The sequence below is a fragment of the Carettochelys insculpta genome, chromosome 8 (assembly GCF_033958435.1).
Source record: "Carettochelys insculpta isolate YL-2023 chromosome 8, ASM3395843v1, whole genome shotgun sequence".
NCBI lineage: Eukaryota > Metazoa > Chordata > Testudines > Carettochelyidae > Carettochelys > Carettochelys insculpta.
In genome coordinates this window covers 62925513-63213870 of record NC_134144.1, presented here as the reverse complement: position 1 = coordinate 63213870, position 288358 = coordinate 62925513, and the positions used below count along the sequence as shown (strand labels likewise).

The 288358-nt window shown below is 43.6% G+C and overlaps 9 protein-coding genes across 28 annotated transcripts in view; 3 read left to right on the top strand and 6 right to left on the bottom strand.

Annotated features, from left to right (window-relative positions):
- The window catches only part of LOC142016950 (glycerol-3-phosphate dehydrogenase [NAD(+)], cytoplasmic-like), a 28028-nt gene extending 919 nt beyond the window's left edge, over window positions 1-27109 (top strand). Inside the window, exons 2-8 of the mRNA XM_075001462.1 lie at window positions 11514-11691; window positions 14345-14485; window positions 15356-15494; window positions 17714-17826; window positions 19668-19901; window positions 20502-20608; window positions 25108-27109. Coding sequence (XP_074857563.1) covers window positions 11514-11691; window positions 14345-14485; window positions 15356-15494; window positions 17714-17826; window positions 19668-19901; window positions 20502-20608; window positions 25108-25204 — 1009 coding nt within the window. The 3' untranslated portion in view covers window positions 25205-27109. The remainder of the gene's footprint in view (window positions 1-11513; window positions 11692-14344; window positions 14486-15355; window positions 15495-17713; window positions 17827-19667; window positions 19902-20501; window positions 20609-25107) is intronic.
- A 3630-nt stretch (window positions 27110-30739) lies between these two features.
- LMLN (leishmanolysin like peptidase) lies at window positions 30740-51204 on the bottom strand. The gene is made up of 17 exons (XM_075001279.1): window positions 51088-51204; window positions 48477-48574; window positions 48357-48387; window positions 47928-48010; window positions 47549-47666; window positions 46467-46645; window positions 44189-44294; window positions 43884-43978; window positions 43461-43578; window positions 42087-42194; window positions 40444-40520; window positions 39675-39785; window positions 38499-38631; window positions 37465-37624; window positions 36668-36798; window positions 34398-34608; window positions 30740-32168 (listed from the first exon to the last, which is right to left on the bottom strand). The coding sequence occupies exons 1-17, from the start codon at window positions 51202-51204 to the stop codon at window positions 32068-32070; spliced, it is 1977 nt and encodes a 658-aa protein (XP_074857380.1). The 3' UTR covers window positions 30740-32067.
- A 2715-nt stretch (window positions 51205-53919) lies between these two features.
- LOC142016974 (protein mono-ADP-ribosyltransferase PARP14-like) lies at window positions 53920-81180 on the bottom strand. 2 transcript variants are annotated; one of them, XM_075001523.1, is made up of 17 exons: window positions 80992-81180; window positions 77560-77699; window positions 77427-77460; window positions 75942-76190; window positions 74766-75002; window positions 70772-73059; window positions 69359-69595; window positions 68879-69100; window positions 67649-67709; window positions 66370-66519; window positions 64964-65026; window positions 63219-63386; window positions 59835-60044; window positions 59134-59739; window positions 58246-58391; window positions 57579-57753; window positions 53920-55318 (listed from the first exon to the last, which is right to left on the bottom strand). In XM_075001523.1, the coding sequence occupies exons 1-17, from the start codon at window positions 81176-81178 to the stop codon at window positions 55029-55031; spliced, it is 5463 nt and encodes a 1820-aa protein (XP_074857624.1). In that variant the 5' UTR covers window positions 81179-81180; the 3' UTR covers window positions 53920-55028. The 2 variants fall into 2 exon arrangements, with proteins under 2 accessions (XP_074857624.1, XP_074857625.1); XM_075001524.1 differs by lacking the exon at window positions 59835-60044.
- Window positions 81181-92752: 11572 nt separating this feature from the next.
- Window positions 92753-125732, bottom strand: LOC142016889 (protein mono-ADP-ribosyltransferase PARP14-like). The gene is made up of 19 exons (XM_075001318.1): window positions 125512-125732; window positions 121766-121905; window positions 121636-121669; window positions 119736-119786; window positions 117223-117411; window positions 116303-116569; window positions 114048-114284; window positions 110432-112710; window positions 109202-109438; window positions 108653-108874; window positions 107085-107178; window positions 105808-105957; window positions 104185-104247; window positions 102900-103067; window positions 101699-101914; window positions 101001-101606; window positions 98854-98996; window positions 94549-94723; window positions 92753-93577 (listed from the first exon to the last, which is right to left on the bottom strand). The coding sequence occupies exons 1-19, from the start codon at window positions 125696-125698 to the stop codon at window positions 93288-93290; spliced, it is 5748 nt and encodes a 1915-aa protein (XP_074857419.1). The 5' UTR covers window positions 125699-125732; the 3' UTR covers window positions 92753-93287.
- A 2927-nt stretch (window positions 125733-128659) lies between these two features.
- DTX3L (deltex E3 ubiquitin ligase 3L) lies at window positions 128660-147926 on the bottom strand. Its single transcript, XM_075000849.1, has 5 exons — window positions 147464-147926; window positions 139363-139589; window positions 137087-138601; window positions 134137-134354; window positions 128660-129725 (listed from the first exon to the last, which is right to left on the bottom strand). Exons 1-5 carry the CDS (start codon window positions 147648-147650, stop codon window positions 129656-129658), a joined length of 2217 nt encoding a protein of 738 aa, XP_074856950.1. The 5' UTR covers window positions 147651-147926; the 3' UTR covers window positions 128660-129655.
- PARP9 (poly(ADP-ribose) polymerase family member 9) lies at window positions 147730-177314 on the top strand. Of its 2 annotated transcripts, none has more exons than XM_075000844.1 (10): window positions 147730-147779; window positions 156353-156392; window positions 157766-158607; window positions 159048-159272; window positions 159359-159577; window positions 163656-163731; window positions 165468-165824; window positions 168384-168535; window positions 170825-170999; window positions 176282-177314. In XM_075000844.1, the coding sequence occupies exons 3-10, from the start codon at window positions 157774-157776 to the stop codon at window positions 176695-176697; spliced, it is 2454 nt and encodes an 817-aa protein (XP_074856945.1). In that variant the 5' UTR covers window positions 147730-147779; window positions 156353-156392; window positions 157766-157773; the 3' UTR covers window positions 176698-177314. The 2 variants fall into 2 exon arrangements, with proteins under 2 accessions (XP_074856945.1, XP_074856944.1); XM_075000843.1 differs by having other exon boundaries at window positions 165456-165824.
- A 147-nt stretch (window positions 177315-177461) lies between these two features.
- Window positions 177462-188129, bottom strand: FAIM (Fas apoptotic inhibitory molecule). 2 transcript variants are annotated; one of them, XM_075000866.1, is made up of 5 exons: window positions 188019-188129; window positions 184987-185122; window positions 181938-182166; window positions 180973-181022; window positions 177462-179439 (listed from the first exon to the last, which is right to left on the bottom strand). In XM_075000866.1, exons 2-5 carry the CDS (start codon window positions 185095-185097, stop codon window positions 179290-179292), a joined length of 540 nt encoding a protein of 179 aa, XP_074856967.1. In that variant the 5' UTR covers window positions 185098-185122; window positions 188019-188129; the 3' UTR covers window positions 177462-179289. The 2 variants fall into 2 exon arrangements, with proteins under 2 accessions (XP_074856967.1, XP_074856965.1); XM_075000864.1 differs by lacking the exon at window positions 188019-188129 and adding an exon at window positions 187628-187753.
- CEP70 (centrosomal protein 70) lies at window positions 187445-220518 on the top strand. Of its 13 annotated transcripts, XM_075000853.1 has the most exons (19): window positions 187445-187589; window positions 190434-190512; window positions 196291-196398; window positions 197003-197102; window positions 197256-197379; window positions 197784-197964; window positions 198404-198573; window positions 199726-199785; window positions 200642-200741; window positions 201092-201180; window positions 202065-202139; window positions 202552-202648; window positions 205851-206021; window positions 207024-207167; window positions 207663-207831; window positions 209835-209949; window positions 210872-210951; window positions 213982-214079; window positions 220447-220518. In XM_075000853.1, the coding sequence occupies exons 2-18, from the start codon at window positions 190504-190506 to the stop codon at window positions 214041-214043; spliced, it is 1854 nt and encodes a 617-aa protein (XP_074856954.1). In that variant the 5' UTR covers window positions 187445-187589; window positions 190434-190503; the 3' UTR covers window positions 214044-214079; window positions 220447-220518. The 13 variants fall into 13 exon arrangements, with proteins under 13 accessions (XP_074856954.1, XP_074856957.1, XP_074856956.1 ...); XM_075000856.1 differs by lacking the exon at window positions 220447-220518 and having other exon boundaries at window positions 197006-197102; window positions 213982-214167; XM_075000855.1 differs by lacking the exon at window positions 220447-220518 and having other exon boundaries at window positions 200645-200741; window positions 213982-214167.
- Window positions 206112-280349, bottom strand: ESYT3 (extended synaptotagmin 3). Of its 5 annotated transcripts, XM_075000846.1 has the most exons (25): window positions 280073-280145; window positions 272749-272835; window positions 268558-268599; window positions 266426-266560; window positions 265331-265407; window positions 252535-252601; window positions 251487-251576; window positions 250438-250493; window positions 245508-245628; window positions 243902-244063; window positions 242612-242694; window positions 240382-240430; window positions 239684-239773; window positions 237839-237901; window positions 237674-237742; window positions 233587-233652; window positions 225963-226049; window positions 225387-225536; window positions 223533-223948; window positions 221537-221635; window positions 220404-220535; window positions 217887-217992; window positions 217210-217259; window positions 215450-215533; window positions 206112-206335 (listed from the first exon to the last, which is right to left on the bottom strand). In XM_075000846.1, exons 2-24 carry the CDS (start codon window positions 272752-272754, stop codon window positions 215497-215499), a joined length of 2253 nt encoding a protein of 750 aa, XP_074856947.1. In that variant the 5' UTR covers window positions 272755-272835; window positions 280073-280145; the 3' UTR covers window positions 206112-206335; window positions 215450-215496. The 5 variants fall into 5 exon arrangements, 4 of the variants coding, with proteins under 4 accessions (XP_074856947.1, XP_074856946.1, XP_074856948.1 ...); XM_075000845.1 differs by lacking the exon at window positions 206112-206335 and having other exon boundaries at window positions 214786-215533; XM_075000847.1 differs by lacking the exons at window positions 206112-206335; window positions 272749-272835 and having other exon boundaries at window positions 214786-215533; window positions 280073-280349.
- Window positions 280350-288358: the final 8009 nt, after the last annotated feature.

The following is a 288358-nucleotide window of genomic DNA, read 5'->3' as shown; positions in this document are numbered from 1 at the left end:
TTGCCTAGGGCCGTTGTAGCATCTCCATCGTTGGAGATGTTTAAGAAGAGGTTAGGTACATATCTAACAGGGTGCTTCGTGCTGCCGTGAGGGCAGAGGACCAGACTTGATCTCTTGAGGTCCCTTCTAGTTCTAGCATTCTATACTTCTTAAGTCCGTGCAGCTAGTCCTGACGCTGAAGCCTGTTGCAGAGCAGAATAAAGTGCTTTGTAGCAGGCGCTGACCTTTGCTGGATGCTTGTAGAGTGCCCAGCACAATAGGGACCAACCCAAATGGCCTCTAGACACTGCTGTACTACACGTTAAATACTACTAAAGAATGGGGCATACTCCAAACTCCTGTGGCTGGTTGAAGAGCTGTTCTTTACCCTTAGTTTCGGGATTTTAGTGCTGGGTGCTAGGAAAACCCAGAAGTAATCCAGACGAGAATTTCTGGAATTCATACAGCTGGAGATACCCATTAGAAACTGGTGGCTCACAGAAGAGGAATACATGCCACAAAGAATGTCAGAAAAGCAACAAAAATATGAAACACCAGGTATCTGCTAGTAAGAACTAACAGCATTTTCATGTATAAATCACAAAGCTTTGAAAAGGTTTTATCTCGTTTTTTACTATGGGGAAACTGGGCAGCCATGGAGCTTAAATGGCTTGCCCAAGATCACACAGAGTAGCACAATTGCGAGCAGAATCCAGGTCTGCTGATTCCTCATCCAGTGTCCTCTGCATCTGACTGCAATGAGGGGAAGCATATACACGGCAGATACCTGGCTGCTCATGTGAAATACACACTCAGACCTAAAGGTAGCAAGTGAGTCCTCTGAGCCTTTGGAGGAGCCAACCAGAGGACTGCATGGGGTTCCAGGAGCAGCTGAAGTGTTTTACTTGTGCCCTTGTCTTCAGACTGATTGTGAAATAACCTCCTGCTCACCCATCTGCAGATAGACACTTACTTCTTTTTGCAACTTTCAGGTAATGAACTGCCACTGAATGCAGATTGTTATCCCTGTTTTGATATTTAGTATGGTTACTTTTTACCTCTGCCTGGAAACAGCCAGTGTAGACAACATTCCAGGCTTTCTGCTCTCCCTGTGAATTTGGTAAACGGTGGTTCTCTGCAGTTGAAGCTATTTTATTTACTTATTTTTGTAATATCCAGTTATTCTAAGTGAATTATTGCATAGATCCTTATGTCTGCTACTGGAAGAGCACAAGGGTCCTGATTCTACAACTATATAATACAATAATTAATTCCATTACCTCAAAGATCAGGATCAGCATATAAGTAGAACTCAGCTTCTAAGGGATTATTTTCTCTTCTGTCCCCAGAGAGGGAGCCCAGTCTTCCAAACCTTGAGCTCTAAAGAATGCACTGGTTCTTTACACAGATATCAAGAAGCTATACACTAAAAAGGGACCAAAAACTTGAGAGCGTGGTTACAGTGGGGGGAAAAAAATGGGGGTAACTAACACCCCAGCTGCTCCAGAATACCATGCTGAAAGAAAAGATCACAGGGAAATAATGTCTTCTTTTTAACTTTAAATCATTGTTTCAGCATAAACACCCTGAGATGAAGGGATTTTCAGGGCAGCCCCTTACAGTTGAATGTTATCTGCAGGTGTAGTAGATGAACATTCTGGCCCTTACCTTTCCCACAACAGGGGTACGAGTCTTTAAACTGAAAGCTTAAATTATTGGAAAAGCTGATGGTGCCCCCGAGAAGAGTTGAAACATGTATGCTGGCACAGTTCAAACCCTAATGGACAGGTCTGAAATCTGATACCTTTCATTAATATTGTACGTACATACATTTTAAAACACTTCTCTAACCCTCTCCAGCAGAAAAGCAGAGCTTTTTCCCCTTAAGGTCCTGTCTATACTGGGTTATAAAATCATGTTTTCTTAAGAACAGTGCATGTATATGTAAGTGTAAATCTCTGAACTGTTATCTTACATTCTTTAACCTAATGCCCAACCTGACTAGTATCTCCAAGATACACATTATGTAACATCTGTATTTAAAAAGAACACCATCTCATGCTAGTGATGACGAGTCAGCTTTTGAAAAGCATCTAAGTAACTGGGATGCTCATATCCCATTTTCAATCAATAGGCTTTCGGCTCCTAAACACACAATTGACTTTTGAAGGGGGACAAGTTGATTCTGAAAATTTAACTCCCCTGCAGCAAAACAAATTACATTGTACATTTTAATATCGATACACTTCCCTATCTGTGTACTCCAAGGGAATAACATGGTTGCTGCTCTAATTGTGGAGGGATGCTGCTACTTCTTAACCCTTGTACTCCAAGTGGAGCATAGGTCATCTACAAGTCTCCTCCACTTCACTTTGTCTTGGGACAAAACTTCTAGCTGACTCCAGGAGCACCCCAGTTGTTAGGGCTGCCCAGTGCTAAAATTCTAGCTTCTGGCCTTGGCAACCCAGACTACTCGGTGGACACTGGGTTTGCTGCTATTGCATACAATAAGTGCATGTGTGTCAGCCTGACCCTTTATTCACCCTAGACTGTTAGTGTGATCTATTGCAGTGTTTCTTAAACTATGTTCTGCAAACAACTTGCAGCTTCTAACATTTTTCTGATATCGTACACAGATGGTACTTTTCTTTTATTAAAATCAAATACAATGTTACTACTTCATTGCTATGATACCTGATTAAATTACTTAATTTTATTTTTGTTGCTGTTTGGGCTTTGTGTGTGTGTGTAGTCTGACAATTTTTTTAAAGAAAATTTTAATAGGTGTTCCACATAAATTATTGTTTTGTGTTCCCTGGTCTAAAAAAGTTTAAGAAACACTGGTGTATTGCACCTGACCAAACTGGAAAGTTAAAAAACCTCTGTTGTACTCACACCACTGCTAGAAATGTAATAACTTCAGACAGATCACTTTGTGCCTCCAATTACCCACCTGTAAAATGGGATTATTGATATTCATTAGTGTTGGTAGCACACTAATATGTATAGACAAAAATCCTGATGCGAGAAGTGTCAGCAAAGCATTTTTAGGGCTTGGGACTCAAGCTTAGCACCTCTGGCCTTCCACGTGAGGCAACGATTCTCAGCAGCTTGCAGGATCAGGCCATCTCATTTCATTTATCATCTGGCTCAGAAGAAGAGCAAAGTATCACTACACCATGTGAAGTGAAGGGGCTGGGACTAACACTGGTGCAAGTCTTCATTTAACATTTGACCCCACAGATTTAAAACTGCATTTGCCTTCTCCTTTCTCAGGAATCCACTGTTCACTAGGAAGGTGCTGGCACTGTTTCGTCTTTCTGTAGAATTCAGCCTTAAATGGTCCTGGGTTTGTTGCAATCTTATGAACGAACATTGAGCAGCCCTACCGACAGGGTGAGGGGAAGCAGTTATCCCCTGGCCCAGGCTTTCAAAGGGGCCCGGTGCTTTTGCCATCACTGTCAAAGTAGCTGCTGTGTTGTCCAGAGCGCCAGGCCCCTTTGAAGTGCTGTGGCAGCACTATTGCATGCGCGCGGTGCTGTGAGGGCTGAATGCTCTAGGCCCCTGCCCTCAGCCCTGCTCCCTCCAGGATGCAGAGCCCGGTCCCCTCCTGAGCTTCCCCAGGCCCCCTTTCCAGCCCACTAAGAGTGAGCTACTGTAACGCCAACAGGCGGAACCAAAACTGGTGCATGAGCCTCTACTGCTTGAGCTAAAAGCAAGCTGGCTCCCAGCTAAGGCTGTAGAGGAGACTCAGTCTCTCTCTCTGTACACTCCCATTCTTGTGGATTAGAAGGATGTTGAAATAGACAGGAACATAGATCTGGAAAGTATTCCAGGTGTGAAATCACTAGGGCCGGAAGGTCTTCTTTCAAAAGAGCGCAGCCACACACAAAAAAGCGGATCAGAAGATCAATCCACTCTTTTGACAGAGAGCGGCCACACAGCTCCTGCTCTTTTGAAAGAATGGACCAGGGATCAAAAAACCTGGTGCTATGCAGAGTGTCCTTTTGGGGAAAAAAAAGGGCCTGAGGAGCATCTACACATGCTTTTCTTGGAAAGCTTTTGAAAGGAGGCGCTTTTCCTGACCTGGGAGCAGAACCACCACATTCTTTCGATTTTTGGATTGAAAGAGTGCATTTTGCATGGACTCCCCTTGTACTTCCGAAAAGGGCCTGATTCTCCAGAAGACATTGCTGGCGTAGATGCAGCCCAGAAGAGCACACCATGCACAGTGTGGCAGGTACACTCTGCATGTGAGCACCTGACCAAATGTCTCAATAGCTTTGTGGCTTGTTTAAGCCCTGCACTGGGTGGCTTAAGGTGATTGCAGCTGGTGGAATCACGTTTTTAAAGCAGAAAAAAATAATTTATTTGGGGGAAGGGATTTTTTTTGAGGTTGTCAAAGTTGGAGCCGTGTTTCTTTAAAATACAGACATAACGGTGGAGTGTTTACCTTTGGCAGGCAGCACATTCCTTCTGTTGCCCTCAACCCAGCTATTTAGGTAAGAGTTCAGAGAGAGAGAGCTGATGCTACACAAATGTTTCAACATCTTCTCCCTGCTTCCCAGTGGGTCAAATGTGTCCCTTATTATGCCAGCAGGTTTGGAAGCCTTATCGCTGATTTGATTATCACCTGTGGATTTATGAACTATAATAGACTTTTGGACTCTGCTTTCCCTTATGGGTGACTCTCCTGAAGAGATTAATGAATTAAGATTTCAGTATCTATATCCAGGATGAGGCAGGTTACTCCTCTGGCCTTTTAACCCTTGCTTGCCCCTCTCCTGTTAACCCAACCTCTCATCTGTTATCTTGTTAAACCCACCCTGTTGGTTTGTTTTAAACATTAGCTACAATAAAACCTTTTTACCAGTCATACTAGAGGAGCAGTAGATTTTGTTTATTAATTAGCAGTGGTTCTGCTGTTTGCTTTAAAATACAAATTATTCTCAAAGAAACCAAATGCTTTCCATTCCTATTCACTTCAGCAAGAGCTGAGGGTGCTCAGAACTTCACAATACTGAGCATGCTGAATAGTGACAGAGAGGTAGCCGTGTTAGTCTATGTTCTATCAAAACAAAACAGCAGCCCAGTAGCACTTTAAAGACTAACAAAATAATTGATGAGGTGATGAGCTTTCATGGGAGAGATCTGAAGAAGTGAGTCTGTCTGTTAGCCAGTGGCCGGGTAATGTGCGGTGAGGTACTCCCCTGGTCCTAAACAACCCAGTTTTTTACTGTTAGAGCAGGCAGCTCCTAGCACACTCACCCACGGCCAGGCTGTAGTAACCAAACGGTTAAAGTTCTTTTTGTTGTGCTGGCTGTGTTGTAGTGACAAAAGGATAACAGGGTCAGGCTCAGAGCTTAACTAGTTACAAGTTTATTAAGCTACAGTTATAAGTGTGTGGTTGCAAAAGGCTATTGTTTACTTCTTATATGCTAGCAAAGTACAGGTGTTAACAAGTTACGTTACAATCCAATACAAAGATATCTGTTACCATCTAACACAATGATATCTTGATACAACGACGTCTAGTTACAGAGCTCTAATTCTTTAGCTGTGCACAAAAAAAGTCGGAGACCTAGCATGGGTGTATCTTACCCTCTCTGCGTCTCTCGATACCAGCGTAGCCAAGCCGGATTGGTCACTCAAGTCTGCGGAAAGACGAATGAGGTTGGGCGTCCCCAGTAGTGGACCTTGGGAGGCAATCACCTGACCCGACCAGCAGGTAGTTGGTGGAATGCACTCAAAGTTAGAGTTCTGCTGGGCCCACCTTTTATACACCTCTGGGCTACGTATTCTCTCTCTTATCTATGGTGCCAGATCATACTGGTCTGTCTTTGTGACGCCAGTTCGTTACAAGGGCATTTCTTACTTAATTTGCACTTGTAAGACAGGAGATAAGCAATTTAGGAGTACAGGACATTCTTTTTGTGTGGGTGGGGCACTTCCCCTTCTGGGATGGTTGTGTGTGTGCATCATATCGATCAATGCCAGCTGGGGTGATTTCTTGAGGGTCCCCCCCCTCTCGTGTTGACAGTCTGGCCTGTTAGCCTTCTATCTGTACTTTCTGTCTCTTAGGGTCATGATAAGCTAGCACATCTGGGCCTCAATGAGGGCATCAAAGACTGTGCTGTCAGCAGCCGTTTCCGTGCCCTGTGTGCTCCTCAGTGGGGGTGGGCAGCGAGTAAGCTGGCTTGTAAGGGGGAGACTTTGTCTGGCTACACTGTCCCATGAAAGCTCATCACCTAATAAATAATTTTGTTAAAGTGTTACATGACTATTGTTTTTGTTACATATAACTAAAGTATATCACATCACATCTCCTAGAGCTGGAAGGGACCTCTGGAGGTCATCTAGTCCAGTCCCCTGCCCTCTTGGCAGGACCAAGCACCATCCTTGACATCTATTTGCCCCAATCCCTAAATGGCCTCCTCAAGGATTGAACTCACAAGCCCAGGTTTAGCAGGCTAATGCTCAAACCACTGCCTGTTGCACATTGGTAAAACTTACCCATGTAGCCACACCTATAGAGACTGCCTTTATACAAAGCCTCACACAATGAGACCTTCACATGACTGGATGCTTTGGATGCTAGTGCAATACAAATAAAGAAAATGTCACACTACTCAAATATTAATGAGCCATCCTGTTCCTCTGGGGCCTGACCCAGCTTCCATTGAAGTTACTGGTGGAGTGGTCACTGACTTCAGCCAGAACAGGATTGGGTCACTGCCATCCAAGAGTTCCACATCTCATTAATGCTGGGAGCTAGTACTTGAAGCACAGTTCTATTATTCTTCTCTCTTGGATGAAATTGTTTTAAGAACTAAACAGTATTTTTTAATAAAAACAAATTGGGTTTCTGATAACCCTTGGCATCCAACTAAAAGCTCAGCCTTCTATTATAGTTAATAAATTAACCTTTGGAAAATAAATGTGGTAAAATGTTGTTTATGGGGAGTGTCCCTTGCCTTTGTTTGCATAAGTGAACCTTCTCTGCCATGCACTGTGGGCTACTAGATACTGGTTTCCACAGATAAAGCAGTTCTTTCCAAAGGCTGGTTAGTATTGAACTATGCATTTCAAACAGGTCTGGTAAACCAGAGCACCAGTTTTTGAGCCCTTTGTTTATGTTCAAGTCTCACACTGATTCATCAGGAGAATATTTTCCTGCTGAACACTGCCCCAGATTTTTCTAAAGTTTCTTTATTTCATAGCCTGGGTTCCTTTGTGTTCCAGTCTTGTCAGTTTCAAAACTGTTCCAGTAGCATCTGAGTACATCGGCCATGAAGGCTCTGCTGGAAATGCAGTCTGGTTCTCAGAGTTGCCAGTCTATTGTGTGCTATTAAAATCTTTAAAGAGAGGTTACACTGTGCTGTTGCCTAGCTTTCAATTTAAAAGCTACCTTGGATTGCTTCAAGGCCAGAACAAGGGGTTTCTCTTAACATTTAGTACTATTTAGCTGGTATCCAGTGTAATCAGCATTACATTTTTATACCTGAGTAATTGTAGATTGCTGTTTACATGCTTGGCATCTGTGCAAATCAGGCTTAGTTCCCACAGAAGTCAACAGGGCTGGTGGATGCTCAGTGGCTTTGAAAATCAGGCCCATTTCTTATATTAGAGTAGCACCCAAGGGCTCCAGGTGAGATCTGGGCCTCTTTGTAGCATACTTGATATTGCATATGTATTTGGAAAAGGATGCTCCAGCCCCCAGCCTATTACAAGACCAATGAAGAATGGGATTGGTGTGTGTTTGGGCAGGGGAGACAGATACGACAATGTTACCCTCACTTTACAGATTTGGAACAGATTAAAATAATTTATCCAGTGTTATAAAGTGCATAGCAAACTAGGAACTCATGCTCTCCAAAGGGCCAGACTAGGCTTTTTAAAACCATGAGAGCAACTGTTCCTCCCTCTCAGTGCATGGTCACTGCACTCTTCCACAAACCCTCATCTTCCTTTCAGTGTTCCATTCTGGTGGTAGGGACCAAGAACTGAAATAGAAAGTAGGTGTAAACATGGTATAGAAAAACCCCTATTTACATGGTTTTGACTTGCTCAGTACTTGCATTAATGCAAGTTGAAATTGTGAGTGGCAGGGAGCCAGAAACCAGGGGACTCCTCTCCACTTGCAGGAGCCAGGAAACTGACCAGCCTTGCTGTGCTAGTCAGTTTCCGGGCTCCCAGTAGCAGCAGGCATCTCGGAACCAGGCAGCAGCCTGGCTCCCCTCTGCTCCTAGTCTGGTTCCCCTCATGCTGGTAAGTTTCCCAGCTTCCCTGACTTGCACAAAATTCAACTTACACATGGTTGCACAGGAATACACCCTACATGTAAGTCGGGTTTAGTGTATTAAATGTATGACAAGTTCCTTACCAGTCTCCTAGGGGATTCCGCACATCCCCCCAGTTTCTTGTGGGCCTCAGACTCACACTGGCCCCTTAGGTCTTTCCAAAGGGGAGGGTCTCCACTTACTGAGCCAGTCTCACCAGAGCTAAGTTAAGTGGGGGTGAAACAGCTCCTCACCTGCTTTACAAGCTTTAGGCTGCTCCTGCTTACCCAGCAGGGCAACCCTCCAGGGGAAGGATGTCTAGACCTGCCCACTGTCCTGGACTCCAACTCAGAGTCCCTAGAAGAGAGAGGCAGCTAGCAGGGCTCTTACCCATACCTAGGCTGCTTCTTCTGGTACCTCACTACGCTACAACCTCCAGCCTTTTCCTCCTTGCACACCTCTCAAATCCTTCCTCCTGCAGCCTGGGAGGGAGCCTTTTATAGGAAGTCTGGAGGGTTAGCAGATAACAGGTGCTTGATTAGCCACCTGTTGCAGGCTGACTCCTAATGAGACCACAGCTGCCTGCCCTGATTGAGCTTAATTAGGAAATAGGAAGGCATTAACCCAGCTCTTGATATACCTGCCCGGTTTCCAGTAGGACCAAGACTTTGCAGCCTGTGGTCTGCCACATACAGTAGGCCTAATCTGTCTCACAGAGAATTCTCATGCCCCTTTAATGAAGATTTTCCTTTGAAATGTTTACCTGTATACCTTATGTGCAAATGGCTTAAAAATAAAGTATTTCTTCATGATACAAGATCTCATGGTCTTTGGGTAGCCTAGAGCTACTGCATACCTTGCAACCGGCCCTGGCACTGATACTCAGGTCAAATGTCCATTGACTTCAGTGAGACTTCTGAATGAATAGACAGTAAGATAGAGCCTTTATTCTCTTATTGCTTCTTGGCCAATTGGCCTTGTGCAACTGATTTAAGTGAAGTGTCTGAGTGAAAGGAGGCAGTTACAACACAGTTTCCCTCTGTCCCAGTTGCAAAGCAGTTATGACTTTCAGCTTGGATAGACTCTAATTGGACTTAACTTTGGATAAACCCAGGGTTTTATCAGTTACAGGTAACTGGCTAACACACAGATTAAGTTCTGTTCATGCTTCTAATTGCAGCTGCGTTGTAACTGGATCCTCTGACTCAAAAGTTATATTTGTAGTGTGGACAAGTTCTTAACAATCAAAGTAGGCTCAAAAATGTTAAGTTCTTCCTTGCAACTTACAGACCACTAACCTGTGTTTTCATGGCCATCTTCTACAGTTAAATCAAGTTTTTTTTCTTCTTCCTTTAAAAGAGGAGAGAATACTACCGTGGCTTCCCCATTAGCCTGCTAAACCCACGGTTGTGAGCCCAATCCTTGAGGCAGCCAAGCAGTTTGGGGCAAATAAATGAAGAAGAAGAAAAAATTGTTAGGGATGGTGCTTGGCCCTGCTAAGAGGGCAGGGAACTGGACTCAATGACCTCCCAAGGTTGCTTCCAGTTCTATGAGATGTATATATCCTATAAATGTTTTCCTTACAGTGTATGTAACTTAAACATGGCAGTATTGGGCTGGTACATGAGAAAATGAAATAATGGAAATGACTAGTCTAATTTCATTCTCTAGGCCAGTGGTCCTGAACCTATTAACCAGGGTGAGCTACCTCAGTGTTCCCTGTAAACTGAGCACTTGAGTGGGCACCCAAGATTGATTCAAAAGCCACAAACTGATTAGCAAAGTATCCACAGCCACCCATTGCTGGCTGCATGTCTGTCTATTGGTGGTGCACATCTGTATATGCTTTGGTACGCATCACAAAATTTATTCTGCATACAGATAGAAAATATTATAGGAGTCATTGGGCCATATGTGTGTGTTGTGTGTCCCTGAATAAGTCACATGAGCTGCAACTGTGTGGTGAGTGGGCTGCAAGCAGCCAGTGGGCCACAGGGTGAGAATCACTGGTCTAAACTGACAAAAAAAGCAAGCAGATGCTCAGCAGCAATGATGCAAACTAAACCAGAGGCCTACAAGTGTTTCAGGTTTTAATCACCTGAGCGTTTATTTGTGAAACCAGTAGAATTTAAAATGGTGTTTTTTCACCCCATAGTGACCCTTTAACTAAGCTAGACCTGGGGTGCACAAAATGGGGAGGGGCACACAGCATGATTGGCACCTTCACCTCCCCTCCTCACAGCTTCCAGGGGACCTGCTTTGTCCCAGGTCGCCTCTGCTGCTGTATCGCCCAGGGGACTCTCTCAGGCTGTTGGGCCAATCAGAGTGCCATGTAACAGCCCTCAGGAGCTTAGTGCAGGAACCCCGAACAGCTTGAGCTAAAGGCCAGCTGACTCTCAGCTTAGGCTGCAGAAGATGTATTCTTTCCCTGTGATGTGGTCTAGGTACCACTACACTGGACAGTTAACCACACGTAAGTGTGTGGGTTACACACAGAGGCCCCGAGACAAGTGATGGGGATAGCTGGCAACTTCCCAGCTTGATGAGGTGCTCTGGAGTCCTGCCCCTGAGCACTCCAGCACCCTCTTCCCAAGCGGCCTATGTCCTTTCTGAGCCCCCCACGCACATCCCTGCATCCCTTCCTGTGGTCTTTCCACAGGTGCTGGGGGGGGAGGCTTGGCAATTGCAGGGCCAAAAAGTGGAGGCACAACTTAAAGTTTGTTCATCCCTGAGCTAGACCACCCTTTAGGTAGGCCCTCTGGAGTGCAGCAATTCAGCAATTGATACCAAAGTTTGCTCCTATTTTCAGCTCTAATACACAGATTTCACTGCATCCAGATTTCTCAGCATCAGTCTCCTCACTGGAGTCACCTTACCTTTTGAAAGAAGCAAAGGAAAGTATTTATTTGAGAAGCAAAAAATATATTTAAAGGTCTAAATTAAAGACAAGATCACGCAACATCATGCTGAGTTCAACCCTGGATTTCTGGCTACATTTTTATTTTTAGTATCCATCTCCTGTATGTCGCTAGTGGGTATTTCCTTGACTAAGAGATGAGCCTTGTGGGGCTCAGTGAGTGTATTAACTTGGCCATTGTTTCTGTAATGCCAACCTTTCTTTCATGAGGTAGGAGTATTTTGCTCACTGCAGTTTGGGCTTCCAATTGGAACTAAAGATACTCAACTCTCCTAAGGAGACCGTTTCAGAACAAATATATAGAATCCAGTTGCTAAGTATTGTATTTTGTTATGCAGGGGTTCTGCTATTGCAAAAATTATAGGCAAAAATATCCAGAAGTCTAACAGGTTTGACCCTGTTGTGAAGATGTGGGTGTTTGAAGAAATCATAAATGGGAGGAAACTCACAGAGATAATAAACAAAGAGCATGAAAACATGAAGTATCTTCCAGGACATAAGTTGCCTAAAAATGTGGTAAGTTGGCTAATTGATTGAAATGTGCTTTCAAAGCTTTAAGACTGATGGTGTGCAAGCAACCCCTCCCCCCCATCTGGATTTAACACTAGGGGAGAGGTAAAGACCTTAACTCATCAAATGGAGTTGCTGTTCTTTGGATCATTTACAACTAGATATTATAGCATGACTTAGAGGGACTTTAATCCCACTTAACTGCAAACCATATCTGTGGATTTCCTCTCTCATCTTATGTACACATGCCAAGTATTAAAGTTACTTATCTCTTTTCTGCTCAGCTTACGCTAACATTTGCATTACTTCTGAATTTGACCTACTGTTTGCATCATCTAAAGGACAAACAGCTTCAAGCAAACCAGCTATATTTGTGTTTTTGTACAGATCCTGCTCTGCTGTAAATCACTCTCTCCAAAGCCCTTATTGGGCTATGCTGATTTACATCAGCTGAGTATGCGGCCTATAGCATTTGCCCTAAACAAAATTAGGGTTGTTCTAACTCAAAATTCAGTAGAACATGATGGATAACATTGCAGTAATTATTGTGTGATTTCAGACTAGAAATAGTAATTCTATTTAATGCAATATTTAATTTAAAATGAAGTATTCTATTTAATACTAATTCTAATGCAATAACAGCTATCAAAAGCAAAAGCTATAACTTTTACAGCAATTCAAAATGTGTGATCATACTAGATAACTTATAGCTTCATAAACTTAAAGAAACGTGATTCTAGATTTATAGCTGCTTAATATAAGACAATAAGGGGGACATTTTGTTTGTTCAGGAGCGTGCCATATGGTAGTGTTTTGGAAAGGAAAGAAGCTAGCACAGCCTTTAAAGAATAGCTTTTAACTTGTGCAAGCAGAAATTAACATGCTGCATGAGTAGCCTGCTTACTTAGAGTGGTTAATTTTTCTAAATTTAGTATTGTAATTGTAGGTTCATACTCACATGGTTTGAAACTGACATATGTGGCTTTGTTCTCCTTGGTCCAACACCAAGCCAGGCATGAACAGCTTTGATTATTTTTACAATACAGCAAGAGACAGCCAGTTTTATTCCAATCCCTGTAGCAGACTGACCTACACTGGAAAGTTGTGCAGGTTGAGCCTCCCTTGCCTAGCAACACCCATCATCCAGCATGATTTTAGTTAGCTGGACGACCACTTATCGTGAATGTGGCTAAGTTTCCCGTGGTCCCATCAAGTTTATTTAGAGCAACCAGTCCTGGCTCTCAATGGTCTGTGCTGTTATTTGGCTGTAACTTATCCCTAAACATCTAAGAGCCCAGGAAGCAGCGTAAGTGTCAGTAGTGCTGCTAGACAATATTGACCTCCTGTGGTCTGGCAAATTCTCTCGTTCAGTGCTGGTCAGGTCCTGAGGGTACTAGACTAGAGAGGTTCAACCTGTCTCAGCCAAATCAGCCTTTTTTCATCATAGCCTGTCAGGCTTCCATGCTTAATATAGTCATTTATTGACAAAACCTTCCACTTTTCCCCAGAGGAACATAAGTCTCTGTTTGTATAGTTCTGCCATAATTGTCGCAGTGTTGCTGCACATCAGTGAGTACCAGTTATCCACCTGCAGTCCCATAGTGCAATATATATATACCTTCTCCAGCAGCACTTTTGAACTCTGCTGCCCCCGTGGTCACAGTGCCCATCAGTCACTCTTGTTTCTAAATGCCATGGGCTACCTTCACAGCCATCTCTTCCTGGTATGTGCTACCTTTTCACTGAAATCCCAGCTCCTGGCTTTTGGTCAAATGTTGCCTGCTGGTCCAGGATGGAGACTTTAGGTTTCCTTGCACGGTGGGGTGAGGAGTGTATGCAGGTTAGCGTGCTCCTGCAGGAAGGAAAATAGAGTGCTCTAGTGAAGGAGATGGTGAAGCTCAGATATGTACACCAAAGAAGATGCTCAGTGCTGCACAAGGGGTAAGGAGCTGGGGCAGTTATAGTGGATGGTGAGGGACACCACCAGGCATTCTGGAGCCAACTGCATGTATCTTGTGGCATTTATAACATGCTCAGCCCAGACTATGGCACAGATAAAGGACCCCACTCTTAAGACTACCTTCTCTTATTAGCAATAAGGCTACTGGTAGCTGTGGCAGCATGAAATTCAGCAGCTGTCTTCCTTATAGGCCCTCTTTTTGTAGTTTAATTCCAGCTGGAATGGTTTGTGCTTAGAACAAGGTAGGGCTTGCCAGCTCCCTGGCATGTCTCTGAATTTTTTGCAAACACTAGGTCTAATCACTCTCGCCTGCAGGAACTATCGCTTGGGCAGTGTAGCTATAAGAATCCCTGGCAGACTTTCTCCCTGATCATTCCGTCAAAATGAGGCATAACCCCCACATGAAGATCTATGGGGTCTGCCTACAAACCCTACTATCCCCAGGGGTCTTGAGGCAGTCACAGGTGGCCAGAGTCATCTGAGGAGAGACCCTATGCTTCCACTCCTTGGCAGCATGGCTTCAATACAACTGTTACCAGGGTCACTTGGCTGTCTTTAAGAATTACATTGAAAGGAGTGAATGGATTCTTATTTTAATGCCATTCTGTGATGCATTAGGTGTACAATTATTTTATATGTATGTTAACTAACTCATGGTATGAGGGATAGTTAATTTTTTTTCGTTCATTTTTGCCTTAGGTGGCTGTCGCAGATGTTGTCGAAGCAGCAACTGGGGCAGATATTTTCATCTTTGTTATACCCCATCAATTCATTACACGAATTTGTGACCAGATTGCTGGTCACATAAAACCAGGAGCATTTGGCATTTCACTGATCAAGGTAACTTATCGCTACAACCACTCTGTATGGAGTGAAGGAATAAGTATGCACTATGGAAAACTTGGGCCTCAGTTCAGAAACTCTGTTCTTCAGCCCAGGCTAAAAGTATTTACCTTAATGTCAAACAGCTACAGGTCTAAAGGCTTAGTGCTCTGCTCCATGAAACCCCTCCAGGTTGTTTTATAAGAGCCCAAAAACCTGGACAACAAGTGTAATTGACTTTGCAGTGATTTGCAATTGGAAATGGGGAGCCTATACTAAAAAATGAAAGAAGCCAGTAACATTACAATCTGAAAAGGAAAAAAATTTAGGTTTTTAAATGTGCAGTTTTCTTCCAGCTTTGATTCTATTACTCCTTCTTTCCAGTTGTTATAGAAAATACCAGATTTAAAACATGAATTGAGGGAACCTAAAATTGTCCAGCTGTTGCTTTCTCCACCACACCCCCTTTTCAAATTCTCCTGCAAAAACCAATATAAGGGATGGGGGTGGAAGCATACTGTACTCTGCCACATTTCCTTATTTAAAACAAACGGGCATCGTGTTGGTTCTCCTTTCTCCAAACAGCTGGTGTTTAAATATTGTATAAGAATATTTTTAAAAACACATTACATGAAAATTTGATTATTTTACAACCCTGAGAAGTTTAAAATAAAAAAAAAATAAAGCTTTTTTACCATAAAGTAAAATCTTGTGACATACTGTGGCCCTGACCTATAGCCTTTCAAATTTTAAAGGTTTCCAACTAATATCCTAGGGAGAACTGCACGCAGAGGGCCTGCTGCCTTAGATTTGTGTTTCATATGTACATGCTCTGTCACCTTCATTTCTTTTCCAATGACTTGGCTTTGAATATTGTCTTTTAACCAGGGGGTTGATGAGGGTGCTGAAGGCTTGAAGCTTATCTCAGACATCATTCGAGAGAAACTGAAGATAGAAGTCAGTGTGCTCATGGGGGCCAATATAGCTAATGAAGTTGCTGATGAGAAGTTCTGTGAAACCACCATTGGTAATTATCATTCAAGGAGACTTACAGTCAAGAGCGCTGATTGGTCCAATCACAAATGCTCATTTCTTCTTCTAGCACAGGACAGCATCTAATAATAGCAACAGAGTAAAATGTGAAATTCAAACATGAAGATCTTTGAAGGTTTCTGAGCAGTTTTTTGCACACAGCACGTATTAAACTCTGAACCCCTTCCTTAAAGGAATGGCCATATTTCAAACAAACAATCTCAATGGACATAGGATCAGACAAACTGCAGGTGCTAAAAGATGTAGCTATTAGCTAATCTCATCCATTAAAAACTAGGGCTCAGTTCTCCTCCTGTGTTGCAGGACTCCTAATCAGTGTTCTAATTTTTTCCATGTGTGTAATAAATTTTACTGTGCCCTGAGGCCTGTGCACATACGCACCACCAATAGAAACATGCTACCAGCAGCTGCTGGCTGTGGGCGCTCTGCCATTCAGCTGGGCGGCATTTGAATTTCTCCTGGGTAGCTGCCCAACTGTTCAGCGTACAGGGAACACTGCTCCTAGTGACAAAGAAATTGTGTCATGTCCTTCAGTCGCTGACATGCAGTGCATCCAGCTCCGCCAAGGAGCCTCCAGCCCTATTTTAAATTTCTCAACCCTCCCCCTGCTTTGTAACTGAAATTGTAATACTTACTCTTGCCTTTCTCTTTGTACCTGAACACAGATTGTTTCAGTGGGGGTCTCTCACCTTTACATGTTTTACAGTAACTTAATCTATTGTGAAAATTAAACATGCAGTTTGGTTGGCTGCTTCAAATCATGAGCAGATTTCACACAGCCCCTTCCTGTGCAAGGTGACTAGTAAAAACAGTCTCCTTTTGGCAACTTTTGGTCTCCTGAGAAGGCTAGTAGACATTAGTCTGAACATTAGCTAAGCAATATTGTTGCAGTAGATCTTTGAGTGTGCAGAGGTGAGTTTAGTTCCTTTGCCTGGCTAAGTTTTAATGATGGTTTTGAGGCTACTAGTTCAGAGGAGTTTGCCTCTTTGTTCTCATACCTTCCTCCAAGGTGCAGTGAACATCTGTTTGGGGGAGAACATCTGGAGGAGGTACCGTTACTACAGACCAGAGAGCTTCATTTCAGAGAACTAACATATTCCCTTCTCACATGTCAATGTACCTAAGGAATGAGGAATCGAACTTAGGCGTGTAAGCTTGAGCTAGTGCACTAATGCCAGAGTTGCAAGACTGGAGCAGCTCAGGTGTGCTCTGATATTAACACCACAGGGCCTGTCAGAGCATCCAAAACTCCCACTGGATGGGGGATGGCTGATGTTCAGCCCCCCTGAACCTCAGGGCCATGTAGTTCTTATGAAAAGAAAAGGCCAACACAACTTTCTGAATGTCAGATAAAGCATCATTCAGAGATTCCCCATAGAGCTTTCTCAATAGCACATCCACGCCATCCCTATACAAAATGGCAGTATTTTAATCATCTGACCCACAACTTCATTATGGCTTGTAGCACCACTTTTTCTAACAGTACAAATATTGCCAGTCTTTACCTATGGATCCCCCTGTAAATGAGAATGCATTTGGTGTTGAGACAGTTACCCCATGGATTGGTAGTATTAGCACTGACATTGTTTTGCGTTTTTCAAAGCAAACCGCAAACATTAATTGACCTACACACCAGCCTGAGAACAAGGGTTTAAGAAGAAACCGATGACACCACCCTGCCAATAGGTTAAGTGACTTGGCCATACCCAAACTGTAAGTCAACATCTGAGCCAGGATTAGAGCTAAGGAGTTTATCTCAACCTAGTGCTCACTCTGTAGCCCTAGGGCTGGGCAATGGAAGGCACATTTTTTTTTGTAAATCTGCTTTCACTGTAAGAAACTAAATTTAGACTAGGAAACAGTTGATAAGGTTTGGAATTATAGTCTAACCACAACCATAGGGCAGAAATGGGTGCTGAAGGCTATCTGTAATCCCTTGAGGTGTTATTGGACAAATATTTTGCTCATGCATTTTGACATATGTAGTTATACTGGCTGCCAGCTGCAAGAACAGGTATTGATTCACAAAGCTGCCTTTAATAAAGTCTAATAATACACATGACAAAACCTAACCCAAGCCCTTCCCTCACAGTCATCTGCCTACTTCTATATTTTGTAAACATACACATTTTGTCCACCCTGTGACTTGTGTAGTAAAGAAAGAATGCATCACTCCCCTCCTTTCTTCCACAGGGTGCAAAAATGAAAAGCATGGGACGATCTTTAAAGAATTAATGCAGACCCCAAATTTCAGGATTACCGTGGTGGATGACTGTGATACTGTGGAGATCTGCGGAGCCTTAAAAGTTAGTGATTCCAAATCAAACACATTTTTTTAGGTGCAAATTCTACCCTCATGTCTTGTTTAAAGATTCCATGGTCTAGAGCTGTTAGATGGACTTGGACAAGTCATATTGGAATAGTTACGTATCTCTAAGTGGGTTGAGGCATATTTGTTTATAAAGCATTCCAAAACAGATCATATAAATGTTTTCCTTATTGTAGGTATGTGTGTCCTCAATACTTTGTCTAGATAGAGCATATCCATCACCGATGGTTAGGAAGTCCTAGCATGTGCATGTCCAACATAAAGCACAATGTTACCTTGATCTTATATGGTACCTCAAGGCATTTCTGTAATAAAAAAATCACAATAGACAAGGTCATCCAGCTCATAACTGTAACATGCAACTTAAGTTGGATTTCTTTATCCAACACACAGAGAGAGAGAGAGAGAGAGAGTTTTAAAGAGGTGGCAAAAGGATTGTTAGTATTCTTTTAAGCAAATGTTCTTTCCAAAGTTCAAACCACAGCTTATGGGGACATACTGTAAGTACGGTGGGGCAGAAACCATGTCTCCTCGTGGCTTTGTAACACTCAGGAATAGTGACACTCCAATCCGGACTAGGACTTCTGCACGCAGCTGCAGTGAAAATCAGAACTAATACTGAAGTTGAAGCCTGTTCTGAGCAGCACTTAAGTGAGATAACAGTTAGCTTTGGAACACATTGAAAATGCACTCCAGTGTACAACTCAGTAATTTATAGTCTTGACAAAACACAGGGCTGGTTTGTGCTGAATTTGTGTGTGGTTTACTTACAAGTAAATTAGTTATTTACAAACATTTATCCCAGGAAGTTTTCAACCACCCAGGGGAGTGTTTTTTGTATGGTGATAACTCAGTTCTGCTCCTACTGAAATGAGACCTTCAGAGAGGATGCAGAGAGCACAACTGAGGAATGAAGAATTTCCAGGACTTCAAACTCAAACAGTAGCTACACTAATTCATCTATTTCAATAACACATGTGAACTACACTGTTTGAGTACAAAGGAGAGATATTTTTGATTAGTTTGGCGAGCAAGTCTCTTCAACTTTTAGAGACTTGGATAAACATATCTCATAGAACTGGAGGGGAGCTCAAGAGATCATCAAGGCCAGTCCCCTGCACTCACAGTGGGACCTATCACCATCCAGGACAGATTTGTTCTTTTAAAATCTAACCTATGCCAGGCCCTTGCAACCCCTCCCAGCTCAAGGATTGAACTCATAACCCTGGCTTTATAAGGCCACTATTCTAACCACTGACCTAGCCCTCTGTACTAGGGAGCAAAATGTTTGTATAGGCATAAGCCAGGTTTGAGCTAAAGAAGCATGAATTCCTGCAAACCAGTTCCTGGATGTAGAAACCCAGATTGAGCAATGATTCAGTTGAAAGCAAGAAAACCAGGGGTCACTCCAATCCCACTGCCACCCTGGAAACAAGGGGGAAATATTCCATATGCATTATATAGGCTAAATTTTTGCAACATCCCTTCATTTTGAACCCAGAAATAACAGTGGGAACAGTTTTAGGCCATAGAAGTCCAACTACTTGACATTTGGTAGCAATTAGATATTTGAGTGCTATGAAGTATTCTCGTAAGTATATGGAATCAGAATATCTGAGTGTGTTCAGGTGAAAACAGGTTTACTGTGTTCTCTTACAATTAAAGAGCAGTCATGTAGCACTTTAAAGACTAACAAAATAATTAACACAGCTATCTCTGTCACTCTTACAATTAGCATATGCTACCAAAGAACTGCATGTCCTATCTAACTTAGTTTCCTTCTCTCTTTTGCACCTTTTTCCAATAAACTGGTTTTAGAACATAGTGGCAGTAGGAGCTGGATTCTGCGATGGATTGGACTTTGGTGATAATACAAAAGCAGCAGTTATTCGTTTGGGCCTCATGGAAATGGTAGCCTTTGCAAAGCTATTCTGCAGGGGTCCAGTATCCATAGCTACTTTTCTGGAGAGTTGTGGCGTTGCTGATCTAATCACTACATGCTACGGGGGACGCAACAGGAAAGTGGCGGAAGCCTTTGTGCGGACAGGAAAAGTAAGGGACATTTTTGCGGCATCATAAGACCATATGTTAATAAATTGTGCTTTACACACAGCGTCATCTTCCTGACAGATGGATAATACCAGCAGCAACACTCCCTTTGATCTAAGAGGGGAGGGTTTTGCTCTCCTTGCCAAGTGCAGAGATGGTTTCAGGGAATGGCATAACACTTACTATTCCAAGCACTCCAAGGAGTGAAAGCAGTGGACTGCAGAAAGATGGACTAAAACAAATTGGAAGGAAACAAAATAGTATCCCACAATTCCAGAACAAACAAACAAAACAAACATCTTCCCCCTTAAAACAAGCACATCAGGTGCCGCTTCCTTGTGTTTATAAAAATCAAAGGTTATATAATATGGACTGTATGTCAGCCACTGCTTAGGAACCTGAGAAAGAATCTGTTCAACCCTCCCACTGCCTTCTGTTCACTAATCACTTGGCCTATAACAAAAGTACAAGGCAGACGTAGGCTGCAGTTTAGTCACCGGATTCTTTTGTCTGATGTTTTCAGAGCCCTTCTGTTTGAAGCACACTGTTCAGTTATGCTGCTTCCTTTTATTCTGTTTGTGTGATCGCATTAATTTCTTCTAGTCAATTGAGGAGCTGGAAAAAGAGATGTTGAATGGACAAAAGCTACAAGGTCCTCAGACTTCTGCTGAAGTCTACAAGATCCTGAAACAGAAAAACATGGTTGATAAGTAAGTAGTTTATGTTTTTGAATAGCAAGTTGGCAGACTTCTTAGGACCAAAAGCCATTACTAGTTCACAACTGTTTAAAGGTCTTTATGAAACAAGTCAATAGTCTGTCCATGTTCACAAAGGACAGGTGTCTCAACTCCAGGCATCACCACTAAGGCTGCAAGAGTCTGTCATGGATTCCATGATTTTCTGTGACTTCTGTAATGGCCAGTATAGCTGGTCTAGGTGCTGCCTGGGCAGCCCCTGGGCCAACTGGGATTGTCTCAGGCCACCACATTCCCCATCAGCAGAAGTTTGGGCGTGTAAAAGGGGCTCGTGGCTAGGACAGAGGCTAGGACATGGACTCCAGGTCCTCCCTGGAAGTAGCAGTATGTCTCTTGGGTCCTTGCCTCTGCCTGATGGCATCACCCCCTCAGCTCTCAGTGGCTGTGGTTCCCAGCCAATGGGAGCTGCAGAGCTGACGCAGGGGCAGTGCCTGGAGCCCCCCCGACGATGCCTCTGCCTAGGAGCCATGGGATTTGTTTCCAATTTCAGGGAGCCACTTGGAGCATGGTAGGCAGCCTACCAGCCCTGCCAACCACAGAGCACTCCAAATTTTCATTAAGGGCATATAGTACAAGTCAGGGATAGGTCACAGGCTGTGAATTTTTGTTTACTGCCTGTGTCCTCTTCATGACTTAACATGCCCAGGACTACATCTTAGCCTTAAGCATCACTATTCATATAAGCCTGCCCCTTTACTGGTTATCAAAGGAAAAAGCCAGAGGCTGAATGGCATGCAGAATTCACTGCTTCACCTAGCACTGCTCATTTCCAAAAAAGGAAAGTGAGAGATGCGGGGGGGCGGCAGCCCGTGTACTTGGTCTTCAGATAACTAAGATTTCTTGCCTTCTGCCGCTCTTACACCATGTACTGATTCAGGTAGACACTAACTAGTGTGTTCCCTTTCTATGCTATACAGAATAATCTTTCTAAACAAAGAATGCTTGTGCGCTGAACATTTCTATGATTAGTAGCACAGTGCCAATTAACAGTTTCCTTAAATGAAAACCAGAAAGGAATGCTACAGAAAGTGGAAACATAGATGAATTGTTAAGGAAGAGTACAAAAGAACAGTGTAAGTATGCAGGGACAATGAGAAAGAATAACAGAAAATGAGTTGCCTACCAAGGGCAAAAAAGGCAATAAGAAAGAAGTTCTGTAAATACATTAGCTCAAGAGAAGATGAAGGAATGTGTAGGTTGTTTAAATGGGATGAAAAAATTAATAACTGATGACGTCAAGAAGGCTGAGGTGTTTAATGCCTATTGGGTTACAGTCTTCACTAAAAAGGTTAATGACCAATAACAAAAATGACCAATGGTTAATGACTCTACATAGTCCAAAATAGGGAAAGTAACAGAGGGAGCCGTGCTAGTCCATACACTGTCAAAACAAAAAGCAGTCAAGTAGCACTTTAAAGACTAGCAAAATAGTTTATTAGGTGAGCTTTTGTGGGACAGACCCACTTCTTCAGACCATAGCCAGACCAGAACAGACTCAATACTTAAAGCACAGAGAACCAAATACAGTCATCAAGGAGGACAAATCAGGAAAAAAAAATGATCAAGGTGAGCAAATCAGAAAGTGGGCGCCGGGAAAGGTCAAGAATTAGATTAAGCCAAGTATGCAGACGAGCCCCTAGAGTGACTCAGAAAGTTCCCATCCCGGTTTAAACCACGTGTTAATGTGCCGAATTTGAATATATTCAAATATTATATTCACATTTGACACATTAACACGTGGTTTAAACCGGGATGGGAACTTTCTGAGTCACTCTAGGGGCTCGTCTGCATACTTGGCTTAATCTAATTCTTGACCTTCCCCCCCACCCCTGTATTCTGATTTGCTCACCTTGATCATTTTTTTCTGATTTGTCCTCCTTGATTACTGTTTTTGGTTCTCTGTGCCTTAAGTATTGAGTCTGTTCTGGTCTGGCTATGGTCTGAAGAAGTGGGTCTGTCCCACGAAAGCTCACCTAATAAACTATTTTGCTAGTCTTTAAAGTGCTACATGACTGCTTTTTGTCAGAATAGGGAAAGAACAAGATTGCAAGGCTTGATTAAATTCATCCTAGTTACATAATTAAGCAATCTGGGAACAATTAAAAACTGTCTTTAAGTACTCATCAAGTATTGGTGAGGTATCAGAGGACTTTAAAAAGAATAGAGAGGACCTGGGAAATTATAGCTCAATCAGACTAACACTGATACCTGAAGAAATACTAGATGAAATTATTAGACAAATCAGTTTGTAAGCATCCAGGGGATTATAGGTTTATAAGGAAAAGCCACCATAGATTTGCCAAGAACAAATCACAACAAACCAACCTAACCTGCTTTGATGGGTTACTAACCTAGTGGATGGGGAAGGAAGCAACAGATGTGGTATCTTCATTTTTGTAAGGCTTTTGAGATCATCTCTAACAACTTAGGGAAAACCGGTCTACATGAAATTAGTGAGAGGTGAGTACACAACAACATGTTAAAAGACAATACTCAAGTAGTTAAAGTGTTTGTTGTCAGGCTAGAAGGGCATATCAAGTAGGGTCCTGAGCCTGGATTATTCAATATTTTAATATATAACTTGGAAGACTGAAGAAAGAGTATGCTTATAAACATTTTTGTCTGTAATAAACTGCTTACAACTCCACCCACAATGCCTCAAATCAATTCCATTCTCTCTTTCTTGACTGTACAAGTATCTAACTTAAAAGGCAACCAGCAAAAGGAAAAAAAAAATTCTTTGCTGCTTTAAGGCTTTGTAAGGAAAGCCATGTGAAGTTCAGACCCGAATGCTTTTACCTTAGAAATACCAGGAAGATCACATCCTGGTGCTGAAAGATTTCTTGGGAGAAGTAGTGAGCAAAAGTGAGAGCTTTACAGGTCCTTTATTGAATGCACAGGTTGCTGAGTTTTTACCATACAGCTTTCTCCTGTGATGGTTAAGGCTAGCGTGTAGTTCTGGGCATTTTATGTGAAGCATGTGTGTTAAAATAGGCATATGCCTTCCTTACCCTAAGATAAACAATCTAATACTTTTCCTCTCAATTGGTCCAGTTTCATTCTTTTTATAACTGATGTCTTAATCCTACAACTAGCTCTCCTGTCATCTAGACAATCTCTACAAAAAAATACGAAGGTAGAAAAGGTCTAAAGTTTTCAGAGAAAAAGGGGGAAAAATAATGAAAAGAGAAAAAATAACCAGAGTGAAAACCCTTCAAACTTTTACATCCTAATACACTTGGGGCATTTTGTGCCGCAAGAATTAAATATTCTGTGCCAAAAATTTCTGCATGTTTTTTAAAAAATAACGCTACAGTTCAAAGTGCCTGTCAGAAGATATGTCTATGTCAGAGGCTGTTTCTACACCCCCCCATCCTGTCAGAGGGGACATGGTAATGAGGCAGTTCAAAGCAGCCTAATGAGGCGCTCTCATGCCTATTCAGCGCCTCGTGAGCCTAATGGCAGCCACATGAATTTTGAAGTGCAGACTTCGAAATGCAGACTGGCAGCGTAGATGCGGGCAGCTTCAAAATCAGTGCTCCACTTTGACATTCCCTTACTCCCACAAAACTAAGTGGGAATAAGGGAATGTGTAAAAGGGATGGGCAACCCTGAATAGTGGGCTGCGAGAGTGACCCTCCGTCACTTCTGTGGGCCATAGCAGCCTGTGGCCATCTGGGGCTCCACCTGTGGACCCACAGACTTCCCCTCAACCCCTGGTTGTCCCCCACCCGCCACACATCTCTTGCACACCAGCGGTGGGAGGGAGGCTTACGACGTGTGGGGCTCCAGTGCCTCGGTGTGTGAGGTGCATGGGGCAGAGCGGCAGTCAGAGGGTCCATGGACCATAGGTGGAGGAGCCCCAGGGGCTGCATGAGGCCTGTTGGTCTATAACTATACAGACAAATAAAAATTCCCCAGCGAGCAGAAAGTTAAAGAAACCCTTATGAAAACCCAGTTCTTGTTTCTCTGCCCCCTTTCACAACCCATCCATAGCCCAACTGCAGGGATCCCTTGCCCAGGTACCTGCCCCTTCTATCTCCAAACTCAAGGGATCTACGGGAAGAAACAGTCTGATGGTTTCTGTGTGTCACCCTCTCCTTTCACTCCCAGCATGCTGAGAACTCTAGCTACCAGGAAAGCTCTAGCTCCCTCTTCCCAGCTGTCTTCTCTGTGCCTACAGGGCTCTGTCTAGTTCAGCAGCCCCAAGTGATGGCGAGCTGCACTGCAGTCCATTTGTTGGAAAAAGGATATTCTGCAGGCATGTTAATTTCCACTAAATTCTGTGCTACTGCGCAGTGGCGCAGAACTCCCCCAGGCAGGAATACTACTCAGACAGAAAAAGACAGCACTTTCCCCCTCAAACTCTGTTTTCATAGGCATCAAGAATATTGGAGCTATTTACATAAAGTAAACTTTCAAAACCACTTTAATAATTTTAATTTTTCTTGTAGGTTTCCATTGTTTTCAACTGTCTACCAGATCTGCTATGAGGGTAGGTTGGTCCAGGAGTTCATCTCTTGTCTACAAAATCATCCTCAACACATGTAACAATTTCAGGTGGCTTATCTGGTTGTGCACTCAACTCTTCTGGGCTTCTCTCTACATAACAGTAAATAAAAGCAGCCAAATAAGTCATGTGGCACATAACTCTTTGTAAAGGCAACGTAGTTTTCTTTCTTGGAAAGTCAACCTGAATATTTCCACACTATCTCCAAGGAATGAGTTTGACCTTTTCAGAATCATTCCCAAGAGAATTCTTTTCTTTCCTGTCAGTTAATTATATGCAGTCCCCCATTCTCATCTGTCCCTTACTCCTATCAAAACTAGTTCTCATGCAGTCCATCACTTTGCCCACTAATATTTCTCTCACAGAAATGGTGCATGTAATTTGGTGAAAAAACACATGGAAAATAAATCAATGTTAACTTTTCTATATTAAAAACTACTCAGCATTGCCAAACAAGCTTATCCAGTTCCCGTAAATCACAACTGCATTTCAATTATTTACTAAATTCGGTTTCCTAGTAGAAAATGCTCATGAAAAAATATAATTGTTAGTCTCTTCAAATATGCATGTTCTGTAGACGCACATGCACAAAGCAGTTTAATATAATGAAAATCTTACCTCTGAAGCTCCCAAGTGGCCTGGTGAGGGATTTTCATCAACTTCTTAAAGCAGAAGAATTTTGGAGGGACTAAAAAATAGTATGAAATGCATTTGTGTTTAGCATCAGAATTTTTCAACAATTGATGCCTAGTAATTACCATTAGTCAATATAGTAAAAAGTATCTAAAACTGATAAATAGGGTCCAAACTTCAACCCAAACTATACCATGTACAATGTTGTTGATTTCAGTGGGGTTGCAAGTGTGCAAAGATGGGTACAATTTGGCCAGTGACATTAAAACCTTTTATGTTTCACTGCTATACACGCACAAAGTAACTGCTGTAAAAACGCACACAGACTTCCTACATCAGTACTGTGGTAAATCAGTATGCTGCTGCTTGACTCTAGGTAGGAGGGTCAGTGCAATGTCATGTATCATGCAGTAGACAGCAAGCACTGCAAACACAACCGTGTTCCTCCTAGAGATTAAATAAACACTGCCTTCACCCATTCTACACTCAAAATTACTACATAATTTCTGAATCTTAGTGACACCCATCCTGACTCATGAACCAAGATTTTAAATTATTTTGCAGTTGGCAGCCAAATTTCAAGGCTGTAACTTAACTTTTAAAATGCTGCTTTGTAGCTATTTGGGTACATTTGATATTTTCCAGGCTTAAAGGCCATGTATGAATGATTTGTGGTACTTTTTTGTATTCAAACCCTTTTGGAAAATATGTACATTAAGATAAACTATAACCTATTTTTTGGCACCAAACTGCCGCTATTTCACACACTTGCTAGTGGATAAGTAACCGTGTTATAAATTCTCTATACAAAGTTGAAAAGATTTTTGTATTAGGAAATTGTTTTTCTTCCACAGTTCACAAGGAACTCCATTATGTCCTTTACATTGATTTGTTCATATTAAAATACAGAACTATGAAAACCAAAAAATCTCAGCCGTAACAATGATTAGGAAACAGCCACACAACTCCCATCAATTTCAATGGGAAGTCCGAGTCTAAATTTCTACAGTTTTGAAAACGTCAACCTAAGCCTTTTTAGGATTGAATGTAAATTATGTTGGGTGATTCTAAATGGAAAACGCACTCATGGGTTAGAGTTTCTGGGCCCTTTCTTTCTTTCCTTAGTCAGCCAAACTGCATTTGAAGTCATTGTCATATTATATAGCATTTTCAGGGTCAGATGATGTATATTAAGTAGTAGTTCATGTAAGTATAAAGCAATTACCTCTGCTAAATTTATAAATATTTGCTGTAATTGCATTTTTCAAAGGCACTGTTAAAAATAATTGACAATATAAATTACTTTCTCCTTGTGTTCAGTGTTTGAATTTAGAACGTGTGTCATTCTCTGAGAAGGGCAACACAGATACAATTTTCTAGATAAGTATTTATTGATGTACAAGGATTTGTTTCATTGTTGGCAGTACCTAACAAGAACTTCCACTCATAACAACACAAACAAAAGTTAGCCCTTAATGCTCAATTCCAGTCACAAAAACAATGCAAAATTTTCCCTACATTTACATTCTATACTGAAATAGGAAACATACTCATGGTCACAGTCAGTCCGCTCATCCAAAACAGTTGTGTCTTTAGCATAAGCTTTGTATTTCAAAAAGCTGAGATTCGTTCATGTATGCCAAATGCTATACACCACACAAACCTACCACTTAATGCATAAACTTGGACCCTAACGTTGCAAAGTGATATATGCGTACAGAACCTTACATCAACGTGGTCTCATGAATATCACTTTGCAGAAGCCTTATGCACTCAGCCAATGTTTGCCAACTGGATAACAACAGGAACTTTGAGGAAGAAAGTACACCTCTCCAGCTGTACTGAGATACATTAGTGTAGAAAATATTTCAGGAAACAAAATATTTGAAAATAGGCACTGCCCCTTCTAATGAAGAGCAGCTGACACATGATTTTAGACCCTAGTATATTAGGGTACATCAGAAAGATAATTACTTTGTATCATCTGTCAGGTAAAATATAGGAGCAAAATTCTCCTTAGATCCTCCTGCAATAGACCAAAGATCAAGATCTCAGATCATTTAGGAGAACAGAATACTGGAACAAGACAACTGCCCAGTGGTTTGGAGAACTTTGCTCATTGCATACTGTCTGTCTGACCAAGGACTATCCTTCTCTCTCTCTAATTTTGAGAGCATTGTCACTACTGTATTCCTCAATTTAGATCACCTGACCTTTCAATTACCATTTTAGATTAAAACTAGGAAAAATGGAAACATCTTGGAGACATGAGACTTTTTTCTTATAAGCATATATGTCTTTCTTTACAAAATAAATATTTTATCTATTACATAAATCAAGAAAATTCAGCTATAGCAAGTCAAGTAACTTATTTGCTAGGCCAGGAAGAAAGCTGGCTGTAATACACACAAAATGCAGTAATCAGTACATCACAGAATAATCGCAAGTAGGAAACTAGAGTAGGTTCCTACAGGTTATTTTAGAAGAATAACACCAACAATTTCATTCGGCAGCCTTCAGTGTTGTCTACCTAAATGACTGCTTAAACTAGGACTTTCAGAAATATATTTTGCATTCTGAAATGGCTTATGCTGCCTAATCTAATTCTGGTCTTAAAAACCTGAGATGTTTTTACTTATTCGGCTTGAGATTTGGAAGTTAACAGTAGTGTTGAATATTTAAATCTAAGACAGTGTAGAAAGCTGAGGTAGGCTGTTTTATTCGACTGTTCCTTCTGAGATGGAAAGGGTACTTCCACTGCACTGACAACCAACATATCACTCTCACCTTAAAGGCAACCTCATCACATCTACAGCCATCACATTGCTACTACAATGGGGCTACCTGTCATTAGCTCACCAGTATAAAAATATGAAGTGTTTGATTTAACCTGTTCAAATTCTGTTTTTTTTGGGGGGATGCAAAAATTGGGAAGTCACTTCCAATTTTACTGTTTATACCTGGATTCTTGACTGCTGCATGTTCTCACAGATTTTGTGACTGAAATCTCAGATTATTAAGGCGATTATATTTTCACTTCAGTGGGTTAAAGCAACTACTCAGCAAGTAAAGTTAAATCTGCCTCAAAGCCTTCTGACAGGTAGGTGAATTCTCCCTCTACAATGCAAGATGACCACTTTCACTTCACTGTATAGTATACAACACACAAGTAGGAAAACACTGACTTTTCAAGCCACCTTTTCACTAAATTCTCAGAGGAAAGACTGAGCAACTGGGACAGATAACTGATCAGTTGAAGACAAGATTATTCATACAAAGACAGCAAGTTTCACATTTGTACAGACAGGGAGACCAGGATACCAAATGTCAAGTGCAATAAATTAACACTGGTAAGAATGCTTAACAGGTATGAAGTTATTCAGAAAGTTGCATCAGTGCAAATATTTTAAATTATTAAGAAAATATAACCAAGAAAAATGTTCAAGTATAAAAAGCATCATCGCTGAATGATGCGACTTAAATTCTATTATTGCACAACAGACAATAGATACAATATCAACCTCTGGGGCCTAAAATCTTCAGGACCACTATGAGTTCAAGAAACCATTTCACACTTTTGTTGCATTTTGTATATATTAAAATTATCAATCCATTCATTATTTTAGGATATTAATCCACATTTTTATGCATTTAAACCATTTTACCCGTTATAGTGTTTCAAAACACACATAGTTAGGACTCATGTAATTTAAAGCAGTGTACATAATTTGGATTAGTCCAATGCAAAGGATTCTCAACTGTGATTCCTTATGGCAGGTTTAACTTGTGTAGCAAAGGGGGTTTTTCAGGGACATTGGTCACAGCACAAAAGCTCTATTTTACAAGAATATAAAAAATGCAATAGGCACACAAAGATTTTTCTTTAACATGTATACATCTATAATGGAATCTGGTATGAAGACAAGTTCATCTGTGACCAAAGGACTTTTCTTCCATATCCCCACTGTTTTTTTCCTTGCAAAGAGGGAGCAAGTCCCTGACAAATCCATTGTCTTATAGCAGCCTAAAGGGACATTAGAAGATACTTGTTCTCCTTGTCTTTTTATAGGCTGGAAACACTAGGAAGTCCTGCCCCCCTCACACCTGTAATGGAAACAGTTTTCTGAGAATCATAACCATCAGTATGGACAGACTGAGCAGGGCAAGCAAGACTTAGTTGTAAGTCCAAAAGGGGTCAGATATGGGCAAATTTGCATTTGTAAAGTGCCCCAGGAGCAGCCATCCTGTACAGATGACATTCTACACATTTCTCTAAATGCAGATTTTGTCCACCACTAACTTCTTTTATAGTCCAATATGCCCTGGCTTAAAAACACCATATTAAAATGGTTTAAAATAGCTGTTTTCTTATCAATGTTTTAAAACTTCACAGTTTCATTTCAGAGTTCAGTCATCTGTCCATCAGAAGAGCCAGCCTATAGATTTCTTAGTGTTTTAAACTTGTTTTGGCCTAAAATAATTAACATTGTCTTTGTTAGATTGCCAGTTCCACTATTTTTTCCCCAAAGGAAAGTCAAGTACAGGTGTTGTGTGTTCACATTATACATCCAGAATAGAACTCTTCATTACCCACTGCTGCTTAGGTCTAAACACTTAGGGCAGGTCTAGACGGAGCTGTTTTCCCAGCAGCTCCACGCTAATGAGCAGTCTTGCAAATGGCTGCTCATTAGCATACTCATGTGGCTAATTAGCATAGCTGCACAAGATCTCTATGCCACCAGAGGCTCCTCCCAGCAGTAAACCAGCCGTGTGACTATGCCTCTGCCAGCAAAAACCCCCTCTGTTACCAGCCCCTTACACCTGAAAAAGTTCAGGCATAAGGGGCTGATGACAAAGGGGGTTTTTACCAGCAGAGGCATGTCCACACAGCTTGTTTACCGCCACCAGCAAGATCTTGCACACCTATGCTAGTTAGCCACGAGTATGCTAATGAGCAGCCATTTGCAATCGCGAGACTGCTCATTAGCATGGAGCTACTGAGAGAACAGCTCCATGTGGATGCGCCCTTATAGCATTACCCACTTCACTCCAGTCCTGCAATTTGATACTGGTATTGAAGATAAAGGACAAAAAATAGTGCAGTGAAGTGAAATATTTTGACCCTCGCATCAAACATTAGTGTTCCCTGTTCTTAAAAGTTACCCTGGCATAATTCAAATATTTAGTGCATCAGTCTTCATATAATTGGCACACGTTAAATGAAAGTGGGCTTCAAAAAGCTAAAATGGGATTCCTAAAATATTTTCTTTGTTTAGAAAAATCAGAAGTTCATTTTGTTCAGCTATAAGAGCTTAAATAAATGTAAAGAAACACATTTTATCAAAAAATAGACCATCAATTCATCATAAGTTTCAAAAGTACAGAATGGTATTTTGGAAGCAATGCAATACCATCAGTTTCGTGTGGGTATGTCTCAGTACCATTTCTATATGCTAATACACGGAGTGAAATATGCTAATGAGGTGCGGATGCAAATTTCCCACACCTCATTAGCATAATATCATGTGGTTTGGAGTCCGGAAGACCATTTTTCTGGATTCCAAAACGCCATGTAGAAGCGTGGCCCCGGAGCTGCGCTTCTACACAGTGTGATGTTATGCCTCATTAGCATCTTTCGCTCTGTGTATTAGCATGCCACTTCCAAAGGAAGTGGCCTTGTAGAAATGGCCAGTGTGTGTGGCTGAAATGGCAAGACCATGTTAAAAGCCCGTTTCAGCCCTGGTTTGTAGCAGTGATGGAAACTGATTTTTACATGGCTTTTGACTAAAGAAACATTGAGGTATATCTCCAGTTTGAGAACTCCTTAAAAACAAAACAAAACAAAACAAAACAAAAAAACCCAACAACCCTGTTACCACTTACACAGATGATTTAGCAAAATGAAAGTCAAGAAGTGTTCTTACAGTTTCACTTGTATACCACTAATGACCGAGTTGCCACATTGCCTAACGCAGCCCAGCATATTTGATCCCCAAAGTTTAGTGTTAAAATTAAAGATATGAATTCAAAAAATACTGGCACTTATTGAGAAAACATAGTAAACATTGCTTCCTCTTAAAAACTAGCTGCTGTTCTCAGCACCTTCTTGGCTACAAGCCGGAGTGCTACTTGCTGTGAGATAGACCAGAAGGCAATTGTTCCGTGTGAGACTGCTGCCTGCAGATACTGCACAATGGTGGTGTTCTTGACTCGTGGAGTGCAGCATGGAAGTGAAGTCTTGGAGTAAGTACATTTTTTACTCACATCTAATTCAGTTCCACACACAAAGAAGAAATCCTGCCAGCAAAGGAGTCAAATTAGCCATCAATAGCCAGAGAGTTACAACCAGGCTGGAGGAACAGGAGCACAAATCTAAATTAAAAAATAAAGATAATACAGTTTACAACATACACACTTAAGACATAGAATAATGAACAATTTAACAAGCATGAAGATGTACAAACTTCATTTCAAATACTGCCTATATTGATGCATATTAATCTTTCAGGGCTAGGAACTCGGCAAGAGTAACATGATTAAGCCTTACGATCAAAAGTGCTCCGTGTTGCTTCCCCAGTTGATTCAGGTTATCAGCTCTGAAAATGGTCAGAAAATAGCTGAACACAGCAAGAAAAGGAACAGGAGGGGCAAAAGTGGGGGTGGGGGGAAAAAAGACAACATTTTAATTGCCTCAGGCTTTCCCAAGAGTTTGTTTTCTGAGTAATTCTGATGTAGATTTCCATAACAGTAGAACACGGAAAACCAAACCACAGAACTGAGGCAAAGAAATGGGGGGAAGAGAACTGAAAGAGGGAGCTTACATAAAGTTCTTACTGAATGTTTTTCTACTGATTTATAATAAAGTAGGAAGAAAGGTTCTTTCAAAAACTCGCCCCCCCCCCCAAAGTAATCTTGTCTACATGGCTGTTTTTGCTTTCAGAAAAGTCTCTTCCTGAAGTGAGATTGCGTGAGATTATGTAAATGAGGCATAAAATTTGTAAATCAGCACTTCAGCTGCATTTTCTATCTCCCCTATTTGCATTCCTCCTCCAAAAGGGGAATGAAGTGTAACCGTAGCCAAAGAACACAGAGTACATTATGTTAAACCTAAAGCAGATACTAGAACTATATTAATTATTAGAAGGTAAATTGAGTTTTTAATCCTAGAAAAACTTTACAAGCTATATGCTGATTCCTTCCACTGACATTTGGCCACTTCTGGGATGGAACACAATAGCTGTTTTAACAGTTTGCAAGAGAATTAAACAGAAATTTAAGGTCAAGAGAAGCTACAGAGCATATTCAATTAACGGCAGGCAGGTTTTACTCAAGCTGGAATATGGCCAGCATATCTAAGGACTAAAGAACATTTTAGGAATTACGGGAAAGTAATGCACCATTAGTGCAAATAAGGCAAATGATGTGATTTTCATTAACAACTTTCATTTTACAAAGCAGCCAGGCAAAACAAATTAACAAAAAATGAAAGCTCCAAGTCAGTAAAGAAAGACAACCAGTTAAAAAATAAAACTCATACAGCCACCTCTCCAGGGAGTGATTATATATGTTCAGTTATATATGTTATTTTATCCCCATGAAGTAAAGTTTGTAAGTGAAATTACAAGAGAGTTAATTTAACATCTCACTGAAGGCTACAAGCAGGACTCCAGACTTGTAAAGGTGGTAACCACGAGGTGGTAACACACTGGTGCATTGTCAGCTACTGGAAGTTTCATAGGCTGCAGAGACATCTCTGGGAGGACTTCCAGAGATTATATAATGTGAAGTAGCTCTTCCCCAGATGTATTTCTTACCCTAGACCAGCAGAAATATTACTGTGCAGTATTAAGATACCACCCTTCTAGCTCTGCTCCCTTCCCGGTCAACATTTTCAGGATTTTAGAGAAGAGGAGAAGGGAGGGTTTGCCCCTCTGTTTTGATTTACTTAGTAGTCAATAGTCTTTCTTCAAAGATGTTTACAGCAGGATAAAAAACATGTAGGGCTTGTCTACACTAACCCTCATCTTTGAAGAGGGCATGGTAATCAGCTTGAACAGGGAACAGCAATGAGGTGCTGTGATGCATATGCAGCACCTCGTTAGGCTAATTTTCACCGCGCGAACTTTGAAGTTGGTAACTTCAAAGTGCTGGCAAACTGCTTAGCTGCAGGCACTTCGAAGTACCTGTGAAACTTTGAAGTGCCCTTACTTCCAAAGCTTTTTAGCAGTAAGGGCACTTCAAAGTTTCACAGGTACTTCGAAGTGCCTGCAGCTAAGCAGTTTGCCAGCACTTTGAAGTTACCAACTTCAAAGTTCGCGCGGTGAAAATTAGCCTAACGAGGTGCTGCATATGCATCACAGCACCTCATTGCTGTTCCCTGTTCAAGCTGATTACCATGCCCCTTCAAAGAAAGGGGCTAGTGTAGACAAGCCCTTACATTTCCAATCTAATCAAAATAAAAATTGTTTGAGTTATTTACAAGTAATTACATTGCTGCAATCCTGTAGCACAGTACTTTCCAACAACTGACACAAAATCCTCTAAAGTTTCAGATGTTTTACCTATCTTTATTTCACATAAACAAATCACAAACAAACCTACCAATAGAAGGTGATCTCGTTATGTTAGAATCTGGAGGATCCTCTTCAGGGGGACAGGAATCACAGAAGTCCCAACAAGCTGGACAAATTAGATTTCCAGCATGTAGCCAACCATTCATCTGAATGCTGACAGTTAATACTTGACCTGAGCGGCTGCATAAATACACTGTATCCTTGACCCAAACATTCACCCCTCTGGGAGAACAAGAAACCTGAAAATACAGAAACACAGGTTAGGCATACTACATTTAAACCTAAGTCAATCTATTTATTATCCAAACTTGTTTAAAGATTCCTCCAATAAGTAAATATTCTGTTCACAAACTGTCTTGGAGACAGCACAAATGAACTGGAAACACATATTGCTGAATTTAGAACAATTAATTGTTTTCATCTGCTATATATGTTGCAAGAATTGGTAATCTTTCTATGCAATTCCAGTGACTGACCCACTGAATTAATAATTACTATAATCATCTGTTGACTGTCCGTGATTTTATACAAGTGCATTTTCAATTGTACTAAGAATATTTTTGAATTCATTCTTTAAGGAGTACAGTCCAGATGATGATGATAATGATGAAAAATAACTTGCATAGAGGCAGTGCCTTCCACCTAAGGATTAAATCCCAGTATAAAATTACAAAATATAGAAAAGTATTCCTGTTTTACAACCGGGAAAACTGAGGCATCAACACAACCTTTTGGGGCACTTGGAGGAGGGGAAAGTGATCAAGAGTAGTCAACATGGATTCACCAAGGGCAAGTCATGCCTGACCAATCTGATTAGCTTTTACAATGAGGTAACTGGCTCTGTGGACATGGAGAAGTCAGTGGATGTGATATACCTTGACTTTAGCAAAGCTTTTGATACAGTTTCACACAATATTCTTGCCCATAAGTTAAGGAAGTATGGATTGGATACACGGACTGTAAGATGGATAGAAAACTGGCTTGACAAATGGGCCCAATGGGTAGTGGTCAATCGCTCAGTGTCTGGTTGGTGGTCAGTTTCAAGTGGAGTGCCCCAAGGATCAGTTCTAGGGCCAGTACTGTTCAACATCTTTATTAATTACCTGGATGAGGGGATGGATTGCACCCTCAGCAAGTTTGCTGATGACACTAAGGTAGGGGGTCAGGTAGATACATTGGAGAGTAGGGATAGGGTACAGAGCAACCTAGACGAATTGGAGAATTGGGCCAAAAGAAATGTGATGAGGTTCAAAAAGCTCAAGTGCAGAGTCCTGCATTTGGGATGAAAGAATCCCAAGCACTATTACAGGCTGGGGGCCTACTGGCTAAGTAGCAGTGCAGCAGAAAAGGATCTGGGGATTACAGTGGATGAGAGGTTGGATGTGAGTCAACAGGGTGCCCTTGTAGCCAAGAAGAATAATGGCATATTGGGGTGCATTAGGAGAAGCATCTCCAGCAGATCTAGAAAAGTTATTATTCCCCTATACTCAGCTCTGGTGGGCCTCATCTGGAGTACTGCGTCCAGTTCTTGGCTTTCCAGTATAGAAAAGATGTGGATGTCTTGGACAGGGCACAGCGGAGGGCAATGAAAACGATTACGGGTCTGAAGCACATGACCTATGAGGAGAGACTGAGAAATTTCACCTTATTTAGAAGCGAAGACTGAGGGGCGATTTGATAGTCTTCAACTTTCTGAAAGGGGACTCTAAAGAGGATGGAGAGAAACTGTTCTCAATGGTGACAGATGACAGAACAAGGAGCAATGGTCTAAAGTTACAGAGGGAGAGGTATAGGTTGGATATTAGGAAAAACTCTTTCACCAGGAGGGTGGTGAAGGACTGGAATGCGTTACCCAGAGAGGTGGTGGAATGTCCATTCCTAGAGGTTTTTAAAGTACCAGCTTGACACAGGGAGGCTGGGATGATTTAGATGGGGTTGATCCTGCTTTAGGCAGGGGGCTGGACTAGATGACCTCCTGAGGTCCCTTCCAGTCCTAGAATTCTACGATTGTATGATTCTCACCTTGGACAAGTCACTCATAGGACATCTGTAGCAGAGCTAAAATCTAACATCCAGATCTGTTCCACAGTCATATTCTTTACCCCAATTATCTTTTCATACTTACAGTGGATGGTGTAAGTTACATGTTCTTGTTAGGAAGGCATTTTTAAAGGATGCATAAGATTACTGCGTTATTTATCAAAAAAGGTTGTGATATTAAGTAATCTTAACCTGAATTTTTATAGAAGTTGTCATATTTTTAACCATTTCTAAATTTATTAAAAATTTCATCTGTACCTGGTAACATCCACTGCCCCAGTCAGGGTAACTAAGTTTTTTTCTGCACTGTGCCATGACAAAGGCTGCTTTCTGAATGAGACACACAGAGTTCGGCCCATATTTCTCTGCACCATAGTTTTTGAAAGGATCTGAGGGAAAGAGAAACATTTTTTCAAGAGTTAACTCAGCTTTGTTAAACAAACATCTGCAAGCCTCTAACAAACAAAAAACAAACAACACCCCCCCACATACACCCCTTAACATTTCAAACTGCTCATGGGATGTTATACTAAAGCACCCAGGCTCCATTTCCTGAATCTGTGAACATTGTACTACCTGAGAGAAAACTGACTTCCACTAGGGAAAGAAAAAAAAAATCAACTTCTGTTAACTCTAAACTGAGTAAGTGTTCCACTTGACTACAAATGCAAGTGTTTGTCTGGCCAGCCTGCAGAGTAGTAGTGCTAAGTTACACTCCACATAAGGCTACTGAATTGCTGGCAGCACACAAACTCAGGCTATGAAATAAGGCAGAAAGACAGCTGGAGAATCAGGTGGTAACTGTACAATTCAATTTACTCCACCCCATTTGTACCTGAAGAAAAATGGAAATTAAAAATGGTGGGAGTGGAGAAGGGAAGGAAACAATACTCCATTGAACAAACCAAATAATTGGAAGTAGACTGAAAACAGCAAAGAATCTTGTTATTAAAGAATGCTCTTCTTAACTGGAAATGTGTGGGTATCCAGATAAGACCATCCTTGTGAATACTGCAACAAAAATGCTTTGAAAATATACTTCATTATAAGCTGACCTGGCTGATTTTCCAATAGTCTACAATCTGAGCTGCGCTGAAATTCACCACTTAAATGCCAGCTAAATTCTTGACTGAAGGGGCAATAGTCAGCAATTTCTACTGAGCCACCATAATAAGGCAAATCTTCTGATGGTACTCCATTAAGACTGTCAAAGTACTGGAGGGGGAAAAAAAAAACAAAAAAGAAAGCAGTGAAATAGTTTGTACAACAAGGCCAAGTGTGTATATACCTTTTACTAAGCCTGCAGAAATTACAAATTCCATCATCTCTGGTGCTCTACACAGGCACTGGTAACAGGATGTTTAAATAATGCCTCTGAGCCAGACTGATCCCAAAGCACTTTAAACTCTGCATGTACATACACATACGTGCATATATTACATAAAACACTTCTCCTACCAAATCACAGTCACCTCAGAAGTGAAACAACACTATTTTAGCATTGCACAGCAATATCAGGCAGTTGTGTAGGTAAGGAACTGAAGGAATACCCTATAGAACATCTTCCAGTGAAATTAATGTAAAAATGTGCAGTAACATAAAATGGCATTTGTTCAGTGCCAGATTAATGTAATTGTTCTTTCAAAAAAGACACCAAACATGAGATTTCTCATCTGGTTGGAATGTCAGTTGCACATCATTGTAATATAACGAGAAGTCCTGTGGCACCTTGCAGACGTAACAGATTTATTGGAGCATAAGCTTTCGTGGGCAAAGACCCACTTCATCAGATGCTGCATCTGACAAAGTGGGTCTTTGCCCACGAAAGCTTATGCTCCAATAAATCTGCTAAATCTATAAAGGTGCCACAGGACCTCTCGTTGTTTTTTGCAGATACAGACTAACACAGTTACCCCTCTGATACTGAGCTTTAAACTATGGCACTTACAGTAACAATTATCCCTCTCACATTTTAGTTCACTGCCAGTTCAGACAGAAAGAATACTACACCTTAAGTCATCACTTAATCTTTTGCCACCTATGTTCCAAAAATAATTTGACCCGTTCTACTGAGTAAGACGTATTATACCTGATACTCCTGAGGTAACTGCTTTGGGAATTTCTGTAAATTGCACACTGCCACTGCCTTTTGGTCCTGTCTACAAGTTAACTGCAGTGGATTCCTCCTCAGAGTGTCACAGTACGGGCTGACCAATTGTTTCCTTCAAAAGAGTAAAAAAATTAGTTAAATTAGATCACATTTATATCAATTGCTTTTGCTAGGCAATAATTTAAGGCCAGGTCTCTCTTTTTCTCTCCCTAATAGGGTCCATCCTGTGATTAGCGGCCAAGTTCATTACTGTCATTTGGTCTTGAATGTCATTGGAAATGCAGTCATCTGTTTGACAACATAATATTCTTTAAAGACTTTCATTTAGGATGCACTTACTCATCTAGGTGGTCTAATTTTTTGCTATTGTCTTCACAAATTTTTAAGTGTGTGAAATTTGCTTTTCTCTTCACAAGTGTTTCAGGAGGTGACAGGACTAAAATTTGAGAAGACCTGTTAATACAAAATGTAACCAGATATGACCCCTATCAGTAAGGGTAACAAGTGGCAAGGATTATCTAAAATATTATCACAACTAACACAAACTAGGCCTGTTTTGAAGAGGACCTTAACACATGCTCTATTGTTGCAGGTGCAATCAGATATTTAAACTTCTAAAAGTACTATCATTTGCACTTTCATTTCAAATGAGGCAAGTAATAGCACAACCACTTTTCAAAACCAGACATAAAAATTGAAGAATGTAAAAGCAAGGAAATGTATGATGGAAACCAATGAATTATTTCTGCACAACCTAACAAAGGTGAGCTCATGCTCTACACAACAGACAAGAAAGATGTATATGAATACTGTCAAAGCCTGCTGCAATAACTGCAAATTCAGCAGGTTTCAAAGCATCCTACTGAGAAACATGCTGAAGGGAAGAAGGAACATTTACAGAAGATACTTATTGTCATGCATCAGAGAACAGATGGCCTTGTCAAATGATTCTGTAACACTCTGGTGAGACAGTGTGGAAATTTTGTTGCAACTAAAATTGAACTGTCTTCCAATTCAAAGTCTACAACGTGTCCCGATGAGCGGGACAGTTCATTGAACTTATGGCTTACACCACTGAACAGCCACACATTTTGTGAAGTTTATAATATGAGTGAAGACAAAGGAACAAACACTGAAATTTTAAAAAATTCTTACTTTTCTTTCTTTTGGTCAATCCAAAATTTACAGCTTTTCATCACAAAGTCACAGCCTTTATCACGTCCCCAGTGTAATTTCTCTGCCATGCTGTAATTGGCTTTATACCACCTGTGAAGATATTTTAAAATGGAAACACAATTGAGAAAGTTGGCTTCTGAGCAGTCATAAGACAGTTATAAAAACTTGATAACCTAATCTTCATTCACTGAAAATTTTCATGCATGTACATATATTAATATTACCTTCTGACTTTTTATTAACAAATAAGAAAAGCTTATGCTTTAGTTCACAGTCTGTAGTCATCATTCAGCAAGGGATGCACATCCAGCATTGTACAACAGATAAAATATGCCAAAGAAATATAAGTAATTGCCCAAAGGGCTTACATATATTTAGAAGAAATTCTGCTCTCCTACCCACAGGTTAGATCTTGACTGATTCTTTCCTCTTTCCATGCATGGAAATTCTATACCTATATGTGGCTTTCAATGAGAATTTTACCCTAAAGGAATAATTGGATTACATACATGGAGGAGTTGTCTTTATTGACAGAGTAATGATTGATGGCATTCAAGAGACAAATGAAGAGACTATATGAAATATTTTATATTATATAGTTATATCTTACATAAAATAAAGTTGTATTTGTTCACCTGCAATACCTCTAAGTCCATGAATCCCGCAGTACTTTCATTGTTTATAGCTTGAAAACACACAGGTCTAAAACTGAAGACTAAAAATAGTTGGTCTTTTCAATAACACTTACCCTGTATCCTCCATTAATGCTAAAGTAATCCGGGAGAAGACCCTGTTCTGTGTGTGGGATCCAGTCATTGCCTCATTCTGAAAATTACCAGTAACTGTTAGCAAGTTTCTGAAAAATGATGTACAGAGTGGTCAGGCAAAATGTGCTCTGAAAAGTATTTAAGTTAATTTCTCCACATGGATAAACTTTTAGTCGAAGTTGAGATGAAGAATTTTCAAAAAATGTTTCATATTTTCTTACCAACTTCCCTAGACAACCTTGACACTTGTTCCTTTATTGCTTACCTCCACCACACACACTAATTTGATATTGTGGCTTTACCCATGGTTACAAGGTGACTAGACTTTGTACTATAAAAGAAACAATGCTACATAGTCTAATAGGCTAAATGACTATCGTTTTAGTGAGGGAAAATTCCGTTGCCTTATCCACATGAATTTCTGGACAGTGGAGATGAGAAAAGCCAGATGGGAGAGAATGATGGAAAAGCAGAGATGAGCACTGAAACAGGTTACCTAGGGAAGATGTGGCTCCAGATCCCTATTACTGAAGGTGTTTAAGAACGGGTTAAACTAGTGGCCCCCAAACTTTTCAGGGTCAATCCTAGGCTGTGGCTTCTTTGCAGGGGAGGACACAAGCAGAGTAAGTGGGTAGAGACTGGGGCCCTAAATGACAAGAAGGTCTGGAGCAGGGCCCAGGACAGAGCTGTGGCAGGGGTGGAGCCAGAGCCCTGGCCAAGTGGTGGTAGGGGTTGGAAGCTAGGCTCATGGCTGGGTGAAGAGCTGTGAATGAGCCATGATCATGGGCTGGTGCTGGGGCAAAGCATGGGGTCATGACTGAAGCAGAGCTGTGGGTGGAGTGGGCCTATGTAGCACTCCTCCATGCCTCTGTAGGGCTAGCCTGACCCCTGCTGTGCCACCCAGAACACTCCTCTACATGCTTTGGGTGGGCAAACACCATAGTTTAGGGACTACTGCAATAGACACACACTTTTCAGGGATGTCTAGATATAGTCAATCCTGTCTTAATGCAGGGGGGAAGGCTAAATAGCTTCTCCTTTCACAGCCTAGGATTTCTATGACTTTATGACGTCCAACCAGTGATTAAGCTGCACACTCCAGGATCACAGATAAAAGGCAGAAGGAGAAAGAGAGGATGACAAAAAGAAATTGGCTCAAAGGAAATTCCACACCCCTCCCTGCCCCTACCCCATACACTCAGTAAACAAAGATTAATTTTAAAAATACATTTATAAATGTAGTTTTCTTAAGAAAACTGTGTGTGTAAAATCACTCCTGTACCAACCAAGCTAGGACTACTGCATAGCTGTATTACACTAAAATTCTAAGGGGAAAGTGTGGAAGACAGGTAAAGAACTATTGAAACATGAACTTCCAATTGTCATTTGATGCCATCTTTCTATGCACCGGTGAACCTGGCAGTCTCAGAATTAAGAGTTTGGAGAATAGTATAGGAGTTGTCTGGGAGTGACTATAGCACAACATAGAACTATTTTCAATGTATTTCAGTTAAATTTAACAGTGTTGGTTTTCCAACAGATCTACAGATATGCTTAAAAAAATCTATATGTTTATCCCCTTCAGTGATAACAGGCATATTTAGATTTATTTACCAACACTAACCTCCAACAATCGCTTTTCCCAGTGATTGAGCTCGGTACCCATGCCACCTTGGTTTTCAAGTTCCATTCCCTCTAAAATTGGGCAGTCAAAATGTTTCCGAGCCTCCTCCTACAAAACACAACCAGTGTTACAATCCCATTCTCAAAATACAGAGAAAAACTCAGATATGCACTTCCTGGGAACTATTATAGTATCTTTTTTTACCATAGTCTGCTATTTTCCTTTGAATGCTGGACTTCTTATTGAAGCTGCACCAAGCTAGTGAGTCTCCCAGTACTGAATCCAACAATCCAGCTGTCAGCCATTAATAAGTAAGATACCATACTACCTACTTATTTCATGTCAGGGTCATTTGAAAACAACATTTCACAAAAAAAGAAGCTGTCATCAAAAAGTTCCTGCCCCCTTTCACAATTAAGTATTCTCAGGAAATTCTGAACAAAATTTTTCCCATTAGAAAATGGTGTCTTGCCAAAATCAAATATTTTTATTAGAGCAGATAAATTCTGGTGGAATTTTACACCAGAAAAATCAAAACATACTGCTGTTATCCAGCAGGCATCACAATGTTGCCTAAGAATTGTGGCCTTCCCTCCCAGCTTTCACATCACAATAGGGCAGTAAACCAGGATGAGAAGCCACCCCATATTATAGTTCATAGTACAGATTTCAACACAGCATTAAAAGTTGGACACAAGTAGTTATTTCAGATTTCCTGAAAGTAAAGGTTAGACTAGGAGTTCTGGAAACAAGTCTACAATATCAAAAATAATGCTTGGGTGAAAATACCACTGTGCTATTTAATTTTTAATTGGTTTCTGTCCTCAATTCCTTTAAAAATAAACACTAAAATTTTAGAGGAAAGAGAGAGAGCATGGGGTGGAGGGAGCATGCAGGCAAGAGGCTCTCAATAGTCCTTGTATACTTTCTAAAACAACAGGAAAGGTCTACTGAAATTTTTCAACAGTGACACTTTATTATAGGCTGAATTAGGAAAACCTGTCAACAAAAAGTATTTAAATAGGAAAAGGTATACAAGTCATAAGAACAAAAAAGGATAAATACTGAGCAGGGAAAAGGATTAAAGGCCTCATCATTTAACCCCTATATTTTCTCTCGGCATTCCTATTATTTCTCCTCTTAGACCTCAAAGCCAATTAACTGTTTATCTTATTTAAAATATCCCTCAATTAACCACAAGGATGATTTTCTTTGACATTTTGCCTAAAGCAGGTTATGTGGCCAAGAATTTATTTTATTTAATTCTTTTTCATATCCAGTAAATTAACAAGATGATAATGACTGAAGTTCAAGTATCTGATGGTAAACAGGACAGACACAACATGAAAGAAGATTAAGTTCATCAGTACTTACAACTACTCGAGGTGTTATCAGAAGAAATACGTCATGGTGCAGCATTTTGTTACCTCGTATATCCCATAACCTCACTGCTTTTCCAACAACCTTATTGCTCCACTGATACAAACCTAGACTATAAGCAGAGTTTTAGTTAGAGAAATTTTACCAGTAGCTAAGCAACAAACACAGGCTATGCTGCAAAAACTACCTTCCATAAGTGAACAGCGCTCAGTATCCTTTTAATATGTACTCTAAATTCCTTGTTGAAAATGAAGTAGTTTAACTGGGCAATTGTCCTTTTTTTGTAATATTCTTCCTGGCTGTAAGCCTCATAACTCTGACTTTCAAGAAGCTGAAAGCCAGAATACATTTCTTACAGAAATGAAAAGGCACTGTCAAATTAACAAATCACAAAGATTTAGAGATTTAAAAACACACCTGTCATTAAAAGGTGGCAGCCCATCTGCATATCTTGCTGTCAAAGGATTTCCATCATCATCATGATAAAATGCAAACAACCCAGCAGAGAAACCCTTCAAGGTAAATCAAAAAACATATTAGACAATACTAAAAATCTACCTATGAGAGTAAAACCCATTAAGAGACCAATATACAACCCCAATATATACTGTATGATAAGAATATTATAGTTTAATTGAATTGCACAGATGTTTAAAGGTGCAAACTAAATAAAGTAGCTGGGAGAATATACGGAAATAACATATTAATATACCAAGTCTTACCAGTGCATGAATAATTTCATGTTTTACTGTGGACAGCATGCCAATAAATTCCTGAGCTTGAGTAGAAATCATATTTGGACACAAATTAGCATATCCAGCTACTGGCCTGCAAGACAAACATTACTTCATTTTATAAACTGGATTTTGACTAAATGCCAATCAATTTAAAAAAAAAAAAAAATCACATTAAATACCAAAAAGTAAGAAGTCTAAAAAGCATTAATCTGACTTAATGCAAACATCCCCAGAGGGCAAAAAGTTAAAAGTCTTTCCATATAATATCTTTCCTGACTGTAAATATTACTAACAGCATAAATTTAAATACAGGTTAAACACAGCATATGAAAAGTGAGTAATTATTGGAGTCCAATACGTTAACTCGGTGGTTTTCAATTTCATTTGCAAACCCTTACAAGAGTTCAACTGGAGGTGCAGACCCCTCTGGGAATCTTGATCACCCCAAATAAATTTCCCTCTTCTACACAATTTACTATAAAAGTGATCTAAAAAATTAGGCCAAGCTATTAAAAAGGAACTTGATTTACTGGACTTGCTTTAATGTAGGACTATATCCCATAAGGTGAGTATTTATTCTTAAGTACTGACTTGTGGCAGCAGAAACATAAGCCTCTTGTCTGCCCCACACAGGAGCTGCAGAGTAATCTGTCAACGAGCCCACAGAGCTCTGCAAATGTTTCAGGTACACTAATATTCAGGAATTATTGCTAGGCTAGTTTGTCCACACCACTATCTATTTAAAAAAAAAAAATCTTCACTCTGCTTAAGTTTTTAAAATACAGCCAGGATCAGAGAGGAGGGAGCTAGCTGCCTTCATGACAATTTAAGAGACAAAGTCCATCAACTGAGATCAACTTCCAAGAAACCTCACACATGTACTAATGCATGCGAATGAAAAATCACAATGTAATATTCTGCAGATGAGGGGCAATCCTACTCCCATTTAAATTAATAGAAGTTTTGCCATTTACCTCAATGGAAGCTCTTGACAGTATGCATATTAAGAAAGGAGTTTTAGCTTGATTCTGAATTTCCTAGGTTCTCTGGGTTTAGTGTTATTTGTTGTTGGGCTTTTTGGTAGGTTAATAACAAACTTCATATTAATTTAATAAAGACTGAAAATGTTTCTGTTAAATATTTGAAAATATAATTGAAAACATTTAAGAAAAATATCGTTTTGCAAAATCTCAAAGTGGACTGCATAATTACTGACCACTCAGGAGAAAGACATGAGAATGAAGGTTTTTGTAACCTGTAGCCTTCTTGAACTACCCTGTTCCACTACAGTAGAGTCATTTTAAGGCCAGAAAGAACCATCTAGTCTGAACTCCAGGCCACCAATGTCATCCAGCACCCACATGATAAACCCAACAACCAGAATTAGACTGGAGTATTACAACTCATGGGAGACTGAGTATTATGCACTACAGATAGAAAATAAGAGACTGAGGTGAACCAATACCTGAGAAAAACAATATACACCTGGAATAGTAACAGAGGTAGCTGTGTTACTCTGTACTCCAATAAAACAAAGCAGCCGAAATGTAGCACTTCAAAGACAAACAAAATGATTTATTCGGTGATGAGCTTTCGTGGGACAGACCCACTTCATCAGATCAATTTCATTTCCAATACAGACTGACATTTATAAGTATAGAGGACCAAAAAAAAAAAAAAAAAAATTGCCATAAAAACTGACAACTCAAATAGGATTGAAGGAAGCAGGTAAGAGGTAGGGGGATGTTAATTGTCCCATCTGAGATAATTATGAGCATCGAAGGAAGGGAAACGGATCATTCTGCAGGCGATATGCAACCCTGCATCAGAGGAAGTTACAAAACCTCCAAATGACACTGGGAATCTGATTTGGAGGAAAATTTCTTTTCAAACCTACTTGTCAGTCAATTACACCACAAGTTTGTGATCAGGAGTGAGCCAGCTGAACACTCAAGAGAACGCTTAGAGCTACATCGAGGCACCAGCCCACCACATTCAGAGCCCCTTCTCCAGCTCTGACCATCTCTGATGCTTCAGTGGAAGGAGACCAAAAATGCAGAATATAATGGGGACTGAGCAAGTCCCTTCCTTACCCCTGTGGGTGGACAGCTAAAGCCGTGAAACATGAAATTTTAGCAATGTAAGACAAACTAACTGTCCATTACATTAAGCAATACAGACCTAACTAGGAAGTTCAGCAGTGAGTCTAAAAACCTGAAAAAATGTACTGCTCACTAAAAGTTATCCTGGAATAAATTTTTACCTGTCCATTTCTGCTTCCAGTTGGCAGTAGGCTGCATAAGCAATAATGTTTTCCTGGCCACACCTTTCAGTAGTTAGAGCACTAACATAAAGTAGAAAATCGGCATCTCGAACTCCTTCTTGATCTGGTAAGCCAACAGGTCCACAATGCCATTCATTTTCACTACATATCCGACATTGCTATGACAATGCAATAAAAATGGGAAAGACATGAAATTAATAAAAGTAACTTGAATTCCTAAAAATGTGAGTGACTTCAAGGCACATTACTTTTTTTTAAAAGCCAAGTAACAATCAGAAACCCTCCGGTGGACTGGGTAATTACACTAGTGTCAAAGTCTTAAAAAAATAGTGATTTTGATTCCTTAGTTTAAATGCCTAATATAAAATGTACTAAAAAGGCCTTATATTCAGAGGATAGGTGTCAGCACTCACCTGTATCACTAGAGGTTCTCACTGTAGTTGACCTAAATGTGTCCTTATTCAGTATAATGAAATTTAATTATTTAAACTTAGTCAAAGTGCTAGAATGGTGTGTTTGAAAAATGGTATTAAGTGTGTAAAGCTAGAATGATCAGAGGAAGTCAGAGAACTGCTAATCCCATATTGTAGTATGAATCAAAAAGCCAGCGAGAAAATATACTGTGTCTATATCACTTAAGTGGAAGATCTGGATGAGTGACAACTTCAAAAACAGGACCTATGATGGCAAATTAATTCTAGCAAGTTGGATACGCTAAATAAGAAGCATTATGAAATGGCTTTAATATTCAACAACATCCCTTCTGAACCTATTTTCCTTAGGTATTTGTATAATTTTTATTTCTGATACACAGTCCACATCAATGTACTGTAAAGCAACTGCAGCTATTTTTGTAAGGATGAATTAACTAGTCTTTTGGCCCTGTCATATAATCAGAGAAACTCTGCCATTGTCTCTGATTGAATTGTGTATTATTGCTGAAACCTGATCATCCCCCCAAAAATAAATGCTACATATAAAGGTCAAACATGTTAACTTAATTAGCAATCTTCACAAACCATGAAATTTTGGATGTTTAGAAGTTATTTGGTTTGAACTACCTGTAAGTGTTCCTCAGGAACTATAACTGGACCACATCTCGTGTGTTCTGCACAGGCTCCTCGGCAATATCTATGGGGATCATCTTTCTTCCTTAAATACTGGTTTGTTGCACATTGCCTTCAAGTAATTTAGATTAAAGTCAGAATTATTTTAAAACTGAAAAGGCAAGCTGTAAAATAATTTATGGCAGCTAAAGATACAGAAATAAACAGCTGCTACAATATTATAGGGTAGGGCTTTATGAAAAATATTACTTGCAAAAGGTCACTGTTATTACACCACTGCGTAATAAGTCATTGTTCCACAGTTATATTAAAATCTGTTCAAACTATTTTAAATATCAATACAGAAAATAATATTAAACAAATCTTCACTTACCTGCTTAGTGAAATAGTACCTGTTGGTTTGCGAACTTGAAAAGTCTTCTCTAAATAAGAAATAGCTTGTGGGAAAAGTTTGTTCTAAATTTAATGAAAACAAAAATAAAAGCAATCATCTCCTTGCAATACAAGTACAAATGCATCCTAGAAGCACTAATGCTCACATTACAGGGCATTTGCTAAACATGAAAGCATAGCAGAGGAATGGATGGCCTGACATGAAGACTTGCTGAAGTCTTAAATGCAGCTAAGCCACTGTATGGCACTGCAGTCCTAACAGTAAAATTCACAATTATATACAGTTACTCTGAAATGCTGCTGTTGGAGCAAAGGACAACAGACAACTGAGGTACAGCATGTTGTGGAACAGCATTTGGGAGTGCAGAATGCTACACATACAAACAAAAGGGAAACAAACATAATATACCTTTATAAGGTATCGCTTCTCAGGGAGCAAACTAGGAAAAAAAAAAAAAGAGAAAACATTTTAATACAGACAACATATTTTTGCATTACAAAACTGTAGAAAAATAGCAGACCTACTTACTCCTCAACACTTCTGTCATATATAATCTTAATTCTCAGTTTTTGATCAACATGCCTCTTGAGAACATGACTTTCCTTAAGATAAACTTTGTAGACAACCTGGTAAAAAGAGGAGCAGAGAAGTTGTTTGACAGGTTATTTTTACATTTTTTTTAAAAATGGCAGGTATATACAAATTCTGAATGCTTCCACAGTGAAAGGCTCTTGATTTAAAAGAAAATAATTAAATAATAATACCCTAGACATCTCAGAAGTCAATGTATTTACTTACATACTTAGGCTATGTCTAGACTAGAGGGATTTGTCGGCAAAATGTCCATTTTGTCAACAAAACCCATGGATTGTCCAAATTTCCAAGTGCATTCTGTCAACAGTTAAGCAACAGAACACAGTGCTTTTGTCAATGGCTGTACCCCATTCATCACGAGGAAGAATGCCGCTTTCGACAGAGATCCAGCAACAAAACGCCAGTCTGGACATTCTGGGTGGCTTTTTATTGACAGAAAAGGCCTCTGGGACACTGCACAATCCTGTCTGCTGTGCTTCCAGGTGGCTGTTTTGTTGATGGAGTGGCCAGGCAGTCTAGCCACTCTCCATTGACAGAGTGGATAATTCTCTTGGTCCACTTGGCAGTCTGGCCACAATTTGTGGACAGAAATTTTGTCACAAGGTATCTTCTGACATATATTTCTGCCTACAAATCCCTGTAGACTAGGCATAGCCTTAGACACGCACCCTTTTGTCTCCTTTTACTTCTATTAGTTACATATTGACTAAAATAGTCTGAAGTTTTGTAAGACAGTTTCTTGAGCGGCTACACATATAATTTTGACTACAAACACCACTCCTGTCTATTTACTCTCTTGAATTTCTGGTGTAAGTTCCAAAAAGCTAACTGAAATGTTAGCAGCTACAGTCAGACCAAGTAGTATTAGGATTATGACAAACATTTAAACCTGGAAGGTCATATCAAATAAGCAGTTTTCTTTGCAACAAATTATTCTGGAATGGTCTCTATCTGTCATCTTTTTGTGTTATAGTTTGGGGTTACTCTGCAGAGCTTCAGCTGAGCTATTTTTTCAAAGCAGCTAATTTTGACATTTCTGAGATACTGACACCTCTCACTGGAGCACTATTACATTCCAACATCCTTCCACTATGAGATTCCTTACATGGATACCTATAAAATCCACCCGGATACCATGGTAGCCTAGTCCCCACTTCTCCCTCCCTTTAGCTAATGCTCCTTACCCCATGCCCCCTTTATTTCAACTGACACCACGCTGCTTGGATACCCCGATACAATCCTTTACCCCCTCCAAGACAATACAGTGAGAACACCCCAAACCTCTTCACCACTACTCAACCCTCTACCATCCAATTACACAGCAGGAACCCCCTCTCTACTCCCTGTCCCATCCCTATGCTGTAGACAGAGAGCGACCCATGCCCCTCTCACAATCCATACCTACCCCAACCCTTATACACAGGGCAGCCCAAGTACATCCCCACTCTTCACTCCACCATTAGCACATGTGAGAATACACCACACCCAGGGTTACCTATAAACTGGGTGTTTATGCAGCTGCTCGGGAAAGACTCAAATGCAGCCCAGCTGATTAGCAAAACACCCACAGGGTTAACATTCACACATGCCTCAGTGCACAGGAAAAAAGACTATTCTCCACATTGCTGGAAAAGATTAGGGGAACACTGCCCATACTCATTACACACAAGGCACCCCACACCCCCCCACTCCTTACCCCACTTCTACCCCCTGTACAGAGGACACCCCATGTCTCTCCCCAACCACTGCTCAGAGGGCTCCCTGGGACCCTCCTCCACTCATTACACTGGACAGCCCTGCCCCTCCCCCATCCACTGCACAGAGGGAACTCCGGGCCCCTCCCCCACTCATAGGGCAACCACATCTCCCTGTCCCAAATAAGGGTTAGGAAAATATGAGGGGGAGGGGCGGCTCCTCCCAGCTCCACCAAGCCCCAGGGAGCCAGGAAAGAGGCAGCAGCCACCAAGAGCCACAGGGAAGCAGCAGGGATGCATCTGCCACCCACACTCCCCCTGCTTCCGTGAGACTCGGGGAAGTGACTTACACGCTCTCTGGCCAGCAGCTGCACCGGCACAGCTGCTGGCAGAAAACGTCAGTGTGGATAGGGCCCAAATATGGGACAATTAGTTCCTTTTAAAAAAATACAGGACCATCCCGCCAAATACAGGACGGATAGTCACGCACTCCAGCAGAGGGCTCCCAATACCCCTCCCCCACTCGTTACACGGGACACCCTTGCCCCTCCCCCACTGCACAGCGGGCTCCCCATACCTCTCCCCCACTCGGTACACAGGATACCCCTGCCCTTCCCCCACCCACTGAACATAGGGAACCCCTGGCCCCTCCCCCACTCGTTACACAGGACACCCCTGCCCTTCCCCCACCCACTGAACATAGGGAACCCCTGGCCCCTCCCCCACTCGTTACACAGGACACCTCTGCCCTTCCCCCACCCACTGCACAGAGGGAACCCCGTGGCCGTTCCCATTACGCAGCCCCCTCAAAGCCCGCTTAGGCCCGCTCAGAGCCCCTGGCTCCCCCTCACCTCTCCGCCACTGGGAACGCGGTGGCGACAAGTAGAGGCGGCAGCGAGGGCCAGGCTACAGCCCAGCAAGAACAGTCCCCAAGCTTCCCGCACCCGGCGCCACGGCTGGGGCGCCATCTTCCGCCGCGTCTCCATGGAGCGAGTGAGTAGCAGCACGTTCCGCCCCAAGCAGCCAACCGCGACCAGGAGGAGGCGGAGCCCGGACGGGAAAAGAATCTGATTGGAGGAATTGGGCTGGGCGGTGAGGCTGAGATGGAGTGAGCCGGACTAGGTTGGTTAGTCCAGGCTGGGCTGGGCAGTCAGCGCCCTCCGGGCCGGCCTGCGCTAGGCTAGGCTGAGCTCAGTAATCAAGGCTGAGATGGCCTGGGCCAGGCTAGGCAGTTAGTCCAGGCTGGGCAGGTCAGAACGGGAAAGTTCGTGTGGGCTGGGCTGGGCAGCCCAGACTGCCAGATTGAAGTCTTTGGAGTCATGAGGAACAGCAGGAGAGGCTGCTGGGGACTGACTTGGCTAAAAAGGTGGTTGGCACAGCCCCCGGGGCGCTGGACACCTGCACAACTACTCTGTGGCCTGCAAGGTGATGGAACTTGGATGCCAGGCGCTTAACCAGTCACCTCCTCAGTTCAGAGGCCAGATTGACTTTTAAGACTTGGCTACAAATATATTGCTTAATAGTAGTAAATGGTGTTTAACAATTTTAATAGATTATGAATAATCTTATGCTTTAACTTCCATTGTCAAATTCAGATAAATAACCCAGTATTTAATTTACATTATATGTTCTTAAAAATGAGCCACATTTCTCCACCTTGTAGACATGTTAGCAGGACTGGTGTATTTCACCTGGCACAAATCACTTGCATCCATATATAAGTGTTTGATGACGTATCCTTGGTGTTAGCTTCACATGAGCCAGCAGAACTTGACTTTGGTGACATTAGCCATACCATAAAGCTAATCTGTTTCCTTGGCTTTTCCCTAAAGGAATAAATTCAATAGATGGCTTTTTTCAGGAAGCAGACTTGAGCACCTTACTCTCATTGTTTCTTGGGTGTGAATGTTGTTCTAAGTATCTTACATCTTTGAATTAAACTGAGCTTTTCAGAGTAAAAGTCTTGTGCAGAAGTTGAAGACTATTGAGTTTTATAGTTCTATGTGAGAGTAAGGGCTGCAAACTCCATTTTGAGTGTACAGCACTTTACCTTTTTGTTGTCCATTTGCTTCCATGTTGGACTGGAATTCCAAGTGGAGGTGCCAAAGGGCCAACAAAAGCAATTATTGACTCAGCTGCTCAACCACTGTAATATAATCACAGTAAACAAGAGGCTGGCATTTGCTCAGAGAAGATGGTTTGTTGAGAAGAAGTCATGAAGTAACTAAGTTCCTTGGTAGGACTCTTTGGGTATATGTGGAGATTGACCAGGGAGTCACCTAACGGATAAGTCTGGGAAGTTGTTCTCTTGTTTTGGGTATTTTCAGCAACGCTGAATACATATGGATACCCAAGGAAGGGTGACCTAGAGGAAGGGGAAATTATTTACTTGTTCCCATAATATCGGAACTAAAGACCACCAAATGAAATTAATGGACAGCAGGTTTAAAACAAATAAAAGGAAGTTCTTCACACAGTGCACAGTCAACCTGTGGAACTCCTTGCCAGAGGAGGCTGTGAAGGCAAGGACTATAACAAGGGTTTAAAAAAGAGCTAGATAAATTCATGGATGTTCGGTCCATTAATGGCAATTAGCCAGGATGGTTAAGGAATGGTGTCCCTGGCCTGTTTGTCAGAGGCTGGAGATGGATGGCAGGAGACATTTCTCAATCGTTACCTGTTTGGTCCACTCCCTCTGGGCCACCTGGCATTGGCCACGGTTGGCAGACAGGATAATGGGCTGGATGGACCTTTGGTCTGACCCAGTATGGCCATTCTGGGCTATGTCTACACTGGGACACAAGGGCCATGTCTACACTAGCCAAAAACTTTGAAATGGCCATGCAAATGGCCATTTCGAAGTTTACTAATGAAGCGCTGAAATACATATTCAGCGCCTCATTAGCATGCAGGCGGCCGCAGCACTTCAAAATTGATGCGGCTCGTCCAGACGGGGCTCCTTTTCGAAAGGACCCTGGCTACTTCGAAGTCCCCTTATTCCAATGAGCAGATGGGAATAAGGGGACTTCGAAGTAGGCGGGGTCCTTTCGAAAAGGAGCCCTGTCTGGATGAGCCGCGCGGTGGTGAGCCACGTCAATTTCGAAGTGCTGCGGCCGCCCACATGCTAATGAGGCGCTGAATATGTATTTCAGAGCTTCATTTGTAAACTTCGAAATGGCTATTTGCATGGCCATTTCAAAGTTTTTGGCTAGTGTAGACGTAGCCTATATTGAAATAGCTTATTTTGATGTAGCGAATCGCAATAAGCTATTTTGACGCGTAGAGTCCACACATCCTCCAAGGCTGGTGCCGTCGATGTTCAGTGTCCACATAGGAAAGCACTACATCGAACTGGGCCCCACAGGGGAGCGTCTACACACAAAAGCAGCCCCCAATTGGAATAAGGGGGCTAGAAAAGCATGCGGACTGAGTCACAGGGCGGACTAGCCCTTCCGGGGCAACAGCAAGCTGCTCCCTTAAAGGGCTCCTCCCAGGCACACACGGCCTGCATAGCACAGGTCTGCAGAGCCGACAACTGCTTGCAGACCCCGTGCACACAGCATGGACCCCCAGCAACAGCAGCAGCCAGAAGCCCACACGGCCGCTTCCAAGGCAGTGGCCACCCTGCTTGGCGCCATGGAGGAGGCCGCCCAGCACGTCCTGGAAGACTCTATAACACACCATTAACTATTGAGCTTTATTGAAGAAATCATAAAGATGACCTTGTAGTATGAGTGGCAGCATCAGAAGTTAGTATCACTGTGCTCATGAACATAGCTAATTTTCAGAAGTACAAATATGGCAGTATAATGGCTTTGTAAAGCTTAGCAAAGTAGTTTATCAACAGATGGTTTTTCAAGCACTCTCTAGAATTCAGTAATTTAAAACATAGCCATAGGTTACTATTTGTAGAAGGTTATAATTCTATAGAAAAATGGATTATGCCCCAAGACTGTCTAGATTTACAGGGTTGCATGAATTGCGCCTGTTCAAGTATTGATTTTGTAACCAAATTTGGATAAATGGCTCTCTCGCTATTTTGGTCGAGAAGAATGCCAGCCCTCGCTATATGATGATTATCTTGAATATTCCAGTAGGTTTGATTTTATATTTTGTGTTTTGATTCTGCTGGATGCTGAAATAAATGCAAAAGCACAAGCACTCAGCAAGGCACTTAGAAAGAAAGGCATCTGGATAAGAGAGAAACGAGCAGAAATATACCCACATAGAAATGAGTACTGGTGTGTCGGATGTGGAAAGGATAGGGCAATGTTGAGCTACTGAACACAAATAATATGCTTAGAGACTATGTTCCTGGATCCTCCTTGAACCCTAAGCCAACCACGAGCAGCAGTTTGCTGAGGGTGATTAAGAGGTACACTTGGAGAAAGCTAAGATCAAGGGTCCCCCACTTGTGAGGATTTGAGAGAAACTCTTTCTCTGTCAGCTATTCAGTGCCTTTGATGTGTGTCTGGGAACAGCATCCTTTTTGGTGCACCAGCCTGCTACACTCAGTCATAAGTACTAGAACTACGGGAGGGGGCACAGTGGAGGAAGGTACTGTGGCACCCGCTGACAAAGTGGTTTCCATCACCTGCATGATTTACAGTTTGGTTCATTGGCTCACAGAAGCCCACTGTCCAGCACCCCAGCACAGTTTATTTTAGGCTAAGGGCAACAAAAATCATAGCCAACTTCCTGCTAAAATCTCTGGTTATGAAATTATCCTTGTAGTATTCACAAAACGAAGGCACTTAAAAAAATCTCTTCCACTATTATTAAAGAAATAATCTTATCTTCTAAAAGTAATAAGGTATTCTGGATAAGCTTGAATATCATTAAATATGACAAACATTGATGGATGAATCATGTTGTCAGTCACACTGTCAAATAGGTCAGTTGGATCTGCAATATTTTTTGGTGGCGGGGTGATGAGTCCTCCTTTTCCAACGCAGTAGACTCCAGTGAGAACTCGGGCAAGGTACATGTATTTCCTGCCATTCCCATCAGGTCTGGAGTATGTATCTTGAGCTGAATAACTGGCATTAACAGCAAAATAGGTTCCATTTCCAATGACTGCAGCTGTGATTAGGAAGACAAATTTTTGAAAACTTTAAGAGAAAAACAAGACTTTCATTCTTATAGGACATCTAAAATGTGCAACCTTCTCTTCCACTACTACCTGTGAACAAGGATAATTTGAGATTAAAATGAAAAGTTTGACAGCATTGTTCCAGCCTCACTTGTATCAAAATATCAATTATGAACTTATTGAGATGACACTTCTCACTCAGCTAATAAGGCAGGCTTCCACTGCCAGGTCTTATGGGGAAGGTGGTTCTCCCTCTAGTCATTGCATAGTTTTCTATCTAACATATGACAAATATTTAGATTTTTTAAATGATATGGTTATATAATTTTAATTATATTTAGAAGGCAGGGGACTCATGGTTCTTCACGTGGAACTTAGTTCTCTTTTCTGAAAGTGGGAGAAAGTTTCTGATGCAAATTGTCAAAAATATTGAATTTTGTTGCTGAAAGCATCCTCTTCCCTCACCCTGTCTTTGCTGTTCATCACAACTGCTCATTGTGTCTTATCTGATATTGTCCCTGATCCTGCAAAGAATGTATTAGCTGAATAGTTCAACTGAGGTCAATGCTTAAATCTAAGTACTGGCACAAGCCTTTGCAGAATTAGGGTCTCAGAGAGCCTCTCCCACCTATACAGTGTCATTGGGTGATACAAAACAAAACAACTGCATGTCCATGTTAGAGGCTCTGGAGAAAAAAGTCTTTAAGCCAGCACAGAACAATTCTGACTTATATTTAACAGAGCTGTCCATGCCACTAGTTAGAGAAAGAATATATATATATATATATATATATATATATATATATATATATACACACACACACACACACACACATATATATATTAAATTTAAGTGAAATTAACTCTTTGGAGAAGTGCCAGATTGAGTGGTGTCCTGTAATTATCTCCAAGAACAGGTGCAACACAAGCAGCATGAGTGGAAGCTTCCCTGCACTGCTAAACCAATTTGTCCTGTATCTTATAAGAAGGCATCAGTTTCTAGGTGTGAAAGATAATTAGTTGTCTCTGTGTCAATCCACTCCGTGTGGTATCTCCACTGAGAATGTTGACAAGGAAGCCAGGCAGTGGCCATTCTTATTAACAGTTTTTGTGAACGAGATAATACATTTCACAATATATCAACTTTCACAAAGGCCACCAAAATTTTAAATTTATTTTACATTTGCAAAGTCCAATGATCCCTATGTACTAGTTTGCAGCTGGATTAACCACTTGACATTGATGAACTCCTTAGTCCTAATCACCATTTACAATTTTTAGATAAGAAACAGTACAAATAAATTGAAAATAAAAGCCTGGAAATTAACCAGTCATGAAATCATGTTGTCTGGCTAGATTTAAAAATCTTCCAAACTATAAGAAAACTCTTTGTCTTGAGGAATGATCTCATAAGACAAAACACCCACCTAACTAAGACACTGGACCAGCACAAGTATATCGCAACTCATTAGCTAGATATTTTAATAACTATTGAATACAATAGTGCACTTCAGGACCTGGACAGATGGTGACATGAACAATTCTCATGCTCAAGGAAGAGCCTAGTTAGCAATGAGCAACCACAAATACACAGTGGGCTGCCTGAGTGGTCCTCCTTCACCTCATTAGGATGCAGCAGCTTGCGGTCCACTGTGGTTCCACCTGCAGGCCTCCCTCGCCCAGGTGACTCTCAGGGGCTGTCTGAGGGGAAGGAGCCTCGCAGGTGGAACCCCAGTGGAGTCCTGCACTTACCTGCTCCTCCCAGGCCCTCCCAGCATTTTCAGAGCATCACAAATCACCTGATTTGCACTCTGTCCCCACTGCTCCCCCTCCCTCCAAAAGCTGGAACAGCCATGAACAGCTGATGCATGGTGTTCCTGCTCTGGGAGAGAGAGGGAGGAGCATGGACGGAAGGCAAATCAGGTGATGTGTTTTCTGAAGTACAGGGAGGGAGGAGGAGGAGCAGGAAGTGCAGGGCTCTAGTGCCCTGGAGCAGAAAAGATGCATGGGGAAGAGGGCAGCTAGTGGGGTCTGCAAGCCGCAGATGCAGCCCCAGAGGGCTGCATGTTGACCACCACTGGCCTAGTAGATCATTCAAAGCTGCTTTTCCTCCATGCAGGATTATTCCCTATAGTTACAAATTGTCTGTCTCTCTGAAGTCATACCTCATCGTGCACCGTGCATATGAAACCATTATCACACTTATCCATTCCCATTTAGGAAATTAACATGCTTTGAATAATAATTTACCATTCCTTCCAGCAAAACCACGATTAAACCCATTGTAATTAATTGTGCTCAGTGAGGAACTAGGCGTTCCATGGAATAGGAGCTTTTCATTATTTATGTTGCCATTCTTTTTGTCCAGAGACTGTTTTTTGATTTGGTAAGTCTGCCACAGGTAAGGATTTTGTATCCTTTCAATCTGTGAAGTTAGAAAATAAAGCACATTATTGATAATGCCCAATATCTATGATGATAGCAAAGCAAATTACTCGGCCTCTGTAATGTCTATTTGGGGTTGGGACACTGGAAATACAAGCGTTATGCAGCTGGGAGTGTGTCTGGGAGCTGGACACCAAGGCTGGGGTCTGAGCAGAGCAGAGCTGGGGTCAGAACAGGGCTGAGTGGCTCAGGCTCTACCATGCCTCTCCAAATGTTCCACTATGCCCCACAAGGAGGTCCCACGGTTTGGGGATCACTGATCTAAAAGTTGGCAGCCTCTATGATATGCTACTAGAATGGAAAATTTCCTTAAATTTGCAATAAGGTTTTGGATCTTATCTATGACCTAAGTGTGTAGTGTTGGGGACATACAGAATTGTATGGAGGTCATTACAAGTAAATGCTTATTAAAGGATTAAAGTTTCTCTTTATTTTTTAAACCAAAATCTTCCATCTCTTCATGTTACTTCACCTTTTCTATTTTGAACGTGGAGCAAGTTTGTAGAAACATCCCCTGAACATCTTGATATTCTTGCTGGGCTGCACTTATGCTAACCATTTTAACACGTTCTTGGTTCATAGCACACCACTCTTTAGGGAGCATTATTGTCGATCTACCTGCAAAGTAAACATTTTGTTAATACAACTAGATCTGATATATCTTTTACAGCTTTCTGCCTTATCAAAAACTGAAAAGAGCCCCAATCTTTTCACAATGGAGTCTTCCACAAATTCTTTGGTAAGCCTATTCTTTCTGATGAATACAGTCAGGATTGGTCTAGATATTACTTCGGCTTGCCATGAGTGCAGGGGGACTGGGCTAGATGATTTCCCGAGGTCCCGTCCAGTCCTATGACTCTATGATTCAAAGAAACTCAGTAAAAAATTATGCGCTGGCTTTCTGACACAAGTGCAGGTACACTTCAAACTAAAATTGCTGATTGGAGTCACTGCTGGTGGTAATACCTACTTCTAGGAGTATATCCTCATCTAGAAGCACTACTGTTGGACGATTGAGAGAGCCTTTTTAGTACATCTTAAGAAATTTGGTCAGTCCCTATTGGGAGACATCCTCTTGAATTCTGAATTCTCTTTGTCCTTTTATATTGGTATAAATCCAGCATTACTTTATTGACATCAATGGCATTATACTAGTTTTACACTGGGGTAAGTGAGAGAAGAACCAAGCTCCATATGTTTAAAACTATGTTCAGACTCACAGTTTCCAAGAAAAGAAGGTAGCATTATTTTAGAATTTTTGAAAACATGAATGAAAGTGTGTGTACTTTGTCAGACCCCCTTCACACAATAATAATACTCATAAGAAAACTGAAGACCAGCTCCATAAAGCTTTACATACCTTCATCCTTTGGGACACGATGAATGTTTACAACTGTTCCTTGTTCATCTGTTGCCTGTAGAGTTTTCATATCTACCTTGTAGTCCTTCCTGTTGAGTTTGATTTTAATATGATGTTTTTTAGCTATGTTAGCATCCTCCAAGCGCATATTTGTCAGAGGGTCAAAGTCTGTGACAGCCTTATTGTTTATGGAATACTTCCACTGTACTAAATTGCTAACAAGTTTTGCCTTCAATTGTTCTTCTTGTTTATCTTTAATTCTTTTGATCATGTTTTGAATTTTTAGGGAAGCTTTATAGACATCTCTAGTTATACCAGAAACTCTGACAAAAGGAGTTTCCTTGGTTTCCACATTAATAGTAATATGTAGGCTTTTCTGGAGTTCATTTAGTTCCTTAACTTCTGCATCATCAAAACTCTCAATTAATTCATCTGTAATAGTGTTTTCATACTGTTCTTTCAAAATTAGATTTTTTATCCAGGATTCAGTGGCTTCCACATTTTTTTGATTTTCACCACAAATCTGAAACACCGATAACTCAATTTTCGCATCCAGAACGAATCCATATTTCTTTCCAGTAGGTCGTTTTTTGCGCATTATAAATGCTGTAATGAAGCATAAGGTCTGCTATTACTGAACTTCTATTTTAGAAAATGTTAGTCTTTCAAGTACCCCCATTTAAAAAGCACTCACTACTCACATGTTATCTTAGACAACCAAGATTCTGATGTCATTGAGATTGTACTGCCTTCTCTTTTTTGCATACTTGCATAAAATGCATTTTGCATCTGTGGCTGGAAGATGACTATTTTAATTTTTTTCACATGCAGGACTGCTTTCGTATTTTCAAAGTCAACTATAGCATCAATCATATCCTCAGCTACATGAGCTGGATTCTGCCCTGCCTGACCTGTAACAAATATATATAAAAAAATACATATTTGCTGATGAAAAGTATATGAACTGGGATAGTCTCTATATCAAAGAACCCCTCCTGCCCTTCATTTGTACTACCTCAAGACCTTGTGAACACTCTGAACAAAAATACCAGAAAATGTCTGTCTTCTAAACTGCAGGCCGCCAGCGTAAATACTGTCTCTGTACAGGGCCAAGTGTACAGCTGGCATTTAACACAATAAAATAATATAATAATTATTGTTAATTACTCCAAGACAAAATTAATTATATTGCTATATCTGTGCTATACTTGTTCTGTGGCTAAACAGAGTACTTCATTCTTCATACTTACAACAGATAAATATGAGAATGATTTATTGAAATATCCTTTTAATGGTAATGCAGTCTTATTCTTCTAAGGAAGCCAACATAATCAGATGTGAAACCCAGACTGAAGAAATAATATACTGTAAAAAGAACTCTTAAAGTAAAATATGGCTCCCATGTTTTTCCGGTTGCCATCATTAACTGCCAGACTGCAAACTGTGAGGATGTCATTCTGTGTTTCTCCTCTAAAGGGTACATATTACTGAATGAAACATGCAGATTGTCTGTCCGTTTGTGATGTGTTGATCTTTTGAGGGAAAATGGGGTGTGAACTAGGATTGCCACCGTTCTCATGGTTAGTAACTGGACCCCTGAGGCCCTGACCTCGCTCTGCTTCTTCCCCTCCCCCACTCCACCTCTTCCTCCCCCTCATTAAAAAACAGGATATCAAATTGTCAAAATGACACCCAGACACAAAAGCCAAAACAAAGACTGTCTGGTGCCAGCCGTGTTAGGTCTTGTCAGGGGGTCTTCTTGAGCGTCATGCCAGCTACTCAGGCTTAAATCCTGGGCCTTATAGGGGTTATCCATGATCAGCTGACATGCAATTACACACATTTTGTCCTGGTCTATGCTGTGGAGACCATTTCTGGTAATCATGATTAACCCAAATTCTCAAGATTATGTCCAAAAATGATACAGTTTGTAGTGCAGATAAGCCTTTGGAGTTGTGTGCTATGCTCCCTGTAAGAAGCCTATTAGGAGGCCTGCATGGACTCAGGGAACCTGCTTGGTTCAGACAAGCAATGGCCAGTGGAAGTGTGTCCCTCCCCTCCCCTGAACCCAGCCCCAGATGGGACCTGTGGTGTCTAGGAGGGAGGCACCCCTCCTCTGGCCCAAACCCAGCCCTGGCCTGGACGCGCTGCAGACAGAGGAGGGGTGCCTGTCCTATGGAATCAGCCCAGGGGCTGCCTCAGAGGGGAGAGGCCCCTCTCCCCACAAACCTAGTTGCTGCTGCATGGAAAGAGAGCTGAGGGGAATCCTCGCTCCCTGCTATACCCTGGGGCAGCCTGCACCCAACCCCTCCTCCCTAGCCCCACCTCACAGCCCTAGCCCTATCACATGATTTTTTTATGTGCACCAATATCGATGTGATGTGTTACATATCACCTCCATATTGGTGCACACAACAAAATTCATTCTGCATGTGTGGGAAAAATTAGAGGGACTACTGTCTGAGCATGCTCAATACGTGGCAGAATTAGGCCTGCGGGATAGCAGAATCCTAACTACACTGCGTACTGAGAACCCTGTTAAAGTGGGATGCTGTTAATGAGATAACTGAGATAAGAGTTATTAGATTTCATTGGCAAATGGCTGTAACACATTACAAGAATAATACTAAGAGTTTGTTAACAGTGAAACACTATTTTACAAGCAGGTCCATCTATAGCCTAGTCAAGATCATGTCAATTCTAAACTCCAGAATGCAGTTCAGTCTACCCTCAGATTTCCAGCTTCTAGTCTACGATTTCCTTGTCATTTTATTTCAAATACACAAGGGTTATGTGTGTTACTGTCTAACCCTTTGAGCCGGAGCCAGGCATAGAGCTGGGAACTGCCTTAGAAGCTTTTCCTTATACCTCCTGATGAATCTACATTGCCCATGCTGGGCTCCCTTGAAGACAGGCTGCTGCAAATTGTCAGTCTACATGTGCAGAAATTGGGAATGGAATGAAACTACTCAAATAATTCTTTCTTGAGACAAAAATAGCCTGTGCTAAAAATGGGTGAGGGAAGATAAGATTAAATCAGCAGGCTGGAAACAGAATGTCTGTACTAGTTAAAATAATGCAGAACATGCAGAGAGCCATTTACAGTGGAAGAGAGAACAACAGATAAAATAAGCCTAAAATCTAAGATGAGGTAAACAGTAAGTTGTGTATAGACTGTGAATGCTGTACAGAGATTGGTTCCTACAAAATGTCCAAGCCAATCCCAAAACATTTGGGCTACGTTTACACTAGCACACTATGTCAAAGTAGCCTGTTTCGAAGTAAGGACATCAAGATAGGCTACTTCAACGCGTATCAGCTACACATCCTCCAGGGCTGGTGCCATCGACGTTCAACGTTGAAGTAGCAACAGAGAACATCGAAAGGAGCCGCCCCGGAAGGAAATGCAGAGCGTCCATGCACACAAGTGCTCCCTGTCGAAATAAGGGGCCAGCAAAGCCCCAAGCTGCTCCCTTAAAGGGCCCCTCGCAGACACACTCGGCCCGCACAGCACGAAGTCCACAGAGCCGACAACCAGTTGCAGACCCTGTGCATGCAGCATGGACCCCCAGCTGCAGCAGCAGCCAGAAGCCCTGGGCTAAGGGCTGCTGCATGTGGTGACCATATAGCCCCGCAGGGGCTGGACAGAGCGTCTCTCAACCCCTCAGCTGATGGCTGCCATGAAGGACCCTGCTATTTTGAAGTAGTGGGATGCGGATCGTCTACACACACCCTACTTCAACTATTTTAAAGTCAGCTACTCACTCAGCTCTCATCTCATTATCTGACACCTCCCCTAGCCAGGTCACAGTACACTAGTGCATGCTTTTTCAACATTTCTCCACTAAATGCAGCCCCTCAGCCATACTTCACATGTGTACTTTCAGGCCATAAAATAACTTTGCTGAAACCCATAAAACAAGTATCAGGCCTTTACAGGCTAACTAAACGTATGGATACTTGCTATACAAATCTGTAATTTAAACATGAAATTTTTAAGCCACACTGTTGGTAGGACTTTGTGTATAAGCTGACTACTGTGACCTTGACTTTGCTTTCCTTTTAAAATCTAAGAAAAAACAAACCTGTTCCAATTGCTGGGAAGGCAACAGATGGGTACTTCTGCAGTTCACACTCCTGGAGCACTTTAGAGACCTGAGCTTTAATATCTTTATGATGAACAAGGTGAATAATTTTACCACACCTCAGTTTTCCACTTTGGGTGGTTATAAAGCCACTGTGAGGCTGCAGGGCTGGAAGACAGAAAAAATATAATATGAGAGACACAAAATATAGAGAGTAATGCTTTATAACAACAACGAATTAGAGCTGCAGGTGGTATATCATGGAGTAGTTCCAATGTCTTTAATGGAGTCACGCTGATCTGCACCATATGAGACCAAAGCACCTGGATATAAATGTGCTTGATATTTGCAAACACAAAAACAGAAAGCAAATCTATTTTGAATGTTTTACCCATAAAGATCTTGACATTCCACCAGCTTTATCTAATGAATGTTTTTGCAGCTAACTTTCTACTTTTAAAATTTCTAAGAGGATATCTTAAATTGGCAGGGAAATTGGTATGCGTGCAGAATTTCCTGTTTTAATTATGAGTTAACACAACCAACTTGGTTTTAGGAAGAAGGGGCTTTTGAAGTCAGGGAGACTTTCGAATTGCACGTGGCCAACATTATGCTAATAAGGTGCTGCATATTCATATCAGTGCCTCATTAGCATCTTCTGAATTGTTTCATTAACATACCCCCTTCGAAAGGAGGGGGTACATGTAGACACAGCTTAAGAGATGATCCTGCATCTACTGAAGTCTGTGACAAAGCTTTCGTCTTTTATAGAGGTGGAATCAGTCCCAAAATTGTTATTGCTCAGTTCAAGAAGGTATGTCAAGCATGTGCCTAGCTTTAAGCATGGGAGTTTCAGTCACATGAGCTTTAAGCAACTCTGAAGCCAATGGGACTTTTCAAGTTCTGAAAGTTAAGCATGTGCTTAATTATCTTCATGAGCAGTAGTCTAAGAGCAGGTCTACATGTAGGGAGAAAGTCAACTTAAGACACGCAACTCCAGGTACATGAATAGCATAACTAGAGTCGGTGTATCTTAAGACAAATTTCTTCAGCGTCTCCACAGCAGGAAGTTGACGAAAGAGTTCCCTTACTCCTTGCAACCCTGTGCAGCGCCAGAGTCAACAAGAGAGTAACAAGTAGTCAGTTTTGCCCATTCCTATTGGACCTGCTAAATTGACCTTTGAGAGAGCATTGATCTCCCATTAAGTGTAGACAAGCCCCAAGTTTGCACTGCTTCCCATGTACTCATGAGAATCAAATATCATCTCTCTTCCAAATTATCTTCCTTTTGCAAAAATAGTAAGTTTTCCACATGGCTCCCACAACAGCAGGTTTTTCAAAAATTAGTAATGATAGCACAATTTAATGTAATGTAATGTCCCTTCCTATTATGTTATCCAACTAGGGGTGTGTCTACACTAGGAACTAACTTAGCAGTTAACTTCGAAGTTAGGCACGACTTCAAAGAAGCCACCAGAGAGCCTACACACATTTTTCCTTACTTCAAAGTTAACTTTGAAGTAGGGAGCCCAACTTCGAAGTCCTTACTCCATTCCAGGGAATGCAGTAGTGCCCTACTTCAAAGTTTAACTTCAAAGTAGGGTGTGTGTAGACTCTCAGCTTGGAAGTTCTTTTTATAGTGTAGACACAGCCTAGGAGGCAAATAAACATGAATAGCCATTCAAACAGCAGAAAAAGCAGGTATAAGAATAATGAAATCAAAAAGAATATATGTTGCATCATACCAAGCATAGCACATTCTGCTTCAACCTGAGGTCCGGCAGCTTCCATCACTGCCTTGGAGACACCTTAAATAAATAAGAAAGTATGTCAGTTTGCTAAGGCAGTTTAACTGTTGTTATTAGCCAATAATCAGACCACACCTGTATGGAAACTCATAATAAACTCTCACAAACTTTGTCTTGCTGCATGCTGTATTTTCATACACTATTGGCTAGATTCTGTATCCCCTGAACAGCCAAATTTCCATGTGGCTAGATCCAATTAAGTCCTGAGCCTCACCAATTCCTATTGTGCTCAGTAATCTACATAACATCTCACATTGCCTGAAAAGAATAACTTTTTATTTCATAGCTCTCTTGGTTAACAGTACATCAGGCACCATGCCATGTTACCTGACAGATTGCCTCTTTCTCTGTGTCATGCTACGACTGCTGGGATCAGCAGAGGGTCACATTCAGGTCCCCTTGACACAGTGAATACTAACTGCTGGCACAACACTTTCTCTGTGGGACCCTTGACTTTGGAACTGACTCTCCTCCATGGAATGCCAGAGCTGAAATGTGTTAACATTGTAGGCGAGTGGCAAGATCCATCTATTTTCTTGGACTCCTGAGAAGAGGGTTGGGCTGAAGATTGGCAGGGCTTGGTGAATATTAATTTACTTGTGGGCAGTCCTTTATGACCTCATATTGCACACGTTAGCTTATGGGCCATACACAGGAAGCAGAATGGGCACCTAAAATATATTTAGAATATCTGGGGGAGATGGGGAAGGGAGGAATCAACATTACACAGCAGGATAGGAGAGGAGGAGAATAAGGGGGTGGCCCCTTAAGGCAGCTTTGACTTATGCCCAGGTACCAGCCCAGTATATCACCAAAGCTTGGGAAGCACAAAGGTGGCTTGATGTCACCTTTTCCACTCTACCCTACTTTACATTGTGCACTCACTAGTTACAATGTGGGCCACTGTATCAAAAGAAGTCACGAAATAATTGTTGGGATAGCCTGATATTTTGTGTCATATCACTGTATTGATACGTGTTGGCATTGTGCTGCTATCTTCAAACATCCCAACGCAACATCAGGTCAAAACTCAGACATTATTTATTAGCTTTCTGCAATTCTACTGTACAAAGAGGCTCTCAAATGGTGCACAGCTGGGTTCTGTTGGCGTAAGTGATACATTTCATAATGGAAAATTACCACTGGGACTAGCACTAAAGCTGGAGAATCACAGCCCAGAAGTGAAAGGACAAGACCGTTGGCCTTTAATGTAATAAACATAAAGTGCAGCCATTTGCCACCCTGTTTTTCCAGTGTGGGAAAAAATATATTAGATTTACATAGAGAAAATGCTTCCTCCATTTCCTGTAAGTGGCAGTGCATTTGCATATTCAATAAAGTACCTGATTTGGCATTAAATGATGAGTTTGATATGTTTACAATCACATCCATTTCTTCTTTCGTAATGTCTCCAGTTGCTACCTGGAGTGTAATGGAACCAAGCTGCATTTCATGAACTCCCAACTGAGGAGTTGAAACATGCCCAATGGAAACTGCAAGAAAAAGAAAAATACAGTTAAGAGTGATCTGTCCTACTAAAAGTGCTATTCCCCTGAGCTTACAAATGCTTTGTAAATTCAGGACAGAGCTCTCAGATTGTGATCACCAGACATGAGGTATCCTCCTTGGCTTCAACAGTCTCCAGATTTTTCGCTACGGCTTTCCATTATTCCGTTTATAGAACCCAGGAGAGAGAAAACTCTTTCACCCTTCTCTGGGTGCTAATATCTCCCCATTAGACTTTGACAAAGGCTCACATCCCTGTGTGATCTGACTTGTTTTTTCCTCTTTTGATAGGTACTGTTGATACTGGGCCATTTCCATCTTGTTGAATAGACTTGTCAGCTCTGGCTCTCCCTCTTACTGGTACCCCACTCTTTAAATACCCCTCTGAAACCACCCCCCCCCACTCCCGCATCTGATGAAGCAGGTCTTTGCCCACGAAAGCATATGCTGCAAAATATCTGTTAGTCTATAAGGTGCCACAAGACTTCTTGTTGTTCTCGAAGCTACAGACTAACATGGCTACCTCTCTGATATCTTTCACTTTAAATACTGTGAACCCATGGCCACTCTCTTTCACATTGATGGAATTTTGCTATAAACATCAGTGAATTAAGGGACAATTCTATATTCTCCTGAATAAATCTCAGGCACTGCATGTTGTTCAGTCAGATATTGTGCTTGCAGAACTTCCCTCCTGCTGATTACTTAATGGAAAGGAATTCCATCTCCTGGGCACCTTTGTGTGAACCATTCAGGCTACAGTTAGAAGGGGGAAATCTTCACAGATGGCCTCAAAAAGCGTAAAAAAACAGCCACCCATTCTAGTGACTGCTCTTGTAGGATGTTATCTAAGGTTCAGTTGGCATGGTAATTGCACCTTTAGGATCCCAGGAATCACTGTAATCTATCATTATAGTACTATTGGATTCTCCTCCATGTAATAAGGCTGGCAGCATCCCTGAAAAGCAATAATGTTACAATAAAATATTTTCTCCCCTGAGTTTCTCACCTCCTGGGTTTAGGAATATCACTTCATTAGACTATTCTGCTGTCAAATGAGTATTTATAAAACTGCTTAAAAATCTACTCCAACCCAATCCAAATAAACAAACTTACTTTGACTTGATGATGTAGCCTTGAGATTCCCAGTCCTAGAATCTAGTTCATCTGTAAACGCCTAGAAAGAGAATTAAAGGTATTGCAGACAAGGTTTCAGAGATTTGCCCAAAAGAAACTGGTTCAAACCTAATTAGTCTCATAAGTAAATGTAACAGCTATGTATCTGTATTTGAGATATACTATGCACGCAACATTCACCTTACAGAAGAGTTTCAGAGTCAGTAGTAGCAGTGATAGGAACTTTTATGGAAGCAAGGTGCTGATAATTACAGCTATTTTACTAATGAGTCATCTAGAACTCCTCTGATCAGGGTTTGAAAATATAGCATTTATAATGCCTACAACCCTGGGAGTCTTGTCTACAGTAATGCAACTTTTCTACCAGTAGTGGAGCTGAGCTAGTAACAGCAAAGGTGAGAAACATTTCATGAGCCTAATGCAGACTGAACCTTAAAACCCTGAGCTTTGGGGAGGGATAGCTCAGTGGTTTGAGCATGGGCCTGCTAAACCCAGGGTTATGAGCTCAGTCCTTGAGGGGAGCCAGTTAAGGATTGGGGACAAAATGGTGAGGTGGGGAAGGATGGTGCTTGGTCCTACCAAGAGCACAGGGGACTGAACTTGATGACCGCCTGAGGTCCCTTCCAACTCTATGAGGTGTGTATCTCAATTTTTTATTTTTACATATATATATATATATATATATAAATAAAAGAGCCTACTGAAATTCTGTATGGCTAAGAAGTTAATTTGTTTTGAGTTGGTTAGTTACTGTTTGGGACCATCTAACCATGCCATCTACTTCAGTGCCTGCACGCAGAAGAAAATATGGAAAATATATATTCAGCCTTGTTTCTGAACCGAGTACCTAATTTTCTGATCTTTAAGGGGAAGCCACTGATTTATCAGAGCCCAATCCTTCAATCCTCAGTGGGCCAAATCTGGAGGTCCTTGCTCTCTCTTCATTAAGTCTTCACTAGGGCAAACTCCCACAGAACTAAACAGGAGTTTGCCAGAGACTCAATTTCAGAATCCAAACTATCGAGATCAACCGCACCTATCTCATGAAGGGTCACAGTATCAGTCCCATTGACACATCAGTGTTAGTCACTAAAATTATTTGTAATGAAAATAATTAGGGCTTTAAAAATATATCTAATCATACCTAATCATAATGATAATCACCAAAGCACTATGCAATAGGAAAGCCATTAACATGAAAGAAATTACCTGAATATTATCTGTATCTTTTGGGTGCAACAGAAAATGAACTTCCTGAAGAGACTTCAAGTTGTGGTTACTACTGAATTTGAACACTTCATCAAACATCAGTCTAGCAACAGTGGGTTTTGGAAACCCAAAACCACCCGTTCCGATTGCTGGGAATGTGATTGAATGTAGAGACAGTGCTTCAGTTTTCTGCAGACATTCTTTGACTACATCTCGTAGTGTCTGTATAGAAAGACAGCAACATTTATTTTTGTCAGCAGTGTTTATTCCTGAACTCCAAATAGTGCCTGTCAGTCCTAAAATACCCCAACCCTCATTATAAAACATGCATCATACACCGCGAGGTCATTCAAACTGAAATAAATAGAGCTGACACATTCTGCTCAGTACTGTGTCACTTCAGTACAGGATCCACATTAGATCCACTTTTCACATTAAAACAAAATTAATACTCGGAAGAAAACTAATAAAGACTGTTACCGTCATGGCAGCACCTCTTCCTTGATCCCATACAGGAAGGACAGCATGGAACAGAAAGCTGCAGGCCAGATTACACCCACTTGTTTGGAACACACACCCTTGATTAGGTACTTGTATTTGACTTTCTTCATTGAACTCCAGCTGGAGTTTCGGCCCTGCCTTCTGCAGCAAACTTTGAGAAAGTGGTCCTACCCCAAGCTGCAGATCCCTGCCAACACTGCTTACAATCACATCCGTCTGAGAGGAAAAGAAAACAGACATGTATCAAACAGGATCGTAAATGGAAATGTTTACCAGCATGAACAGGCTGTGCCTGGAAGAGGTAATGTGCTGACACAGCTATGAGATTCTCAGCAGGAGCTCTGCACACTAGTAATGAGGTGTGGAAATGCCATGGAAGCACAAGAAACCTTCATATGCTGCTTGACATTCCCTGCAGCATTTTCTGAATTGCTCTGGGAAGAATGGCTGTTGTACAACTTCTTCCCAAGGCAGTTTCCCACCAGCACCAACAGAAGCAACAGCTGCACCAAAGCAAAACTGAAGCAAATTTACGCCAAAACATTTCTGCCCTTGAGTAACTTTACACTCATGAGTTATGTCTCTGATGGAATGTCCCTTCCCGTAACTGAGATGGGACAGGATGTTACTGCTGAGAAAAGCAATATACCAGATACAAGACTGGGGTGGTAGAAATTGTGGCAGTCATTTTATATCATAAGGACACAATAAAGTGCAAATCCCACATTTTTTTGTTTTGTGGTTTCTCTTTAACATTCAATACAAAGGTATTTTTAAGGGATTCATGCTGTTGCTGCACTCGAACTTGCCCATACAAAGCTTTACAAAAAAAGCAGCCAATCACTGCACAAGCCACAGTTTGCAAAGGAGCACCACAACTGGCTGTGGTGAGTTGGAAAGTGAATTTTTAATTAAAAAGAGAAATCGGGGCTGTCTACTTAGAGCACTATGAATAACAGTGTGAGCCCTTCTAACTTCAACAGTGTGTCAAAAATTCTAATTATTTTGTATGTTGGCTCTAGAAGTAAACTGAAAATCACTGTCAGTTTTGATTCAAACATCTTTAATCTATCAAAACTGTGGTAGTTGGGTTAAAACTGGGCTTGGGAACTCCTCACACTGGGGGAAGTTTGCACATGGTCTTTATAGCTGCACTAAAAACATGGAGCCAAATACCCTGGAATTTCTAATTGCCTGAAATTCAGATCTAGATGTAAACATAGTGGCTTGGGTCCCTCTCCCACATATTGATTTAATTAACACATCGTGTGTTTCATTATAGAATACTCATTTTAAAAATCAGTTTAAACTTGTATTTTCTCATTTGCCATTTAACTTTGAGAAAAATCTTTACATGAAGCTGGGTAATATCTGATCAAGTATAACACCTACTGTAGCATCTTGTATGTCTCTTTTCTCCAGTATGACACTCAGACCTTCATTTGTTTTTACCATCTGCACTCCCTGTCTGTTCTGAGCACCTCCCCTTTCTTTGGCCTTGTGGACTGGTTTGGACTGAGGCAATACATTGTGTTGGAGTGGCTTCTCAGTAAACACGTCTTTCAGGACATCAGAGAGAGCCTGAACTGTTGTTTCTGTAAAGTCCACAAGATGAATCTCCTTCAGGCAGCTGTCCCCTGGAGAATCTTCCAAGGTTTCCTTGATGGATTTTGCAATTGATTCTGCACACAGTTTTAATGGGAAACCAAAGATTCCAGAGCTTATAGCAGGGATGGCTATGGAATGATGATTGTATGTTTCTGCCAGGGTCAGGCTTTCTCTTACTGCTCTTTTTAATAGGCGCACACTCTTTTCTGGTTCATGGTCCCTCCACCTGGGCCCAACGGCATGAATCACCTGTTTACATGGGAGGTTCCCAGCATCTGTAATAACAGCACGGCCAGGCTGCAAACGACCACGTTTCCGCACAATATGGTCACATTCTGTTTGTAGTTCTGGCCCTGCAGCTTCTAAAAGTGCCCCAGCAAGGCCACCAATATGCTTTAAATCCTCATTTGATGCATTCACCACAACATCAGCTGGATGACTGCACAAGTCCCCTTTATAAACTGCTACTACAACTCCACCTTGTAAGTTAATTCTACAGCGGAGCTGACCTTTTGTATTCCCAGCTGCCCCATCTTCTCTTTGTTCTTCGTCATCTTCTTGCAGCCTAATCAGACAGTTGAAGCGCTGCTTTGCCTCACTAACATACAAGCTTTCTTTGTCTTTGAAAAATGCTTTGGCTCCTGGTTTATCAATGAGCACATTTGTAGAATATAGCGAAGATAGGATTTGTTCAATCAGGCTGACACCCTTCAACACTTCTACTTTTGGTCCGCTCAGGGAAATACTGTTATGTGACACCTTTGTGCCAAAATTAATTGTCACACCTTTCTTTCTCAATTCATGACAGATGTGGAATTTTTCCTTCTCTATGAAGTGCACAACTGCCACAGATTTAACTTGGGTTAACTTTTGCATCTGTGTGTTTCTATCTACAAAATTGGAAAGCTTCCGATAAGCTTCTTCTACTGCTTTAGAATAACCACCAATGGCTATCTTCTGATCTCCTTCCTCAGGGAGCAGGTCATCTATTATTAGAGTTTCTTGGGATGCATTATGTGTGTTGTACAATACTTGAGTGATTTCCCCCCACTCTCTCTTTTTGACGATTTCTTGGTCTTCCAGAGGAATGAATTTATAATCTAACTCTGTCTTCATTCGTTCTTCTGCTTCTAAGAGAGCTTTTGGAGAGTCTCCTATGAGCAGCACAGTATCGTTCTCAAGCTGATAGAAGGCATTGACTTGATTTGTCAAAAATAAGTTTTGCGACAGAGTTTCGTTATCTACGCGCTGTAAGAACTGGAAAATCTGAGGAGGAATAGCCACGGATTTCTGTTCCATGTTGTGTGCCTTTTCCAGTATGTCACTTTTGACTTTATATACTTCTGCAGCTACTCCACATAGGTTAATTGTCTTCTCTGCAGCATCATAAGAGATCTTCAAGCATGGGTACTCCTTGAAAATATTCTCCTCTAGCCCAGCATTGTGTAAAACTGCATACTTTCCTGGGGAAACTGACATAGTTATTTTTATACTTTGCTTTTCCCTTTCTGTCTCTCTCATAGCATTTTCCATGTGTTCTTTCAGTTCTTTCTCCATATTCTCCACAACCAGCATGTCACCTGCTATGATAACTATCTCTTTAGAAATGACAGGTATAGTCAAAACACCATACTTCATCAATCTGTTTTCTATGGCTTCCCAAACCATTGCATTTACTTTACACTTAACCATCTTGTATTTTGATATGACACATGAGAACTTAGTGAAAGCATCCTCTTTCCAAGTCCCAACCAACTTAGTCATTGACCTTCTCTGCTTAGACAAAGCTGCTGAAGGACACAATGTAATTTCTGGGTTTGCACAATTGGTTTGGGGCCATTTTAGCTCACAGTGGCAATTTTCCATTTCCTGGTTTATTTCTTGAATTACTCTGTCATGGCTCTGTAAAAATTGCAAGATGTAAGGATCCACTGAAACTGTGACTGGTTCCGGCATCTTTATTAGTGGTCTCTTCTTTCCATAAAGAGCTGTGCCCAATGAACTATAGAATGGGTGTACAGAAATTGGTGTTTGATCAAGGGAATGCTGCTTTTCCAAGACAGTGTTTAGATCTAAAAATTAAAATATACAAAGAATTTCAATCAAAATAAATAAATTGGCCTCAAACACTATTAAACAAAATGATAATTTGTCTCGTGTCTATTTCTGTATCTAGTGACTTCCAAAACACTGTTTTCAGAGCGTGAGAGAAAAAGTGTTTTGTTTTCAATTTGTTTCATTCAATATACCTGTGCATGCATTTAATGTCACATTTATATTTTATGACAAGGCCTTATTGAGCAATGGGCACGACAAGGTGCCACATCAAAAGGAGGGGCAAACACTTCTTATTCTAAACTTTATCAAAACACACAGGTCATCCAGAAAGTTATATAAATTAGAGAGGCATTTTCTTGCAATATGTGGTATCACATCAAAGTCTAACATACTGAAACTTCCTAAGCATTGGTTTCATGCTGACTTAAAGGAAAATATTGCAACCTATTGAATCATCTACTCAGATGTCTCCCTTCCAGATTAGGAGTGTTTTAAGTATAACTGGTTAACCAGTAATGGTTATGGTTATGGTTAAACAGCATGGGTTGGAGAAGCACCTTGCCTGCCTTGGGCAGGGGATTGTTCCAGTCCTGCAGGGCTGCTGTGGGAGGGCATGCTCCAGCTGGGCCACAGCAACCCTGTCCACTGGGACTACTCCCAGCCAGGACTGCTCCTCCCCAGCAGCCCCCTCCCACACCTGTTTAATCAGTTAACCAAGCATTTAACCGGTTGACCAGTTAAATAGGATTTAACATCCCTATTCCAAATGCTGAAGAAATTTCACCCTGCTTATCTTATGAAATCCAAACAGATCACAACTCAGAGTAGTTTAAATAACTTGCTTTCTCTCTCCTCACATGTAATTAAATTATGGTGAAAGATCATGGATATGTTTGTATTAGGAAATCCATTAATCCATACATAACATAGACATAAAGGTCATATAAATGTCTGGTGTACATAGGATGGAAGGCTTCTGGAACCCTGAACATGCAACAAATATGCATGGGCATTTCTAGTCAACCAAATCATGAAGTCATACTTAGATTCTACTTAATTCTTGTACAGATAAAAACTTTCATTGGGTCAAAGTCTGAGATACAGAGAACCTGCAAGTCACATAGGGCTTGTCTACACTACCTCCCTACTTCAAAGGGAGGATGGTAAGTAGGGTGTTGCAGGTTTATTAATGAAGTGCTGTGGTGCATATGCAGAACTTCATTAAGCAAATTCCCTCCCGTGGCAACTTCAAAGTGTTAAACTTCCAAGTCCCGGCTCACATCTAGCCACTTGTACTTCGAAGTGCCCAGGGTACTTCGAAGTCTCTTTGCTCCTCAGAAGGTTAGCTGCGGCTAGACGCGAACTGGCACTTCGAAGTTGCCGTGGGGGGAATTTGCCTAATGAAGTGCTGCATATGCACCGCAGCACTTCATTAGTAAACTCCCAACACCCTACTGACCTTCCTCCCTTCGAAGTAGGGAGGTAGTGTAGACACAACCATAGAGACCAATGTTGAGTACAGATGGTACAGTGGTTCCTAGAAAGTACTCAGCATCTTGCTGGGATAGGAACTAAGCCTCTTACATTTATGACCCTAAACCTGGATCTCTTATTCATTCTGCAGCCATCCACTCTCAGGCACCAAGATGGCTAACCATTTTCTAAGAAAATCATGTTCATTTTCTAATGAGAACATGTACTGAACATGAGACTGTATTACCTTTGTAATCACAAAAAGTAATGATGGCTGACTTCTCCTCGGGTAACTGTTTAACATCTAATACTGGGCCACCTCCATTCTTTGCACTTTCAAAGTAGATCATTATATAATCTTTGGAAATGTTCGATGGGATGTTTTCAGCCTTGATGCTCTGTGTCAATTCAAGGAGCCTGACAGTAATGTTTAAGTTTTTAATTCTGCAGTTTTGGGCACATCTGTCCAAAAATTCCATGGTATCTGAAATAAAAAAAAAAGGCATTCATGAAATATTTTGTACTGTATCATTCTAGGGCTCAGCTATGATATGTAGACGGGTACTGAATATGGTTTGATTGTCTTTATACTTGGAATGAAAAATTTTTCAGCACTGGGCAAGTTTTGTAGTGTAAATATTGTATTTCTGTGGTGGAGTCTCTCTGCCAACTGTGTAATAACATACTTATTTACTATCAAAACAAAAAGCAGTCAAGTAGCACTTTAAAGACTAGCAAAATAGTCTTTAAAGTGCTACTTGACTGCTTTTTGTTTTGATAGTGTATAGACTAGCACGGCTTCCTCTCTGATAGTTATTTACTGTGTAACAAAGTATTTCCAGTAACTCGTTTTAAATTAGTTGTCTTTCAATTTCATGGGCTGTCCTTTTGTTCTTATGTTCTCATAAAGGTAAAATGGGAGCACTCAATTTATTTTCACAGTGCTGTTCATCACTATATTTCTCTGACACATCTCCTCCTATTAATCTGTCCTGCAGGACAAGTTGTTCTAATCTTTTTAATTTCTTGTCATTTGGAAGTCTCTCTGTATTGTTAATATTTTCAGCCCATCTCTGGACTCTGTCCCCTCCCACTTCTGTTATATTTTTTCTGGGATGGAATGACCAGAATTCCAAGTGTGATTGCAACATCCATTTATGAAGTTGGCATGATAATATTTTCAATATTATTTTCCCTCAAAACCTTTCTACACCCTCACATTCTAGTTGCCTTTTTGACGATAACTACACCTTCAGCATATATTTTCTGGCAATTGTCCAGGTCTTCTCCTTGAGTGACTGTAGGCAATTTAAATCCCAATTTAAAATTCAAATTTTTATCGATCAAATTCTTAATGCAGCAGGAGATTGTTGCCTTTTAAAACTACCCATAAAAATTACTGACAGTATACATTTTGTCTTACCTATACTTTTAATAAAGGTAACTACAGCAGCATTTATTTCAGGTATCATTTCCATGCTGAAGTCCTCATCTCCCGATAAGCCACTGATATTCTCCAATAGCATAATTAGCATCAATTCTGTGACAGACTCTGCTATATTTTCAAGCACAACTAAAGATGAAGTTGTTTCAGGGTGTTCTTGAGTATTCTCCACATGGGATGTGCTGCTCTGCACTGAATTATCCTTTCTTTGCAAAACTTTCTGCACATCTAGTTTGACAGAAGACAAATAAAAGGATGTCAAAGGATAACGTAGCTGTAATGCTCCATATATTTCATGGGGTAACAATACATTTAATTAGGGCAAATTCAACATTATTTTACAATCTAATGTTCATTTTTTAAAAAACTTTCATCCCGTATCTTTCTCTTAAAAGGACTCTTGCTTTCTCTTCTGGAAAAAGTAAAATGATTATGGGGACAAAAGTTTTGCTTAAGTTATTGTATACTGTTAAGCCTCTTCCATTGGCATCCCACTGAAACCAATGAAATGTGAAAGGTAGTTCTGGATGTACCCAATAACCTGGTACAGTGACCAGACAGGAAGTATGTTTTACTTAGTCATGCACAGAATTTTTGGCAACAGCCAAGGTATTAAGGACACACCATGGCTACTCGAACCTTGAATGAGACTAGTTGATTAAAAAAAAATTGGAAAACACTATGGGCTTGTCTACACTACCACCTTCCTTCGAAGGAAGGATGGTAATTGGGGTGTTGGGAATTTACTCATGAGTGCTGCTGTGCATAGGCATCACTTCATTAGTAAACGCCTAACACCCTAATTACCATTCTTCCTTCGAAGGAAGGCGGTAGTGTAGACAAGCCCTATGTCTACAGTAGACTAAGAAAGTCAACCACAGATACGCAATTCTAGCTACACAGGCTGCATAGCTAAAATCGATGGATCTGCACTAAGCTAACTTCTCTGTCTACACAGGGGAAGGTCAACATGAGAATTTCTCACATTGACCACTCTTATTGCTTGCATCTTGTAAGAAGTACTGGGGTCAACTGCAACCCCTAAGAGGTTGATTTTACATGTCCATAGTAGACATGCAAAATCGAACCGCAGAAGATGGAGTGGGTTGATTTTCTGCAGTAGTGTAGATGTAGCTTTAACTTCAAGAGCATCTTTAGTTGACTGAAGCTGTCTTTTCTGCACAAGGAGGAGAAAAGTGTCATAATAAAGTTGCAGAGTTTGAATGCATTTTAATTGTGATAGAAGCACTTGCTGATCATATCCCTGATATACCTGTTTCTCAGCCACCTGTTTTTCTGACCAGCTTTTGAACCAGGAAGCCAAACCCAGAGAGAAATCATTCTAACTCCCTACAGAAGTACATGTCAATGGTGAAAGAGCAGTTTTATCTCTAGACTCAACATTTTCAATCTGCGAAAAACCACATTGTTCCTCTGTGTACGGTATTATGAAGAATACTTTACCTTGCTCCTCAGCTTTGCCTTCTGTCTTTAAAGCCTACAAATAAAACAATAGCAGAACATTAATGAATGACCTGATTCTCCTGCTATTGTTGCAAAGCTATGGATGTGGTGGGTTAGGCTTGTATTTATTTACCTGTTCAGGATCCAACTCTTCCTGACACACAGCCTCCTCAGTTGCACCTGCTGTTTCAGGCCACGTGACAACCAGCTTTAATACTCCTTTTTCTGGCAAATTGAGTTCATGGATCTTTTTGTCAAGAACTCGTTGCCTTACTAAAAGGCAAACAAAGAAAACTTGGAAGCTTGAAAGAAAGATTGTCTGTAGGTCTATGTGGTATGCTTATATCTAGGGCACTACCAAATTCACAGTCTATTTTGATCAATTTCATGGTCATTGGATTTTAAAAGAACCTTAATCTCATTATTTCAGCTATTTCAATCTGAAATGTTATGGTGTTGTAGGGGTCCTGACACCAGAAGGGATTATGTAAAGGTAGCAACGTTATTGTGGGAGGAAGCGGCTATGTGGCACTGTTACCCTTGATTCTGTGCTGCTGCTGGCAGTGGCTCTGTTTTTGAGCTGGGCACCTGGACAGTGGTGTTCACTGGCTGGGAGCCCAGCTCTGAAGGCAGTTTAGAAGTAAGGGTGGCACTACCCTGACACCCATCCTTTTGTGACTGTCCTGCAACTCCCTTTCAGCTCAACCACTATTTGAGAAATGCTGGTCTTCCCTATAAAACCTGTATAGCATAGGGTAAAAGCACACAAAAGACCAGATTTCATAGGGGGAGAGATCAGATTTCATGTCTGTGACATACGGTTTATGACCATGAATTTGGTAAGGCCCTACTTAGATCCTAACACTAGGTGACAGTCTTCTTTCTCCCCGCTGAAGAAGGTAAAATGTAACTAACAGCCAATAAGCACATGAGAACATTTTTAGAAATGCAACACGTACTGAAATTTGCTCAGTCAGACCATCTCATCCCTTCTTTGACTCAGTATGACACAAGCTCATTTCAGACCTCTCTCAGTCTCACAACATTTTTCTCTGGTTAATTTACCCGACCAGTTCTGCAATTTTGACCCATATTCCTTGAACTTCTGAGCTGCAGACAGCCAGAAGTGTGGCAGCATGAAGAGTTACATAAAATACTAGCTTTATTCATTTGTAGCAGAGTCTTGAGAAGAGGAAAAATACATAAACTCATTGTTACTTATGTAATACGAATTACCATCATCCCTATTTGTATTTGTTAGTGCTCAGCAAAACCAGTGAAATGGGGGCCCTATTGCACCCCTTGCTGAACATACACATTGTATCAGATGATCCTGCACTAAAGCACATGGATTATAAGCCCCAAGTACGCAAACACTTCTGTAAGTGCTCAATTAAATGTCTGTGAGTGTAGTCCCATTGGCTACTTCACTGAATGCCAAAACGTTTGCAGGACTGGGGCCTACAACTTTAAGCTCTTAGTGTAGCAAAGAGTTTATAACATATCTGCAGAGAACCCAACACAATGGACCCCCCCATCTGATGAGTGTACCAGGGTACTACCCTAACACTAGTAGGGCTACATACACAGGTACCGGAAGGAGGGGTACTGGGCTGGCTTGTATTGGTTTCCATCAGATACAGGGTTTATAGCACCCCTACTGCACAAACTGGTCCAGCACCTCAGACTACTTGTGTGCAGAAAGTTAAGTATGTTTTCAGGATGAGGGTGTCAGGTGGATCTAATTCCTGCATTACGAAGGGGAACTTGTCACAAAGCCTTTCCATGGTGCATGGCAACATAAATGTCATTATGGCAACACAAATATACCCAAGGATTAATCTATCCTTTGATACCAGATGCTGATTGTGCCATGAAACCAGAATGTTTAACTTTCTGGTACACAGGTTTCTGGACCACTGGCACCATCTAGTGGATATTTTGTCTTGTGGTTTTTTTGTTTTTGTTTTTAAGACCTGATGAAAGATACATATTTGGCGGTTTTGTGGTAGGGAGAAAGCAAAGACCTTAATCATTTTAAAAATGCCCTGAAAAATTACAAAAAGAAAAAATAATTACTTGTATCAGGAGGTCAGAGACATATGTAGTCTAAGGTACGTGGGATGGGAAAAGTGAATGTACAGATGATCCCAATTTTGATATTCAGGAGCTATAAACTGATTGTTTACAGCAGCAATGGGCAACCAAAACCAGTGAGTGGACTGCATGATTGGCCCTCCTTCCTCTCGCTGGGCTGCAAATGGGCAACCTGCAGTACATGGCCCAATGGAATTCCACCTGCAGCCCACGGACCCACTGAGTGTCCCCCTCCCTCACACGCCTATCAAGCACTGGGGCACTAGAGCCCTGCACTTCCTATTCCTCCTCCTCACACCCAGCACTTTTGGAGTGCATGAAAAGCTGATTTGTGGTGTTCAAGCTCTGGGAGATCAAGGAATGGAGCATTAATCAGTCTTTCATAGAGCTCCAAAAGTACTGGGGGGGGGGGCGGTGGAGGAGTAGGACACATGGGACTCCAGTGCCCTGGTGTGCAAGAGGGGTGGGGGGAGGAGGGTCAAAATGAGGGCCACACAGAGGTAGTATGACTGTACTGTCTCTCTGCCCTGCCCTGTCCCCAGGCGCAGTGTTTCCTGTCTAGGGCTGTGCAGCTCCACCACTGGTGCGGTACCACTGCACAGCCCAGGAAGAACTGCAGCACGGGGAGGCGCCGGCTCACAGATGTGACAGACCGCGCTCTTCTCCATTGCTCCCCGGGTCTCTGAGGAGTAGAGCCGGGAGATCCCAGTCTCCAGCCACGGATCTCTGCAGCCGCAGGTAGATGCTTGTATCCCTCCGCACAGGGCTGTAGACAGAAACTACAAGCGCGAGGTGACCGATTCCATCAGGTGACCAGGCCGGAGGGTAGTTTTCTGTGCCGTGGTGAATTCCACTGCCCAAGTTGACAAGCACAGAGCTAGACCCTCACACAGTCCCGACGCTGGACCGTTGTTCCAGGCCTTCCTGGGGAACCCTACCCAGACTGTTGCGAGAGAGGCAGAAACGCCTCACAACAAAGGCTCCCAACCTGGGCCGAGTTTTACAGTTCACCCGCCAAAGAAGAAGAACTCGCAGGGGCCTAAGTGGCCCACAGCCCCCAGGGGAGGCGGCGCCCTTGCCCGGACGTCCACGGCGGTGAGGTCCATCGGTGGCCCTGAGGCTGCATGGGCAGGGAGGGTGTCCCTGGGCTCTGGGGGACAGACGCTGGGACGTCCTGCCAGGGGAGTGATCACTTGCTGGCCACCTGGTCTGTCCCCTCCCTCTGACCCAGCCGGGCCGCTCTTAGGCCCATCTCCTCCTCAGTCAGGAGCAGGCCGAGAGCCCAATTCCTGGGCAGCTACAGCCGCATTCACTCCCAGGCCAGCGGCGAGAGCCGGTCCCTGGCGGGCGGGCGCGCGGGCGGGAGAGGCCCTGACACGAGGCGCCCCCTTCCGCCTTGGAGGGCCCTTCCCGCCCCGGGTGCACCGATCGGCCTCTCGCCGCCCAAACCAGCCACACCCGGCCCTACCTTCCGGCTGGGCGAAGCGCACCAGGAGCTGCCCGTCCCGCTCGCCGACCTCGCACTCGCCCCCGCCGGAGCGCTTGGCGCTCTGGAAGTAGCGGAGGAGTTTGTTCCTCAGGCCCCTGGGGAGCCCCGGGCCGCCCCAGGCCGCCTCCACCCGCAGCGCGAAGGGGAACGGCTCCGGCGCGGCCATGGCCCGGCGGCTCCGAGGGGCCTGGGCGGGTCCCGGCTTTGCAGAGCCCGTTTCACTTTCACTTCAGGAAAGTCTCCGCCTTCTTCCCGCAGTTTCTTTTTCCTCGCCCGGGACAGCAGCCAGCGCCCAGGAGTGCCGCAGCTGCGGCTGCAGGGGAGCCAACGCTCCCCCTGCCCGGCTTCCCCCTTGCAGGCAAACCCCGGCTTAGCCTTGCACCCTCCCTTCCCCACCCACCAGACCGGCCCCGCATACATTCCTCCCCACCTGCCCAGGCACCCTGGTGTCCTGTTATGGACCAGAGCTGCCTAGATTCCAGGGTCAGCAATCACAGGGCCTTCAGAGTAGGGTGAAGCCAAAACAGAGTGAAGTGCTGGTGTCTGTCCCTGTGCCAAAGCAATACAGCTTCTCCCTGGGCACAGGGAAAACCAGCCCTGGCCGCTGGAGCCTGGCCTGCCACTGGGTTTGTAGTCGTGTTTACCCAAAGCAGCTCAGTCCGGGAGGAGTACTGCAAAAAATGCAGAGTGAACAAGTGCACTGGGCACAGGGCTGGTTACAGCATGGTCGCAATATTTGCGAGTTTAACATTTGCAAATTCATTTATTCGTGGATGCCGGACTCCCCCGTGCGGTGTCAGCAGAGGAAGGTGTCTCATCTGGCCCTCCATCGAGGGTCTGCCAAAGCTTCCAGTTGGACATCATTCCAGGTGGGGGTCCTGCTCCAGTGGCGCCAACACGCCCCACACCACAGCAGTGTTCACCAGCCCTGGCCTTGCCTACGTAGAGCAGGGCACCCAACTCTGTCTCCAGCTGGGGCATGGGCGGCCACCAACCAACTCCCCACGGCCCCGCAGCCAGGATCCTCCTCCCCCTGCTGCTGCCTAGAGTTGCCCGGGAGCCCGCTGAGTTCCACTCTCCCAGGTGGGGTAAAATGGGATAAAATGATATTTGTGAAATTCAACATTCACAAGGGTTCTCAAAACCAAACCCTCGCGAATGTTGCAACCCTACTGTACTCTGTCATCCAGTGTTGCTTAAACTTTCTGAGATCACAGAACATCAGGCAATAATATTTTATGCAGAACACCCATGAAAATTTTCTTTAAAAATTGTTCTCAGACCAAAAAAAAAAAGCACATCAACGTATACAGCAAAACCAAAATGAAGTAATTTAAGCAGATCGCATAACAATGAAGAGTAACAATGTAGCTGGTTTTAAGAACAGTCTATACCATCAGTGTACAATGTCAAAAAAGCGTCAAGACACTCACAGCACACCTGTGAGTTGTTCATGTAATACCAATGTTCCTTGGAACATAGTTTAAGAAACACTGTTATAAATCACAGTGATGATATACCCATTTTTTGTCCTGCAGTGGAAGACCAGGTCCCTAGGCAGGGGAATTTCTAATATGCACCTTGGAAAGTCCTATCAATTCACTCTCACTATGACTAAGAGAAAAGATGTTTGTCTTTATGAAGCTGTTATTTACCCTTGGTACCACTAAGCCTCCTGCTGGGAGTCGTCCTCTGGTGGAAAATGCATGTGAGAAACGAAACTGCTGGAAGCCAAGCCAAGTATCTGAGAGGGTACAAAGAGCATATAAAGCCACCTTCCTTCATCCTATGACCTAACCCAGTGGTTCTCAACCAGGGATAAGTGTACCCCTCAGGGTACATAGAGGTCTTCAAGGGAGTAATTACATCAACTAATCTAGACAGTTGCCTAGTTTTATAACAGGCTACATAAAAAGCCCTAGCAAAGTCCATATAAATTAAAATTCCATACAATGACTTATTAATACTGCTTCATATACTAGACATAGAAATGTAATTATAATATTTATATCCCAATTGATATATAATTATATGGTCAAAATGAGAAAGCAATGTTCAGGACTAATATGCTGTGAGACTTTTGTATTTTTATGTCCGATTTTGTAAGCAAAGAATTATTGAGGTGAAACTTGGGATGCAAGACAAATCAGACTGCTGAGAAGGATACAGTAGTCAGGAATTTGAAGATTGAGAACCACCAATCTAAACTATGCCCTCCTGGGCTTAGCCTCAATTCAGAATCAGGATTGCTGTAAGCTCAAATCACACTCCTCTCTCCACCATAAGTAAAAATATTTCTAAAACATATAAATATAATTTAATATTTTTCATACATGGGATAAATCAAATCTGGAAATTACTAACTAAAAAAATTAAGATAAAAGTATTGGGTTAAAAACTCTAGGAAATGGGGCAGATATAAGGAAGAGGAGTTTTATGGACTGGGAGGTTTCCTGACAGTTGGTAAATGGAATAAAGTGGAATATAGAGGTGGGACAAAATCAGAAGTTGAACAGCAAAAAACTGGGGAAAAGCAGGACAAAGACAGAAACTGGAGGGCTGAAAGTGGGGGAGGGAGGCTGTGGTGCATCTTTTTCCTGATCATTTTCTTTCTGTAACATCTCCACTTAGGCTGCATCTACACTACAAGCGAAACTCAAATTTATTAAAATTGATTGATCAATGCTGGGTTTTATCCATTCAATTTTCAACATCCTCACCTTCCCACATGCTCCCCACAAAATCAACTTATTGCTGCCACATACAAGTAGTTTAAATCGAGTGCTGCAGCAATGTATGTAGGAACCTATACCACAGTTCCCTCAGTCCTGGAGCATTCGGGCTGTTTTCACTGGTGCAGCATGGGGAAAAAATGCCCTACAAGTAGATGTGGGTATCTGACAACATCTTCCCACATTTCATTTGCCTGTCTCCCCTGCCATGGTAAACAAACTTTCCTTTTTCCAGACAGTGATCTGGCTTGCCTTTATAAGATATGTGCTTTTTATAATTGACAGGAGGGCAGAGGTAGTAAACCTGTCCCAACCAACAGGTTTTTGAGAACACGATGCAAAAGCACTGGATGTTTGCAGGCTTGGCTCTGGATTTAGACCTCCTGGCAAAGACGACCCTCAGAAGAAGAATATTTTTAAGTAGACGTGGGTACTACACTGAAGACTGTAATGAATCATTGAAACGGTTATGGCTGAGGGTGGCTGAAAGACCCCTGGATACAGCCAGCCCTGAAAATTGCTCTGTTAGAAGAGAATATCTGATGGGTAGTTTCAGAAACTCAGAGGTTCAAAGCTCGTTTTTGGACATAAAAGCTACGTCTACACGTGAACACAACATCGAAGTAGCTTATTTCGATGAATAATGTCTACACGTCCTCCAGGGCTGGTGCCATCGATGTTGGGCAGCACCACATCGAAGTAGGCGCTGTGAGGGAATGTCTACACGCCAAAGTAGCACACATCGAAATAAGGGTGCCAGGAACAGCTGCAGACAGGGTCACAGGGCTGGCTAGTGCTTCTGGGGCAACAGCTAGCCGCTCCCTTAAAGGGCCCTCCCAGACACACGCAGCCTGCACAGCACGCGGTCTGCAGAGCCATAGGCACGCACACCTCGAGCGACGCAGTGATGGACCCCCAGCAGCAGCAGCAGCAGCAGCCAGAGGTCCACCCAGCCGACCCTGCAGGAGCAGTGCTCGCCCTGCTCAGTGCCATGCAGGAGGCAGCTGAGCACCTCCTTGCCACAGAGGAGGAGCTGACCGCAGGGGAGGAGGACTCAACCCCCAACCCTGCAGCACTCCGCCGCCCCCCCAGCCGCCGGCTGTGGAGCTACCCCACCAGCACCGACTGTTTGGAGCGGCTGGTGCTTGGAGAGTGGGATGACGACCGCTGGCTCCAGAACTTTCGCATGAGCCAGCAGACATTTCTGGAGCTATGCCAGTGGCTCACCCCCACACTCAGGCACCAGGACACCGCCATGCGGCGTGCCCTCAGCGTTGAGAAACAGGTCGGCATTGCTGTCTGGAAGCTGGCCACTCCAGACAGCTACCGATCCGTGGGCCAGCAGTTTGGCGTCGGCAAGGCCACCGTCGGGGCTGTCCTCATGGAGGTAAGAGGACCCACGGGGGGAGGCGGGGAGGCAGCCCTGGCAGGGGAGGGGAGGGGAGGGGGGCCCTGGCAGGGGAGGGCCACACACACCCTGCACACCCCTCACTGGTGCTCTCCCATGTGCTTCCCCTGCAGGTCGTCCGCGCCATCAACGCCCTGCTCCTCCACAGGCTCGTGAGGCTTGGGGACCCGGATGCCGCCATCGCGGACTTTGCCACCCTGGGCTTCCCCAATTGCTTCGGGGCTCTGGATGGGACTCACATCCCCATCCGCAACCTCGAACACAGTGGAGGACGCTACATAAACCAGAAGGGCTACCACTCAGTGGTCCTCCAGGCCTTGGTGGACAGCCGGGGTCGTTTCCTGGACATTTATGTGGGCTGGCCTGGCAGCACCCACGACACCCGGGTATTCCGGAACTCGGGCCTGTGCCGCCGGCTGGAGGCGGGGACCTACATCCCCCAGCAGGAGATCCCTGTGGGGGACACCACCATGCCCCTCTGCGTCATCGCAGATGCGGCATACCCCCTCTGGCCCTGGCTCATGCACCCGTACATGGGCCATCTGTCTGCCAGCCAGAAGCGCTTCAACAAGCACCTGAACCATGCACACCAGGTGGTGGAGCGCACATTTGGCCGCCTCAAGGGGCGCTGGAGGTGTCTCCTCACCCGGCTTGATGCGGGCCCCACCAACATCCCCCAGATTGTGGGTGCATGCAGCGCCCTACACAACCTCGTGGAGAGCAAGGGGGAGGCCTTCTTTCACGGCTGGGCTGTGGAGGCCGACAGGGCCGATGTGCAGCCACCCGCTGCCCCCAGTCGCCAGGTGGACCCCGAAGGGACCCGGGTCCGGGAGGCCCTGCGGGCCCAGTTCAATGAGGCCGTGGGGTGAACGCTGGCAGGCCCCCCACTGCACCCCCCCCATCCTCCACAACACTCCGTGCCCCCACGCCCACACCACAGGGCACCCCAGAGCACCCCCACCACTTTTCTTGTAAAAATAAAAGCAGACAGTTGTTTGTCAACTCAAACATTTTCTTTACTACAACTCATTATTATTATTATTATAAATATTCTGAACAAGACAAACTATGTACAGAGGAAATCAAACTGATAAATATATATACATTATAAAAATCGGGATAACATGAAAGGGGAAGACAAGGAAGGGGAGAACTATTTACATGGGGGGTAAGGATCAGCATAGTAATGGGTCACAAATACAAACTATTTACAAGAAAAGAACAATAAACTGGGGGGAATATATACAAAGGGGGGGGGCCATGTCCTGGGCCCCACGCCCCTACAGTCCAGCGCTGGGGGTGGGCGGCCAGGATCCCCGCCTCAGCCGCAGCCCTGGCCGGGGCTGGCTGGGGCCGGGCAGACTGGGAGATACGGCCGGCGAGTGTCAGCTGGCCCCAGGTCCCCCTCGGCGGAATGGCCCTCGGTGGTGGGTGGCGGTGTGACGGCGCAGCAGGTGGAGCAGGCAGGATGGGCGCTGCAGCGGCCGGTGCGGCCTGGGGGGCCAGGGAGTCTGCGATGCAGTTGAGGGTCCGCATGTAGGCCCCACCATGCCTCCTGGCACCAGGCCAGCGCCCGCTCCTGCAGGTGGAGGCGGCGTTCCTCCACCCACAGCTGCTGCTCGGCGACCTCCAGCTGCCGACGGTGCAGGGCCAGCAGCTGGGGGTCCGTTGCCGGCGGCTGGTGGTGCTGCATCCGCCGTCTTCCCCACCATGGGGGCCAGTCGGTGCTCCGCCGAGGGGCTGGCCTGGAGTGATGGCCCAGGTGGGCTGTCCGGGACCACTGACGCCTTGCCGGCGCTCTCCGGTCCTTCCGATGGTGCAGCTGCGGAACACGGGGGGGGGGAAGAAGAGTGGAGACAGCCGTTAGTGTGGGCCCCGAGCCATGGCCCTTGTCCCCCTACCCCTCTGCTGCAGGTTCCCCATCCCTGTCCCCAGGAGATGCTGCTGTGATGGGGTTCAGGGGTCACCCTGCACTACACCCCGTCCGCTGGCAGGAGTGACTCTCACTCACTCAGCAGGTACAACAGGTTTATTAGGCAACAGATGCCCAGTTTCTCACAGAAGCGACAGTACAGCAGTCAGAGACAGTCCTTCCAACCCATCCTGGGGAGAAGACCCCGAGGGGTGCCCCTCTGGGGTGTAGCTTTCCCCCTCCTCAGGCTGGCTGCCTTCTAGCTCTCCCTTCCCCTAGCCTCTAACTGCCACCCCCGATTCAAACCCAGCTCCGCTTCTCCCTCCTCTTTGTTCAGGGCAGAGGTGTTACCTGCCAGTTGTAGCCCCAGGATCATCCTTAGCCACTGGGAGCTATTCAGCTTGCTTCTCATATCTAGCCTGAGTCTCGCATTTGCACTCCCCCCACTCCATCACATGCTGCTGCTGCTGCTGCTGCTGCTGCTGGGTGTCCCACCCCCTCCCCCCGGGGGACCCTAGAGGTTCCGCTCCCCCCAGCCCCGGGGATGGGGCATGGCACTGTCGTGCTGGGGGGGTGGGGAAGGGGCTGATGCACTCTTCTGAGGGACATGCCACTGCTGTCCTTTGGGGCCATGGCCATCTGGGCATGTGGAGGGCCCTGGTCATATCTCTTACCCCCGCCCCTCAACCCCGGGGGTGTGCACCGGGGGGGGGTACATACTTGATGGTCCACTCCCACGGTCGGGGGACACCTGGGGGGCGGACGCCTGGCTGGAGCTCCAGGACGGCAGCATTATCTGGAGGCCGGTGTTGCTGGAGGAGGAGTCCCTCTCCTCCTCCTCCAGTGCCCCGGGGGTGGGCTCCTGGGGGGGGCCCCCAGGGTGCAGGGCTTGCTTCCAGGGCGGACTCCGCCTCCGGGGCCAGCTGGGGCTCCTCAGCCGAGGTATCAAGAGTGGCCGGAGGAGAGGAGGTGTGCCGGGGGCCCAGGATGGCCCTGAGCTCCCTGTAAAAGGGGCAAGCGACGGGGGCGGCCCCAGATCGGCCGGCCGCATCCCGGGCCTGGGCGTAACCCTGCCGCAGCTCCTTCACTTTACTGCGTATGTGATCCGGAGTGCAGGCAGGGTGACCCCGGGCAGCCAGGCCCTCAGCCAGCCAAACGAACGCCTCCGCGTTCCGCCTCTTGCTTCCCATTACCTGGAGCACCTCCTCCTCCCTCCAGAGCCCCAGCAGGTCCTGAAGCTCGGCCTCCGTCCAGGAGGGGCCCCACTGCCGCTGCCTGGCTGCTGGGCTGTGAGCCCTGGCTCCCCTTGGGGGGAGTCCCCAGGGGGGGCTGGGGGGCAGCCATCGCAGTGCTGGGGGTTTTTCCTGGCTGCAGAAGAGCGTGCAGGCTAGCCGCGTGTTACTGCTGCTGCCTGCACGCTCTCTCAGCTTCCTGCACAGGAAGACAGGGGGCGGGGAGCTTCAAGGGGCCGCTCCACGCGGCCACCATTGAGCTCAGGGGCTGGAGAGAGCGTCTCTCAACCCCTCAGCTGATGGCTGCCATGGAGGACCCCGCAATTTCGATGTTGCGGGACGCGCAATGACTACACGTTCCCTACTTCGATGTTGAATGTCGAAGTAGGGCGCTATTCCCATCCCCTCATGGGGTTAGCGACTTCGACGTCTCGCCGCCTAACGTCGATGTTAACTTCGAAATAGCGCCCAACACGTGTAGCCGTGACGGGAGCTATTTCAAAGTTGGCGCCGCTACTTCAAAGTAGCGTGCATGTGTAGACGCGGCTAAAATGTCACAATACATTGATTTTGCTAAGTTTGGATAAGTAGTTTAAGAATGTGAATATTTGTGTTTTTTACGAGTACAGTATTCAGTAGTTTAACATATACCCTTCACTTACTGTGTATGCAGGGTTATAATTCTGTACATTATAGAAATAGATATATATTCTTCCAAAGTGTGTCAGGAAAGAATGTGAGATCCTTTCTATAGTCTGCTCTAATTCTCCGAGAAGTTTTGATTTTGCACTTCAAAAGGTTAAATCCCACAGGTTGCTGAATTACATACAGACTGAAAGTGCAATCGGTACTTGCCACTTGCTTGACAGCTGTGCAAAGTTTTGATATAATCCAGAGTAACGTGAAGAATGCATTGAAACAAGAGCAAACCATTATGGCTACATGAAATTAAGCAAGGAGGAAGTAAGTGCCTAGGGCTATGTCTACACTAGCCCCAAACTTCAAAATGGCCACGCAAATGGCCATTTCGAAGTTTACTAATGAAGCGCTGAAATGCATATTCTGCGCTTCATTAGCATGCGGGCGGCCGCGGCACTTCAAAATTGACTCGCCTCGCCGCCGCGCGTCTCGTCCCGACGGGGCTCCTTTTCGAAAGGACCCTGCCTACGTCGAAGTCCTCTTATTCCCAGATAAGAGGACTTCGAAGTAGGCAGGGTCCTTTCGAAAAGGAGCCCCGTCGGGACGAGACGCGCGGCGGCGAGGCGAGTCAATTTCGAAGTGCCGCGGCCGCCCGCATGCTAATGAAGCGCAGAATATGCATTTCAGCGCTTCATTAGTAAACTTCGAAATGGCCATTTGCGTGGCCATTTCGAAGTTTGGGGCTAGTGTAGACACAGCCCAGGCGTGGAAGTAGTGAATGCAGGTCAGGTGATTAGCAAAATTGAGTTCAGAGGCCAAGAGGCATTTATATGTCATGGGGCTCTAAGGAAACTCTCTACAGTCAATTCCTCACTTCACTTGAGCAGAATGTCACAAAGCACCATACAAAGCATTTGTGTCTCCTTAATATGACCAGGGCGCACTGCTGAGCTGGCAACCACACCACTGCTGAGCTTCATCCACACCACTGCAAGACTGAGTCAAAATTATTAATGCTGCCACAGGAAATTCAACAACAGTACAATAAAAGCCCTTTTCCCTCATATTTTAAAGTCATAGGCAATTGAGTTTACATCTAAGTCATCAGAGTTGCAGAAGCCAAAATGTACAATATTGTATAAATCTCAGTACTTTTCTCTTCCTTTAAACTTCTTGTTAAAAACATTTCTTATTGTAAGTATGTCTTTTCTATGGGCAACTTCTTCCAAACTCTGTGCATGTGGGCTGGAACACTTCCCTGGGCAATTTGGAGGCAGTGTTGTATTTTTAACAGGCACTTTGGAGCTAAGGACCATCCCTCACTTCTGAGTTGTTCAGAAGCTGTAGATGCATTCCAACAACCAGTTGTTAGTATTATGCCAACAATTCCATTTTGCACAAATATGCAGATCTGAGAACTGATCTGGTTTTCAAAATCTCCTCTGGATTCATCCACTCATAATGGGACATGCAAAGCTGATCTGGGACACCAGATTCTGTGTTGCATTTAATGTAAATTTCACAGATTTATGTATTTTAAACATTCTCTTCATCTATCCTGATCCCTTGCATAACACAGGCCATAGCATTTATCATTTTAAAATTTGTATATTGTTCTTTGGAGTTCTAGAAATTAGCCCTGCACCCACTGGTGACCAAAAGCGAGGGGTGGGGCTTTCCCATCCTTTAAAGATTAGAGTGGACTGCCAACAAGTAACACAGCAAAAAAGCATAGCCAATTTATGCAGAATCAGGAGAATCAGAAGCTGTGCTGGAAAGATGAGATAACCTTTGAATTCCTCTTTAAAAGATAACACACAACTTCACGCAACCCCCATATTAAAAATATCTTCTGAAAGTAATATGATATTCTGGGCTTGGCATGACCATTATTAATTCTAACAAACTAGGATGTACTTGTGTTATTGGTGATGCTGTCATACAGGGTCATTAGGGTTACTACAACTTGAACCTCTCTAGTCCGACGCTCTCTCATCTGGCAACATCTGTAAGACAGAATAATTTTAGTAAACCAGACAACCACATATCATGAGTGAGGCCAAGTTCCCTGTGGCCCTATAAAGTTTGTTTGCAGCCACCAGTCCTGGCTCTCAGTGTTCTGTGCTGTTATGTAGTTCTAATTTACCAATAAATGTCTTCTAAGAGCCCAGTAAGCAGTGGAAGTGTTGGTAATGATGTTAGACAATATTGACCTCCTGTGGTCCAGCAAGTTGTCAGGGCCCCAGGGTGCAGGACTAGACAGGTTCAACCTCTACTGTTTTTGGCCGGTGGCTGTCCTACATTTCCAACGAGTACTTGAGTGATGTACATGTATTTTTACAGCTCTCATTCAGCCTGGAACATGTCTCGAACTGAGTACTGTACATGGACAGCAAAATGGTTCTATGTCCACAATGCTCCAGCTCTGGCAACGGACAAGTTTTGAAACATTTTAATGACCGATAATCATCAGTCTTTCACACTGATGTAGCCCCTGAAATCAGCATTCTTTTCTAAACCTTGTTAAATAAAAATAACCTGAGACTAAAATTTAAGGCTGCAGCATTGTTCCGTAAGTCCTCTAAGGGTACACCTACACTGCAGAGTAGATCAGCCCTGCGATAGTCAATCTTTCAAGGTTCGATTTAGCACACCAAGTAGGGATGCACTAAATCGAATTTACAGAGCGCCCCCATCAGTGCCGGTTCTCCTGCCCGCTGTTAGCAGTAAGAGAATATCATGAGAGCAGGCTCCCATCCAACTTGCTTAGAGGAGACAGCGAAGAAACCTGAATTAAGGTATGGGTCAGACCTCCTAAAATCTGCACCAAGGATGTCACTAGACCAGAGAACTGGGCAAGAGGGTGCAGCCCTGCATCCTCCAGCAGGCCTGGGGAGGACTGCAGCCGGCACCCCCTACAGCCCCACAGGAGGGCAGCTGTGAGGGTACCTGTATTCCTCTCTTAGAAGTAGCACAACATTTGTTTCCTCTGGCTAAGCTGGAAGTGGTTGAACTATAGGAAGTGAAAGCCCAATTACCATTGTGAGTGCAGGTGAGAGAGACAGACAGCGGACTGAAGTATTCAGCTTTAGTATACAGACAGAACTTTCCAAGGGCTTGTCTGCATTGGGGATTTTTGCACCCTAGAAAGACTAGATCACCAGAAAACAGGATTTGCAACAGCACAATTTACCCCAGTAAACTAAGTAGATCAGTGTAGCTACACTGATGCAAGACTCTCTCAGGTCCACCTACATGGGGAAATTTTTCTGGCAGAACCATGAATACTATTTTGACTGTACTAGTGCATGTCCTCACTCTTCCTGAACGAGTCCCTTCTCTGGTACAGCATATCGAAAATCTGTTATTAATTATTATGCAAATAATGGGTCCAATCTTGCAACCAACCACTACTGCGTTACGTTAAGTGTTTGCAAGGTCAGGCCCTATGCTGTTGCTTAGCAAAAGATTATGGAATGTGGGATTGGTGTTACTTACAGTTTTTAAAATGTAATATTTTAAGTGTAGTCAATAACCATGATTTTCAACCTTTTTGCAGACCCTTAAAAATTTCAAATGTAGGTGCAGACCTCTTTGGAAATAATGAATGTTGTCTACAGCAGACTACAGGCCAGAAACATCTGCTCTGTATGAACAGAAAAATCTTCTGAGTAATGCTGTTCTAAAACCAAAACACTTAGAGACTTTGCATTTCTTATTTTCCTAGCTGAATTATGAAAACACAGGAACACAGATTTATAACTGAAATATAAGATGCCTCCATGCAAATTCTAGCCATATCATACAACACGCAATATCCATTTACTACAACTAACTTAGCTTTATTGCAGGCACTTACAAATTATTTGACGTACAGTTGTTCAATACATTAGCATTATAAGGCTTAAGACAATTACTTACTAATTGGTACTATTCTATATTTATTTGATTTCCATGTCCAACTCAAGAACTGAATACTGGGCCTGCAGAATCATTAGCTGTGCACAGTCATAATTCTGCATAAAAAAGGCTAATAATTAAATTGTGCTTGGATACTGTAAAAGAATATTTTTAATTTTCAATGTAATTGAACAGTTTTCATTGGAAAATTGAACTAAAGACTTCATGCAGTGTAAACTGTTAGCACTGTTCTAGTAGTTGCAAATATTTTTAAAAGCAGGCTTTCTTGTTTTTTTTACTATTACAAAGTTATATTTACCTGGGAATATCAAACCTTAAAAACTAATATTTTACTGTCCTTCACTGCATTTTTTTCTTCTTTAAATTTTGATCTTTAAGGTGATCATGCCAAATAAAGATTAAAAAAATCCCTTCTATGTAACAAAAACTGATTATTTAGTGAAAGTAATAAGATAGTCTGGATAAGCTTGAATGTCATTAAATATGACAAACATTGATGGATTTGTCATATTGTCAGTCACACTATCAAATTGATCTGTAGGATCAGCGCTGTTTTTTGATGGAGGTGTAATTAGTCCTTGATTTCCAACACAGTATTCCCCAACCAGGACCCGGGCCAGGTACATGTATTTTTTCCCGTTCACATCCGGTTTTGAGTAGGTATCTTGTGCAGAATAATTGGCATTGACAGCAAAGTAGGTTCCTTTCCCATAGCATGCAGCTGTGATCAGAAACAGAAAAGGTGTGAGAATTTTTCATAAGCAAATAATGCTTTGTCTTCACTTTTCTATAATCCAAGATGCTTACAAACCTTTGCCAAACCTCCTCATGAATCAAAAAAAGAACATCCAAGACTGAAATGAGGGCTACAGCACCACTGCAGACTTACATTTCATGAAGCCTTTTACTAGCGTCAAGCATAATATTAAGTTTAACCTCTCACAACAGAGCAGCTGCAGGACATTAAACCCTCTCTCTAGGCAGGTCTACATTAGACTTGAAAGTCAAACCTAGATATGCAATTCCAGCTATGACAATTGCATAGCTGGAATCAACTTATCTAGGATTGTCTTCCCTGGCCTTACTCCTTGTAATAATGAGTACAGTAAACCCTTGCAATACATGCATTCAATAAGCATATATCTCACACTAGTGCGATTGGAGGTTCCTGTGTCCCAGGCGGCAGATTGGAGGAGAGATTTTTTTTGGGGGGTGGGGAGGGGAAATGAGGGATCTTGGGACTGAGGAAGGAGGAAAATGGGGAGTGAGGGTCCCTGGAAGATGAGTGGCCTGAGGTGAGAAAAATATTTGGAGACTGGAAAGAGTTCCTGGAAGCCAGGATAGGGTGGAGTGTGTGATTGGAGGGAGGCCTATAGGGACTGAAACATCTGTTAAAACAGCTAACCAGTTAAATTATTAAAATTATCCAATTTAACCAGTTACATTCACGTTTGGGAAGTACTCTTGAGATTTACCAAAGAAAGGAATTATGTATCATTGCTTCAAAGGCTGAGCCATGACTGTAATGGAGAACAGCTGAGGCACATACAAAATATACCTTATGTACAGAAATGGTCTCCATGGTCAGTAAGGCATCAGTGAGCATCTGAGGCATTTATATATGGATGGCACGATAACCTTGTCCTCCTGTGTTGTCATGCTCAAAAAACTATGCTTTAAATTTCATATTACCATTCATTCCAGCGTAACTGCGATTAAATCCCTTCTGATTAATAATGGTTAAGGAAGCACTCGTTGTTCCATGAAAAAGAAGCTTCTCATTATTTGTGTTGCCATTTTTGGAATCCATCTCCTGCTTTTTTATTTGGTAGGCCCGCCAGAAGAATGGATTTTGTATCCTTTCAATCTACAACATTAGAAAAAAATGAAATACTGATAATGACATCAGATCAGAAATCATGGCATCAGATCAGGAAAGCATAATGATTAATTACAAAGGGGCATTTTGTAGCCCTATTTATGGTGATATTTCTTGAGTAGATCCACTGAACTCAGTGTAATTTCTCCAAACTGACAAGAGCATTTTGATTGTGTGACTGGCACTCACTGTTTCATTGTGATTAATTATGATTAATGCAGCACTAGGCATTGCAGGTTGAACCTCCCAAAATCAGCACTCTCTTGTCCAGCAGGACCACAGACGTTACTGGACCAGGCACCCTGCGTTGGAGGGTTAGTGGTCTAGCAGCCTGGTCGCCTTGGGCATGGGAGCCTAAAAGGGCTTGCGTCCCTGGCTAGAGATGACAGCCAGATGGAGCCAGCCTCCGCAGGGCCAGGGCTGCACCTGATGCCTGCACGGCTGGGACCAGGACAGCAGCCCAGCCAGGTCCAGAACCAGTCTCTACAAAGTAGGGGCCATGCTGGCAACCTGGCTGGTCCAGAGCAGTTAGCCCAGCTGTGGCCAGTACCTACAGGGTTGGGGCAGTGTCCAGCACACAGGCCAGGGCCGTGCCTCTGGGTCTGGGGCCATGCCAGCAGCCCAGTTAGGGCACAGCCAGCACTTCTGTGGCCAGGACCAGAGCCATGGCTGGCAGCCTGGCTGGGGCTGGAACCAATCTCTGCAGCCAGGAGCCTAAGTTGGCCAGGATGATGTCAGCCCAGTAGGGACCCAGGTCTGGATAGGAGGTAAGGGAGCCCTGGGAGTGGAACTGTGGAGGTGGGAGGGGGAAGAGGAGCAGGCAGCAGACTGGGTGGCTGGAGTGGGGGACCACCCTTTGTCCAGGACAAGTCAGGTCCCAAGGGTGGCGCACAAAGGAGATGCAACCTGTACGTGAAATTGAAGTGTCTTGTTATTTGTGCTGCCATTTTGGTATCCATCACCTGCTTCTTTACGAGACTGGTCTGCCATTAGTAAAGACCTTGTATGCCCTCAAAGTATGAAGTTTTTAAAAAAAGATAATACTGATAACGACCAACATCTTCAACTAAAGCAGATCAATACTGGCATGACTTGAGAGCAGCACCTGGCCTACAATGTGATACAAAGTATTTTGCTTCCAGAGCCTCACTCTCTGAGTGATGTGTCTTTTTTGTAGTGGGTTAACAGGGTATCAAAACATATATAGAATACCCCATAAAAAGAAACAGTAGTTACAAAATAATATATCCATTTAGGAAAAGGTTCCTTAGTTAGATTTTCTCTATACTGCTACGCTGCTGTCCCGTAACGTTTATGCATCTCCAGTGAGCTGTTAATCTTGAAAGTGGTAGGTTGCGGGGGTTAGAATATAGCAAAATATGACAGGGAGATCAACAGTTTTGGTGTATGTTAATGGTCTTATTATATGGTGGTGTGATATCTTGTGTTAACAGCATGCATTGAAAGGAAAAGAAAGTAGAGACCAGGTAAGAAGTGTTATCTGAAAGGAAAGAGCCCCTCTAAGCCTATATCCAGCTAAGCAAGCGTATGCACATGTACATGAGCAAGGTAATAATGGCTATGTCTATGCTAGACAAAGGCTTCGAAATGGCCTCATCTGGGAAGGATGAGGAGGAGCCGCTGGGGTAAACCTCCCCCAAATCCTCTGGCTCCCGAGTTTGGTGATATACTTGCTCCCTGGAGGACTGTGAAGGGAAGTATCGGGATTTGGGACCTAATTCCCCCTGGGACAACTGTGTTCCCGTCCCAGAGAGAGAGTGTACATGGAAGTATTGACGAGTAGTAGGAGAGGACCTGCCCCTGGATCTAGACCTGCGGTGTCTGTGTTCAGCATGATGAGGATGACCATAGCAGCATGGGCAAGGGCCCAGTGATGGAGACCTGGACCACGATTGGGGACTGTACCCATGATGTCTGGGAGAGTGGGACCCCCGCGATGACATTGATAATGGTGAAGCCGGTTTTTGATAGTACTCAAGGGGATCCATGCACAAAAATGGTGAAGGTGGCCCGAGCAACAGTGAAATTGGTTGGAGGAACAGAGAGGGAGGCCTGAGATAAGCCGGTGGAACTACAGCCCGGCGGTGCGGCGTGTGTATCTCGGGGGGGGGCGGCCGGGGGGGGGGGGGGGGGCTGGGTGATAAGGGCAGCGCGGCCCTGCCTGGAGATGGACTAAGGTGCTGAGATTTTGCTTTTGCCTTGCCCCTCCCCTGCGGGGTGGGCGCCGTCCCCTCCCATGCCGGGGATCTCGGCCCCGTTGTTGGTGCCGCGCTCGGCACTGTCAGCGGCACTGCCGCGCGGGTAACTTCCTCCGGCGCCGATAGGCTCCATGCTGGGTGGCCCTGCGTCATCGGCGCCGTGGAAGCTGGTGCCGCATGCGTTGGTGCTGCCGATTCCGGCACTTGCCGCGCTGGTGCTCGCGGCACCCTCCGTGCCGGCTGTTGTGTAATTGGAGGCTCGGCCTCTGCCACGTGCACTGCTGCGCTGCCGGTTTCATGAGCTCGCGGCTGGGGGCTCTGCGTTCTGCTCGTCCTGTCCGCTGGGCCCGCCGGCAAGGATCGAGCCGGGGAGAGTTTCCTCCTCTTCTGCACAGAGGGGGTCAAAGAGGTTGCCTTCCTTTTATGCAACCCAGAGGGCCCTTCTGCGTGAGGCTTCTCCGGCGGTTCAGGCTGGAAAGCCTTATCAAACAAGAGCATTTTGAGCCTCATCTCTCTTTCTTTCTCTTCTTTTTTTTTTTTTTTTTTAATAGTGACAAAACAAACAAACTACACATAAAAAACAACTATCTTATCTGTCTCTGGCTTTAGCCGGAGCGGATTCTGTCTGCAGCCGATGGCGGTTGAGAAGGAACTGGCGGGGACCGGATCGCGCACATGGCCAGGAGCGCGCAAGAGAGCGGCACGTGTCGGCGCATGCGCAATCCAATAGAAACTGCTAGAAGAATTCCGATCTGCGGCGCCGGGTGAGCCCGACACCTATTGTGGAACACCCACGGGGACCACTCGAAGAAGGAGAGGTGATTTCCCAAATGCTTTTGATAGCTGCTAACAGACTGATGGGGTTTCCTCCCAAAACCTGTCATAGGCACTCAGGTCCTAGAAACTTAGCTGATATAAACCAGCATAACCTCATTTGCTTCAGTGGAGCCTAGCTGAGCCAGCTGATGTTCTGGCCTTAACTGCAAAGGAAAAGAGGCAGTGCTAATTCTATCACCAGCCCCCAGTCACAGCATACTCTTGATAGCTTTTCAGAAGAAGTCCAGTTTCACTGGAATATTGGACAGTGTGACTTTAGTAGGCTTCTGAAAGCTGGTGCCACATCTGTGATAGCTCAGCTTCTTTTTAGAACTTCCTTTTTCAAAGCAGTAAGAAGATCCACAAATAAGAACAGACTGGGACAAGATATTTATTCTGTGCTGCATCTGCTCACATCTGGAAGCTGAAGCTAGACAAATTCAAAAGAGCAAGAAACTATATATTTTTAACAGTGGGGATAATTAAAAAATGGAACAATTTAACACTTTTGTCCTGGTGGATTCTCACTCACTGGCAATTTTAATATCAAGACTGGATACTTCCTAAAAAATCTGCTCTTTTTCAAAATAAATTCTTTTGGGGAACTTTTATGGCCTGTGTTATGCAGGTGGTCAGTCTACACGGTCACAACGATTCTTTCTGGCCTTGGAATATATGAATCTATTAAATAATTCCTCACCCATCAAGGAATTGTCCAAATCTTATAAATCTAAAAATCTTCTTCCACCCTTTGCCATTCTCTAGAGCTATGTCTAAACTGCAGCCTGGAGGGCCTCTGACAGAAGCTTGCTGCTCCAGGAGCATTCTGCTGACATCCTGGTCATCCTCCTTCCACAAGGAAGAAGGGATGTCTCGGGAGAGGGGGTGTTTCCAGACATTTGGCCCTGTGTGGATAAGCCAAATGTTGGGAAAGCCTCTACTGACAGAACTGTCAGCAGGAGATAAGCAAGCACGTTGCGCAGTTTGCGTATCTTTTGCTGACAGTTCTTGGCACCCTAGACATAGCCTAATATATGCCAATCACCAAGATAGCTGGGCTCAGAAACCAAGACAGCATTTTACCTTTTCAATTTTGAACTTAGAACATGTGAGTTGAAATTTCGTCTGAACATCTTGATATTCCTTCATTTCTGAATGTAGAGGCACCACTTTGACATGTTCTTTTTTCATATCACACCACTCTACAGGAAGAGCTAACAGATTACCTGCAAAGTAAATAAGATGCAATCGTTATACTAGAGTCCTTTGGTTATGCTGACATATGTGTTATTAAATTCTTCCTGAAAGCAGAACACCATTTATTACCCAATCTCTAATTCATGTCATTCTTTGTCAAGAGAATGCATAATCCATGGCTCTCACTGATACACACAAAGCATTACAGGTAATGCTTTCACAGGTAGCACACTGCCAGCTCCGGTTCCACTTTCCTCCTCATGCAGAGTGGTGGCTAAAAGAAAAGCAGGGAGGATAGTTTGCTGCCTAGAACTGGAACCAAGGGGCCCAGAATTGAGGGAACTGTAAAAGTGGCATCAATTTTTATCCTGACCCCAGACTTGAGAATGGGAGCAGAGTAAATAACTCTCTGCACAATTTATTTGGTTGATCATCAGACGAATTTAACCAAGGTTTGGGACACTTTAAGGCATTTACTTTCAGCCAGACACCACTCTGTCATCTTCACATTTGTATCCAGGTAATGCCTAGAAGCATTAAGGGTGCTTGTTTCTAGCCTTTAATCTTCTCATTATACCAGGAAACAAAAGGTTCTACAGACTGAATAAACATCTAGGTGATCAAATTCAGGAGTGCAGCCCAATCTTCCAACTCTAAATATTATCATTAAAAAAAGGGCCTACAGATTTGTCACTGCTTAGCTTTTACTCAGCCCAAATGGGGACTCAGAAAAACTCACACTAAACTCACTGGGAGTTTGTCTGCATGAGGACTACATAAAAGCTTAACATCCTTGGAATATGGACCTAATACAGCATTGATGTCAGTAGTAAAGGGCCACATTTAAAAAGGAAATCACAGTTTCCTCACTATCCTTAATTAGGAAATCACCCATCAAAGTAAATGGGAGTTCTACCTGACAAAAGACTGCGTAAAAACTGAACAAAGGCCCCTGTATTTGGAGTGCCTAAATTAGCCTGCTGTGCAGCGCTGAAGAATGTTTTTTTGCAGCATCTTTCACCATGACCCCTCCTTATGAATTCATGACATGGGGGGTGGAGGAGGAGCATGCGGAAATGCTAACTGTGGAAAGGTTTGGGAACAGATATAGCCCCACCATAACCCCTTCCTTGTCTCTGTTCTGGGAAATGATGGGGTATGGGAGACAGTCAGAATTAATCCTGCTGTCAACAGGCATCTGAGAGAAAAGGGAGTTTCCTTATCATGCCAAGCATAACTTCCCGTCCTCTCAAAATATAAAGTCACACTCCACTGTTCTCTTTCTTAGTTCATGTCAGAGATGCTAAGCGCTTGTGTTGTCATTCATTGTCAATGGAATGGAATTTAAGGCAAAGGAACCCTCTGCTGAAATTCCCCTCACTCACCTCTTCCCAAGATGATAAAGATTACATCGAAAGAAAAAAGTAGGGGCATCTGAGAGAACAGTGACCATCCTTCATGACTATAATTATATTATTCCTTAAACACAGAAACATTTATTCTAGTGGGGACAGATGATAAACAGCTCCCATTAAGAGTCTACTCTTGTTATTGTACCTGTCGAGGTAGTAGTTCTTTGAGGCTACAGTGCCACTATGGTAGACATTGTACAAACAATAGAAAGATGGTCACTGCCCTGAAGCATTCATATAATCCAAGTGTACGATGAGAGACAACAAATGGATAGAAAAGAAGTGGGGGAATCACAAGATAAGAATGACATTATTCTAGAAGATCTATGTGACAAGTGGGGTTCACTAGACTAGCTGCCTAATTACTGCTGTGTTCTTTTTAGGCATCAGAGTATTTATTCTCCGTGTTTCTCTCAGTTTTAATAAATCAGAGACACACAATCCCCTTCTGTTTCCTATTCTAGCACCTTTTGCACTTCTCCAGTATATGGCTGCTCAGATGAGTTAGTATTCTAGAACACACAGCTATTTTGTTTGTCCCTTGTACCCTCCTCTCACAGCTCACCCATGCTCTCTTAGATACAGCATGATCTTAAGGAACACCAAGCAGCTTTCATTCACCTTCATCTTTTGAGACTCGAACAATGGCCATACTTTTCCCTCTGTCATCGATAGCACGTTTGGCTACCAGATCCACTCTGTAGTTTCTATTATTAAAGGTGATGTCAATCTCTCTTTGATTCAACATTGCCGCATCCTCTATGCGTAGATTTGTTAGTTTGTCAAAAGACAGGTACTGATCATTTTCTAAATATTGCCACTTAACGAGGCTGCTGAGAAGCTCTGCTTTGTACTGTTCTTCTTGAAACTCTCTGACTCTTTTGATTATGTGCTGAATTTCCAAGTTAGCACGCAACACATCTTTGGTAACACCAGAAATTTGAATTGAAGGGATAGTATCCTTGGAATCCAGCTGAATAGTAATGTGCAATTTCTTCTGGAGGTCTTCCAGTTCTGCAAATTCCTGTTCCTCAAAGCTTAAAATTGCTTCATCGGTGACACTCATTTCATGCTGTTCTTTTAAAATCAGGTTTCTAATCCAGGCTGCAGCATCTTCCACATTTTTCTGGCTTTCACCACAAAACTGAAAAACAGTTGGCTCAATTTTCTTTTGCAAAACCAATGTGGTTTTTTTTTCTCTAGTACGTTTTCCAAAGCCAAGGAATGCTGTAATAAAATACAAATACTTGCAGTTACTAAAGTGAAGTCAAGGTTATTTATTCCTCCATTTAAAAATCAACAGGTAGACATCTACTTACAAGCACATTTTGACCAGAAGGACTCTGAAGCAGGCGCCTCAGGTACATTAGCAGTAACTTCTCTTTTCTGCATGCTTGCGTGGAACACACTTAGTAGTTGTGGCTGGAAGATGATAACTTTAATGGTTTTCACAGACTGAACAAATTTACTTGCAAAATCAACTACAGCATCCATCATGTTATTAGCTACTTCAGCTGGATCAAGGCCTGCTTGACCTGTAACAAATATAACAATATAAAAAAACATACACTACAATATGCTGGAAGACATTTAACACTCATATGATTTTATTCAAGTAATGGGCCAAGGCATAGCATAGCGTCCAATCCTGCACGGAGTCCAATAATTCTCATTGATTTGAATGGTCATTTTGTATGATCAAGGAATGCAAAAACAGGGCTAAATAAAGACTCAGGCCTAGAGAGACAGGTTCCTATCCTATAGAACTAACGTATATTCCTGCTCCTACAGAAGTCAGTTGAAATTCCCACTGACTCCCACGTAGGCACTTTCCAGTGGATTGTCCCTGAACGTCAGGCAACCCGAGACAAGTATTCGTGGTCGCCTAGACCAGAGGTGCGCAAAGTGGGGGGCATGTGAAATTCATTAAGCAGGGGCGCAGCAAGACTGGCTGTTGGATCCCAGGCTCATCCAGCTCATTACAAATGTTGAAATATGTTACTGTTTCTGTGTGTATTCACATTTACACACTGACTAAAAGTTTTTACATTCTACAGAATTATTTTCTTACACATGCTGAAAGGTTTTTTCCTCCATATGAACATAACTGAAATTTCCATTGGTTTGGATTACATTAGACAGGTTGAGAAGGCCCTGCAAATTGCAGGATGAAAAGTGGGGCCCAATGTAAAAAGTTTGCTCACCCCTGCTCTAGATAGTAATATTATATGGACATTCTCAAGTCTCTTATGTTAAGATACAACAACCTTAAGTCACTTGATAGGATTTTTATATGTAAGCTAAACAGTTTCCTCCAGCTTCCTTATTTCAAAAACCTTGCTGACTGTCACTAGAATTATTCGTTGCTCTAACACCATAACAATTTTCTTAATATAGACGAATAAGCTTAACAGGTAAATCAAATCCTTGGAGCACTGATGCCAATGGAATTACCCAGGATGAATTTGATCTCATAAGAGTTCATTGGAAAATAAAACTAAAACCAAAGAAAACATAAACCTGTTCCAATTGCTGGGAAAGCAACAGATGTGTACTTCCTCAGTTCACACTCCTGGAGCACTCTGGAGACTAATAATCTGGTATCATTCTGGGCAACAAGATGAATTATTTTTTTGCATAGCAAGTTTCCTGCTTCTGTAGTTATAAAGTTGCTGTGAGGTTGTGAGGCTGTAAAGTGAAAGAAAATATATGACACGACTGAAAGTGAGAAATCCTTTAATTACCCATAATGTAAACTTTCCTAAACCATCATCATGCCTGTACGACCTGCCTGTACTACCCTTTCCCTAAATTCCTGAATTGGCTTCCTGTTATCTTCTACACCAGAGCCAAACCCCTTATCCCCACTTTCAAGGGTACAGCTTTGTTTCCATCCATGTTATCTGACTTTATTCCTCAGTTTGTTCCGTGCACTCAGACAACTTGGTGCAACTCAGTGCACCACTGGTATCCTACTGCAGCCTGGCACCTTTTCTCGTTTTGTCCCTTTATCTTGGCTCTCCTCTCCGGTTCTCTAGACTACAAAGCTCCACCCCTTCTTCACCACTCCCATCAGATCCACTTCCTTTGCTTGCCTTTCAGTGCTAACCTACACACTTGCCTCTTCTCTGATTGTCTTCCCTCCCATTAGGTTTGCTTAAACACAGATCTCTTTTTTTCTTGTTGGATCCTTTATCTGCCATGGGTTGGATTTATCATTCCTTAATGTATTTGGTCTAAAATTAGATACAAGTTCCACTGAGGTAGGAACTTTTCCTTTTTCACTTGTTTCTGAGCCATACGGACAATGTGTTGGATTTCCGGGAAAGGCCAGCTGCACACTACTATTCCTTAGCTTCAGAAGAATGTCAGAGGATTGTCTCGGAAACGGAAGGTCTTCTGAGGCTACTCCAATGGGGTACAGTTTATTTTATTGCATTTGAACATATACTACCCAGGGCTCAGGCTCTGACCAAAGGCACCATCGAATGCTTTGTGTCTTTGCCCTGTTTTGAAGAATTTTACTGGGACAATATGACGAGACACAATGGAGTAGGTTCTTTTAATTTACCTTGAGACTGATATTACTTAAGGATTTTTCTTTTTTGCTTTGTATTTATTTAGCATCTCTTAGGATGTTTTACAAGTATCATCTTTAATTAAAGAGTTGAGAGATCATGGATAAACACTAGTACAATAGTGGGTTGATTTTCAGAAGTATTTTGCACCTGCCAGTCCCGCTGCCTTCAGCGACAGCTGTGGGTGCTCAGTGCCTCTAGAAAGAATGTCACAAATGTACTTATACCTAGCTGAGCACATTCAGCTTCAACCTGTGGTCCAGCACCTTCCAAAATTGCCTTAGAGACACCTTAAATGAGAAAAGCCATATTAGTTTGACAAATCAAATTAACAGTATTCTTAAAATCTCTCCTAGGTCAACAGGGCCGAGTACCCCATCTCTCATTTGTGGCAACAGTATAGGCCCAGACTTTAAAAAGAAACGTTGAACTTCTCTTGTCTGGCACCCTTGGGACCTTACTGGTGCTGAATGAGAGAATTTGCTGGACCATGGGAAGTCAGTATTGTATAGCATATTACCCACACTGCCACTGCTTACTGGGCTCTTGGAAGACATTTAGGGGCAAATTACAGCTGAATAACAGCACAGAACACAAGAGCCAGGACTGGTGACTGTAAACATGTTTTATCAGACCAGGGGAAAGATGGTTACACCCATGATAAGTGCACATATGGCTAACTAAAATTATGCCAGATTACGGATGTTGCCAGATGAGAAGGTTCCAATCTGCAGAAGTCTACATCATGCAGAGGCACCTGGTCTTGAAAAGTGCTGAATACTCAAAAGTTCCCAATAAAACTTTTTTTCCTTATAGACCAGTATGATAAAATTGAATATGGACAAACCAAAACCACCCCAGCTTTCAATAAAAATAAAAGCTTAGATTATTTAAAAGGGAGAACACTTATGGAATGTTTAAACCTCATACAGACTGTAATAATAGGGTCAAGATGGCTTGCTCCTTGAGGGCTGGAGGACCTATGGCTGGTGAGCCCTTATTACTAAAGAGGCACACATTGATTGAATCAGGTAATTCCCAATAAAAGAGAGCATGTGGCTGCTGTGCAGGGGGAAGTTTAAGAAACTGCATTAAGTAAAAAAGGGTTCTGCAAGGAAGAGCGTAATCACAGGTGGGTTTGGAAGCCAGAGCAACAAACCTGAGGCTCCAGATAGATTGGGCTTGGGAATGGCCTGCTAAAGTGGGAAACACTGCAGGCAGTAAGGCCTGTAGGGTGAATTTGGAGACTGCTGTGAGTCTTCAGCAGAAAAATGTGGGACATAATGCTTCCCTATTTGGACTACAAGCAGGAAGAAATAAGGGAGTCACTGTACAAGAGGGTAAAATGAATTGACTGCATTTTGGGACTCTCGGGTTCTATTTTGGAGTTCTGTTTAAGTGAATAAATTTGAATGCCGGAGAAAGGGTGGTGAATGGATCAGAAATGCTTGTGTGGAGTTTATTTAAAAAGCCCCCTGAGGGAGAAAGCGTTAGGTAAATACCACAGAGGCACTCCTGGACATGGGAAGTAGTGGACTCCAAAAAACACACAACGTAACAATGTCATGCCTGCTAGAGGATTCTATATGAAGTGTTAAATATTTTAGAAAAAAGATATTAAATGATATAGCATTCTTCTATACTAGGTTAATAATATGGTTTCAATAATATGGTAACAAATGATATCAAAATACAGACACTTTGTAGTACAGTTTTCCCAGTCTGAAATTGCCAAGGCAAAATTAATTAAAAATACTCTTATGTATTGAAAATCCTTCCACCCATCCCCTTACACATGCATTCAAAACTAGTCACAATGTATTTCTCATTAACCTCCATCACAAAAGTACCTGTTTTGAGGTTAAACGTTTGATTTGAAATATTTACAATGACATCTGTCTTTGCTGTGGTAATGTCTCCAGTTTCTATTTGAAATGCAATGGAACCAATCTGCATTTCATATGCTCCCTGAAATGGTGTCGAAATGGGGCTAAACACAACTGGAGGAGAAAACAGAGAAATTAAAATGGATAAAAAGTGTATCTCAGCAAAGATTCTATTCCCAAGAGTGAAGGACTCATCAGCCTCTACATACATTTATTGAGAAAGCTCACAAAAATTTTGAATTTTAGTCTTAGCCTGTCACATTTCCATGGAGATTGCAAAAATGCCCAGTTTACAACAGACTATTAAATAACATTCACTCACAAAAAGTTCAGGTAACTGTGTAAGACAACAGTGAGACAGGGAGAAGAGATCCACCCCCAATCTGGGTCTACAGCACATAGCTTAAAAGCAACCTGGCCTGCCCTAGCTGCTGCTCCAATATACAGGTTCAAGTACAGCTACAGTACCTCACTAACTGTAACTAACTAACCTCTTTGTAAACAAAGTCCCTGGTCTCAGTCTTTACCTGTTCCCATCACTGCCCTCCGAGCTGGGGTGCAGAAAAAATAAAACTTTTACAATAAACATGAATCACAGGTTACCCCTGTGGGATTGTACTCTCATACCACAGGCTCACTGCAGGACAATCGGAGTGAAAATATGATTTAGTATGAAAATAAGCAAGCTAGTGGGTTATAATTTTTTTTCAGTAATAGTTCGACAGGTTCTCTACTCCAGGACAGGAATTCCTTTTTTGTAAATTATATTCTTTAAATTGAATTATGTTTGCAATATTTTTCCTGTTCTTTATAATTCTACCAGGCTGGAGAACGGAAAAACAACACCCTTTCACACATGCATCTTGTAAGTCTTACTTTTTTGCAGACTGTCCATTGATTTTAACAGGTGTAAGAGTTTACCGGCTCAGAAACTTTGTTAGTTGGTATGGTAGTAAAAATACGTGAACCCCATCTACACTACAGATTCTACTGCTGTTATTACTGGTAGCATATTACAAAAGGCTTGGATTTTTGCTAGCATACACAAACCTATTGCTGGAAAGATTGTCATCACTTGTAAATACAATCTTCTGCTTTTACTCGTATTTACAAATAAGATTATCACTGCTTTCCTCTGAACTCTGGGTGAACGTTCACCAAACCAATATGTGGAGGAAAAAAAAATCTTAAAATTTTCATCTCTCAGAAGTTAAAAAAATACTTTCACAAAATAAACTTACCTTGTCCTCCCTGGGCACTCTTTGGCACAGCCTTTGGCATTTTAACATTGGTAATGTTTCCACCTGCTCTTTTTTGCAGTTCATCTGAAAATGCCTGGAAAGAGAACCATAGTCATCACCACTTGGCAAATTCTTTAGAGTTCTCTCAGTACAAATATAGGTTTGAAAAATAAAAATCAAAAAGTTAAAAATGTTTAGGAAAAAAAAGCTAAACTTGATGGACTAGATGCTGTCCACTGAGCAATCTTCTTCAACACAATAAAACATTGATAAATTGGAATCATAAAGCACGATTCCTTCAACATTATGAACAAGGGAGAGAAGCTGGCAAACTGTTTCAGGTTTAATACCTTCTGGCAATACAGTGATAGTTTAACTAGCCTTTAGCTGGGTGTACAGACAGAGGGCTTATTCCTAACCTGAGTTAAAGATATCACTCAACTCCTGTCCACATACAAAAACCTCAAAACTCACATTGGTAGTGCTTTTAACTCAAGTTGGATGAGCCATCCGGGCGTATAGGCAGCAGCTCAACTTGCACAATTTGTCAACTGCTACCAGAACCATATGATGCTGTACAGCACAACATGGCTGCTCTCACTCAAGCTAAATGAACTTAAGAGGAATTATAAACCTAAGTGTAAATTAGAGATGTTATAGGTTTACCAGACAACCAAAACGGATGTGGCTTACCCAGGTCCCCCCATGCCATCCCCACCCTTTAATTGGTTAACTGGTTAAATGCTAGGTAACCAATTAACCAAGATTTTACTGCCTTCACGTAGATAACCTGAGTTAATGATTCAGTGAAGACAAGAGACAGAGAGAGGAAGGGGAAGATCATGCTAATCAACGCTATGCATGAAAGATTCACATGATTCCATGGACCAAGGAATATTTCAGTATTAACCTCTGCCAGCTCCAGAAAAGGAGGAAAAAAAAGAAGTGCAGGAAAGTCAGGAGACAGTGTATGGAACACTCAAAGGGCAACTTTACATTCTGTATAGCATCCAAGGGCTACTCCGTCAGAACACGGGCAGCGAACACCTCGCAAGACAGTGTCTGAATAGAATTCCAAGGATAGTGTCTCAGCTACCATGATAATGAGCACACTGACACCTGCCCATATCAAAAGGAACTTAATGTAATGCCCTGCAGACCGAAGGGGAATCGGACACTGGACAATAACAGTAGACGCACTTTCTGTAGTAATCCTTTTCCTAATATTACTCTGGCATAGGTGAAGCTCTTCTAGTGGCAACAATGGTGGTATCACAAAGTAACTGGTAATCAGGGTTTCTGGCATGCTATTATTTAGTTCTGAGTGGTAAAGATGCCTTTGACAGGTTTACATTACCTCATCAACCATTGCTACCAGTGTTGGAGCATCACTGGTGCTAGACCAACACTGCAAAGAGGGCTAACCATTCCTGGGGCAGAGGCAGCAGGAAGTGAACGAGGAGACTTTAGGAAACTACTGACAGAAAACAGTGTAACCTAGTTCTGGGCTTGACACCAGTTCCTTAGCCCATGTGTAACAGAAAGAACAGTAACAGGATATAAGTTACCTGAATATTATCTGTATCAGTTGGATGCATCACAAAGTGAACTGCTTGAAGAGATTTCAGATTTTTTCTGCTACTGAATTTGAACACCTGGTCAAACATTAATTTAGCAACAACAGGCTTAGGAAACCCTAAATTCCCAGTTCCAATTGCTGGGAATGTGATTGTATTTAAAGACAGCTGCTCAGCAGTCTGAAGACATTCCATGATGATGTCTCTTAGGAGCTGTGAATCACAACAAAGTTCATATTAGTACATGAAAGTGAATATTTCAATCATGTATTTTACATTAAAATATTACAAATGAACATGGATTCACACACAACAACAAAAAAACAGCTACACTGTCATGCCAAAGGCCTATGTAACCCAGTATCCTGCCTAGATTCGTCACAAGCTTAGTTACATCAAAATTAACAGAGCCACCCCTTGGATTCTTAAGAAATGCTTCACTGATTTCTGTGGGGAGGGGATTCACATTAAATCTACACTAATGCCAAGCGAGAAACCCATTCAAACAAATGAAGATTAGGAAAATAAAAAGCCTTCTACCTTCTGTACGGATTCTTGCCCATTTTTCCAACCAGGAACAATGGCATGAAGCACAAAACAGCACCCCAGATTACATCCATCTGTTTTGAACACAGACCCTTCGTTAGCTACTTTGTCTAGTCCTTCTTCAGATAGCAGTGTCTGGAGCATTGGACCTGCCTTGCTCAGCAAAGCTTTAGAGAGTGGACCTTTATCAAGCTGCAGATCTCGAGCAACGCTGTTTACGATGATGTCAGTCTTAAACAAAACCAAACATTTGTTATAAGATGAAACTTGAAACGCTGAAGGTTAAGTGACTATCACATCATCTGCTGATTTAATAAAGCAAATTTAGAAAGTAGCAATCTGAAATAAAGCAAATGGTTTGACAAAATGGGCTAAATTATGCTCCATTATACTTTCACCATCCCACCTGACTTCTATGGGGCAGGTTGGGTGTAATAGAGCAAAATCTGTCCTTTATTCCACAGTTAATATTTTGCATGGGTATGTCAGAATCCTGTGTCCTTACCCTATGCTCTCTATGTTCATTTGAAAATTCCCTGTATATGACTCTCCTGCGGGTGGGATCACATTCTCGTAATAGTCCTACTTTTAGTGCATCAGCATGGTAAAACTGACATGATGCTATTACTGAATTTCGGATATCTGCTCCTGTTGGCACCACTAGGTAAACTGGTATGAGGAGGGGCAACCACCTGGGTGCACTTATTGTGGAAAGGGAAGTGAAGGAGAAATTACTAAAGAGAAACAGGAAAAAAAGAAGGAATCAACTCAAGGAAAGAAAGAGAGGGAAAGATTAATTCTCTTACTCCCTAGGTCAACATGGATTACGAATGACGTGTAAAGAGCCGTCACTGTATATCGAGTGTGGTACATGATGCTGTAGTAAAGCTCTCTGGTCAATGGAAGGTGTTACCTTTACAGGCTGTGTATACAGATCAAGCCATAAAGAAACACATGGTTGTAAGGACTTAATGTGACTAAGTACAGCTCAAATAAAATATAGTCTCAAATATGTGTAGATAGCATGTAAAATTAAACTTTGATTCACTTGTTTAAATGCTAGAATTGTATTAACATGATCAGTTATTTGTATTATCATCAGTGTATGTTTTATTGCTAATTATAACTGAAAATGAAGTATATCTTTTCACACGTTTTATACTTGAAAACAAAGCTTTATATCAAGCTTTATATGGAGAACATCCAATATCTTAAGATACTTACCGTAGCATCTTCAATGCTTCCTTTCTCCAAGATGATGCTTAATCCTTCATCTGTTGTTAACATCTGGAGATCCTTTCTGCTGTGAACATTTCTGCTTTTTTTAGGTTTGAAGGCTGCCTCAGATGGAGATGATGAATTGAGTTGGGGTGATTCATCTCTAAACACATCCTTCAATGCATCAGCGAGAGCCTGAACTGTTCTCTCCGAAGAGTCCACAAGATGAATCTTCTTCAGGCAGCTGTCCCCTGGAGAATCTTCCAAGGCTTCCTTAATAGACACTGCAATTGAATGTGCACACAGGTTTACTGGGAAACCAAAAATCCCAGAGCTTATAGCAGGGATGGCAATGGAATGATGATTGTGTGTTTCAGCCAGGATTAGGCTTTCCTTTACTGTTCTTTTTAATAGGCTCACATTCCTTTCTGGTCCACGATCTTCCCACCTGGGCCCAACAGCATGAATGACCTGTTTACATGGGAGTTTCCCAGCACCTGTAATAACAGCACGACCAGGTTGCAAACGGCCTTGTTTCTGCACAGTACGGTCACATTCTGCTTGTAGTTCTGGCCCTGCAGCTTGTGCAAGTGCCTCAGCAAGGCCACCAATATGCCGTAAGTCCTCATTTGATGCATTCACCACCACATCAGCTGCATGACTGCACAAGTCCCCTTTATAAACTGATACAACAACTCCATCTTGCAGAATCATTTCACAGAGGGGCTGGCCCTGTTTCTTACGCATGTTACTAACTTCATCAACTTCTCTTTGTTCTTCACCTTCGGCCTGCAGCCTGATCAGACAGTGAAACTGTTGTCGCACACCCGACACATACAAGTGTTCTTGTTCTTTGAAAAATGCCTTGGCCCCTGGTTTATCAATGACTACATTTTTTGAATATAACGAAGACAGAATTTGTTCAATTTTGGTGACTGCCTGGAGCACTTCCACTCTTGGTCCACTCAGGGAAATATTTCTGCATGCATTCTGTGCACCAAATTCAATTTTCACCCCTTTCTTTTTTAATTCAAGCCAAATATTGGACTTTTCCTTCTCCACAAACATTACAACTGCGGCAGACTTAGTGGTGATGACTTTTTGTACCATAGTGTTTTTATCCACAAAATCAGAAAGTTGCTGATAGGCTTCTGCCACTGCTTTGAAATAACCGGCAATGACTATTTGATCCTCCAACTCATTAATTATTATTGTTTCCTTGGAACAGTTATGTGCCTTGTACAAATGGTTGATTAATGAACTGCATTCTCTCTTTTTGAGGACTGAGTTGTCCTCCACGACAATGCATTTGAAAGTCAAATCCTTCTTCATTCCTTCTTCTGCTTTTAGAAGATCTCCAGGAGAACCTGCGATAAGCGTTATGTTGTCCTTGCCAAGCTCATAAAAGGCATTAATTTGATTTGACAGAAATAAGCTCTGTGACAGGGTGTTGTTATCTACACACTGTAGGAACTGGAAAATATAAGGATGGATATGGCTTGATTTCTGTGCCATGCTGTGCACTTTTTCTAGTATTTCACTTTTGACTTTAAATACTTCTGCAGCCACTCCATACATTTGGATACATTTTGATGATGCATCGTAAGACATCTTCAGAGATGGGTACTCTTTGTAAACATTCTCCTCTAGCCCAGAACTATGTAAAATTGCATACTTTCCTGGGTCAACTGATACAGTTTGTTCTATACTCTGGTTTTCTCTTTCAATTTTTTTCCTGGCATTTTCTATTAGCTCCTTCACTTCTCGCTCTGCATCCTTCATAACTGCTGCATCACCTACTAAGACAACCATGTTCTTGGGAATGTCAGGTATGATCAAAACACCATCCTTTACCAAGCTGTTTCTTATGGCTTCCCACATCCCTGGAATTATTTCACATTTAATGGCCTTGTACTTTGACATAGTACAAGAGAACTTTTTGGAAACATTTTCATTCCAGGACTTGATCAACTTAATCATCGATCTCTGTTTAGATAAGGCATTCGAGGGATGCAGTGTTACTCCTGGATTTGCACAGTTGGGTTGAGGCCATGTTAGTTCACATTTGCAATCTGCCATTTCATGATTTATTTCCTGGATTAACCTATTATCAGTCTGTAAAAACTGCCAGATGTAAGGATCCAGTGACATTATAATTGGTTCTGGCATCTTTATTTGTGGCCTTTCCTTTCCATATAGAGCTGTTCCCAATGAACTGTAGTACCGATACACAGAAATTGGAAGTTTGTTGAATGAATGCTGCTTTGCCAAGACAGTGTTTACATCTAAAAATAATAAAATAAAAAAGTTATCCAAGTCAAATCAATTAATTGAAGTCTTCCTAAGCTTATTACCATCAGAATATTTTTAATGTTACAAGTCAATAGTTAATACATTTCATTTGATTCTGACAAGAGCGCGTTTTAAGTTAAATGAAAATACTTCCAAGTTGTTGACAAGTGACATTTTTCTAGGTGCTCACGAGCTTGTTACAGGCATCTACAGTAGAGTACAATTACATACAAGTCATCATACTAGCCAGGAATACACAACAATTCTTACTCTAGCAACATTAAAAATAAGTCTGAGAGGCTCCATCCAAAAAAAAGTTGTAAAACTCTTTCTGCTTTATGAGCAGTATATCTGTTGTGTGAACAATGAACAAGACTGTGATTAAACAGGTTTAACTCTATTATGTGACTACAGTCAGACTCAAATATATACTAGTCAGATTCCTAAAGGGGAAAAATTCATCTAGGGTAATAGGATTTTAAGTGGACTTATGGAATTACAATGCACACAAATGTGCCACGTGGAAATTTAATAGACATTAGTGTCCTATACTTTTAACCCGTAGCATCTAACACATTAGCCACCTGTGGCTATTTGGCCAGTTGAATGTGGCTACTTGGTCTGAACAATAAATATATTTTCAGAACAATGTGGCTGGTGTGCTATAGCAGTAGTCCCTACAACAGCTACCGCTTCAGAACTGGTTGGACACAATGGCTTTTAACATTTTGGAGCCAAATGCTGCTTGCCTTGCCTATAGATAGGGTTGGCAGAACAAATATAATCAGTAAATGAAGGTAAGTGTCTATTGCGGGCGACCTACTGCAACTGAAGTAAACAAAAAAAAAAACAACAGTATGTTGGTGCACCTCCAAGGGATCAGTTGTCAGTGCCCTACTGCAGCGCAGGGAGCCCTCTGCAGCTCTGCATGCTCACGGAACGGTAAGGCTGTAACTGTGAATCATTTTGCATCAAAAGCTCACGTTATTTTGACAAACATAGGGAGAATTTTGCAGAGTTTAAAATTTGAGCACAATTTTTAGGCACAGAATTCTTTCCAGGAGTACTAATTTAAGAAAAAGAAAAAAGAGGGAGGCAGCACAAGGATCCCAAGACATTGCACAGATCCTAACAGCATTGTGTACATTCACTGGAAACCAATGTCATATTCACTCCCAAATCTAGCTTCCTAACCTCACAGAGTAACAACAGGCCAAACCCATTAACTCTTTTCTAAGGGTAAGTTATCTATTTCTTAAGAATACAAAATCATTTTCACATTGATCTTTTAACTGCATGAATAAATAAATGATACATATAAACATGTTACCTTCCTGATGATGAAAAGTAATGATAGCGGAATTCTCTTCAGGTAACTGTTGAACATCAAGCACTTGTACACCTCCATTTCTTTTACTTTCAAAGTAGACTGTTATATAGTCGTTAGATATGTTAGTTGGCACATTTTCAGCCTTAATGCTTTTTGTCACCTCAAGTTGCCGTGCAGTAATGTTTTGTTGCTTCGTCCTATGGTTTTGGTTGAACTTTTCAACAAATTCCCCTATATCTACAACAAGGAAAGAAAAACAAATTTACCAAATAATTTTTACTATTATGATGTTAAGAAAAGCAGAACATAAACAGGTGTAGTGATCAAAATGTTCAATTATACATAATTAAGCCTTACTAAATAGCTTTGCAAAAATCTACTCTCGTTTTTGTGAGTTACTTTTTTTTAAACACAATAAAAAAAAGTTTTGCTTCTGTCATTGGTGGCCATTATGGTAGAATGTGGGTGAGCAATTTTTGTTCCTGATCTTGTAAAATAACAGTTTTACAACTACAAAATTATTTCCCAAAGGCTAACAGAACAAGGATTTTAAAAAAAAATAAAGAAAGAAAAAGAAAAAAAATCAAGATGTTCCTGACTTCCAGCTGGATAGCCTATCTTCCTCCAGAGATGTTTAATATACACAGTTGGCTAAATATATCACTGACTCATGGTTTTACAGTTAGTATGTATGGCAGTTGGAATCCTTTGGTATGATAAATGACCCTACTGTCTTATTCAACACAATTTAAAAATAAGATAGCCATGCACCACTTTAATTTGCTGAAGTTCTATCTTCTAAAAAGTAATAGTTGTTTTCATATACTGGATAATTCTCTTTTTAAAGTCAAGGACCTGTTGAAATGCTGTATAGTAACAGGATTCATGTATACCAGGAATCATAGTTTTAGACTAATTACACAATCAGCCAAATTCAACCCTACTGACAAGCAGTTACTACTTCCCTTATTGCTGTAATGGTTGTGCCTGCTTATCCCAAAACAGAATTTGGTCTTATGCATGGTGACTATTCTTCTCCATACCATCAGATCTGATTTGCTAACAACATCAACTACAATTCTTGTTCATGATAAATTCACATACGCTTTACACTCATATGAAATAAGGGAATGCCAGTCTCGTGTCACAGTTACAATCTTACTGTTCCCTATCATACACTCATGATCAGAGACACTGATGCAAACTAGAACATATATAAAACTAGAGGCCCTCTTACAGCTCCTCTTGCAAGCAGGAGTTGGGGTGCAAGAAAGTTCTAGACAGAGACTTGCTGTAATACACAACCAAAATGTATGGGCCAGGCCCTGCACTGACCAGGGAAGGGACTGGCACAGTACAGGGAGGGGGCAGCTCTGCTGGGGGGCTGGGCGAGGCCCTGTGCTAGCTGGAGATGGGCTGGCATGGTGCCGGGGTGGCGTCCGATGGGGGGGCTCAGCCAGGCCCCATGGTGAGTGGGGGAGGGGCTGGCACAGTGTGGGGCTCTGTCTGGCTGAGATAAGCCCTGTGCTGGCCAGAGGAGGGGCTGGAGTGACATGGTAGAAACTTAACCAGACAAATAGATGAATGCACACAGCAAAAATAATATATAGGATAGATAGGCTAAAGTATCACTCGAGAGCACACTATGACTATGTCATATACTGACACTCTGAGAACACATCTATATTGAACAAAAATTAACTGTTAGTGACTATTCATTACATAGGACTAAAATTTTCCCATTGAGGTCAATGGCAAAACTAATGTGACTTTAATGGAATAAGGCTTTGACCCTTAATTACATATTTCACTATATGTCTTCTGGCTCAATAAAGATGCACCATTCCATTAACAGTTTTGCTGAAAAACGATGGCACCATATGTCCAATAGTAGTAATAATAATAATTCACCAGATACAAAATACTGTATCATTTGCAACAGTTCTTCTACATACTGCCAGCTGACCAGCACTTCTGTACATACAACTGTAATTTACAAAGGACTGTAGTTACCCTTACAGTTACCAAACACACTAGATCTAATTCTCATCTCACTTAACAAGTATCTTTACACTGGTCCATCTTTACAGTGGTCTAACTCCCTTTAATTTAGTGAAGCTACTCTAAGTGAGATTGGGTTTTGAAGCTTGGGACAGATTATGTACCTACGTTTTCCAGTTCAGCTGAAGTGTTACGTGAGTGGCCACTTTTAAAGTCTCAGGTGGAAAGAACGTAGAGTACACATCCCATCTTACCAATATCTTTGAGGAAAGTCACTACAGCAGCATTTATTTCAGGTATCATTTCCACGTTGAAGTCATTGTCTTCTTCAGCCAAGCCACTGATGTTCTCCACCAGCATAGTTAACATACATTGTTTTGTAGCCTCTTGTATATTTTCAAGCACAACAAGGGATGAAGCCATTTGTGGGAGTTCTTGGACATTCTCCACTCGCCATGGTTTCACATACAACGCTATTTTCTTTACTGAGTGATCCTTTTTTTGCAACACTTTTTGGGCATCTAGTTCCATAGAATCACAAATAATGGAAATCTGTTATATACTTGTAGTTACTCAGAATGGATCAGTAGGTTAAGTTCCATATTAAGTTCTCACATATTTAAAATCTTATCTCAAGTGGATTCTTACTTTCCCTGGTTATGGAATGATGAAAACAAGTCATGTGATCAAAAGTTATAATCTAGACAAAAGTTAGTCTACAGCCCCAAAAAGGGATGCCTGGAGCAGCGTCTTTTTAAAATACGCAGTTACCCCTTGTACTAAACGATACCATCTTACTAGTTCCAATTAGTCCATCAACACCAAATACTGTTCTCTCCATTACATGTGAAATGTCAACATTCAGCAAGGGCTAAAAAAGCTGACTAATTTGTTACTGAAATGTATTAATTATATATGTATATATCCAAAATATCTAAATAGCCAAAAATATTCTAGTGCATCAGGTGAACATCTACCACATCAGTACAAAGCTGACCTAATTTTATGAAAAGCCATCTGAATCTCATTTATGATAAGCCCTTTCACCTTTTCTAACCCAGTCTTGGGTACCTGTGGTTATTCTGTTTATACCCAGTCATCCAGGAATAACATGGAATTTCAAAATGTCACCACCAAAGAGATCATATTTTTGTTAAGTACATCTGTATCGCACCTTCTGCGTTTTCAAAGGTGATGATGATTTGCTGATTGTTTCTGACATAGGACTTGATGTTTCCCCCTCCTGACCGCATTTTATTTTCAAAGTACATGGCCACAAGTTCATCGTCAATTTCCTCTGCCACGGTAACGATGATTACTGCAGAGGATTGCTCAGAGGAAGTCATCTCTTTTCCCAAATTCCCTGAAGAAGATAAAAATCAAAAGATCGGAAATAGGAAGGACAAAATGAAAAATAAAAATTCTTTTTTCCTTCCTCAGCATTAATACCACAAAAATCAGGGGACAAGAAAGGGCCAACAGAGAACTATTTCCAAAGTGACTTATATTTGTTTCATAAAATTCTTTTAAAAAAAACTAAATACAGTAAATCCTCAAAATGCATGATTTCAAGTTGTGCTTAATTCACATTAACATGAGTTAAGCACAACTCAAAATCCCAGGCCCCCGACCCAATGCCCCCCAGCCCCAGTTCAAACTCCTGGGGCCCCACTCACCACCACCATGTGCAGCCCTGGCACATCCTTCTCTCCCCCCACCACCAGCGCCGGTTCAAAGCTCCTGAAGCTCTGGCTCACCACCTGTGCGTGGCCCTGGTTCAACCCCCACCCCCATGCACAGCTCCACTTCAACCCCCTGCAGCCTGGCTCACCACCTGAACACAGCTCCAGCTCACCATCTCCATTTGTGGCTCTGGCTCCACCCCCCCACAGCCCGGGGTTCAAATCCCCCATGCGCAGCTCCAGTTCACCCCCGCCCCTGCAGCCCTAACCCACCCCAGGCTTAATCCTCCTGCCCCCCTCCCGTGGCCCCAACCCACCCCCAGGCTTAACCCTCCCCAACTGCAGGACTTATCTTTCAAAAGATGCTCCAGGTGCTCCTGCTGCTTCCCCAGCTGCAGAACATGTGTTCCGCTGGGGAGAAAAGCCACCCCCCAACTTACGCGAAATTCGAGTTATGTGAGGGTGAGTGGGAACGAAACCCTCACGGAACTCGGGGGACCACTATAAACTGAATGTGTGCTAGCGAAAGGTTGTGGATCACTAGTTCTGGAGACAATACCTCCTCCACAAAGCCAGAACAGCAGATGGAATGCTTGTTACTAGCTTCCCGCAGTCCCCTGTTTGGCTCATCCCTGACAAAGAGGAACAACTAACATTTTGTTTACACAAGACACTTTCTGCCGACATTTCCCGTTATCACCACCAGCGTGGCTCCCCCAATGCCAGCAATAATGGGACCTCTACCATAAACAGGAACTACTGTTTTAAACCACCATGTCATCTACACCCATTCACAGCAGCGTAGGATAATAAAAGGTTTGCACCATTGCTGACAGTTGTAGAGATGCCCTGTCAGTGGTAACAATGGGAAAGGGGTGCAGATGAAGACAATAGTAAGAGAGGAAGTCAGTGTTCAGGCTTACCTCCACTTTAGTGAGCAAATTATTGTAGTGTAGACAGGCCACAAACAGCACAGACAGATTCTCCTGACCCAGAGATGGGGAATAAACCAGATCTGGCTGTGCCGTGGAGAGTGAGGTTAATATAAAGCCGGGGTGGGGAACCTATAGCCCATGGTCCAGATCTGACCTGCAGCTTGCTTGGATATGGCCCTGAAGGCTCTGGGCTCCCCTACCCCAGCATCCAGTTCGTTCCGGGATAGGGGTTTGGAGCCCTAAGTCTTGCAGACCAGAATCAAGCAAGCCAGGCCACGGGCTCTGCCGAGTGGGGAAAGAAGCAGCTCCATGAGTGCTGCTGCTGTTCCTCCCCGGCTGTGGAAATGGCAGTGTAGAGAAGCACTGCCTGGAGCTTTTCCCTCACCATTCTGACCAGCTGGAATTGCAGCCAAGAGGAGCAGTGCAGGAAGGCAGTGCCTGCAGGCAACAGGAGACACAGAACAATGTGTGCTTCTGGGGAGATACGTCAGGTAAGTACCCCCCGTTTGCCCAGACGTTGCTCTCACAGCCTGCTTCTGTACTCTCCTGTATGCTCTGCTTCCCGTCGCCAAGCAGAAGGAGAGAGACGCAGTGGGCTGGGAGGGCAACGGGGCAGAGTGGGCTGTTGGGTCACTCCATCTCCCACCATCATGGCGAGTGCAGGGGGCATAAGTGGGGGAAGAAACATGACCCACTACTGCCGCCCAGCCCCTGGTAATCCCCCGGCTTGTGCTGCGTGGGGCAGGGGAAAGACATGGTCATTGTGGAGGTGGAGCAGGATCAGTGTGGGGCCCAGCCCAAGCCCGATGCCCACAAAGACTGGCCCTGGGTGCAGCCACAGATCCCAAGAAGAGAGAGAGATTAGACAAACCACTCAAAGACCATGTCAACTTACAAAAGAGAAAGTCTATATTTTACTGGTGTGTAATTAAGTCCACGTTGTATTAAGCAACTACTACAAAACATTTAATTTTCCATTAAGCTGTTATAGTTTAAATTTCTCTGAAAACCATCAATTAATGCAAAAGCACAAATTTGTGATTGCCCCACGTCACAAGCTGCATACATACCTGTTGTCTTTTTCTGCTCTACGCCCAGAGAATTCCCATCATCAGAGCAGACTGGAAGAGATAAATGGATGTGATTGCTTGGTGCTTGTTGCAGCTGAAGGAACACTATCCCTGTTCTTAGTGTTCAGAACTGATCTTGTTTAGTTGTGGTATCCTTTGATAACACTTACCTACTTAGAATTACTCCTTGTAACATATCTTTGTTATTTCAAATCAGGCACTATGTCACACCAAAATATCTCCTCTCTCCCGTATTCCCTGTAAGCTGTGCATTTGTGCAGCCACACAGAAGAGATTCAAATGTTGCCCAACTAATCAGCAGAGTGCCTACAGCTAGGTTTTTTGTTTCCTACTGATGGTGCCTATTTGCACATGCCTCAGTATACAGAAAAAATTGCTCCACCCAGGTAGAGCAAAACACACCTGCACCTTAGCAGAGAAGGAACATTGTTCAGAACCTCAAAAACTAAAATACATCCTATTAAAAACAAACGAGTGCCTAGACAGCCTGTTAGACTGTAACCATCCAATTCATCAGAAAAATGTGTAAGAGCCCTTGCAATCTGTTACAGCACTTTAAGCGGAATCCTATCAGAATTTATTGTATAATATATTGTATTAATAGAATATATACAAGCGTAGCCCTGGGTAGTCTTTAGTAGATAAGGTAAAAAGGGATTACTCAGGTGAGTCCTTATCATGTAGGGGGTTTGCAAGAGAACAACAGGAATGAAGTCTCACCCTTCACTTAGTCAAAAATCCTGCAACAAAAACTGCATACCAGATGCCCTACACGACTGGAGAGCTCAAGGGTCTCCTTAATTTTCATTCAGTTAGTGGACATTAGTTAAGGAGATATATTTTATCAGATGGGAGGGTTACTTTTAAAAGGTCCCAACGTACAGTAAACTCTTTCATATCTGGCATTATATTCTGTAGAACTCTCAAATAACCGGCATTTTAACCATAAGTAAATTTTAGTTACATTTTCCATAAGTGCAGTATAGGTAGACTAAATACAAATAAATACAGCAAATACAGTATAAGCTTACAGTGCACAATACTACCATTGTTGGTAAATAAAATACTCTGCATAGATTTTTGTTTCTTAATATCTAATCTTGTTTTTTTTATTAGTTTTGCATTGCTAGGTGTACCCCTCTGTTATCCAGAATATTTGAATATCTGAAAACCTCCCAGTCCCAGAGCTTCTAGATATGAAGAGTTTACTGTAGATTCTAAGAAAGGTGGTATGGAATTATCTTTCTAAGTAGACCAAGAAAAATGCAGATCTATGTACAGGATTAAAAGAATTCTTGAAGCTAAAGGTTTACATAGATACACGTGATCACTGCACAAGTCTTGAAGAGAGATTTCACCCCAAAGCCACTGTTGTGGTAAGTCGCATGAGCCACAAGGGGCTGGAGGGAGTTTCATATGTATGATTCTCACTGACAGCCTAGCTACATGGACACCGACTAATGAAATACTAACTCATAATGCGTCTGCTTTTAGCATGCTAGTTTGATCAATTTCCAGCTGTTGTGTACACATATTCTAAGTTCACTGCCTTTCTGAATACCAATATTCAGCCAGGCTGCAGAGCCCAGAACCAAGAAAAAAAAAACATATTAGAACTTCTGCAGAAAAAATCTATATAGAGGATGTAGTTCACCTTTTTGGATTTTTTTTCATTGACTTTAATAGGTTCTAGGTTGGGTCAAGAGCTAAGAGTCACTGAGGAAAGCATTTTCTCTCCCTTAAAAGTAGTTTTTCCATCTTTTATACATCATTCTTCAACACAGAAGGAAAAGCTTCATTTCCCATAAATAATATTCTAGGGTATTTTTTTATAATCAGATTATAAATTTTTCAGTATTTGTTTTGAACAAAATCTTACCTGGTTCTTTAGGTTTGCTTGGTGTCTCAGACCCCTAAAATCAAAGGATAGTACATTAATTAAAACCAGCACATGACATTTTTGCCATTACTTCAAAATTCTGATAGGATTCCGCTTCATATTTATTTACCTCTTTAGGAACCAGCTCTTCCCTGGACCCATCTTTGTTTGGGGCACCTGTTGTTTCAAGGTGTGTGACAACCAGCTTTAATTTTCCTTTTTCTGCCAAGTCAAGCTCATGGGTCTTTTTGTCAAGAACTCGTTGCCTTGCTAAAGCAAAATAAAGAAAGCTCTTGTAATCTTGGTAGACGGGATGTTAGCCTATAGATTTCTGCATAGAAAGAACACTGGAGTAGACTAGAAAGAAAAAGTGAAAACATTATTCAAGCACACAATTTGCCCTACTCCCCTACACTTTTGCCACTGAAAAACTGGTCATGGCTTCTGGCAATAACAGAGACCCTATCTGGTAGTATTTTGAAGAAGTTCATTCTCTGGGTGAAAAAAAAAGGAAAACATGCCAAGCATAAACGGTGCAGGGTCTAGTTGCAAGAATGAACGAATCATCTAGTTGCGAGAATGAATCATCATACGGAAAACTGTTTATTGGGAGAAAATGATGTGGAAATGGCTGAGTGTATTAACTGATGAGTAATTTAAATAACTCATTTTGTAACGAATTCCTCAGGATATCTACACCTCTTAGGATAAGTGTGATCTGGCACGTAAATTCCCAAGCCGTTTGCTGTGGTGGATGTTGCTAGAAAAATAAATTAGCTTAGCTAATTTTTATTTTTTTAAAATTAGTTAACTAGGTTGAAGTATCCAAGTATACAGTACAGAAAGCTGTTGTAAGAGAAACCTAAAGTTGCCAGTTGCCACTGTCATTTTCTTATATAATGCATTCTCCTTATTTTGGAACAACATGGTCAACAGTGTGATGCTGTTGCAAAAAAGCTAACATGATTCTGGGATGCATCAACAGGTGTGTTGTGAGCAAGACATGAGAAGTCATTCTTCCGCTCTACTCTGCGCTGGTTAGGCCTTAGTTGGAGTATTGCGTCCAGTTCTGGGCACGGCATTTCAAGAAATATGTGGAGAAATTAGAAAGGGTCCAGAAAAGAGCAACAAGAATGATCAAAGGACTAGAGAACTTGACCTATGAAGAAAGGCGGAAAGAACTGGGCTTGTTTAGTTTGGAAAAAAAAGATTGAGTGGGGACATGATAGCGGTTTTCAGGTACCTAAAAGGGTGTCATGAGGAAGAGGGAGAAAACTTGTTCTTCTTGGCCTCTGAGGATAGAACAAGAAGCAATGGGCATAAACTGCAGCAATGGAGGTTTGGGCTGGACATTAGGGCTCTGCCTACACTTGCATTCCTCTTTCGAAAGAGGTATGCAAATGAGGGAAATCAAAAATGCAAATGAAGTGCAGATTTGCATATCTGGCAATCCATTTGCATATTCTTATTTTGAAATAGCTTCTTTCGAAAGAAGAAAACCAAGTGTAGACACCTTTCTTTCGAAAATAAACCCCATCTTTGAAAGAATCCTTCCCTTTTTCTATGGGACGAAGGATTCTTTCAAAGATGGGGTTTACTTTCGAAAGAACAGTGTCTACACTGGTTTTCTTCTTTCGAAAGAAACTATTTTGAAATAAGAATATGCAAATGGAGTGCCAGATATGCAAATATGCACCTCATTTGCATGTTCGATTTTCCTCATTTGCATACATCTTTCAAAACAGGAATGCAAGTGTAGGCACAGCTTTGGAAAAAGGTCCTAACTGTCAGGGTAGTCAAACATTGGAATAAATTGCCTAGGGAGGCTGTGGAATCTCCATCTCTGCAGATATTTACAGGTTAGATAAATAGTAACAAAGAGGAAGCCGTGCTAGTCTATACACTATCAAAACAAAAAGCAGTCAAGTAGCACTCTAAAGACTAGCAAAATAGTTTATTAGGTGAGCTTTCGTGGGACAGACCCACTTCTTCAGACCATAGCCAGCCCAGAACAGACTCAGTATTTAAGGCACAGAGAACCAAAAACAGTAAGCAAGGAGGACAAATCAGAAAAAGATAATCAAGGTGAGCAAATCAGAGAGTGGAGGAGTGAGGGGGAAGGTCAAGAATTAGATTGAGCCAAGTATGCAGACGAGCCCCTATAGCGACTCAGAAAGTTCCCATCACGATTTAAACCATGTGTTAATGTGCCAAATTTGAATATAAAAGCCAGCTGGGCTGTTTCCCTTTCCAGAACGATGCGATAATTCCTCTTCAGTAACACACATACCTTTAGGTCATTGACAGAGTGCCCCATTCCATTAAAATGTTGAGTAACTGGTTTGTGGATCTGGAGTGTTTTGATGTCTGTTTTGTGCCCATTGACCCTTTGTCTAAGGGAGTTAGAAGTCTGTCCAATATACAAAGCATCTGGGCATTGTTGGCACATGATGGCATATATGATGTTAGTAGAGGAGCATGAGAAAGTGCCCGTGATTCTGTGAGTAACCTGGTTAGGTCCAGTGATGGTATTTCCAGAGAAGATATGCGGACAAAGCTGGCAGCGGGCTTTGTTGCAGGGAAAGGTTCCAGGACTGGTGTTCCTGGGGTATAGACTGTGGCTGTTAGTGAGGATCCTCATGAGGTTGGGAGGTTGTCTGTAGGAGAGAACAGGCATGTCACCCAGGGCCTTCTGGAGTGTGGCATCCTGATTCAGGATAGGTTGTAGGTCTTTAATAATTCTTTGTAGTGGTCTGAGTTGGGGGCTGTAGGTGATGACCAGTGGTGTTCTGTTCTTGGCTTTTTTGGGCCAATCTTGGAGTAGCTGGTCTCTGGGTATTCGTCAGACTGTGGTTTAAATCGTGATGGGAACTTTCTGAGTCGCTATAGGGGCTCGTCTGCATACTTGGCTCAATCTAATTCTTGACCTTCCCCCTCACCCCTCCACTCTCTGATTTGCTCACCTTGATTATCTTTTTCTGATTTGTCCTCCTTGCTTACTGTTTTTGATTCTCTGTGCCTTAAATATTGAGTCTGTTCTGGTCTGGCTATGGTCTGAAGAAGTGGGTCTGTCCCACGAAAGCTCACCTAATAAACTATTTTGCTAGTCTTTAGAGTGCTACTTGACTGCTTTTTGTTTAGGTTAGATAAATGTCTATAAGGGATGGTCTAGACAGTACTTGGTCCTGCCATGAGGGCAGGGCTCAATGACACCTCAAGGTCCCTTCCTGTCCTAGCATTCTATGATTATTATTGGTGATTTAAAATAATTTTTCAAATAATCAACCCACCCTGCACCCAGTTCTGAAAACAGCGCCAGCACCAACAGAGAAGGTGAGCATAGGGGCGCCGGGAAGGGCTGGGGACACGGAAATAAAGCTAAAGGAGCATCCAAGGGGAGAGAAAGTGAGAGAAGGAAGAAGGTGCATAAAGGAGAGGTTCGGGCAGGGAAGGGGAACATCAATAGAGAAGGGGGATCACCGAGAGGGAGGCACCCTCGGTAACCCTCCCCGTCCTGGGCCGAGTGGCGGGGTGATCTTCGGACACACGGGGGGTGGTCCTTGAGACGGGCAGAGAGGGGCCCCAAACCGGTGACGGCTGGAGGGGGAAGAGGGCGCAGGGCCGGCTGCAGCGCCCAGGTGGCGGGAGCAGGGCAGGGCAGGGCGCGCTGTGTGGGTGAGGAAGGATCCATATTTACGCCTGGCTAGGGGCCGCGGGGAGGAGACGCGCATGGGCGGAGGGAAGGGGCCATCGCAGCGGGCGCACGGTTAGGGGAGCAGGGCGCGGCCGGCCCCGGCGGGGGTCACGGCTGTCCGAGTGCTGCCCACCCCCCCACTGGCCGAGCGGCAGCCCCCGCCCCCCCCGGGCCGGCCCTACCTTCCGGCTGGGCGAAGCGCACCAGGAGCTGCCCGTCCCGCTCGCCGACCTCGCACTCGCCCCCGCCGGAGCGCTTGGCGCTCTGGAAGTAGCGGAGGAGTTTGTTCCTCAGGCCCCTGGGGAGCCCCGGGCCGCCCCAGGCCGCCTCCACCCGCAGCGCGAAGGGGAACGGCTCCGGCGCGGCCATGGCCCGGCGGCGCTGAGCGGCCCGGGTGGGAAACGCCCCGGCGCCGAACGAGTTTCGCTTTCATTTCCCCCCGAGCTCCTCCCGGCCGGGTTTCTTCTCGGTCACGTGCCCGGCGGGGGGGGGGGCTGGTTTGGCACCCCCCCCCGCCCATGCTGGGCCTGTCAATCACCGCTCCCTCAGCCACCAGCGCAGCCGGGGAAGGCGCTGTCCCTGGGCGGGCCGGTGCATGGACAGGCGAGGTCCTAGCCACGTGTGAAAGGGTGCAGCGGTGTGGTGGCCGGCCTCACCCCAGGGGGGCCTGAGGGCAATGCACAGCTCCAGGGTCTACCCCGGGACCGCCCCCCGCTCCGGGCTGAAAAGCGCTCTCTGCACAAGTCCAGCTGCGCCACAGATGCAGGATGATGGCTGTTCAAGTATGGTCCACTGGTGTTCCGTGAGCAACTTCCAGGTGTGCTGCGATCCTCTGGAAAAATAATTCAACTTTTTACAGTAAATAACCATTTTATGATGATAACAGTAATGGAAAATACTGAAAGGTAATTTTATTTCTACATCTGGCGGGAGTGGCAGTACCGCAAACCCTCGAGTTACGTTGGGGAACGCCAGCCCCCGCATAACTCATATTTTCACATAAATCTCGAGGGAGCTGGGAACTAGGCAGTGGCTGGGTTCCCAGCTCCCCTGGGCTTGCAGAAGCTGGAAAGCTGACCAGCCCCCGAGAGGCAGGGAGCCTGGAACCAGGGAGCAATCTGGTTCCCATCTCCCCCATGCTTGCTGGACCCACGAAACTGACCAGCCTGTTAGAGGCAGCAATCGCATTAACCAGAGACACACAACTCAGTTGCACATATCTCGCAGGTTTATTGTAGTCTGGCAACACAGCAAGGTTGACTAACAATGTCCTAGTCTCCCCTCTTCTACTTATAGGGCAGCATAGCAAGCATCAGTGATGTGCAGTGGAGGTATATACAGTAAATTCTTTCATATTTGGCAGCCCCAGGACCAGGAAATTACCAGATATTCAAATATTCTGGATAATAGAGAGGTACACCTAACAATGCATAACTCTAAAGAAAAACAAGCCTAGATATTAAGAAACAAAAATATATGCAGAGTTTTTTGTTTTGTTTTTTTACCAACAACCACAGTATTGTACCCTAAACTTACACTATCAAAACAAAAAAGCAGTCAATTAGCACTTTAAAGACTAACAAAATAATTTATTAGGTGAGCTTTATAAACAGACAGTCCATTCTGGTATGGCTATGGTCTGAAAAAGTGGGTGTGTCCCACAAAAGCTCACCTAATAAATTATTTTGTTAATCTTTAAAGTGCTACTTGACTGCTTTTTTGTTTTGATAGTATATAGACCAGCACCGCTTTCTGTTACTAAACTTACACTGCGTTTGTTGTGTTTATTTGTATTTACTTTCACTATACATATGCAAAACATAACTAAAATTTACTTATGGTTAAAATGCCAGTTATCTGAGAGTTCTGGATGATAGAATACCAGTTCTGAAAAAGTTTACTGTTTCTGTTATTAAAACCAGATACAATGTTACTTCTTCATTGCTATGATAGCTGATTAAAATATTCCATTTTGGTTTTGCTGTATATGTTGCTGCTTGTTTTTTTTATTTTTGGTCTGAAAAAAATTTTTTAAGAAAATTGTCATATGTTTTCCATTTAAGAAAAACTGCTATACAGAATAATGAAGACTGAGTGGGAAAGGCTGTTAAATGAGTTAGTGGGTCTTACCCACCAAAGCCCCAGGTGAAATCTCCCAGCCCAGCACAGCCACGGCTCAAACCCCCAGACCCAGCTCAAACCCCTGGCCCCCCACGGGCACAGCTCAACCCCCATAGCCGTGGCTCAAATCTCCCAGCCCTGCATGGCTGTGCCTCATCCCCACTTGACCCTGCACGCGGCTGCAGCTCAAATCCCCCACAACCCCCACTCAAATGCCCCAGCCCCATGTGGTTGTGGCTCAATGCCCCCTGACCCAATGCATGGCTGCAGCTCAAATCACCCACAGCACCAGCTCAACCTCCCCAGCCCCATGCGGCCCTGGCTGAACTCCCACTCCCCATCAGCTCCAGCTCTACCCCCTGGCTCTGCACAGCTGTGGCTCAACCTCCCTGGCCCCAGCTCAAACTCCCCCAGCCCCATGCAGCCACAGCTCAAATCCATCCAGCTCCAGCTCAACCCCTCATAGTTTGTATGATGTAACAAAGATGAAGCGTTCCACGGAGAGTGCCGTGACGTCTACATGTTCCACGACCGGATAAAGTTTGGGAACTGCTGCCCTGATTAAATAGTTTTTCCTATTATCCCATCTAGACCTCCCCCAGTGCAACTTGAAACCATTCCTCCTTGTTCTGTCTTAACTTATGCTCTTCAAACGCAGGGCCTGATCCCACAGCTCATATGTGACTAACCCCAATGCTTTCACTGACTGTTGCTGCCCCTTAGATTGTAAAATACTGGGGGCTAGAACTCTCTTTCTTTTCATATTTCTGGGCAGTACAATGCACATATGGCACAGTAAAATATATATATTTACGTATCTGCATGTGCAGTAAAACAGGGATTCTCAACCTTTTTCTTTCTGAGCCCCACTCACCACCATGCTATAAAATCTCCAGGGCCCACCTGTGTCACAGCTGTTTTTCCACTTATCGAAGTCAGGACCATCGTTAGGGTGTAGCAAGCTGGGCGACTGCCTGAAGGAAGGTAAGTTGCTCAGATTTCAGTCCCAGCGAAGGGCTTAGGATCCCAGGCTTCAGCCTCATGTAGTTGGAGTCTGGCTTTCTGCCCGGGAGCTCAGCAAGTCCAATGCTGGATTTGCATGGTGACCCCCTGCAACCCGGCTTAAGGACCCCCCAGGATTCCTATTAAAGAACCACTGCAGTAGAAGACTACATGGAATTGAAAAAAAAAACAGGAGAGAACTGAAGCAGACCCTATTTTTATTTTGCAAAAACTACTTAGTTAATAACCAGGTGCACTAAATCAGAACCATATTTTTATAATTTTCTAAATTACTTAATCAGAATAATTGTTTCTTAAAAACATCAACAGTAAAATTTCTACAACAATCATTTGCATCAGCAGAGAGCACTTCATTCACACACTGGAGGATATATTGTGATTACAGGCAAAATAAAATTAAAAGCTCAAATCAATTTAAAAGGCAATGCCTATTGGCTGTTGCATGTATCATCAAAGATTCAGAACCAGGGCCTGATTTTCAAAGATACCAGGCACTGTCAATTATCAATTATTTCAATGGGAGTTTTGGACAATGAACTTTTCTATGAACAAAGGAACAAAATCCTGCAGATCTGAGAACTGCTTCACACATAAGCTCTTTCCCTGCTACATGAGCTTGTTTACCTTTACTAGCATAAAAATATGGCATATTATCTATGTTTAAAATATCCAAAGCACTATAAGCAGCTTCCTCTTGGAAAACAGAGGAAGGGAAAGAAAAAAAAAATTACATGTAAAAGATGCCAGTCACCTTGGTTAATGTGCTAGTGGAAGAGTCTCTGATACCATGGTGATGGGTGCACTAGAAAGACCTGAACAGAATATACTGATAAAATATATTCTTTTGCTTTATTAAACTAATAATATTGAGATGGCAGAGAAGGTGTGAATCTACAATCTACTTAAGTCATCCTTATTTACACGTGTAATTCTGTAAGAACTACCTAAGTAAAGGGATTGTAGGATCAGGTCCATATTTGGGGAATCAGAACAAGTTATCGCCCTTATATGATTATTCCTATTCTTGCAACTGTAAATATACATTTATAAAGATAGTAATATTGTGCCTTTCATGGAAGAAGTCTTCTAACTCTACATATGCACCAGTAATCAATTGATATGCTGAAGTAAATGCTATAGCTTATGGTGAATACAGATTAAGAGCAGTTGGCTGACATGTCTTTATTCAATTCCTTTTGCTTTCAGTTCTTGTCGAACGCGTTTCAGATAGTTAGGATCAGGATAACCAAACCTAGGGGAAACAGAGAATCCTTGTTTGGGCCATTTACATAATGAAACAATATTTCCCAATTCTAGCATACCCTCCATTAAAACCTGTTAAAACACGTTAACAACGTAAGTCTTGCAATGAATGCTCTGTAAAACGCACGATCCCCAATTTACAGATGAGAAAAGTGAGACAGTAAGGTTAAAGCTAAAATTTTCAGAAGTGGCAATTCATTTTGGGTGCCCAAACTGACATCTTGAGATTGATTTTCATACCTGCTGTGTATATACAATTCCACTTGTACTCTGCAGGGGTTGCTGAGCAACTCTGAAAATAAAGCCCTAAAATAGGCACAGTACCCAGGCAGACCTGGGAGCTGCAAAGGATGAGGTTACAAAAGTGGTGTCTTCCCTCTCATCTGATCTCAGGCTATGCAGGAACAAATGTGCCTGTTTGTACAAATTAGAGCATCTTTAGTGTCACTCTAAGGCTATGTCTACACTAGCCCTTGTCTTTCAAAAGGGGGATGCTAATGAGACATTTCAGGATATACTAATGAGGCACTGCCATGAATATGCAGTGCCTGATTAGCATAATATCAACCACATTGATTTGAAAGTGCCGCTTTCGAATTGTGCACTGCCCGTGTAGCTGGGGGCCTTTTGAAAGGACCTGCCAGTCTTCAAAAGCCCCATTCCTAAAACCAAATAGGAATAGGGGGCTTTTGAAGACTGGTGGGTACTTTGGAAAGGCCCCGTCTACGTCGGCAGTGCGTGATTCAAAATCGGCACTTTCAAATTGCTGCAGCCGCCATTATGCTAATGAGGCACTGCATATTTATGGCAGTGCCTTATTAGCATATTGTGAAGTGTCTCATTAACATCCCCCTTTCGAAAGGCAGGGGCTAGTGTAGACATAGCCTAAGTGATGTGTGGGGCTATTATTCCAACTGAGGGAGACGCACTGCATCTCCCCAACAAATATTTATTAATATATCAGATGGTTTACTATAAAACATTTTAATTAAAGGATCAAGATTATAGAATCTGCTCCCCTTATTATGTAACTACCAGTTATGTTATATTGTAACAGTTCAGTTATATCATTCCTGTGGCCCTTTTTTTCACATGATTTAAAACACAATCATAATCTGATGTATGCCTATTTAACCATTAATATTATATTTTTTTAAATCTTTATTAGAAAGTTGAATGTTTTATGAGGAAGGAAGAGGGAACTCAGGTGACAGAAACTGTGGAAAAGCAGGAGGTGTTTAATGGCAGCAGGACATCAGCCCTATTTGCCTAACTATAAATATGTCAAGCATTTCTAATTTCCAGAAGATGAAGTTCCAGTGTCTTGGGATCTATATTGCACATTCTGGCCCTGTAATTACAGAAACGTGGCTGTGCCTGCCTCAGGCTCCCTGAGTTGATTTAGAGCTGGAATCCATATAAATCATTCTTCACCTAAAACTCCTGGCCTCTATGTTGGGTTATTTGTCTTTGTCCCCTTCCAGGACTAAAAGGAGCCTGGCCCCACCCAACATTTGACTGGGTCCCCTTACTCAGCTTTTGATCAACCATCACCAGAGTTCAGGCTTCCTCTCAGTGTCTCTCTCAATCCCTTTTACACGTTTCTTCCTTTCTTTCTTCAACCGGGCAGAAGCAAATTAAGTTGGAGCAAGAACACAAAGTCCAATATTCCTGTTATTGGTTCAACTTCTGGTCTTGGTAGTCCCTGCCCAGAAATCCTGGATGATACCATAAGACTTGTTTTATTACATCTCCTGCTGCTTCCCATGAGGTGCTTTCTACTTCATGATCTTTTAGGTACCATCTGCCTAGTAATCTTCTGTGATCCATTCTTGCAGGGAAATGGTTTCTCAAGGCAGCTCCATCTGGTCTGTCTTAGTGGAGACCCTTCTATTTCTCTGAGCCACAGCTTTTTATCCTTGCTAGTGTTAGCCTCTCCACAGCTAAGGGCATGTTTGCTCCCTTTTTAACATTTTCATGTCCATTCTCTTGTTGGGTCTATACAGCTTACAAGGAGGACATATTTCAGTTATTGTCCTCTAGCCTTTCTTGACTATCTACTGCTTCTTTGAGGACAATATCATTGTGTCCATATCAAACATTTCAATTATTTCAATAATGCTGTCCCATGAAAGCTCATCACCTAATAAATCATTTTGCTAGTCTTCAAAGTGCTACATAACTGGTGTTTTGTTTTGTTAGAATACAGACTAATACGGCTGCCTCTCTATCAGCATTCATAATAGAATAGTTGTTATGTGACTCATGCTGAAGGAATCAGAGTCGATTCAGATTATTTCGGCATCAGTTGTGTTCAGAGAAATCATGTGATACTGCACCTCATATGAGGATCTAACTCTCCAGCATCATTCCTAATATTAAGCAGATGTGTGATGAAAAAATGCAAAAACAATTTCCATTGAAAAACTGTCAAATGTTACTTATTTTTATTTTCCAGTAGTTTTCTGTAAAAATAACAAATTCATAAAAACACAAAATTTAAAAATACTTTCCATACCTAATTTGTTTTGCATTTTTTATATATAAATATATTTTCAGCTTTAAGGAAGGACAGTTTTTTTTTAACAATATTTTCCTTTCTGTTTTTGTACAAAAGAGTGACACTAACTAACGTTCCATCTTTCAGCTGTTATATCAATGTTGTGCTTTGGGTTTGTACTTAATTTTTAATTTCTGTACTTAATTATAGGGTTGCTAATTGTCCTATCAGGAGGACATTAGTTGTTCATTCAGACGATTTTCTCTTGTTATTTTTTGTTCTTTGTAAAATAAAAGATTTGAAAAACCTAACTCTTTTAAATCCAGTTTTGAGCATTACATGCAGCAACTTTTCAGTATGAAACTCTCCCCCCATCTACCTCATAGCAACCAGCATATACTTGTTCTGTCAATATATTCCAGGCCCTAAAGTGTTGTGTTTCACAAATTGATTTGGCCACAGTTCTCTGGAGTATATACCTTTTCTTCAGAGGTGGGATACATTTGAGGGTGGTATGGGGATATCTGCAGTCCCCTTTTGTGTTGCATCCTTTTCTGTTTTTATCCATAGTCCTTGGAACTGTGTCTATCCTGGAGAAGGGAAGAGCGAACACCTGCAGAAGAGTGACTGCTCTGATACAAGCTGCCACTGAGTATAGCATCTATCCCAGCCATCCAGTTATGGGTGTACACAGCACTCTGCATCCACAAGCAGTGCTTCTTGCAAGTGGTGTAGGAGAGAGGGATTGTTACGCCTAACAGGCAATTCTGAGACAGTGTCTGAGAGCAGCTGCCCTTAATGCCTATGGTATATAGCGTATATGGTCACTTATTCATATCTTGAGTTTGTTCCAATGCATGCTTCTAACTGCTCTGGCCTGTCCAAAGATGTACACCCATAATATTGAAAAGGAAGGGTCTATGCCCCGTCACTTCCTCAGCCTTGCAGATACAATGGTGGAGAGTCATCAGGCTCCCTCAAGGTGCTGCTAAACTGATTCTGGGCCAGGAGATACAGTTCATACTGCATTGATCACCTAGGAGGTGAGGAAGTTTGGTATATTTAATTATTTGATTATTTTACAGTTTGATTCTTTAATTTGGCTGATTAGTCCATTCTGTTACTATGTAGTGATTTATGAAAACTAATTTTATATGAAATGGGAATTTTACAGAATGTTAATATGATAGTTTTCATTTTTTATCTAGGACTTCCACTGCAGTGGAGTGAAGGTGTTGGTTCTCTGGGAATGGGTAAAGCTGAGACTCGTGCAGTACTACATCTGTTTTCGGACCTGCTAGCTCTAATGAAGCAGATGTCTACTGAGTAGCTAACTTGGTATATTATGGCTTGTGAAGCCAGTAGCTAAATGGCTCGACAGGTAAAAGAGACAGTACCATAAACTATCCATGTAAAAAAGCTTGCAATGTACAACTGTATTTAGAGAAATAATTTTACAGTGCTGTAGCTACAATGCTTGCATTCCCTGACCACACTAGCTCCGCAACAATTGGGAGACTGAGTGGAGTATGTAATGGTACTTAGCCTGGTCTGGGGTAGGTGCAGTTGCAATGGTGTTAATGCCTGTGTGCTACTGAAAGAGGTTTTGTGTGTGGACACAGGAGGTGTGATTCTCCACTGCCTTGCACCTCTTATGTAATTATTTATATCTGTGCAAACTGAGCGTAAAATGTGTCCAATCAGGATTCTCACAACACTTTGCACAGGTGTAAATGACAACACATGGTGCAGGTCAGTGAAGAGTGTGACCCAAGATATTTTACAGCAGGGAAATATCTTGCTAAGTTGCTAGTAATGCCGAAATGTTTAGTACAGATCAGGCTCAGGCCTGTCAATCTAGCACCTTTGACAAGCAGTACAATCATTTAAAAATACTCACATTTCAGGTCCCCCACTGATGCTTGTTTTATGGTGAATATCATTCCAGGTGATAACATCATTTGCGCCAGAAGTACGTGATTGCCCCACTGTGAAAATCAATCTTTGGTCAAAGGCCCTTCTAAGTAGCTGCAAAATTTCATTTCCTTCCTTGTTGTCAGGTAAGTAGGCTATTCGACTTGTTCCACCATATGGTCTGCCTGGGTTTGGATGGCTCTTCTGTTTTGTAAAGAATACAGTGAAAATTAACTGTATGCTAACGGCATTTCATTTCTGGCTTTTTTCCCCCTTGAAGTTTATCAGTGTTTATTACAATTAAAAAAACAAACAAAGAACACAAAACAGAAAGGAGGGCAGCAGGAGGAGAAATCGATAAAAACCAAAACCAGTGGGCAGCAGGCAGGAAGATGATGCTTGGTACCCATGGAGGCAGAAGGATTCCCACTAGAAAGATGTAGGTGGTGAGGCTGGGGAGTGGTGTCCAATACTTACAGAGTTCATTAGGCCTGTGAGGAGGATAAAGTGAGAACTTCATGATATAGCAGTGAATGAAACTTTACACACTATGGGCCTGTCACTGCAGTAGGCAGGGAGCCTCAGCTCTCCAGGTTGTTCTCCCATGGAGAAGATTCGTGCAGAAGGGCCACAGTTAGGCGGGAAAAAGAAGGCTGTGGCCTGTCAGTACTGGCTTTCCTGCCCCACAGAGCTCCCTCATGGCCCTTTAGAGAATATGGAAGGGGCCAGGAGGCTGTCTGATAGGGAAGCCAGTACTCCCAGGAAGCAGCATTCAGCTCCCTGCGGGCCCATCTCTGCAGCTGAGCAATCTCAGCTGATGGAACCCAGCTTCTTGCCCATCTTTGAAAAATTCTTGAATCCCAAAAAAGCCAAAATTTAGATACCCCATTTCCCTGCAAAAAAACCACTACAACCAGAATACTGGCTTTTTCAAAACCTCACAATTTTTTAAAGACAATCAGTAAAAATTACCAATATCAAAAGGACCTTATGTACACCACAGATACACAAAAAACACAAATTAATCTGACGCATCAGTTTTTGCAGTGCTATGCAAGTCCATTCTCCAACTCCTTCCAGTTTGTTCAAAATCACATAGCATGCCTAATTTTGACTTTGCCTTTCTAATGACACAATTTTTCACCTGCCCACTGGTTTCCTGTCTATCTGAAGTGTCAATGAAATTCACCCTCACTTTCAATATTGTTCCTTCTCCTTCATTCAGTTTTGTATATTTTCTTGTCACAATTCACTCATCCATTGTTTCTAACTGTCATGTTCTTGTTCTCATAGTTCCTTGCAACTTTTGTCCTTTCCCTTTGTTTTTCTTACATGAAATTATTATTTAGCCTGCAGCAGTACCTAAGTATCCCGATCAGCTTACTGTGCTACGTGCTATTTAAACAACATAATCCAAACCCCTTACAATTCTTCCCTCTCCATAATGCACTACAGTAGAACCCCGAGATACACACACTTGACTTGCGTGTATCTTGGGTTAACGCGACTGAGTGGTGGGGAGCTGGCGCCTGGCTCCAGGCTGCCAAGCACCAGCTCCCTGCCACTCAGAGGAGCTGGGAAACTGACCAGCTGCCGTGGCTCCTGTCAGGGGCAGCAGCTGAGTAGCAGGGGGAGTGGCAGGAAACTGCTCCTGTCAGAGACAGCAGCCTAACTCTTGGTGTGCGATGTGCTGGTCAGTTTCCTGGCTCCTGCCAGCAGAGGGGAATTGGGATCCAGTCTGCTGCCTGGTTCCCAGCTCCTCCCATATTGCATGAAATTTGAGTTACGTGAGGTTGCCCGGAAACACAACCTTCACATAACTCAGAAGTCTACTGTACACACTTCTGTAAACAATGATTCTCCTCTCACAGCAGTTTTACATCAGCCTCACTCCACCAATTTCAATGGAGTTAAACCAGATTTACACCTGTCTGGCAAGAGAATCAGGCCCACTGTGTATAACAGCAAGGGCTACAATTTGGTTTTATCTGTCATTCATATAGTTTGATATTTTTTGTGTCCCTTGTACACGATGCACATCTCTGGTCGAGCATGGTCAGGACTTGACGTGTCCTGAATGACAGCATTTGCTGGGCTAGGAAAGGTCCAGGGCTTTTGCCCCAACCTCTCTCCCCCCAGGGACTTTGGGCTCCCTGGGCTGCCACAGGGCTCTAACCCTTTGACTCACACTCAAAGGGCTGCCCCAGCACCTCCCACAGCAGGGCTGGCAGGGGCTCTGACTCTGGCCCCAGCCTTGTGGATGTGGGTGTGGCCCTGGCCCTCTCTGCCAGACCATGTATGCTGGATAAGAGAGTACCAGATTTAAGAGGTTCATCCAGTAGCTCTGACCCAGCACTGGATGTTAATAAATTTGAACCTCTTTAAACCAGCAACCCTCAGAAACAGGGCGTGCCACAGTAAAGATTTTGCCAGGCTGGGAGGCACTGTGGGGTCTGGGCAATGATGGCTGGGTGCTTACCAGGTGTCTTGCTTCTGGGGCCACCTGTGGCTCTGTGTGCCCTGCTGCTCCAGGCACCACCCCACTGCTATGGGAGTAGTGGGGAAAAGTCTCAGGGGAAGTGGTTCTGTATGCTGCCATTTCACCAGGTGGGGAGGTTGAGGGGGGAGTGGCGGCACACAGAGCCACTTCCTCCTCTACATCATGGGAATTCCTGGATTAGGGACACATGGTATGGAGAGGTTCCCATGTACTGCATATTAATATCACATCATAAATATAATATAATGTGACATGGTATGAGAACCTATCCAGAACACTCAGATTTGCAATGCGTAGTCAGAGTACCAGAGACTAACAAAAAATACTGGAATAAATATCTGATGGATTAAAAAAAAATCTAGGATGTAAAAATATGGAAAATATTGGCTTCTGTATTCATGCTCTGTTTTGTTAACAAGTTTTCACACATACTTACAGTTTGAACTCCACCTTGCATATGATAGGAAATTTGAATAGATCCACACCTAGGATAGCCAGGGATTGGATAAGGCATCTTTATGAAAGTCATTGTTCCATTTGGCTGATTTCCCTGCATGCATCCATAAAACATATTACAGACAGGACAGGCAGGCTTATACTGCATTGCCTCTTGGATACATGCTCTGCAAAATTCATGTTTGCACTTTTGTAGTATTTCTTTTTGATGGATTTGATCCATGCAAATGGGACACACCTCTTTGGCTTCCTCTCCTTCTGGTATCTTTGGTCTAGGTTGCTCTTTTGAAGAAACCCTACTCATTTTTCTACCATCTGCATCCAGATAAGTGCCTGTAGCACCTCTACAGCTGGTACCATAAGTGAGAGCTGTCCCTTCTTTACTCATTGCAGGGTCTTGAATGCTAAGAAGGCTCCCAATGTGCTTTTCAGGAGCATGCAAATCTGGTAAACTTTGTAAACTGAGTTTCTCATCTATTTTCTTATGTATTATACCTGGGTTTTCTAGCTGTAGTTTATTAAAGTTCGTGTTCAGCTGTTTTTTCTCTTTTTCAGTAATCATTGCTGCTGCCTTCTGAAATACAGTAATGAAGTGTTCATAAGCATGAGCAGACATATCTAAATCTTTGTTCTTAGGTTTAAATATGATGCAAGCTTTCTGACTCTGGTGATAGCCCTTTTTTTCCATAATAGTACCAAATGTTTGATTTATCACTTCAATTTCTCTACTTAATATTGTTTCCACAAGTTTAAGCCCAAAATAATCAACTTCAATTCCATTCTTAAAGGAGTAAGCTTCAAATGTTATTTTCATCGGTTTTTCAATTGGTCTGTTTACATTTTTTTCTTCAAGAAATTTTTTTGCAGCCAAAATCTCATTTGCTGGACCACGCAGTATTACTGTATTTCCTTCATTTTTGGCAAGAAGACTCTTAAACTTAGTATTTAATTTCTGTAGTGTTTCGTTTAACTGGGAACTGTCTGTCAAAGAAACTTTTTCTTGTTTCAAATCTGTGATTCCTTGTTGAAAATCAGTGATAAAAGACTGACAAGCTTTTTCTACTAATCCAGACTTCCCATCAGATATAAAGTATACTGAAGTGAGACCAAGGTTGTGCTCTTTAGTTTTTATCTTCACATCAAAACGTTGCTGTAAATCTTTAATTTGTTCTTCATAAACATGGGTAAAGTATTCATAAAGAGCTGATGGAACTTCAATACTGTTCACTTCATCCAGACCATTTTTATGCACATCCTCCAAATCATTCACTGTCTCCAAGTGTGAAAAATCAGTGTGTTGGCTATTTTTTATGAGGAGATCATCAAAATAGCGATACACTTTTTCAATATCTTCATAGGTTCCTGTCACTTCCTCGATGCCATGGTTATCAGAATGTTTTTCTATTTTTAACTTTGGGCACAGAACGATCACTCGTTGTCTTTGCTGTTTAGTGAACAAGCTGGTATTCAAGGTTGCAGACACATGGAGAAAAATCTGAAAATGAAAGAACAAGAAAAATCACTACTAGTTTCCCTAAAACACTGAGCTTATTCTTTCAAATATTTAAAAAACCTTTTTACACTACTCTCAGCTTGCCAATATTATTTTGTTCTTACTGTATACAAATTCTCTTGCATATAGTCTTCTCTGAATGCGTGTGTACTGATATACTGCCATTGATCTCTATGGACATGTGTACGAGAACCAGTCCTGCTCCCAATGAAATCAGTGGAACATTTTCTAATCTGAATTGCAGTGGGACAATGTAGAGATCATCCACAGTTCTCTCTTAAACTAAGACCCAGCAGACACAAGACGTACATATAAAACTCAAAACACACAAAGCAACTCATGATCTACTTTGCTGATATTATTTTTTATTCCACAGGCATTTAGGACCACCACAAAACTCAGGACTCCAAGTGCAAAGTACACTTCTGTATCTTTCTTCCCTACCAAAAATACAGAGCTGTACCTTCTTTCAAAAAACAACCAACCAAAATAAAACTCTGTATTAGATGTACAATTATCCTCTAGAGAAGATGAACAAATGAAACACTTATCATGTTAGTCATGTTGCTTAACATAGTACACTGGAGCATGCTCAGATTCTACAATGTCAAGAAAAGTATAAGAAACTGTTATGGAACAGCATATCTGATTATGTTTATTAGTTCCTTTGGAAGGCTTCCTAAATGTGCCTCAGTAGCAATCCTCCAGGTGAATTATTGTTTTCTACATTATAGTAAACATACCTTCTCAGTAAATGCTGTGGAAGATGAACTGGCATCACCAAGCTGTTTCTTATCAGATTTCTTCTGAAGCTGTGGAAAGCCTGAAGTGTCAGACAGGCCCAATGATTGTGTTGTAGACTGGCTTTCTCCAGGATCCTTGATATCTGAATCTGCTTGGATTAATATCTTCAGTCTTTTGTCATCAATTTCTAGTACATGATTGTCATGCGATTTCACACGGTTCTTAACTAAAGAGAGATGGAAATCAAATGGGGGAGAGCAGGGGGCAGGAATCAGGAACTTCTGCTTCTTTGGCTACGTCTACACGTGAAGCCTACATCGAAATAGATTATTTCGATGTAGCAACATCGAAACGTCTACACGTCCTCCAGGGCTGGCAACGTCGATGTTCAACTTTGACGTTGCGCGGCACCACATCGAAATAGGCGCTGCGACGGTACGTCTACACGCCAAAGTAGCACACATCGAAATAAGGGTGCCAGGCACAGCTGCAGACAGGGTCACAGGGCGGACTCAACAGCCAGCCGCTCCCTTAAAGGGCCCCTCCCAGACACAGTTGCACTAAACAACACAAGATCCACAGAGCCGACAACTGGTTGCAGACCCTGTGCCTGCAGCATGGATCCCCAGCTGCCGCAGCAGCAGTCAGAAGCCCTGGGCTAAGGGCTGCTGCCCACGGTGACCATAGAGCCCCGCAGGGGCTGGAGAGAGAGCGTCTCTCAACCCCTCAGCTGATGGCCGCCATGGCGGACCCCGCTATTTCGAAGTTGCGGGACGCGCAACGACTACGCGGTCCCTACTTCGACGTTGAACGTTGAAGTAGGGCGCTATTCCTATCCCCTCATGGGGTTAGCGACTTCGACGTCTCGCCACCTAACGTCGAAGTTAACTTCGAAATAGCGCCCGGCGCATGTAGCCGTGATGGGCGCTATTTCGAAGTTAGTGCCGCTACTTCGAAGTAGCGTGCATGTGTAGACACGGCTTTTGTGCGTTAACAATGAACACTAAACAGGTTCTTTGTTGCTTTGCTCTTTGTGTAGTTATTTTCACATGCTCAAAATGAGTGCAAAGGGTTAATATTCTGATCTGGCACAGTTTTACACCCACTTTGCAATATAAGGGAGAAGAAAGAGGAAAATAGCCCCCAACGAATCTGAATATACAAACCTGTAAACTGTGAATTTTAAGATTTGAAACTATTTGTGTTTAAGCAACTTTTGTATTGTACCAGTGCTGGAGCCATTAGTGCTGGCTCAGTCCATGGTCAGGGTGGATTGATGATTTAAGGCAAGGTGACTTACATCACTGATTTAATTCAAGGTAATTTAAATATCTCCAAAATTCAATTATTTAAATCAAGTTACCAAAAATGTTAAGAGTGGCCTAGTGCATAGAGCGTACTTAATTTTGGAGTAAGTCCCATTGAACTCAATGGCATTTCTGTTTTTTGAGAAAATAGATATAGAATAGGGCTTGCTTTGCAAAAGCTGAGTTATGCTACAGCAAAATAGGGAATACAGTAAACCCTCAAAATGCATGACTTCAAGTTGTACTTAACTCGTATTAACACGAGTTAAGCACAACTCAGAGCCTCACTGCAGCTGGCTGCCGGCCAGGCTCCCCCAGCTGGGGGGAAGCCAGGCGGGCAGACAGCTGCCACTGTGGGGGAAAGCCAGGGAGAAGTGGCGCCTGGCTCCTAGAGTGGCGGGGAGTGGGGAACCAGGCAGCTCCCTACCACTCTGGGAGCCAGGAAACTGACCAGCTCTAGTCAGTTTACCAGCTCCTGCAAGCCCAGGGGAGCTGGGAACCAGGCTGCTACCTGGTTCTTTTCTTTCCCAAATTGCACAAAGTTTAAGTTATGCGGGGGGTTGCAAGGAATGCAACCCCTGCATAACTCAGAGGTCTACTGTAGACTTATGGCATAACTATTATGGTCTGTGGCATGATGCTCTAAAATAAGGGGCATGTGTTATATAATACACAATAAGTAAATGACTGTGGCAGCTGGCAAACTCTAGATTTCTCTTACTGAAGCTTTCTGTATCATATACTTGAGTGATAGATTCTAAACCTAGTTAGCTAATTAAACAAGTCACAAGGATTAGCGAAACTAACCTTTTTTTTTCAAGCAACATCCAACACAAACAGCTTAGGAATTTACTTGTCACACTCACACTAAAAGAAATAGTGTGGGTAGGCCCTTCAGTCTACGTAGACTATGGATCGTGCCCTTTGTAGTTCCATTTGGGATCATCATTTGCAGCGTCGACTGTGACTGTGAAGGCCCACACAAGAGTGACAGTCCTGGCTGCATCTGTTGCATGTGTAATGGGTGTCTGGCAGGTCCTTACTGTGCTTTCTGTGGGCTTGCTTCTCCTCTGCTAGCTGTCTGATCCTCATCTCACCCTTCTGAAGGCCCTTGTGTAGTTCCTGCCTCCATCTGCTGCGATCATCTGCCAGCTCCTCCCAACTGTCCGGCTCGATGTCTAACTCCCTGAGGTCCCTCTTGCAAACATCTTTGTAGTGCAACTGGGGGCGTCCGGAAGGTATTTTGCCAGAGGCTAGCTCGCCATACAGGATGTCTTTTGGGATCCTTCCATCATTCATCCTGTGGACATGGCCAAACCAGCGGAGCCGCCACTGCCTGAGGAGGGTGTGCATAGTTGGGATTCCAGGTTGCTCAACAATGGTGGTGTTGGACACTCTGTCCTTCCATGATATTCCAAGGATGCGTCTGAGGCAGTGCAAGTGGAAGACGTTCAGCCTCTTTTCCTGGTGGGCGTACAAGGTCCAAGACTCGCTGCCATAAAGGAGGGTGCTGAGGATGCAGGCTCTGTAGACTTGCATTTTGGTGTGGGTGTACAACCTGATGTTATTCCACACTCTCTCGCTGAGTCTGGACAGAATTGTGGCTGCTTTTCCGATCTTCCTATTTAGCTCAGACTCCACTGACAGGGTGTCAGTGATGGTGGACCCGAGGTAAATGAACTCGTGGACGACCTCTAGTGAATAGTTGTCAATGCTGATTGATGGAGGTTCAGCAACGTCCTGAGCAAGTACATTTGTCTTCTTTAGGCTGATGGAAAGCCCGAAGTCCTTGCACGCTTTGGAGAACCAATCCAGCAGTTTCTGAAACTGGTCTTCTGTGTGTGACACTACAGCAGCATCATCTGCGAACAGCAAATCTCTGATGAGGACTTCCCACACCTTGGATTTAGCTTTCAGCCTTTCAAGATTAAACAGTTTCCCATCAGATCTTGTGTGCAAAAAGATGCCCTCTGTTGAAGATCCAAAGGCGTGCTTCAGGAGGAGCTCAAAGAAGATCCCGAACAATGTCAGAGCAAGGACACATCCTTGTTTGACACCGCTCCTGATGCTGAAAACATCCAATAATGTGTCGTCATATTGGATGGTTCCTCTCATGTCTTCGTGGAAAGACTGGACCATCTTGAGTAACCGTGGTGGACAGCCTATCTTGTGGAGCAGTTTGAACGGTCTATCCCTGCTGACCAAGTCGAAGGCCTTGGTCAGGTTGATGAAGGCAATATAGAGTGGCTTCCTCTGCCCCCTGCATTTCTCCTGCAGCTGCCTCAGAGAGACCATGTCAACAGTAGATCTCTCTGCACGGAACCCACACTGTGATTCGGGATACACCCTCTCAGCAATCTTCTGGAGTCTGCCGAGGATGACGCGAGCGAACAGTTTACCAGTGATGCTTAGGAGGGAGATTCCACGGTAATTGTTGCAGTCGCTTCTGTCTCCTTTGTTCTTATACAAAGTTACAATGTTAGCGTCACACATATCCTGTGGATCCTCTCCCTCTCTCCAGCACAGGCACAGTAGCTCATGTAGGGGTTCCAGGAGCGTGTCTGTGGCACACCTGATTATCTTTGGTGGTATACCATCCTGACCCGGGGCCTTTCCTACTGCAATGCTGTCAATGGCTTTCTTCAGTTCATCCACAGTTGGTTCCTGGTCTAGTTCGTCCATTACTGGTAGGAGCTCGATGGCATTGAGGGCTGTATCAGCCACAATGTTCTCGCGTGAGTACAGCTCGGAGTAGTGCTCGACCCAGCGCGCCATCTGTTTGGCTTTGTCAGCAATGACTTCGCCAGTTTTGGATTTCAGAGGTGCCATCTTGTTCTGGGTGGGTCCTAATGCCTTCTTGATGCCCTCGTACATTCCCCTGAGATTACCAAAGTCAGCACTGGTCTGGATGCTGCTGCATAGCTTGAGCCAGTAGTTGTTGGCACAGCGCCTGGCCGTCTGCTGTACTGTTTTCCTGGCTGCTCTGAGTGCTTGCAGGGTACTCTGGCTCGGTAAGCGTTTGTACTCCAGGAGTGCAGCACGCTTCTTTTCGATGGCTGGAATCATCTCATCGGAGTTAGCTTCGAACCAGTCATTTGTGTTTCTGGCTCTTCTTCCAAACACCGACAAGGCCGTGTTGTAAATTGTATCCCTCAGATGCTGCCATCTGGATGTCACATCGGCACCCCCAGGGCTGCTGCACAGATTCTCCTCGAGGGTCTCTCTGAACTTTTTGGCTCTCTCTGAGTTTGCCATCTTTCTGGCATCAATGCAGGGCCTTCCAGTTGGTTTAGAGTGGTACAGCTTCTGGGGAATCACCTTGAGTTTGGAGCAAACTGGCAAGTGATCTGTATCGCCACTGGCACTATGATAGCTGCGTGTTAGAAGGACGTTTTTGAGGTTATCACATCTAGTGATGACCACGTCTAGTTGATGCCAGTGTTTCGAGTGTGGGTGTTTCCATGACACTCTGTGCTGTGGCTTGGTTTGGAAAAATGTATTTGTGATGCACAGATTGTGATACATGCAAAGTTCAAGAAGACATTGTCCGTTTTCATTCATTTTTCCCACACCGAAGTGGCCTAAGCAGGAAGTCCATGAGTCACGATCGGCTCCAACTCTTGCATTGAAGTCACCCAAAATGTACAGTTGTTCGCGAGCAGGTATTTGTGCTATGGCAGCACTAAGCATGTCATAGAACTTATCTTTTACTTCCGGTGCGGCGTACAGGGTTGGAGCCTAAGCACTGATCAGGTAGACAGGACCGGCGCAAGTTTGAAGTATGACCTGAAGGAGTCTTTCTGATCTGCCCATGACTAATTCCACCATTTGTTAAAGGGTGTTTCTTGGGGCGAAGCCAACACCATGCTCCCTGGGTTCTTCTTGGGCTTTACCCTGCCAGAAAAAGGTGTAGTCCTTTTCCTTTAGAGATCCCAAATCTGCAAGTCGCGTCTCTTGCAGAGCAGCAATGTCAACTTGGAGCCTCTTCAGTTCCTCATTGATGACAGCGGTCTTTCGGGTGTCGCTGATGTCCTGAAGATCTTCAGTCAAACCGGTCAGCATGGTCCGCACGTTCCAGCAAGCAAGCTTAAAACTTTGATGGTTTCCTTTTCTTATTGATTTTCTTATTGGTTTGCCTGGTGCTCAAATTCCAGTCACTTGTCAGGTTTGGGAACCTTAAGCCTCATGCACCCAGTGATGCAGATGAACTGTGGCGGGACAGTACCCTTCTGGCTGGGGGCTGCCCAGCTTGAGGTGGGCAGTGACTGTCCAGTGAGATGCAACGATCTCTCCCACCATCGGAGGCAACCCCTGGCGCTCGTTCTCTATGCCAATCGAGCAAGAGCTTATAACCAGTATCTGTTACCTCCCGTGTTGGTTCAACGCTGTTAAGCGATGCTGGAGTACCTCTCCAGGCACGAGCCTGGCAATTTTTTGGGACCCTGGGCTGCCCAGACGCCAGTGTTCCCCTCTCGGCTTTACCGATGTAGTCTAAAGGAGAAGACAACCTCTACGTCTGGTACCAGCTCAGCTGCAGGAGTTGCTGGGTCAATGCCAGAAGTTGGCACAGAACTGCCTTAGGACTCCCCTCTGGATTTTCCGTCAGGGTTTACTCCCTTAGCCTTGTTCCTTCCCAGGATAACCCACAAGGCAGTGGGGCAAAAGAAATAGTGAGTGTTCTAAGAATGATACACTGCACTGTGAATTATTTAAGTTACTTGCCAGTTGATCCACTCAGCCGTATACATACAATTTTCTCCCAATAAGCAGTTTTTCTTATGTTTCATTCTTGCAGCTCGGTCCTGTACCTTTTTCTTGCATTTTGTACACTTGACCTGTTATCCTTTTTTACTGAGGGAATGAATTTCTTCAAAATACTTCCAGATAAGAGTCTCTCTTACACCCAAAAGCCATGACAGTTTTTCTGTGGCAAAAATGTTGTGGAATATAGGAAGGTGTGTGTGTGCGTGTGCTGAATATCTTCCTTTTTTCTTTCTAATTCACTCCACTTTTCTTTCCTATGCTGCCTCTGTCCTTTCCTATGTATATCGTCTGTCTTCAGATAATGTCTTAACTAGTTCTGCCATACTTGTCCAAGGTCCACCACTACATAAGCACAGAACAAAACCAGGCCCACCCAGTCAGTATTTTACTTTGCACCGGTTATTTTTCCAGCTGAGAAACAAAAATTGAAAGTCCAGAACATTCAAGAAAAAGAGCTAGTAGTTATGCTGGACAGACTACAGCCATTAAGTCATTTTTATGAGACTAAATGTATGTATAGCTTTTTTGTGATCTGATGTTATTGTAAGTTATTTTTAAATGAGAAATTTAGTATTTTATTGAGGATTTTTTAAAAAATAAAATTTTTTTTTAAAAATTAGGATTTTTTTAAAATCACTGATTTTTTTCTACCATGTCCACAGGACAAACTGGGGCCCAGCATCTAATTGCTAAATAGCATTTTTCAACTGTACATCTCTATGCTGGTTGTCAATGGCAGCAAGGTCTCCAGCCACATTCCCTTCTCCCTGACCATGCCCCTACACTAATGAGCAAGATGTAGGTGACAGAGGAACAGTTATAGCATTTTACGTCACCCGAAGTTTGCTCTCCACAGAATATCACAGCTGGCATGTGGCACACCTAGCATACCCGTGACAGAAGTTCACACCTGGCATGCTCTCCAGGGACACAGCCAGCATACAGCCTTCGCATCCACATGCCAACATGTGGCTATGGCTCACACATAGCCACCACCCTCCTGAATGCCCTAGATAATATGTCATTGCTCTTGATGAGCAGCAGCATGCAAAGTGTCAACGCACCTCAAGTGGCCCCCACGGCCGCCTGCTCAATGACGCAGCTGCCAGCAGTGAACTAAAACAATGGCAAGAAGGGCAGTTGGTTGTCCCAGTGCCTACAGGCGGGAGGGGCCTCAAGGCTCCATAATTCCATCTTGTTTAAACAATTGACTTTCATGGAACAAAAGAAATGTGTCACACTGTTCTTACTTTAAAATTAATTTAATCATAACATTATTCTGCCTCATAAGTCCAGTGAACTCATTCTTGTCCAGCAGTTTATTCTCCTGAACTCTCAAATAACTGGCCTTTTAACTAAAATTAAATTTTAGTTATGTTTTCCATAAGTACAGCATCATGAAAGTAAGTACAAATAAATACAGCAAATATGGTATAAGTTTACAGCATACAATACTCCCATCACTGGCAATTAAAGTATGCTGCACACTTTGATTGCTTCTTACTATCGCATCTTGTTTTATTTTAGCGCTATGTAGTGCTAGGTATACCCCTCTGTTACCTGGAATATTTGACTATCGGGCAACCTCCTGGTCGGGGCCGCCAGATAGGAAGGAGTTTGCTGTAATAATGAGCATGAATAGATTTTAGAGCACAAAGAAAGATGTTACATTAATATATTGGGGGAGGGGGGCTCCCCTTGTGACTGCGTTGTTGTCCCAGGGCCCCACCTACTTTTAATCTGCCTCTGGCTGCCATGTTGTCCTATGGCCCATGCTGCCTCCTCCCTGCTGCCAGGCTGTCTGACAGGCACCCCACATTCCCCAGCACACCCCCGGCCGCGGGGTAACCCAACACCCCTGCGGAAGGGCCAGTCCGGGTACTTGGGGCTTTGTCATAACCCCCCCCTCGCCCTCCGGGTACCCCACACGGCCTCCTCGGAGGCAGAGAGCGCCGCTCCGCCCGGCCCCCCGCTCAGCGCCCATGGCGGCCATACCCGGCCCGGAGGTGCCCGCGGGCCGCCCCCTCACCTTCCTCCGAGTGGAAGTGCACCAGGTAGGCGCCCGGCTCGGGGCCCGGCTCCACCTCGCACTCGCCGCCCTTGGAGCGCCGACTGGACTGGAAGTAGCTCTCCAGCTTGAGGTGCAGCTTGTCGGGGAGCCGCTGGCCGGGCCCGGGCGAGACGCGCACCAGGAGCGGCGCCGGGCGGGCGGCCATGGCGGGCGGGCGGGAGGGAGGGACGCGGTTCTGCTTTCGCTTTCGTTTCCCAGGGCCGGGCGTGTTGTTGGGCCGCAGAAGCAGAACGCCCCGTCTCGCGCTCAGCTGCGCCGCGCGGCCCGCTGCCAGGTACCGAGGCTGGGGGGTAGCCCCGGGGGGCGCAGGCCGCTACCCGGGGCTGGGCTGGGCTGCGCGCGGACAGCGACCCATTCGGCGCGGCACTGCGCGCGGGGGGGGTCTGCAGCCGCACGGCCCCGAGGCCTGGGACTGGGGAAGTTGTGGGGCCCGAGTCTGATCGCGGCCCTGTGAGCCGCAGTGACTGCGGTGCGGTGGCTGAGCGAGAGAAGCGCTGCCCCGATAGTCTGCGAGTAACTTCGGGGTCTTCCCGGCGCTCCCCCTCCCCGCGCTGCCAGCCAGTGGGAGACGCGTGCGGGCCGTGGGTGTCGCTTATGAGCGCGGGTTTATGCCCATTGCGATGTAGCAAACGGAGCCCTCCCGTGCTCAGGCTCAGGGCAGGGGCTGGGGTGGGGGAGAGGCTATGGGGCAGAAGCGACTGTTGAGGGGAGTTGCCCCCTCCCCCCCCCGCCACTAGAGCACCGGCTGTAGTGCTTCCCCCAGGCTGGGGAAAGGCTGGAACAACCTCTCCTCTGCCCCACCCCCTCTCCATCTTTGCTTCGTCGCCTCCACTTCTTCTCCCAGCCAAGGCAGCCCAGAGCCCTGTGGGGCTGGCAGCAGGAACCGTCCCTCCACCCCACACACACACAATCACAGGCAGTGCGGGGGGGAGGGAGGTACAGCTACCTGGCCTGTTGCCAGCTTGTATGGCTCTCCAGCGACATACACCGCTTCTGGGGAGTGCGAGGGCGGTCCTGCCCCTCTCCCAGAGTAGTGTGGCCCCAGAACAGCATCAGCTGGAGCTACCTTGCTGCACTTTCCCCATCGCTGCTGGTGAGTGCAGGGGAGGGGGTACAAACCCTGGAGGGGCCAGCCATCAGCTGGTGGGGGGCTGGACTAGGGGGACTGGAGGGCCAGTGTTGGTGGTAAGAGTCCATACCCCCACGCTGTAGTCACCAGCAGCAGTGGGGAAAGTATAGCAAAGTGGCTCCAGTTCAGGTTTCTCACCAGCCATGCCGCTCTGGGGGAGGGGCAGGACTGCCACCAAACTCCCCAAAAGCCACACAGCATAGCTGGGGAGCAGCGTTGGCCTCCTTGAATTTCTGTTTTGTTCTGGAATTGGTCTGAATGCAGCTGAAACCCTAACCACTTGGTGTATAATCACATCTGATCCTCATTCAACACTTTCTTACTCCTTCCTCTTCTCAGAACACAAAATTACAAGACAAAATGGTTTTCAGTTAAAATTGCACAGCAGTTACTTCTGTACAAACCAGCCTGGGGCAGAACCTGCCACCTATTGGTGGTTCCGTTCTTAGACATATGCAGCTGCATAGGACACTGAAAATCTGGGTGTCCCTACACAGCTGCGTGTGCTGCTTATGTCTAAGGGCCTGCTCGCAGCTGGTCGTAGGGCTGCCTTCTCCCTGCACCCTCCTGCACCACTTACTTCTCCCAGTAGCTGACTGAGGGCTCCTGCCAAGGACAGGGATGGAGAGGAGCCCAGGCACCCTCAGCTGCTCTGCTCTAGGCCAGGCTCCTCCCCTTGGAGGCTCATACTACTTAGTGGTGTGAGGGGGCAGGAGGCTCGGCAGTAGGCTCAGGATTTGTGGTTGCTGTGTGCCAAGGACAGCTGGGGTCCCTATGGTGCAGCCCCTCCTCTTCCCTGCACTCACGGTACCCTTCTGTGCCAGAGGCAGTGCTGGTGGGAGGGTGTTGTGCATGCAGCTCCTCTCCTACTCTGTGCCTGCCCTGGGCCTGCCGACACGGAGGCCAGGGAGCATAGGGGTCCCAATCCATGCTGGGCAGGTGGTGGCACTGGCACCCAGTGAATGGACACTCAAGCTGTGAGTGTTCTGTGCCCAGGCCCCACAGTGCAACCGGAAACTCAATTTCTCCCCTGTCACCAGGACCCCCAGGGAGACCCATTTCTCCCTGCCTCTCCCACCTGCACCCTTGGGGGATATCCAGCCCATTCTGCTACACCCCCTTCCTGCCAGCATCCCTGGGGGACACCCAGTTCCTCCCTGCCCTTGCGCCCCCACCGCATGGAGACCCAGTTCCCTTCTCCCTATTCCCCCCCCCACAGATCAGCACCTGTGGGGGCGGGGCCAGTCCTCCCTGTCTCATCCCCTCTCCACGTGTACCCCTTGGAGCAACCAGTCCCTCCTGCCCATTCCTTCCCAGCCAGCTCCCCTTGGGGAGAACCAGTCCTCCTTGCCCCATCCCTCCTCTAGTACTTTGTGGGGAGACCCTGTTCCTCCTGCCCTAAGCACCCAGCACCCTTGGGTGGGGGTGCAGTTCCCCAGTCTCCTCACCAGCACATCTCACAGAGACACACTTCTCCCTGCCTATTCCATCTCACATACCAGTACCCCTAGCTGAGACTCAATTTCCCCTGTCCCTTCCCCACCTTCAGTACTGCTGGGGGAGACTGGCCCTCCCCAGTTCATTTTGCCCCATTCACCCACCAGCATCTTTGGTCTAGGGGGGGATGTGGTCTTCTCCAGGATGGAGAGTTGACCTGGTCTTTCGGGTGCACAGCTGATCCTGATCCTTGTGTCTGTGTGTGGAGGGGAAGGACTCACAAGTCTAGCATGAATAATGACACTGTAAATAAGTTGTATTGTAATGGTTCACGTTTTTTTTTTATTTTTTAAATGTTTTAAACAGATTTTAAAGCTCGGGGAGAGGGAGGAGTCATAGTCCATCGGTACCATAGTGTACTTATTATTTAAACTGGTTTTAATAAAGTGTATTTGGCAAGTTTTCCAGTACTGTGAGCTTATGTTTGTGTTGCTATGAGCAATTTGGGCATGGGAAACCAGTTTAATAATGCTGGGTAGGGCCCCCTAAATCCTAAGGTCAGCCCTGATACCTCTCATCTCATCTGATTCATTCACTTTTTTCATCCTTCCTGATCTCTGTGCTGCTCTTCATACTGTCAGCTAGAATGTCTTTCCTGATCACCTTGGAGCCAGTGGTGGAATCCCAGAGACCTTGCCTCCTTCGTTTTGCTTCCATCTGTCACTCTTCTTGTTGTGCAGTGAGAGAGGCTGGTCCAGGGGATAGGGAGCTAGCCCTGAGAGACCTGCATTCTGCTTCTCCCACTCCCAGTGGAGCACCTGTACGACATCAGGCCAGTGCCTTAGGGTAAGAGTTTTAAAGGTTTTTAGGCACGTCAAGGTGCAGCTAGGCATCTAGTGGTGTTAGCAAAGCACCTAACTTTCTAAGAGCTTTTGAAAGTCCGGTTGGTGCCTAAGTACCTTTGAAAATCTGGCCCTTAGTCTCTCTGTGCCTCAGTGCACCATCTGTACACAACAGAATTTCTCTGTACCACGGCTAATCCTTCCCTTGGTTTTGTCCCCTTTTCAGTTATGCCCCTCACCTTTTCCTCTTTTTCTGAGCATAGCTGTGGGTCAGGGCTTTGCTTTATTTCTTCTGAGTCCTCTGTCTTCTCTCTTCGGAGGGATTCCTATTACACAGGTTCACACAGACTTCCAGATCCTTAATACACTTACAAGCCTTTCCTTGTCTTATTCTGTTTGTAAACAAAACATTGACTCCCTGCCCCAGGCACAGGAGAACTCACATTCCGCACTCATGGAGTTAAGAGTTCTGCCTGCTAACATACCATGCATATAGGACAGACCGCAAACGCTCTTTGACAAAGAATGAATGGACACAGAACAACAAGAAGTCCTGGGGCACCTTATAGACCAACAGATGTTTTGGAGACTGAAATAGCTTCAAAATATCTGTTAGTCTATAAGGTGCCCCAGAACTTCTTGTTGTTCTCGAAGGTACAGACTAACACGGCTACCTCTCTGATACTGGACGTAGAACAGACACCAAAAACTCCAAATACACAAACCTGTTAGCCAGCACTTTAATGGAGTGGGCCATTCTGTTAAAGACCTGAGAGTTTGTGTTCCACTGAAAAGGGACTTTATCAATTGTCTGCAGGGGGAATGCTCAGAACTAACATTCATATTCAAATTCGATGCATTAACAGGTGGTTTGAACAGGGACAGCAATTACCTGACCCATTATAAGGATTCTTTTACATACTTTGATGTAGAAGTATCATGCCCCACCCCACATCCCTCTGCTCTTCTTATTTGCCAACCTTGATAACAATTTTTCTGATTTGTCAACCTTGATAACAATTTTGGACCTCTGTGCTTTATATATTGAGTCTGTACTGGCTATGATCCGAAGAAGTGCATCTGTGCCACGAAAGCTCATCACCTAATAAATTATTTTATTAGTCTTTAAAGTGCTACATGACTGCTTTTTTGTTTTGGTAGAATACAGACTAACATGGCTATCCGTCTGTCACTATTCAACACTTCCTGTATGAAACTGGGAGCAGGGGAGGGCGTTACCTAATTGACACCTTTGTATTCCTGGTCTGTTAAATGCTGTACATTTGTGTCAAGATTTCACTTGATTTAATAAAATCCTTTTAAATGACTCAGCTATTGCAACGTTTACTGTGTAATATGGCAATGCCATGTTAAATAGAAAGATCTGATGACTATAGATTACTTTGTGTCTTTAAACAAGAGCTAACTGTTATAATAAATGTCAAGTATTGGAGGGGTAGCCGTGTTAGTCTGGATCTGTAACAGCAATGAAGGGTCCTGTGGCACCTTATAGACTAACAGAAAAGTTTTGAGCATGAGCTTTCATGAGCACGGACTCACTTCATCAGATGCTGGTCTTGGAAATCTGCATGGCCAGGTATAAATAAGCCAGAGCAAGGGTGGGGATAACAAGGTTAGCTCAGTCAGCAAGGATGAGGCTTACTACCAGCAGTTGATCTGGAGGTGTGAACACCAAAGGAGGGGGGGCTGCTTTTGTATTTAGCCAGCCATTCACAGTGTTTGTTTAAGCCTGAGCTGAGGGCGTCGAATTTGCAGATGAATTGTAGCTCAGAAATTTCTCTTTGGAGTCTGGTCCTGAAATTTTTTTTGCTGTAGGATAGCTACTTTTAAGTCTGCTACTGTGTGGCCTGGGAGATTGAAGTGCTCTCCTATGGGTTTTTGTATATTGCCATTTCTGATATCTGATATGTGTGCGTTTATTCTTTTATGTAGAGACTGTCCAGTTTGTCCGATGTATAGAGCAGAGGGACATTACTGGCACATGATGGCATAAATTATATTGGTAGATGTGCAGCTGAATGAACCCACGATGGTGTGGCTGATCTGGTTAGGTCCTGTAATGGTGTTGCTGGTGTAGATATGTGGGCAGAGCTGGCAATGAGGTTTGTTGCATGGATGGGTCCCTGAGTTACAGTGGCTGTGGTGTGGTGTATAGTCGCTGGTTAGGATTTGCTTCAGGTTGGCAGGTTGTCTGTGGGCGAGGACTGGTCTGCCTCCCAAGGTCTGTGAAAGTGGGGGATCATTGTCCAGGATTTACTACAGGACAAGCCCAAGAGAGAAACCAACAAAACACCACTAGCCATCACCTACAGTCCTCAGCTAAAACCTCTACAGCGCATCATCAGGGATTTACAACCCATCCTGGACAATGATCCCCCACTTTCACAGGCCTTGAAACTTCCTAAACAAATAGCAAGGGATTTTTATTTTTTTAAGGAAAGAAATTAGGGCCTGGAATAACATATGAATTTGTAGAATTGTATCTCACTAAAGCTTATGCCCTAATACCCTGATATATCTGTTAGGTTTTAAAGTGCCACCAGACTCCTCCTCGTTTTCCCTTCATGGTTCATCTAAATGGAAACATTTGGCCTTCAGAAAAAAAACAGTTGGCCTATGTTACTGAGGTTTCTCAAAATCAGCTCCAAAACCACGGCCATCCAGCACTTGAGTTAAATGAGAATTCTGAAACTGCTGGTAGCAGCTCACGTATCCATTACGTGGCCAAGCTAGCAAAGGGCAACATATCATCAGAGGGAAAAGTAAGCAGGTCCACCCCGGTGTGCAGCTCTGGGAAAAGCTGGCTGAGCTTCAGCAAAAGCCAAAGGGAGATGCTATTTAAAGAGCTGTTGCGGACCTGGGTTGTGATAGGACTATACCTGTAGGAAATTTAAGTTACTTTCACCCCTGCGTATCACCTCCCTTTCCTGGTCTCCAGCAGATACCCTGCAGCCAAGTGTCCTATTACTCCAGGGCTACGTCTACACGTGAAGCCAACATCGAAATAGGCTATTTTGATGAATAACGTCTACACGTCCTCCAGGGCTGGCAACGTCGATGTTCAACTTCGACGTTGCGCGGCACCACATCGAAATAGGCGCTGCGAGGGTACGTCTACACGCCAAAGTAGCACACATTGAAATAAGGGTGCCAGGCACAGCTGCAGACAGGGTCACAGGGTGGACTCAACAGCAAGCCGCTCCCTTAAAGGGCCCCTCCCAGACACAGTTGCACTAAACAACACAAGATCCACAGAGCCGACAACTGGTTGCAGACCCTGTGCATGCAGCATGGATCCCCAGCTGCGGCAGCAGCAGCCAGAAGCCCGGGGCTAAGGGCTGCTGCCCACGGTGACCATAGAGCCCCACAGGGGCTGGAGAGAGAGCATCTCTCAACCCCCCAGCTGATGGCCACCATGGAGGACCCGGCAATTTCGACGTTGCGGGACGCGGATCATCTACACGGTCCCTACTTCGACGTTGAACGTCAAAGTAGTGCGCTATTCCGATCCCCTCATGAGGTTAGCGACTTCGACGTCTCACCGCCTAACGTCGAAGTTAACTTCGAAATAGCGCCCGACGCATGTAGCTGCGACGGGCGCTATTTCGAAGTTAGTGCCACTACTTCGAAGTAGCGTGCACGTGTAGACACAGCTCAAATGGCCAGCGTTTTTGTTTAATCCACCTCAGTCATTGTGATGAAAGCAGCTGGTTAAACCCATTTTTATGTTACCATGTAAACTGTGTCAAGAAACAAGGACATGGAAGATAAGGATCAAGTCTGAGAGTGTGAACTAGCACCGGCAGTCGTCATGGGAGTGCTAATTGAATAACTGTGATGCTGTTTCCCATCTGAATGTGCTTTGTAGGATAAGGAGTTTTGAAAGCTGCACATGGTGGCCTTTGCCTTGCTGAACATTTTTCATAATGCAGAAGTCGTGATATCTCAGCTGGGCATGGACACAGAGGGTTCTGTAGCGTTTATCTCTGTGGGTTCCTTGATTGCTTACGGATCTCTACTATAAGTCGCAGATCAAATGCAGAAGCCACATATTTAGTGACCTGCACTGAGACTTCTGTTGACTGTAGTCTGATGCACCATGGCAACTTGCCTGGAGGGTTCCAGGGGAGTTAGGAAAAGTCTGTTGGGGAAAGGCAGTTAGACTGGCCGGTACTGGAGGTGGAGGGGAGGAAAGGGCTCTGTGTTGGTGGGGAGAAGGTGATTGAAGATGGGGAACATGATGAAGATGCTGGTAAGTGACCAGGCAGAAAGGAGAGTCAAAGAATCATTTGAGGAAGGGGCGGGGGCAAAGTGCCAAAGTCAGGGTGTTTAAGGGAATAAGGGAGGATATTAGGGGGCTTGCTGATTTAGACTGAAAAAAACAAGCAGCATGCTAGCCAACAGGTGTGTAACGAGGCTTGACAACCAAGGAAATAAACGAGGTGCCTGCAGAAGGGAGATTTATCAGCCAAAAGTGGACTGTACATACAGACGGCAGGTTAGGCCGGGGGAAGAGCTATAAAATTTACTTCATATCCCTCCCCACACATGTTCCAGGCCCAGAGTTGTGCAGAAGCCCTTTTATTTGGGTTTGGGCTCCAGTGTTTGCAAGGAATAACCCTCCACCAAATCCCAACAGGGGTTTCCCTGCTCAAATCCACAAAGACATTTCAAGCCAGGATCAAGCCAAGTGTTGTGGTCAGCCCAGCACCTCATGTGGTCATTAGAGAAAAAGGACTCTGGAGTACCCTTCTTCTCACTTATTGTCCCCTACATACTCCACCCAGAAAACCCTTCATCTGATACAAGTGGGCTGCACTCCAATATATTGGAAAAAAGCCTTTTGAGGCCCTTTACTATCTGCTGAGGTGAGACAGGGAGAAAGCAAACCAATAATCAGAACATCAAATTAACTTTCTCTTGGTTACATTATCCACTTCAGGAAGCTGTTATCTTTCTTAAGCTGAATAATGCCCACTATAGAAAAATAAACAGCAGGGTCGGGAAATGTTCTAGGCTGAGTCTTACAAAGCTAATTGTTAGTTTCTCTTGCTTGTAATTTTGCCAGTCTTTAACCGTCCAGGCAGAAGTTTTCTGTGAAGAGTGTCTGTCTCAGGCTGAATTTAAAAAAAAAAAATCACCCAAAATGATGAGCTATTTCCAAGAACAAAGCTAGAGAAAATCCATTGCTTTTTATTGTATTGAGTTGTAAGAAAATTAATATAATGTTAAGAAAATTCAGGTTACTTTTTCTTTGAAAAGCTGAAGATCTCCAATGCATTGGAGCAGCGTCTTTAAATTTGGCAGGGAGGTGGCCTTTTCTCTGTTTGTCATCCTTCTGAAATTCTAGGTTAGAGTGCATGTTTATATATTTCTCTATATTGCATATTTAATTTCTGTTTTTGTGTTATAACACAGACATCCAATCCAGAGACTTTTCAGGAGGATTACATTTCAGGTAAGCTTCTTCATTTTCACATTACGGAGCAGATTAGAATTTATACCCTTCTTTGAACTGAAATTTCACTGCAGATAAAACAAATAAACGTGAAAGCATGCAAAATTGAAAATAAACCAAAATGTAGGACTTGGACAATGATGTCATGTGTATGTTTTTTTAATTTTATTTGGTTCCTCACACTTTTAAAGTACAGTACAGGTGTGCTAAAGGAGAGTTGTTTTGATGGTAAGCTGTTTGAATTCAGTGCACCTTCCTAACAATGAGATGCAGAACAGACTATTTTTAGACATTATTGTGCAGAGAAATAGGGACCATGGCTCAGCTTCAAAATGCAGTGAACTCATGCAGCTTGTAAGGATTTAAACACAAACAAGCCAACAAGACACCCACTGTAGGTAGTTCTGTAGAAATCTACAACACAGAAAAGTATGTATTTCGGAGTATTGGTAATGGAATAAAGATCTTTACACCTCTACATTACTAGTACCAATCTGGGGGTTTATGATAAACAAAGTTGATATGACATCTGTTTGGTAACTTATGTGAAACAAGATGGTGGCCAATTTTCTTTTCCTACAGTGCTACTTAAAGGTCAGACTTTTAGGGAGGATGTGCCTGTGATGGGCTTCAGGGGAGGGCCTGTGAGGAGCAGAAGAGAGAGGTGAGAACATGGGACAGGATAACCCAAGTGTCCACAGTTTTGTAGGAAGAGGTGGATTATCTGGCAGCTCCACAGTATTGATACTGAGCCTTTTCTGTTCCTCACACACAAACTGGATTCCCTGCGCTCCTGAAATTCACATCAGCGATAATACATAAAGGATTAGATGGAGGGAGGGTGTGAAGGCCCAGAAAAAGGATGGGATGATGGGACCACTCCGACAGGGAAGTCCATATGGACAGAGGACGGAAGTGGAGTTTCTCCTGGGTAAATCGGGAAAAAGCATCTGATTGGAACAAAGGTGAGGGTGTAGGCATAAGCTGGTATAAGGACAAAGTCCTTACAGGTTGCACGTTGATTTAGGGGACAAAGAATTGGCCTGGCTGGGGTAGGAGGAGAGTTAAAGTCATGGCATTTGACAAATGAATGAGTGAAAACAGGGCCAAACTTGGGCTTATATAAGGAAGTTGTCACTCACAAGGCCTTTGTGTCCTTGCTTCACTGGCAAAGGGAGGCAAAAACTGTCTGGCCTTTCTGTGTCTCAAGGCAGAATGAGAAAAGAGAAGACTATGGTAAAAGGAATGATCAATAAGTAATATCACCCCATGTCAATTTAAAAATAATGATTCAAAGCTTTAAAATATGCTGTCCATTAAAAATGTGTTTGACATTGGATCACCTGCATTATCTTAATTGTTTTATTATCTAGTGTTCAGTATGGATAGAGAGGAGGAAAGCTTAACAGTTCCCATCAGTGAAGATGTTTATGATATCCTTATGAGACGAGAACATTGTCTACATGACCTCATTGAGAAGAAGTTTGGCTGTAAATCTGCCCTTAAGAATATAAAACGTCCTCTTGAAGTATACAGGAAAAGACTGACGCAAGGAATTGAGATATCAGTTTGGATGGACGATATGACAAGACATAATGCTGATGCTTTGGTGAATGCAGCCAATGAACATCTGGAACATATTGGAGGCCTTGCTCTTGCCCTGGTGAAAGCTGGTGGGCCAGAAATTAAAAAAGAGAGTAGACGTTATATTGAACACCATGGAATGCTTGCCACTGGTAAAATAGCAGTAACAAGTGGAGGCAGGCTTTCTTGTAAGAAAGTTATTCATACTGTAGGTCCACGATGGTCTGTAACTGAACGGGAGAAATGTTGTAAAACACTTGAGGCAGCTATTATAAATGTCCTGGAATATGTTAATGCTCCAGTGAATAATATAAAGTCTGTGGCTATCCCTGCAGTGAGTTCAGGAATTTTTGGGTTTCCACTAGACTTATGTGCTGATGTGATTGTACAGACTATAAAGAATTTTGTTGAGTTAGCTCCATTATTTGGTTGCATCAAAGAAATCCACTTGGTGAACATTGCTGAACCCACCGTTGCAGAAATGAAAAGGGCCTGTGAAGAGTTGCTGGGCAGGAGTGACATTGGCTCACATCAGGGGACTCTACTCACTTCAGCAAAACTGCTTCCAGATTCCATCATAATCAGCGGTGTTCACCTACATATTATAAGTGGACACATTGAAGATCAATCAGTAAGTCTTCACAATAGAAACGCAGAGCCCTGTGGCATCCTGGGAAGAGGCTCTAGCAACAGGGAGGCAAGGGCACTCCAGTGCTAAAATCAGCACTGTAGAAGAGGAGGCACAGGTTGGGGAGTAGAAACAGTGTAAGGGATGTACTTGTGTACATAGGCACACTTCATTTGTGCCTTTACTCTTTTTGCCTAAGCTTTGCCTCACCAGCTCCACAGCTGTTTGACATGGTTAGGGAGCTGTGCTGTTATATATTCATCATGCCATTGAAAGATGCATGTCATGGAAATGTCCCTTAAAAGGGGAGTTTCTGGAGTTTATAAGAAAAAGCTCTTCTAGCTGCACACGTACATTTGAAGTGAGGATCTGATTGCAATGTAGCTAAAATGTGCACTAACCCGAAGTGAAATATACCGAGAGCTTGTGTTCTTTTCTTCCAGACGGCAGTTATTATTAATTCTGTGGTGAGGGATGATCTGTCAGTAGGAAACATTTCAAGATCAATTCTGCAAAAAGCAGGCTCAGGTCTTCGTCAAGAATTTCTGCTTGAATTTCACAAATTTCCTCCAAATTGTGAGAAATTCATATTGACAAAAGGATACAATCTGCCCTGCAAGTCTGTGCTGCACGTAGTATGGTCACAGGGCAGCAGCAATTCAAGCAAGGTGATTTTCTGTTTGGGAGGGTTTTCACACCTTTTTTGCATGCCAGAAAGTAAAATAAGGCCTAACAGTCTCCCTTTTTTCTGCAGACACTAAAAACAGTAATGTCAAGATGTTTGCTTACAATTCAGGAGAATCAGTTTCCTTCAGTTTCCTTCCCAGATATTGGATCTGGAGTATTACATTTGACAAAGGATCAAGTGGCGGATATTATGGTTTATGAAGTTTTAAACTTTGCCAAGGAACATCCTGGGAAGAAGTTAGATGTGTATTTTGTGATCCATCCATGTGACAGTGTTGCCTATAAGGTAAGATGTTTAGCTTTAACTAGCAATAGGAGAACCCACAATAACCCTAAAGAAAGTTTGTGTGTATCAACAAGCCAAAGTACTTTACATACCAAACTAGATGTAATGTAAAAATGGATAATGGTGTGTCTTGTGGATAAACTGTTAAGGAAAAGATGTAACTCTCCCCCTCACCCACGCAGGTGTTGGGTTCGATTCTAGGATCCCACAGAGTTCCAAGTTCAGAATCCAATCCACAAGTATCCTTTATTGAGGTACAGAATTACAGCTCGAGCTGGGTGCCTCCGGAGAGGGACCCCGCCTCCCAAAATTCACTGACAGTTATACCCTTTACAGTTCATAACACCGCCCATACCCCAGTCCAAAGTCCCCTAATCCCCGTTGCTAAGAGGATAGTCTGTTGCTGGGTGTTTGATCTTCTTTAGGAGGCGGTTATCTCGACTCCCTATGTTCTTCTTCTTATCTTTACTTCGCAAACTCCCAATTAGTACAGTACCAGCCAGTTTTCACTGGTTCTGCAGCTGCTGTTTTCAGCATTCTTCTCAGGTCAGCTTGACCTTGGGCCTAAGGCTTCAGCTACTTTAGCTACTAGTGCTAAGCTAAAAGAACAAACTCTTTAAAACATGCATATAAAATGACCTATACATGATTTTCCCATAACATAAACCTAGGGCAGTTTGGACTGGGAGTCCAGTTCACATCTTCCCCTGTGGCAGGCATCCTGGGATGGGACAGGAATCAGCCTATGTGACAGACAAATCCTCAGGCAATACGAATGCTAGTCTAGCACTGCAGAGTGTTACATCCCCTTTTCCCAGTTGCCTGCTTTCCCCCTGCTGTATGGCTCTGACAAGGGAAAATGTGCAGAGAGGTGTCTCTTCTGGTTCAGTGGGCAGCAGCTTCAGACAAACTCTAACTGGAAATCCCCGTGGAGAGCTTATTTAGTTGCCTTCCTATCCCTTGTCCCAATAGTATGGCTGTCATTTAGGCCACCTGCAATTCCTGGGACTAGCACAATATATATAGCAAAGGTGCTGCTTCCCATTTACTGGGGACTTTATAAAGTGCTGTACTGATGTTCTGTCATGAGAGTATTTATTAGATTTTGTTAAGTCACCTCCTGTAGCAATGGACTTGACCTTCTGTGGTAGACACGGCTGAAGGCACATGAAGCCAAATTCTCTGCTGGTGATTTCAGAGGAACTCTGCCTGTTTGTGCCAGCAGAGAATTTGTCAAGGTGATTTATTCATGGATGTTTTAGGTATTCATGTATTATCTACCCTATATTTGAGGGAGTATGTTTGTGAGTCTGTCTGTTCGAGAACTCCTCCTAAACAGTACCTCCTAAACTAGAACCACCCAATTCAGTATACAGCTCTTTCTTATCATAACTTAAAGCCAGGTCAGGATTTGGGTGTGCCAGGAAAATGGGGTGTACCTAGAATGGGATTGCTCATTATAAAACCATACAGAAAAGAGGCAGAATCACCAGGCAGGTGAAAGGGCTGGCTGGGGGCAGGCTTCCAGCTCTGGGGCTGACCAGGCTCTGAGCCGCCCATCTGCAGACACCCTTTAGGGAGGGAAGAGAGTTTCAGCTCCCTCCCAATTCGTCTGGGGACTTTGCTGGCTGTTCCCTTTTATCAGGGAGCGAGGGGAAAGTACACAGTTTGCTACATTCCTCACTCTGGCTGGGGATCACAGGAGGCAGGTGAACCTTGCCCTACCCCAGCCGTTGGACATGCTCCCCTACTCTCAGCTGTGCCCACTGGAGCTGCATAGGCCATGGAGAAGGCACTTTTCATCTAGTCCCATTCTGTGGTGAAAGAGGCTTGGGATAGTCCTCTCTTCCCACGTCAGTCAGCAATGATTGAAAAGAAATATGTGCATTTTCATTTTATTTCACGAAAAACAAAAATTAATTGAGTTAAGTACTCAAGAAATGCTGGGTAAATCTTCTAGTAAAATTTCACTATAAATTATAAATTGATACTGTTCTCATTGAACTCAAAACTCCCACTGACTTCAGTAGGTGAGGAGCGAATCAGTTTACTATAGCAAAAGTAATAGTGTGGGTAGGCAAAAAGATTGCATTATTCTCTAGATTCTGCTCTGAAAGGATCTCCGGGATCGTACTCTGACCAAATTCAGATGTGAAATGTAAAGTACTTGTTTGCAAGGGAGTCCAAGCATAACTTACATGCTGAAGAACTGGAAAAAGATGAAGCTCCTCTTACCTTCTTGATCCTTCCTGTTAGTTGCTTTTTCTTCATCTTCCATGCCATTAATACATAGATCACATCAATTTTGACTCCTAGAGTCACATAAAATGACTTACGTATCAAGAAGTGGGTGTAACGCATACCACCTTGCATGTAAACTCTGATATTGCTCCTCAGTTTTAGAAGCATGGACTGTAAGAATTTCCAGGTTCAATTACAACAGCTTTTGCTCATCTGTGCTTAAGATTTACTGTGTAGTTTCTTCATTTTTTTGTCAGTACAGTTCAATATAAAATCTTACTTTCTAATGCAGCACTAATTTGCACTGTACTTTTCCTGGTGTTTGAAGAGGATTTTTATCATTTTTATGTATGTCAGAACTATGACAACTTAGGTTTGATTGTCATAGAATCATAGAATCCTAGGGCTGGAAGGGACCTCAGGAGGTCTTCGAGTCAAGGGCCCTGCCTAAAGCAGGATCAACCCCAACTAAGTCATCCCAGCCAGGACTTTGTGAAGCCAGGACTTAAAAACCTCTAGGGACAGAGATTCCACCACCTATCTAGGTAACACATTCCATCCTTCACCACCCTCCTGGTGAAATAATTTTTCCTGATACCTAACCTACACCTCCCCCTCTGTAACTTTAAACGATTGCTCTTTGTTCAGCCAACAGTCACTACTGAGAACAGCCTCTCTCCAGCCTTGTTAGAGCTCCCCTTCAGGAAGCTGAAGGTTGCTGTCAAATCCTCCCTCCCTCTTCTCTCCTGCAAACTAAATAAGCTCAAATCCCTCAGCCTCTCCTCAGAAGTCATGTGGTCCAGCCCCTTAATCATTTTTGTTGCCCTCCACTGGACCTGCTCCAGTGCATCCACATCCTTTCTATCCTGGGGACCCAGAACTGAATGTAGTTCTCCAGATGTGGTCTCACCAGTGTCAAATAGAGGGGAATAATAACTTCTCTAGATCCTAATTCACCCCAATATGCCATTAGCCTTCTTGGCTACAAGGGCACACGGTTGATTCATATCCAGCTTCTCATCCCCTGTAATCCCCAGGTTCTTTCCTGCTGTACTACTACTTAACCAGTCGATCCCTAGCCTGTAACAGAGCTTGGGATTCTTCCATCCCAAGCACAAAACTCTGCACTTGTCTTAGCTGAACTACATCAGATTACTTTTGGCCCAATCCTCCAATTTATCTAGGTCACTCTGGACCCTATCCCTATTCTCCAGTGTATCTACCTGTCCCCCTAGCTTAGTGTCATCCACAAATTTGCTGAGGGTGCAATCCATCCCCTCATTCAGATCATTAATAAAGATTTTGAACAGTACCTGCCCCAGATCTGTGGGGCACTCTACTTGCAACTGACAACCAGCCAGACAGTAAGCCATTGATCACTACTCAGTGGGCCTGACCATCTAACCAGCTTTCTTTGCACCTTATAGACCATGTATTCAGTCCATACTTCCTTATCATTAGTCTCTGCATTTCCTTGAATTGCATGTTCGCACTGCCGAGTTAGGTAGGGCTCCATTAGCATTAAACTGCAGAAAAGAGCAGTGGGGACCTTTTGCTCCCACAGAAGCTATAATAGTGTCCACAGCTTGGTCGCATGGGTTCCCCACATGATACCCCTAGATGGAACTGGGGAGAATGTCATCCATGTTGTCCCTGTACAAAGCTCTGGAACAAGGTGTGGCACTTTAGAGAGCATTAGGCCTCGTGGGAAAGGAGGATTTCTAATTGCTTTCCCAGCAGACATCTGAAGAGACTGATTCATTTTGTTTGTCAGGGTTTGACATGTATGTGGTCATAAAATGATTCTGAACCTTTTTTTCATTTTTTTCCCCACAAGGCTTTCCAAACCAAGTTTGAGTCAACAAGGAGCAAACTGAGAGAAGATATGGAATGCAACAAAAGTGATGATTTGGGTAAGTAAAAAAAAAAAACAGAGTGAATAAGGTTCTGAAAAGCTTTGGCTCTTTCATTGCAGCTCATGCAAACAGACATAGAACATGATCAACACCTTCCTTGTGTAAAACACAGGATTTGTCATATCACGTTCAGGTCCTTGCTGCTCTCAGCAGTGTTTGGGTAGCTGATTCTTCAGAGGAATTCTTCTGGTGCCAGTAACTCACTTACCCAGTTGTGTCGTGCCTTTTCTGGAGCAACAGGAGTTCCTTTCTGATGCACAAGTTTTAATCCTCCTTATATGGTGACAAGTATCAGAGAGGTAGCCGTGTTAGTCTGTAGCTTTGAGAACAACAAGAAGTCTTGTGGCACCTTATAGACTAACAGATATTTTGGACCATAAGCTTTTGTGGGCAAAGACCCACTTTATTAGACTGTGACAAAGGCTCACATCCCCGTCTGACCTGACTTGTTTTTAACTCTTTTGATAAGTACTATTGATAATGGGCCATTTCCACCTTGCTGAAATAGACCTTGTCAGCTCTGGCCCTCTGTTTTATGGGGACCCCACTCTTTAAATGCCCCTCTGAAACCACCCCTCCACTCATGCATCTGACGAAGCGGGTCTTTGCCCATGCAAACTTATGCTCCAAAATATCTGTTGGTCTATAAGGTGCCACAAGACTTCTTGTAATCCTCCTTATGTATTCTGATTTGAATGGCTTGCAAGTCTAGTTAGTGACCATTAAATTATCTAACCAGTCCTTTCCTCAGCTTAGTTAATTGTCACTGATCCAGTGAATGAAAATAAACTTTAACCAGCTCAAATCAAGAGTGAGACCAACAGAACCCATGGTGGGGCTTGATTCAGCCCCTTCAGAACCCTCCACATCTGAGGGAGGGAGGGGTGGTGTCCCCGGCACTTATCTCTGGGTTGTGCTATTGGACACAGATATAATCCAGGTCTGAAGCATGCCCTCTGTGCCGTGGTTTCTAATTAATTAAAATGGGATCCGTGTGCAAATCACCACCACTGGTTGATCTGGAAGAAACTCGCCTAGGTTATAGACAGCTTTATCAGAGGCCACCTCCAGAGAGGACATGAATGCAGACAGCTGTTTAAAAGAACTCCTTTGTGAGTAGCACAGTGTGCCCTCCTTCATTTCCCTGTAGAACTAGCATATTCTCATAACACAAAATTGTTCCTAACTAGAGACTTTAAAAGCAAGATTTAAGTTTTCTGTCTGTGTAAATCTTTAATTTCATCATCTCTATTGTCTCCCGAAATAGCAGCTTCTGATTAAACTACACGCTGAAAGAATGTGGAAACACATGAAAATTAAGAACAAAATTCTAAATGACTTGGAGAAGAGGAACTGACTTTAACTTTAAAATTTAATGGTATTATACACAGGAATGAAACTGTATTTATTGATTGTTACTTGGGTCAAATCCTGGTCCCACTTATAGCAACAAAAGATTTGCCTTTGATTTTAATAGGAGTGGAATTAGGCCCTTATAGGGAGTTTTCAACAGCAAAATTGAAAGTTCCTGGCAATTAGACACCCACCTGCCACTTGTGTCTTTAAAAATCTACTCCTTAGAATTTGTTGGAATATTCACATTCTCAATGTACCATATGAGCAGTAAGGTGTCCTTGTGGTGCAAAGTCTTAGGCTACATACACAAATTTGTGACTGCATTTGTGAACTTTTCAGTCAACCAATTGAACTTGTATAAACAGTATTTCTTTCAGGGTCACGGTCTGACAGACAAGCTGAAACAGACAATAAAAACAATGGACCAGCCATTGAACTTATAGGAAACCGCTGTGAAATGCTGGATGCAGCAAAAGTATGGATCAAAAACATAACACAAGTCCAGGAAAATCACCTTATTGTTATAGAAAACAATCACATTTTTAACCTTCACAAAAAACATCATGCAGAACTGTCTCATCTGCAACATTCTGGTGTGTCCATATCAGAAGAAGTGGTTGGTGGAAAGGCAAGGTTAGAGATTCAAGGTCCTCCTGATGCTGTAATTGATGCAGTGTTCATGATCGAAAACTTACTGTGTGATGTACAAGAGACAACTGTGCGGCTGTCCGAAGGTCAGTGTGGCTATGTGAATAAATGGGAAGCAGAAAATATGTATGTGTACTACCAATATATAGATGAGCTTGTATTTTTGTAAGTGTGATGAATATACATTAGACTGATATTAATCTTTGATCCTAGTTACAGGTTAAACCTCTCTAGTCCGGCATACTTTGGCCCGAGAACGTCTGTAATCCAGCATGATTTCAGTTGGCTGGATATTTACTTAGTGTGGCCAAATTTCCCTATGGCCCCATAAAGTTCATTTACAAGAACCACCAGTTCTGTTCCTCAGTGTTCTGAGCTGTTATTTAGCTCTAATTTTCCCCGAGTGTCTCCTTAGAGCCTAGTAAGCAGTGAAAGTGTTGGTAATGCTGCTAGACAGCGGTGACCTCTCGTGGTTCAGCAAATTCTCTCGTTTGGCAACGGTGAGGTCCCGAGGGTGTCAGTGTAGACAGGTTCAACGTGTACTATGGTAATAGGTGCTGTGCAAAGCCTTGAAATACTGTGTGTTAGTTTGTCGACTTCACTTGATACACTGGGCAAGATTCCAGTGGGTTGCAGTTTATCCCATGGGGCTAGCCATGCTGTGGCAGGTGGTCACGGCTGTGCTGCTAGCACTGACTCTGGGGTTTCCACTAGGAAGAGAAGTCTGAAGTCCTAGCTGGCTGAGGCTCTCTGAGGGATGTGTTGAATCAGTGCATATTCTTACTGAAATGGTCTTGCATACTTTGTAGGTTGCTTGCTGCAACTACCCTCCTGGCAGCAGCCCTAGAGCTGTCAGGGTCCCACAGATAGAGGTGATTTGGTGGGAATGTATCAGGCCCTTTGATTTCATTGTAGAAGCTGCTGAAGTTCATTAAATCCATTAACTGATTTCAGTGGAGTTAGAATAAGGATGAATTTGAAACCTGTACCACCTCTTGTTTTCAAAATATTTCTCTTTTCTAACATAACAGGTGGTCCTGTGGCATATTAGAGGCTAGCACATTTATTAGGTCATGACCTTAAAACCCACTTCCTCAGAGGAGTGAAGCAGAAAAACATAATCCAGGGTTTATATAGTAGGAGGGGGGAAGAAAAAGAAGGAGGAACGAGAAGGTTGCCTGGGACTAGCAGGACCCTTTTTTCTCTTCCTTTCCTCACCCGCTCCCTGCTATTTAAACCCTGGATTCTGTGTTTCCACTCAATTTACCTGGGGAAGTGGGTTTTACACAGGAAAGCTCATGATCTAATAAATTTGTTAATCTCTAAGGTGCCACAGGACTGCTTGTTATTTGTGAAGCTACAGAATAACATGGCTACCCTTCTGAGTCTCTTTTTCCAGGTTAGTTTTATTTGGGCCATAGTTAAAAGCCAACCCTGTAAGTAGGAACATACCAAATTGACAGTTCATTTTGGTCAATTTCATAGCCATAGAATTTTAAAAATTGTAAATATCATGATTTCAGCTATTTAAATCTGAAGTTTCACAGCGTTACAGTTGTAGGGGGTCTTAACCCAAAAAGGAATTGTGCGGGGTCACAAGTTCATTGTAGAGGGGTTGTGGCACTTTTACCTTTACTTTTTGCAGCTGCTGGTGGGGCATTGCCTTGAGAGTTGGGCATCTGGCCAATAGCTGGTGCTCTCTGGCTGCCCAGCTCTAAATGCAGCACAGAAATAAGAGGGGCAATACTGTGACTCTCCCTGCTCAAAAATAACTTTGACTCCCTGCAACTCCCTTTTGGGTCAGGGCCCCCAATTTGAGAAACACTGGTTCCCCTTTAAAATCTGTATAGTATAGGGTAAAAGCACACAAAAGACTGATTTTTCACATGGGAGACCAGATTTCATGGTCTGTGATGTGTTTTTTGTGGCCATGAATTTGGTGTAGGGCTTTACCTGTTAGGCAGTGATTTTTCATGGTCGTTTTGATGGTTATTTAAGATGGATTCCATTGTATAAAAGACAGGTATGTGATGCAGAAATACATAATGAAAATGATACATTCTGCATCTCTTTTTCTAACTTTTCAGTGGTTCCTTTGGCAGAACTTGATTTAACAGGTGTAATGTATTCAGCAAAGATAAATGTAAGCTGTAGTATCCTTAGCAAAATTGAATCAGTTAAAGAATTTGTAGATCTGGTCAGATAGTTATCTTATGCAAATGTAGAAGAGTATTAAAAGGTACTTTAGAGTCCATATCCAGTGTTTACTGAACTCAGTGAAAGCCTTTTCACTGATTTCAGTGAGCTCTCGATCAGGCACCAAATAGCCCTGATGTATTCTAAACTAGAAATATTAAAACTATTTTAGTGATAAACTCACAATAACCAGTTGACCCTTAGAACATAAAATAATCCAGAATATCCCAGCCTCCTTTAACAGAGCTCCTAAATCATCACTGCCTTCATCAAAGGTCTCTGTAAAGGACGATGGCCCAAATTGCTTGCTTCAGAGAATGTGTAACATGCTTCTTTCTTAACTGGGCAACGAAAAGAAACTAACTTCTTCTTCCCTGACTGTTGTATTTCTGGGGAGTTTAATAAGCTGAAAGTCTTAAATTATTAAATATTCTGCTGCTTGTATCCAGGCCAATTGGAAACTGATTATCCTTCAGAAAGACTCCGAGACAAGACAAGGGGTTCCAAAATGCATTACCAGATCTCTCCAGTAGAATCCTATTATCAGGAATTCAGGGATCGAGAAAAACAGTTTGAAAAAGCTGGGCTTCGTGTTCTCAAGGTAAAGAGAGTGTCTTTGATTAAATGAACCAGAAGGAATCTTAAAATAGCAGATGTTTGCAAGAATCTGGGTAGAAATAAGCAGGGTACATTATTTAAAAAGAATAAGATCAAAATCAGTGGATTCTTTGTAATAGTTACATGAACTTTAGTGAAATTGCAAATGAAACCTAGATTTATAGTTCAATTAAGATGACTATAGAAAAGGAAATTGTAGTTGATGACTCAAAAAGATGCAGTAAAATTCTCATTTACAATTTCAGAAGGTATTATGTGGGTTTTATACTGTGCAGCCTCAAGTTCTCAGTTCTAGTACATTCTCAGGGATCATGGGGCTGATTCTACTCCTGGTAAGTCAGTAGTAGATTCTAGGCACTACTTTAATGAGTGAACAGGGCACAAAGATGTACAGAAGATATGTGAAGAAGTATGTCTCTCTAGTAGTTATACTTTCTGTGGGGAGTACTTAACATTATCTAATGTATATAGTAGGTATAGAATTCTTAAATTCTGTTTCTAGTTCTGTCACTGACTCATTGTATGTGACCTTGGTCAAGTGCTTCAACATTTCTGTGTCGTATTTGAAGAGAGATTGAAGCAACAGGAATCTTTTGTTTAGTGGGGAGGTGAGAAGAGATGATACATGATAAAGTTATGCAGAATAACGAATGGTGTACAGAACGTATATAGGACACTTCTATTTACCACCTCATAATACAAGAACAAAAGACATTTCATCAAATTGAAAGGTAGCAAATATAAATCTGATAAAAGGAAATTCTTTTTTTTACACATTGTACAGTTGGCCTGTAGAATTCATTGCCACAGTGTATTACTGAGGTCTAGAGCTCAGCAGGATTCAATACAGGATTGCATAGTTTTATGGTTATGCAATCAGTCACAGCTGCAGTAGTTAAGAATTACTTACCCCAGAAACCTGAAAGGACATAGAGTTTCATGCTGCAAGTCATATGCCCATCTCTGAGTGGGTCAGAAATGTCTTCTGTGGACAGGTGTAATGGGGCATGACTCACTGCTGGCCTCCTGTTGGTTGCTCAGGGAATTAGCTTGTCCAGACCCTGGTGTGCTGTCTTCTAACCAGTGACTCAACTGCTGTTACATGCTCATCTGTAATTCACATCCCTCCCAGACCATAGTTCCCTTCCTCAGGCTCCTGCCTTGCCACAATGCCCCACACTCTGGGGTCCACCCAGGGAACCCGAACCTCAATAACCACCTTGCCTCAGAGACCCATCACCAGTCATCATCTAGCCCCTTATCTCAGGGGCAAACTGCAGTCTGATGTGGCCACTCATCATTGGCAAGGGAGTTTTTGGACCTGCTGACTTCTCTTGCCCTGGCTGCCTCCCTACTACCCTCAGGTCTTGCTACAGGCCCTGCAGTCTGTCAGCGTACCTGGGCAGAGCTCCCCCAACTCTGCCTGCCTGCATTTCCCCCAGCCCTGCTCTGTGTTAGGAAGCCTCTAGCTTCCTTGGCAGCTAGGTCCCTCCCACTTCATAGTAAGAGTCTTTTCTCTTCTCCTCCAGGAGCCCTCATTTGTACAGCCCTCTGCTGGGCACTAATTGGCTGTTGCATGCCACAGCTGCAGGCTCCACACTGTCAGCCCTCTCCCATGGCCCAGCTTTAATCATTGCTAGGCCAGTGTGGGGCAAACACCCTGTCACAACAGGTTATTCCCTAATTCTTATACCACATCTGGTGTTGACTGTTGTCATAGTCAGGGTCAGACCGCAGGTCCACCTATTCTGATGTCTCCTGTGTTCCCATGGACCTCTTTCAGAGGTATTGCAGTGGCCAGTCTTCCCCGAAGCTTGAGCCACAATGCATCCTGCATCCTCTGTGATGCAGTTCTGTTCAAAACCTTTTCTCAGTGTGGGCTTGATGGTATGAGAGAACGAGTGACTCTAACTCTCACTCAAGTCAGGGTCCTCACAGGATACACTCAGCCCCTGGCTGGATCAGATCTTAGCCATATATGCAACTCTCATTAGCATTTTTGGCTGTTACCTACATCTGTACAATACAGCTCATCCCTTAGAAATCACAATGGTGCAGCTATTGACTTCAGTGACAAGCACTAGGGTCATGGGTCTATTTCTCCTGAGCAGTTCCACAGTTTAGATATATGCTGGCTGTATTACTGATTAGATCAAAATTAAACAATGCTTGTTAGAATGAGTACTGTAAATTATGTGAGTGAAAGCATATGCTTTCAGTGGTATGGATTTATCACTCTGTTTATGCTACATTAATATTTTTTATATTACAGATAGAAAAAATACACAATCCTCTTTTATCAGCTGCCTTCCAACGGATTAAAAACCGTATAGAAGGAAAGAATACTGGCAAGCAGATATGCCATAGGCTGTATCAGCGTGTTCCTGCTCGGTTCTGTAGCTTGGTATGCAGGGCTGGATTTCAGAGGACATACTCCCCTCCACCAGGTAATCTGTTCCTTTCCTCTTTACCATGCTGTTGAACAATTGCAGAAACATGCCATTAACATTATTGCTATAATTCTGCTCCAAACAATAATGTAGCCATTTTACCCATACATCAGTTTCCTACTATTGGCTTGTACTGACCAGTAAGGACTGGACCAGCAGCTCTCAACTCATGGGTCACTTGCAGCCCAGTCAGTGCACCCCTGCAGTCCATCTGATACCCTCGAGTGTATTATGTGGATGCAGCTGACATAAAACATAGAGAGCTGCACATCAGGTCCACAATGATGGCTTGAGGACCACTAGACTGGATATTTGAATGTTTCGTGTTTTCACTTGAAGTGATTGCAACATTTTGCTTCTTTAATAAAAACAAACAGTAGATGAGTAGTAAAGTTCAGCTTAGTTCAGAAAAATGGCACATTTGCACACAAGAGATCTGTTCTAATATGTATTCAGTGTTAGCCATTTACTTTCAGGACAATTAGATTTTACATGTTTCACTCCTGTTTGTACCACAGAGCCCCTTTAGCTCTGGGAGAGTGAGCTGGCTTCCATTCTGGTTTGTGTATCATCAACAGAATGGTTATCACAGATCTAACTGCAGAATCATTATTACTGGTGATGATGTATGACTTAGACTATGCCTACACTAGACCGGAAGATGGACATGCTGAGGGTCAATCTCCTGGGGTTCGATTTCACATCTGGTTGGGATGAAATCGACCTCTTGGGGTCACAGTCAACCTCTGTACTCCTTGCAAGATGCGAGGAGGAAGGAAGGTCAATGGGAGAAACTCCGCTGAAATTCTGGCTGCATGTGTGTTCTCTCATGTAGCCTTACCAACTAAAGAGGCAGTGATAGAGCCCACAAACGCCCTTCTCATTTCATCCCACATACAAGACGGCTGAGCATCAATACTACATGCCCTCCAAATCTTTGAATATTTCTGTTGCCTGCCCCTTCTAGGGTCATTGGTGGTTTTGTCTGCCAACAAGAGGGAATGCCAGGGTAGCAATCTGTTATCCTGAATCAATGGACTCCGAACACTTGACTCCTTTTGATAAGAAAATGTATTCTACAGCTGGGTTACAAGTTAGAATCAGCATAGGCTTTGTGAGGGTTTTGTGACTTTCATGTCTGGGACTCAATATTAAAGTTGAAGGACAAGTTGCCAGAGGATGCAAAACAAGTTTTTCACTGTTATGTGAAGGAAAGCGGGTAGCTAGAACATCACTTCAAGCTGTTTTGGACATCATTGACTTGGCTGCTGGGGCCACAGCCTCTTCTATTGTATTCATTGCAGCAGTCTTTAGGAATAACTGAGGCCTGCCATTCGAAAGGTCATTTCTGGTCTCAGTGCAGCCAAATAACAGACTTCATGGTTTAAAAGATTCCAGGGCATATGAAGTTGTGCAGCGTACGGAAGTCTGGTCCAAAAAGAAAGCACTTTGTCTGCACAATGTCCACTTACATGCCACTCTTGCACATCAGTAAGAAAAATAATAGGGGTTATAGAAGCAGACCATGTTCTCCTACTGCAACAACTAGTTCATATAGGCCAGTGGTTCTTGACCTTTACTGCAGCCTGCACCCCTTTGGTTCTCAAAATATGTTCTTGCACCCCCTATCAAAAATCAAAAATGGAGATTGGGGGCCTATACACTTTTAAATGCATATTAAATATATGTAAAATAGATTAATATTATTACTCACCACACATAATAGTACAGTAGGCATACAAAAACACACAAGTACTGCCCTGAGATGTTGCAGAGTTTTGCTGTGGAAGTAACTGTGACTGACATGCTAACAGTTAGCAGCTAACTGAATTCATACAGAGGTTTGGTGAAACAAAGTAGTTCTACTTACTTGCCTGTGCTTAACTTGTGTTTTCGATGATTTACCTTGGAAAAAAATCTGGCATGTCTTGCACCCCCAGAAAGGGCATCACGCACCTCAGGTTAAGAACCACTGATCTAGGCATTCTGAGGCACTAAGCAAATGTTCCAGTGTCCAAAATTCCAGCCTCTCCTCTCCCTATATTTGCAACCATCTGCTCCCCTTGCTATGTGCTTGGTCCTCAGTTATTTCAGACCAAAGAGTCTTAAGTTCTGTGGAAGTGGGACACACTCTTCAGTTTATTTTTACCCCCTCCTTCCCTATGTCCCTCTTCAGGGACCTCTCTCAAGGAACTCCTGCTCTAGGAGGTGCAATCTCTGCTTTGTTTGGGAGCCATAGGACAAGTGTTTTAGAAGGTTGGGATTTGATTCCATTTATTTACTTATTCTGAAAGCAAAGGAAAATCCAGACCACTTTTAGGCCTGCAGAAACTCAGCAGAAAAAGAGTTTTCTGTGGTCTCTCTTGCTTCTGTTATCCCACTGCTGGTGGCCAGAGAGTGACTGGCTGTCTTTGATTGAAAGGAAGTGTGTTTCCATGTGTTGATATATTCAGGGCTACAGGAAGTACTTATGGTACCTGGTGAACCATTCTCATTTCCAATTCACAATGCTACCCTTTGGCCAGTGTTCTCTGTGAGCTGGGCACTCATGGAGCTGCTCAGGAGAAATTCATATGCCACCCAGCTGATTAGCAGAGTGCCCACAGCTAGGTTTTGTGTTTCTATTAGTGTTGCACATTGGAACAAGCCTCAGTGAACATAAAAATTATTCTGCACATGGATGGAAAAAAATCCTCATGTGGAAGGAAAAGATTAGAGGGAACATTGCCTTTAGAATGTCTGTAGCTTCCAGAGCTTTTACAAAATTCATGGCAGTGGTAGCTGTCTTTCTGAGGATATTGAGTGTGTAAACATATGCCTATATGGATGATTGGCTGGTGAGAGGCCAATCCAGTGTTCAGGTACTGTCCAGCATCTTTCATATCCAATCAACTTCCAAAGCTCTGGGACTGTCAATCAACAGAGAAACATGTATCTTCTTCCCATTTTATGGGTATTCTTAAGGGCAGTCCTGGTATTAACTTGAGCTAGATATTTCCTTTCTGGGTCAAGATTTCAGATAACTAAATCAGTTGTTTTAGTTGTCAAGGCTCACCACGCTATGACCACATGGAACTGAATGAGGTTTCTGGGGCATATATCTTGTGTATGTGTAATCTGACATGCCAGATTATGCCTCAGGGAACAATAGATATGCCTGACTTCTGTATTATCATAGAATACTGGATCTGGAAGGGACCTCACGAGATCACCAAGTCCAGTCCCCTGCCCTCAGAGCAGGACCACACACCATCTATATCATTCCGGGTAGATATGTATCTAACCTGTTCTTAAATATCTCCAGTGATGGAGATTCTACAACCACCCTAGGCATATGCATTATCTCTGAGCTTTCACCTTCAGAGGCTTGTGGTGAAGTTACTCTGTCAGGGTTTAGCTCCCTGGACTGGTGGACAAACACTGTAAACATATGTGTAGATGTTCCCTTTGTTTTACCTCAGCCTTTGCTGATGTCAGAGATGGCTACATCTGCCCTGCGTGGGAGGCTCTTCACATGCAAGGATTATAATCCACGAGGGATTTGTTTCTATACATAAATATCAGGAGGTTGAGAGGTATCTGACTAGCATGTCAGGCTTTCTTACTCAGTACCAAAAGTAAAAGCCTGCACCGCTGTCTAATAGACAACGTAGTGGTGATATCCTGCAACAGTAAGCATGGAGGGGACTGATCAACCTAACTCTGCTATGAGGCAGTCCACCTCTGGGAATTTTGTGTGGTCACTTTGATCAGTCTCATAGCTCTTTACCTTCCATGACAATAGAATGAGCTTGCAGGCTTCCGAAGTAGATTGATAGCCATGTGCATTTTCCAGCTGTGGGGGACTTCCCAGACAGGTCAGTTTGCAACAAGAACCAACGGAATGGGGCATCACTTTTGCTTCCTTCAAGGTTAAAGTTCCCTAATGGACATTTTCCTGGACAGATACTTTTCCCCCCAATCCCACTTCTTCACACAGAGTTCTGCTAAAAATCGGACAGGACCATGCTCAACTCATACGTGGAATCATGGCGTGGCCTCAGCTGCGCTGGTTCTCCACACTCCAAGCGCTGGTGTTATTTCCATTGGACTCACACCTGATTTCTGAAGACCGTGGTTGCCTAGTCCACCCCAACTGGCAGGCACTTTACGAGCCTAGATGTTTCATGGATTATCAGGAAGAGTCTTGTTCAAAAGAGGTTCAGGATGTGCTCTTAAATAAGTAGGAAGCCATCTGAGTGCTGTTTATTTGGGGAAGTAGAAACGATTATTTTCTGAGAAGATAATTGGCTGGCTCCCACCAAGGTGCTGCCAGTGAGCGGGGAGCCGGCAGGGCTGGTCCAGATAATTGCTTACAAACTATTCATTCAAGCGTATCTTGAAGTTCCCAGTGCCGGGTTCCAGGCTAAAACCGTACTTGTATAGTGTGATTGTATAGTTCTGCAGCCTGAGCCCCATGAGTCAGAGTCAGCTGACGCAGGCCTGCTGCAGGTATTTTATTGCATTGCATTGTGGATATATCCCATGTGAAACGTACATGTGCTGTCACTAGAAGAAGAAAAAACAAGTTACTAACCTGTTCAATAACTGTTGTTCTTTGAAGTGTTGACATGTAATTCCACAATTCACTCTCCTCCCTTTCTGTATCAGAATTTATGGTGAGAAGGAACTGAGAGGGTCAAGCACCCTCTTCTCTTTATGACTGGCAGAAGGTACTTGAGCTGCTCTCATGTGTACAATGGTGGAAAAAGTTTCCAACACCTATGAACAGGACATGCACTCAACTAGAGCAACAGTTATGGAACAGTTTAGTGATACTTTTTTCCTGTGAACGCAGTGGAATTGTTTGCAGCTATGAGGACAGAATAGGAATATAGTCATTTAGAACAGTGAAAAGTATCAGTAGTTTGATTTTTTTTTTCATATTAACGTAGAGCATTCTGAATAACAGGAAGTATAATCCAGAATCAAGACGTACTTATACTCTTTAGGTTTGGAGCCATGAAAAAACCTCAGCCTGCTAAGAGAGAGACAAGGTGGGTGAGGTAGTATCTTTTTTGCTGGTCCAATAAGAGCGAAGCTTTGAACCCACAGAGAGCTCTTCTTGAAGTCTGGGTGGTGAAAGAGACAAAGCAAAGAAAACCTCTGTGTGGCATAATAGCTTTCTCTTTCACTAATAGAAACTGGTCTAGTGAAAGATATTAGCTTACAAACTTTGTCTTGGATATCCTGAAAGCAACGTGCTGTAGAGTCGACCAATTTTTTCTCTTTCTTTCCAGGACAAAAATATGGAGCTGGCATCTACTTTATCAGGAACCCCAGAAACCTAATGGAGGATACTAAGGAACAGTGTGAAGCGGACCACTTTATTTGTGTGTTTGAGGCTGAGGTAGTAACGGGCTTATACACAGAAGGCAAACAGTCTTATATTGTGCCACCAGCAGTTGATGCAGATGGTATGAATGTATATGACAGCGTAGTAGATAATGTTCACAGTCCTGAAACTTTTGTCATTTTTAACAGTAATCAGGCTGTTCCACATTATGTATTGACATGTTCCCAGATTCAGGCTGAGCCGTCAGTGCCTTACTCATCAACCAGAGGCATAGTTAATGTGAAATCATCAGGACCGTGGGACTTGGGTGTTTCCCAGAACCATGGGCACAGAGCCTCCCCCAGATCAAAGAATATGTGACAGTAATGCAGTAGCGTGGTAAGTGCCTGACCTGTTAATCTTGACACACGCCTGTTGGTGTATATAAGAGCTTAATCAGCATGATATCCTAAAGAAGTTAAACCTATGTATAATTTTATATCAGAAAACAGTACTAGATAATGAATTCAGACCATTCCTGGGGTAATTAAAGTATATAGTTTCAAAACTAGCTGAAAATTTTATTTTTCTATAAATAGCCACAGTATGCACACTATGCATTTTATTTTACTAAGACACTGAAATATGTAAATATAGTCACAGAAAAGTCAGTTAAAAATCTGAAACAATATTTTATCAATTTAAAAATCACACGAGCAAAAACCATATAATCCAAAGTAATCTGCTGAGATTAACACACACCTTTTTCAGCTATTCATTTATTTCATATTCTGCTTTCACTTGTTTAGCTAACCATCTATTGTAAATGGCTATGTTTGGAAGTGTCATGTCACAACTAAATTTACATGCATATAAAAAAAATGAATTTATTTGGAGTGTTAGTTGCTATAATCGTGTTTATTAGCTGTACGAGGTGCCAACCACTACAGGTAGCATGTTTGAGAAATAAAAAAATTGCATGATTTAAAAAAACAAAATCAGTCTGTGTTCTGATTTTTCTTCTAATAGGGCACTAAGGCTCCTGACAGACATTAGATGACTGAGGACTGATTATCACTGTGTGTCCAACATGGACTTCCATGAAAGATTTTATGAAAGAATACAAGTTCTCAACCTGGGGCTAGCAATCACGAGGGGGAAAAGTACAGGTTTCAGGGAGGGGGTTACCATCTTCTTTATGGCTAGCTGGGAGTGGCCTGTTGCTTGAAAATTTTTCATTATTTGCACTCATGGTATGGAAAAGGCTGCAAACTGAACTATTTTTTAAAAAAAATCAGTGTAGTCATGTCCTCCAATACTTGTATAATTCTCTGCTAGGAAAGGTCATTTAATATAGGTAGAAGTACAAACACTTGGTGTGAGATGAGTTGCCGGAATGGGACTTGAAGTGAGGGCCCAAATGAAAAGGCTACTCTTTGAGTCAAATACCAAGTACTGCTTTGCATTCATATTTTTCTTTAAAACAGAGACACTGTAGTCTGCAACATTTACTCATAACGCACCAAATTCTGCTCTTTGTTACACAAGGGCAGCCTGTTAACTTCTATGCACCAATAAAGGTAAGAGTAGAACTCAGCCCAATCTCTACTTCCTGATCAATTATGTCAATCAAGAACTACATTCATGTCTACTAGGAAATGTTATTTTAAAATTGGCTTAAATACCTGCTAACAAGAACAAACAAAAAACAACAACAAAAAGCCCTACCTACTTTTAAAAAACATTTTTTGATACTATAATAGTATAGCAGAAAGCAAAGGGATTATCATCCAATTTAAAGTCTGCTTCTGGACTGAAAAGAAACAAATACCTACAGCCGGGAAAGATTTTTATTTCTGTTGCAGTTTATTATAATAGAACAGGGCATGGAACAAAAGCATTCCATTAATCACTATCCAAGTTATGACTATAGCGACACACTACACTGAAATCTAAAGCACATGATGTCAATGTTTTATAAAGTTATTGTGTTTCATAAAGGACTTCAGTACATACTATTTGAGCTAACACATCTGTAATGTGCTCTAGGCAATTTCAATTCTTCTTTATATTTTGTGAAAACTAAAAGTTTAACACCATCCTATAATCTTGAAAACACAAACATTCCACCCCTAATTTAGCCTTTCTACTTGGCCCACAGATGCCACTTTTGATTTCCAGTGACTTTTCATTTATTCCCTTCTTCACACAGCAATGTTGGTTTAAGTTTTCTTCAGCCAAATGTGGGATTGGAAGGGACTTTCATATGTCAGGTTTCACCAAAATATTTCATTTTTGAAAAGGTCTTGGCACCTCAGTGAATTTTTAAAAATAGTTTCTGCATTCCAAGTACTTAATCATTACAACATTTTAATGTACAGATTTTAGACAAACTAGTGAGATGCATGTGCCCTTTTTGTGTACAGTACGCTTCTCACCCCCTTTACACAATATGTTGTAAATATGGAATATTTAAATTTTATTTTGCTAACTCCAACTATACAAACTTTAAAATGGCATCAGCACGTTGCAATTAGTATTTTATCAATTAAAAAATAACAGCTCAGTTGAGTGAACTATTGTAAAAATTATGCAGAGTAGGTGTATGCAGAGCATGAAAAAACAACCCCATGAAGCAAAAAAACCTCCCAAAATTCAGTATTACACTGGTTATTTATTTTACATTTTCTCATTGTAACAAAGATTCCCTTGTAAACAATTTCTACTTTATTCCATCTTCCCCTCTTTATATTTAGTGTGTTATATTTATATAGTTTACAAAAGAATTGGTAGTATCTGAGGCTGTACATAATTGTATATTTTCATCTGGTCTTCAGAGATTATAATTTCATATACAATAACTAAAAGCTAAAACACACAAACTAACGTACCTAGATGTACATATTAAAATCATTAATTACCACAGTAATTGAAAATCCCTGATCTTTATTTCTATAACAGGTTAATTCCAGGCTATTCCAAAACCTCTGGGATTTCTCTGTTATCTACAATCAGAGTATGAATGATTCCTTCCCTTCGCTTTCCACTACTGACAGCCTTAATGCAACAGTCATGATCACCAACACTGAAATGAGTTTCTGTTCCATCTTCTACGAATTCACCCTGTGATAGGGAGACAAAATGTCATGAAAACAGAATACTAATGTTCATAAGGCAGCTTTGGTCTGGTTGTCAGAGTTGATGTGCACCAGTAATCAGAAAAGACCTAGTAAGCAGTTGGTGTCTGAAAAATATGGGACAAGGTGCAAAATGTAAAGCTGGAAATTCCCTACTATAGCTTGTTTGATCACAGCATTTGTGCAGAAGTTTTGATTTAGGTATGTATGTTAGAATGAAGCAGTTTCCTGATAAAAAATACACAAAAATTTTGTAAAATATTTTGTGACATTTGAAAAATTTCAGGTAGCAGTATGACCGATAAAGTTAATTAAAACAGGCCAAATTGGTTTCTGGTGTAATTCTATTTGTAAATTAGCTTGCAGTGGATTTTACTATAGCTGAACTGGGACATAAATTAATTCATAGGACTAGAATAAGGTCTTTAAATGACACTTATAGGGTCTGTATGGTTTAAGGTGTGCAAAAGGCTTCACGTGTGCCTTGAATTAACAATTATAATGCTAGAGCATACTTGTACTGCAGATGCTTCGAGAATTCCACGTGTTATCTCATTTTGGATTTGGCCATCTTGGCCAAACTGACTTTAAGTATCTTCTGATACAAGACACCAGACTACCCTCCCAACATATAAGCACAGTTTGGTAGGCAATCATGCAGGTACATTACCTGCAGGAATTAATATGTTAAGAAACAATGAACTAGGCATGCTTCCTGGGTTCTCAATCTAGTGGTTGAAAACAGGTTTCAGGTCAGTTCAAACACTCTCCCTTCTTGCTTAGTAGCTAGCTACTGAGACGGGGATCTCAGATAGTATAAGAAAGATTGAGAATGCTGAAGCAGTAAATCAGAATTTGCGTTCTAAGGGTGGAAGAAGTTTGCATTATTAGTAGCTAATGGAAGAAGAATTCTTGGGAACATGGTGAAAACCAGTTTCAAAGTACAGCAAAACTGATTTCCCTACCTTTCCTAGTCTAATACTGTCGGACTGCTCATGATAGTAACAGATGCAAGATCAAATGTTTGGCGAAGAAATAGGTTTTGCAATCTTCTGCATAATATTGCAATATATATTTCCTTTTTATTTTAATTTTCTGTTATGATAAAATTACCAAACAAACAAATGGAGAATTTGTTTTTATTCACAGGAACAGGTACCGCAAGGCAAACTTCCCATACTGTGAATCTGTCAAGATGCCAACACTAAATTGTAGGGACAAGGCATGAAAAGACAATGTGATCTTTATGCCACTCTGAATGTCAGGCCTTAAATGTTTTTCAGTCACTATTGACGTGGGTAGATTTGAACTGACTGGCTCTATAATACACAGGACAATTCAGTGTGCTTCCCATTTCTCCTCCACAAAACATTTTACTTAAAAGACATACAGCTATTTTCCCACCATATCTGAATTATTTCACTGATGCATAAAGACAGTGTTAGTGTTTTGTCCTCTGATTTCAGTTGTTATATCAGAATAAGTATCTAAACAAGAGCCTTTGTAAATGATCACATACCGCTGTTTCCATTTTTTTACCATTGCACCAGACATCCATGGTGTCCTTCTCTGTAAAAATAAAAACACAGAACAAAAGTTGTTCGCCTATTTATAGTCTAAGTAGCTAAGAAATTCCAAATGTTTACCATGAAATTTTAACTATAGCTCCATAAGTGTTCTAGATAAACAATAATAATCTGAATTACAAATATTGCTGTCACAAGGAGGGACTCTCTCATAAGGTTGCAACCAGCCCACGTCTTTAGAGTAGCTTCTATGAGAGAGATTCGTTTTTGCCTCAAAATTGGTTTAGTCAATGCTAGGATTTTCTGAAACAAAAAAAGCTTCTGTAAAGTTTGAAAAAGATCCACAAATGACTTTTGATTTACTGAATAGTAAATATGATACTATGAGTTGAAATTCTGACTTTTGCCTAACTTTTTTGGGAGGGTGTCACTTTAACATATTTTGTTAATTACCCTTCAGACTTTTCATGTTCTTAATTCTCTTTGAAATTGCACACACCAGTTACATTATAACAAGTTGTAATTAAATATATATCCAGTCCCTAATGTAAGCCCTCTGGGATTAAAATGGGAGAAAAAGTTATCATCTCTGATCCAATACATTTCTCATGTTAATAAAAAAGACAACTCAACCATAGAAAGATATAAAACACATCAAAAACCATTTTAGAAACAGGCTACCTGTTTAAGGTGTCATATTAAACAAGACAAACTTAGGGTAACAGGGTTACCCACCTTCAGTTAAGAGTTATTCCCACTGGAAATAGGCATTGAGATACTTTTGCATCTACATGTTTAGGTTCTATATATTTTTAAAAATTTTCTCCAAGTGACTTAACTGAGGTCATGTAGGAAACGTACAGTGAAGCAGAGATTTGAACAGAGTTCCTAAGTCCTTAAAAAGGCATATATACTTATATAAAAAACACTAATGAGAACTGATTCAATATTAACTTACCTAACACAACCCTACAGTCCACACCATCCAAGCTTAATACCCAAGTATTTGTTGTTTTGGACCGGTTCTCCATGTACTTCTTTAGGCTTTTCCCATTGATCTCCAAGGTATACTCGTATGCAAAACCACTTACTGCATCAATGTTAATAGTAGCCTTTGTTTTCGCTGCTCCCACTGTAAATGTTTCTTTACCCACTAGTTTGAACATCCATTCTTTTCTTATTTCTTCCTGAAGAAAAAATAATTAAAAAGAGGAAAATGAGTGTAAATAAAAAGTCAAATATTTTAAGAATTAATCATAATTAACTCAAACTAATTGAAATTAATCACAGTTTTATATCACACTGTTAAACAACAGAATACCAATTGATACTTAAGTATTTTGGATGTTTTTCCATATTTTCAAATATATTGATTTCAATTACAACACAGAATACAATAGTACAGTACTCACTATTTTGATTGCAAATATTTGCATGGTAAAAAAAGGTAAAGTAAAGAAATGGTATTCAGTTCACCTCATTACAAGTACTACAGTGTAATCTCTTTATCACAAAAGTACAACTTACAAGTGTAGATTTTGTTGGTACATAACTGCACTCGAAAACAAAGCAATGTAAATCTTTAGAGCCTACAAGTCCACTCAGCCCTACTTCTTATTCAGTCAGTCTCTCAGACAAGCAAGTTTGTCTATAGGTACAGAAGCTAATGCTGCCTGCTGCTTATTTACAATGTCACCTGAAAGTGAAAATGGGTGTTCATGTGGCACTTTTGTAGCTGGCATTGCAGGTTATTTATGTGCCAGGTATGCTAAACATTTGCATGCCCCTTCATGTTTTGCCCACCATTCCAGAGGTCTTGCTTCCTTGCTGATGACATTTGTTAAAATAATTAATTAAATTTGTAACTGAACTACTTGGGAGAGAATTGTACATCTCCTCTATTTTACTCCCATTCTGCCATATATTTCATGTTACGTTAGTCTCGGATGATGACCCACCACCTTCCCTGTATATCTGACAAAATGCAAAGGTGTCGATGTGAGGTGTTTAAAGATAGCTTCAGCATTCAACCTAAGGCTTATGTGACGTGCCTTCCAAAATCTGAGAGGGACAAGGTGTGAAGCATACTTTTAGAAGAAGAGAAGTCTTTAAAGAACATCACTGATACAGAACCATGAAAAAAGAAAATCAGCATTCTAGTGGCATCCGACTCAAGATGGTGAAAATAAATGAAAGTGCATCACTCTGTACTGGTTTACACCATTATTGAACACAATCCATCATCAGCTTGGAAGCATGTCCTCTGGAATGATGGGCAAAGCACGAAGGACATCCAAATCTTTATCACATCTGGCATGTAAATATGGCAGCTACAACAGTGGTCTGCCATAAATGCCTGTGGTCACTTTCAGGTGACATTCTAAGCATGAAACAGGCAGCATTATCTTCCATAAATGCAAACAAATTTGTTTGAGTGATTAGCTGAATAAGAAGTAGGAATAAGTGGACTGTAGGCTCTGAAGTTTTACATCGTTTTGGTTTTGAGTGAAGGGTTTTTTTGTTTGTTTTGGCCCATGATTCTACATTTGTAAATTCAATTTTCATGATGAAGAGATTGCACTACAATACCTGAAATAGGTGAATGGAAAAATATTATTTCTTTGGTTTCTTTTTTACAGTGCAAATATTTGTAGTAAAAATACATAAAAAATAAATACTGAACATTTTGTATTCTGCATTGTACTTGAAATCAATACGGTAAACCCCTGAGTTACATGGGGGTTGCATTCCTTCAACCCCCGCATAACTCAAACTTTTGCACAAGTCAAGAGGAATGGTTCCCAACTCCCCGCTGTTTGTGGCACCCAGGAAACTAACCAGTCATGACATCAGATCCTGGACTTGTAATAAAATAGGCAGTCTCCTTAATGTCAGTAGGGTTCTTTGTGAACACAAGGATGCATGTGTGTGCAGGATCTGAACTACAGCAAGTGAGAATGCATAGCAAAAGTCAAACATCGATCCCTGTTAGCTCTTCTGTTAGTATGAGTTTACTGTAAGACAGTGTAGTCATTTAATTTCTTGGTTTAGGTATATTCTAGATCTAGACTCCAGAGGGGGGAAAATAATAAATGCTAATACGTAAATAGGATACAGAGTCCATTCAGAAGCATCTGGCAGTCCAGAGTTGGCCTGCTGTTTGTCTACCAATGCTGCAAGACAAAGGATAAAAAGAAGCAGAGAAAGGACAGCAAAGTGAATAATGTCCCGCCCTTATGTTGTGGTAAGATCACTAAGCGACTACAGAAGCACTACCAGGGAATGACGTCAAATACTGACAGAGTCTATCTCATATTCAAATTTGACACATTAACACATGGTTTGAACCGGGATGCAAATTTTCTGGGACATTATAGGGGCTCTTTGGCATACTTGGCATAATCTAATTCTTGACTCTCCCCCACCCCTGCCCCTCTGCTCTCTGATTTGCTCATCTTGATATTTTTTTTTTCTGATTTGTCAACTTTGATTACTGTTTTGGTTCTCTATGCTTTAAATATTGAGTCTGTTCTGGTATGGCTATGGTCTGAAGAAGTGGTTCTGTCCCACGAAAGCTCACCTAATAAATTATCTTGTTAGTCTTTAAAGTGCTACTTGACTGCCTTTTTGTTTTGATAGTATATAGACTAACACGGCTCCTTCTCTGTTACTATTTGACAGAGTCTATGTTAGTATTGAACACTAGAAGCCAGAATCCATGCCAACAATTCTCATATGTAATTGAAGTAGAGCTACTATTTCCCAATACGGCAGCAACCTATTAGCCATGCGGTCCCAAAGGGATAGTATGTGTGAGATGAGGATTGCAAACCCAGAGAACAATACCACATCCAAAATACATTATTTTAAGTATTAGTTGGTTAATTTTGCTACAAGAGTAAAAAGCATTTGTTTTATTTACGATTGCATTAAACTACTAAAAGAACTTTCCATACATAAAAATATATTTACATAAGCATTGAGTGTTCTGCACTTATTCATGTTACCTTTCCATCTACATATACAACACGTTTCCCTGATGTAGTTCCATGTTCAAATTCAATCTTGTGAACACCATCACTTAGAGCAACCTCCCAAACAGCCACCAGATCTGTCATCTTCTCTAAATGGCCGTAGCGAGACCTGAGGGAATAGTAATTTGAAAAGGCTTATTATATAATCTATTAATATGTTATTTTGTTGAAAGTTTAATTACTTCAAGATAAGTCAACTTTAATGATTTAAAAAGAAGATTCCTGATCAAGAACAAACGTTGCTGTATGAGAGATTGGTTTAATATGTATTTACTTTCTCATCCACAACAAATATAGCAAAAAAGTTAAAATGAAAACAAATTAAAAGGCACACAAGGCTTTTATGTTGACCACAAAAATTAGAACAGAAATAGGCAAATATATATATTTAGTTTGACAAATACTATATGCAGATATATACATACACATTCATATAAATGCTAAAATTAACTCAAATTACAGAACTGCCTAATTTCTCAGGCTCATCAGTAAACTATCTTGTTTACTGAAATCTTCAAACATACAGTAAATTGAGTAACCTATTACAGATCATTTTAGATGGTTAAAAATCAGAGAATTCATATAACTAATTGTGGTATTACTGTAAATCTTTTCTAGTCTACTAAATTCAATCTTAAACTTATTTAACAAATATCACACAAAAACTGTGACTAAAGAAACTGCAGTTAGGTTAATGATTTTCTGTGTTCCACAGACCCCTAGGTCTAGAGGGTTGCAGACTATGTCTAAAGATTTCTGAAGGGTTCTCACACCTCTATTCGACTTTTTTTTAAGGGTCTGCAAATGAGAGTTGAAAACCAGTGGCTTAGATAATATCTTGTGTGTCTGTATGCACGTAGTATGATGCACTGTTCATTTAAAGAGAATAATCTGCACATCCACAGATCTGATCATGAATTAAATTTCAAATGGCAGACATTTTTGGAAGCAGTTTATACTGCAGTGAGTATTTTGGCATTGTTCTTGTAGTTTCATTTTTACCTTACTTCATCTTCATAGAGAGTAATCTCTTCCCAGGATGCCATAGCAACCAGAACAGCCTTAAATCCAATTAGCAGCAATGAAAGAGAAAATCAGAATAGCAGCAAAGAAAATATGGAGTACTGCAGTTCTTCTTAGTTAAGAAGTAATCCTTTCCTAGTTGTTTTCATTTAATATCTATGGATATTTTCACAAAAGCATAGTGAGCTTCCAAACACCCTAACATGAAATATAATGTAACCCAGTTATGGACTTGATACAAATGGCAAATAAAATCAGTACCCGATATAAACATTTCATTGAACTTATATTTGCAATTTATCCACATAGATGGAGGGTACACAGTTATGAATTGTGTATTTGATGGAAGACCTTTTGACTGAATTAAGCTCAAAAGGTTAAGATCACCCTCTTCTCCCGGTTAAAGTTTAGCAGTTGACTATGTAATTGTATTGAAATTTTACAGGACATCCATGACCAAAAAAAAAAATAGAATTTACAAAATCTGATACCTCTATACTCATAAAAAATGTATGTGTTTCAGAACACCACACTGCTCCCTCCTTCTCCAAGCCACTGTATATTGGGCATGGAGAAGAGTTGGGATTACTAGTTAGCATTAAGAAAGGGATTGCAGTAACTGCTTCAATGGCCAAAAGACTTATTTTGGGGAAATGGAAATGTGCAGTTAGGCAGACTGGCTTATTGACTAATTAATAGAAACGCCTGGGAAAACTATAAGACTATTTGCTCACACAAGAAACTTTAGCATACTTTTGCAATTTACTATTTATTAGTCCCCGGTACTCATAGGATATGTTATCACGTGTCTGACGCTTTAGTAACAGATGCTGTGAATGACCTGTATGGGCCTTGGATTGTTTTAATTCCAGGCTTTCCAAATAAACATTATTTTTGATATTTAAATACATTGTCAAATTTTGTATTTTATATAAAGACAAGGTTAAAAAGAACAAAGATAAAAAAGAGCACGCAGTATGCCCATTTTGCTGCCCCTCCTCTCTGTCACCTTTAGAAGTCCAGAAAGATGGCAGTAATGGAGTCAGAGTTACACCGAGGCTAGTTATTTTGTTTGTTGGTTTACAGAGAGAAACCCCACTGGTACCAAGTTTATTACAGCCCAGGACACGGATCATAGTGACAGTGAACCGTCGCGTTCACTCAGCAGAATGCTTCTGTGGGAACGGGGGAGATGGCATCGATTGCGAGGAGGGCAGGAGGCACTTGATTTGGGCAGACCAACTAGCCCTACACTACTTCTTCTGGGGGAACTGAAAGCAGCGGCTCCGGCCGCACGACAGGGCACGACAGCGTCATCGCCACGAGCGAGAAGGGGGCGCTGCCACTGTCCCTGTTTCTGCCCCCGCCCCCCCGCGCCTCAGCCGGCCGCTGACCGCCATCTCCACGGCGCCCAATGAACAGGACCCGCTAGGAGAGCGCAGGAGCAGCCCGCGGGGCGCTGGGCCGGTCCCCCAGCGGCTCGGGTCCCACCGCGTCAGGGGACGGAGGCGGCCCGCCCAGCCCCGCTCGGCTGTGAGGTGCGGCGTGGGCAGGTGAGGGACGGCGCCCGCCTGCCTGGGGCTTCTCGTACCTGGGCAGGTCTCGCGCCACACCGCTCCCCGCAACCGTCTCTCTCCCGCCGGCCCCAGCGACCAATATGGCGCTGGGGGCAGGGAAGCGACGCGGATCGCATCGAGCGCCGCGCCCGCCAGCCCGCCCCCCCGTCGGGGTGCGCGCGCCCTCCCAGCGCGGCCGGTAACGGGCAGCAAGCCGGGCGCGAGCCGCGGCGCTGGGGGGGGGGCGTTTTCCTCAGGCGGGGCCCTGCGGGAGGGGGCGGGGCCGCTGCCTCCTCCTCATCGCGCCGCCGAGAGCACCCGCCCTCCCTAGTCTCTAACGGTCACGGCGGGCGTCTGGCGGCTGGAGAGAGTCCGGGGGCAGGTGGGTCGGGGGCGCGGCGCGGCCGGGGGAAGGGAAGCTCTGACCATAACGGGCGCTGCCGCCTCCCTTTCCGCCCTCAGGTATGCCGCCCGCCGAGTCCTCCCTCGCTGGGCCTGGGGCAGCGCCTCCTGCACCGCTCCCCGGCCCAGCGCTCCACCGGGGTTAGCCGGGGCCGCGTGGGGGAAGGGGCGGTCTCGTGCTGACCTGCTGCTGCCTTTGCCCGAGAGGCGGAGCGCCCGTGGCGGTGTCGTTCCCGCCTTATCCCGCCAGCCCTCGGGCAGGAAGGACTGGAGAGCGAGGGGCTGCAGCGCCCCGGGGAGGCAGGAGGGGCAAGGTTGGGCCCAGCCTAACGATGTGGCGGAGTGTGTTTGGCCGACGAAGACGTACTGTACCCATTCAGTCTGCTGAGGCGGAGGGGCAAAGCCCGTGTTTAACCAGCTGGCCTTATAATAAAGAGTAACATGGAGCTGTACCGGCCCTTAAGAGGTCATTGAGTCCAGTCTCCTCCGCTCACAGCAGAGCCCAACGCCATCCCTGGCAGGTGTTCTTTTGTTTTGCCCCAGACCTCTAAGTGGCCCCCTCAAGGGTTGAGCTCACAACCCTGGGTTTACAAGGCTAATGCTTGAGCCACTGAGCTGTTCTGCCCGGTTTGTGTGGTGTGCCTCATCTGCTGTAGTGTTGTGTGCCAGCTTCAGTCTTGCACCTCCCCTCCACGGCCTGCTGTCAGATGTGCATTGGGTTTATGCCAGCGATGGGCAACTCCCACTAGTGAGTGGGATGTGTGAGTCGACTTCGACACTTCAGGGGAAACAGCTGGATTGTTGTAAGCCAGACTAGTGTTTCCTAATTGTATTGGCCATGGATCCCTTTTAAACGCCAAAGAATTTTGTGGAAACCAGTTCTAGGCTCTACCCTCCTTGACTCCCAAACCTGCCCCCCCCGCACTCTAGGCTTTACCTGCCTCTGACCTCAAATCGGCCCCCCCATGCCCAAGGTTTATCCTGCCATCCCCAGGCTTTCTCAGCCCCAAACCTGCCCCCCCTTAACCTGCCTGAGCCCCAAACTGGTCCCCAGGACTAACCCATCTGTGGCGCTGGCTAGGGAGCCTACACGTGGCAGCAACATACACCCAAAGGAAGGAAGGCTGGCATGGAGGTGTTTGGCTGGTGGGGGTGAGCCACTGGAGAGGTATGGCTGCTCAGGTAGCAGGGCTAGTGAGGGGCTCTCTGTGGCTTCTTGCCCTGCTGCTGCTGAAGTAATGGAACTGAATTCAGTTGTTTTAAGGGCTGGATCCCTCCTGCTGGATGTTTAAACCAATTAAATTTAGTTCTGCTGTTTCAGCAGTGGCAGGGCAGGGAGCCATAAAGGAATATTCTCACAGAACCCTTATTTTCACTTCATGGCAACCTGGGGTTCCACAGAACACCATTTGGGAAACACTGACCTAGACAGTCTCCTGGGGTAGGTTAATTTTGCTAACTGTGATTGTGTGCCTAGAGTTTGTGGGGTGTGCCAGTTGAATAGAAATAGCGCTTTGGATGCAAAGGGAGAGGACAGCTCACAGTCAATGTGGTATAGCAAAACCCCAAGTTACGTGGGGGTTGTGTTCCTCACAACCCCTGCATAACTTAATTTGTTGTAAGTGGGGGAGGGGGTTACCCCCTCCTCCAAGTCTGTGGGAGCCTGGAGTCGGGCACAGCAGCTCCTGGTCACTTTCAAGGCTATTGCTCAGCCATGGGGAGCTAGGAGACAGGTGCAGCAGCGCCTGTTCAGTTTCCCAGGTCCCCACTGCTTGTGGGAGCTGGGAAACTGACCAGGAGCTGCTGTGCCTGGCTTCCTGCTTTGTGGGGCTGAGGAGCTTCCCTTCTGCAGTCCTCCTCCCAACAGGAACCTCCCCCTAGCTTTCCCCAGCTGGCGGACGACAGGGAAGCTGTGCTCTGCCCCCCCCCCCCCCCCCCCTCCCGCCCCGGCCAGGCTTCAGCTGCCTGCTTCCCCCAGCTGGTGGAAGCAGGCAGCTGGAGCCCAAGATTTCAGTATGCATGTTAATATGATTAACATGTTGAAATTGCGTAAAGTGTGGGTTTACTGTATGCGTTTGGTACACTCTTTGCTTTACATGTGTGTCACTTTAGTAGTGCAGTAGGAAAAAGTGACATGGATGGAAAGCAGTGGAATCTTCAAAACCTGCATGTGGACAATGGTAAAGAAAATGTCTTAGGAGCCACACATAGAACTCTGATGCCCCATAGGTTGCCCTCACCTGGTCTGTATTCTGTCTTAGTCTACATATAATGGTATCTGTTTATAGTTGACTTCTGGGGCCAGATCTCTTCTGCATAATACCGATCAATGTTTGACAATGAGAGACTTGCACAAAATAGGTAGTACAGGCTACAGGGCGCAACCCAGTATTATTTTTTCTGACTTTTGTTGTTTTCTTCCCTTTGATACTTGAACAGCTTCAGATCAGAGACCAGTCTGATATTTTTAACAACCGGGCAGTGAAAACTAACAACACAGGAGTACCTTATGACTGAGGTATAGTACTAATTTATCTAAACTATGCATTGCACTGTTGAATGCATTTAATAAAGATTACCTAGTTCTTTGTGTAAATATTTCTGGAATTAGCAAATTGATAGGCTGTGATAGACAGTACAGTCAAAGATCGTGGGCCCACAATTTGACCTGCTGTATCTCAGTCACTTTGCAAAACATGTTCCTTGCCTTTCCTCTTAAAAAGTTAATGTACATTGCAAACACAGTACATGATAAAACCAAAAAGATTAACTATTTTCTAATATAAGCTGCTATATGTGCATCAACTTCCATGTGATATGGTAATTCATGAATATCCTTCTGGGCCTGACTTCCAAGAGGGTTGAACAGGCACAACTGCCATGCACTTCATTTCTGAAATCAGGCTCTATCTGGACACAGACAGCACTATGGTATTTTGTTGCATTCCTAACAAAATGAAAATGAGGCATTTGTCCCTATATGAAGGAAGAGAGAAAGCAACGAGTTTATAGGTGTGGTGCTGGCTGACACTATTATTGTAAAATTGCTCATACTTGCTACACTTACTTTTAATTTAAAAGTCTAATACTCAAATCTGTTTTTGAGTGGGTGATTCTGGCAAAGATTTTCAAGAAGAGTCCAGATCTTCAAAGACATTTAGCTACTAACTTCCATGAAAATCAGTACTAAATACCGAGGCTCTGATCCTAAATATCATGAGGATTTGGGCCTTTGTGCCTAAAATTAGAATCTTGAAGCCAGTCTGAGTTAGTGAAATAAGTGGCCTAATTTTCAGAAGTGCTTAGTGTGATGGAGTGGTGTGTGTGTGTGTGTGTGTGTGAGAGTGTGTGTGTGTGTGTGTGTCAGGCTGGGTATGTAACTTAGAGATAGCCATGCTAGTCTATATACTATCAAAAACAAAAAAGCAGTCCAGTTGCACTTTAAAGACTAACAAAATAATTTATTAGGTGATGAGTTTTCGTGGGACAGACCCATTTCTACAGACCATAGCCATACCAGAACAGACTCAATATTTAAGGCACACAGAACCAAAAATAGTAATCAAGGTTGACAAATCAGAAGAATTATCATCAAGGTGAGCAAATCAAGGAGCAGAGGGGCAGAAGGAGAGCGGGGAAGTAAAGAATTAGATAAAACAAAGTATGTAAAAGAGTCCTTATAATGAGCTAGAAAATTGCCATCCCGGTTCAAACCACGTGTTAATGTGTCGAATTTGAATATAAAAGAGAGTTCAACAGCCTCTCTTTCCAAATGGCTGTTAAAGTTCCTTTTCAGTAAAACACAGACTTTCAGGTCATTAACAGAAGTGGGTCTGTCCCATGAAAGCTCATCCCCTAATAAATTATTTTGTTAGTCTTTAAAGTGCTACTGGACTGCTTTTTTGTTTTGATAGGCTGGATATGTGTGTGACAGGTAGAGAAGCTCACAGCGCTAAGGATGACCCCCTGGGGCTGTAACCTAAGCTAGCAGGTAACACCTCTGACCTGGACAAAGAGCAGGGAGCAGCTGAGGGGGTTTTGAATTGGTGCATCCCACTTATTAAACCAATGTGATGGAGTTCAGGGGTCCCCAAGCACTGCACCCCATCCACAGGCAGGAGTGACTCTCACTCAGCAGGTAGAACGGGAAGCATATTAGTCGACAGAGGCACAGCTCAGTACAGAGGTGTCAGTGCAGCAGGCAGAGACAGTCATTCCAACCTATCCTGGGGAGAGGAGCCCGAGAGGTGCACCATCTGGGGTGTAGCTTCCCCTCAGCCAGGCTGGCTGCCTTCCAACTCTCTCTCCCTGCAGCTTCTAACTGCTGCCTCCGATTCAAAACCCCCTCAGCTTCTTCCTGCTCTTTGTTCAGGTCAGAGGTGTTACCTGCTAGCTTAGGTTACAGCCCCAGGAGGTCATGGGTAGCTGCTGTGAGCTGCTGTGCCTGTCACACACACACATCCAGCCTGACTCTCAAACCCCTCCCCCCCGCTGCTACTCCATCACACTGAGCAACCACTACCCCCCACTAACTCAGGTTTTAAAGGTCTTGGCCTTTTATTAATGGTTCTCTGTAAATTTAAGTAAGAAAAATATGCCTGCTTCAGAATTATAGTTATTTAGATCTCAGTGTGAGAAGCCTATAAAAACATTTGGCCTCATCCTGCTGACCGTTTTGATGTCAACAGGCATTTTGTTTTAAATTATCGAGAGTGGGTAGTGATTTGTGGTAGCTCAGTTTTCCTTAGAAGACCTCATTTTCTAAGGCAGGGTTCTCAGCCCTTTCTGACAATCAGACCCCTTCTAAGATGTCACTCAAACTGAAATGCCTCAGGAGACTGTCACTCAAACTGAAGTGCCTCAGAAGACTAACTGCTCTTGGAAAACTTAGGCCTTTGCCGTAGGAAAGATTGAGGGAGTGAGCTAATTGACAAACTCTTGCAATATGTCTGACTGTCAGGTAGAGTGAACATAATTCATGTTTCACACATGCAGAATGACTGTCTAACCTAATATTTTCACAGATTTCCTAAATGGGGTGGGGAGGGAGAGGAGTCTTTGTGAATCAGTGGTAGAACCATTATTATTACATCTTTAGAGCTTGCCAGTGTCTGTTTGTTGCTTCTTATGTACCATATACAAGGCCTATTGCTTATTTTATTTTAGACTTCCCAGGAATTTATATGTGTTTGTAACAAAATATTAAAAATGGGTGAACACTGGTGCAAAATATTAGCATCATGGGTTGCTGGTTAAATTTCAGGGTTAATATTGGGGGGACAAGAGGATGGGAAAAAAGCAACCAATAGAGAAAAGAGAGCCTAGGAAAGGAAGAGCTGAAGGAGTCTGCTGCTGCTTCTTCCACCACCTCTTCTAAAATGGGCTCAGAAGCAGGAGAGATGATGGCTTGGTTACCAAGGCTGCTCAGGTTACCAAGCCACCATTTCTTTCCAGGATGGGGAGTTGAGTTTGAGGAGTTCTGGTTCTCCAAATCACAGGCCCTGGTTCTCATGGGAGACTTTAATCATCCGGACATTTGTTGAGAGACCAATACATCAGCACACAGATAATCCACGAAGTTTTTGGAGAATGTTGGGGATAACTTCTTGGTACAAGTGCTGAAGGAACCAACCAGGGGCCGTGCGCAACTTGACCTGCTGCTCACAAACAGGGAAGAACTAGCAGAACAGATAGAAGTGGGACGGAACCTGGGCTGCAGCGACCATGAGATCATAGATTTCATGATCCGGACAAAAGTAAGAAAGGTGAGCAGTAACGTACAGACCCTTGATTTCAGGAGAGCAGACTTTGACTCCCTGAGAGAACGGATGAGCAGGATCCCTTGGGAAACGAAGATGAAGGGGAAAAGAGTTGAAGAGAACTGGTAGTATTTTAAAGAAGTCTTATTGAAGGCACAGGAACAAACAATCCCGCTGCATAGTAAGAAATGCAAACGTGGTAGGCAACCAGCTTGGCTTAACAGGGAAATCCTTAGTCAGCTTAAATTCAAAAAGGATGCATACAAGAAATGGAAACATGGACAGTTGACTAAGGAGGAGTATAAACATACTGCTGGAGAATGCCAGGCAGTAATCAGGAAAGCGAATGCACAATTGGAACTGCAGATGGCAAGGCATGTGAAGAGTAACAAGAAGGGTTTCTACAGACATGTGAACAATAAACAGGTTATCAGAGAAGGTGTGGGGCCATTACTGGATGAGGGAGGTAACCTAGTGACAGATGATGCAGGAAAAGCTGAAGTACTCAATGCTTTTTTTGCCTCAGTTTTCACGGACAAACTCAGCTTCCATATGATGGTCCTAGACCATGCAGTATGGGAAGGTGGAGGGCAGCCATCTGTGGGGAAGGAACAAGTTCTGAGCTATCTAGAAAAACTAGATGTGCACAAGTCCATGGGTCTGGATTTAATGCACCCCAGGGTACTGAGGGAATTGGCAGAGGTCATTGCTAAACCTTTGGCCGTTATCCTTGAAGACTCTTGGAGATCAGGGGAGATACTGGATGACTGGAAGAAGGCAAACGTAGTGCCCATCTTTAAAAAAGGAAAGAAGGACAATCCAGGAAACTATAGACCTGTCAGCCTTACCTCAATCCCTGGGAAAATAATGGAAGGAGTCCTCAAGGAATCTGTTTTGGAGCACTTGGAAGAGCGGAAAGTGATCAAAAGTAGCCAACATGGATTCACCAGGGGCAAGTCCTGCCTGACCAATCTGATTGGCTTCTATGATGAGGTAACAAGCTCTGTGGACATGGGGAAGTCAGCGGATGTGATATACCTTGACTTCAGCAAGGCTTTTGATACGGTCTCCCACAACATTCTTGTCCATAAGTTAAGGAAATATGGATTGGATCCTTGGACTATAAGATGGATAGAAAGCTGGCTTGATGGTTGGGCCCAACGGGTAGTGGTCAATGGCTCAATTATCTGGATGGCGGTCTGTTTCAAGCAGAGTGCTGTGCAAGGCTCAGTTCTGGGGCTGGTGTTATTCAACATCTTTATTAGTGACCTGGATGAGGGACTGGATTGCACCCTTGGCAAGTTTGCAGATGACACAGAACTAGGGGGAGATGTAGATTCGCTGGAGGGTAGAGAGAGAATCCAGAGGGACCTGGATAAATTGGAGGACTGGACCAAAAGAAATCTGATGCGGTTCAATAAGGAGAAGCGTAGAATCCTGCACCTGGGGTGGAAGAATCCTAAGCATTGTTACAGGCTAGGGACCGACTGGCTCAGCAGCAGTACAATGGAAAGGGACCTAGGGGTTATGGTGGATGAAAGGCTGGATATGAGTAAACAGTGTGCCCTTGTAGCCAAGAAGGCTAACGGCATACTAGGGTGCATTAGGAGGAGCATTTCGAGCAGATCTAGAGAAGTAGTTATTCCTCTTTATTCAGCACTGGTGAGGCCACATCTGGAATATTGTGTCCAGTTTTGGGCCCTCCAGTATAAAAAGGATGTGGATTTGCTGGAGCAGGTTCAGCGAAGGGCAACAAAAATGATTAAGGGTCTGGAGCACAAGACCTATGAGGATAGGCTGAGGGGTTTGGGCTTGTTTAGTTTACAGAAGAGAAGACTGAGGGGTGATTTAATAGCAGCCTTCAGCTTCCTGAAAGGGAGCTCTAAAAGGGAGGCTGAGAAACTGTTCTCCGTGGTGTCAGATGGCAGAACAAGGAGTAATGGTCTGAAGTTGAAGAGGGAGAGGTGTAGGTTAGATATTAGAGAAAACTATTTCACCAGGTGGGTGGTGAAACATTGGAATGCGTTGCCTACAGAGGTGGTGGTTTCTCCATCCCTTCAGGTTTTTAAGTCCCGGCTGGACAAGGTCCTGGCTGGGATGACTTAGTGGGGGTTGATCCTGCTTGAAGCAGGGGGCTGGACTAGATGACTTCCTGAGGTCCCTTCCAGCCCTGTGATTCTGAATTCTGGCACTAATATTTTTTAGAACGGGAATGTGGGTCTCTACTCAAGCAGGCAGTCTTATTTTCTACACCATTGGCTTTGTTTAAGTGGCAGCTTCAAATTTACACTTAATTATTCACATGAACACTTGCAGTTCATGTAATTTATTTGGTTTTTATTAACAAAATCAGTATTTTCATGCATTTGAATAATCCAAAATTCAGGTTAAAATCAGTAAAAATCACACAGGCTTTGCGAAACCCGGAATACTTTTTTTTTTTTTTTTTTTTTTATAATGTCTGGAAACAAAGGACTTGGAATAGAGCAAAGATAAGAAGGCATTCAGCATATAATTTTTATTTGGTATGTGTTCAGGTCCCACAAAGTTGTGCATTGTCAAGTAATGCCCCAGCAGGCTCTATGCCTGTGACGCCATCACAAAAGTCCACTGAACCTTGCAGCTGGCATGTAGTAGGGTGTCAGGTAAGTTCTTATTTCTTTGCAAACTTACCACAATCTATTTTATTAAAGCTCTCCCCCGCACACACACCTTTGAAATATGGAAATAGATTGTTTGGAGGGTTAGCATACAGTATTTAGTATAGAGTTAGGTGCATTTTTGTTTCTTTCTTACAGATCGTCACTGAAGGCATGGGCAGTGTAATGTAGGCAAGGGAGGGCATAGCTTTCCCAAAATAGCCTACATTTTCTCTGGCTGTCAGGAAAGGCTGGGGCCGTTTCATGGGGGCCTGGCTCCCCGGAGTATTGGGTAGAGGTCAGTGGTGCTTGGCTTGGCAGGAGTGGGGCCTTAGGAAGACAGGTCGGGGCTGGAGCTTGCCTTCCCTATCTGGGTCTTCACCCACTGCCCATGAGTGAAGATGTAGTGAAAGACTTTTAAACTGCCAAGAAAATGTTTAGCTTTTGAATTTCTTATGTAACTATGCTGTGTTACAGTATTGTGTTGGTTGGCATCGGAAGAAGCATTCCATTATGCACACAACTAGAGGGAATGGTAGATTTGTTAAATATTGTTATGACTCTCAGTATTTAGAGCCTTTATCTCTCTACCTCTTTTTTCAATCTGAAGCAGGAGCAAGCAGAATGGGAAAACATAAACAAATTATTAGTGCGACATGGCTTAAAACCTGTGTGTTTTGCTAAACCAAGAAACAGCAAAAATCTGTCAGGTAATGAAGTTCTGTTCTCTCACTGGTCTTATTATTTAAAGTATTAAGCTCAAGTAAATAATTTTTTGATTTAACCTTCCACTTCCAAATGTTTGTGGAGGTGCAAGTTGCATCTCTCTTTATTTCTGTCTTTTCTATCTTAAATGTCTACAGATGTGATCGTTTTAGACAAGCAGGCTTCGCTGGGCATAAGACTTGCGTTAAGAACACTGGTGGAAGACACTGAACGACAACAGAAAATGGTGCATGGACTTATAGAAGCTAATCACCAGCTTAGGTAATGCTTTGTGTCACTGAAAAGGACTTTTTCACAGATGTGTCCTATATTTATGCAAGTGGCACACTTTCTTAAAAATTACTAAAGGATTAGTTAAATTTCCTTTTCTTCCTGAGTACTTGAGTTTTTATCCTTCTTTAAGTCCAAATCCTTAGCTCCTTTGCACAGGCTCTATGCATCACTGTAGTACGCTGCTCTGTCCTTACAGCTGCTGCTGCTTCTGTAGTCCCCTCACTCATGGGGTTATAGCCAAGGAAGCTGTCCTGCCTCACTACTTCCACAAGCTGCTAGGAGCCCCCTTGTGTCATGTTTTTGAGGCCCAATTTCCAGAAGCACCAGTACATTACTGAAGTGAGTTTATTAAAAATGAAGGTCATGTTCCTTTTTTTTTTTTTAATAATTAGGGATGAGATACGCCAGGAGAGAGGTCGGGCCTGTCGACAAGAACAAAGGGCCAAAGAGTTGGAAAATGTTGTGGAGAACATCAAATCCAAAATTTGTCAGCTGGAAGATGAGTGTATAGCTAAAGTTTGCCAGCAACAGAATCAAGTTAAAGAGCTTCAGAAAGATCAGCAAGTTTCACAGGTGCCTGTTAGAATAACTTGTTGGGGACTTGAACCACAAATGGTTTTCACTTGTTTAAAAGGCTATTGAAATATTTTTCAGTGATTGAAATAACAGATGAGAGAGTGTTATGGAGTTTAAGGCCAGAAGGGACCACCAGACCATCTAGTCTGACCACCTCCATATCACAGGCCACCAGCACCCATGCACTAAACCCAACACTGTAAATAATTATACTGTCTGTATTTATGATTTTAACCCCTACACAGTTCTTCAAAGAGTAAATATGTAATAAAGGATAAAATTACTTTTCTTCCTCCCAATTCTCCCACCTGTTAACTACAGTTAGAAAGTGTGAACTTAGATTTTTGTGAAACCATTGTAGTTTGCCTACTCCATCTCTTGGTTTCCATACCATGTGCCATACTCCTTTTAGGATTTTCATATTCTCTATTTGCAGACAAAATACCATGAACAAAAGGAAAAGCTGCATGAGCAGGAAGAGACTATTGCCCATTTGCGGAAGGAGCTCCATAAGATTGGGATGGAAGAGCAGCAGCGTATTGCCACACGCAATAAAGTGTTCTGTCAGTTTTGCAAACGAGCTCCAAAGTCTCTCTTAGATCAAGAGTAAGCAACCCTGTACAATCATTATCATAAGTGACAATCTCAGAGTATTTTATGTAAAATGAAGAAGTATCTTGTAAATAAGTAGTCATTTATATCATTGGGTGAGAGTTCTGGACATCTTAGAGTGCCAATTTAGAAACGGCAGGTCCTTTTTGCATGTCTTTATGTAGTGTTTTTTTTGTTATGTGTAATATGTGTTGGGTAAGTAATTTCATAGAGAAGAAAAAGAGTTACAGCCCCTGTACACTATGCGGAAGGAAAGAAAGTGACATGCTTTCCATAATATACAGAATTCTAAATGGAGATATATGTAAAGTATATCATTATACAGATTGATATCACTCTGGATTTGTAAAAATTGGGATTTAAGCTTTTTTGAAAAAAGAGAGCAACCTCTGCAGCCTAACCATCAGCATCTGAGGCATTTTCTGAATGGTGCTTCCTATTTTAACATTGGTGTTGGGGATTTCATCCCTCTTCCCCTGTGAACCATACCAGCTGTTTGTTGCTGCTAAATTATAAAGTCACATTGACTGCTGTGCCCTCAGAGGCCTATGTGAATGCCCTAGGCATTAAATGGGCAAACTCTGAACCACTGACCTTTTTGTGAAGGTTGGATGAATGGAGTGAAGCAAGTCCTCAGGCTGACTGATTTGGAAAATTATGGCTTGGTTTTCTTTGGGGTGGATAATATATGCTGTCATATCCAGTTCTTATCGAATTTCTTTTTAAACCAGTGTCCCCAGGCTAGTTGGCACTTGTATGATAAAAAACTCCTCCTATTTAGGTACTCCAGTCCTTGGGTATGAGGAACTTTATCAGGCTATCAACCCTGGTGGGTATTTATTTGCAGGCTGATATGTATCTGAGGTGTTCATGGCTGCGACAGATTTGGCTTTTAATCCTGCACAATGAGCCTCCCTTCTTTTGAATGGCTATGCCAATTTCAGCCTGATACCTCTGGTTTGCACAGCCTAAAAAGTTATAGCTTTTTTATGCTGCCTTAATTGAAATGATGTATGGGAGAAATGGCAGTCAGGAAGTTTGGGATATAAGTAATTGCATCAAGTGCAGACTTTGGCTTCAGTCCTTTGATTATTATATTTTAAAATTACATGTAGTAAGTTTAAATACATTTCTTTTTTCCTTCAGATTTCTTAGTCTGATAGATTATTATGAATCTCAGATTAATCAAATGAAAAAGGAACTAAGGTAGGAGTAATCTGTTAAATTTTTGGCATATAAAGTTACATTACATACTTGTTGAAGTGAACAGGAATTTTGCATTGGACTTCAATGGGCAGGCATCTGGAGGCATATGGAAACCATAGCTGTTATATGAACTCAGAACATCTTAAAGGGCACTGAGCACCTTTCAGGGTTTGCCCCAAAAATAAAAATTAAATTGGTTAAATGATATACTTTGTTCCAAAAATCACTAACACATCTTAAGCAGCAAGGAACTATAATGGCCTTGAAGTTTTGATAATATGCTTTGATTCTGATCAGCATCCAACATGGAAGAAGAGTGAAAGATACACCCCCTTTTCAGGTCATAGATCATGGGGAGAGCTGTCTACCAGCCTTGGAAGTGGCATAAACTAGAACAGCCCAAATATTTCTCCAGCTTTTATATCTGGCTGCCCACAGTCAGGAGGCGATTCTGCACTGTGGAAGTGCAGAGCCTATACACGCCCCAGTCATGTTTCTTTGTCCTCTGACCATCACCCTCTGGTAGAGTTCAGCAGATAGAATTGCAAGCCAGGAGACTTCCAGCTGGCAGTACAAAGCATTCAGCATGTAACTGACTCAATAATCTGAGATGATCTGTTTGGAATTTAAACAGTATGATCTGCTTGTGCTGGGCTTCCTCTAGTTCAACCAGTGTATTTGATTCAGTAAATGAAACTCAGCTTGAGATAAATTAAGTGTGTATGGTCTGGGAATGAAATGCTCTTCTGTTTTTTATTTATAATTGCATCATTTTGTAAAACTTCTCTTGGTTAAACAATGTATTCAAGTGCATTGAATTTCAGTATGTTTATTTCCCTGCCTTTTCCACCCAAAGCAGATATAAAAAAGATACAGATCATGTACAAGGGGAGAGAAAAGGCAAAGAAGAATTCTTAAATCTAGACGCTACGCCTAACTATAGAGCACTTCTTACGGTATGACACTGCTGGATATTAATGCACATCTAAAAATAATGGTTAAACCTGGAGGAGGGAATAAATACTAGTTACGTATGTATTTGATTTTTAGTCCACTCTTGTCATCTGGGATTGTATGCTCATAGGAGGAAGATTTGTTGTCAGTTTAGCTGTCTAGTCTCATATCATCTAGCAAAATGAGTTCTCGGTCTTGACTAGCATCTATAGGTGCTCTCATAATATACGTATTAAAATAATACCTTGAATTTTACACTTTCATAGTTGTAAAAGTGCACAAATTGGTTAGATGGGTACTTTGCTTATGTATTGGTTGAAAAAGTAGAGAGATAATGCAGTTTGTGTTGCAGTCTTTCCAGAATCAACTCATTGAGACAAAAACCAGGAATGAACAATTACTTTGTGAAAATACAGATCTCAAGAAAGTTCTGGAAACAAGGTGAGAACTGGAAATTTGGGTAAGTCTTTTCCATGGACTATGCAGTTTTACAATAACAGAAAATAACACCATTATGACATACCAGAAATTATACAAATATATCGAGAAATCTGCTGTGGCAAACAATGCCTGGAATTATCTAAGATGCTGCAGCAGTAGTTTGCTTTGAGCTGCGGAGGAAGCCATCACTGAGCACCTGTGTGACAAGTCCCTGTTGGGCACTTGTCCTTCAGTTAGTGATCAGAGGCAGAGGAAGTGGAGCCATTCACATATGTTGGAGCCTGAGATTCCCTTGATGAGCTGATTGCCAGGAGCAGCTTGTAAGAATGAGATCTCAACATCAGTAGCATTGTTCCTGCTAAAGCCTGTTCTGCACTAAAGAGTTTTGCTGGCCCAGCTCTATCAGTAAACTCTCCTAATGTATACATAGCTTATACCAGCAAAAGCATGAAAAGATGGCCTATAGGGAGTTTTGGGGGAGACAGAAAAATTACAAGCCATATTAGCCTACAACCACACTACTGCGGAAGGTCGACCAGCTCAAGGTCCATGGTTTTTTTTCATGCATCTGTGCAATGGCACTTTCTGGGGCTCAAAGTCAACCCCAGAACTCCTCATGAGGAAGGGGAGGACTGAGGAGGGTTGATGGGAGGAGTCCTCCCATTGACCTGCCATGCAGATAGCCATAGCAATCAACTGCTGAAAAAGCAATTTTAGCTATGCAATTGGCATACCTAAAATTGTAGATCCGCAGTCGACTGCTATGTAGTATAGACACGGCCTAAGATTCACAATTGACATTACTATATTAGCAAGAGTTTCCAGTGTAGCCCTGACTTACACAACTGTAAAGTCTGATGTATAACGCATTTTCTTTCAAACAGACCAACTGCACAGGAATTAAAACTTTACAAGCAGCAAGTGAAGAAATTGGAAAAAATCTTAAAGAAGAACATCAAGTAACTATATTTAACTTTTCAACATATATAAGCTTTCATTACTATCTCTGATCTCATGATCATGTACCATGTTGTCATCCACGAATCTGTGATTTAGTGGGTATATGGAAGATGCTGGTGCATCTCTGAAATGATGGGATGGCATCCAAAGAAGAGAGCTGACAGTACAGCTCAGAGTCCCATCTACCCTAGGTTTAAAGCAGTGTTGTTCTGACCAAAATTTCAGACAACGTGAAAAGGGTGATACTATTTTGGTGGGTTTTTGGAGAGTTTACAAACTGTTTCAGCTACATAGGCTAAGAGATGGAGATTTTAGCTGTACGAGCCAATGTATTTTTCCTCTACTCAAGTTGAAACTAAATGGTGCCATTGAGAGCCCTTGTATGAAATGCTATATTTGTCTTGCATTTAGATCACATGGGATTATTACGGGAGAAAAGATAAACAATGAATCTGAGTGTATCACAGGAGAAGTTCAGCCACAAGCAAAGTGCAAGAGATACTTAGAGGTATAGATGCAGCTTTTAAATTGATTGTTCTCAATTCCAGATAACTTTTATAATGAAACATAGAAGACTAATATCATGTAACTATTTAAACTTAAACATGTGGTATTGTGATTCACAGTTTTCATGTGTAATCCCATTCTTTATAGTATCTAATAGCACTAAGGTTAGGGCTGTCCATCATGAACCTATTAGTGTTAAGTTACCATATCAAATTGCAAGAAGGCAGAGAGAATAGATTGACAGAGCACAGAGACCACTGTGTCTGAAAAGTTCTCCAGAACAGAAGGTCTGCTCAATGTACTTTGCAATACTTACGGCATCATAGAATACTAGAACTGGAAGGGACCTTGAGAGGACATCAGATCCAGTCCCATGCACTCACAAAAGGACCAAGCTCCATGTAGATCATCCTTGACAGAAGCTTATCTAGCCTGCTGTTAAATATCTCCAGTGATGGAGATTCCACAGCCTCTCTAGTCAACTTATTTTAGTGCTTAACCACCCTGAGAATTAGGCAGTTTTCCTAATGTCCAGCCTAACCCTGCAATGCAGCAATTTAAGCCCATTTCTTCTTGCCCCACCTTCAGTGGTTAAGTAAAATAATTTTCATCCTTCCTCCCTGCAACAACCTGTTAGATACTTGAAAGTTATGATGTCTCCTCTGTCTTATTTTTTCCAAATTAAACAAACCCAATTCTTTCAGTTATTCCTCATAGACAATGTTTTGTAGATCTTTAATAATTTTTGTTGCTCTTTTCTGGACCTTCTCTAATTTCACCACATCTTGCTTGAAATGTGTTGCCCAGAACTGAATCCACTACTCCAGTTGAGGCCTAATCAGCACAGAATAGAGTGGAAGAATTATTCTCTTGTCTTGCTAATGATACACCTATTGCTGCATTCCAGGATTACTTTTTTTTTTCCTTCTCAACAGTGTCACACGCTTGACTCATATTAAGCTTGTGGTCCACTATGACCCTTAGGTCCCTTCCTGCAGTACTCCTTCCTATGCAATCATTTCCTGTTTTGTATGTGTGAATTGGATTTTTTTTTCTAAACAAGTACTTTACATTTGCTCTTATTGAACTTCATCCTATTTACCTCAACCATTTCTCCAGTTGTCCAGATTATTTTGCATTATAATCCCATTCTCCAAAACATTTGCAATCTCTCCCAGCGAGGCATCATCTGCAAACTTTATACGAGTACTCTACATGCCATTATCAAATTTGTTAATAAAGATATTGAACAGAACTGGTCCCAAAACTGACCCCTGTGGAACCCCACTTGTTATGCCCTTCCAGTGTGCCTATAAACCATTGATAACGGTAATCCAACCAGTTATGCATCTACCTTCTAGTAATCCCCTCCGTGTTATGTTCCATGTTAAGGGTATAAGTGATGTGGAGTGAGTGAAGTCATTCCTGTGTATGAGGGAAACTTTTGTCTATCAAAACATAGTTGGTTAGCTAACTGTGAATTCTGGTGTAATAGTGTAAAAAGAAATGTGTTGTTGTGACCTGCAGTGTGAGGTATGCTCACCTGTTTGTATTATTTATGGTATGGTAATGCCTTGGATCCTCAGTCATGGACCTGGATGCTGTTATGTTAGACACACTGTACAAACACAGAACAAATACATGATTCTTGCCCCAAATAGCATACAATCTAACTAAACATTCTGATTCCCCCCCCGCACCCATCTGACAAGGAAGTGCCAGCACAGTGCTCCTTTCACAGGTTTAGCTTGGCCTGCTAACTAGCAGTTTGTCAGATTTCCAAGGTCTTTACAAGTGAAGCTCCATTGGAATACATGAAAATGGCTTTGACAGGAAACTATTAAGGGCCCTTGATGGTAAATCCACAGTATGTCAACACCTTGCATACTACATAAACTTATGATTGCTCTTAGAGATGCAACAATAATGGTTAGGGTTCTAGAACAGCTTCTATATGAGGAACATTTCAAAAGATTGGAACTGTTCATCTTGGAAAAGAGACTGATGGAGGCCTGCAGAATCTTGACTGGTGTGGAGAAAATTAATATGGAAATTTTATTTACTCCTTCACATAACACAAGAACGAGGGGTCACCGAATGAATTCAGTTGGCAGCAGGATTAAAACAGACAAAAGTTAAGTTCCTTTTCCATGTAATACACAGTGAACCTGACTTTTGCCAGGATTTTGTGAAGGCCAAAAATATGAAAGGGTTCAAAAAACATTAGATGGCGTAATGGAGCATAGGTCCATCAATGGCTATTAACCATGATGGTCAGGGATGCAGGCCCATACCTGTGTGTTCCTTAGCGGCTGGCTGGCAGCCAGAAGCTGTGTTTGGACAGTGGGCTGGATCACTTAATAATTGTTCTGTTCTAACAGTTCATTGCCTCTGAAGCCTCTGGCACCAACCACTGTTGAAAGGTGAACCATTGGTCTGAGCTAGTATGGCCATTCTTATGTAGCTTTGCTTGGCCATTGGTTTTGCATTCTACCCCCAGATCTTGCTCAAGGCAAGCAGTAATACTCTATGACAGGTCCAATGTATTCACCATTAGCCTGCAATATTGCTGTTACTGCTCCCTTTTTCTTCTCTGAGAGAAGCTTGCTTGTTACTCATTAGTCCAATAAACTTCACCATTCCATACCAGTTATCTGTCTTTACCTTCTCCTGCATTTGGATGGAATAGTTTCTCCTGTTTGTTTGAACAAATCTAAAATACTGCATGCAAATGTAATGAAACCAGTTTCCAAAGGAAGTAGGTGTTGGTTTTTCAGTAGACTTGTACACAAATATCCTGGCTAATATTTGCACCGTACATTTGTTGCATTTAGATCTATATAGTGGTGTTGAAATGTGTTTTTAAGCATACCAAACTTCCATGAATGAGACTTTCCCTTTGCATTTAACTGTTTTGAAGGCTTGAAAAAATAACTTTTTGAAGCTTGCCTCATAAGATTTTTCTCTCTTCCTGTCTTGTGAACTGTGCACACGTTTTTACTATTAATGAAAGTTGTAAGTGGTTTGTTAATTGTAATGTGAGTAACTAGATGTTTCTCTTTGAATAAATTGCACAGATTAGTATTCAAGCATGCAGAATAAAAATTCACACTGCACAACAGTAATTGTTGAAACTATGATGTAATTTTCTAGGCTAAATAAGAGCATCATGTAATTATCAAAACATTTCTTTGATGTTAAAGGTGCTGTCTAGGATTGATTCTGTTCTAAGTAGTCCAAGAGCTCCTTTGGTAATATATAAGTGGAGTAAAGGGCCAGTCCAAAATTACATGAAAGAAAATGGACAAGAATGTGGTTTTGAGCATCTTCTTCCTACAGTAGAAATGTGGGCAGACCAGCTATTGTCCCTAAAGGTAATAAATTATTGTATTTAGCTTTGCATTCCTTAAGGTGGGGATCATCCTTTCAGTCCATGATCCACAATGGCATATGTAGCTTTGAAAACGATTACGATTTAATTTTTTTTTCAAATCTTACGCTATTATTTCAGTCACTTCATTCATGTACCCCCTTAAAATGTAGCATCCTGGATACAGTGAGGCAAATTTTTTCTGGGTGGGGGGGCGGTATGGAAGTTTGATGACATTGAAGCTTGATGACATTGAAGCACTTGTAAATTTGATTTTTACCAGATGGTTCATTCAGAAATCCCATTCCCCCAGAAAACCTGAAATCAAAATATTTTGTTTCATTTCAAAATAGTATTCGAGTTCTTCAGTTTACAAGAAGAACAACTTTAAAAGTTTCCCTCAGTTTTATTTTTAAAAAAAATCAGTTATGTAAAATGATCAAAATTGAAACATAGATTTCATTTGACCTGAAACAAGTTTAAAACTTTCTGAAATTACCAATGAACTGAAAAATCAAATATTCACCCTGCTCTAATCCTGTGATATGGAAAGGATTACATATATTCCTCCACTCAAATATGGTATCATACATTATATTTGATTATTCCACGTGTAGCTTGAGTCCCTGAAAAAAATTGTAAGATTTATATTGTATATTTTTACGTTTCATTCTGTTTTCTTTCTTCCTAGACTATTGGATTTTTTAGTGTAAATAAAGATGTTATGTTTTAAGCAAGTCTCACTGTAATGAACTGCTAGGATCTGTTAACAAAACAATAACTACACTTAAAAAAATCACGTACACTGCTCTGTTTGAGGCTTAAAATAAACAAAGAGCTTGTGTTTACTGGTTTCATGGAAATTAAATCTACAAGAGTGGATTATGCATCTTGCAGTAAATCAGCATGGCCAATTCATATTTATAAAATTATGAACTGACTGCTATTCTACTTAATTAAGTGTTGTGCCTTCTTTAACAACTCAATTATTTATGTGTTATAAAAGGATTTGCACCAATCCCTGAGAAAGCTGTCACTGGAGTTGGTGCCCTGGCATACTGTAGACACAGGTAACAGTGAATGCATTCGTGTTGAAGACCTACAGTTCATAGTAGATACAATGTTGGAAGAAGTAGAAAATAAGGAGAAGGTGAGCTTCAGAAGTTTTATTTTCTATGTCAAAAGCTACTCTGAAAGTCCTGTGGGTACTCTTTGTATATTGACTAGAGTTGTGCATTTCCAAGCCTGTATAAGGTTTCAGAAAAAGATGCATGAAAATATCATGGCAAAAACTATTTAATCACAGGTGTAACTGTTAATATCAAAGGCATTAGACAAGGGATGGGTTTGGTTCAAAGATGTGTAATCATCATATTAGGCTTATCTTATTTTGTCTAGTTATAATCACCCCAGCAAAACCTTAAAAGATATTCCCCAATGCACTAAAAGTGAGGTTACTCCTGTACCAAAAGAATGGACATATTTGGCAAAGGATTAAACTTTGGTCTTTAAATATATTCATTACTAGTGTTCCTTTAGTAAGATACATCTGTTTTTCTTCAGAGTCTACTGGACAGTCCCTGGTTAAAACAGTATTGCTAAGCAGTAACTTTCTCTAACAAGTTATGTTTTGTGCTTGCTACAGAACAGCCAGATGCCTTCCTTACAAACACTGTATGCAATTGTCTCTCACTTTCAAAAGTTGTTTGATGTGAATTCTCTGATTGGAGTTTATCCAAGAATGAATGAAGTTTACACAAAGCTTGGAGAAATGACCAATGCTATGAGAAACCTCCACGATCTCTTAGGACTAGGTAAAGACTTACTGCTTTGCACTTAGGTCACTTTACAAGTAACTAAAAGTTGGCTGAGACTGTTAATTTTGACATAAGAGATGATGGTGCACGTACTGTATTGTGAAATGAATAGTCAGTTTGTGATTAGAAAAAATCAAAACATAGAGTCCCCATCTTTAGCTTGAAGAGGAGAAGCCCCTCTGTCTTCACTGACAGGACTGATGCAGTGCCCCAACTTTTAAGCAGTCTCATGGAGAACCCCCTTCCATGTGACAGACCCCTAAAAAGTACCATTTTTTCAGGTTAAGCACCCCTGCCTCTCTCTCACTATGAGCTCTGCCCGGCAAGTCCAATTAAAAAAGATTCCTGGTAGATATTTGTATATTCGAGGGACTAATGTACCCCATAAATTAAAGCATAGTCTGTTCTGGTCAAGGAATACCAGTTAAATTGTGGCAGATTCCATCTTAGGCTCTGTCCTCTCTCTCTGACCTCTTCAGTCAGCCCCATGAGAGAGAGCCAGCCTCTTCCAGAACTTATCCTCCCCTTTCACATCCAAGTCCTTTGTTCTTGATCTTGGGTCTCTCCTCAGTTTCACTGCATGTGTCAGTTCATGACACATTGGCACTTGCATTGTCTCTCTGAACCCTGTGTTGATCTGGGTCCATTTTAACCCCTTCCTAACTGACTGTGTTCCACCCAGAACGTTCCTCTACTTGTGCCAAGCAGGGTTAACTTCCCTGCATAGCAGTGCAAAAAGAGAAGGAAATGGAGGCACACACACACATTTGCCTTTCATCTGATTATCATCCATATATAACTGTTTTACCTGCAACATTCTGTGACTTGGAAGAAGTGGTGGTAGAATAATGAAAGAAAGCATCTGGGATTTTTCTTTTTCCACATATTTAATTAAAACCACTATCCTCATGTAGCCATTGATCCTCTGATCATTTTACTTGTACACAATGTTCTTCTTGCACCCCCCCTTTTTTTTCAGTCCCTCCCTGAACGACAGGGCAAAGTCTAAAAAGACAATTTTATCTGCATTGGGAGGTTTTCTAGCATGTTTTCAGTGTAACTACAACTTAAATAACTGATTCTGTCCTCTGAAGACCAGTCTTATGCTGTTGTAGACATTTTGATTTTTAATGAATTTGCTTTTACGTCCAATTTTCAGTCTGTTTTCTAGAGCTTGAGTAACATTATTTTCTCCCTTGGAGTACTATTTTATTTAAAAATTGAAATCTTAAAACAGATCTATACAACGCAAGAGAACCCACTCAGTTACTCCTAGAATGGAGTAACTACTTTGCTTATGGGGTTTTGTGATTATGGACTAGTTACTGTAAGCCCCTTTCCATCTGGATTACTAGTTGTTTTGCTGCCCTGAAGGCTACTCCTGGAGAAATCTAAGTCACTGCATGTGCACAGAATTAATTCCCCTCCCAATCCCCAATTTCTTTGCTTCCTGCAGAAAAGTTACTTCTGATAGGAAAGTAGAGGGAAGTCAGAAGTGGCCATGACTCCCTCCCTAGCAGTGCAAGCAGGTCAGTTTGGGAGCCCAGAACATCTGGTAGAGACACAGTCACTGCTGGGGTGGGGTGGCTGAGCAAGTTGTGTGCGACACACACACACCATGCTTTTGGCCTGCATGCTGGACAGAATTAATGTTGCAGTGAATGACAAGGAATATGGAGCTTTCTTATGTTGTTTTTTCACTACAGGTTAGAAGACTTAATAGTATCACTCTTTATTATTCTTTACTCTCATAGGATTTCAGCTGAATTTAAAATTCTTGTTGCAGAAGTGTTTTTTGAGCCACTCAGACTCCTCAGAACCACCACACTGATCACGTTCTCAAATAGTGAAGGAAGAGTTACAAGTTTTACAGTTGGTGTATTCTCTGAATGCTAGGATGTGGTGTGTTTTCACCTCTTTCTAAAGATTAATGAAAGGGATACCATAATTGCTTCATGCACAGAATATTTCCATGTTGTTGCATATTTGGTTTTTTTCAGATCATTCAGCTCCACCTGCTGTACTGGTGAACACTGTTGGAAAGCTATGCAATGTAATTAATGAAAACATGACTCAACAGGTAGAGCAGTTGCTAGGGACTGAAGACATCCAAAGGTATTTGGGCTTTTGTAACAGGTGTAAGAGCACATGCTATTTGAGTTATGAGAGCCAGTTAGGATTACTTTAACCCTTCTAAACTCTTACATTGAACTGTCTCGTGAAAGTATAGGAATAGCCAGAATAAATGGACTGGAGAACTTGACTCAGGAAAACAGGGTTTCATATTGCAATGGTGGAGGGGGGTGGGAATGGAGGAAAAAAGAAAAAAAACCCTCAAATCTTCAGGCCAAAGTCAAGCTCAGAAGGCTTTTTTTTTAATATATTAATAATAGTGATATCCTATTTAAGTTGTGGACTTTACAACAGACACAAATATTGCATGTGGGTGAGTAGAAGAGCTACTCGTACAGCTGAACCATCTTAATAGGAAACTCATTAGGAAACTGGTTTGTTCATTTCATTGAATCAGACCTTAGGTTCCCTTGTAAATATTTTAAAATGCTTTTGTAGCTTTGGGGCTTGTTGGTGTTTGAACCCTCTGTGGGAAAGAACTTTACAGGAGGCAGCTGCAGAGATAGATGATGGTACCTCAGGCTTGTTTCATGGTACCCAGAACATCAGTGAAAATGAACGGCATCAGCGTTAACTGAAAAATTCTTTCAGTGGGTTTACAAGTAGCTTGTGAAATTCACTGGCTCAAGAAATAACTGGAGAAATGACCTTAAACAGGACATTGTTAAAGATAACAAGAACAGCTAAAATCAGTAGTGTTTCCCCCAGCCCCACCAGCTTTCTTGCAGCTGCCTCTGTAGCAGGTGCTACTAGGCTGTCAATTATATGGTTGAGCGTGTATGTGTGCGCGCGCACCTCCAATCCAATCCTGTAAAGAATAAATCCATGCCACTTACGTAAACAATACACTTGTACACATCATTTCTGCAGGACTAACTTTAAAATTACAATTGACTTCTTTCAGTATTATCAACAGACTGGAAGAACATGAAGACTTCTTTCCTGTATTTCAAGCACTTATTCAAGATTTGCTTCATGTTTTAGGTATGTCATTTTTTACATGCCTTAGCATGCCAGAATTTCCTCCACCCAAACTAACCTTCACTGGAAGCTTCAGTGTGTGGTATGTGCATAGTTGTGGTGGTCCTAAGCTTTATGTCCAATCAGTCAGAGTGGGCTTGTGCCTCCCTGTTATGAGCATGCCACGTATTGCTTGTTGCAGAGCAGTAGGAGAGGGAAGCAGGGGAGACAGAAATAGTTGATCTTGAATCTTAAGTTTATAGTTAAGACATACCTGCTATGTCTGCACTTGCCCTGTATTTCGAAGTGGGCATGGTAATCAAGGTGATGGGAGATCACCAATGAAGTGCTGCACTGACTATGCAGCACTTCATTAGGCTAATTCTCCCCCATGTGTCAAACTTCAATGTGACAGCATGCCGTGTAGCTGAGGGCACTCTTAAGTTTGACACTTTGATGTTGTCATGGGGGAGAATTAGCCTAATGCAGTGCTGCATATTCAGTGCAGCACTTCATTAGTAATCTCCCATCACCCTGATTACTGTGCTCCCTTTGAAGCAGTGGGCAAGTGTAGACATGGCCACCCTGTGTCAACAGCCCATGTTAACAGCCACTGTTTGTTTCCCCCTTGCTCTGCATACTCCACTCTACTTTGCTAGCCTAAGTTTAGGGGTGCTTTCATCCCTGGCTAAGCTGGAGCTGTAGACTAAACCCCATGCTTCGTAGTCCTTCCAGGGTGGGGTGTGTAAAGCTGCTTATGTGCTGGTATTCAGTCTTATCTACCCATAAACAAATTAGCAAGGAATTGGAGTAGTTCCACTTGCTCCCTCAATCAGGGGCTATGGCTCTAAGTCTTAATGACATAGGTGAGTGCAGTGCCATGGGGGTAGTTGGGGAGGGGCTGTTCATTTGGGCTAGGCTAGAAGTGTATTGGCAAGGTCATTCTGACAGCAACTTCAGTGGTTGAGAACTGCCGTTAAAATACATAGCTAGTCATGCTGAAGAGATGTTTGTTACAACTAAATTCTTCACCCACTTGCAGTTAAGAGGGTTGCATTTCTGGCTAGAGGAAAATGTCTAGATTCTTCCTGTTCAGGTAAATAAGGGCTTGTAGCTTGGCTTGGGGTGGTACACCATGCAAAATGACTGCAGATTGCATTCTTACTTGTTTTTAGAGGGTCACAACTATTGGGACTGGTAGTAAGGAAGAACTTATTTCATACACAACAGGTATCAGAGGGGAGACACCCTGCTTCAAGGCCTAGAGAAAAGTATTTACTAGTAGTAATAGTGCTGCTGAATAAGGGAGCAACAACCAGCAGCTGGCCATCATCCTAGAATCCTCAAGGAGCTGATAGAGGTATCTGAGCCTTTAGCAATCATTTTTGGAAAATCATGGGAGACGGGAGAGATTCCAGAAGACTGGAAAAGGGCAAATATAGTACCCATTTATAAAAAGGGGAACAAGAATAACCCAGAAAACTACAGGCCAGTCAGCTTAACTTCAGTGCCAGAAAAGATAATGGAGCAGGTCATTAAAGAATTCATCTGCAAGCACTGGGAAGGTGGTAAGGTGATAGGGAACAGCCAGCATGGTTTTGTTAAAAACAGATCATGTCAAACCAATCTAATAGCTTTCTTTGATCTAATAATGAGCCTTGTGGATAAGGGAGAAGCAGTGGATATGATATACCTAGACTTCAGTAAAGCATTTGACACGGTCTCACATAATATACTTATCAATAAACTACTCAAATACAACTTAGATGGGGCTACTATAAGGTGGGTGAACAACTGGCTGGATAACCGTACCCAGAGAGTAGTTATTAATGGTTTTCAATCCTGCTGGAAAGGTATAACTAGTGGGGTTCCGCAGGGGTCTGTTTTAGGACCGGTTCTGTTCAATATCTTCATTAACAATTTAGATATTCACATAGAAAGTACACTTAAGTTTGCAGATACCAAGCTGTGAGGGGTTGCAACTTCTTTGGAGGATAGGGTCATAATTCAAAAGGATCTGGATAAACTGGAGAAATGGGCTGAGGTAAACAGGATGAAGTTTAATAAGGACAAATGCAAAGTGCTCCACTTAGGAAGGAACAATCAGTGTCACACATACAGAATGGAAAAGGACTGCCTAGGAATGAGTACAGCAGAAAGGGATCTAGGGGTTATAGTGGACCACAAGCTAAATATGAGTCAACAGTGTGATGCTGTTGCAAAAAAAGCAAACATGATTCTAGGATGCATTAACAGGTGTGTTGTGAACAAAACAAGAGAAGTCATTCTCCCGCTCTACTCTGCACTGGTTAGGCCTCAGCTGGAGTATTGTGTCCAGTTCTGGGCACCACAGTTCAGGAAGGATGTGGAGAAACAGGAGAGGGTCCAGAGGAGAGCAACGAGAATGATCAAAGGTCTAGAGAACATGACCTATGAAGAAAGGCTGAAAGAATTGGGCTTGTTTAGTTTGGAAAAGAGAAGATTGAGGGGGGACATGATAGCAGTTTTCAGGTATCTAAAAGGGAGTCATAAGGCAGAGGGAGGGAACTTGTTCTTCTTTGCCTCTGAGGATAGAACAAGAGGCAATGGACTTAAATTGCAGCAGGGGAGGTTCAGGTTGGACATTAGGAAAAAGTTCCTAACTGTCAGGGTGATCAAACACTGGAACGAATTCCCAAGGGAGGTGGTAGAATCTCCATCACTGGAGATATTTAAGAAGAGATTAGATAGATGGCTTTCAGGGATGGTCTAGAAAGTGCTTGGTCCTGCTGTGAGGGCAGGGGGCTGGACTCGATGGCCTCTTGAGGTCCCTTCCAGTCCTACTCTTCTATGAGTCTATATGGAAAAGCTGGGCCTGACCCTGACTTGTTGCTCTCACCTTTAAGAGCAGGGAGGATGGGTCTGCATGAGCAACCTAAAACCCTTGACTAGATAGTCTATTTCCAAAGAGAATTTAAGTTGTAGTAAGACATTTAACACTGAAGCTAAAACAATATGTAGACTATTACTGTTCTGTCTGTATACCTGTGAGTCACTGCTGTGCTCTTGTTTCAGAAATCAGCAATGTGGATGACATTGTACCTGCTGTGCAGAATCTGAAATTGCTAGCTCATTGAAGATTTTAAATATGTAAAAAAAAAAAAACCTCACCTGTAAGTAGATCTAGTATATTTACAGCTACTTCCAGCCTTTGTTTGTTCTTGATGTATAATTTTACAATATTTGACTAAAATAAATTAGTAAAAATCTTATTACTGTTGCACTTATTTTATTAGTCCATTGCAGTAGAGTATGGTTCTGAAAGTAAAACTAACTAGTCTGGAGAAAAGGAGGAAAAAAAACCCACCACCCACTTACCTTCAGTCCATTCTTTATAAGACAGGGAGATTGCAACTGATTAAAAAAAAGCTATTCATCCTTTGGCATCTAGCTTGAGTGTAAACAACTACTGTTTTAGAGGTGTGCTTTAAATATCTGTGCAACATAGAACTGTAATTAAAAAAAAGTATGAAATACCTCAGTCACCCCAATCACTACAGAAAATACTGCATTAGATGAGTTCATGCAGAAGATCCAGTTTTAGCTAGGCTAGAGTGATCCGTATCTACTACTGGACTTGTAGCTGCCTGTTGCAGAGGTTTTTTTTGGATATTGACAGTTACTCTGGGGAGCAGGATTTGAATATTCTGGGATTCAGTCAGACAAGATTGATACCTCAGACCTAAAACCAGATATTTGCAACTTGCTGATTCAGTAGGAGCAAGCCTGTGCTAGTACTTTGAGCCAGCTGTGCTACTGAGTGCTAGACTTGGGCCGCAGGTTGCATTTGTTTCACAAGCAAGACTAAAACCATTTTTAAACAATTTATTGTGTATTTTGACACATACTTGCCCATGATTAAAATAAAATCCTGTTAAGAATTTTGTATAAGTAGACTGTACAGTAATACATTCAACATTAAGCCATCACAGACCAAAACCCCATTGATAATTTGGTAAAGATAATCACCCTGCTTTGCTGGCTTTTATGTAGGTAGCCCTTTCCAGAGAGCACTTAGTTTGTTTTGTTTAAAAAACAAAAACACACACACAAAAAAAAACCCCCACAAAAACCACACTCTCACTCCTGGACAGTTGAACGGTAACACAATAGTATCTAGACTATTACATGGATTTGTAATAGCTTTTTGAGCTGCTATCAACTTGTACAAAGAAGTGGTTTGAAACTGCACTAGGTTAAAGCATTGTGTTAAGTCTGGAGAAGAGAATTACTCTTCGGGCTAGAAGTATTCTTGTTTGTGATCAAATATGGAAAGTAATGTTTCTTTGCATATATTATGCAGGTATTAACACATTTAGAGCCAGTCTAAAACAGGAAGACTTCAATTCCTTATTCCTACCTATTCTAAATGATGGCCCGTCATAAAAAAGGTGACATATAAAACATTCACATAACTTGCTTCGTGTACGATATCCTGAAGTTTTAAAATAGTTACAGAATATACATATACACACACACACACCATATAAAGAATAAAAGTAGTCACTGCATGTAAGGCAAAATGATACATCAACGTCCGCTCTTTCTGTATGTTCTCAGCTCATACCTGCCAGAGACAACAGATAGGTCTATAAATACTATATTTACAAGAAGCATCAGTAAGAAAACAAGCCAATGTAAATAAGTGCCATCAAGGAGTTTTGAATCATTTTGTTTGAGATATCATGGGTGAGATACAGCACTGGACTAAACTATTGGGCTACATCTACACTAGAAGCATCTGTCAGCAAAAGTTACTGTCAACAGGGTAATCTTGACAGAAACTGGCTACGTCTACACTAGCCCCAAACTTCAAAATGGCCACGCAAATGGCCATCTGCTCATGGGAATAAGGGGACTTGGAAGTAGGCGGGGTCCTTTCGAAAAGGAGCCCCGTCGGGACGAGCCGCGTCAATTTCGAAGTGCCGCGGCCGCCCGCATGCTAATGAAGCACAGAATATGCATTTCAGCGCTTCATTAGTAAACTTCGAAATGGCCATTTGCGTGGCCATTTCGAAATTTGGGGCTAGTGTAGACACGGCCACTCTGTCAGATTGCATCTACACACAGTTTGCTCTGTTGACAGAACTGCGAGACAGCACTGCCCTCTGGTGCTATAAAACAGATTAGCAGGTCTGCAAAGAGACCTGCCCAGCAATCGGAAGCCCTCTCTGTCGACAGTATTCTGTCCAGCAATTGTTATGCCTCAAATTTTGGAGGAATAATACTGTTGAGGAAAATGGAGTTCAGTCAAGACTTTGTCAACAGGATGCTTTAAGTGTGTAGATGTTCCCTGAGTTTTGACAAAACTCTAATGTAGACCCAGCCTTGATGAAAAGCAAGCTTTTAAGCTCTACTCAGTGTTAGCTGTCAGTTCTGCAAGTGAGGAGCTGAAGGAGTTAACAACTCGTCACTTTTTGAAGCTTTTGCTTTTCTTTATACAATATGCATGGATGAGGGAGATGAGAGAAGGGGAAAAACGGTTGACATGCATTCCAGCACTTGTTAGGAACTTTGAAACAAAGCAACATACACATGTGCTGGGGGAAAAATGGGCCATAGAAAAAATTCAAGTTCAGACAGCATAAAATGGTCTCACTAGTTGTAACCAAAAGAATATATGATGGGTAGACATCACTGATTTCAAAAACAGCAAAACTGTGCAGACAGTCATCTTAATGTTGAACAAGCACTTAATTTTTAGGGTTTTTTTTTTTTTTTTTTTGCTTCTGTAGCTTCAGACTATGATCTTTAAAGCTTTCAAGTCTGAAACTAGGACATTGAATGATCTTGAATATCTTAAGGTTTTCATCATTCCTATACATTAATACTGTCACTTGAAGCTTGTAAAATCAGTAGTGGCAATTAAGACTTAGCAAATTTCAGATTTGTTTCCAGGTTATGGAAAAAAAATCTGTTAGACCCTTAATGACATGTTTGCAATGTATTTTATAGTCCCCCACACTGGATTTGTCAACTATTCCATATTAGTCTGCAAATATCACTAATACAGTTGTAACTTATTAATCCTCTCTGAATATATTTGTACTAGTAAACAAGAACCATTTCATATTTGGTTCCTTATTTACACTAGTTGTATATTTGCAGTTGATAATGGACTAGTCACTCAACCAAAATTGCAAAACCTTGCACATAATTTTGCAAATAAAGCTTAAATGAAACACCTTTATTATAAGTGTCCTACTTTATTAACAAGCTTTGAAGCTGTGAATACAAACTTACCATTGTGAAAAGCCTCTAATTAAATCTTCTTTTGACAAGTCAATCAGCACCTTTTAAAAATAAACCATGCTTTATAGCCAATATTAAAATCAAGTCTGTTAGTATACATTGAACTTGTTCAGTCAAAAAACCTAGAGCTAGCTCTTCTTCCAAGGAGTTGAACTTCAAGCATTTTGTTAAACCTCAGCACTGAGCGCAACTGTTATTTTCCATCACTGTGGCTGACAAAATTCACTCTTCTGCATGGGAGTTCTTAAACCAGAAAAAGTTTAAATGTTATTCCCAATACTTCAGCAACCTATCAGGTAAGTTACTGGGGAACCCAGGTTCATTGTCAGCAAGGGGGCATATTTTGCAGTGGAAATATTTTGCTCTGTACTAAAAAAAAGTATTGCAAAATTTCATTTCTAGAAAAGAGTGAGTTTATTCTGTTTGGCACAAACACTTCCAAAATGCAAAACAAATTTTCACCGATATTGTTCTCTAGCCTGCCCTAACTGCCAGAACTACAATTTAGTAGCACATGTAATAAAGATTTCAGGCACTGAGGGCCAGAAAAGGCATTTCAAATGTAAGTCTTATACAAAAGTTAGAGTATGAACAGATGTACAAGCATCTTCTAAGGAAAAGACTAAACACATGGTTAACACTACATAGAGCTTCATAGTTTAACTTACTTTTCCCAATTCCCTTCTTTCACGTGAAATAAACGATATTTTATTTTTCACTGCAACATCTAGTGTCCTTTTCTTAACTTCTTCCAAAGATTCAAAAAATTCAAATCTAAAACAAGTTTTCAAAAAGTGCATTTTAAAAGACCAGAATCAAAACAGTAATAGGAAAACCCAAACACAACACACCTACAAGCACCCATGAGAACAAATTAGTATTGTTAAAGTTATAGCATGCCTGTGCTTTATAGAATAAGGTATACCCTACAAAGTGAATTGTAATCAAAGATTGAGAACCTTGCTATCCATTCAAATACAAACCTTAGTGTCTAAAACAGGAGTTCTGTAATTGATCTGTGTAACTTGAACCACTCTAAGGTTCATACCCTACCTGTTCAGTGAAGATTAGGTCCTACAACTAGTCTGTGGTAACAGTATCTCCATACTTTAAAAACTTAATTGCTGCAACCAATTACTTTCTAGATCAATGACAGAACAAACACTTTGAGGGCTGATGAGCCCTTTCCACCACAGCAGGGGAACACAGGCAATCTACAAGACAGGTTTTGGGATGAACTGCTACTTATGAACATCTCTTCTCCCACAGAATCAGAATGTCGATAGGACAAAATGTACCATCAAATAGAAGATGCCAACAATCAAACCCTCACACATGGAGAGACATTCTGGAAAACAAACCCTATGTCATAATTAAGGCATGATAAAGGAAAAGAAGGCAGGGTAACTGACCGTTACAATTCTGGTACATACTTATGCTAGACAAGACTAGAGACAAAATTATGTCTATGGTGTTATGTATGGAAGGCTGTGGCCACACTTGGCCACAACTTCAAAATGGCCATTTCGAAGATTACTAATGAAGCGCTAAATTGAATATTCAGTGCTTCATTAGCATTAGGACGCTTCCGGCCGCAGCACTTCCAAAGCACCGCTTTCGAAAGCGTGCGGCTACACAGGGGTCCTTTTCGAAAGGACTCTGCTCCTTTCGAAGTCTCCTTATTCTCCACCACTGAGAGGAATAAGGGGGTTTCGAAAGGAGCAGGGTCCTTTTGGAAAGGACCCCGTGTAGCCGCACTGAGCCAAGCGTCCTAATGCTAATGAAGCGCTGAATATTCAATTCAGCGCTTCATTAGTAATCTTCGAAATGGCCATTTGCATGGACATTTTGAAGTTTTGGCCAAGTGTGGCCACAGCCGAAGATAAGTAGTATGGCTAAATAGTTTTTCCCAGAGGGAGTGTTTCAACATAGTGAATACTATGTAATGCTGTTTGTGAAATACAGTAGTACAGCACAAATGATATTATAGGGGGGAAGGGAAGGGAGAGAAGAGGACGTGATCCCAACAGTGATGTGGCTTTCAAGGAGCAGAGATGCAAATACACAGCAGTCATCTGTTGAGTAAAACAGTTCCAGAGCATTAAGAAAGACAAGGTCTAAGATTTTTTTAAAATAGTTCTGCTCCCCGTGAGACTCCCCATTTTTGTAACACCCCTTCAGTATCTAGGTGGGCTCCAAAAATAAAGGAACCCAAAGTCACTTTCAAAAAATGTTGGTCAAGTAGTAGGTTTTTCTTAATTTTATCAGTGTTCTAAGCACTATTGTTGATAGCTCTATACAAATGGATGAAATTGTTTACAACCTAGACTGTAATTTAGACATGCAACAAGCCCATTCCTCAAAACAAGGACTTGAGTCTTTGTGGAAATGAAAAAGCAGTCAGTGGGCTTCAAAGAAAATTAGAATGAAGAGACTTCCGCTGGTTTGGTGCACCACAAGAAAGACTGACATCCAAGAGGCAAAACGGGGAGAGACTACAAGAGGACCATATCAATTATGAGACAAAACAGCAGCATTCTGCATTTACTGAACTTTGTAAAGGCAGTAGGGAGGGATGGCCATAGAAGAGTGGTGGACAACCTGCAGCCCATCCAAGTTCTCTGTTTGGCCCATGAGATATTTTATTTACTGTTACCACATGCAGGGATGCCAGATTCCACTAGTTTCTGTCCATGTAGATTTTTCTTACTTGTATTACTAATGTAACATGCACGTAAAGTAAGCGCAAGTGAAGTGAGGTGTGAGCTGACTGCAGACAGCATTGACTGACAGCCATGCACTTCCCCTGCATCGAATCAAAGCGCTGCTACAGCTTAATTAGCACATGCTGCAAATTTTAGGTGCAGAAGCACAGTTAGCAATACTGCCCTAGCCCAGGAGGCTGTCTTGATTACAACGGTTTTGCAGCCCACTGAGGTAGAGGGTCACTTAGTACCTTAGGTTGCCCCAAAAATACAGGGAAGACTGGTGTACATGGGGAAAGCCAAACTTTACTGGCAAATTCCAGCCCCTAACAGTAACCTTTGTAGAAAAGCTGTAAGCCTTTGTATCATCTAGTTCTTTATGCGTAACACATGCATACAGCTATGCAAACCATTTCATTAAGCAGACTGAGTCAAATCTTTAAAATAATGGGTTAACTATTTGTTAAGTTTCTTACTTACTTCTCATCATAATGGGGATCCAATGTTTTTTTCTTAACTGTAGTCTTCCTTCTACTTGCCCATCTTTTATCTGGAAGCAGGTAGACACGAACATATGGATCTACTCCATGATTAGAAGATGACATCAAGTTTCTTTAAAAAGAACAAGTCTGTGTTGATACAGTAAGTAGCATCTGACTCCTTCAAAATTTACATAATAAAGTCAGGCCAACCTTGGGCTGCAGAATGAAAAAGTAACAGTCTTGATGGTTGGTCTGTGAACAAGGAATGATTTTGGGTCTTCCATATTCAATTACAGAAAGTGTTTAAACCCACTGACTTGAGTGTGAGCTGCTGCCGGTATTCTCTAAGCTGTGCTCTTGGGTGACGCCCCGGAGAGATTCAGGGGCAGCCCAGCTGATTACCAGAGTGTCTACAGCCAGCAGTATGTATTTCTACTAGTGGTACACATCTGCACATGCTTGGGTGCAAATAATATTTATTCTGACCACAGATGGAAAAAAAGTTAGAGAAAACATTGGTTGCTGGACACACTGTTTGAGAAATAAGGCCATTCTGGTGGCTGCATCGGGATGAAGTTATTAAAATGTAGGTATCTATTTTTGAAGAATCATGACCAATACCCCAGGGCACATATCAGCTATTAAGGTTAACTAGAGGCCTGGCTGCAAGCAGAATTTGGGCTGGAAAAAAGTTCAACAGAAACTTGTAATACACATCCGAAGTATAACAGGGCAAACCCAATGTTGGCTGCGGGAAGAGCTCTGCTGGGTTGGGGCAGGGCAGGGAAAAACACAGTAGAAACTTCCCTATACAAACACAGCACTATATATCTATGTGGTAAGAAAGGTACTGTACAGGCAGGTTATTTCCTGTTAGGGTGCTAAAGTTATGGAACATTTTCCAACAAAACTGCAGTACCAGCCACTATCAGAGACAAAATACTCAATTAAGATGCAATTTCTGCATTCTTGTGCCTAGCAAAGTTGCACAGTTTGAGTCAGCAAATGTTCCCTACAGTGACATTAGCATGGCTGTGTTGCATGAGATACATGCTGAAGTGAAGCGTTAACATGTACGGGAAAAGATATCGTTTAGATTATAGGTAAATACAGACAGTGAGTGAGTGTTACCTGCAACCATTTACCATCACAATGAGACTCCGTCGCAAAGAAGCATATTGCACTGTTAGCTGGATCTCTCCCAGGGGCATCGCAGTTAAATTAGCCTCACTGTAAGACAGTCATATGTTCAGATGCCAAATAGCTGAAAAACCCTGGATGTATACATAATATCAGTACATGCTATGTGCTATGAGACACGGGGTTGAGGTTCATTTTTGGTTGAAAAAGAATTAGTCATAAGGAAAATCTACATTAAAACGCACTGAACTCCAGTTTATCATTGGGGAAAAAAAACCCTCTCCCAGCAAGACAGTATATGTCATAAGAACATAAGAATGGCCATACTGGGTCAGACCAAAGGTCCATCGAGCCCAGCATCCCATCTGCCGACGGTGGCCAATGCCAGGTGCCCCAGAGAAGGAGAACAGAAGACAATGATCAAGTGATTTATCTCCTGCCATCCATCTCCTGCCCTTGTTCTGAAGGCTAGGGCACCATACTTTATCCCTGGCTAATAGCCATTTATGGACCTAACCTGCAAAAATTTATCAAGCTCTTTTTTAAACCCTAATAGAGTCCTGGCCTTCACAGCCTCCTCGGGCAAGGAGTTCCACAGGTTGACTGTGCGTAATGGAAACCCAGTTTTTCAAAGCACTGCACTTAGGAGCAATTTACAAGGCCTCTACCAGAAACAGTACTCCTTTAAAATGTTGAGGACAGTCACTGCGTTTATTATATTAATATCTGCTCTTGGTATTAGTAGTACATAGGGACAACAGAACATGCTTCACTAAAAGTAGTAATCTAACTACAGTATGCATGTATAAATCTTCTGTTCTGTGGATTAAATTTGGGTGGTCAACTCTCTATGCATCACCTGGAATGTTATCAATACAGTTCCCATACATGGCACTGTCCTACAGCAAAAATTCATAAGAAATTCCTATTTTAAACTGACTTCCGATGTATGGCTGTATTGGACTTTAAAAAGTTAAAACTTAACTGAAACCAGTTTGAAGCATCTACCACTTTTGACAAAAACTTATGTACTTCTTTCAGCTCACATAAAGGGATTATACACAGCCAGATGCATAGGACTCCCATTGACTTCCTATAGCACAGGCCCCATCTCAATTTTCCAGCCACCTAATGAGATGATCCACGCATTGATGATGAAAAACCATTGAAAGTTATTTCTTTTTGAAGCGTGGGTAGGAAATAGACAACACCTACTAGATTTTTAGTCTGTTTGCATCACAAGATTGAGCTTTAGTGTGCACTGAAGTAGAAAATCTACCCTCCATTTAATCCCAAGGATATGTTTATTGTCCTTGAGTACAAGTATACTCTTCACAGAAGGGACATGGGACATGCTATGTGGAACCCTGTAGAGTGCCTTAAATGCACAAAGGCAATATCAACCCTCATGTAAGGAGATAATATTCCCTGAAAAAAAAGGCAAAGAGCTGCATCTGCTTACACACATATCTAAGTTTGACCCCAGGGCTATGGCTCCACTACATTCCCCTTTCAGAGAAGGAATGCAAATGAAGAAGATCAAAAATGCAAATGAAGTGCTAATTTACCAATCTCGTGCAATTACGCTTCCAGGAGAGGCTTTTCCCCAACAAACAGCCATGTAGACAGGTGGCACCCCTCACCCCACCCCGAAGGAACCCCATCTACACAGCTGTTTTTGGAAAAGCCTCTTCCAGAATCATGATCATGTAAGATTATGCAAATGAGGCATGAGATTGAAAATGCAAAGAAGCGCTAATTTACTAATCTCATGCTTTATCTGCATTCCTCTTTCAGAAGGGGAATGTAGCATAGCCGTAGCCCAGAAGTTCACTTGCTCCTGGAGTGCTCATTTGAGTTCCTGGCTAAATCTTTGGTGTTTGAGGCCTCAGCCTATAACTGATACAAATATTCCTTTACGTGTGGTGGAAGACTATAACAAGAAGGGTGTCCAGATAAAGCACAATTCAGACATGAAGATACATACTCAAACGTCAAACTGCCACGGCTTAGTTCAAAGCACGAAGAGGCAAGAGAGCTCACTGAAGCAATACTGGGGGCAGCACTGCGTTCCTGTACTCTTCGGGGCAGAGTCACCGATAGTGGGGGTTTCAGATTTTGTGAACCTGTTGGTGCATTAAGCTCAGCAGTAATCTGATGTACTGCAGGGCCTGCTAGGTTCCCAGTCTGCATGAGGTCTGGATTTCTCTCCTTTGTGGCGTCTTTTGACTCCAGTACTCCAGAGCCTTTGCTCACATGGGGGATTTTGGAGGGTTCCATTGTTGCTAGGAGGGGACTTTTGTATTGGTTTCCACCCTTCTCTGTAGCAGGTACAGGAACTTGGTTCAAAGCATTATTGCTAGAATTGTTGCTTTGTGGTTCAGGTTCCTTGATGTACAAGGCCTAAAACAAAGAGAGATACAGAAAAGTCAGCTAGTGATGAATATTAGTGTATCATTCTGAATAGCACAATAAGGATTTCCTTTTACATTATCCTAGAAACATCCAGTCAGCACATACTGTCTCATAGCACAGCGAGGAACTCCTAAAGCAATGGAGCTTCCACTACTGCTTTTAAGACATTTGCCGAACTCTGGGAAGGAAGTTGCTCTCAGTAGCTTACACTCCTCCCCCCCACCTCCCAATTTCATCTCTTCTCTCTCATGCAAGTTCAAGGCTGATGTCGTACTTAAGGTGCTGAACTGAAACCAACAAACTTGGTTCTAATCACAGCTCTGCTATATAGATGCCCTGAAAGACACTGGAATAGCTGGATGTTTCTGTGGCACTCCCCCACATCTGAAAATGGGACCCTGATTTCAGCAGAGAAGACAGAGAGTAAGTGCTTTCATACACACACCAAAAAAAGTCGCTGCCTGACAAGATTTAAAAAAAAAAAATAGCAGCAACATAAGACTCATCATAATAAATATGTCTAAAGCAGAATGTATCTACCTAACACGACAGCACTCTTGATTCCTGCTAGGTTCTCTGGCCACCTTTCCTAACAGAGTTTAGAGGAAAAAAATGTGTGTAAAAACACCATTGCCAGTACTAGAGCAGGGACAGACGTATTCAGTGGAAGGCTAACAAATGCAAATTCAGGCCTTTATAGAAGTGGCCTGAACTATCCTTGGAGCTCCTGGGTGTTCAGCATTGTAGAAGTCAGGTCACATATTTAGGTGTCTGAACATTCATTTCAGCAGCCCAACTTTAGGCTTTAATAAGAACCCATAACTTCAAAATTCTGACTAACCAACATTTCCAGGGAAAGAGGGATGGCACAAGCACTCACACACTTACTCTTGCTGGGATGAGATTAAGTTTCAGAACAACCAGTTTCAGGGGAAGTTAAGAGGGGGAAAATGACGTTTACAATGAGACGCTAGTTTCAATCTTAATTGTGTGGCAGGTACCATTGCTACATAATTTTTTACCCCAGTCTAGCAGCTAAGTGATAAATATACACATACTGCTTAAGAAAATACTTCATAGCAATTTGTAAAAAAGTCCTATGCTATTGGGTAGGACTAGGACATATGCGAGTTCAGTAATATGTAGTTCTTGTATAAATTTACACTGGCTATACAATTATTTTAGTTTGGGTGTTACCCTTCTGGTTTGTTGAGTTGAAGTTAAAGACTGAACACGTAATTTCATTACTCCTAGCAACTACTGTGCATTTGTTAGAGTGCACAGAGTTTTAAAAAATTATCTACGCAGGCCATAGAGTAGCAATGTATCGATTTATTTCAGGGACAGGTCAGGTTTCCACACCAGGGGAGAAGGCGGGAAGAGAGAAGATCATATATGAAAGAAAAAACACAAACACACTACATACCCGCAACACAAGTTTCATCTTAATAGAACTGTCTAAACCAGAATTGTCCAGCTGAAATCTCCGATCAAGTGTCATCTCAGAATCCTTGACCACATGGGAGAGACATACAACCAAGGTTCCCAGCGCATTCTCCCGATCCTTATCTTTTATCTGGAAAGAAAAGGTTTATTAGAAGGCAAGACAGGGCATGGTGTTTATTACATATACAGCAAAGCTACAAGTTTGAACTAACTTAACAGACCTGTTTATTGTAGGGCCTACTAATGAATACTGGCCATACAAACATTCCAGAAAGCACAACCAATTAATGTATTCTAAAGGTAAATCCTGCACATCTGAGTAGAGAGGGACCCAAAGCAGCAGAACTGGCAGATGTTTCTGCAGGGACTGAAGAATTCATTAACCCTTTAGCTCTTCTCCCCTAAAGGCAGCATACCCACCCAAGGACTGCGTTCCAGCTCAAACAAATCCCAGAATGCACATGCATGACTGAAGCCCAATCAAAGCTGCATCCCATTCACTGTAACAGGCAGACTGTACATTCAGAGAAGGAAATGGAAGCACACCCATTCTCACCTCCAAATGAAGCGACTGAGACTGAGCACTTTGGATGAAGAATGTGAAAGCCTGGTTCCACACAGGGTCTTTACTGAAGTTGCAGGTCTATGGAAAGAACGGGGTTGGAGTATTTTAGCTTTTTGTCCTCGTCTTACGTGTTTATTGGGGTTAGACATAGCACAACAGTGTAGGACTGGGAATGCCTCGATTGCCATGTTTTATCCACATATTACATTCAACCCAGACAGCATGAAATTTCCAGGTTCACACACACGGGCAGAAACAAGATCTCTGTCTGGCAAAGCCAGAACAAGATCTGCAGAACACGTGAGTGCCAAGATAGGTCAGTCAGGTTATAAACGGCTCTGCCTAGGATTTCCACAACCTGCAGGATTTTTCTCTGCCTTCAAAACAAAAAGCAAACAAGTTGCTTCCAAATGGAACCTCCCAGATAACAGGACGTGGCTTCTACAGTCCATAGCACTGAATTCCACAGAGTGCCAGCAGATAAGAATGAAGGACACAGAGCAGAAATCCTTGGGTCCTGGGGCTCACACAAGCACACCCATAGTCAGCATGGGATGTAGCCAGCTCTCAAGTGAGCCACCACTTCAGAAGCATAGAGTTGGGACTGCCAGGAGGGCCTTTGCTGAGGCTGCTCCATAAAGTCGACTGCCTCTGCCAACAGGGCTCACTGGATGGGAATGAGGGAGAGGAGTGAGAACTGAACTGAAGCAAGAACCTGAGAAGGGGCTGGAGAGATCCGAAGGGACAAGGATTAGGGGGAATTCCATCCACACCCTTGACATTTGATTCAGGGACTGGATGGAACTGACAACAGAGGACAATATTTCAATTTCAGTTCAGGCAAACTGAGGTTGTGCACAGGGGAATGGGGTTCGTTCAGAGTTGTCTAAAGGGGAAAGAAATATATCGGTGATGAAAGCGACTGCAGGGCAGTAAGAACAGAGTTAATGTGGGGGAAGACTGACTTCAGCATGTATTTTATTAAGTCTTCATGAGACCTGATTAAAAGGAAAAGGAACTCCTTGCAAGTGGATTTTTATTCTGAAGAGGAAATTGAGTCAGGAGGAGAGTCGGAAAAAGATTTTAATTTGGCTGAGTGTGAAAGAAAAAAAAACACCAGACTCTGATGGGAACAGATTTTAGATATAGCAGGAAGAAACATTTATTCCAATGATGGGGGCAGATATCCCCTTCCACTAGGGCCAGGCAGTGGCCATGCAATGACCACACTACATAGATGCAAGACACAGTATGGAAAAATTTGGGAAGCTATTGTTCTTTGCCCTGTGTCTCCTAAAGGTTGTATTGGCCCATATGATCACAAAATGTGTATGTGCAACAGAAAAAAACCCAAACACATAAAAACTCAAACCAAAAAGAAAGGTTACTCACCGTAGTAATGGTGGTTCTTCGAGATGTGTCCCCGTGGGTGCTCCACATTAGGTGTCGGGCTCGCCCGGCGCCACAGATCGGATCTTCCAAGCAGTTTCTGCCGGACCGCGCATGCGCCGGTGCGCGCCACTCCCCCGCACGCTCCCGGCCACGTGCGCGATCCAGTCCCCGCCAGTTCCTTGACCAACCGCCTCAGATGCTCCTGCAAAACACTAAACAGAGATCCGAAGCGGGGAGGATGGGCGGGTAGTGGAGCACCCACGGGGACACATCTCGAAGAACCACCGTTACTACGGTGAGTAACCTTTCTTTCTTCTTCGAGTGTCCCCGTGGGTGCTCCACATTAGGTGACTACCCAGCAGTAACCCAAGATAGGAGGTGGGTAATCGGAGTATGTGCAGCTTGTCCCCGAGAGGACCGCTGTCGAGAGACGGGTATCCTCTTGGAATACCCTGTGAAGGGCGTAATGTTTGGCGAAGGTGTCACAGGATGACCAGGTCGCCACTCTGCAAATGTCTTTTAGCGCAACGCCCTTGAAAAAGGGCTGTTGATGCTGCCACCGCCCTAGTGGAATGAGTTCTGGGCATGGCCAGGAAAGGAGTCTTTTTGAGTTTGTAGCACTTTTTAATGCAAGATACGATGTGCTTCGAGATTCTCTGCGAAGAGAGACATTCTCCTTTTGATTTGGGAGCGATAGAGACTAGGAGTCTATCCATTCTCTGGAAGGACTTGGCCCTGTCTATATAGAAAGCTAGCGCCTCCTCACGTCCAGGAGGCGTAGGCGCGCCTCTTTGTCAGAGTTATGAGGCTTTGGATAAAACGAGGGTAAACAATAGGTTCGTTAGTATGAAGCTCAGAAGAAACTTTAGGAACAAAGGCTGGATGCAGCCGTATGGTTACCGCCTCCTTGGAAAAAACAGCGCAGGGTGGCGTTGCCATAACTGCCGCAAGCTCGCTCACCCTGCGAGCTGACGTGATTGCGAGAAGAGAGGTTGTCTTTATCATAAGGAGGCAGAGGGAAAACCGTGGCCAAAGGCTCGAACGGTGGTCCCCTTTTCGCATTAAGCACCAGGTCCAAGTTCCACGAAGGTGGAAGCGGTTTCCGAGGTGGGGGGGGTATAGGTTTACCAGCCCTTTAAGGAACCTGGTAACCATGGGATGGGCGAACACCGTGTGCCCTGTCTCTCCGTGTGTGAATGCCAAAAAGGCGGCAAGGTGGACCTTAAACGAGGATAGCGAGAGTCCTCCTCTCTTGAGGTCCAGTAAATACTCTAATATCACAGCCATAGGCACCGAAAGGGGGGCTAGCTGTTTGGTAGAACACCATGCCGTAAAGCGAGTCCATTTCTGCTTGTAGGTCTTCCTGGTGGAAGTCCTCCTGCTACTTTCTAGGACTTGCTGCACTTCCTCCGGACATGTGCTCTCTAGGGAGCTGAGCCATGGATTAACCACGTTTGTAGTCGCAGGCCTTGGGGGTGCGGATGCACTATGGACCCCTGGGCTTGCGGGAGCAGATCCGGCGCCACCGGAAGGGGCATCGGTGGCCGGTCCGACATGCGCAGGAGTAGGGGGAACCATTGCTGTCGATCCCACGTTGGGACTATCGGGATCATTCAGGCTCCTTCCCTCCTGACTTTCTGCAACACCTTGTGGATGAGCACTGTGGGAGGGAAAGCGTAAAGCAGGGGGCCCCTCCAAGAGATCGCGAAGGCGTCCCCCAGGGACCCCCGTCCCAGTCCTGCCCTGGAGCAGAATCGTGGGCACTTCTTGTTGTGCTGAGTAGCAAACAGGTCTATCTGGGGAAAAACCCCATGCGTGAAAAATCGGTTGCAGCAGATCGGGACGGATCTGCCACTCGTGCGTGAGTGCGAAACGCCTGCTCAGCTGGTCTGCCTGCACATTGTGAGCGCCTGGGAAGTACGAAGCTTCCAGGGTTATATTGTTGGCGACGCAGCAGTTTCACGACCGGACTGCTTCTGCACATAAGGCACGGGACCGAGCTCCTCCTTGCCGATTCATATAAAACATGGTGGAGGTATTGTCTATACTGATCCCGACTACTTTGCCTTCTATATGGTCTCGAAAGTGTCTGCAGGCGTTGAACACTACTCTGAGCTCCAGTATATTTGTGTGCAGTGACTGCTCCGTGGAGGACCACAGCCCTTGCGTCACCTCTTCGCCCATGTGTGCTCCCCACCCTATGAGGGAGGTGTCTGTAGTAAGAAAAACCAATATGTGTGGTTGGTGGAAGGGTACCCCTGTTAGCAGGTTCTCGGGGTTTACCCACCATTGCAGGGATTTGCGCACCTCTGTTGTGGGCGACGCCACCCTGTGAACAGTGTGTGCTGCCGGGTTGTATACGCTCGCAAGCCAGTGCTGCATGCTGCGCATGTGTAACCTGGCGTTCTGTTGTACGAACGCCGCTGCTGCCATGTGGCCCAGCAGCTGTAAGCACGTCAGAACCAGCACCGTAGGGCTGAAGGTGAAGACTTGCACGAGGGAGCCAACGGTCCGAAAGGGAGTCTCTGGTAGATACGCCCTCGCTGTAATAGAATTTATGTGTGCCCCTACGAACTCTATGTCCTGCGTGGGGTCTATCTTTGATTTTGTCAGATTGATAACCAGGCCGAGCGAGAGAACGTGCCTGTTGTGACGCATATTATGCGTAGTACCTCCTCCTTCGAGGCCCCTTTGAGTAGGCAGTCATCCGGATACTGGAATATAAATACCCCCTGTCTGTGCAGGTAGGCTGACACCACTGCCGAGGGCTTGGTGAAGACTCTGGAGGCCGAGGAGAGGCCAAACGGTAGGACCTTGTATTGAAAATGTTCTTTGCCTACCATGAGAAACCAGAGGAATCGTAGGTGAGCCGGATGAATAGTTATGTGAAAATACGCGTCTTATAAGTCGAGGGCTGCGAACCAATCTCCATCGTATAGTGCTGTAAGGATGGAGGCGATTGTGATCATCCGAAAGCGTTGCTTGCGCAGGTACCGGCTGAGGCCTCGAAAATCTAAGATGGACCTCCCGCCTCCTGTCTTTTTCCCCGTGAGGAAGTACCTGGAGTAGAACCCTCTCCCTTGCAGTTGCTCCAGCACTCTTTCCACTGCACCTATGAGCATGAGATGGTCTACCTCCTGCTTGAGCCTCGCCACGTGGGAGGCCTCCTGGAGGTGGGGCCTGGGTGGAGGTCATGGCGGTGGGAGCGACTGGAAGGGGGTGGCGTACCCCGTGGCTATGATCTCCAGCACCCATTTGTCTGTGGTGATCCTTCGTCACTGGTTATAGAATGGTCGGAGGCGATGGTGGAATAACCGCTTCGGATGACCTTGCGACGGTAGTGATGGCGCAGCCCTGGATCTGTGTGTCAAACTTGTGGCCTTTGGCCCTGCCCCGAGGACACACGGCTGTGTTGGGAACGACGCCTGGGAGTTCTGTACTGCTGGTGCTGTTGATGTCACCCTTGCTCGTAACCCCTGTGGTACTGGGGACGCTGTTGCTGAGTCCGTAACATCCAGGGCGATCTGAACTCCCGTCCTCGAGGCCGCGTAGCCTTCTTGCATGATGGCCTTGAGCACTGGTTTCTTGCCCTCTGGAAGCGAGTCCATGAGGGAGGTTAACCTAATGTGGTTATCGAAATTATGGTTCGCTAGATGCGCTGCGTAATTTGCCATTCGCAACAGTAGAGTGGAGGAGGAGTAGACCTTTCTGCCCAACAGCTCTAGCTTTTTGGCATGTTTGTCTGTTCCCCCACATTGCGACGACTCCACCACCAAGGAATTTGGTTGTGGGTGGCTGAACAGGAACTCCGTGCCCTTTGTCGGCACGAAGTTGTTTTTTTTTTTTTTTTTTTCCCCCGCTCTCTTGTGGACAGGCGGAATAGTCGCAGGAGTCTGCCATATCATAGTGGCAGACTCCAAGATTGCGTCATTAAGCGGTATTGCTATTTTGGAGGAGGCCGGAGGTCTGAGATTTTTGAGGAGCTTATGGTGTTTCTCTTGCACCTTAGCTGTCTGGATGCCTTGCGTGAAGGCCACCCTCGTAAAACAGCTCTTGGAACTGTTTGAGATCGTCCGGAGGATGGACGTCCCCTGGGGCCGTAGCCTTATCCGGGGAGGAGAGCGAGGAACCACTGGGATACGTCTCTGTGGACCCTTCCGGTTCCTGCTGGTGATGGTACACCCTCTCACTAGAGGTTTGCGAGGGAAAATCTCGGGGTTCCATAACCAGTCCCCCCTGAGATGCTTGAGTCTCTGTCCCCGGTCGCAATTGCCCTCGGGGGTACGAGATCGTTTGTGGGGATCTTTCCCTGGTAGATAGCCGATGGTGTCTATGCCCCGCGTGGTAGGGGCGACCATGGCAGTATAGGCACTGTTCTTGGGAAGGTGACCTAGACCACTCCCTTGGTGCATACCCTCTGCGTCTGGGGGAGGGCTGGAGAGAGCGATTTTGCATAATAGTCCAGCGGTTCAAAACCCCAGGAAGGGTGAAGGTGGTCCCAGCCAGGGTGAGGCTGGTTGCAAAAAATGGAGAAGGGGGCTCCGGGTAGGCTAGGGGGGACCCCTGCCTTCTGGTTGGAGTCTGTAACATAAGCGGAGGGCTGTGAGAAAGCAACTCCACAGCCCTGTGCGGAGAGGGGCTGCAATGTCTCCTCTTGTGTGCAGCCTTCCCCCTCCCTTGAGGAGGTAACTCTGCCCCCTGACGTACAGGGGATTCCGGCCCCGTGTGCACCGAGCTCGGCACGCTGGAGGGCGGTGCCGCAGGTGCGGTGTGCTCCGGTGCCTGCAGGCTGCGTGCCTGCGCGCTCTGCACCGCCGGTTCTCCGGGGGTCAGTGCCGCTGCCTGTGGTGCCGCCGGTACCGGCGCTTGTTTAGCCGCCGCCCTGCCTGCGGTGCGGGGCGGCTGGCTGATTATCGGAGGCTGAGCCGCTTTCACGTGGCTCTCCGTGCCGCCGCCGATCAGCTGTTGCTGCGGCTGGGGGCTGCTCGCTCCTCCCGTCCCGCTCGCTATTGTTGCCGGCAGGGATCGGGCTGGGGAGGCTTTCCTCCGTTTTTGGCAGCTTTCCTTTTATGGGCCCCGCAGGGTCCCTCCTGCTGCGGCCGCTCCGGCACGTCTGGCTGGAGGGCCTTATGAAAAGCAGTTTTAAGCCGCTGCCCTGCCTGCGGTGCGGGGCGGCTGGCTGATTATCGGAGGCTGAGCCGCTTCCACGTGGCTCTCCCTGCCGCCGCCGATCAGCTGTTGCTGCGGCTGGGGGCTGCTTGCTCCTCCTGTCCCGCTCGCTGTTGCTGCCGGCAGGGATCGGGTTGGGGAGACTTTCCTCCGTTTGTGCGCTGATGGAGTGAGGGAGGCAGCTTTCCTTTTATGGGCCCCGGAGGGTCTCTCCTGCTGCGGCCGCTCCCGCACGTCTGGCTGGAGGGCCTTATCCAAAGCAGCATTTTAAGCCACATCTCCCTGTCTCTCCTTAATCGCCTCTCGGCAGGACTCACATTTTTTAAAGCCTGAAGAGGACATTGTTGGTGAGTCTTTGAGTTTTATTAAGTGGGTACTTAGCACCTTCCCTGTGCTGTTTTCCCCGTCGGATGGCCTGCCTCAGCAGGAGGGCTGATGGCCGTAGCTCCTGGCCTCCGGCGGTTGTTACTGGGACTGGCTGAAGCTGTCCCGCTCGTAGTTTGTTTGTTGTTGTTCATTCTCTCTTTTTTTTTTTTTTTTTTTTGCAAAATAACAACCGGCTAACTCATAGCAGCCTAAGTATCTGAAAAAAACTTTGAAAGAAAAACAGTTAAAGTCATTGAATACGCTATTTGGCCTTAGCCTAGTCGGATTCCGTCTGCAGCCGACGGCGGTTAAGAGGAACTGGCGGGGACCGGATCGCGCACGTGGCCGCGAGCGCGCGGGGGAGTGGCGCGCACCGGCGCATGCGCGGTCTGGCAGAAACTGCTTGGAAGATCCGATCTGCGGCGCCGGGCGAGCCCAACACCTAATGTGGAGCACCCACGGGGACACTCGAAGAAGAACCACCACCTCTAAATTCAAGCTCATTTGAAACACAAACCAAAAGTCAAGCTTGAAGTATTGCAATCCTGTCTGTGGAATCTGTATCCCACACAGCTGTGTTCTGTGTACAGTTCTGATGGATCACTTTCACTAGTTACACTGAAGTCAACTAAGCATCAAAAACAGCTTCACGTAAGAAGCAGTGCTTGAAGATTCAACAGCCTCTCACCTTGCTCTTCTGAGTTCTGTCACCCACTGTGAGCAGGACGTAGGAGGAAGGGTCTCGGTCCATCTTCTATTTCACATTTTTCAAATAGATGGAGAGAAGGCAGTTAGTTATTAGTCATGGTCAGCCAGCACTACAAAGCCATTTCTGCTTTAGCTCATCTGCAATATTTAGCTGGGAAGAAAAAGCAACCTAACTTTACTTTTAGGCTGAGATTTGGGCAAGCTAAAGCCATTAAAATTAACAGGAATTAAGCAGCCAGCTCTCCTAAGTCTCACTCTAAATGTTTAACGGCACTCTTCATTTGGGGGTCCCTCCCACCAAAAAGTAGCATGGCCACGTCCTGACACCAGATAGTACTCAGCTGTTTTTGCACCATATTCTACAATTCAGTCAGTTTAGCACAAACTCAATAACTTTATGGGGAAGGGAAGGCAGCATATGGGGTAAGGAAGGAAAAATGTTATGAAAGCATCATGTAAATCACATGTTAGTTTGAACAAATTCAAGTTACATTCCGGACCATTCTTAGGTAGTTTTCAAAGTTCTGGATTTGCATGGCTTGCTGCCGAGCTATAACTTGAACACCATATTTTGATCTTCCGCCATCCAACTTTCATATTTAAGTCAAACTCTTGTGCATTCTGCATTTAAATAGATGGCAGGTATTCATGTGCAGCAGGTTTCTGGGAGGGAAGACGAGGGAGGGGGAAAAAACCCCAAACATTCTCCCTCTCAGTAAAGAGACCCACAGTCATACACCTACCCACTGTAAAAAAGACTGACAGGGCCAGATGAATATCCAGAAAACAGCTACTTCTAGATAGGCCCAAGAAGGTCAATAACAGAACACCTCTTTTCATTACCTATAGCCCCAAACTCAAACCCATCCAGCACACTATCAGCAACCTACAACCTATACTGAAACATGATGCTACATGCCAAGAGGCTCTGGGTGAGAGGCCTGTACTCTCTTACAAACCACCACCTAACTTCTGTGGTTGGTAGTGAGAATTTTCCTGTTCCTACCACACTAATAATAATCCTGGAGCTTTTCCTTGCAACAAACCTCATAGCCAGCTTTGACCACATACTTACTCCAGAAACACCATCACTGAACCTAATCATAGCAGTTACAGGAGCAGGGGTTCATACTCCTGTACCTCCACCAATGATGTTGAGGTCACCATGTGCCAGCAATGCCCCTCTGCTATGTATATTGGACAGGCTGGACAATCACTTTGCCGGAGAATGAATGAACAAATCAGACATTAGGAATCTGAATACACAAATCTGTTATTGAGCATTTCAATGGAGTGGGCCATACTACTAAAGACCTGAGAATATGCACCTTACAAAAAGAGACTAAAACACCAGATTCCAAAGGGAAACATCTGAACTGGGAGTTTATGCTCAAAATCGATACTTTGCTCCTTTGCCTCAAAGGAGATAGCCATTACCTCATGCATTACAAAGACAGCTTCCCCATATTTGGCTATTTGTAGTGATCTCAGGCAAGTCACATAACATAACAGACACTTGAAGTCAGTAATTTTCTTCTCCCCTCCTCCCCCGCTTCACCCCACACTTCTTCCTATGTACCTGATTTATGAGTTTTCATTTCATTTTTGTTTGTATCTGTTGTATAATCATCATACCAATTCCCTTTCAGCACTATCTCCAGATCTGAAATGGGTCTGCCCCATGAAAGCTCATCACCTAATATGTTATTCTGCTAGTCTTTGAAGTGCTATGTGACTGCTGTTTTGTTTTGTTAAGCTGCCCACATGGAGTCAGGTCCCACCAAGGGGATTTTCCCAGGATCTGGATTCATTGTATACACAGCTGGAGGTACAGCCCCTTGAAACTTCGTGACAAGATGCACTTTCGCAATGGAAGAGAGTTCCTTCCCATGATGGAAAACACTGAGCCTCCAGCAGCAGGATGGGGAAAAACCCACAGGCCCTCATGAAAGCATTCCCTGTAAGCTGAATGCTTGAGTGGCCACCCAGGAGAGAGTCAGGTATCCCCCAGCTGGTTAGCAGAATGCCTACAGTGGCCCACAGCCAGCAGCATGCATTTCTATTGGTGGTGCACACAGCAAAATTTATTCCACACAGGGACAGAAAAAAATTAGAGGGAACACTGACCCATGGACTATTGTTTCCAACTCAGAAACATTATCGCTCACATCAGCACCCTCTCCTGAATGCTAAGGGGCTTGCGTAACATTCTGTTTTAACTAGGGCTGTGCAAGATACTCCACTTAGACCGTGTCTACACTAGCCCTCCTTCTTTGAAGGGGGCATGGAAATGACACGGACCAGGGAACAACAATTAGGCACTGCCATGCATATTGGGAGTAAGGAAATTTCAAAATTGGGCACGTATTTTGAAGCACCAACATCTACACTGCCTGTCAGCACTTCAAAGTTAGCAGCTTTGAAATCTGCGTGGCTGCCATTATACTAATGTGGTGCTGCATATGCATGGCAGCATCTCATTGATTTTCCCTGGTCCGTGTCATTTCCATGCCCCCATCAAAGAAGGGGGCTAGTGTAGACATGGCCTTAGTGTAGTATAGGTTAGTGTTTCTCTACCTTTGCATTACCAGGAACCAGCTTGCTGCCTTTCCTAACCATTGGTCAGGGAGACAGAGTCCAGTGGCAGTCCACAGATAAGTGAATGAAAAACACTAGCATAGGCAATAAAAGTATCTACTACCCACTGTGGAGTGACCAAAATAAGATGAGTGGATGGAAGAGACAGATGAGAAAAACAGAGTTGATTTTTCAGCATATGATTACAAAAAATGGCATAGGAATGAGCCTGAAGGGAAGCAGAACTGAATCCAATGGGCACAGTAATGCAGAAGTCTTAGTGTACGTTGGTTAATTCAGCACATCGAAGCTGAAACAAACAGCAACAGGGTTAACTCAAGATTCCACAGGATGGATGTAGAGTTGGTTTGAAAGAAGAGTAAGCAGATATAATTGAAAAGATGCGTCTTGGTCTGATTACATAGAAGTCAAGAGGCAGGCTTTACGGACACCACCTTTGAATTGCAACAGAAACAAATATTTCAGAAGTATGGGAAATAAGAAGTAAAAGGAGCTGCTCAATGTGGTGGGTAGTTTTGGAAACACCTCTAACACACTAAGGCTACATCTGCACAAGTGGCTTTTCCTGGCAAAACTGGTCTTTGTCAGGGAAAGACACATCGCGTCTACACGCAAAATGCATTTTGTCAACAAAACCCGGCACATCCAATGACATTATACCTCTCCCCATTCAGGGGTAACACCTCTGTCAACATTGTTCTGTTGACAAAACAGCCACGTAGATGCTCCAGAGCCCTTTTGTCAACAGGCAGGGCTTCCAGTTCACCAGACAGTCCTGTCTGCAGAGCTTCCGGTCAGCTGTTCTGTTGAGAGAGGGCTTGGCAGTCTGGGTGCTCTCTATCGACAGAGCAGATTGCTCTATCTGCTTGTAGGTTTAGACATGATCTGTCAACAGAAGTTTTGCCAGGAAATAATTTCCAACTGTGGCTTCTGTCAACAGAGGCTTCTCTTGTAGAGGTAGCCTGAGAGAAAGGGGTTAGACTAGAGTTTAAAGCAAACAGGATGGCCATGACCACTTCTGAGAAAAAGGAAGATGCCCATTACCTCATTTTGGAAAGATGAAGTTTGCAGAGATTGGACTGAAAGGGACACCATAAGAGAAGACAGCATTACAGGAATGGATATGAGGGTAGGAATTAGTCCAATGGCTGGATCCTCTTATTGTACAAGGATACAGAGGAGTTTTTTTATTTTAAGAAAGCAAAGATGAGTATTTGATTGTTTCACATTGCCTCATTTGCAGAGGAGTCAAAATGAAATCACAGAAGCAGCAGGCTGTATCCACTGATAGACATAATAGAGTTATACTGGGATGGTTCTGGCTCACCGATGCAGGAAACAGTGCTTATTCAGACTCCAATTCCAGACATGGCTGAATTTTTTTTTAACTGGAAACCAGTCCAACCTGTTCAATAGTGTGTTATGCAGCATGTATTTCTATGAGGTGTTCAGAAAATAGATCTATTTACCTTGACATATTTCTGGTTTATGAACTTCTTTGCGCCATATTCACCATTTGAATATTCAAAGTCATTTTTCTGCATTGGTGAAAAATATATTTTACAATAGTTAGTTCTGCTGTTTTAAGTTAGAAATAAAGACTGTAAAGGAGTAAAGTTACTTCTGCTACTTACCGGAAGGTTGCAAGCACTATCCAAATAGACTACTAACAATGCTGTGGCTAGACCATTCTTATCCTGTGGAAATTAGCAACAAACACAAAAACCTCATCAAGGACCCAAAAAAAACCAAACAAAAACAAAACAAAAAGCCACAGTAGAGCTCAAGTGTATGGAGGTATCTATTGACACATGCATTGCTAAAGTGATCAGCTTTGGAACCTGCTCTAAACCTGGCACTTAGATGTTGAGTCGCATGCCCCAAACTGTTCAAAAAGGATTACCATCACAAGACCAGAGACCACAGCATTGCACGTTCCAATCCTGCTCCCATTAAGCAGGTTCAGATTCTCTTGTCTGGCGCACTCTTGTCTGGCAACATCCCTCACCTAACAAGATAATGGAAGTTGCTAGACCCAGCTGCAGGACCCAGTGGTGGAAACCCTGGCAGACCCATAGCTGGGAGCCAGATGGGTCATGAATCCTCACCAGCAGCCCCAGCTGCTGGGGCCCCAGCTGGGGGGGTAGGTGAATCCCAGCAGCCCCATGGGTGGGAGCCAACTGGGGCGTGGAGCCCCACAGGCAGTCTGAGCTGCAGGGACCCCTGACAGAAGGGGTAGCCCGGCAGGAGTTGGGGTCCACCCTCCAAGCAGCCAGCCGGACTTCCCTTTGTCCACTCAGATCCTGAGGTTGGCGGACGAGGGATATACAACCTATAGTCAGTGTGGTTGTTGTAACCAAAGTCAGTGGGAGCAAGAGCGGTTTCACAAACAGGTCCACATGTCATAAGCAGAGGGAAGGTGATTAAAAATGTGAATCTGGGTGCAGAAATTACACGTTAAAACATGTTTTTGAACAAGTGTTGTTTGGGTCAGATGACTATAGACTGATGAAATCAGTGATGAGGGAGAAACTGGATGTGGCCAACAGCTTGAAATGGACTTTTATCGCTCATTCGTTGCGGTCACCCAGGTACAGATTAACTGTAAGGACATCACATGGTTCCAGGGCCAGCAAATGAGCTTCTGTTCTGCATGTTTGTAGCCCACATTTTCCCTGTGCACATTTAGACACAAGTGAGATAACACAATCTAGTCAATCCAGTCAGTGGCGATGGAAGTTTTAAGATCTGTAGCATGTCTCCAATTATAATAACTTTAATACTCTTTAAACACTCAATTGAAAAGGTTGGAAAGTTCAGTGACTCAACTTCTCAAAAAACTGAAGTGTGGCCAGTTAAGGTTTAGTCTTCAATGTCATGACCTCAGTTCTAGGCAAGCTTTCACTGGTGAGCTGAATTCCTCATTCAGCAAGCCGCGTAAGCACATGCTTCACTTTATGCCTGGGTATGTCTGTCTCTAGGTGACAATGTCTAAAATCCCATGAGTTGAATGGAACTTAATCATGTGCTTAGGTGCTTGAGTTGAACTGCAGCAACCTTTTAGAGATGCCAGCTAGCCCAGAGAAAGAGTACTACAACGTTCTTAGCCACAGCCCAAACTAGTTTCACTCTTGGAAGATGGTTAATGCTTCATGCAGGGGCCCAGCTGCTATGTTACCATAAATGACCTGGGGGGAGGGAGGAAAATAAAAAGGAAGTGGGAAGAAGAGAAAGATATTGTGCCACAGCTGTCAAATAATACTACTTAAATTGCATTATTTTCCTTATTTTATCCTAATCTGGAATTAGATGAGCTCTCTTGATTAAAAACTCATTCAGCCTTTAGGGAAAAGTTCCATCAAGCAAACAGTTTCAGATACACTATTTACTTCTGATTCATAGCTTTGTTCACAGGTTCCTTTGAAGAGTAAGATCAGAATGTGACATATGTTTGAATACCTTAAACAAATAAAACTCACCACATGGAGTTTTTCTTGGTCAGATACCAACGAAAGCCACTCGATCTTTAAATGCAAGCATCCACTTGCAGTCTTACTTAAGGGAAACCACTAAGTGGAAATAATTAAAAACAAAAATAATGAGAACTGACACCATGTGTTTTATTCCTACCAACACAATCACTATGAAAAATGTAGATGCACCAATTTAAACTGCAATTTAGAAGGTTGAACTTTTAATGCAACAAATGGATCAAAGGTGTTTTGAAACTAAGACTTGAAACAGGAACCTAATAAATAAGATGCTGATCATTACTAGGAACTAACAATACCATTGTTGGAAAAATTGTGACAACATTCTCTGCAATGTGCTGGATTCCAGAACAAGAAGCATCACGGTAGAATTTATAGTTTGCCAAAGAAGAAATTTTTAACTAAGATTTAGTGGAAATGCAACACAAATCAACTAGCACTTCAGCATCACTTGAGTCTGTACTGTGCTGGTCGGTCTGAGTTGCCAGTTAAATTGAAAAGCCATTTCTTTGGGTACTTCTAGTTTTGAGCAACAGTAACCAGCTTATTTATTCTAACAACTTTATTAAGGGAAAGAATTACTTATCTGTAAGTGTGCAGAAACATTGCTGAATGTGCAAGGTCCATATTATAAACAGTAGCCAGTGCCACATTAACATTTGGAAACAGTCCTGTAAGTGTTTTACCTCATCAACAATTCCGTCATGCATCACATCAGTAAGGCTTATAAACAAACTGCAAGACAAAAAGTAAACTTGTCAATATCCCCACTACTACACTCATATTTTGGCAAACAGCATGTTATAAATTAATATGCAAGAGCCCATTATAGATGTCAAGAGAAATATTAACATACAGAACAAAAAGCTACATGTTACCCTCAGCGTGTGTAACAGAACACCTTTGGCTTTTAGGACTGTGGATACGCTTACATAACTTCTGAAGGCAACTTGGAAACATACCATTTAAAATGTCCCTTCTTTAAGTCAGATACCCACACTCCACACAAATTCAGGAGCCAATCACTTAAGTGCTCGGTTTTCTGTAATGCAATTTAAAAAAACCACCACCCACAACCCTGGAGGTTTAGAGATAGAATTCAACTAGAGGAATTAATTACTCAATGTTAAGTTTCCTGCATCTCTCAGCAGTAACAACTAGGGCTACAAATTTACTTCAGTTGTGTGTTCCACTGTAAGTTAATAAAATATCACGATCTATAACAAATGCTGATGGGAAAAGGTGAAAATGGGAGACAGACACAGTTAGTACGACACACAAAAGACCATTTATATAATTCAAGGACTGGTGGACAGGGAAAGTGCACAACTGCGATCTTGCCATCTTCTCTCTCCTCCAGTGCCCTCACGTGCACGATGTGTCCATCAGTTTTCATGATTTTATTTTGGTCCCATGCTGTACTATTCAGGCTTCTGAGTGTGTCATGTGGATGGATTTGGCTCCCTCCCCTTTGCCTACCATTATTTCTGCGTAATGTTCTCGAGGTTCCCCCCCTTGTAGGTGATTTCCATGCTATCTGTGGCACCCTTAAAGCATGCCCTAAATACATCCACTGTTTTCACCGTGTGACGCCTTAGATCAAGTTGCTCTACTTAGAATTTCTGATGTTGCAAGAAACTCTTCAGAGTCCACTGACAAGATCTTGTGTATGCCTTTACTTGGGAAAGAGTTCTCTTATCAGTTTATGTTAGGAGACTTTTCATGGCTCTGTTCCATAAAAGGACCAAAAAAAAAAAAAATCCATTTGTGTCACTGCCAATCATGCTAATTTCCTAAACTTTCCAAGGTTTATAAAAAAAACTTATTTCTTGCTTGACATCTGGCATGTCATCACCAGTACTGCAACTCTCACTTCCTAAGCAGTAGATAAGATGACTGCATTTCTTCCAATGTTACCGTCTTCCATTCTATAGCTACGTTTGGGACATAGATGGCTATCAATTTTCTCTTACCATGACTAACAAACAACTGGCAATCAGTGAATCACAACTGGTGTCAGAAATTAGGCCCCCTTGGTGGGCAAAACAAGGAGATGGGCTATACCACATATAACTTAGGGGCAAATCACCAGAAGAAAAAGCTGTCTGCCAGCATTGCTGCATTAAGCTCTGCCATCCCACAGTCTCCTGAAGTCCTGGGATTTTCCCTTTTCTACTCCCAGGCCCTCATTATCCTGATTTTAAGGTATTTGCTGAGCAGACAGTTCCAGAAAGGGAGGAACCCAGATAACATTGCCACCTCTACCGGCTCTGGTGAAATATTAACCATCACTGGAAAAAAATAAAATGAGCCCATCTTTGACATTGGCACACTGTGTTCTGTTCCTTCTCACTTCATTTCTTCTCTCTTATCTCACTCGTTTTAACTCCTGTCAAGAGACAGTGTGGCATAGCCAGCCACAGCTACATATTTTGCAACACTGCTGTAAGCCTGTGACCAGAAAGACAGTTAAATGGAAATGTCCTGAACAAGCCAATGCAAGTTTGTAAGGTCTCACCGTGGCTAATAAAAGGACTATGTGCCTGGCCTGCATTTCTCCAGCACTGAGAAAGTCAACACCAGAGACAGATGTATCACCTGTTTACCCACCTAACGTCACTCGTTTGTCTTCTATAAAATGAGTTTGGTCTTTGAACAGCAGTAACAGCTCCAGCCCATATCAATTAACACGGCAGGGTTGTTTCTCTCTACAGACTATAAAGCTAACGACAAAAAGCACAGGGACCTCTAAAAACACCTCACCTAATACTTCCCATTTCAAGTTCTTTAATGATTCTCCCTTCTTTCCCACTAAGCATCCACTACTGATACACTCCTTACAGGGGACTGTTTAAGAATTGAACATACACCTCCTATTGAAAAAGGAAGGAAGAAAATAAGGATGTTGTGTATCACCTGCCCAGGAAGTCATCTTTATCTGCATCTTCATCATACAAATCCACTTCTAAGTCCTGACCAGGCACTTCATGAACGACAAACTGCAGCCAGCAAGGGGAGGGAAGGTGCGGTGGGAAGGAGAGGCGGAGGGGGAAAAAAAAACGATTTACAGATAAATCCTCCCAGGCCACATTAACAGCATCAGGCTGGTGATAAGAATGCATCTTCAGGGTATACTGAATAAGTGCAGACAGTGCAGCCTTTCTTAACAAGGGAGCTTAGTTTTAGGGTGATGTAGGGTCAGCACAAGCCTGAAGTGTTTGCACCTTTTCTAAAATCTACATACATACCCAGATCAGCTTGAAAACTTACGTTAATTCAGGTACCAGGATCAAGTCTGCAGGACCTACATCAGCTCCTGGGCCAAAGGGGTTCTAAAGATACTATTAAAAAACCCCATAGTCTAGGATACCAACTGAACAGACCAATACAATTAGACAAGGGGAGGAAAAAAACCAAAAAGTCATAGAACGTACAGTTGGAAGGGGTCCTGAGAAACCAAGGCCATCTCCATTCATGCAGGAAAGACCACATAAATTTAGAACATCCCTGACAGCTGTTTGCCTAAAGTATTCCTTTAAAAAAATCTCCCATAATTTGGATTCTACAGCCTCCCTTGTAAATCTATTCCAGAGCTCAACTACTTTTGTACAGGTTCAGGGTATATGGTCCAGACTTCCACAGTTCCGCACCATCTGTGGTCCAACATCTCCAGGAGTGCTCCTGAGCTTGAGAGCCCCGAGAAAAGCCTGGCCCCACTCTCAGCAACTCTTCACATGCCTTCCCTGAGTGCTGCAGATCAGCTATTGGCAGCACTCGAGCTCGGGGAAGGAGGGAGGGGAGGGGATGGGAGACGCCTGGGGAAGAGGCAGGGTGGCTGCAGAGCCCTGTGGCAGGAGACGAGGAGCACAGTTTTGAGTCTTTTAAAGTCTGATTTTATGAAGTCTGGTGACCTTATTTTGCTGCCTGCATGATTCTGAGGCAAGGAAAGAGTGAAATCTGTCACTTCACAATCACCTTTGCCAAAACTGCCTTCCATGTTTAGATTTGCTTCTGATGCCTCTGTGTGGGTCAAGTCTAAAATGGCTGTCCCCTTGTTCGCTTCCTGCACTCTTCCAAAAAAGGCCATCCCCCCAATACCTTACAAGTAGTTATCTAAGGGGCAGAAGAAAAGTGCCCAAGCCAAGTAAAATTCACTTCTACAAAACTACAGCTTCATATGCTTAACAAGGTCAATGGATGATATACTTCATAAATTTCGTTCCAGATGGGATTCAGATTTCTTTGAATGGTCTTGCTTCGGAACTCCACCAATCCAACTCGAAGAATACCATAAGGGTCAGACTTCCCCCGGAAGTGGTCTTTCTGGACAAGGTTTTCAGCTTCTAACAGATGAACTCTTACCACTCCCTAAACAAAACAAGGCATTGTAGATCAACACGAACACACAGGCCTCTTGATAATTACAAACATATTGCCTCATAAAAATAGCTATTTCAGGTGTTGATGTCAATGATTTAGCAAGGCTGCCGTGGTATTTGGATGCAGAACATTTTATTTAACAGATGAAAAACAGGAAATTACACATTGCTCTCTAAATGAAGCATTTTTACATAGCCTACATGAAAGTGTCTCTATCATATGGTTATAATTAGGCAGTAAAGGCCTCCAGTTGACACTACACTCAGGAATATGATAGAAGCACCTGATCCTTCAAGGAATTGAGCTAAAAAGTGCTCACTGACTTCACAGGGAAGTGAGCATGTTCAGAGCCCTCAGAAAGTGCTCCTGTCCCACAGGGCCAGACCCTGAAAGGACCAAAAAAAGTTTCCATGTCTAAGGCATCATGGTAGGCTGTTTTTGCTTAGTTGCTGCAGAGGTGGACACACAGCTTCCTTTTGGTCATTAAATGTAGGTGGGAAACAATCAATCACCTATCTGTTCCTTTTTCCTCATTCACCCAAGAGCTATAACATTCATAGTACATTCGAGAACAAGATTTGCATTTGACAATTTTTTGGATGTATTTTTGAAAGATATGTAGTAAAAGATTTGAGATTTTATGCCTTCCTATTTAAACTCTTTCAGAACGTTAGTAAAAATTATTCAGTGAGCACACAAATCAAGCACAAACTGGAGATTCAGCATGTTCCTCCGTTTAGCCCAATGATGTCCCTTATCAGGTGAAAGGGCTGATTGATCACTTAAACAAACCTTATTTACTGTACATACAGGATATACAATGACCAAGAGGAACAGTTGGCCAAAATCTGCTTATGTACCTTCAAATATTGGTGATACTGTATGAAGTAGAAGATACTGCTGCAATATAACCCACTACAGTGGTAGAGATTAAGAGTACCTAGATGCCATTGTAATGGTACACTAGAAAAACCTGGAGAGTCAAAACCCCTTTTGTTAACTGCTACAGTCACAGCATTCAGTATTTAGCATCTTTAGCAGCATTTGCTCAGATTTCTCCTGCACATTGGAGGCTACTTCATTTAACTTTAATGGACAAATGGGAGAAAAATACTGGTTGGTATTACATATGGTATGGGTAGGCTTCCCCTAAGGGTGCACCACCCTTCACTATCTTGCATTTTCAATACAATTAACTCCTAGCATGCTTCAAATTTTTTTTCCAGTAGACAATGTCAACTGAGGTCTTGTCCAAAGCAACTGAACTTGCTACAGCAACACAGGTTCCCACGGTACAGAAGTTGATGGATTACCCTGCTGCACAGACAACTCATTATCCCCCCCACCCTCCATTTTAGCAGATCACATGGTCAGCTGATTCCATGTCAATATGTCACCCAGTTCAGGGAATCAAAACAAAAAAACCACTCACATAAGGGAGAGGGAATCGCAGTTGGGAAGTGTTCATGTTCTTATTCAGTGGAATTGAGATCCTGTTGGGTAACACCAGCCGGGAAGCAATCAGGTTTTGGATTATTGTGTCTGACATTAAACTGAAGGGAAAGTTTAAACAAAAACAGGATTTCTGTTAAAGTGAAAGTAATTGCAGATATTATCATTCCCCTTTTCCTCTCCTTGAAAGGAGATTCTCTTCCCCTTCTGCGAGTTAAAGCATCAAGATTTCTGTAACCCTACTCATCCCTCTGCATGTGCGTGCAAGGGCACAGGATTTAGGTTTGCACATGGATAAAAAGAGTTGGATAAGCAAATCCAGAACTGCACATACAAGTGATTGATGCATAAATGCAGCGCATTCAGATATTGAAATTACAAAGCTGAGCTAAAGTTTGACCTTGTTTCTTATTTATAGAAAAAGTGGATACTGGGGAAGTGGGGTGGGTGCCAGGCAGAGGAGGAGGAGGAAACGAAAAAAAAGTTTCATATCAGAGGTACCTTTTGAACTGTTGTAGGAACACACTCATGTGCCCCTGCATGTACCCATGCCCGCCCACACTACGTCAACAGTAAGGACAGAAAACATCCATATTTATAATGTTACTACAACTTTGGAACACTTAATTTGGAGTTTCAAGGACTGAAAAAAAGCCAGGTGACCCAAATTTATAACAGCATAAAATGACCCGTGTCTGAACATGGATCCAAGCACAAGGTCACAGTGACTTCAGTTAGAAGTGGTTGATAGCCCTGGAGATGGAAATCCTCTGTAAATCCCCAGAAAAAGTACTCCATGTATACTGCTGAGCTTCTCCCACCATTCCCCACCAGCTTGTTTTAACCCAGAACTTTAAGCAGCCTTCAGGCAATTTAGTTTCCATTCCCCCTTCGCTCTTCAGTTTCTCTAGCAAGACAGCCAAGAAAGGGAGCTAGTTACAAGGGCATAAAGATCCTTTGTGTCCTGTGAAGTCACAAATTGTGAGGAACACATGACTTTGCTACTAATCAGGTGACTTCGCTGGGTTCTGTGCAGTGTGTCCTCTCATTTTTTGACATGCAGATGCAGGATAAAATTATGTGCACCAGGGCATGTGCAGACATGTACCACTAGTAGAATCACCTTCTGCTGGCTGTGGGAACTCAGCTATTCAGCTGGGCAGCATTCAACTCTCTGGGTAGCTAAAGTGCTCAGCTTACAAGGAATACTGGTTTTCTTTTGCATGAGGAACTGACATCTGGAAAGAAGCCAGACAAAAAATGCATGCCTTGCTTCCCATTTGTAACAGTGAAGGTGATGACTCACTGGGACAAGCTATCAAGGGAAGCAGTGGATTCTCCATCTTGTTAAATCTTCACATCAAGATCCCATGCCTTTCAGGGAGATATCCATTAGCCTCAGTTACTAGGTTCAGTACAGCAGTAATGGATTGAAGTTTAATGGCCTGGGATGTACAAGTTAGACTAGATGATTTTCCCTTAAAAACCTCTATGGAAATCTATGAAATGCAATACTTTGTTTTTAAAGCTTTCACAGTTTTAGTCTCTTACTTGGCCTTTTATTGCTGTATTTGCAGAACCTGCATTTGACCGACTTCCAGATACACTCATCCCACACCATATGAGCATAATTGGTTCCTAACTTTTTGCTTGTAGGCAAAAACCTCATAAGAGGGACACTAAATTCTTACCAAAATACGTGTAAAAGTCTGACTGGTTCCAAGTGCTGGGAGTAGCAGCAGGTGGCGCTGCTTTTGAAAGGTAAGCGAACCTGGTGTTGTGGGGGGTTAAAGGCTGGAGGCACTTCAGGGACATGAGTGGGAGGGAGGGTTAAAATGTGGCAGGGGTTTGGTTGGGGGAATTCAGCCTGCAGCAGGTTGGATCTGCAGGGCCAGTAGGGAGTTAAGGCTATGGCGGCTGGGGTACACAGGAGCCGCAGGGGGTTAGGTTGTGGCGGTTTGGAGCTGCGGGGAGAGGGTAAGTCTTGTATTAGCAGGGAGAGTTCACTCATCCAGTGAGCAAAGGTAAGTATGTGTGTGTCCCTCCTTTAAACGAGTACTCGTAAATAGAGTACTCGTTTAACGAGTACTGTGTAGCTAGAAGCATGCAGGAAACAGTTTAGCGCTCTCCATGTTTTAATGGTAAACAAAGTGCTTTCAATGAACAGCAACTTGGCATGAGCAAGTCTATATTTACAAGACATGATACCATTAAAAGGCGAAGAAAAAGAAAAACCCATCATCCTCCCCCCTGCCCCTATTCCACTGCTAATTAAAGTGCTAGCAAAAAGAGGAACAGCCTTATCCAGCCTACGCCCCGCTCTGGTCATGGTGCGGTTTGACTAGAACAGAGTGCTGGAATCCCATGCTCTTCCAACAATAAAAGCAGAGCTCAGACTGAAAAGACTGGCTGATGACAGGGGTGTGTGGAGAAAAATCACTGTCTTATCAAGAGAAAGGTTACACAATCATGTGAATTTTGGCAGTGACCTGAGCCCAGCTATGTGCAGCTTTTACAAAATCGTGCCTAGGTGCTTATTTTTTTTATTTCTTTACTCTTTGCCATAAATCAGAGTCATTTAATGGAAGCACTCTGGTGCAACCTGTCTGTCAGCATGTTTCACAAACAGGCATGTTTGTTCATAGGGCTTGAATGAATGGAGTTTTATATTTAAGTCACTTCAATGAAGTAGGAAGGAGTGGAACAGTCAGGCTCTAGCATTTTGCAAGGAGCTGGATGAACTGATGTAAATATACCTCTCTCACGGAACTGGAAGGGACCTTAGAGGTCCGGTCCAGTCCAGTCCCCATCACCATCCCTGACAGTCTTTTTATAAATAAAAAAAATAAAAACCAACCACCTCTTTGCCCCAGATCCCTAAATGGCCCCCTCAAGGAGAGAACTCCCACCCCTGGATTTAACAGGCTAATGCTCAAACTACTGAGCTATTCCTGACCATTTTGTAGAGCCCTTTCCTGAAGGGTTAGAGACTTTGCATTAGAAAGGGATTAATTCCCAGGTTTAAAAAGGCACCTCCCAGGGATACAGCTGCTCTGGGCTCAAAGGGAACTCTTCCAGGATACAGCGAAAGGCTTAGATACCTTTATTTAGGGGCTACGTATAGATCAGAATGAATGGGCAACAAGTTTTTGTTGGAAGATATCTTCCAACAAAACTGCTGGTTGACAGATCATGGCCAGACTGCCCAGCCGCTCTAGCAGTGAAAACAGTCAACCGGAAGCAAAGCAGACACGGTTCCCCAGTGTCCTGGGAGCTCCTTCTGTCAACAGAAGGCCCCCCTACTCCCTGGAACGTCCAGACCAGCTTTTTGTCCACCTCTGTCAAGAAGCGTTCTTCCTTGTGGCAAGTGGAGTACAGCTGTCAACAAAAGTGTTGCATTCTGTTACCTAACTGTCAACAGAAGGCCTGGGGGAATCTGGACGCTCTGCGAGTTGTCAGCAAAATTTGACAAAAAACACAGCCATGTTAGAGAAACTTCACTGTTGTGTTTCAGTGGAGTACGCAGCCACCTGACATGTATGAAAAAGCATCTGCAGCTGGTCCTAAGTATTTTTAAACAGAGTGAGAGGGAGACACAAAATCAGCCCCTAAAAAACTTTTTTAAACGTAAAAAAGTGACTCAACCAGGATGCAGGTTACTTTTCCTTTCCATGTGACCTGAAGAGTTTCCTGCACAAGTGGAAGGAACTGATGCAGGGAAAGCATCTTTGCTCTTAGTGAACAACTTGAAAATCCAGAGTAGTGGAACCAAAGACAGGTGTTCACTTTCTTTGTGTAAGTGAAATAGAGGTTGCACCTCCAAACCAGCACTCTTTGGTCCAGCAACATTCACCATCTAGGAGGACAAGAGATGCCCCTGGACCACAGAGCAGGAGGGCAAGCCACAACAAGGTGTGGAGGCCAGCTGGGAGCCCGTAGAGGCCAGAGCTGGAGCCTCACTGGAGCCCAAGCCTCATGATAGGAGCCAGAGCCTGGACTTCCCAGGACACTGGCAGCAGCTGGGCAAGGAGCCCAGCCAGATAAGGGGAGTCTGCAGGTGCCTGCCTGACATATGCTGGAAGGGGACCTCCCCGGTCCAGCAAATTGTCACACTCGGGACCTGTCAGGTGCAGATAGTGCCAGACCAGGGAGGTGCAACCTGTATGAACAATCAGCCAGATAAGCATTTGGGAAGGACTGGGGCAAAGTTGTTGGGTTTCTTTTAGGAACCTGAAGTGAAATGCAAGTCTGTTGTGGGAACAGATGGGGACCGCCTCCCATTTTGGATTGCTCTGGATTTAAAAAGCAAAATTCCAGGATTATGAAAGTTACAGTAGGGTATACAAAGCACAGGATGTGTCCTTTATTTTAACTCAAAATACAGTATGCAAATCCAGAACTAAGGGATGTCTCATTACAAAACCATCAATGCAAAATAAATTTTTGTAGGTGCAGAAAGGAAGGACAGCTCTTTAAAATGCAGGCCTTGTTATGGCCTCAGTGTCTTATGGATCTGCTCAGGAGATTTGGCTCACTGCAGTACTTCCATCGTGAGCCTCAAGTGTGATGAAATGGTAGGAAAGTAATTCTGATGCTTGCAAGAGAGCTGGGAGTTCAGATTGTTCACAACAGTAGTGTCTGGACTAAGGTATAAAGCCCTTGTTTTTGAAAGCCATTTGGCTGAATTTCTAGAGCGGTGGAGTCCAAAACAGTTCTGAAGCAGTAACAAAACAAGCCACATTATTCTGAAAAATATACTTATTGTTCAAGCCAACAAGCCACACTCAACCAGCCAAATAGTGGCTAGCAGTTGGCATACTGGACACTCTGGTTTTGAGAAAGGCGTTTCATTTCTGTACCATTCCTTCCACCCATTCCCCCTATTTCTTTAAAAATGAAGCAACACTCACCTAATTCCTGGGGCATCAAGGAGGTTGGTCAGTCCTATCCAGTTGATTTCCAAATACTACAGTAAGTAGGGGGAGAAAAAAAAAAAACAAAAAACCCTGAACCTTTTTAATGAACTTGCAACACATGATTAATTAACCTAAACAGACAAGTCATCACCAGCTACTTAAAGAAAACAGCCAAAAAAACCACATACCACAACAGCAGAATTATGTTTAGATCTAAAAAAAACCCAAAGGCCAAGGAGGAGTCATTTCTTCCTTTATCTGAGCTGCCAAGACCTGGAGCTAGCGTTCTGTTGGGTCTTCCTCCAAAGACTTAGATTGCAATTCCTACATTCTTGTCTCAGTAGCATGCTGCTCCATCCAGTTTTGTGTCTCAGAGCAGCCCTTACTGGGTGTGTCACACAGATGTAAGAACTCCTATGTTTGGAACTGTCTGGTAATGTGACTCATTACAGCTTTACCATTTTGAAGTAACCAGTGCTCATTAGGGATCCCCTTGCATAAATCCTTTAATACCATGCTGCCCCATCACATGTTCTGTAGCGGTCATGTATATTTAAGGCACTGTTAAAAAACAGAGTCTGTAAAAAAGTGGGCCATATTTCCAGTGTCACATGGTTAACTTATTTGTTACGGAAAGTTATATGGGTGCAGGGGAGGAAATCATGTTGTAAGGTGTCCCTAGGAAGAGGGTGAGTTGGGATTTAACTCACATGACATGGCATTCACAAACGTACACATTTAGGTTGGCATTTATTAATAGAATAATTTATGCAGCCAGCTTAGTCTTAAAATAAAAGGCATGTGGAGTCTGTGCATTCACAAAAGCCAAAGACTAGCTTAGCAGGCAAGAGAACAAAATATACAAGATCATTCATTATAGAGAGTTTTGTTTTTAATATCCAAAGTCCTCATTTTTAAAGCACAAACTCAAAATAAGGAGTTATTACAAATGGATATTTAAAAAGGCAGATTGGACTCTCGATTTCTGCTCATATAAGAGTGAGGGCCAATCAGGCTGCAGGTGAAATTTACTAGTGACTTACCGGTTTTTGAACAAAAAACAATGTCAAGGCTCCAAAGAAAGGCACATCTGCCATGAGAGGTTCCAGTATGATCCGTAATGTTCCATGTAACTGTGAACAGAATGGAGGAGAGAAACTTTAGTTTGAAGATACCTGCCAGGATAAGCTGGCACTGCTGCCTCATTTGGAGAGACCTGTGATCAAAGCACACAAGGAAGACATGGAACTCCAGAGTTCTCGCTCCAACTTTGATACACTTCTCAAGCCCCACTCTGTCGCCAAGGTCCCATAGCCTCTCACCTGAGCAACAGCTGCATAGAGCTTTCCTCTTAACTTTGGTGGTAAGTTTGAGTTGGAACAGTATCTGTTTAGTTGTAATGAGTTACATTATGAAACCATTTTTCACTGGAACTTTAAAATACACATACATAGACAAGAAAACATTTCTAGTTATCTGAGGCCATAAATTTTTCAGTTTCAGTAAATTTCTCCCAAGCACCTTACAACCCTAAGCCCCATTTTCAGAAGTGATTGAAATTCAGACTCCACTTCTGAAAATAGGATTGACTGTTTCAGTTTTATCCCTTACATTTTGTAGATCTTTTCCTCACAGAAGTTGAAATTTAGCCTAAATCGATTTAAATCTACCCCAGGAACCCCAGTATGTGGGCACCACTGGGCACTTGTACCTTGTGTGTGAGTTCACACATGGCTGCTGGTAAAAGTAGAGATTTTCAAATAGGTCGGGGGGAGCTTCTTCTCTAACTTCCCTTTGAAAAGCCCAGTCTCAGACCGAGGAAGTTTTAATATTCTCTATATACAGTTATTGACATTCCAGGAGGTTCGAACATCTCTCTAATTTTATAATGCCTTTGTCTACAGACTTCACTGTGCTTTCCAGAGGAGGCATTTTACACATGAGGACAGAGAGCCACAGGGGATTGAAGCCACTTGTCCAAGGTGACCCAGCAGGAGAGTAGCAGCATCAGAAATGAAACCCAAGACTCCTCACTCCACTCATGCCCCAATATAAAATACAGCATCAAGTGAAAATTTGTATTAGACCCACCTGTACTCCTTTCACTCCTCCTTTAAATTTTGCTATTTCCACATGAATCTCGCAGTCCCCTATGTAACTGAGAGAAAGTTCTCATGTCAGTCTAGTGTTTGCAATACCCATACTTGGAGGGGGGCGGGAAGGGTGGAGCTATAAAGAATGCAAGGGAAATGAGCACAAGAACCCTAACATCATTGTGCAGAGCTGGAGGCATGGGCACACCGCTGAGAAAGAAAAGTTTAGCTCCTTAAACCAAGAGGCTGGAGTTCTTAGTTACAAAAACCTAAGTATCAGCTGGGGATGTTGGGCAAAGCAGCAACATGGAACAGCATTTTCCATTTCAAGCTTAATTCTGCATTCTCAGGCCTGGAGAGGACAGCGTGTTCATATTCCTACTAAGGGCATCAAATGAGGATTATTGTGGTCCTAGGAAAAAAGAAATAGCAGTTGCAAGAGAAAATCGTGCTACTAAGGCTCTGAGCCTGCACCAGAAGAAGTCATAAGAACAGACTCCTTTGCCCATGCAGAGCCCCACTGAAGTCAGAATCACAGCCTAGTACATTTTACTTCTCTTGCAATGAGTTTCCTCACTTTCTTTGCAAATAAATACATTTATCAGAAAGCTCTAATACAACTGGCATTGCATTTATGCACACCACCTTACAAGGTAGACTCAAAATTACACTGTTAATCTTGAACAACAGTCAACATTGAAATAAAATTCTTAATATATCTGGTAGCTTTTTTTTTTTTTTAAAAGTAAGTTTTGGGCTCTATTTTGTAGTTTTTATTCAGCCTGAACTCCTACTGACGTCAGTGTGAGTTGTCTGCCTAAAGAGCCCAGAGGCAGGCCCAAAACTAGGGTTTTGCAAAAGCCACAAAAAACAAAAAAACCACACCCATACACACAAAACCATCAAACACACCTCACCCAGGACTTTAAAAGGCAGTTGTCACTAGTACACGGTGCACACAACACTGCTTTGGTTTACAAAAATCCCTTGTCTTTCTGTTGAATTAGAAACTCTTCTAAACAGAGTCATTATCCCCTTTTATTTCTAACAACCACTCAGCTGCAAACTATGTTTAATGGTCTCATGGAATATTCTTTCCTGATAGAGATTTGTCTGGCAAGAGTTCCCATGTAGTAAGGATTTGTGATAAATATTCCATTAGACGTTTAGCGTTCAGACAGCTCTGAATCAATATTACACATGAATGCCCATGCCAGGTCAGAAGTCCACCTCACCCACTGCCCCCATCTTAGACAATGGCAGTGCCACGTAAGACAGTACAACAAACTCCACTATGGAGAGCATCTTGTCCAAATAGGGAGAGGTTCCCCCAGAGTTTGGTTTATGCCCTGAAGCAGAAAGGTTCACAGCCCCATCCACCCCCAAACAAAAAACAACCCTGGTTTTATCTTACCCATATGAATGGGTAATTCTCTCTCAAGCCTTGTGGTAATGAGTCCCATGGATTATTTAGACATTGTTAAGAAAACAAGTCACCGTATACTGACTAGGACAACAAAAGGATGAGTTGTACGGTCTATGGTTGTTGTGATGCTATTTTTATTCACACACCATGAATAATGGTAGCATCACACTAAGAAACTAATAGGGATGCATAACAAACTGGAATACCTTGGAATTTCCTGAGCATACCTTGTGTAATTAAGATAATACCATGAACTGCAAAATAAACCTTAGTGTTTGCTATCTTTAGAGTACTGTACTAAAAATGTAAATTGTGTATGTCATATTGCTGTACTGTAGGTACCTTCTCTAGGAGGAAAGATGGATGCTAATGAACTTCCTCCTTACCCATCTTTGAAGACATCACCCTGAGAGAGAAAGAGACAGAGACAGGCACTACTACAAACTGGATTCTCCGAAGATGAACAGACAAAGAGATGCTTAGCTAAGTAGTCTACATTTAAACTAGCTCTGGGCCTTCTTCCTGATCCAGCAAAGAGACCGGTCAAAGAAGGGCCCCAACCCTCCAAGGTTCTGTGGCCTGCAATATGCAGGTCAGACTCGCTCATCATATCATCGGTTGAACCTCTCTAATCTGGCAACCCTGGGACCAGACTGGTGCCGAACCATGGGAGGTCAATATTTGCCTAGCACATTACCAACACTTCCACTGCTTACTGGGCTCTTACAATACATTTATGGGTAAATTAGAGCTAAAACAGCACAGAATACTGAGAGCCAGGACTGGTATCTGTAAAACTTAATGGGACATGGGAAGTTTGGCCAGACATAAATGGTCATCTGGCTAATGAATTATGCCAGATTGCAGATGTTGCCAGACTGGAGAGGTTCAATGTGCAGCCTTCTGGCCTTCAAAAAAGGGTTTGTTTGTTCCTCCCCCCATTGGTGGGATTGGCCTAAAGTGGACAGTTACCCCCAGGCCCTGCATTTCAAAGGGGCCCAGAGCTCCAGCTCCCACTGCTGTTGAAGTAGCAGTCAGAGCTCTGGGCCCCTCTGGAAGACCACAGAACACTGTGCCATCGCACCTTGCGACTCTGAAAGAGTCAGGGAGGCAGCGGGGGAGGAGCACCACAGCTGACTGTTCTAAGCCAGTCCCTTTCACCCTCATTTCCACTCCTTCTGGGGGCAGGGAGCCAGGGCCCCCTTCCCAACTCACCCCCAGCAACTGTTGATGCTGCTGGTTTAGGCAGTGTGTCCTTGCTGGGATGTATGCAGTGAAAGCAGAAACTACAGTCTAGACACATGCTGGTCAGAAGGCAATGAGATGTGGGTCTCCATGCCGACGAGGGTGGGGAGTAGGAAGCCGAAAATTGGGTGCCTTATTTCTACTAAGGGGAAATACAGGAGTGCGTTTTACTTCATACTTAACATAATTGGGAGTTCAGAGTCAAAGCACATGCTCCTTGGTAGAGTTTGTTAACAAGGAATTATTGAAAGTCTTTAAGCCAGCTGCTTGAGTGGGAAGAAATTTTCAAAAATTCAAAGTCTTACAAAAAAAAAAAAATCCCAAATTCATGAAAATCTGCATTGTCCTATCTGCTCTATTCACTACAATCCAGCGATTGCACCATTTAGAATGAAACAACAGCCTGTGCCAACTCAAGAGGCTTCATTATTGCACCTAAAGGTCACCTCTTATTACTATTCTGTTACTCACTACAAATACTATCACAGTAGCTCAGTAGTTTACATGGTTAGTTTCCTGTCTGCATACACTCTGTTTTGGAGGAGCTAAGTCTGGCATATCCTGCTCTGCACCAAACTGGATTGTTAACTTAAGGACCAATGTGTCGTCTGTTACTATCATGCAGCTTTAGACATTGACTGAACGGCTGCTCAGCTTACTGATACAATGCCTGCCTTACCTCTCCCACAACCCCCATCTGCTGGTTCACCTGACATCTCATTTTGCCAGGTGTGAGAAGTGAGACTGGAAGCTCTTCAGGCAGCAGATATCCATACCGTGCTTTTAAAAAAAGCAAAGGAAGTGTCCAGGCAAGCCCCAGTCTGGATCCAGACTGAGGGCCAGGGGTTCCCCCACCTCTGGTTTAAGCTAGTTAACTGTTCCCTGGAAGAGGTCTGCATCTTCCGGCCATCTGCAGAAGAGTGACTGATTCTTCCTTAAATGTGGTTTGAAATCCTTTATTATTTTGCAATATTCAGACACCTGGCCTTTGAACTGGATAAATGCCCAAAAAAAAAAAAAGAAAAGCACTTTGTAGGCATCTCTCAGGGCTGAGAGCAAACAGGGATTTCACTAGATGTTTCTTCCAGATCTCTGGAACTTTTTTTAGCTTTACAATAGCTTAAAGTAATTTTAAGACTTGCTTTAACATTCAGGAACCACAGTGGAGTTGGAGGGGGCACGCAAAACAGGGGATTGGGAAATAGTGTTTCATCACCAGCTCTGCTAGACATTTCATACAAGACTTGTGGGCAAATCCCAACCTCTGTGCCTCAGTTTCCCCATCTGGGAAAAATGGGTGTATTTATAACTCAAGAGCATAATAAAATGTAATGAAATAGTGTCTACCAAATGCTTTGTCACACTGTGATGCTATGTAAATGCAAGCTATTATTAACAGATTAAATTTGTTCTCTCAAGCATCGATTCTTTCCTTTGGCAATGATGAGTAATATGGAGACCAGAAGTTTAGTTATGGATTATACTTGTAGTCACATGAGCCAGTCGGGAGGTTTCATTCTCAAGACATAAGCCACCAGAAAGTGATGCTTATTAAATTTTGCTAACAATAAGTGAAAGCAACAGCAACGAAAATACATCCATCCACAGCCAGGTTAAGGAGGCCACGAAACCTGCTCCCATGCTGGTTCTGCCACTGATTTTTGTGGGACTTAGGGGCAGGTAGGGTACAGAGACTGCCTAGGCCAATGTGTAAAATGGGGACAATAATCCTACCTAAGGGGGATGGCGCGGAGCCACAATTCATTAGAGTTTATAGATTGTGTTTAGGCAGCATCTTGTGTCTTGAAGCAAGGCATCTTACAGCACCAATAGCAGAGGCTGAACAATAATCCAGAGCAAAGGAACATTGTCAGTCGACAATTGTTTCCTGCAGATAGAATCATGTGTCAAAATAAAAGGAGTCACATTTATTTTTCAAACAATGAGTAACACCTACTACTGTATGAGTCACCCTTCTGTCAGGCCATGTGACTGATGCAAGATGAATAATAATTGTCCAATTGAAAAGAGCTCCTGAAGTCTGAGACCTTAGCCCCACACAGGCTACGTCTACACGTGCACGCTACTTCGAAATAGCTTATTTCGATGTTGCGACATCGAAATAGGCTATTTCGACGAATAACGTCTACACGTCCTCCAGGGCCGGCAACGTCGATGTTCAACTTCGACGTTGCGCAGCCCGACATCGAAATAGGCGCAGCGAGGGAACGTCTACACGTCAAAGTACCACACATCGAAATAGGGATGCCAGGCACAGCTGCACACAGGGTCACAGGGCGGACTAGCGCTTCCGGGGCAACAGCTAGCCGCTCCCTTAAAGGGCCCCTCCCACATACACTCAGCCTGCACAGCACGCGGTCTGACGAGCCAGATAGGCACACAGACCCCGAGCGCCGCAGTTATGGACCCCCAGCAGCAGCAGCAGCAGCAGCAGCCGCAGCAGCAGCAGCTAGAGGTCCAGCCAGCCCTCCTGGCAGGAGCAGGGCTTGCCCTGGCTCTTGTCATGTTGGGGGCAGCTGAGCACCTTCCTGCCCCAGGGGAGGAGATGCCCCCGGGGCAGCAGGGCTTAGCCCCTACCCCTGCAGCACCCCGCCCCACCCCCCGCCTCACACGCCGGCGGCTGTGGAGCCACCCCACCAGCACCGACTGGTGGGAGCGCCTGGTGCTTGGGGAGTGGGACGACGAGCACTGGGTCCGCAACTTCAGGATGACCCGACAGACATTCCTGGAGCTGTGCCAGTGGCTCAGCCCCGCACTCCGGCACCGGGACACCACCATGCGGCGTGCCCTCAGCGTGGAGAAACGGGTCGGCATCGCTGTCTGGAAGCTGGCCACTCCGGACAGCTACCGATCCGTGGGGCAGCAGTTTGGCGTCGGAAAGGCCACTGTCGGGGCCGTCTTCATGGAGGTAAGAGAACCCACAGGGGGAGGCCAGGGCAGAGCAGGGGGGCCAGGGCAGAGCAGGGCAGGCCAGGGGGGCCAGGGCAGAGCAGGGGGGCCAGGGGGGCCAGGGCAGGGCAGGGCAGAGCAGGGGGGCCAGGGCAGAGCAGGGCAGGCCAGGGGGGCCAGGGCAGAGCAGGGGGGCCAGGGCAGAGCAGGGGGGCCAGGGGGGCCAGGGCAGGGCAGGGCAGAGCAGGGGGGCCAGGGCAGAGCAGGGGGGCCAGGGGGGCCAGGGCAGGGCAGGGCAGAGCAGGGGGGCCAGGGCAGAGCAGGGCAGGCCAGGGGGGCCAGGGCAGAGCAGGGGGGCCAGGGCAGAGCAGGGCAGGCCAGGGGGGCCAGGGCAGGGCAGGGCAGAGCAGGGGGGCCAGGGCAGAGCAGGGCAGGGCAGGGGGGCCAGGGCAGAGCAGGGGGGCCAGGGCAGAGCAGGGGGGCCAGGGGGGCCAGGGCAGGGCAGGGCAGAGCAGGGGGGCCAGGGGGGCCAGGGCAGAGCAGGGGGGCCAGGGCAGAGCAGGGCAGGCCAGGGGGGCCAGGGCAGAGCAGGGGGGCCAGGGCAGAGCAGGGCAGGCCAGGGGGGCCAGGGCAGGGCAGGGCAGAGCAGGGCAGGCCAGGGGGGCCAGGGCAGAGCAGGGCAGAGCAGGGGGGCCAGGGCAGAGCAGGGCAGGCCAGGGGAGCCAGGGGGGCCAGGGCAGGGCCATGCACACCCTGCTCACCCCTCATTGGGGCTGTCCCATGTGCTTTCCCTGCAGGTCGTGCGTGCCATCAACTCCATGCTCCTGCACAGACTCGTGAGGCTGGGGGACCCAGATGCCACCATTGCCGCCTTTGCCACCCTGGGCTTCCCCAACTGCTTCGGGGCTCTGGATGGGACCCACATCCCCATCCGCGCCCCGGACCACAGCGGAGGCCGATACGTGAACCGGAAGGGCTACCATTCAGTCGTCCTGCAGGCCTTGGTGGACAGCCGGGGACGGTTCCAGGACATTTACGTGGGCTGGCCTGGCAGCACCCACGACGCCCGGGTTTTCCGCAACTCGGGCCTGTGCCGCCGGCTGGAGGCGGGGACCTACATCCCCCAGCGGGAGATCCCTCTGGGGGACACCACCATGCCCTTCTGCATGATTGCGGATGCGGCCTACCCCCTCCGGCCGTGGCTTATGCGCCCCTACACGGGCCACCTCTCCGCCAGCCAGGAGCGCTTCAACGCGCGCCTGAACCGTGCGCGCCAGGTGGTGGAGCGCTCCTTCGGCCGCCTCAAGGGACGATGGAGATGTCTCCTCACCCGCCTGGATGCCAGCCCCAACAACATCCCCCAGATTGTGGGTGCCTGCTGCGCCCTGCACAACCTTGTCGAGAGCAAGGGGGAGACCTTCCTTCAGGGCTGGGCCGCCGAGGCCGGCAGGGCACACCTCCAGCCACCTGCTGCCCCCAGTCGGCAGGTGGACCCAGAGGGGACCCGGGTCCGGGAGGCCCTGCGGGCCCACTTCGACAACCAGGCCGCGGGGTGAACTCTGCCCAGGCCCCCGACTGCCCGCCCCTTCCTCCCCCACACTCCTGCCTCAACGCCCACACCACCATGGGGCACCCCACCGCCCCCCCCCCTTGTCCAGGAGAAACGACAGATCGAACTTGTGGGTGAACGTAAATGTTTTCTTTGGCTGAACCTTTTTTTTTTTTGAAATAGAAAAATATACACATGTGAAAGGGAAAGCAAAAAGGAGGGACAAACATGTAACAAAAGCAAGATGGGCACAAATAAAACTATGTACAACAATAAACTCCAAGCAGGGTGCGCCATCCACAAAAGGAAACCAAAAAGCAGGGAGGAGAACGGGGAGAACTATTTACAGGGGGGACGGGGCAAGCAGGGGCAGCACCCACCCACCCAGTCCCCAAAGTCTGTCCATCGGGGGGGGGGCCACGTCCCGGGCCCCTCAGCCCCTACAGGCCCCCAGTGGGCGTTCCCGGCCGGGAGCTCCGGCGGGCCTGCAGTCTGGTCCGCGGCTGGGTGGGAGCGGGCTCCACCAGAAGATATCGGCGCCGGCGAGTCTCGGGTGGCTCCAGGGGTCCCTCGGTGCGGTGGCCCTCGCGGGGAGGTGGTGGGGCGACGGCGGACGGGCCGGCGGCGGCTGCAGCAGCTGGTGGTGGGGCTGCAGGAGCGGCCATGGCGGGTGGTGGCGCGGCTGGCGCGGCATGGGGGGCCAGGAAATCAACCAGGCGGTTGACAGTGTCCACCAGGGCCCCCCATGACTCGCGGCGCCAGGCCAGCGCCTGCTCCTGCAGCCGGATGTACTGCTGCGACACCTCCAGCTGCCGCTCCGACACCTCCAGCTGCCGCTCCGACACCTCCAGCTGCCGGCGATGGATGGCCAGCAGCTGGGGGTCTGTGGCCACCGCCGGCAGTAGGCGCGGGGTCCGCCGTCTTGCCCTCCGCGGGGCCGGTGGTTCCTCGGCCGGGGGGCTTCCCTGGAGCGAGGGTCCCGGAGGACTCTCCGGGACGACCGACGCCTCGCCGGCGCTCTCTTCCGGTCCTTCGGATGGTGCCGGTGCAGGTGCAGGACACAGGAGAGGAGGGGGGAAAGAAGAATGGAGACAGGCATTAGTGTCGTCCCCGAGCCGTGGCCTTTGTCCCCCCCCCGCCCTGTGCTGCAGGTTCCCCATCCCCGTCCCCAGGAGATGCTGCTGTGATGGATGGGGTTCAGGGGTCCCCCTGCCCTGCAGCCCGTCCCCTGGTGGGAGCGACTCTCACTTCAGCCCGCAGGGTCTGAGAGCAGGAGAGGTTTCTTAGGCCACAGCTGGCCAGTTTCTGGCAGGAGTGACAGCACCAGCTGTCGGAAGAGACAGTCCTTCCAACTCGTCGTGGGGAGAAGACCCCAAGGGGGGGCCCCTCTGCGATGCAGCTTTCCCCCTCCTCTGGCTGGCTGCCTACCAGCTCTCCCTTCCCCTAGCCTCTACCTGTGGCCCCCGCCCTCGCCCCCCAATTCCAAGCCAGCTCGGCTCCTCCCTCCTGTTTGTTCAGGGCACAGGTGTCACCTGCCAGCTGTAGCGCCAGGATCCTCCTTTGGCCCTGGGAGCTCCTCGGCTCGGGTGGCTCATCTGTAGCCTGGGTCTCCCTTTGGCACTCCCCCCACTCCATCGCCTGCTGGTGCTGCGGGGTGTCCCACCCCCTCCGCCCGGGGGCCCCTCGAGGTTCCGCTCCCCCCTGGCCTGGGGATGGGGCAAGGCACTGTCATGCAGGGTGGCGGGGGGCAGGGGCTGCTGGCTGCAGTGCTGTGAGGGCCCTGTCCCTGGTGTCCTTGGGGCCATGGCCATGTGAGCGTGTGGGGGGCCCTGGACACATCTCTGTTCCCCCCGCCCCTCCAGCCCCGGGGTATCCACCAGAGAGGGGTACCTACCTGTGGGTCCGCTCCCATGGTCCGGAGATCCCCGGGGGTCGGAGGCCCTGCTGCTGCTCCGGGATGGCACGAGGAGGATCTGCAGGCTGGAATCAGTGGAGGAGGAGCCCCCCTCCTCCTCCTCCTCCTCCCCCTGCCGTGATGTCCCGGGGATGGCCTCCGGGGGGGACCCCCGGGGTGCGGGGCTTACCTCCGGGCTGGAGCCCGGCTGCAGGGCCTGCTGGGGCTCGTCAGCCGAAGTGTCAAGGGTGGCCGGAGGGGAGGAGGTGTGCCGGGGGCCCAGGATGTCCCTGAGCTCCCTGTAAAAGGGGCAAGTGACTGGGGCGGCCCCAGATCGGCTGGCCGCATCCCGGGCCCGGGAGTAACCCTGCCGCAGCTCCTTCACCTTGCTGCGGACATGGTCAGGAGTGCGGGCAGGGTGACCCCGGGTGGCCAGGCCCTCGGCCAGCCGAGCGAACGCATCCGCGTTCCGTCTCTTGCTCCCCACTACCTGGAGCACCTCCTCCTCGCTCCAGAGCCCCAGCAGGTCCTGCAGCTCGGCCTCCGTCCAGGAGGGGCCCCGCTGCCGCTTCCCAGACTGCTTGGTCCTCTGGCTCTGCTGGCTGCCCTGGCTGCCCTTGGGGGGGGTCCCCTGGGGGCGCTGGGGGGGCTGCTGGGCAGCCATGGCTGCTGCAGGGGCTGAGGGCTGGGCAGGCTCTGCACCGCGTGTGCAGACAGGAGCCTGCACGTTCCCTCAGCCTCCTGCAGTCAGGGCGGGGGAGGGGCCCTTTAAGGGGCCGCTCCACGCGGCCACCAGTGAGCTGCGGGGCTGGAGAGAGCGTCTCTCAACCCCCCAGCTGATGGGCGCCATGGAGGACCCGTCAATTTCGACGTTGCGGGACGCGGATCGTCTACACTGTCCCTACTTCGACGTTGAACGTCGAAGTAGGGCGCTATTCCCATCCGCTCATGGGGTTAGCGACTTCGACGTCTCGCCGCCTAACGTCGATTTCAACTTCGAAATAGCGCCCGACGCGTGTAGACGTGACGGGCGCTATTTCGAAGTTACTGCCGCTACTTCGAAGTAGCGTGCACGTGTAGACGCAGCCACAGAGTCTCAACAACTTGACTGAGATTTGCATGGGCACAAGGGGCCAGACACCAACTCTTCAAGGGTCTGGGTTTGAACTCTCAAGATCGTTTTGCTGTCCGTCCTTTGTGGGGGACTCAGAACTAAGAGGAGGAATGGTATTATGCTACCATAGTACTACCCACAGACCAATAACCATTCCAAAAAACAAATGTGCTCCCTTTTACTAGAAACTGTTAGTGTCGTAATTTTATTTCACTGTCCATTGTAAGCTTGACTGAATTGTTTAAAATAAACCGTCCTATCTTGCACCCAGTGTCAAGAAACATGAGAGGAAAGAAATTTAACTGGAGAAAAAGCAGCCATAGTGAACTACTACTGAAGAGCGATAGCCACCTGAATAAATATAAAAATCAGTTGTGACTATTCACATAGACAAGCACTTCCTCCATGCTCAAGTGACATCTTGCCTCCACAACCACAGAAAGTGCTAATGCTAAACCCAAATTCCACCTTACAAAACACACACAGGTCTCTATTTCTATTTGCAATAAACTCCTTGAGGAAGAGTTCTCCCCATACATGATCCCATCCCAAAAGGTCACGTCTGAAGGAAGCCTGAGGGATACGTTAAGCAACTGAACCAGTCTGTGAACAGGAACAACCACACAGAGAGAGAGAGAGAGAGAGAGAGAGAGAGAGACCAGAACTCGACTCCAAAAGGAGTGAAGGGCTGAAGTGAGGAACTTCCAACGTTTGAATTATGTTCTAATTTGAGAGGGGAGCCATGTTCTTTAGACAACAGCAGAAAACTGCACCAGTTCCTAGCTGGGATCCTCTCATTCAGTAGGAAAAGGCCCCCCAGAGCAGACTTTGCTCCACTGTGTTTAAATGGTAATCTACAGCAAAATCGCTCTATAACACTAGTTTGGGAACAGGGAGGGAGGATATGGCCAAAGATCTATCACTACCTGGACCAACTGATTAACTCCTCCCTACCCAGACAGGGGACACTCAGGGGTTAAGTGATGTTACCTCAGATCAGTAGTATATGTAAAAGACAAGACGACTGAAGGCCAGACATGACTGACTACCTTCTCCGAGCAAACGGGATGTAAGAACAGCTGATGGATATATCTGAGCTTTAGCAAATACCTGCATATATTTATTGGCAAAGTACCCCAATGAAAATAAGCACCAATGGGAAGGTACTCACTAACCAAACAAAGCTTATGGCTTTTAGCACACAACTGCATTTTAGAGCACCTTGAATAGACAATCCAAATTTCCTGCTTGACCAGCCACCACCAATTTCTTATGAACAGACATGTAATGTGCTATCTAGGTGTGACTGGCTTTGTTAATCAATCCTATTGTTTACAATTAATGGGCCAGATTCAGGCCCAGCCTAAGCTGCTGCAGCTTCACACTTCAAGGTAAGAGAAGCCAGCACAGTTCAAACTGGTTTCTCCTTTGTATTACCAGCTCTGACGATGCAGAGGAACTAGTAAGTCACTAGGCATTCATAGCTAATGCATTTATCAGCATCATTCCTTCTATTTGGTCAGGCTAGCTTTTCCTTCCTGGAGAAGGGTGGACTCAGGTGGACAAGTTTTTTTTCCCTTACTTCCAAACAGTCACAAAACGTCAGAGGATGATTGCATGTCCCAGCCAAGCAGAGACCGCCCTATTTACAATGGAAGTCTACCAGCCTGCAATTACCAACCACACCCATTTTCTTAGCTCTCCTTCTGCATCCTGTGGAAAACAGCCACAGGGCAAAAACCAGCACAGCTTATTGTGCTGCTGCTTCTCATCACCACCCCAAGCATTACTTCCTGAAGCAACTATCCAATCCAGCTCACGCATGGCTGTTCTACAGAAATAAATGCTATTTACTTATTTTTAGATCCTTTAGGTGCACAGCAGAGTCCACAACACACAAAAGACGGGTTGTCTGGCCCAAGTACAGTCTAGGGCAGTGTCTCTTGAACTCCATGCTGGGAACAACTCAGGTGTGCCACGAGCATTTGGAAAAATAATTCAAAGCAAGCATTATTGTTTATTAAATCTAGACACAATGTTACTACTTCACTGCTATGATACCTGATTATAAATTGAAAAGATTGTCCCCTTCCTAAGGAGAACATGCCCAAACAGAGCAATCAATGGTACAGAGATGGTAGCTTAGGAACCTAAGTCCTCCATCTCGTAACACAAGAACTAGGAGACACACAAGAGGCGAGAAATTCAAAGCCAATCAGAGGAAATGTTTTTCCTACATAATGCAGTTAAGCTGTGGAACTCCATGTCATGAAGGACAAAGACTGAAACAAGGCTCAAAGAGGAATTGGATTTTTAAGATGGACACCAAAAATATGCAGGGTCATTATATAGATGATAAAGTCTTGTGGATAGAACATTAAGCTTCATGCTCCAGGGAACAAGACAATCTCTACCTAGTAGTAGTCAGGAGACCACCTACTGTGTGTGTGGGGGGGGGGGCGTCAGATTATCCCACACCAACGAATTGCAGTGGTTTTGTACTTTCCAGTGAAGCATCATGTGCTGGCCACCATCACACTGAACCCAGATGAGATGGACCTCAGCTGTGATCCACTACAGAAATTGCTATATTCCCATGTAACTTCTTAAAGGGTGGCAAGTCAAGAGCATTTGATATGAATAGTTTAAATGTTACCTTATTTGCAAGTCCAGGACCACTTGTCTTCTATCAATTTCCTTAGTATAAGTCTTTACTCCATTGATTTTAGGGCACTGAAAGAGAGAGGCACATACGAGATATGGCACCATGAACAGCTTTTAAAATTAGGGCCAACTGAAGGATTCTGTTTTCTTCAGCCCAGATACACTGTCAATAAAATGTCGCTAATTTCAAATATTAGCAGGTAAGTAAACTGGAAACATTGGCTCAATTAAAAAAGTTAAAGATGCAGCACAACCTTGCAGAAGTAGTGAAATATTTACTCAACAAGTTTACTTTTTGCACATTTTTCTTGCCATTATTTTCTCCAAAAAAATCTAGGGTGAGTTGCACAGCTAGTTCTGGGAGCATGGAATCCTCAACAGTGCGAGTGCACTCTGAACTATTTTACATCATCATCAGAACAGGAATGCAAATTCTGCTAGATAACCTTGAAGGTCTCAAAACAAGCCTGGTTTCAGACCAGCCTAGCAACATTTCAAGTCTCCTAAGATCATGTCTGTAAACCTGTAATGAAAGGATGCTGATAAAAGAGACCCATCTTTATTGCCTAGCCTCAGTCATGTCATGCCAGGCTACTCTGTCCCCCAGATCTAGAATCACTGTGTTCTTTTGATTAATTAAGGGCTTATTTAAAAGCAAAGAAAAGAGAGGACAGGATGAGCCAAAAGAATAGAGGGTAAATAGCTGCTGAATTAGGACTGAGGCTGTTAGATCTCTAGGATTTTGTAAATGAAGAAATTATACACCACTGGAACCCCAACCTACACCTCCCACCTCTGTCCCCCAGCAATTTGGGAGCAAAGCCAGAACAGGATCAATCTAACCAGCCCAGTATCAGAGATGTAGCCATGTTAGTGTGTAGGTTTGAGAACAAGTAGTCATGTTGGGGCACCTTATAGACTAACAGATATTTTGGAGCATAAGCTTTCGTGGGCAAAGACCTGCTTCATCATCATCTGATGAAGCGGGTCTTTGCCCACGAAAGCTTATGCTCCAAAATATCTGTTAGTCTATAAGGTACCACAAGACTACTTCTTGTTCTCTAACCAGCCCAGTGATTTCACCTACCTTCTCTCCAAAGTGGAGTTTGGTAAAGGTAAATGTTTTCAGGTGCATGTTCTTTGCTCGGACCTTTGGTTCGACTTTCTCTTTAAATGCTTTTTCCATGACTGTCCCAAAATATGGCCAGGCCTGCACCAGGGCCTACAGAAAGCAATAAAACAGAGGATTCTTTGCACAAGATGCATCTGGCTCAGGGGTCAGCACTCAAAATAGCAAGAGGAGCCATTTTTTCCCCCCAATTGAGTTAAAAAAAACCCTCAATAATTCAAGAGCCACAAGACGGTCCTTAATAAATACCAAGCTATACTTTTTGTAACCCTTATTTTCAGAACAGCACACACACAACGATTGGTAATGCAATACATGTTTACTGCAGGATGCTCACAAACTCTTTACATATGCTATTTCCCGACACGTGACAGGTGTTTGTACTACTGTCTTCCTGACTTACATTCCTGAACCCACTCTCTCTGGGGGATGCTACAGGAAGTTATCCTTAGAGCTGCATGAGGCTCAGGAAATGCAGGTTGCAGGCCCACATTCTAGCTGTGGAAAAACTTAACTCCATGCTGTTCAGTACATAGGGCGATTATCCATTCTACTTGGTCACAAACCTTTTCTTTGCACCTTCGAGCAGGCTCATTCCCCTTTTTGAGATGATGGCTGTATGATTTAACACCGTGACAGGTATCATGGACACACGACCACCTTGAGACTATTTTATCAACTATGTAAAATGTTCTGTGTACCTTTATGGGCTAAGGATTGTGTTCTGGCTAATTGGGAGAGTTACAGGAGTTCCCCACAGGAACTGAAAGTCACCGGGAGGTGATTAATGCGAGTCCGAGGCAGGTAACCAGCTTGAAGAAGCCTCACTGAAAGCAGGGTGGGAGAGGGCACACCACGCACTGGTTTTAGCTGCTTGAAGTAGTCAGACCTATAAACACTGTCTAGGGACCACCTTCATAGGAGGCTCTGACCACATCCAAGAACTACTGAGGCACCATGACCAAAGGGGTCAGACTCAGTAGCACTGTACCCCTATCATGGTCTCTGCATGGAAGATGGGTGGGTCCCTGTTAAGCTAAGATCAGCACAAACTGTTCACAACTGTAAATGAATTATCATCTAGGACGCTTCTGTTCTGAATATGCAGTACTTTGCATTACAAAGGGTGATCATTAACCTGGCCAGTGCCCCTGAGACAGACCTGAGCTGCCGGGAGTGAAGTGAACTCCAGCTGGGATAACCCCAGTACATTGCAGGAGGAATAAGAACCTAAATTCCTGCTCCAGAAGGGATATGTAGAACCCTGACATAAAGGTCTCCATCCTCCAGCTGCTGAGAGGCCACAAAAGGCTCAGAGGTGCCGTTACCTTAGGAACTGCAACGCTGTGAACACAGCTATGTGTCCCCTCCCTTGAACGTGAATCAGGAAAATGACCAGAGATTTGCTCCAAAGGTTTAAAACCCATCTTCCCTGCCTGATTAGGGATCCAACAGGAGATACCTTACAAGGAGCTTCAGCAGTTTATGGACACAGATCTCCTTAAGACCTGGCCCTTCCAAGGTGTCTCACATTGGGCACCTAAAAAAATAACGTCAGAAAATATTGGCCTTGTTCTACGTCTACGTTTTGCTACTAAGAATGAGAAAGTGTGGCAGCTCTCTTCCCACAAGAGCTGGCAATTCAGACTGGATGAGACAAACCATCAAGGAAGGAGCAGGTTTATGTATGGAGGGCCAGAATTACCCCCCAAGGAATTACTGGTACAGTGGCATGGTCCTGCCTGATATTTAGATAGCATCTAAAGTGCAGGGGTTACTGACAGAAGGAAGATGGGAAGCCTGACTTTTTAAGGCAGGTTTTCTTATGTTTGATCAGCAATCTGAAGTCATATTTGGCAGGAGAGAAGGCACAGCTCTTGTTAACCAGACAAGTGCTCTGCTCAGACTGAATCCGCACAGACTGTGTGCTCAGAAATTTAAGCAGAGGCATTAAAAAGCAGTCCCTAAAGCAGCAAGTTATTTCTATTACACGTGTGCATTTAAGTGTGCGCTTAAAGGGTCGCTCCAGAGCACAGACATTTCAATTAAAAAAAAAAGTTTCAAGGACAGCTCCATTAAAACTCTCTCACCTTGTTCAGCCATTCCACCCGTTCAACATCAGGAAAGTGGAGCTAGTGGCAAAGAAAAATAAAACGGTTACACATAATTATGCAGCTTTATGTAAATGTAGCCAGGATGTTGAAATCAAGCTCGGGTTTGGAGGCATGCAATCCACTGACATCCTAGATTGTACATAAAAGGCAAACGGGACATAAGATTTTTTTTACAGCTACTTCAGAAGTGACAAGAACTCAAAACAACTTCAACAAATGAGAGAATTAGTCTAAAATCAAATGATTAAATTAAAGACAAGTGCAAAATATGACACTTAAGCAAAAAAGAAAGAAAACAAAAAACCAACAGCAACGTACACACACACACACACACCCCCCCAACAAAATGGGGAATAACTGGCTAGACAGAAGCACTGTTGAGAAGAATCAGGGTTATAACGCATCACAAAATTGATTAAGTCACCAACAAAGTGCATTACCAAAAAAAGGCAGTATTCTGGGATATACTAGCAAGAGTTTTATACTAAAAATAGCATGGATAGATGCCTACTTGGTACTGATGGTGCTTAGCAGGAACAGTTAGCTCAGCAGTTAGAGCATGGGATGTGTAAACCCAGAGTTGAGAGCCCAGCCCCTGAGGGAGCATTTCAAGGAGTGTAGGGCAGGTAATGTTTTAAAGAAGTTCTGGACAAATCAGAGGAAAGCTGCAAAAGAACAAGTCTACTCCCACACGCCAACACATGCAGAGTGCATTAGAATTTTGGAAATAAAATTGAAAAAATTAGAAGTTTTTCTAAAAACAAAACTGTTTAAAAATAAATCTGAAACACACATGGGGTATATATCTACATTTATTTTATATGCTATTTATATTTAAATTCCATTTACTGTTCGAATGAAGCTTAAAACAAATCATGAACACAAAATTAACTGTGTAGTAAATAAGGCATTCACCATTTTAAACTAAAATTTACAATTTATACAAATAGGAATACAAGCTACATAGTTGTTTAAATGTTTATAGTTACAGGGTAGCATACACTTTTGTACCTACTAGAAGTGTATCAAATCTAAAATGACAGGGCAAGAAGCAATGGGCTTAAATTGCAGCAAGGAAGATTTAGGTTGGCCCAACTGTCAGGGTGGTTAAGCACTGGAATAAACAGCCTAGAGAGCTTGTGGGATCTCTGTCACTGGAGATATTTAAGAGCAGGTTAGACCAACATCTGTTAGGAATGGTCTAGACGGTGGTTGGTCCTGCCATGGGTGCATGGGACTGGACTTTGACCTGTTGAGGTCCCTTCAGATTCCAGTACTCTGTGATTCTAGAAAAGCTCTATTCAGTTTTAATGGCTATACCAAATCAAAGAAAATGCACCCTTCTTGAGAAAATAACTGAAGTACAAATGGAAAAGCAAGTTGATTACAAGATTTCAATCAAGGACTTTCCTAAAATGACTGACTTAAGTCAAAGCACCCTGAAAAAACTGGGTATGGTTAAGCCCTGAGAAAATGAGACTGAGAACCTTAAAACCATCTTTGCAACTTACAGGCTGTTAAAAAGGGGACAGTGATCTATGTTCATATCCACTGAATGTCAAACCAAGAAGTAGGCTCGAGCTGCACCCAGGAAGATTTAGTTTAGATATCAGGGAAAAAGCTTTCTAACTATCTTCCTTATAGTCAAGCTGCAACAGCAGCTTCCAAGGAAGGCTGGGAAATCCCCTACACCAGGGTTTCCCAAGCTGCATCCAGTGCAATGTGAACAGGTTTTCCTTGGGGCGGGGGCGGGGGGTGAGCTGTATTTTCAAAGGAAAAATATTAGACACAAAATGGTGTGTATCAAAAATACTACAGTATTTGAATGGTATTTAGATTGTAGGTGTATCAATATTTATAATTCATAATACTATAGTCATGGGACTTGCAACAAAACAGTCTATTTGGATTGTTTCGGCATGAGTAGTGTTCCAACCAGTCACATGATGCTGCACCTGATAGGAGGATTCAACTCTCCAACATTTTTCCTAATATTAAAGTGGATCTGTGACCAAAAGATGCAAAAAAAAAACAAAAACAAAAAAAAAACAAAAAAACACACTACCACATGCCACAAACATGCCCCATTTAAAAAAAAAAGTCAAATGTTTGTTTTCCAATAGTTTTCTGTAAACAAATTTATAAAAAACACATTTAAAAATATTTTTCCGTATCTGATTTGTTTTCAATTTCTTTTTCATAAAAACATTTAAGCTTTAAGGAAAGACAGTCCTTTCTGGAGTATCGTCCTTTTTACATTTGTAAGGAAGAACAATGTTAACCATCCTTCTCTTGACTATTATATGGAGGTTGTGTTTTGGGTTTCTACTGAAATTTTTATACTTTATTATAGGGTTGCTTACTGTCCTCTTATCAGACAGAGATTAGCTGTTTTCAGAGGATTCTCTTGTTTTACAAAGAACAAAAACCCTAACTTTTAAATCAGCTTTTGAGCATTACATGTAAGTTTTTGCTATTAAACCCCTTCATGTCATCACATACCCCCACCTCAACACCATGTACACGTTCCATCAATATATTCCAAACCAAAAGCATTCCATGGTCAAATTAGTTTGGATGAAACCTTTAGTGTAGGCAGCATTCCCAATCTACTTGAAACCCATCAAGCATGGCCTAGAGGTCCATGCTTCTACCTCAGTGCAGGGGACTGGGTGCAACTTGAGGGTCCTTTCCAACTCTGCATTTCTAGGATTCTTTCCCATGCCCCATAACTTCTGGGCCCATTTATGTGATTACTGTAAGACCTCTTCATTGTGCATTGGGAAAGCTGAGGAACTGCACCAGTTTTAAAATCACACCAGGCCACAGAACTAGGAAAAGGGTGAGGAGAGTCAGTATTAAACATTTACTTTGTTGTTTCTGATTAGATCAGCCCCTTGTGACTAGTGAAGTAATCCAGTGCCAGAGATGTGACAGGAACAAGAAACACTAGCTGAACAATTGCAAGTTTGAAGTATTTTTTTTGTATTCTCCAGAGCTTTAAACAGGCCACCTGATTAACTTAGACAGCAAACACACTGAGAAGCCAACTGAGCAGCCTGGATTTAGAAAAAACCATTGTTGCATTTTCTCTTAATCTTCTTGAGAAGTCAAGATTTAGGACAATTTAATGGCAATTCATCAAGAATAAGCCACATTAGAAGATTATGGGCCAAGAAGAAACCCCTACACTAAACCCCCGATTTAAAAGACTGGGGTTGGGTGGAGGAGGGGTGCCCATTAAAGCCAAAAGTCCGTTAAATAGAAGGTTTACTGCCCATCCACCATCACCAGGCTCCCCCAGCACCACCTCCCCCCGTACCTCAAAAGAGGCCCGTAACTCAAAAGGAGCCTTCGCCACTGGAGGAACCCCTGGAGCCCACCACTGCAGCTGTCAGCCCTGCCGCTGTGCACAGCTTGGTCTTTCCCACTACAGCTGGGACCCCGCTGCGTGGCTGAAAGGGTCACTGCCACACCATGCTCCTCCCACCAGGGTGGAACACGTGTGAATGCCCTCTGCCCACGTATGTGCCCCACCTCAGGTGGGATGAGTGCATGGCAGCTCCAGCAGCAGTCCAGGAGGATTCAGCCATGGCAGACCCAGTAAATCCCTCACTTTTTCTTGGCGGGGCTTTAGGATTTTGTGGACCTTGATTAAGTGGTCTTTGGGAACAACAGGTCGGGGGGTGGGCTGGCAGACATCTGCTGCTCCCAAACTCCACTAAATTTGGGTCCATAAGAGAGGGGAAGGGAAAAAAAAAGGGGGGGGGGTTAGTGTAGTTAAAATTTTTTAATTTATTTATTTAAAATCTTGTGACGGTCAGGTGTTCAGCTCTCCTGCCTGCATCTTAGATCACCCCTCCCCAGCACAATTTGGGACGGCAATAGCCATATACCAGTCAGGAGGAGAGGGGAAGGAATGGAATGCCAAATCTATATGGCCTTTGCTGAAGTAGCCAAGCTATTATTCGATTCCTGCTTCTACCTTCTTTGGAAGGGTGGTGCCAAGTTTCTTCCCTGCAGGAAAAGTGACCATTCCATCCTCAGAACAAGCAACAGTTGCAAGTGAATCTAATTAGTTGACAAGACAACACACACACAAAATAGGCACAAAGCTAGTATTGCAAAGCATGGAAACAGGCATAGATGAACAAAGCTTGTCTCAACCTTCATGAAAGACTGGTCTGGTCTTTCTTAGCTTATTAGCCAGAGAAGGTCTAAGTCCTTCTTGTATGTGCCCCAGACGCATGGGACCTGAAAAAGAAAGTGCATAGCCAGTTGGAAATACAGTATTCCATTACTGAGTGCTCCACTGTCCAAGCCATTCTGGCACTCAAATGTAGTTAATTTGATATAATTAGGTTGGCTGCCATTCCAAACACTCACAAAGCAGATTCTCCATCCCCCTCTCCCACCCATCACTCACTCACAGGGAGGGTGATCAAAATGTGGGGAGGAAGGAATTTATCAGTTGTTTGAGCATTGGCCTGGTAAACCCAGGATTGCAATTTCAAGCCTTGAGGGGGCCATTTAGGGACCTGGGGCAAATACATTTAAAAAAAGGTCAGGGATGGTGATAAGTCCAGTCCCCTGCACTCACAACAGGACCTGATGACCTGTGAAGGTCCCTTCCAATTCTGTGAGATAGTCTCCCTGACAAATGAGCTTAAAAGGATTTTATTCAGTCTGACACCTCATTACCAACGAAATGCACACCAGGCTCACTGTCACAGACAATAAAACATTGAAGTTACCAAGGTTCATTCACAGTGTGCCATTCTTATGGGACAGCATACCAGCACTCTCAGGTAAACCCAGATACCTATATAAAAGACAACTGCTGTAAACAGCCTGCACCAAAACCTGAAATTAATAAATCAAGAAAAAACAGACACTACAAGATAACAGTCAGGTAAACTTAATTCTGTTCTTGCAAACTGAGCATTTTTATCATGGTGCAGTACATGCCTGTCTCACAAAAAAAGCTCTGCTAATTTTGCAAGTGAAAACAGATGCCTGCTTATTAACATACAGATGTGAGGGGTATTATTAAACCAGGTTCTGAATCTCCTGCTGGGCAATGATGGATAGTTAGTCTAATTCAACCACATGCCACGTCGTACTAGGCACACAGTATTTGGAGAGGGGAGTATGTTTGTGTAGGAAGGGGAAGGAGTTGCAGATTATGATGCTTCTGAGAATGAGTATGCAAACCCTGGGCAGTTCTCTGCAAAAACAGTAAAAGTACGCTGGGGGCAGCCCTTCCACTTACAGGATTTTTCAGTCTGCGACACACAAAAACTAGATCAACTGCTCCTGCCCCCTTTCCCGAAGGGTACCATTCCTGTCTATTAATCAAATGCTTGCTTCTCAGTTCAGGCATAGATTTGTAGAGTGCTTTGAGATCCTCACACAGAAATGCAAGTTATCTTTTATTCTACCTTGCCACAGGATTTCATTAGGTTGGCTTTTTTTTTTTTCTAAATGTCACCAATCAGCTCCAGTTATTAGACTGAAAGCAAAGTGCTGTCCAGTGTGTTTCTTTGAAAGTGATTTGCTTTGATGTTCCTTTAAATGGTAACACTTCTTCAGAGAGAGGCAGGCACACAGGTTTACTGAAAAGTTCATCTCCCCAGTTAAATGTACATGATAAGTAAGAACACTGCATCTGAGGGATCAATACAGATAAAATACTACAGGCATTTAACAAGAAGGGGGATTACAGGAAACAGACGATCTCCACCCTTACGGTCAGTCTGTCACGAGTGGAAAGGTGCTTGGAGAACATGGTGGAGTCAGCCAATTGTCAGCTTCAAGCAACTGTTCTTTAGAGAGAGGCACCCCACAGTCCCCCTCACATTTAAGCGGTGGATGAATGGATGAAGACGTTAGTATTTGTGTTCAGTGTGCAGGCCTCATCCCAGGGGCAGTGTCTCCACGGGATGCCAGAGATGCGTTAATGGGATGGTACTGAGAAGCTTGCACTAGTGCTGCCCTTTATTCTGAAGATTAACAGAGTAGGGGAGATTACCACTGCTCCCAGACAAACACTGCATGGAGCTTTTCGAAGATTAAGAAACCCAGGCTTGATTTTTCATCCCGTCCCTCACGCTCGTACTCTAATTACACAGGCTTTATTTCAGGTATCAAAACTGGGGTTGCCCAGACAGCATCAGCTACTACAGAAGTCAGGCATAACTGTTGGACATTAAACAGAGGCTAGCGCCCTAACTGCTGGGAAATCCTGGGGCACCTTACAGACTTAAGATTTTTTTGGAGCATAAGCTTTCACAGGCAAAGACCTGATAAAAGTGGGTCTTTGCCCATGAAAGCTTATGCTCCCAAAAAGGCTATAAAGGCACCACAGGACTTCTCGTTGTTTTTGAGGAGAAAGCCTAATACAGCTACCCAGCAGATATTAACTACTGGGAAATTCTAAGACTTGTAGACCTGAGTTCAGGTCCCTATTCTGTCACAGACTTTTGCATGACCTTGGCTGTGCTGCTGCCTCAGTTCCACATCTGCAAAACGAGAAGAGGCGCACTGCCTTATCTCACAACCATGTTGTAAGGATACCTATGTTAAAGACTGAGGTGCTCAGCTATTACTCTAACACACACAACTGCCTAAAGTAACCAATGAGCAGGCAACTGGCACGTACATGAGATGTGTTGCAGGGCAAGGCCAAAGGCAGAATTCTCCTGATGACAAGTGTTTTATTAGGTTTCTTAATACAAAAGACAGTCAGAATTAAAAAAGCTCTCTCCTCCTTCCTTCCCAGTTCAACTCATGTATCACATTGGTTGCTGCTATAAACCTTTGTAAATTCAAAATGACTTACAAAAGGATTTCAGGAGGCCAGTGGTCCACCTCACCAATATCGCTGAAGGCTAACAAAATGCTTTCAAGATTTTCATGGGCCCCAGTTTAAGGAACAGATCTTAACTATGGCTGGATCCAGCAGTTGCTACAAGCAGAAAAGCATTTTTCCATTTGCTCACTACACATTACAGATTCCAAGGTAACTCCTGTCCCCAATTAACTTCAAGTGACTTCAATTACAGCAGGTTCTGACAACGTAACAGCATCACATGCGTCGCTTAGACCAGAAAAAAAGTGGCATGAGCCAAAACATCTCCTCTAGCAGAGGAGTAAACCCAGAATTAGCATCCAGGAGTGCCCAAACTCATTGCTGTACCATTTAAGTTGTTAAAGTCAGTTTTCCCACCCCTATTTTACAGGTAGCTTGTGCCAATATATCAAGAATGCTGAACGTACTAGCAAGTGTTTGAAGAGGACTTTGAAGATTAGAAATGCCACACAAGTGCTAATTAAGTGAAAAGATTAGTTTTTTTCCACCCTCCCCCCCACATCCTCTCCTTCCCCAGAGGTTGGCAATACCTCCGGCCTTAAGCCATGAAACAGACTGACATCTGAAAGGCTAAAAGTGATCTGTTCAAATACTACACAAGCATGTGCTCGTAGGGGTTCCAATCAATATCCATTTCAGCAAGGTGGTGCACAGCTAGCACCCTGTGCAAGAGGCGAAGCCAGATAATTTGGGCAAAACTGCTCTTAAAACCAAAGTTTTGAAAAGGCAAGAGCCTCCCCCAGATAACACAACGTAAAGGATTCCCATGGTTAAGATTACATTTGTTTTATGTTAGCACAAGAATGGGTGAGCATATTTGAATGCTGATTCCAAGACTGCAAATGAAGTAGCAACTAATCAACATGGGGATCAGACTAAATGCAACTGAACTAGCACTAATGCAGTGACATCTCCGCAGCCAGGGCCATCCTTAGGCATATGTAAAGAAAGGGGTGCCCTATGCAGCAGCATTTCTCCAAGTTAATTAGTGCCCTATGCTACGCCTTTGTATGCCCAGCACAGCCAAAGGCCAGGGCTGCCTTCAGCAGCCCCAATCCAGCCCCATGGCTGAATTTCCTCCCTACCCCCAAGCTGCTTAATCCTTCATCCCTCTAGCTTCAGTGGCCCCCAATCCCCTGGCCCCCTGCACTGCTCCCTGATCCACAACACTGATGGGCTGCAGTGCTCCCCCTTCTACTTGTTCCCCCACCAACCTCCCTGTCCTGTTCCTGCCCCCATCACCCTCCCGAGTTGCGGTCCTGCTTCCCAGCAGGAAGGGATGGTGCAGGCATTCAGGCTGCATAGGGAACCGAAAGTCATAAGTATGGTGTTGCTAGCACCCCCATATACTCTAATTATATGGCAAAGGAGATGTTTTGGACACAGAATGCCTTAGGAGGTATTCTAAGGTTTAGCAGGTCAAGACTCAATGTCTGCATTGTATGTGCCAGCCAGTTTCACATACAATACTTATGGGTTACTGAAAAACATGGTGGGAGTTTGAGAACATCCAAGTGGTGCTTTGACACTTTTTTTTTTTTTTAGTACTGTTGTATACACAACGTAAGTGGCCTAGTGAGGAAATGCACCCAATTCTGTGGTAAAGCCTTGTGCAACACAAACCTTTCAGGGATGCACAACCCTACAGGAACTGGTTGGCACAGCTCATAGCAAGAAGAGCTCGCCAGTAAGTTGGAAGAAGGGAAGAGATCCCAGCTCTTGCAACACCACTCCTGAAAGCACTAGAGCAGTGTCTCCCCCACGGTGTTACGTGGAAGCTTGGGGTTGCGGGAAGTGAAAATTCCACTACTTTTTTTTTTTTTAAATTAAAAACAATTTGTGTTTGCCATGATGTGTCCCTGTGTAATGGCAGCTTAGCCAGAGAAGGGCAATGATACCAGTACTCAGCACTGCATGCAGTCAATTGGTGGTGTGATCACCTGTTGTATACAACTGTAAATCCCTGTACTCAGAGCATGTGGATCTTTTTGGGGCAGCTTATGTCAAAGCTATTCAGCTTTATCAAGATGTGCAATTTGTCAGTTGTTACTTTTTGCCACCACATATGCGTGCAAAACTGGGTTCTTGAACTATGCAGCAGCAACAAAAGAGACACCCCATGAATTCCAGAAGTCAACTGCCATGCCACATATGTGAATCGAGCTTTCCCTTATTAAGCCAAAGCACAAAAAATCTGCCCAGAGGAGAAGGGCGGGGGGGGGGGGGGGGGGGGGGGGGGGGGGGGGGGGGAGGACCCACCCACCCCTTCTTGCAGTTCAAACTGCCAATACAATACATATTAGCTTGATTTTTCTTTTGGCCATTAAATGATTTTTGCTATTAAATATGTACAATTAAACTAAATGTTGATCTCATGACTTTATTTAGCATGTATTTATTATCCTTATTTGTGATCTACTTTTTCAGTTCCATATAAGACTTTTAGGGGTTCCACACCCCCTACCTGACCTTTCCCTATACTTGGAAGGGAAATGAAATTAGAGCTAGCAAGAGAAATAGGTGGCGTGTAGCGTAAGTTCTAGGAACAATTATCACATTAGAGGAGAACATCTGACAATAAAGTTCTATTTTCCTGTTGAGTTATCTGTACTGCCACCCCCAGGCATTTTAAACACCCCCCCCCCCCACACACACACACACACAAACTCAAGCCTTAAAAACACCCACACACATTCAGCAACTTGTGTGTTCTCTCTGAACTTTTCAGTTACACTTGCTTATCTTTCATGCTTTGCTCCACAGCCATGAAAACTGGAAACTTAAGCATCCAGAAGATTACACCAGTTAGGCTTCCAAACCAATGTCATGGCATATATTTAAGTATTCCCCACACTGAACACAAATTAGCATAACTATGAATTAGATTCCCACTTGTAGCAAGTGAACTGTATGTAATTTGTTTGTGTAGGCAAAAACTTTTAGCAATGATGCCAAATATGTATATTCCATCTTTACTCCTTGCTTATATCTGATCAAATAAAATATTACACAATTGATACAGATGTCACCATACCCTGAAAACAAGTTATGAAGTCATACAAGAAAATGAATTAAAGGTCACATGCGAGTGAGGTAACATCTGGGGAGCTCGCTATCTACTGTAGTAGTTCTCAATCTATTTACCATTGTGGGTCACATATGCAGCTCTGTGCGTTATAGGGACGATGCCCTGCCCCACTGGCACAGATTGCTGCAGGAGCTGCAGTCATGAGCTCAGAACAGCTGACCTGTTATAAACAAGGCAGCTATAAAGAGTGTAGAAGTGATCTTATAATTTTGAAATAGAAGAGAGCTGTAAACCCTTCTGTGTTCTGGGGTTCAGATTAACAGACGCTGAACTATCTAAACTGAACCCTTTTACAAAATGACAGTTGACACTACTTGAGAATCTCCCTTCCATCAGCTGGAACCTGAAGACACACCAAACATCCCCAGACTCATGATAAAGCAATAGGTGGCAACAATACAGAGTCTTTCAAGTTTATGTGTCAGTTTTTATTCTATTTTTTTTTGTCCTCTGTACTTACAAATGTCCGCCTGTATTGGAAATGAAACTGATCTGAAGAAGTGGGTCTGTCCCAGGAAAGACCATCACCAATTAAATCATTTTGTTAATCTTTGAAGTGCTTCATTTCTGCTGCTTTGTTTTATAGGAGCAAAGGGTTTTGTATGAAATGAGAATCCCCCACCTACAAATGGAATTCTCAGGCAAACAGAAAAGGTGGAAGACACTCCCTTAGGATAGAGGCATGGCTTTGTTTTAAAAACACAAGCCCCAGTTCTGTGAAGTGCTAAGCGCTCTCTTTTCACTGAAGGAAACGAAACCTGAAGGCCACCAGAGAGTATTCCAGGATATGGTTCACTGTCAGGTGAATTTCCAACCCCAACACATACCCTTTTATGACAGTCTCATTTCACACTCCCACCTCTGAATATTAGAAGAGAAGGAGATTAAGTTAAAGATACACTTTTCTAGAGCCGTTCCTAGCACAAGGCTTTTTAATGGCAGTTTTTAGGTTGCTATCACTGGGAGTGCCACTACGGGACACTTTTTTCCAGCAGAAATGGAAACAATTTGTTTTCCAAAGGATGCGTAAGCAAAAACATAACAGCTCTGGCTAGGTCAGAAAACAATGCTGACTAAAGCCAGAGAAACTTCACTAATCAGTTTTCATTAGCCAGGGAATGAGCCACGGAAAACATACAGATTTATGGCATTTCAAGCCAAATAATGCCGAAGTGGGGAGCACACAAACCCAAACTATAAACGCGTTTCTGTAAAGCTGGGATGTTTGTCACTGGGTGAAGGGAGACAATGATTCCGTGTGTGGGGCTGAGGGTTCCCTAGAGGGGACGGGGCTTGGGGAGGGGGCTGGTTCCCAGCAGGAGGGCACTTACCCGGCTCCAGGTTTAGTTCCACGTGAGCCCAGGACACGGAGTTTTAGTGAGAGAGTTTCCCCCCCAACAGACCCCCTGCTCCCAAACCCGGGGGCCGCCATGGGGAAAGGGGCACGTGGAGCCAAGCCGCACCCGCGGGCAGGGCGAGGAGCGGGACTTCCCCCGCGCCCCCCGGCCGGGCTCCGGCTCCCCCGCACTCACCCAGGCGGGCAGCTGTGGGGACGCGCCGCACTGGCGCCGCGCCTGCTCCTCCGCCGCCTCCAGCAGCTTAAAGGCAGCCGCCAGCCGGGAGCGCTTCCCGCGCCGGTTCCGCCGCCAGCACAGCCCCAGCACCACGGCGGCCAGCAGCCAGCTCGGGCTCAGCCCCAGCCAGCCGGCCAGGTAGAGCGGGCCGAGGCAGAGCAGCGCCCCGGCCGCGAACCAGCCGAGCTCGTGAAGCAGCCGGGGCGGCTCCTGCGACTGCCCAGCCGGGGCGCCGGACTCGCCCTGCCCGGAGTCCCCCCTGGACTCCATGGCGGCTCCCCCCCGCTCAACGCGCACTCCGTAGCAAGCTCCCCACCGCTGCCGGCTCCATCCCGGCCCCTGCGCTCTTAACCCGGGGCGGGACCCGCGCAGGTGGCCGCCGCCCTCTCCGGGTGGGGCCTGTTGGCTGCCGCACCACCGGCCAGCCGCGTTGCCTGCTCTCTGCCGCCCCCTAGGGACGGCCGGGGAAGGAGGCGGCCACGCCCCGGGCGCGGCTGGCCAAGGCAGAGCCAGGGGCGCGGCGCGGGCGGGGAGGGGGAGGAGAAAGTGAGGGGAGACTGGTTCAAACAAAGTGAAGCCTTGGGAATGGGGCGGGAGAGGGCAGGGGCCCGCGGCTACTAGAGCTGGGGCAGGAGGAGGGAGGACCAGGCAAAGTGAATCCTAGAATCACATAACAGGAGAGCTGGAAGGGACCTCGAGAGGTCATCGAGTCCAGTTCCCTGCCCCTCTGGGCAGGACCAAGCACCTTCTAGACCATTCCCGCTAGGTGTCTGTCTAACCTGCTCTTAAAAATCTCCTTATACTGTCCATGGTAACCTTTCCAGGGGATGTAACCTCTGGCTGCTTCAAATGATAGTCTGCCATAACTATGGCAAACTTTTGCACAACTGGCTGCTTTTCAGATCGTCCCATTACGCCAAGGGTCAGTTTCTCCCATGGACAGTTGAGCTAGTTAGCTGGTCTGAGAGGGATGCTGAATGTCCTTTTCTGACTTACTACTACTAGCACAAGCCATGAAATTCTTATTTCCTCAACCTTCTTGTCCACCCTGGCCGCAAGATGTCTTGCCCAGATGTCCTCCATGTGCAGGTGCATAAATCATTATGTCAGAAGCACAGGCACAACAAAATGTTAAATTCTCAAAAATCTGTTAATCTGCAAGGGGCTGCTCATAGGATGTGTATCTATGTGGTTGCAAGTATTTTGGTGTTATCTGTAAGGTCACCCATTGACCATGTAAGTCTTTAGGTCCTGACATATATGATCTTCTATAGTGGCTGCTGCTCGCTCTGATACTGCAATCATTCCTTGAGTTTAGCAGAGAGCTGTGCCTTAACAATCTCCTTCTTCATCATCTGTCATGCACCCTCATGATAAGGTGAAATGGACAACCCACAAGAGTGCTCTGAGCACATGGAAGATACTTTGACTCAAGAGGGGCTATCCCGGGAGGGAGGATGTTGGCTGGGGAGGCAGTTTGGGGGGAAAGATAACAGAAAACTGGTGTGGGAGAGGAGAAGGGTGAAAGCACAGGAACTGGGGGGGCGCTGTAGCACCCCTTTACTTGAAGTGGTTTCCACTACATACAGGGTTTCCAGCACCCCAATTAGAAAAACTGTTCCAACACCTCTTGGTAAAAGTAACTTAAAATTTCCTACACGTACTGCCCTATTGCAGCCTGGGTCCCTGCCAGCTCTTGAAACTGAATAGCTCCCTGCTGGCTTTTGTCACAGCTCAGCCAGCTCTTGCAGCGCTGCGCACAGGGGACACCCCACTTCTCTTCACTTCTGGAACAAAGGAACACAAGAACAGCCAGACTGGGTCAGACCAAAGGTCCATCTAGCCCAGTATCCAGTCTTCTGACAGGAGTCAATGCCCAGAGAGAATGAACAGAATAGGTAACCATCAAGTGATCCAACCCTTTTCCTCCTTTCCCAGCTTCTGACAAATGGGCGAGGAACATCATTCCTGCCCATTCCAGCTAATAACCATTGACGGAGCTATCCTCCATGTAATTCTTTTTTGCACCCTTTTAAAGTCCTGGTCTTCACAAAATCCTCCGGCAAGGAGTGCCACAGGTTGACGGTTCATTGTGTGAGCAAAGACGACTTTTTGTTTTAAACCTGGTACGATTCATTTCATTTGGTGACCCTTATAAAAAAATCTCACACAAGCTTGGTGGGGTGCTGGAAAATGTTTATAGCAGGGGGTACTGAGAGCTCTTCGGCCAACCTGTAAACTCTAGATGTGATGGAAACCACCACAAACCGGGGGTGCTGCAGCCCCCCACCCCCAGGCACTGCTAGTTCTAGCAGCTCTGCATAGGATTGCAGGAGAAAAAATAGAATTAGGAATGTGAGAATAACATTGGGAAGGAGATTTAATGATTCCGGGAGAACATACAAGAAACTGGGGCAGAAACGCTGGGAAGGGGAAAAAGAGGAGAGAGGAGACAGGACAGGGCATGGGACTAGAGGTGCCTTGACTCCTCCTAGCCTCAGCACGGGGTATAACTGGTGCTGGATGGGCACAAGATGAAAGTTGGCCCCTCCCACCTCTGCTTAGCCTGACACAGACAGTGCCCTCACACACTCAGTACAAAAGATGTTCCTCCCAGGCCAAGCCTGATCCCTCTTGCCTCTGGGTAGTGTCTGGCACAACAGGCCCCATCCTAGGTCATCTGAGAATCAGCTGCCCAGGGTGACTCCCGCAGTCAGCAAATTCAAGACAGGGAAAGGGAGAAGGAGTAGTAGATCCTCATGAAATATCTTTTCCCAGCAGGATTTAGATTGATTGATTAATTATTGTTGTTTTAGGGCACCACTTCTGCCCACTGTGGGATTCATACCCCTTCCTCTAAAGCATCTGGTGCTGGGCACCTGGACCTTGTTTCTGATCCAGAGAGGCATTTTCTATGTTCCATGTTTTCCAGTTGTCAATTAATAACATTCAGTTGTGATTGTTCCTCCTTTTTAAGTACAAGAGGGGGATCCATTTAAAACCATAGTTCTCAATTAGGAGCGAGAGTGGCCTGGGGGGGTCCAGGGGGTCCACAGAGGTTTTCCAGGAGATACATAAACTCATCTAGATAGTTGCCCATTTTTACACTAGGCTACATAAAAAGCACTAGTGTAGTCAGTACAAACTAAAATTGCATGTGACCAGGTTTGAATGATGCATTGGCTGATTTTATGCATTTCCCTCTCACCTTTGTACAGGGTGGGCGCAACACAGTGAAACTCCTCCCCTGCCCCCAGAGCAGCGTCTCTCCCACATGGGAGTTAGAGATTCCCCTTTCCCCCACTCGCTTTCAGTGGGCCATGGAAGGCATCACAATCCAACATTTTTTTCCTGCATAGAAGCAGGGCGAGAGGAAAGGGGCACTAAGTGTGACTGGGTGGCCCCCCATAGGAGGAGGGGTGATGGGGAGAGAGACCAGGATCTCACAGCTTCTGTGGCTATTGTTCAAAGTCCCCCCTTTAGGCCCCCCTATCTCCAGTTTACACTGCACCCCACAACCCCCAATTTCTCTGCACGTCCTTCTCAAACATTCTGGGGTTCACACTGCAATCCCCACTGCACTGTGTTCTCCCCGCCCTTCAGACTCTTTGGGGCTTGTATTCCCCTCACCGCAGTGCAGCTCCCAAAGCATCGCCCCCTGGCCTCCTTGAGGCCTGAACTGCCGCACAAAGCACTATCCCCAGGCCCCATAAGCTTTGCACTGCACCTCCCTGTACCCCGTCTCCATATTACTCTGCCTCATGCTCCTCTGCCTCTTGCTCTGCCCCCCCTGCAGCTCCATACCTGCATCTGCCCCAGACAGGCACCCCTCTCCCCCTTGGCCCACATGGGTTTCATTGCACATTCCCCTACCCCCTCCCCATATTACTCTGCCTCGCGCTCCTCTGCCCCTAGCTGTGCCCCCTGAGGCTCCCTACCTGCCACTGCCCCAGGCAGGTGCCCCTCTCTGCCAACGTGGATTTCACCGTCCCTCTTAGAGTGGTCACACACCTCCTCTGGCATGCACAACTGGCAGGGGACAGGACAAAGGCCAGTCCTGGCTTCTCAGGCTGTCCATGACTGGTGCGTGCATATTAAAGCCCCCTTGGCACCCTGCGGTTTTAATACGCATGCACCAGACATGGACAGCTAGAGGAGCCAGGATGGGTGTTTGTGACTCCCCGCTGCTTGTGTGTGCCAGAGAAGGGTGTGTGACCGGGTGGGCCACGCTGAGATGTTTTATTAACGTCTAGTCACAGGCCGCAAAAAAAAAAAAAATATCAGTAAGGCCACATGCGACTCCCTGGCCCTAAGTGTGACATGGCTGCTTTCTTGGATGCTTCGCTACAAGTGAAGGCAATGTGAGCTACAGAGATTCAGAACCTCTGAAAAAGCCCATGACCAAACTTGATAGGGTGAGAACTTCCTAAGAGAAGGGGGAAAGGGTGGGGCATGGGTGCCGCAGGAGTGGAAGGGGCACAGGCAGAGAATGGGTGAGGAGGGGGTGGGCCATGAGCGGAGCACATGTAGGGAGTAGGTGAGGCAGGGGCACATGGTACCCTCCAGGGGGTCCCCGCACTAGTCACCTCTGGTGATCCACCACAACTCCAAGACCCTCAGCAGTGCTGCTGTCAAGCCGGTTCCCTCCCCCGGCCCAGTGGGTATTTGTGTACTTGGTTTTTCTTCTCTTCTTTTCTTACATTTGTCCCAGTTGACTTTTGTTGGCTTCTTCTCAATTCTCCAGTTTCTCAAGATCCCTCAGTTTTCACTCTAGCCTCTCCTAGTTTTTTGTTATCTGAGCAGCACGCGCTCTATTCCTATAGTCAGGTGGTGAATTAAGCTGTTGAACAATAACAGACCTAAACCAGCTCCCTACCGAACCCCAATGGAGACCTCCCTCCAATCCAACATCTAGTAATAGTTTTGAGTTGCTCAATGGCTGTCATCTGAGTGGAGGGAGGTGTAAATATTTGTTGGCTGACTCCAAGGGTGCCCAGGGTGAAGTGATGTCCACCATATATATGGCTTTCAGTTTTGTTCAGTGGCTTTCAACACCGTCGCTAGAAAGATTGTTCCAATGCCATTGGCTGACTCCCATAATAATTCAGTCAGCCTTTGAATTACAAGATCTTATTTTACTTGGTCCACAGTCAATTTAACATTTTTACAACCCATGTGTCAGATGAGATAACATATGACTTCTAGCCTACCAATAAACAAAGCGGCTCTTTCAGCCTGGCAGCCCAGGCCCTGACTGCTCATTTCTGAAGCTTTTATTTACATCAGTGAAGGACTGCATGCCTGAAAATACCATGCAAATACTCCATAACTATTTTCATAAGCTTTGCTTGTTCCTTTGCTATGGCAAATCTTGGGTCTAAGGTGACCTGATTTTTAAGCTGTCTAAAGAGGGCTTAAAGGCTCTTTAACAGTTGTGTTAATGGTTTGGTTTCTAGCTCACACTACTCATAGGCAGCGCCATTGCAGAGGAGGTGTGGACTGCCCTGCACTCACCGGCAGCAGCATGACAAACTTTTTACATATTCTATTTACTCACACTTTACTTGTGTGTTTGTACCACCACCCTCTTGACTTTTACTCCCAAACCTACTTTAATTATGCAATTTTACTTCACCTGGGGTGAGCAAATTTCTTACACAAGGCCCCACTCTTTGTCCCTGCAGTTAGCAAACCCCCGCCCCCACCTGTCTAATGTAATCCAAACCGACAGTTTATGGTTATGTTCATTTGAAAATAACCCTTTCAGCATGTGTAAGAAAACAAGTATGTAGCATGTTAAAACTGTATTATTTGGTATATAAATGTGAATACACGTACACAGAAACAGTAACATATTTCAACGCTGACCGTGCTGCGCTCTCTCTTATCAAATATCATGCCCTCCTGAGGGGGCCCATGTCCACTTTGTGCCTCCCTGCTCTAGACCAAAACCACTAACCAGCTCCACCTGAAACTTCATCAAGTACTGTCAGCTGGCCTTGACCCTAACTTCTGAAGTCAGCAGGATTGCTCAAATATGTAAGTCTTTGTGGATTCAGTAGGTTCTTAGCTAAGTATGTAATTTTATAAAAAACAAGCTGTCCAGTAGCACCTTAAAGATTAACAGATTAATTTGACAGGTAATGAGCTTTCGTGAGTAGGAAATGGGTCTTACCCACAAAAGCACATTACCTTATAAATAAATGTGTTAGTCTTTCAGATGTTACAGGACTGCCTTTCCTTTGTGAAGCTACAGACTAACAGCTCCCCTTCTGAGACTATGAAACTTCATGTCCTGTCACTTCTTGTCTTCCCTGCTCTCCTCCATTGAGTTCCATGCTGTCCCACTGATAAGTTGTGCTTCTGCTTAGATTATAAATGCTTTTGGAACAGGGACTTTATTTTAGTGCCTGTTTGTATAGCATCCAACACAATGAGGCCTTGACTGGTACATCTAGGCATGACTGGCCTACAAATAACAATTGATTCCTTTCATTTGTCTACTTCCTCTGGCTGATGAGGGCTCTGGTTCTGAGAGCAGCAGAGCAACAGCAAGTGACATCCTTGCAACAGCCAGGAAAGATCAACGTGTATCTCACTCAAGGTGGACACCGTGAACGGGGGGAATCGACAATGGCTATGTTCCCTATGCTCTCGGCTAGACACGTGAATTGAGTAATTTACAGATGAGGTGCAAGAAAGTAAAATTAAAAGCAACAACTGTGTCAAAAGAGAGAAGGGAAAAAGCTTTTCAAATAGAAAGCAACATAATGAGGGGGTCACTGTCTAATAACAGTGAAAGGTATAATCAAAATTGGAACTAATGCATTCTGGAGCTGTTCCTAGTTTATGCTGGGAGCAGCTGTGTTGTAGCTACATGAGTGCCAGGATATTAAGAACTTGTGTAAGCTCAAAAGCTTTTCTCTCTGGCCAGCAGAAGCTGGTCTGATAAAATACATTGCCTCACCCACCTGGGCTTATTGCATGCCAGTTAGCTCCTCCCATCAGGCCTGACGCAACGCCACTCCAAGCTGACAAGAAATGAGGGTGTACCAGAGCTCCTGTTTCTTCTGAACTTATTGGTATGCAGTTAGTGCCATCTGCTGAACCAAACAGGCATTGCATTAATACACTGGAAAGGGCTGTGCCAAACTATAACTTCTACATGAATACTAAGTACTAAGATTGAGGTAGTTATCCTGTTGCCTGTGCATTTGAAATCTACTAGAGGTGAATTTTGGGATTAAATATGAACATGTTTAAAATTATTTGTAGAGGACTGGTGTGAGGTGTCTTCATCTGATCGCTCTCAGTTGCCCGGTACTTGGGTTTGGTAGGTGCTTTTACGGTGCAAATAGGAAAGAAAAACATCAAAACAAAATCTCACAATTCAATGTTTGATGATATTTGTGAAGAAAGCAGAATGGTCAGTTGAATAGGGCACAGGACTGAGAGGAGAGCTTGTTTTCCTTTGTAATCCTGTACCCAATACAACCTTTATTATTATACTGCACATTTCTAACCTCGGAAGCAGAGCCTTTTAAATAAATATTTACTATGTGATTGATTTGATTGATCTTTCAAAATCAAAGGGTTTGTGGGTATAGTGGGCAAATGTCTCAGTCTAATACCAGTTAGAGTACTTCTCTTATTGTAGGACAAGATCTTCTTGATAACCTTCATTGATCCTTTCAATAAAAAACAGCTCTTCAAATCACTGTTCTGCTTTGTTGATTGTATAAACTGTCTCCACAGGTATCACTCCTTCAGGTTTCACTTGTCTTCATTTTTTTTTGTGAAGCTACAGAGTAACATGGTTCCCACTCTGGCTACGTCTACACTAGCACACTACGTCGAAGTAGCCTATTTTGACGTAAGTACATCGAAATAGGCTACTTCGATGCGTATCGTCTACACATCCTCCAGGGCTGGTGCCATCAACGTTCAACGTCGAAGTAGCGATGGAGAACGTTGAAAGGAGCCGCCCAGGAAGGAAATGCGGAGCGTTCACACACACAAGGTCTCCCCGTTGAAATAAGGGGCCAGCAAAGCCCCAAGCCACTCCCTTAAAGGGCCCCTCCCAGACACACTTGGCCTGCACAGCACAAGATTCACAGAGTCAACAACCAGTTGCAGACCCCGTGCATGCAGCATGGACCCCCCAGCTGCAGCAGCAGCCACAGCAGCATCCAGAAGCCCTGGGCTAAGGGCTGCTGCATGCGGCGACCATAGAGCTCCGCAGGG

What these genes read in the sequence shown, in the direction of transcription:
- ESYT3 (XM_075000846.1), bottom strand. An exon ending in AACTCCACTTTGGAGAGAAG is followed by an intron (nt 265,408 to 266,425) that starts GTAGGTGAAATC and finishes TCTCTCTTTCAG; the next exon opens with TGCCCTAAAATCAATGGAGT. An exon ending in CTCAGTCGCTTCATTTGGAG is followed by an intron (nt 225,537 to 225,962) that starts GTGAGAATGGGT and finishes TTTTCTTTCCAG; the next exon opens with ATAAAAGATAAGGATCGGGA.
- FAIM (XM_075000866.1), bottom strand. Translation starts at nt 185,097, where the DNA reads ATGACAGATCTGGTGGCTGTTTGGGAGGTTGCTCTAAGTGATGGTGTT. An exon ending in GGACTGTAGGGTTGTGTTAG is followed by an intron (nt 181,023 to 181,937) that starts GTAAGTTAATAT and finishes TTATTTTTACAG; the next exon opens with AGAAGGACACCATGGATGTC. An exon ending in GTAAAAAAATGGAAACAGCG is followed by an intron (nt 179,440 to 180,972) that starts GTATGTGATCAT and finishes TCCCTATCACAG; the next exon opens with GGTGAATTCGTAGAAGATGG.
- LMLN (XM_075001279.1), bottom strand. Translation starts at nt 51,204, where the DNA reads ATGGCGCCCCAGCCGTGGCGCCGGGTGCGGGAAGCTTGGGGACTGTTC. An exon ending in AGAAGCGATACCTTATAAAG is followed by an intron (nt 48,011 to 48,356) that starts GTATATTATGTT and finishes CATTAAATTTAG; the next exon opens with AACAAACTTTTCCCACAAGC. An exon ending in TTCCTGAGGAACACTTACAG is followed by an intron (nt 46,646 to 47,548) that starts GTAGTTCAAACC and finishes GCATTGTCATAG; the next exon opens with CAATGTCGGATATGTAGTGA.
- PARP9 (XM_075000843.1), top strand. Translation starts at nt 157,774, where the DNA reads ATGGATAGAGAGGAGGAAAGCTTAACAGTTCCCATCAGTGAAGATGTT. An exon ending in GACACATTGAAGATCAATCA is followed by an intron (nt 158,608 to 159,047) that starts GTAAGTCTTCAC and finishes CTTTTCTTCCAG; the next exon opens with ACGGCAGTTATTATTAATTC. An exon ending in CTGGGCTTCGTGTTCTCAAG is followed by an intron (nt 168,536 to 170,824) that starts GTAAAGAGAGTG and finishes TTTATATTACAG; the next exon opens with ATAGAAAAAATACACAATCC.
- LOC142016974 (XM_075001523.1), bottom strand. Translation starts at nt 81,178, where the DNA reads ATGGCCGCGCCGGAGCCGTTCCCCTTCGCGCTGCGGGTGGAGGCGGCC. An exon ending in GCGCTTCGCCCAGCCGGAAG is followed by an intron (nt 77,700 to 80,991) that starts GTAGGGCCGGGT and finishes TTTGCCTTTTAG; the next exon opens with TAAGGCAACGAGTTCTTGAC. An exon ending in TTGGTTGTCTAAGATAACAT is followed by an intron (nt 59,740 to 59,834) that starts GTGAGTAGTGAG and finishes GCTTCATTACAG; the next exon opens with CATTTATAATGCGCAAAAAA.
- LOC142016889 (XM_075001318.1), bottom strand. Translation starts at nt 125,698, where the DNA reads ATGGCCGCGCCGGAGCCGTTCCCCTTCGCGCTGCGGGTGGAGGCGGCC. An exon ending in AAGAGCTGGTTCCTAAAGAG is followed by an intron (nt 121,670 to 121,765) that starts GTAAATAAATAT and finishes CTTTGATTTTAG; the next exon opens with GGGTCTGAGACACCAAGCAA. An exon ending in GGCAAGAATCCGTACAGAAG is followed by an intron (nt 108,875 to 109,201) that starts GTAGAAGGCTTT and finishes TGTGATTCACAG; the next exon opens with CTCCTAAGAGACATCATCAT.
- CEP70 (XM_075000853.1), top strand. An exon ending in AAGATCAGCAAGTTTCACAG is followed by an intron (nt 197,965 to 198,403) that starts GTGCCTGTTAGA and finishes CTCTATTTGCAG; the next exon opens with ACAAAATACCATGAACAAAA. An exon ending in ACTATAGAGCACTTCTTACG is followed by an intron (nt 200,742 to 201,091) that starts GTATGACACTGC and finishes TTTGTGTTGCAG; the next exon opens with TCTTTCCAGAATCAACTCAT.
- DTX3L (XM_075000849.1), bottom strand. Translation starts at nt 147,650, where the DNA reads ATGGCCGCCCGCCCGGCGCCGCTCCTGGTGCGCGTCTCGCCCGGGCCC. An exon ending in GCACTTCCACTCGGAGGAAG is followed by an intron (nt 139,590 to 147,463) that starts GTGAGGGGGCGG and finishes ATCTCTCTTTAG; the next exon opens with TTAAGAACCGTGTGAAATCG. An exon ending in TGCAAGGTGGAGTTCAAACT is followed by an intron (nt 134,355 to 137,086) that starts GTAAGTATGTGT and finishes TTTACAAAACAG; the next exon opens with AAGAGCCATCCAAACCCAGG.